General features: G+C 45.9%; 1 long non-coding RNA gene across 1 annotated transcript; it reads right to left on the bottom strand.

Moving 5' to 3' along the window:
- Positions 1–104730: 104730 nt before the first annotated feature.
- Positions 104731–236752, bottom strand: LOC147732452 (uncharacterized). Its single transcript, XR_015308661.1, has 3 exons — positions 236636–236752; positions 236401–236472; positions 104731–104802 (listed from the first exon to the last, which is right to left on the bottom strand). It is a non-coding gene; the product is annotated as an uncharacterized LOC147732452 (long non-coding RNA).
- Positions 236753–274526: the final 37774 nt, after the last annotated feature.

Below are 274526 nucleotides of genomic sequence, written 5' to 3'. Positions count from 1 at the left end.
AACATTTTATTAAGACAATAGATTCCCTTATCTCAAAGTTCATGTGGAGCTATGGTAAAATAATACGGGCTCTTCCCCTGCTGGCGCTCCCCCAAAATAGAGGTGGCCTGGCTCTACCGAACTTAAAACTATATTTTTGGGCAACATTAGTACAGCATATGGACCCTCTCCTAACTGCCAAATCTGGAGTTTTAATCTCTATAGCTCCATACATTCCATCAATATACGAACTAAGCTTAGGTGAGAAATATAAGGGACTGTTTTTAAGACAAGTAGAACCATCATACTACAAAAAAATCAAATTAAAGACAGTCTTAGACGCACGTGCGGTATGGAAAGCTATTTGTAAACATCTGGACATACCTACATTTACGAAATATACACCACTATGGCAATGCAAAACTCTCTCTCCCCTTGTTAATGATATTGGATTACAGAGGTGGGAGCTCTTAGGCATTAGAACAATAGGCGACTTTTTGGGTAATAGTATTCCATCATCTTTTGAGTCATTCCAATTAAGATATAACATTCCCGATCGTGATTTTCTAAAATTCTATCAAATTTCATCTAGCATCTGTAATATTAGACCAAAAATTCTATTAGATAACATACCATTATTGGATATTATAGGGAAAAAGTCCACAAGAATTGGGGTCTTATATCAGATGTTTATGGTAAAAGCCCCTGACGATATTGAGCGTACGGAACAATCCTGGGCCACAAAACTAGCCAACCCCAACGTAGATATAGATCTTTCACTAGCCCTTTCGGCAAAGTACTTTATAGCTTCTAATCTAAAGGCCCAATATTACAGAACCATTTTTAATCTATACTATACGCCAGCTAAATTGTTTGCCTGGGGGCTCAGGACAGATGATAATTGCCCTAGATGTAATCAGCCACTTGCAAACCTCCTGCACATGTTTTCTGAATGCCCGGCATTGGCAACAATTAAGGCTATGATACTGGAATACTGGGCCAGGTCTTTGGGCATCAAATTAGAGACTCTATAACCCTGCTCCTATTAGGTCATGATGATTCTTTGGATCACAACAGTGAAGAACAGGCGGTAATCTTTTTAGGATATGCCGTGCTTCGAATAATTTTGGCAGCTAGATGGAAAGATGTAGAGCCCCCCACCTTTCATATGTGGCTTAGCCGGTTTATTGCCATCTATAAACAAGAAACTGCAATCTATCTCACAAGAGGTAGAAAAATGAGGGCAATAGGGAAACAGCTGTGGGAGCCCATCACTAGATGGTATAGTATCGAAAGCGGAAATCAAATTTTGTAAATATTTAATTATCTATTTTTGTTATAACATTGTTTTCGATGTATCATGTTCTTTTTTCCCTATTAACTATTTTGATTTTTCTATGTGTTTGATTTTGCATCATAGCGATGTTTAGTTCTGGTTAAAAATATAAGATATGGGCTGAGTTTATTTTTTAAATCATTTAATTCATGAATGCTCTTTACTCTCTAGGTACTATGTTAACTATCCATTTCAATATATAACGTGTTCCTATTTTGTATCTCATGCTTATTGCATCTATTTACATTATTGGTTGCATTATTGATTTTTTTTTTGAGCATTTGCTTTGATTTTCTGAATTTACCAATGAATAAATAAAAAAATAAAAAAAAAAAAAAAAAAGGAACAACAATTGGGGGCCCTGACTACAAATCTATCCCTCTTGAAGGCGGATCATGACAAATTGGCAGATAAGGTGAAGGACAAGAGCCTCGTCCTTGCAGATCTAACACCCATGGTGGCGGACCACTCTTCCTCCATACAACAACTTCAACATAGGCCTGCCGGAACGATGTGAGGGAACTTGTGCATCGGACTTTATGGAGCAATAGTTCCGAGCTCATGTTGCCACTGAGGGACTGTCTCCATCCTTTTGTGTGGAGCGAGCACACAGGATCCCGACTGGCCGACCTAGACCTGGCCGGCCGCCCGACCCACTGATAGTGAAGATCCTTAACTACCGGGACCGGGATGTCTTCCTGCATCGGGCTCGAGAGAAGTCACTAATACAATTTGAAAATCACAGAGTATCCTTATATCCGGATTATACCACTATGGTCCAGAAACAGCGCTCGTCGTACCAACCGGTGAAGAGAAAACTGCAGAGGGCCGGACTGCAATATGCACTCCTTTTTCCTGCCCGGTTGAAGGTTATCAACGACCAGAAGACACACTTTTTTGAAAGTCCCTTAGATGTGGAGGAATGGATGGAGGGGATGGCCTTAGGCGAGAGCCAGGACTCTGCTCAGAGACGATCCGGTCAGGCTCCGGAGGAGGAGTCCGGTCAGGAGGAGAGAGGGTCTCTTGAGCCCGATGGGAGGAGTGGACGCTCGGGCCCGTCGCGGAAGCAACAAAAAAAGGACCAGCTAGGAGCGCTAGCGACAGCAGGAGCCTTCCGTGATGATGAAGAAAAGATCGGGACAGACTCTGAGGACAGTACGATTCATTCCGATTCTGATCACAGTGTTTCCCACTATCAGCCCAGAGCTGCTGATGATATAGTAGATAACTGAGGACAATGACGGACCGATTTGATATAGAAACATGGAGTCAACATGAGTGGTATCCTTTATGTGACAGAGGTTGCTATTGTTCTGATTCATTATCACGGTTCATTATGTATAATGTACTGGAAATTGGAGGTCTGTTGTGAGACGGGGGGAGATGTACATTTAAATTCTGTTCTTTCAGGCCCGGGCACTGCTGGTGCGCCTAGATGAGACATTCCTTCCATATGTCTACCTATTCATCCTCTTGACCCTTCCCCCATTCCCTTACAACTTGTTATCATATATCCTTGTTCCCCGGGATGATCTTTCGTTGAGCAGGCGGAGCCGAACATGAACAATGAAACAACGGTGCTAAAGCTTGACCACCCCCCCAATGGCGTATGCACCATAATTTGGAATGATAAGTTTGTTATTCTAATGTTGGGCCCAGCATTGCTTACATGCTGTGCCAAGTTTGGTTGGGGTTTAGATTTGGTTTCGGGGTATAGGGACTCCTGGTCGCTTCCTACAGTGGGTAATACAATAGGGCTACAGTTCTTCTTGCAAGTGATAGAGGACACACATGGCTGAGATTGCTGGGACATACCAATCCTCACCTGGAATGTGCGAGGTTTAGGGGCAATTAAAAAACGTCATCGTATCCACTCATTCCTCCTCAGACATCGCACACAGATTGCATTCCTTCAGGAGTCCCATCTTACTGACACGGAGTCACAGAAATTGAGGAAAAAATGGAGAGGTACGGTCTACTCAACGACATACTCTGCCTTTTCTAGAGGAGCAACCATATGGGTTCGACACGGGATACCATTTGTGGAGATGTAGAGGAAGGTAGATGACCAAGGCAGGTACATTTTAGTGAAAGGTACATTGGATGGGAAGTTGATAGTCTTGGGGAGTATATATGCACCAAATTATGATCAGGATAAGTTTTTACACAAACTAGGTTTGGCGCCTTCAGAGTGGGTGGAGATACCCTGGGTGTTAGGAGGAGATTGGAATGCGGTCTTAGATTCGGGAATGGACAGGTCACCACCCCCCTTACAGGCCGCTGGAGTGACCAAGTTGACTGACCTCTTTGCTTCATGGGTTGAGGGCTGGATGTTATCAGATAAATGGCGGGTATTATATCCCACCCATAAAGAATGTTCGTTGTATTCTCCCCTGCATAATTTACACACTAGAATTAATCGGTTCCTGTGTTCCAATTCGATAATTACCAAAGTGGAGAAATCAGAATATTTGGCAAAAAAGTTCTCCGACCACAGACCCTTAACACTTACACTCCTCTGGGGTAGGGTGCCGACTCTGGTGCCTACCTGGAGCCTTAACCCCTCTCTACTAGAGGATCCCCCTTTCATGAATCCCTAGCTGTGGCTCTCACGGATTATTTTAGAATGAACTGGAATTCTGCTTCTTCGAACCTGGTGGTTTGGGATGCCATGAAAGTCGTGATCAGGGGTGCGGCAATAGGACAATTGGTGGGAGCTAGGCAGGAGATCCACAAGAAACTCTGCGAGGTGGAGGACCGGTTGAAGGCCCTGGAGCGGGAGGCAAGTCTTGATCCCGGGAAGAAGGGAGACCTACAGATGGGGTACATTGACCATGCTGAAGTTTTAGAAACACTGTGGACGATAGACTATAACCCCTTCCATGCTCATGACAAGGTCAGCTCGTCATGCAGTACACTGGAGCTGTGCTTATGACGAGCTGACCTTGTCATGAACAATGGTGATTGAATAAATGCAGCACAGGACGGGAATTCCCTTAGCATTCACGGTGTTAAGGAATACTTACGTCGTCAACATGCGGAAGCCGATAAGTCCAGCACACTAATGGCCCGGTTGGTACGTGATCAGCCAGACCCTTCGACCATAACTCAAATACGTGATCTGACGGGTGCCTTGGTCTGTACGCAAGTAGAGGTCAATCAAGCCTTTTATGCCCATCTGAGTGGCCTTTATGCACCCATAGGACTAGAGGACCCAGTACACATTGCTGAATTCCTGGTCGATCTCCCCTTCCCGGTCCGGTCGGATGACATACAAAAGACGCTTGATGGCCCTATTATGCAGCACGAGATACACGCTGCGATCAAGAGCCTTAATCGAAATAAAGCGCCAGGACTGGATGGGTTACCGGTGGAGTTCTACTCGACCTATTCGGATATCCTCGTACCAGTTCTTGAGAAAGTGTACAAAGTGGCGTTCAAGGAAAGGCGATTACCTGAATCAACCATGCAGGCCCTGGTTACTTCCATACCTAAGCCTGACAGAGATACTCTAGACATGGCTAATTATAGACCTCTCTCCTTGCTCTCAACGGAATACAAGGTTCATAGCAAAGCCTGGCCATGTGCATTCAATCTCACCTCACTGCACTTATACATCAGGACCAGTGCGGTTTCTATCCAGGGCGTAGTACCTCAGTGAACACACGTAGATTACATGCCTTGATGTCGGCTTCGCCTCAGGACCTCCCGCGGGCGGGCTGCATAGCGCTTGATTTAAAACAAGCATTCGACTCTCTGTCCTGGTCTTTAATGTTCGAAACGCTGAACCGCTTCGGTTTCCCGGACACATTCATATGCTGGATACGCCTATTGTATACTAACCCTATGGCTAGGGCGCACACGGGTCGGTATATCTCTGAACACTACACAGTGCACACGGGCACCCGACATGGCTGTCCCTTATCCCCGATCTTATTTGTGCTGGCACTGGAACCTCTTGCGTTGGCACTACGGGGCACCATGGATCGGATGGGCATCCCAGTAGGGGGGACTCATCACTTGATATCTATTTACGCTGATGATATCATGATATACTTACGTGACCTAGAGGCAGATCACAGGGCGATCTCCGATATCTTTCAGCAATTTGCAATAGTGTCGGGTTTAGCGATTAATCCTGGAAAATCGGTCGGATTCTTCTTTAGGGAAGGACTGCAATCCACTCATATCCTTTTTGGAACATACCCGATTCTGTTAGCCCCTGTTTCTTTTAAATATCTGAGCATACAAGTATACAGGAAGCCTGAAGATCAAATAGATGGAAACATCAAACGCGCCATTGCACGACTCCGCGGTAGTGTGGGATTCTGGACTTCACTACCACTGTCCGTAATGGGCAGAGTCGCTATTTCTAAAATGATCATGCTCCCCCGCTTATTGTATTATTTTGTGAATATACCAGTGATCCTTCCCCAACACGTTATTAATTCAATCAATACTCTCTTGATCAAACTTATCTGGGGCACTGGTCGGAGAACCATCAGTCTGCGTAAACTCCAATTGGGAACCAAGCTAGGGGGACTGGGGGTACCGGATTTCAGGAGCTATTATTATGCCAGCCAACTAAAGTGGCTATCATATTGGATCGCAGGCAGGAACCTACATGAAATTGCCTTTACGAAAGAGCGCCTGCACTGTGGGGAACTCCACTCTCTACTGTTACCGAAAGCCTGGATCTCCCCGAATAGCTCTCCCCTTCTGCACTCAGCACTAACATGCTGAAAGAAAGCCCTGTCGTACACGTCTACAGTACTGCCTTATGCGGCAAATATCCCATTGTTGGGCATCCCGACACTAGAGGGTAGACTTACACGAAATGCGTTGCGGATTTGGATGGAATGCGGGGTTGGGGAAGTGGGGGCATTTTTGGGTGACGAAATTATGTTAGACCACGACTCCTTCATGCAGATCACGGGAGCCCCTCCAAGATTATACCTATTACATGCCACGGTATCTCATTACATTAGAAACACATGGGCACCTTTAAGACTAAAGCCCACACAACATGAGCTGGTCTACTTGATGTATTATATGGGGAAGGGGAGACACCTTGTATGCTGGCTCTACACTAGAATCAGGGAATATGCAGCACTTCCGCTTATGACTCTTAGGCTAACCTGGGCTCAGGATTCTGGTTTCGAATTAACAGACAAGATGTGGTAGCTTATACTGGAGCACCCGAAAAGAGTATAGCGTAATGTTAAATTCAGGTTCATTCAGACGATGGTGCTTCACAGGGCATACTTAACTCCCAAACGATTACATTGTATGCTCCCAGACTCCTCGCCTTGCTGCCCCCGGTGCCAAGGTGACAAAGCTGATTTCATTCACATACTGTGGTCCTGCCTGCGACTACTGAGCTACAGGGCTGATTTATGCCAGACGCTCCATACTGTTATACAACTACCTGTCCCGACGGAAGCACTGTACTCTTTAGTGGGGGTGTGTAAAAGATCTAAGTCATTGAAGGTTAAATTAAAATTCCTAGACCTGGCCCTAATTCTGGCGATTAGATGTATAATGATGAGATGGAAGTCCCCCAGGCCTCCGAGGATAACTACATGGCATTCGGATCTAGTACAATGGGGTCGGGCAGAGGGTACGGCCTTAAGGAAAGAGGAAGAGAGAGACCATTGGAAACAAGCCATAGCGATGGAGTGGGACGCGATGATACTGAAATTAGAAGGACTAGATTCAAACATTCCTCAGGTAACTGGGTCACAATAGTCTGTTCAGGATGGAGGAATTTAGCAGAGAGGATGCCCCCCCACAAGAAGGTGCATATGATAATTATACCCAGACACTGCTGCTTAACAGTCATTATTGTGTCCCCTAGGAGAATCACCCAGATGATTCCAAAGCGACCAGGAGAGGATGGGTTAGGGGGAGGGGGGTGTGTTGGGGGTCGGAGTTCATTGTTTTGAGAATAATACTGTACCGTATATAGCTAACTTACAAGATGAAGTCAGTGTGAGGAACTGACGGCTGATGTTGATGGAACTTACCCTGTTATATTTTGCCCTACTTGCCAAACTTTATTAACAGACTGTAATTATACATTGTAAAACAGATGGTTAAATGTGGGAACAACAAAAAAGACAAAAATGACAGTGATGTATACATATCCTGGTATAAATGTAAGTTCTTAATGCAGTCACCAATAAAGAGTTTAAAATAAAAATGGTGTAACTTGTAGTGTTATGACTAGTGTGTTTTATGTTACTGGTAAGTTGCAATACTATTATAGTAATATGGATTTAGTCTTTTCAGAAATTCCTATTCGTAGAACTATTAACCCTGTACTTAGTAGTAAGAATCCAGAATTTATGGGTGAATTTTTCCTAACAATGAATCCTATAGACATAACACATGCTCATAAAAATAACCTTACTTGTCTCTTGCGTGATGAAGAATAAGATTTTTTGGATTTAATAGAAGAAAGAAGGCAGGATTTCCAAAAGAAAGCCACTGAACAAAAGTCACATGTACCTCAAGGGGCTGCTTTAGAAGGGGACTATAAGAAAGACGAGACTCATGCTGCAATGCCCCTAGACTTGTCATAATTGATGAAGTTCTGTCTACATAGACTAAAAACTGAATATAATAGTGTCTTCATTGGTTCTAGAGAATATGAACATACGTTCCTAATTATGGGGGGATGGGGACTAAAAGGAGGAACTGATCCTGTATTTCCAGGAATGTATTATGTGTGTGGTAAAAATGCGTAAGAGAGGTTACGGCACGATGGTATGGCAGTTGTTATGGTGCCATTGTATTTCCGAAGGTATAACACATCACTAAGAACAATTAAATAAGTGATATAAGTAAAGGACTAACAAGAAATAAAATTGCAAGGTTTTCAGAAATTGTAGGTGACATATTTGGTGCACAGACACTTTCAGTTGGAGTTGTATTGAATTTGCACAAAATACGTCAACTTTCCACAGCGGTTGATCGTTTATCTACAGATACTGCTGGAGGATTCTTAATGATCGATACTGAAATGGTTGCGATCCGATCTATGGTTTTACAAAATAGACTTGCTCTTGATATACTATTGACAAAAAAGGGTGGAGTCTGTGGCATGTTGAAAGTTCAACACTGCTGCACATATATCCCAGAGAAAATTAAAGGTTTTGAGGGATATATCAAGAATATCACAAAGATTCATAAAGATTTGACCCAACTGGAGGTTGACAGTGTTTGGAAGACACTTAGGTAGCTGTTTTTCCACTTTTGGAAGCAGTTTACTAGGGAAAATATTAATCCCCATAATTACAATAGCATTGGTGATATTGATGATAATAATGACTTATAAATGTTGCAAGAGAAAAGTGAGAACTGTGTCAATGATTGAAATCAAAAGTAGAAGGATGGAGAGAAAGAGAAAAAGGGAAGAAATTGAGCTAGAGGAAATGAGAGACAATCTGTATGGTAAGATGAAAGAAATTGACTTAAAAGTGAAAAATAAGGAAGGTGTAGAAAACAACGCAGATACCATGATTAAATGATGAAGTTGGCACTTGGTAATGATGGGTATTTTATGATGGCCATAAAATGCCATCAGAAGGGGGATTGATGGAGCAAGGATTCAAGAAAATGGAACTTGCTCAGAATCAATTCCTCATTAACAAGTACAAATCTCTAGATATAGAAAATATGTGAAAATTAACCTACACATGACATTCACATATGGGGAAGAGAGATTTTTGCACACTTAAATAACAAAGAATATTTTGCAGCACAATCAAATCCCACTTTAAACCAAAAATGCTTCTGCGCATGCGCAAATCAGAACCTACGTAAATAACCATGTGATTAACTCGTTTGAAAGGGACTCTCTCACGCATGCGCTAGAACTACTAACCGTAGGTCTTGAGGCAACACGTACCTAGCAAATGCTTGCCTGAACTTATAAAAAGATGTTGCGGCTAATGCTTTTGCCTAAAGAAAGAGAATTTAACATGGGATAGAGTAGGAGTGGGTGGTGAACAGTGGTAATCACATATTTGAGAAATTATTATCTGTTTATAATTCTTTTATTAATAGTGCATATTTGGGCCGGTATACCTTGAAAATGAAAGAAAATGGCACTGGAAGAAAGATTGTACTGCGCATGTCCGGAAAGAGACGGAATGTGACCTAGTGCCTGGAAAGTTAAACAACTGCCAAAGATCAAGGACAGTAGCTGTGCGAACATGGGAACGTGTGATATTTGTCGATGGAGCTTGAATAAAATATTAATTAGTTAGAAAATGTGTATGGGAAAGAAAGACATTAATGAGCTAAAAGGGAAGGGTTTACGAAACAAAAGAGTCTTAATAAATTGGTGTGTCAGCATAGTATGATGTGAACTCCTCTACTCTCAACCAATCATATTTTATATTTACCAAGATTCGCAACTTTTGAGGGCGGGACATGCAGAAGTAAGCGTATAACTAGAGTGACTTAAGTTGAAAGGGTGTGACTTCGATGCTGAGTGAGGTGTGGGTGAGAGCTGCTGCTGCAAAGAAGAACAGACTAGGAAGATTCATTCCTGAAAAACAGCCTGATTAGATTGAAGATTGCGGAAGAATATCAAGGAGAGAGTGAGAGAGTAAGAGAGGATTGCGCTCCGGTGCCTCGGGGTTCTAGAGAAGTTTTAGTAAGTATTACCCTATCCTGATACGGTCCTATATTTTTTGTCTCCTTATTCTTAATCAGGAGACCTCCACCAGTCCTTTGGCAAGAGGGTTGGGTTTCCTGTTTCACCAGTTGGTAATTATTATTCTGTCTTATATTTTCATATCCTTTGCAAATGTGTGAGTTATTATGCCTTTTGTCTCTTTATATATACACTCCTAATGCATTGAATTGTTGAATGTGTCTGTGAATCGAATGTATTTGATAAAGTAAACTTTTCTCTCCCATGAAAGTTGATGGAACTTGCACTGTGAATCTGTACAAATGAGCGTTCATGTTGACTGAGTTATTTGATAAAATGTAAGGAATCTTACCCAGAGTCTGTTCTCATTTTATTGAAAATTGTAAGTTATCATTTGTTAATTTGTTAATATCACCATCAACTACACCACTAATTGTTCATTGACCAAAGGAAGAGTGTTGATCTGTGAAGATTAGTTAGGAATTGGCTAATCAAGATCAAAGTGAATATAAAACTTGACCCCAGCAGAACAGCCAGGAAACTTGAATGTGTATATGGGCCAATTTGAATGTATTGTTGACTATGAAGTGTTAATCCCTGGCCTTCTGCTGTATCACTAACATATAGCCACAATTATCATGCAGACATTTTAAGTAATAATACAACTGTGTACAATTCCTTAGGGTGCACGAGTCCCGAGGATCTACCACTACCATCTCATAAAGAGAGATAAGCAAAAATGATCTCTAACAAAGTTATTAATGTGTGTCTCAGTACTCTATAGTAGATGTCCAGGCAAGGTCTGAAACAAAAGTCCAACCAAAGAGAAAAACCCTAGGGGAAGCTATTAATCTATTACAGGGACTATTAATTCACACAATGATCCAATATGGAGGTAAAATGGTCATCTTTATTTGACAACTTTCTTCATATTCCTAAAATGTTTATAGCTAAGCATGATTTAACCCTTTGATGTATTCAATGCATTTAGTACATTAAACACTTTTTCAAGTCTTATTATTTATTGCTTTGCTGTGTTGCAGGCACAGCGGAGGGAGGATCCTGGACTTGGTGTTTTCAACTAACTGCTTTTGAAAGGAGAACATTATGTGTCAGTAATATTGTATGAGTGTTACCTTTTTTCCTGTTAACAAAGCAAAACAATGAACAAATATGCCCTGAAGAAGTTCCTAATGAACGAAATGCGTCAGACACAACAAAGCGTTAAATCATATTTGGATAGAATGATTTAAGAAACATGGAAATTGTGAACAAAAGATGACCCTTTAACCTCCATATTGGATCATCGTGTGACTTCATAGTCCCTGTAATGGACTTATAGGTTTCCCTAAGGGTTTTTCCCGTTGCTTGGATTTTTGTTCCACACTTTGCATGGACATCTACTTTAGGGTGCGAAGCACACATTAGAATCCCTACCTTTCTTTCAATAACATAGACAAATAAAGAGCTAAAATGAAGACTCTCTTGTCAATGGATCTTCATTTGAGATAGAAACCAAACGAGGAATGTATTGAAGACGAGGAAGCCTTCCATGTAGACAGCCTTTTGTTTCCAAACAAAACTTACAACCACAGCCCCAGCGGGTCAAATGAGGAGTCATTAGGAAGGAAGGGCATGCAGGGGTCACGAGAAGAGACACAAATAAAAGAGAATGAGGCAGAGGAAGGAACAAGAGGGAGTTACGGGCAGGAGAATAGAAAAGAACAAGACACATGAGAAGATGGGTTCTAGGAACGAAACAGGGGTGCAAGCATTTGAAAGAGGAGCGGGAGATTTGAGCAAGAGAAATGAAGATCGAGACATGTAGAAAAAAGTGAGGGGGAGGTTGAAATGAGAGGGAGTGATGGGTGAGACAAAGAAAAGTGAACACTTGTAAAAGAGGGAAAGGGGAAATCAGCAGGTGAGGAGACAGAAGGGCAAAGTGGAAGAGGAAGGAACGAGGATCAGGGAGCCAACAGAAAGACCTGTAGATAAGAGAAGCCCTCCGGCAGTTAAATGCATGCCCTCCAACACAGGCAGAGAGGTACACCCTACTAGCCAATAGAGTCCCTGGAGACAGATATGCTTCTCTGGGCTGAGGCGAGGCTTCCATCCTATGTTTGAAATGAATGCCATCCGTTTTCAACTGTTCCATTTCTGAAGCATTAATGATGTGGAACCAAGCATACTTCAGGTGCAGCCAGCTAGCACACAGACCTTTAGGCTTCAGTGTACTGAAACCAATCTGTAGCGTGACTGTACACGTGTTTTTATTCGAAGAAATATTTACTAGTGTATCTTGCCCCAGCCTACTCGCTTGTATTTATCTTTCTTCTCGACCTGCTGCATCTGTCAGCCAATGGTGGGTTCCAATAACCTTTGGAGTGCTCTTTTCTGTCTCAGTGTTTGTGATAACCTTAACCCCAAACAATCTTCAATTTAAGAAAGAGAGGGTGCACTAAGCACTGTATTGCTTTGTCCAGTCACATCAGCAAGAGCTGAAAAGTGTCTGATTTTCCTTATCACGAATAATTAGTGTGCCCTACATAGGAGCCAGGCGCTGATTGCATTTTTTTTCTTATACATTGGGTCAAACAAGAGTAACCCTGAGACAAACCGAGAAGGAACCAGGAGTAAAATAAAATAAAACATACTTACCTGTGTTTCGCCCTTCTTCCTTCGTTCTTCTGGCGTCAGTGCGATATATAAGGCACCTCAAGGAGACTCAGGCAACCCCATACTGCAAATCCCAACGCTGCACTCATGCTGCAGATAAGCAGCATGAGAGCAGCACCAGCATTGGTTGGAGTGGGCTTCCTCGACGCTACAGTGGGCACAGGAAGTCTGTGCCTGTTCTCCGCTGAGCTGTCTGAGAGAGCTAGGTGGAGAGGTTTACACTGCGCATGTCAGGCTGGCCGTCAAAAGACAGACGGCCAAAGTGGCTTGCGCAGTGTAAACTGGTAGAGTGAGAACCACTCTCCTGCTGCCAGAGAGCAGCAATGCTCCACCCCTAAACACTGCTTTGGCTGTGAGCAGTGAAAAATAAATCTGTAATTCATTTTATTATCGTTTCATTTTTCACTTTTGCTGCACTGGCAGCAGGGGGCGATGCTCCTCTGCCCTAATTGGGGGGGTGCCACTGCGCAGTATTATATTCAATCAAATGAAGCTGAGATTAGTGCTAGAGTGTCATTTTAATCACTCCGCATTCTGGGTTTTCCATCATTTAAAGTATTTCTCAGGAAGTTTTTTCAAAAACTGTTATTGTTGATCCCAAGTTATAATATAAACACAAACATATAGGTAAATTGAATAGATAGTAGCAAATGTCATATGATCTCACACATGTTTTGAAATTAAAATGGTACAAAGCAAGTGTCAGTGGGCATGTGATGTGGGAAAGGAACTGCCCCACAATACAACATAGACACTGGGAATTAGGTTAATTTTTTGGGATCTGGATTGCTGGGATATTTGGGTCAGGGGCCCTCCAGCACCTAGGGAAACTTACCAATGCTAGAGGTTTGTCCAGAAGCTATACACAAGGAAGATGTGAATTGTTTGTACTGTGTGCATGCCATCTTTTTTTCTTATCCAGAATAACCTACATATTTCAAACATTTGCTAAAAAAACTGAATTCTCCAACATTTCTGCTAAAGAAAATTCTATCTTTTGTTGGGAACAGCAGCAATTACAACCCCCAGCTAACCCACACTTTTTAATGATAAAATCAGTACCTCTTATGTGTTGGTGGGTTTACCGTACTGGGCAGGAAAAGGCCAAATTTGTGACTTTGAGAAATCAGTGTTCTGTCAATGCGTCTTTCGAATAGTCGAAGTGTTGGTCTGTTCTTGTCCCTAGCAATAGACCCACCCACACATATGTTATATCGTTTTTATCAAGTGAAGTGTGGGAAAGATGGATGCTGTAACTTGTGTTATATGAGACGTTCTGGAGTTTCTATCACAGCAAATGTACCAAAGGCACTGCACCCAGTTAAATGCCAGGTGCACCCCAAGAAAACCCCCATATATATAGTATCGTTCCATCTCAAAAGACCCAGTAGAACACTGATGGGGTCAAGCCTTTTGCAGAAATATGGTCCTGTGCCAGGAGAGCTAGAGGGAATTACCATGTTGAGGAGAAAGAGGTTGCTAGAACATGACAACTGTCATGTGTGTTCTCCTGGATAATCAGTTAGGTGAGCAAGGACTTGCTTGCACCAATAGATTGCTGAACAGTGCATTATAAACAGTAATTGTGCCGCAATTTAGCGAACTGTGCTTATATTGCATCATTGGTCGTACAGACATAATGCCCAAAGAAAACCCTCACAAGCTGGATACTGCAGGACTCCAGACCTTCGGGACAATATTTCCTTGGTTAGTATTCTTGGATTTATATTTATTATTTCACAAATGCAACAACACAATGAGCAAATTTCATAATAAAAGAAAATATTTCCCAATTTCTCTTTATGTTTCAGGAAGCAATAAGATATTGAAGTAGGGCTTGCATCAATACTTAGCCTGGAATGTGCTGAAAAAGAATCATATAGTGTTCATGAGTGCATAAAGAGACTGAACAGGTACATGCATTCAAACAAATTATTACCAATCTCTTGAAAAGGGGTACAAATGTGTGCAAACCCTCCAGCAAGGAAAAGGTTACATGTTCTGCTTGCTGTTCAGCAAATGGAAAGGGGCGACCACTCGGTCCACCCGAACGTATGGTGGAGTACCCCGATCCCCCAGGGAAGCCATCTTGGGCGGGAGGCGAGTCTCGGCTGGTATGCCCAAAGCGGCGTAGCCGGGGCGCGCTTTTTCCCGCCCAAGAGTGGGTTGTCCTAGACACTGAAGCCGCCAGCCACGCCCCCGGAGGCGGGTGGAGGCGGGTTTACGCCCGCCCGAAGAAGGATAAAAGGAGCGACAAGCCAAGGAAGCATCCTCTTGTTCCTGTGCTCTGAAGCTGCACCTCCCCGCTGCACGTGAGCTCGAGACGGAACAAAGAGACATTTTTGAGCGTTTTAATTCTTGTCTTTGTTCTTTCAGAGAATCAGCGTTGTGAGGAAATATAAATTTTATGGTCAAGTTGTGTTCCCTAACGTGTACCCCACCGTCTCCATGTACCAGCTTAAAGTGCATGTAACTTCCCTCCTGTGCCAGCTATGAAGACGCAAATACATTTGCGTCCAACGTTAACATGTCCTCTTTCAGACCCACCCTGAATGGGTTAAATATTCCGTTTCTAAGTATGCTATGCCAACGTCTTTTTGTGGTGTACTTTACACGTTTTTCAGCTCTGGCGAAGTAGTCCCTGAATTCTGCCATCGAGCCTTTTCCTGCCTTCTGACTCTGAGAGCCTCAGCCCAGGCTACCTCTGTACCCGTGACCCCTGCCTTACTCTCTGTGCGGCTCCCGGCGCTTAGCTCAGCCTGCTGCCTGCCAAGACTGAATTCAACCTTCGAATTATCTGTTCCGCTCCTCGAAAATGCATTCCTGCCTACTAGTTTAAGTAAACATTCCCCCAGCTGCAGAGCAAAGGGTCAGGCCTCACTGTCTCCGTGCAAGTAAATTATAGCCTCTGTTACCATGGAAGGTCCATGCCCCTCGCATTCTCATGCAGACACTTAGGCGCTTATACACGCACTCACAGTCAGTATAGAATAGCTTCTGCCCCAGAGACCTTTTCCGTTTAGATAATATGGTTCCCAAACATCAGATATCAGATATGATAGGGTACGAGTTGATCTGACATGCCAGACTTCTGTCTCTTTCCGCCAGTGTAAATGTCAAGTCCCCTGCACCCTCTGGTTTCACGTCAATCACACGTCATGCAGCTGCGCGCGCATCCAAGCCTCCGATTTCTGCTGACATTGCAACATTCTGCTTTGTGCCACCCACTTGTGACACCTACCTGTGACGTTTCTAGAACACACCTCCATGTTCACGCCTAGTTCACGCCTTCTAATTACGTATCACTACCACGTGTGTGTTTTATCTTGTCTTCTCTCAGCTGTTACGCCTACTGTATTGGTTTCTATAATGCAACTTAAGTATATAAGCTATGTATTGTCAATAAAATATTGCTCTATCCCTTCCTACACCCCAGTGGTGGTAGGAACATGATATCCTGGTCAGACCATTCCTTTTGAAGGAATAAAACCCCTAAGAACTCTAACACCACGGACTCTGCCTCTTTCTTTCCGATTGAGTTATTATTGATTAAGTACTTACCTGCATAGAAATTAGGACGGTAAATCAAATATTTACCACATTATTCTGGCGCCCGAACAGGGACCCCTCCCCCACCCCACGCGCCGGTTGGTGCGTTGCAAGCTCTGTCCCCTGCCATCAGTTAGACGGAACTACGCGTACTGGCAGGATTTCCTGTATCTCCCTCTGGCCCACGGAGGTGACGAAGACTGCGATCAGCACCCAGACGAGGCGGTGAGGAGTGCGGAGGATCCCGACCAGAGCCTAGCCGAAAGAAGCAAGGTCCGAGGTGTCGAGAGGCCCACCAGTTTTCCGAAGTATCCACGTGTCGAGTCGAGTCGAGTCCGGTCCAGTCCAGTCGAGTTTTCCGAGGCCTTCTGTTTCCGTGCTTCCCGGTGAGTACCATTGCTGGGACGTATCTAGACGGGTGCATTATTATGTATCCGGTAAAGACGGGTTTGGGTACACAAATTCGGTCTGCACTGTTTTAGACAGTGTATCTGTACTGTTTAGCAGTATATCAGTTGTCCACGTTCTTGCACTGTTCTTAGCAGTGTATCTGTGCTGTTTAGCAGTACATCCAGTATAGGGGGGTAGTCATATATGTCTCAAATGTCTTTCATGTGATTAATGTCGTGGTATGAGTGACTGTTTTTAATGTGCATTATTGTGTTCTTGTGTAACTAGCTGTGTTCAGAATTAAGTAGCAAGGATTGAGCATTCAGTACTAAGCAAACAAGATGCCGTTTTTCAACAAGTTAAAGCAGATAGGAACTAGGAAAGGGATACTAGAGGAAGAAATTCCTATCCCCCCTAGGGACACTCCTGGAAATTTCATGTACCACAAACATGGCTTAGATGCCATATTGTATCTAGATTTATGGGCCGATTATACTAAGCATCTAGACGAGAGACACAGATGGCCTGTCACCGGAACATGGGATGCCGAGTGCATCATGAAGGTAGAAGAAGCACTATGGAAAAAGAAAGCCAGACAATCTCAGAAAGACGCCATAGAATTTTGGCGTAAGGAATCACATAAGCGTGCTGAAAAGGCACTCCTTAGAGAAGACAGGCATAGAGAAGAGTCAGATAAAGCCCGAGAAAACGAATTAGTTACTGAAGGGATCCAAGTAAAATCAGAACAAGTAGACCGCGCACGAAACAATCTCGTAAATGGCATGTATCTTGTGGCCGAGGGTTTGCCTGAAGCCACTTCAGAAATACCGAAAGATCTGCCGCCACCATTGGTTCCAACTAAAGTAAATCACAGGACTACTAAAGACATATTTCTGAATTCCTATCTAAACGATGTAGCACCCGCTTACACCAATCCACAGGCTCTCGTCCCGCCTACTGACGGTGACGGAGGTGGCAACCCGCCTCCAGACCATACCCCGCCATTACTGCAACCAGGTTTTCCCGTTCGACAGCCTGTCGTTCCTCCACCTCCACCACTTCCTGCACTCAAATAATATACCAAATCCGCTCCTACCTGATCCTACTAAAAGACAAGTTCAAGTACACATACAGACTCCGCAGAGGGATAATGCTCAAGCCTCCGCCTCAGGAGGCGCGACCGGGGGTTTCCAGACCCCGCCAGCAACACACAGATTACACCTTAGGGACATGCAGAACCCCTTTACGCTCCAATCACCCCGTCTCGACATACTCAAAGTACCGCTTTCAGTTTGCAGATATGATCCAGTACCCGGCAAAGACGATAGAATGTTGTTAGCATCGCTACGCTTACGACAAGCTACAGATTACCTAATATTATTCGCAGGAATGAAAGAGCGCCTAGATAGAATATATCATTTTGTCCAGACTGGGGAAGACCCTGAAAGTATTAAGGAGGCCATGGCACATCAGAAAGTTGACACTCAAGCATATATACTACGTTTTTTCATAAATTGCCTAATAAGAGAACGAGACAGGCCTGAGACAGAACAGGATGAATTAGAGGGACTCAACAAGTGGGGTCAAAATATATCCGAAGGAAAACATGATAAAGGAGGTTGCATAGCAAGTATGTACAGAAAAATAAGAAAAGCAGTAATAGAAATACACGAAAAAGAGAAAGAGAATGACTCCTCCGAGGAGGAGGAAGAACCTGAAGAACCAGAAAAGACTACAGATACGATAGCGTATGTAGGTAAGGGAACTTACCTTAGGAAAGGCATTCGTCCAGAAAGCAAGAGAGTTTTTCTCTCTGGCATATCAAAACCGAATTCTCCTGAACATCAGTTCCAAGAGACTGATAAAATGCTTCGAGAACGAATGGGGTACCATGTACTCAATTCTATGGATGAACAAGAACTAGCCCGGTCAGCAGTACTATGGGCTGACAATCCGAACATATACAATGATGACACAGTAGCGCAGACATTCCTGAACCTATCCCCAGACGAACAGAAATTAGCAGGAGTATACATGATTCAGCACCTCCTCACGTTATACAGAAACCAACATTCTGATCCAGGTCCCTTACACGATACATTAGAAGCACTACTCATGGATAGATGGAGAGGTCTAAGTACCAAGTTAATACAAATTATTCTAGAACAACGTCACAGATATAACACTTTCTTAAGCTCCGAATATGTTCCCGCTCCGCCCCCAGAAAGAAAAATGTACCATATGGAGCGTCTGCATGGCATTGAAAGTCAGAACCCCTTACGAGAAGTACATCCAGTTATGGGTGCCGATAACAACCTGAAACGTGTGTATGTACACACACCCCTGACCAAGTTAGAATTATTGGAAATGAAGAAACTAGTACCCTGTCATGATAAAGACCCTGCAGGTTTTCATAGAGAACTTAAAGACATGTTACTGATGGGAGACTACACATATGAAGATATCATGAAAATGTTAAAGGTACTGCTGCCCACCGGCATCTATGAGAAACTAAAGGAAAGAGAATGGGAGGTGGGAGATAAAAAGATTGTATGGACAGAAATAGAAGACGAAGAGAAACTTCGTACCCCAGGGCTAGGCCTTGGGGAGAAAACTAAAGCATTACCAGGTTTGATAGTACAGGTTCTGCCAAGATTACTGACAACTAGAAAGGAAGACTGGGACGCAATCTCAGCATGTAAACAGAAACAGGATGAAGATACTAGTGACTTCTATTCAAGATTCGAGAAATGTTTCATTATTAATAGTGGTCTTAAACCAAGTAGCGAGTCGTACCCGCATCTTTTTGTATCAAAGTTAGTGGAGAATTCCCTGTTAGCAGTTAAAAACCGTGTATACAAGGTTGAGAGTACATGGCAAGCAAATACGCCATCACAGATGTTACAGATGTTACAATACCATCAGAACAGAATTAGAGAAGAACAGGATCATGAACAGAAACGCATGAAAGACACGAAAATGAAAATGTTGGTGGCCCAATCGGTTCCAGCCGACGGCCAGAGAAAGGGTACGACCCAGACAGGTCACGCCGCAGCTCCCGTTAAAGGGACATGCAACTATTGCAAGCAGCCAGGTCACTACGTACATGAATGTCCAGTTCTGAAACATATAATATAGCAACAGGTAAAACTAAGGAAAGACCGCATCCGCCTAGACAGGACCAGGTCCAGCAACAGACTTCACAGAATGCACAGCCCATGCAGAATACACAGCCTATGCATGCTTCACCACATGCAGCACAGACAGTAGCGGTATCACAGCCACAGCCCATTGCCGCGACTCAGCAAGTTTCACAACAGATGTACCAGTATGCCCAGTCCGCTTACCCCGATTATCAGCGATACACATGAAACAGCCTAGAGAGGGAGGTTGGCTTGCCTCTTATTGAAATTCCTGTAGATCAAGAGGGTCCTTATGTACATAGTCAAGTATTGGGAAAAGACAGAAAGTTTTTAATTGACACAGGGGCAAGCCGCACCACAATCAGCCATGATGAAGTCCCAGGGGCACCCCTCTCAGGCTCACAGAATGTTTCCCTTGGTTTTTCAGGACAACCTATTGTAAATGAGGTATCGAAACCCGTTCCCCTGGCTGTGGGTCCATTATCACGTGTTACAGACTTGTTACTTGCGAAATCATGTCCGGAAAATCTGTTAGGAATAAAAACACTAAAGGCTCTAGGGGCGGTGATATGTTGTTCCCCGGAAGGGGTTAGACTCTTTTTGCGAGACTTCAAGGGTCACTATGTATTACGAGAGTTTGATGTCAGATTGAAAAATGTACCAGATCACTTGTGGGCACAAGGCCCAACCGATGTAGGCTGCATGCACATTACACCATACCGTGTTACACTGAAACCAGGTGTTGTTTTACCGCGAATCAGACAATACAAGTTACCACCCGATGCTGTAGTGGCTTTACTGGAAATCATTGAAGAGCTCATTGCCCAAGGAGTGGTCGTAGAGACCGACTCCAATATCTGTAATTCCCCTATCATTCCGATTCTTAAACGTACTGATCCCAATGCACCGCCAGTATATCGGCTGGTGATTGATTTACGAGAACTGAATAAATGCATCGTTCCACAGTACCCTGTGGTTCCCGATATCTCTTCCCTATTAACTGCTATTGATTCAGAAGCAACGTTCTTTACTGTAATTGACCTCAAGAACGCCTTCTTCAGTGTGCCTATTGACCCAGAGAGCCAATACCTCTTCGGATTCAGTTTAAATGGACGAAGTTTCAAATTTTCACGCGCACCTCAAGGATTCACAGAAAGCCCCAGCATCTATAGTCAAGCACTGAAAAGACAACTAGATTGTATTCAAATGCCAGTTAACACCGCTTTACTGCAATACGTCGATGATCTGCTGATCACCGCACGAAGTGAGCCCGAATGTGAACAAGCATCACTGACAGTTTTACATTTTCTGGCCGAAAAGGGACACAAGGTGTCTCCTTCGAAGCTACAATTCTGTGTTCAGCAAGTTGTGTACTTGGGTCACTTGCTGTCCAAAGTGGGGAGACAGCTCACTCCTGATCGCATTCAGCTAATTGTAAATATGCCACAACCCCAGACACAAAAGGAAGTGCGGGCCTTTATAGGCCTCACCTCGTACTGCAGACAATGGATTCCTCAGTATGCATTTCAAGCTAAACCACTCATTCAGTTAACAACACAGGAGGCAGCGACTTCGACTGCCCTTCCTTGGACTCAGGAACATACACAGGCTTTTGAAGAACTAAAGAAAGCTTTATGCCAAGCACCAGTTTTAGCGACACCATGTTACAGCAAACCTTTTACACTTTTTGTTACAGAACGTGATGGTACAGCGTTGTCTGTCCTCACTCAAGACCAAGCAGGTTCACATAAGCCTTGCGCTTATTTCTCAAGTACATTGGATTCAGTAGCCCAGGCACTCCCTGCGTGCTTAAAGTCAGTAGCAGCAACAGCACTAGCAATCAGACAGAGCGACTCAAATGTTTTAGGACATCAATTAACAGTTCAAGTTCCACATTCTGTAGAAGTTCTTTTAAACAGAACCCAGACTCAACACTTGACTATAGCACGACTGACAGGTTATGAATTGACGCTATTCCAGCCACACATAGAAATCAGACGCTGCAGCATTCTAAATCCCGCAACATTGTTACCTTCAATTATGACAGATCCAGCCCCGCATGATTGTATAGAGATCATTAATGCAGTAACAAAGCCTCGACGAGACTTAACAGATGTTCCATTGACAAACCCAGTCCTGACACTTTACGTGGATGGTTCATGTATGAGAACAAGTACAGGAGAATTAGTGGCCGCGTATGCAGTGACCACTGAAACTGAAGTAAAAGAAACATATCGTATTGACACGCTGTCCGCTCAAGCGGCAGAGCTCATCGCTCTCACCCGAGCCTGTATACTAGCCAAGAACAGAAATGTTAGCATATACACTGATTCCCGTTATGCTTTCGGAGTTGTACACAACTTCGGAGTGTTATGGCAAGAAAGAGGTTTCTTGACCTCTCATGGTGCCAAGATTCAACACGGTCCCCTCATTCAAGCACTGTTAGAAGCAATACATCTGCCTTCAGGCATATCCGTCATGAAGTGTAAAGCACATACTAAAGTTACAGATTCTGTTTCCCAGGGTAACGACCTGGCAGACCAGACAGCAAAGCATACAGCATTGACTCACACCCAGACAACGGACGTGACAAAGACAATAGTACCGACACAGTGTATGACAGTCGGGGATCCCACACTGGGTCGGAAGTTTTCTGGCTTCGAAGGATCCAGGGTGGGTTTTTTGATGATGGGTGACACCCAAGCCTGTTTCCAGGCTATAGGTACAGTGGCGGATGTGAAGGAAAGATTGAGAATTTCGATCATGGAGGGTAGGAAGAAGTCAAGCGAGTCCAGAAAATGAAAAGGGCTCATAGGATCCCGGGGGAGCCAGATTTCACTTTTTTACAGAGTTTAATCAGGTCGGTAGCAGTGATAGCAGGGATTTGGGTGAGAGGGGTGATAATCGAGTTTAGGTGGTTGAGTTCACCAGGGTGAAGAGGGTTCTGGGAAAAAGTTTTGTATATGTTCTGGACTTTCTCTATGAAGTATGTGGCAAGCTGTTCGCATTGTTCATTGGATGCAATTTTGGGAGAGGGTGACCTGGGACTCTGAAGTTCTTTGACAAGTTTGAAAATCGTTTTAGTTGGGTTTGGGTTAGAACTGATTTTGTCGGCATAGAAAGCTGCGCGGGCAGTACGGATGGCTTTATGATATATTTTAAGTTTGGATAGATAGTTAGCTTTGACCTGACAGTCAAAGTCTTTTCTCCATTGACGCTCAGCTGTTTTACAATCCTTGCGCATGGCTTAAGGGTGTCATCATACCAAGGGTTTGAAGGTGTGGATCGTCCTTTGGTTAGTTTGGCTGGAATAAGAGTGTCAAGTCCACCTATGATCCAGTTATTGAAGGAGGTATAGGTTGTGTCAATATCTTGATTGGCTTCCCGATGAAATACTCCTAGGGTTTCGTGGAAGATGGGGGTGGAAAGTTTGTGCCATGGTCTTTTAAGGCGACGGTTACATTCAGTTTTGTACTGACGTCCTGGAGCTGGGACGGTTAGTTTGATGAGGTAAGGATCCGTCCATCCCATAGGTGTGGGGACTTCTGTGACTGCCTCATGGATGTTGGTAAAGACTGGGTCCAGAGTATGGCCGGCTAAGTGGGTGGGGGCCTGAATGAGGGAGTTAAGCTGTAATGCCGAGAGATCGGTGAGAAGATTGGTAATAGTATGATCGTTGGATAGGTCAAAATGCAGGTTTAGGTCGCCCAGAATAGTAAAGTTGGCAGATTTGGTAATGAGTGTGGTAGACACCTCGAGGAGGGCGTCAATGAACCTGGAGGCAGGGCCAGGTGGGCGATAGATATAAAGACCCGATAATGTAAATTGTGGGCTAGTGGTGATTTTAAATTGGGCGCATTCGCAATCAGGGAGAGTTTCTTTAATGAATGAGCAGGTGAAATGCTTCTTATAAATAACCGCGATGCCACCGCCTCGTGTATCGCGATTTAAAGTAGCCAAGTGATACTCATCTGGGAGCGTGAGGTTGGGGATGGCAGATACGCCATCTCGTAGCCACGTTTCGCAAAGGAAGAGGATGTCTGGGTTTTCGTCCAAAATGAGCGAGTTGACCTCAAGATTGTGTCTGGTGAGTGACCTAACGTTAAGTTGAAGTATCGTAAGGGGCGAGGTGGTGGTGGTTGTGCCTCGGTATCCCCGAACGCGAGTTGGACTGTCGGTGGTGAAATGGCAGGAGTTGCACTGGAGTTGCGAGTGGCGGACATCGGTGGAGGCGGACTTCTCCACCGATGAAGTAGCGCTCGCTATTCGCTCCATTCGCTCGGGAAAAGCTACAGGCCCGAATGGTAAACCCATCGAGTTGTACAAGTTGTGTCCAAACAAAAGGGCGCCGTATCTTCGTTCGATGTACTTGGAGTCCAAAGAGAGGGGCTCGCTTCCCCGAGACCAGAGATTAGCGTCTATCGCCGTAATTCATAAAGAGGGGAAGCCCCGTGAGCTGTGTACCTCTTACAGACCCATTTCACTTCTTAATGCCGAACCTAAGATCCTGGCAAAATTGTTAGCGAATCAATTGATTAAAGTGATTGGGGACCTGATACATCCAGATCAGTCTGGCTTTATTCCAACCCGCAACACTGCGTTGAACCTACGCCGTCTTCACAGCGTTCTTGCGAGGGCGGAGACGTTGCGTTGGTTTCTCTAGATGCCACTATGGCCTTTGATACAGTGGAATGGCCATACCTGTGGGCGGCCCTTACGAAGTTTGGCTTCGGGCCGGTGTTCATTAGCTGGGTCAGGCTTCTCTATGAGGAACCTCTGACTCAGGTTGTTGTTAATGGTAGGGTCTCGGATTCCTTTGTTCTTGGGAGAGGTACGCGACAAGGTTGCCCCCTGTCCCCGCTGCTTTTTGCTTTGGCTTTGGAACCCCTGGCTGCATGGTTGCGGTGGGAACCATCACTCAAGAGTATCAGGTGGGCCCCCGACTTTGAAGATCGCATTTCATTATATGCGGACGACATTCTCCTTTATCTCACTTCTCCTCGGAAATCGCTGGGGGTACTGTTTGATGTCCTCAGCTCCTTTGGTAAGAACTCTGGTCTGGTGATCAACTGGAGTAAGTCCTGTGTCTACTCGCTCACTGATGATACACGTCTCGTGCCGCGTAATTGCCCGATACAAATTTCACACTACGGCTTCAAGTATTTGGGAATATATATCTCGCTTGACCTTGTCATTAGGTACCAGCGTAATTTGCTCCCCCTGCTTCTCCGGTTGAAAGCCGATGTGAAAGCTTGGTGTAGGCTGCCGCTGTCTCTTGTGGGCAGGGCAGCTCTATTCAAAATTATGTCCCTGCCTAGATTTTTGTATGCACTCCAAAACACTCTTGACCTTGTGCCCACCAGCTATTTCCATGAGATCGAAAGCCTTCAGAGAAAGTTACTTTGGATCGGAAGACCCTGTATTGCCCTGGCTAGGCTCACACTGCCTTGGTATGATGGAGGTATTGCGCTGCCTGACATCAGGCGTTACTACTGGGCCTCCCAACTAAGTGCGGTCAATCACGCACTGTATGGCTCGGTGTCCAACCCGGCCTTCGCCATGGACAAATGGCTGCTCCCGGGCGGGAACTATTACAGGGCACTATATTCCAGGCGGTCGGATAAGACGTTAACGGGACCCACCAAGGTGGCGGTGCAGATCTGGTATAGTGCAAACGCAGCTATGGGCTATGTATGGCTCGGTGTCCAACCTGGCCTTCGCCATGGACAAATGACTGCTCCCGGGCAGGAACTATTACAGGGCACTATATTCCAGGCGGTCGGATAGGACTTTAATGGGACCCACCAAGGTGGCGGTGCGGATCTGGTATAGTGCAAAAGCAGCTATGGGCTGGTCGGACATTGTCACTCGAGCGGCTCCACTGTCTCCACTCCTAGTCCAGCCCAGAATGTGAATCTCCTTGACATACAGATCAATGACTGGTTAAAAACAGCAAGCGATCACTTTGCCCCCCCTAAAAAGATCAAAATTAACCGGAAAGCAGAAGCCCATAAATGGTTCTCTCCTGAATTAAAGGACATGAAACTATTACTTCGTCAGAAAGAGAGGAAATGGAGAGCCTGCTATGACCCTGAAGATAAGCTCCTCTATAAACAAGAACAAGCAAAATACAACAAAGCCATCAAGGTAGCCAAGATTGAATATTTTTCCTCCAAAATTTTAACGTCCACTAACAAATCGAGAGAGATCTTCTCAATTGTGGACGAACTCTCCAACCCTGACAGAGTTTCACCTAAACCAACTCCCACTCAGGAACTATGTGATAAACTTAACACATTCTTCCTAGAAAAAATCACAGCTATTAAAGCCAGCATCAAGTGTTCACCGTCAGCTGTGATCCCTCCTGACTCCGTCAGGAATATCCATACAATGGACTGTTTCCCTACTATCGATGCAGATTCACTCATCTCCTTGATGTCCAAGGTCAAATCTGGATCCCCCCGGGATTGCTGCCCCCCACATATTATGAGAGAAGTTTTTCCATCATTCCTCAACCTGCTCTATCCCTTTTAAATTCATCAATTGCTCAAGGCTGTGTCCCAAAATCATTTAAGGGTGCCACAGTGGTCCCCCTGATAAAAAAGGTTGGCACTGATTTATTAGAGCCATCTAACTATCGCCCCATCTCCTTGCTTCCTTACTTAGCTAAGGTTTTGGAGGCACATGTTGCAAAATCGTTGTCTGCCTTTATAGAACAAACCGAACATCTAGACCCTCATCAAGCTGGCTTTCGCCCAGGGCATTCAACTGAGATGGTCATCTTGGCAGTCCTGGACGAGCTCCGCAGGGAGGCTGACACCGGTACCCCCCAGGCTCTGGTTCTCCTGGATCTGTCTGCCGTGTTCGACACGGTGGACCATAAGATCTTGTTGGACCGCGTCGAGCGCGCAGGCATCCAGGGTAGGGCCCTAAGTTGGATCACCTCCTTCCTGGAGGATCGTACACAGGCTGTTCGCCTGGCAAATTTTACAGTGCCAGGGCTGAATATTACATGTGGGGTTCCCCAGGGCTCCTCCCTATCCCCACATTTGTTTAACATCTATTTACTCCCCCTAATTAAAGCCTTAAAACAGAGGAAAGTAACGACCTTCAACTACGCAGACGACCTGCAGCTTTCCTTTACCATAGACAATTCCACTGAATCAATCTCCAACTTTCAGGACACCATGGTGTTCATCCGCAACTAGATGGATCACAACCACCTAAAATTGAACCCTGGAAAGACCGAGGTACTGCTGATAGGAGATAGTTGTATCTCCTGGGGGCCTCACTATTGGCCAGCAGAACTAGGGACGTTCCCTAAACCCTCCTCTTCCGTAAAAAGCCTAGGGGTGACTATTGAGAAAGATCTGTCCCTAAACACTCAAGTGGGCTCGGTTGTCTCTAAATGCTTTTTCCAGCTGCGGAAGATCCAAAAGATACACCACCTACTCTCCCAGGCAGCACTGATACAAGTTGTGATTGGCCTAGTCTTATCCCACCTAGACTATGCAAACTCAATCTATCTAGGCCTCCCCTCCTATCAGATCAAGAGGCTCCAGCTTGTACAGAACCAGGCAGCTAGATTGATTTATCAGCAGCCTAAGTGGCAATCGGCCAGAGCTCTGATAAAAAAACTCCATTGGCTCCCACTGCTTCAGCGGGCCACCTTTAAAACCGCCTGCCTCACATTTAAATCTCTAAATTGTTATAGCCCAATTTTTATTAACAATCTGATACTGAGGTATGTTCCAACCCGGGATCTCCGTTCCAAACATCAGAATTTGCTGGTGAGCACAAAATTCAAACGCAAACGACATGGTGGGTGTCGCTTTGGACATTTGGCACCACAACTATGGAACTCACTCCCAGGGGAAATCCGTTCTTGCCCCGATCTACTTCGGTTCAGAAAGCAACTTAAGACATGGCTGTTCATACAGGCACATGAGTAACCGTCCCTTCAGAAGTCACGTCAGAACAGCTAACTCACAACTGCTCAAAACAGCGCCATGAAACCTTGGTCTAAGTGCGCTTTATAAATTGGTTATAACATAACATAACATAACTGTATGTCTCTGAGAAGTTTGGCAATTTATGGACCACCAATGGCTTTGAGAAATGGGACCTCATCGGTATTAGCAAGGTGGGGGACCTTTGGATGAAGGATAGGGTAAAGACCTTCGATGAGTTAAAAATTGAATATGCACTTAGCGATAGGGAATACTTCCGGTACCTGCAGGTCCGGCACGCTATTGGCTCGGTCTTCCCGACCATCACCCTCATTCCGGAATCCTCACCCCTGGAAGACAGAGTGCTCGACGGTCACGTCCCGGACAGTACCATCTCTCTCAGGTAGTATCCTTTTAGAGCTGTGTACATGACGTCATGAAAGAGGTAACAGGAGTTTCGATTTTGCCTGAGGCCCGTAGGTGTCTGCTGAATGTGTGGGAACCCAATGACTATAACGTGGCTCATGTGAATGTAGGTAGATCTGCACTCCTGTATTATCTTATTGTGTGAGAATGATTTAAAGTAGTATACTCACTCTTAGCGTGCAGAGCTGTAGGGAGAGAGTACCAACCCCCCGGCAAAAATTGTGAATGAGTCTTGGGGATCCCAGCCAGCATTCGTGCGGCTGCATTTTGGATTGACTGCATCTTATTTGTCACTCGGACTTGGGCATTTAAGAATAGAGCATTACAATAGTCCAAGGAGGACAGGACTAGTGAGCTGACCAGTGTTTTCCCGGCCGTGTTCGGTAGGAAAGGTAGTATTTTCCTAATCATTCTCAATTTCATATGAGCTGAAGCCGCAGTTTTATTCGCATGTGCCATAAAATTGAGGCCAGCATCGAAGATGACGCCTAGATTTCTCACTTTGCTAGCTGGACTCGGCGGGGGACCGAAAGATGGTGGCCACCAGACAGGTGACCAGCCCGGGGAGAGGTGACCGAAGATGACCACTTCAGTTTTTTCTGAATTGAGTTTCAGACAATTCGTGGCCATCCAGTCACCTATTGCCATCATTCCTCTCGTGAATCGATTGGCCACTTCCTCCCCGTCCCCTTTGATGGGAGTGATCACCGAAAAGGAGAAACAGTATTTGTATAACCAATATCCCAAAACACCATCAATTTACATGTTACCCAAGGTACATAAAGACAAGAACAATCCCCCCTTCCGCCCTATTGTGGCGGGGTGTGGATCTATACATGAGAGATTAGGATTTTTTCTGGATTTTCACTTACAACCACTTGTTCAGACTTGGAGAACTTATGTGAAAGACACAACTGATTGCCTGCAAAAACTCAATGCTATTAAAGATATTTTCACCCAAGGTATACTACTCTGTACCATTGATGTGGTTGCGCTATACACCTCTATAGTCCATGAAGAGGGACTTGAGGCCATGGAATGGAGACTTCTCAACTCGGATATACCACATGACAAAAGTGTGTTCCTGATGGAACTTTTACATTTCGCTCTTTTTCACAGTTATTTCTGTTGGCAGGACCGGTTTTATGCACAAAGAACAGGCACCTCTATGGGATTTCCAGGGGCACCGGCCTACGCCAATACCTTCATGGCGGACTTCGAAGAAAAGTACATCCTCCATCATCCTGATTGGCAAGAAAATGCCATGATGTTCATCCGTTATATTGATGACATCTTGGTAATCTGGAAAGGCCCACGTGAGACATTGGACAAATGTCTAAAGGAATTGAACTCCTTCAACAGTCGGATACAATTCACACATGAGATTAATACCAACACAATACACTTTCTGGATATTGAAATTTTGAAAACCCACACTGGATTGGAAACTAAAGTTTACAAAAAACCCACTGATGTTAACAGTGCTCTTCATTTTACAAGTGCTCATCCCTTCTCTCTAAGGAAACACTTACCTGTATCACAACTAATGAGAATAAAAAGAATAACATCGGGGGAGGAAACTTGTGAACAATCAATGGACGACCAGATATCAAGTTACAAATCGAGAGGTTACCCTGATTCCACTCTCACTGAAGCAAGAAAGATAGTATCGCAGAAGACAAGAGAAGGTCTCTTACAGAAGCACATAAAACTAAGAGAAAAGAAGGAGGTGTTTGTCCTAAAATACTCAAATCAAGCTCCTAAAATCAAAGCCATTATTCGAAAAAGATGGGAACTAATTTCAAATGAACCTGATTTCAATGGAGTCATAACAGGAATACCTCTGTTTGCACATACTCGAGCTCAGAACCTCCGTGAATTGTTAAAAGCACCTAGAACTGGAATGATGAAAACCTTCAAAGGAATGAGGAAGTGCTACAACTGTGGGCAGTGTGGAAACGTCATCACAGGGAAGGAATTCCATCACCCTCAAACCGGAAAAGCAATTCCTCTAAAACACACATCTGATTGTACAACAGAAAACGTGATATACGCCATAAAGTGTCCTTGTGGACTAATTTACGTGGGCAGAACAAGCAGAAAAATAAAAACACGGATAGTGGAGCATAAAAGTCGAATACGCAACAAAAACATGAACTCTGCACTTTCGGCACATTGGATTAATGCTGGTCATACCATTCCGCAACTCAGGTACACTATCTTAGAATGTATAACACCACATGCAGGCATGGACATCAACACTACACTTTCACAAAAAGAGACACAATGGATAAAAAAATTGGGGACCGTGATCCCAGGGGGTCTAAATGACCATTATGAACTTTTGTGTTTTCTATAGGTGAATTGATAATGGTCTCAACTATGTGTGAACCTAGAATGTGAGGGGTAATTTTGCAGGTTTTTAAATTGATAATATACCACATTACATCACCCTTATAATTATATATTTTTATCACTTCTGGTTTCTTTCATTTAACTTTATTTATCATCTTTCTTCACTTTTAACATACTTTCGTTGCTCATACACTATGTATTGTCCACGAGCGCCATATTGGATAAGGTTGTTTCTTTCCTTGGTCCTTTTTCTATGTCCATAACCGCTGGGAGGGCGGGATCGCGTCCCTCCGGCTTCTAGTTCATAATATTTCTACCGGCAAGCAGAAGGAGATAGCACACGGGAAGCAGCTTGGAATATAGTGTTTATGGCACCTGAAAAGGTAGGAGAAGACTTGCTTTTAACACCTGATGTTCAGCAATCATTTGTCCGCCAGGAGGACTCGTCTAATGGGTTTTATTTTTAATTTTTAACTTTTAGAAAACCCACTAGCAACAGCGAGGGAGCATTAGGATTAATTTGGCAGGTAAGATACCGTGTCAGAAGGGCGTTTGTACAGTGTGTAATACAGTGTTAACACAGTGTTTTATTTGAATAATGAAAGGATTTCATTGGTACTTTACCATATCCCTCTGTAGAGAACCTGTGGTCACCGGCGCTTTCAACTTCACGTTGAATCCGGCATTTCAGGAAGCCTGTGAGTACTTGTGTGACAGTGCATATCCTACTCTTCTCTAGAGTCAATACGCAGGCACTAGATTTATCGTCCTTAACTTCTTTACCTTCATAGGTATGACGACATCACTTTGAACCATTCAGTGAATATTATGGTTTGAATTGAAAACTGAAGGTACACTCTATAACTTTGTTCAGATATATCATTTGGTGAGGGTCACCCCTGATAATAGTGGTTCTTTATGTTTTTGGATGGTTGTTTTTGGATGGTTGGTTATGAAGCATCTCTCTAGATTACTTTCCTTTTGTTGTTGGTGACTGGTTCTTACACATATAGTCTTATTTTCTTTTTCATCTATCTCCTACTACACCTTATCCTCTGTAGCACACTTTCACTCTGGTACACATGTCACTTTTTGAGTCATTTTTTGAGCATGCAAAAACCCACAGTTGTAAATAAAGTTGTAAATACGTGTATCTCAGAGATAATTTTCCTTTGTATTTCAGTTAAGGCTATTGTATGTTCTTATTGTAGATTCGCTACCTGACTGACTCCGTGAAGTTTCATCTCTATATATATGGATATTTGTACATAAGTTTCCCTTGATAAAGGGTTCGGGATGAACCCGAAATGCATTGGGTTGTTCACGAATTGGTTATGAACACCTGTTGTTGTTTTTGATTGATGTCCTAATGTTGAAAATTAACTAAATGTCAGAAACTTTTCATTTCATTGTTTCTTTGATCCTTCAACATGTTTCATGATTAAGTTGGAGATTTGTGTTTACTTTGGAAATTTATATATATGTTTAATAAATTGAAAAAACATCTTGTTTAAAAAAACTTCAGGCCTAGTGCCTTATTGCTATAACGTGGCTCAGACACAATGGGCCACTTTAGGAAATATGGTCGCCAAACGAGACATTGCACAACTGTGTGGGTCCTCGAGGGCGCCCAGTCTGTCCGCCTGGTCAAAGAACATGGACTGGTGCATGTTTCGAGAAAAAACGGTGTATGTCACACGGGGTAGACCCAAGAAGTGGGGGAGGATATGTGACCAGTGGAATCAGTATCTCGGAGACATCTGTACTCCCACCTTTGTAAATCCACCGGAGGTGCTGCAATCCCCTTAGCCTGATATTCCTTCTGTGGTCCTGATTTTAGTTGATACACTGATTGCTTGCCCTCTTCCCCCTCCCCCCCTTTTTATAGCTTATAAGCTTTATCTGCTGATACATAAGAATCTTTTAGATGCGGTTCTCCCCCTCCCGGAGGGATCACTCATGTGTATAATTCCTGTTTTGCCTTGTCAGTTATTTACATTTTTCTTTCTTATTTATTTTGTTAGTTTCCTTTTATAAAACAAAAAAACAAAAAACCTTATTTCTCCTGTGTCTAAATATGCATAGAAGTGACATGTTAGCTTAATCGCCGCCGGACCCCCGGGTTGCCGGCTGAAGCGCTGTGTAGCTGTATTATCCTATGCACTTGTCAATATTGGTGACAGCCGGCCCTGGCGGTTGTATGCTTGCTACTGTATAATCATAACTGTCAATAAAGGTTTAAAAAAAAAAACAGTACAATGCAGAGATGGGCAGACCACAAATATGAATAACACAAAACAGATCAGTGGATGAAGAGGGCTAGCTGAAAACCACTGCAAATACGTACACTATACATACAATTGTATAATAATATAAAAAGGACTTGGCTAACATTAGATTTAACAAGCATTTGCAATGCAATAGGTCTCGCATTAGAAAGGTTTGAGCTATTGGTCTTGTAAATGACAAATCTTTTATTTATGTGTTAGTTTTGAAAGTAGTGAAATTAATAGCTTTGTCATTTACAATTCCAATACTTTTAACTTTTGCAAATGTGACACCTATAGCATTGGTAATGCAACATGTTTTGTATTTACCTGACATAGAAGTATTAATATTACAAATAACAATGGCTTTTATTTTTTTTAAATAATGAATACTTAAATTAAATGTATTGTAATTTATAATGGCAATAGCTTAAACTTTAGTAAATAACTTTTGTGAAGATTATGTTCAGTGTATTTTGTTGTTGCGAAAATCCAAGAACAGAATTGAAATTTTAACATTTTTTTTTACATTTGTAATAAAGCTTGAAACATTGAGAGCACATATTTGAACCAGTTGTCGATTAGTTGCACAGATTGATGCTGTGGTGGTGCTGAGTGATGTTGTGGTGGCGACGAGTGATGCTGTGGCATTCAGTGATGCTGTAGTAGCGCATAGTGATGTGTGGTGCTCCTGAGTGATGTTGTGGTGCCCCTGAGTGATGCTGTGGTGCCCCTGAGTAATGCTGTGGTGGTGCGATAGATAGATAGATAGATAGATAGATAGATAGATAGATAGATAGATAGATAGATAGATAGATAGATAGATAGATAGATAGATAGATAGATAGATAGATAGATAGATAGATAGATAGATAGATAGATAGAGTGAGGGCAATAGATAGATAGATAGATAGATAGATAGATAGATAGATAGATAGATAGATAGATAGATAGATAGATAGATAGATAGATAGATAGATAGATAGATAGATAGATATAGTGAGGGCGATAGATAGATAGATAGATAGATAGATAGATAGATAGATAGATAGATAGATAGATAGATAGATAGATAGATAGATAGAGTGAGGGCAATAGATAGATAGATAGATAGATAGATAGATAGATAGATAGATAGATAGATAGATAGATAGATAGATAGATATAGTGAGGGCGATAGATAGATAGATAGATAGATAGATAGATAGATAGATAGATAGATAGATAGATAGATAGATAGATAGATAGATAGATAGATAGGGATAGATAGATAGCGATAGATAGATAGATAGATAGATAGATAGATAGATAGATAGATAGATAGATAGATAGATAGATAGATAGATAGATAGATAGATAGATAGATAGATAGATAGATAGATAGATAGATAGATAGATAGATAGATAGATAGATAGATAGATAGATAGATAACTAGAGTGAGGGCGATGGATAGATAGATAGAGTGAGGGAGATAGATAGAGAGTGCGATAGATAGATAGATAGATAGAGAGTGCGATAGATAGATAGATAGATAGATAGATAGATAGATAGATAGATAGACAGACAGACAGACAGACAGACAGACAGACAGACAGACAGACAGACAGACAGACAGACAGACAGACAGACAGACAGACAGACAGACAGATAGATAGATAGATAGATAGATAGATAGATAGATAGATAGATAGATAGATAGATAGATAGATAGATAGATAGATAGATAGATAGATAGATAGATAGATAGATAGATAGATAGATAACTAGAGTGAGGGCGATGGATAGATAGATAGAGTGAGGGAGATAGATAGAGAGTGCAATAGATAGATAGATAGATAGATAGATAGATAGATAGATAGATAGATAGATAGATAGATAGATAGATAGATAGATAGATAGATAGATAGACAGACAGACAGACAGACAGACAGACAGACAGACAGACAGACAGACAGACAGACAGACAGACAGATAGATAGATAGATAGATAGATAGATAGATAGACAGACAGACAGACAGACAGACAGACAGACAGACAGACAGACAGACAGACAGACAGACAGACAGACAGACAGACAGACAGATAGATAGATAGATAGATAGATAGATAGATAGATAGATAGATAGATAGATAGATAGATAGATAGATAGATAGATAGATAGATAGATAGATAGATCGAGTGAGGGCGATAGATAGATATATAGAGTGAGGGTGATAGATAGATAGTGTCAGGGAGATAGATAGATAGATAGATAGATAAATAGATATAGTGGGGCAAATAGATCGCTATATTGATAAATAGATACAGAGTGAGGGTGATAGATAGATAGAGTGTGGGCAATAGATAGATAGAGTGAGTGCGATCGATAGATTGAGTGCGATAGATAGATAGATAGATAGATAGATAGATAGATAGATAGATAGATAGATAGATAGATAGATAGATAGATAGATAGATAGAGTGAGTGCGACATATAGATAGATAGAGTGAGGGCGACAGATAGATAGAGTGAGTGTGACAGATAGATAGAGTGAGGCCGAAATAGATTGATAGAGTGAGGGCAATAGATAGATTGATAGAGTGAGGGTGATAGATAGATGGGTGTGGTGTGTATGTGTGTGTGTGTGTGTGTGTTTTGTGTGTGTGTGTGGTTGTGTGTGTGGTTGTGTGTGTGCGGTTGTGTGTGGTTGTATTTGTGGTTGTGTGTGTGGTTGTGTGTGTGGTTGGGTTTGATTTTGTGTGTTTGCTTGTTTTTTTGTGTGGTTGTGTGTGCAATTGTGTGTGTGGTGTGGTTTTGTGTGTTCAAGTGGTTATGTGTGTGTTGCTGTATGTATGTGTGTGCGTGGTTGTATGTATGTGTGTGTGCGGTTAGAGAAAGATGCATGTGGAAGAGAGCAGCAGATCTGCACAGGAGAACAGAACCGGGAGTTGGAGAAGGGGGCGGGTGGAAGAGAGCAGCAGATAAGTCCCGGGAGAAAAGAACTCAGAGTTAAAGATGGATGCAGGGTGAAAGAGAGCAGTAGATCAGCACAGGAGAAGAGAACAGGGAGTTAAAGAAGGATGCAGGTGGAAGAGAACAGCAGATCGGCCCAGGAGAAGCGAACAGGGAGTTAGAGAAAGAGGTGGGTGAAAGAGAGCAGCAGATCAGCACAGGAGAATAGAACAGGGAGTTAAAGAATGAGGCGGGTGGAAGAGAACAGCAGATTAGCATAGGAGAAGAGAACTGGGAGTTAAAGAAGGAGGTGGGTGGAAGAGAGCAGCAGATCAGCACAGGAGAAGAGAACAGGGAATTAAAGAAGGAGGTGGGATGGAAGAGAGCAGCAGATCAGCACTGAGTGGTATTTGGAGTGTATGTTGCATTGAGTGCAGTGTAAATATATGGCGTGTAATTATGTGGCACTGAGTGGTATTTTGAGTGTATGTTGCATTGAGTGCAGTGTAATTATGTGGCGTGTAATTATGTGGCACTGAGTGGTATTTGGAGTGTATGTTGCCTTGAGTGCAGTGTAATTATGTTGCAAATAATGATCTGGCACTGCGGCAGAATGAGGCAGAGTGGGTAATGCTGTTACATAGCTGAGCCCATGTACAGAGCTTGGGGCACAATAAGGTGGAATGAGGCACCGTAAGGAACAGTGAGGTGGAGTGAGGCGAAATGAGGCAGAGTGGGGGATGCTGTTTCACAGCTGACCTGGATCCCTGGTCTCTGGGATGTCAGTCTTGCGAGAACGATTGCTCCATATGGACTTGGTCAAAGATGCAACATACCAAAATGTCTCTGTTTGGATACATATAAAAACGTATTGTTGATAAAACGTTCTGCAATGATGAACAGCACAGTTTCCCTGTGTTTTATTTGGGGCATGGGAAAGAGACTGGAAATTGTGAGAAGTTTGCAAACCGTGTATGGATGCTTTTTAACAAAATATAATATAGGAAAGTGAAAGGGCGATCTTTATTTTGACTTGTACCGCGGGCGAGGCTTCTCCAGTCACTGATGCAGTTAAAACTCGCAGAGCGGAGTGGTTGAACACGAGAAAGCTCCTCATTCTTTGGCGTCTCACCTCACACGCTGCAACCCTATCCCCGAGAAGAAAAACAACTAAAGTCTAGTTACTCTAGCCTTGCTTTCCCAAGTAGTGCAAAGCAGGCCTTCTAGCGCTTCAAAGTCTAGTCAACATTAGACATACAATTATAAAAAAATAGCAAAATTAATAGCTTTGTCATTCACAAAGCCAACAGTTTTAATTTTTGCAAATGTGACACCTATAGCATTTGTAATGCAATATGTGTTGTATTTACGTGACTTAGATGTATTGATATTACAAATAACAATGGCTTTTTTTTTTAATAATACTTAACCCCTTCTGCGCTGATGACGAGCTCAGCTCGTCATGAGGCTTACCTGCAATGCGCTCATGACGAGCTGAGCTCGTCATGTAACGCAGTATTTACAAAACCTCCACGCACAGCGGGAAAAGCCGCCACAGCGATGCGGTTAAATAAAAGTTGTGGAGAGAGAGAGAGTGCGAGAGAGAGGTGTGTAGAGAGAGAGAGTGAGAAAGTAAGAGAGAGTACACGAGGTGTGTAGAGAGAGAAAGAGATATGCGTATAGAGAGAGAGGGAGAGAGATGCATATATATAGAGAGAGAGAGGTGTGTAGAGAAAGAGAGAGAGAGGTGTGTTGAGAGAGAGTTAGAGAGAGAGTTGTATAGAGAGAGAGCTTGTGCTCTCCTGGCACCTCGGGTCGGTTTAGTGTTAACACGTAATTGACAAACCCATCGTCAAGCAGGATGTCTCTGTCTATGTTGTTGCCCACTGGCACCTGTTGTCTGTTTCAAGCAGAAAAGCTGGAGAAGGTGGATGCACGTGCTGCTAAGGGAGAAGGGAAGGGGTATCCCCATAAGAATGTCTGCCTTGTCCCCAGTGGCGCCAGTTGTCGGTTCCAAAGTAACACTTGCTAATTAATAATTGTAGCATAGCAAATGAAAAAAACCGACACAGAGATGTGCACCAACAGAGTGTAGAACCGGTATTTCTGTAACAAAATGCACAACCACGCAGTTGTTTTTCTCTTCATTAAATACTTAATGTAATAAAAGCGCTTGTTTTCTGAAAATTACTTTGCACCTCGCAAACAGAATTCCTAATGCACGCGCTCTATATATTGTGAAAAAAGCATACTAAGCCCCATTGAGTTTTCAAACCACATGTAATATAATTGGGCATGTATGAAAATGATCTGTGCTTCCCTTGTGTACTTGTACACAAATGTAAAGGAGTAGTGCGAAATAATTCCAGGCCGTATCATGAAAAGCGATCTTTACAGGTTATAGGTTGAATCCCTTCAATCTTGTACGTTTGTTTCAGTACGTTTGTTTCGGTCCCAAGTGAAATGTTGGTGGTTTGCATGTAAGAAGGGATAGATGTTATATTTGTCTCAGAATACGCAGCAAACTAATTAGATTATTTATTAATTTAGTGTAAACCTTTAAAGCTTGCAGAGTTTTCCCTGCATTGGGTTCATCATAATGCGCCGTTAGTATGGCCGGGATGCCCGCCACCCCCTCCCAACACCAATTCCCAATGGGAGTAGACAGACACAGGTTTGAGCTTTTGGAAGGCGGGGGGGAGTTACCCCCCCGGCCGTATTTATTAAAATATGAAACAAAATTTAAAACATTAAATAAAAGTTTCATGAATTATGTACAATTTTACATTTATTACATTTCGATGAAGACATGTTCTTTGGCTAACCTTAACAGATCTCTAATACAAAGGTTTCCTAGCCGAGTCTAGCATCCTGTAAATGCATACATTCTAAATTAAAATTGTACATCCTAGCATTAAGGGCCAACGGCAAGGTCTTAACCGGTGTCAGATCCCTACTACCAAAATCCCGCCCTCACGGTGTGAGTGGCGCATGCGCAGAGGACTTTACCCTCATTGCCAACTGTAACTTCCCTTGTCGTGGGGGCCCCCTTTTCACTCGATGCCATTTTTAAAGGTCGTCCGAGTTCCCATGTGAGGTATCTGTAGGAAGGACAGCGTGGACTCCCCCCCCCATCCCTACACTCTCTATCCGCCGTCGCGGATATCCGGCCCCCGGGAAATTCGTAGGAGGGGCATCTAGCCGCCTCCCCCCTGGGAGGGGCCTATGGCCGTCTCCCCCTAGGCGACCCATCCTTAGTGGGTGCCGCCTCCCTGTGGAAGGGGCCAATGGCCGCCTCCCACCGGGCGCTCCCATCCATTCTGGGTGGCGCCCCCCTCCAGGGACCTTGAAATTACTGCTCACCAATCATGACCTTACCGCCCGACCAAAAAATAAATACGACAGTTGTTTTACCTACTAAGAGAAGAGAAAATTCCGACATAGCCTTGAGTCATCAACTTCATTTTCCTACAAAGGGAAACATTATCCTAGAAACAGAAGCCACATTAGTATGTGAAACATTCCCTTACTTCTCTACAAAGGAAAAAAGGCCTATACATTTCTACTAATTAAACTTTATTTAAACAAACATGCCATAAGGGGCTGGTGGGTGGGTCAAAATTGCTGCTTGTTCCGTCGAGGGCTCACGAGCAACGAGTTGGTGCAGCCTTCAGAGCACAGGAACAAGAGGACGCTTCTTCGGATTCCCGCTCTATTTATCCATCTGTGGGAGGGCGGGGACCCTTCTCCGGTACGCCTACTGGGGCGTGGTCTTCCGTGCGGGTGTCTAGGACAACCCCTCCTGGGCGGGAAAGGGCGCGCCCCGGCTACGCCACTTCGGGCATACCAGCCGGGCCACGCCTCCCGCCCAAAATGGTTTCCCGGGGGGACCGGGGCACCCAACCATACGTTCGGGGGGACCGAGTGGTCGCCCCTTTCCATATGGCCGGGATGCCAGCCACCCCCTCCCAACACCAATTCCCAATGGGAGTAGACAGACACAGGTTTGAGCTTTTGGAAGGCGGGAGGGAGTTACCCCCCCGGCTGTATTTATTAAAATATGAAACAAAATTTAAAACATTGAATAAAAGTTTCATGAATTATGTACAAGTTTACATTTATTACATTTCGATGAAGACATGTTCTTTGGCTAACCTTAACAGATCTCTAATACAAAGGTTTCCTAGCCGAGTCTAGCATCCTGCAAATGCATACATTCTAAATTAAAATTGTACATCCTAGCATTAAGGGCCAACGGCAAGGTCTTAACCGGTGTCAGATCCCTACTACCAAAATCCCGCCCTCACGGTGAGTGGCGCATGCGCAGAGGACTTTACCCTCATTGCCAACTGTAACTTCCCTTGTCGTGGGGGCCCCCTTTTCACTCGACCCCATTTTTAAAGGTCGTCCGAGTTCCCGTGTGAGGTATCTGTAGGAAGGACAGCATGGACTCCCCCCCATCCCCACACTCTCTATCCGCCGTCGCGGATATCCGGCCCCCGGGAAATTCGTAGGAGGGGCATCTAGCCGCCGCCGCCCCCCTGGGAGGGGCCTATGGCCGTCTCCCCCTAGGCGACCCATCCTTAGTGGGTGCCGCCTCCCCGTGGAAGGGGCCAATGGCCGCCTCCCCCCGGGCGCTCCCATCCATTCTGGGTGGCGCCCCCCTCTAGGGACCTTGAAATTACTGCTTACCGATCATGACCTTACCGCCACAGGCCGGATAGTTGACCGACTATCCGGCCCCCCCACTCCTCCTAAAGGTCATGCTTCCTCAAACCCCTTAACCATGCTATGAAGTCTCCTATGAGTAACTCATTTCCCTCCCTGGACAGGTGAACCCCATCATTCAGATACATGTGATCTCCCCGAATACACCCGTGAGGAATGCTATGCAACTGCGCGGAGCGAAACAATTTCCCAACTTTATTGTTAACCCTTTTCACAGAGTGGTTCAATGCTGACACTGAAATGCCCCCCCGCCAACTCTTCCCAGGGATCATGTGGGACCAGGCAATCGTGCACCCCGGGACTTTTTTAGCCAACCAGCTAACTGCCGACAGGATGTGTTCTAATAACACTCGTCTTCCCAGTGTCACCAAGTCATTGCCCCCCAGGTGTACTATGACTACAGATGGCGGTGACCTTTGCCACCCTAAAAGACCCTCAAAAAACGATTGAAATTGGTCAAAACAGAGTCCGCCCTTCCCATGGAAGGTCACTCTGTACCCGTATTCCCCAGATGCGTGAGTCGCGTCACCTGCCTTGAATACGTCCCCGGCGCGCCTCACATATGAGCGGCCCATGACCAATACCACTCTCTCTCCAGTCGGTGATCCTCGACCGCTGGTCTCCTGATGCTGGGTCAACTCCCAATCCCGCCCAGCGTGACAGGCTCGCGAAACTGTAATGCAAACAAAAGACAAGAAGCGTGAGTGCATGTCAATTGATCTTTACAACATGTGCAATCGCACATACCTTTTGAAGCAATTCGAGGACCAACGGCCTAGCTGCTTTGCTTCCTCCGCACTCTGACCCCGGGCTGTAGCCTCAGTCGCAGCCCCTATCCTAAATGAGTGGGTCCCAAAATCGCACGGGTCCATGCCCGCGGCAGCGATTGACAGCGCCAGCACCCTCTGAAACTGAAATCTCGTCAGTGGGGTGCCATCCTTGTGCCTAAGCAAACTCCCCCCCATGTAGCCGTCCTCAGTGCCAAGTATTCCTCTACACACTTTATCGGACAAGTGGGGGACCCCCGTGCGCGCTGCACGATAATACTATCCCCCATAGCTCCCTGGTCAGTCTTGGACCTGGCTATAGAGATCACCCCATATTTGGACGTGATCCCTGCCCAGGCCTCCCTCTATATCCTTCTTGTTCCTTGCGACGAGTTCGCTCACCCGCATAGCCCCATGGAATGCCAAGGCGAAAGCTGCCCGGAACAGAACTGCTTCGAAGAGGGAGGAGCACGTCTCATCTAGCTTTGCTAAAAGTAGAGACAATCTGTCTAAACCAATCGGGCGCCTCGTATCCTGCTTGCGACCCTCGAGGCGTTGCCAGCTACAGAGTGCCTTCCTAACCAAAAAGGAATCCGTCGGATCTCTTATGCCATGCACCTGTGCCATGAATGAAATGGCCGCCCTATGTCTATTGGCCATTGCCGCTGATCGGCCTTCTCTGTGCAGCGCAACCAGGAACCCCAGGAAGGATTCCTCCTGACCCCAGCTCTGTCTCCCTGATGGACCCAAAAATGTGCAGTAGGAACGAAACGCTCCTTCGTATGCCTTCCTTGTCCTGGGAGCTAAGCTGGCTGCCACGAGGTCTTGTAATCCGGGGCACCGATTAGCCATAGTGCTTCGGGTAACGGTGCCGCCACTAGGTCCGCTGTGAGTAGATAGCCCCTGAAAGCCTGCATGTGTGAACGAGAGAGTGCATTAGCTGCATAATTCAGTACGCCTGGCACATGTTTTGCCCTGAACTGTACATTCAATTTCATGCAACGCAAAACAATTTCCTTCAACAATCTCAAGATCCACTTGCAGCGGGCTGCCTGCTGATTAATGCACTCAACCACAGTCATATTATCAGACCAAAACACCACAGAGCGGTCCCTGAAGTCGTCTGGCCATGCCATCAGAGCAACCCAAATGGGAAATAGCTCTAAAAACCCAATGTTACCTGTCAGACCGCTGGAGTGCCACCACGTCGGCCATACTTGTGACGACCATAGATTACCAAAGATGGCGCCAAATCCCACGCTCCCAGCTGAGTCGGTCCACAAACCTAGTTCATCCGAAGAAGCTGGTGGTTTGTTCCACACAACTCGACCGTTGAAGTCCGCCAGAAATGCCAACCAAATGCGCATATCCTGGCGAACCTCTGCAGACAGTCTCGTACGGTGGTGTCCCTCCTTGAGACCAACCATAGCTTGTGCAATAGAGCATGAGAAGGGGCGGGCCATTGGTATCACCCTTAAGGCAAAGTTAAGCTGACCCACTGTTTGCTGTAACTGGTGCAGGGTCACTTTCTCCTTGCCCAGGCATTGTGTCAAGGAAGCCTTAAACTTGGCAACCTTTTCCATCGGTAAACGGAAACATCCCTCCACAGAATCGAGCTCAATTCCCAGAAACTCCAGTGAAGTAGATGGTCCAACCGTCTTACCTGGTGCCAATGGGACTCCGAACTCCTGCATGAGAATGCAGAAGTCCAGCAGCGCCTGCGCACATGTCGTATCGCCGGCTGCTCCCAGAAACAGGAAGTCATCTAGATAGTGCATAACATGCCTATGCCCTGTGGCCTCGGTGAATGCCCACTCTAAAAAACAGCGGAACATTTCAAAATAGGCACAAGAAATGGAGCAACCCATAGGCATGCATTTATCCATGTAATAACTCCCCTGAAATGCAAAACCTAGCAAGCGCTGATCTCGCGGGTGTACCAGGAGCAACCGGAATGCCGATTCAATGTCTGATTTCGCCATCAGCGCTCCGGGGCCAAAGTGATTTAACATGGCCACGGCATCATCGAACGATGCGTAACGCACCGAACAAATATCTGGGTCAATGGGTTCGTTCACCGAAGAACCCCTTGGGGCAGACAAGTTGTGAATGAGTCTAAACTCCCCTGGGTCTTTCTTCAGGACCACCCCTAGCGGGGAACACAGGAAGTCCGCCACCGGCGGGCAGTGAAAAGGCCCCGCCACCCGCCCCAAGCTGACTTCTTTGGAAATTTTTCTTGCAGCTACGCCTGGGTTATGTTGTACAGATAACTGATTTTTACAAAAGGAGTCCCCCCGAAAATCCCCCGCCGGGATGTTGAAGCCATATAGGAATCCATTCCTCAACACCCCGGCGGATACATGATCAGGGTATTTGTTCAACCATGGAGTCAGAGCCATGATATCGACAGGTGTAGACAATCCGTTACAAAACATCACCTCACTCTTGCTTAGACCCCCCTTTTCCTCCCGTTCCCCTGTTTTTAGATCTACAGCTACTCTCCGGGTGTGAGGAGTTCCCACAGCCCGCACACGCATGCCTGAACCTACATGTTCCCTGGGGCCTGCTACAGTTGCCTCTATTGAAGCCCCAACAAACCCCCCGCTTGCCGCCATTCCCGCCGGTCTTGGGCTGATATTCCCCACCGGCGCCCGCTCGAAAGGGCACCACGGGCTTTTGGCAAGCTGGCCCCGACCCGCTCCCGCCCGGCGAGGACGTTCCTGCCGCCCCAGGCAAGAGCTGCTTGTGCCATGACACCGAGTCGAGGCAATCCCAGGTCAAAGTTGCATCAAACTCTTTCGCTTTTCGGAATTTCATATTGTAACCTTTCCACTTGTCCCTCTCATACATGGTATAAAAATCCATAATCCTATTCTGATAACAGGTCAACTCAGTCATGACTTCAGGCTTTCGTTCCCCCATGACTGCCGTAAATATCGAAAATGCCCAATTCGCTACCGTCTCATCGACCCTAAATTCCGCCATCTTGGCCCGCCATACACTGGGGTGCCATAAATCCTTCTGGGATTTCGCATATTCCATCTCACGATGGTCAGTCAACAATGAAAACATATTCACATATTTCTCCCCCCATATAAGTTCCTTTGTGGCCGCAGGGATGTGCTGGGCCACCCTTTCGCGCCTCGAAGGTAACGAACCCTCCCCTGCCATTGGCAATGTGTGCCTACCAGGTTCGACCGTCGTGTCTGCCGCCTTTTCCCGGCTAACCGCAGGTCCTCCCGGCGCCACCTGTGGGGGAACAAGAGGAACATTTGCCGTCGCGGCCTCTCTCGACTGCCGTAACTGCTCGATTATTAGTCTAGCCTCCTCGGCCGGGTCCCCCACGGCCACTGCCCCCCCCCGCTTTCTTCTTGAGCCATGGCAGCACTGCCGCTAACTGGATGGCTAGTTCCGGGGGCATCTCCTCATCACTAACAGGAGTAATTACAACGGGGATCGGTAAACCTATATCTGGGTTTGGTACCGGGCTGTCCGCCGGTGTGATGGGGGCGATTGGGGGTACCTCAGGAACCGGATCTTCCCCAGAAACCGCCCTCCTCTTAACACGCTTTCTCCTACCCTCAGGGTCGACTCCCGGCAAGGCCGGGCCTATTACCTTCTTAGGACGGCCTGAGCTGTTCTGGGCCGCTAACTGTTTTTTAACATCGGCCAAACCTCGACCGATCGAGTCAACTTTACCGAGTTTTCGGTCCATGATCGCCATTCGATTCGACAAGGTGCGCAGTACCTTCTCCAACTCTGAGCTCTTTCCTGCTTTCTTGCCGACCATAGCTGCGTGAACTCTGCGCTAGTTGATCAACGAGGTCCTGGATCTTTTCGTACTCCAAATAACTGAAAGAGAAACAACAAGATTACAAGTTCTCAAAATTGCCGCTTGTTCCGTCGAGGGCTCACGAGCAATGAGTTGGTGCAGCCTTCAGAGCACAGGAACAAGAGGACGCTTCTTCGGATTCCCGCTCTATTTATCCATCTGCGGGAGGGCGGGGACCCTCCTCCGGTATGCCTACTGGGGCGTGGTCTTCCGTGCGGGTGTCTAGGACAACCCCTCCTGGGCGGGAAAGGGCGCGCCCCGGCTACGCCACTTCGGGCATACCAGCCGGGCCACGCCTCCCGCCCAAAATGGTTTCTCGGGGGGTCGGGGCACCCAACCATACGTTCGGGGGGACCGAGTGGTCGCCCCTTTCCATATGGCCGGGATGCCAGCCACCCCCTCCCAACACCAATTCCCAATGGGAGTAGACAGACACAGGTTTGAGCTTTTGGAAGGCGGGGGGGAGTTACCCCCCTGGCTGTATTTATTAAAATATGAAACAAAATTTAAAACATTAAATAAAAGTTTCATGAATTATGTACAATTTTACATTTATTACATTTCGATGAAGACATGTTGTTGTCACCAATCTCGGTTTTAGTCAAAAAAACTTTCATCCACCCCAGAGACTTTTAATTGCAAATAAATAAAACTTCTAAATTCACTGATGCACAGAGACATACAAACGTGCAAGCACAGATGAAAAAAAAACCATGCAAACACAGACCAGGCACACCTTTGGAAACCCATCCACTGGCAGCCGTATACACTGATTTATGCAACTACACAAGCATGCATACACACCCTCATGCACATATGCATGCAGCGACCAGCACATACAAACCTACACACGCACATAAAGATACACACAAGAAAGCATGCACAAACATATAGGGCATTAGCAATTTACACACACATATAAACAAGCACACATATGCAGCACTCCTACATACCCACACAAGTGCACACTCAACACACATTCGTGGAGGCATATTCCCGCACATATACACGCACACTCTCTGTTGGACAGGCCTCGTGGCCGGGCTGTCCCCTCCCCGCCTGGCGGGTCGCGGACCCCTGCTCCTCCTGTTCCCCGGACAAGAACCACCCCCGCAACCCGCCGGGGCATTCTCCGGCCCGTCCCCGACGGAACCCTGGCTCCTGAACACCACCGTATCGGCTGGCCCGGGTCCTTTCCAGAACCCCTGTCCCCGGCCCAGCCGCCATTTTGGACACTACTCGACCAGGCCTCGTGGCCTCGGGTCGACCTCGGCCTCTGGCCCAGCCAGGCCCCGACATCGAGGCACCACCATCCACCCAGGGGGTGAAGAGCCCACTTGGCAGGTCAATGGGAGAAGGAGTGTCAACGGCTCCCCTCCGCCAGGTGTCGATCGCCCCAAGCCTCCCTGGGCGCTGGCTCCACCCCCCTGCTGGGTGTCTGGACTCCCTCATCCCGGACCTCCCGACCTCCAATTGCGAGGGTCCGGACATCAAAGGGCGCCAGACCTATAACTGGAGCAGCTCCTGAGCAGGAAGGCAGTTGTATCGTGGAGTCGAGAGACACAGAGAAGAACTCATCCTTGGAGGCCTGCTGGCGCTGCCGCGGCTCCTCTTCGTGAACCATCTTGAAGGCCTGCTGCCGCTGCCGCGGCTCAACCTTTCGTGAACCATCTTGAAGGCCTGCTGGCGCTGCCGCGGCTCAACCTTTCGTGAACCATCTTGAAGGCCTGCTGGCGCTGCCGCGGCTCAACCTTTCGTGAACCATCTTGGAGGCCTGCTGGCGCTGCCGCGGCTCAACCTTTCGTGAACCATCTTGAAGGCCTGCTGGCGCTGCCGCGGCTCAACCTTTTGTAAACCATCTTGAAGGCCTGCTGGCGCTGCCGCGGCCCCTACTTGCGAACCCATCAGCTCGAGGATTGTGAGCTCCACACCTGTGACCCCCGTACCTGTCCGGTACTGAGACTGTCCCGCTACCCTTCTCCCCAAAGAGACTAGAATCGACAGGATCCCCGTATCCTGGTCCTGCTGTACCATCAAATACCTTGCTTACAGATATATAAAAGAGTGCAGAACTCATTCCTGTGTGGTGTCTATCTGTGAGGGGGAAGTTACCTGTCTGTACGATTACCGGAGAGGACCCTCACCGGAGGCGTCTCCCCCTGTACTCGGCCGACCCTTCGGGTCCGCGTCTAACATTGGTGGCCAGCGGCGCGATCCGAGCCGACGCATAATCGTACAGAGAGTAACTCACCCCACGACACACAGCCACCATGACGACAAAGGAGAGTGGAACAACGGAAAAATTTCAGATGGAAAAGCTGGAAGAATACAGCCACAAAGAACTAAAGCAATTTTGCATAGAACTGGGCATTGCTACCACGGGACTGAGCACAAAAGATGACCTCAAGCACGCCTTAGAAGCTTGGGTGGAGACGGAAACATCCCCACCCCAAAATCAAAGTCACGAGACCACCGAAACAAGTACCACCCCTGCAGACGAAAGAAGATCGGGCCTCTCGTCCGAAGAGGCCCGAGAACGGGAGAAAAGCTGGCTCCACGAATTGGAGCTGGCTCGACTCCGCTTAGATGGAGAACTCAAACTGGCAGAACAAAAAATAACCCTCGAACACTTACGGCTCAGGGAAGAACGAGAAGAGAAAAAGAGCCAGAGGGAGCTGGAAGAAAAAAGACTAGCATACGAGCATGAGCGCAACTTGAAGGAGCTAGAAATTCGACGACAGAACAAAGACCTCGGCGTCTCCGGGCACCAGAGCCCCACTGCTCCGACGGACCCCAAGGTCCACATCCCCAAGGACGTCGTCCGGGAATACTACCGGAACGATGATATCCAGCAATGGTTTAAAGCCTACGAGGTAGCAATGACCTCCCACCGAATTCCACAGAGCGACTGGGGAGCCGGGCTATGGGGTAAATTCGTTAACGAAGGAAGAGACGCCCTGCTGCAACTCCCCGACCACCAGATGACATCCTACGACCACATGAAGGCCGCCCTCCTCACTCGCTATGGGCTCACGCCCGAGATGTACCGGCAGAGATTTTGGGACTGCAAATGAATTCCTGGTACAACGTGGGTGGAGTATGTGAACTTTTTTATCCGAGCCTTTGAGGGATGGATCAAGGGCAGCCAGGTCACCACCTACGAGCAATTATTCGACCTTATTGTATGGGAGCACCTCTCCAATAATTGCTTTGTCGAACTGAGACAGCACCTCCTTGATAGTAAACTGACCAAACCTCGGAAACTCGTCATGGAAGCAGACCGATGGGAAAGCACCCGAGTCCCTCGAAACTGGCCCAGCGAGCAAAACAGAGCCTCCCAAGGGCCCCACCGGCCACGGGGAGGAGGAGGAGGCCAGGGTCAGGGCCGGGACACCGTCACAGTGCCCTCCACTAGCAACCCCCCGCCCCCGGCCGGAAGAGGTAGCCCTCCAACGTGACCAGGTTTCCGCGCCAACATTACCTGCCACAAATGCCAGCGACCCGGCCACTACGCCAATGATCCCAACTGCCCGAAGAATCAGAGTCCCATGAACCGCCAGATCACCGCCGCCGCTCTTGGAGAAGAGCCAGGCCAAGAAGACGCCGAAGAGTACGAGCCGTACCAGCCCGAGTGGGAACCAGCTGCCATGTCCCTGGTCTGTCTAGGAGAGAGGGACATGGTCCCGCGGGCGCCCATCCCAGCCAACATGCAGAAATACAGCCAGTGGGTCACAATCAATGGACGCCGGGCGGAAGCCCTCCGTGACACAGGGGCCAGTGTGACCGCAGTCCGCTGCCACCTGGTGACCCCTGACCAGATCCTACCAAATGTACTTTGTCCAGTACGGTCGGCAGACAACTCCGAAAGCCTGTGCCAGATGGCCCGCATCCCCTTCGAGTGGGGGGGGTGTCCGGCATGCTAAAAGTAACTGTCCGCGACGATGCCCCGTGGACTGCCTTCTGGGGAACGACCTCAAAAGCTCCCCCTGGTCCGCCATTGAGTGGAGGGAGCACCTGGGGATGCTGGGTCTCCCTGAATGGGTCTGCGTAACGACCCGATCCATGGCCGCCTGCGCCATCCCCAGCCAAGAGGAACCAGAGTGGCCCGAGCCTCCCCCGCCGATTGTCACCGAAGAAACCACCCCTGAGACTGGTCCTCCGGGGACCAACAACGAAGAACGGGGTCAACCCCAAGACCTCCCGGAGCTGGCCCAGTGGAGCCAGGAAGGTGGCCCCACTCAAGAACAGTTCCGCCAGGAACAAAGAGCGTGTCCCTCCCTCGAGGGCCTCCGACAACAAGCCATAGCCCAGAGTGCAGGAGATACATCAGGGGCCCACTGGATCAACTGGGACAACGAACTGCTCTACAGTGAGCAAAAGATCGCCGAGCTGGGAGCCAGCCGGCTGCTGGTGGTCCCCCTCCGATTTAGAGACTTCCTATGGAGCTTGGCACACGATGTGCCTCTGGCCGGGCACCTGGGGCAGGACAAGACGTACAGCCGCATGGTGACCCACTTCTACTGGCCGAAGATGCGGAACGATGTGATAAACCACTGCCGGGCCTGCCCCACCTGCCAGGCCAGCGGGAAAAGTGGTTGAAAACTGAAGGGCCCCCTGCAACCCTTTCCCATCATCACCACCCCCTTTGAGCGGGTGGGAATAGACATTGTGGGGCCCCTGGAGCCCCGGACAGCACAGGGACACCGGTTCATCCTTGTCCTGGTGGACCATGCCACCCGCTATCCCGAGGCCATACCTCTCCGGACCGTGACAGCGCCCGTGGTGGGCCGAGCCCTGATGGGGATCTTCTCACGGGTGGGCTTCCCCCGAGAAGTCGTCAGTGACAGAGGCACAAACTTTATCTCCAAGTACATGAAGTCCCTATGGCAACAGTGCGGAGTCACCTACAAATTCACGACCCCCTATCACCCGCAAGGGAACGGACTAGTAGAACAATTTAACCGCACCCTCAAGGGGATGATCATGGGCCTGGAAGAACCCCTACGTCGCCAATGGGACGTGCTACTCCCGTGCCTCCTGTTCGCTTACAGGGAGGTCCCCCAGAAGTCCTTGGGCTTCAGTCCGTTCGAACTCTTGTATGGACACCCCGTCTGGGGCCCCCTCAGCCTAGTCAAAGAAGGATGGGAGGTGGCCCCGCAGAAGACTCCCCCTGATGTATATAAGTACCTCTTGACTCTCCGTAACCAGACCCCGCGGTTCAGGGAGCTCGCCAAAGCCAACCTCGAAGCCAGCCAAGAGGACATGAAGCGCTGGTATGATCAGAATGCCTCATCCATCGAGTTCGAGCCGGGACAACAGGTCTGGGTGATGTCCCCGGTTGAACCTTGCGCCCTCCAGGACAAATGGACAGGACCCTTCAAAGTGGTGGAGCGCAAGGGCCCCGTCACCTACCTGGTGGACCTGGAGTCCCCCCGAAACCCCCTGCGGGTCCTCCACGCCAACAGACTCAAGCCCCACTTTGTACGCTCCGAACTTAGCCTCCTGATGGCTACCGACAGTGGGGCTGAAGAAGACTCCGAGCCCCTCCCCGATCTCCTAAAAACGTTCGAGAAAGATGGCTCCGTGGAGGGAGTCCACCTCTCCGAGGCCCTGTCCCCAGCGCAACCCCAAGACTGCCGAGAACTGCTACTACAGTTTGCCGACCTGTTCTCCCTCATCCCTGGGGTCACCCCCTGGTGCCTCCACGACGTTGACACCGGGGATAGCCCCCCTATCCGACACAGGGCGTACAGGGTGCCTGATCGAGTACGCGCCTGCATCCAGTCAGAAGTCTCCAAGATGCTAGCTCTGGGAGTGATCGAGCCGTCCGACAGCCCCTGGGCCAGCCCAGTCGTGTTGGTCCCCAAGGCCGCCGCCCCGGGCGTCGCCCGCGAGCTCAGGTTCTGTGTAGACTATCGGGGCCTGAACGCCGTCACCAGGACCGACGCTCACCCCATTCCCCGGGCAGATGAGCTGATCGACCGCATGGGGGCCGCCCGCTACCTGAGCATCCTCGATTTGACAGCGGGCTATTGGCAGATCGGCCTCACTCCAGGTGCCCAGGAGCGATCAGCCTTCTCCACCCCGGACGGCCACTACCACTTCAAGGTGATGCCATTCGGAATGAAAAACACACCCGCCACCTTCCAGAGACTCGTGAACAAAGTCTTGGCGGGTCTGGAGGAATTCAGCGCCGCCTATCTGGACGATATTGCTGTGTACAGCCGCCACTGGGCAGAACACCTCCACCACCGCCGGGAGGTCCTGAACGCCCTCCGGCAGGCCGGGCTAACCATCAAGTCCAGCAAGTGCCAGATCGGCCAAGGGTCCGTGACCTACCTGGGACACCAGGTGGGAAGTGGCCTGGTGGCCCCCTCCAGCTCAATATTGCCGCCATCCAGGCCTGGGAGCCCCCGGTCACCCAGACCGAGGTCCGAGCCTTACTGGGGCTCACCGGGTACTACAGGCGCTTCGTAAAAGACTATGGAAGCATTGTAGGGCCACTCACAGAACTCACATCCAAAAAGAACCCTCAGAAAGTCAACTGGACACCGGAATGTCAGGCGGCCTTTTGAGAAACTGAAGTCCGCCATGTGCACCACCCCCGTGCTCCAGGCCCTCGACTACAGCCGGGAATTCATAGTGCAGACGGACGCCTCAGATCATGGCATAGGGGCCGTCCTCTCCCAACTCAACACCGAGGGGGTCGATCAGCCAGTGGTCTTCATCAGCCGACGCCTGCTGGCCCGAGAACAGCGCTGGAGCACCATCGTGCGGGAGGCCTTCGCCGTAGTGTGGGCCCTCAAGAAGCTCCGGCCCTATCTCTTCGGTACCCACTTCCGGGTACAAACAGATCACCGACCCCTGCAATGGCTGATGCAGATGCGGGGAGAAAACCCGAAGCTGTTACGTTGGTCCATCTCCCTGCAGGGGATGGACTTCACTGTGGAGCATCGCCCAGGTCAAGATCACGCCAACGCAGACGGCCTGTCCCGCTTCTTCCGCCTCGGCGAGGAGAGTACCCAAGAGGATGGCTGACTCTCCCTGCCTTCAGCTGGGGGGACGCATGTTGGACAGGCCTCCTGGCCGGGCTGTCCCCTCCCCGCATGGCGGGTCGCGGACCCCTGCTCCTCGTATTCCCCGGACAAGAACCACCCCCGCAACCCGCCGGGGCAACCTCCGGCCCGTCCCCGACGGAACCCTGGCTCCTGAACACCACTGTATCGGCTGGCCCGGGTCCTTTCCAGAACCCCTGTCCCCGGCCCAGCCGCCATTTTGGACACTACTCGACCAGGCCTCGTGGCCTCGGGTCGACCTCAGCCTCGGGCCCAGCCAGGCCTCGACATCGAGGCACCACCATCCACCCAGGGGATGAAGAGATCACTTGGCAGGTCAATGGGAGAAGGAGTGTCAATGGCTCCCCTCCGCCAGGTGTCGATCGCACCCAGCCTCCCTGGGCGCTGGCTCCACCCCCCTGCTGGGTGTCTGGACTCCCTCATCCCAGACCTCCCGACCTCCAAGTGCGAGGGTCCGGACATCAAAGGGCGCCAGACCTATAACTAGGGCAGCTCCAGAGCAGGAAGGCAGTTGTATCCTGGAGTCGAGAGACACCGAGAAGAACTCATCCTTGGAGGCCTGCTGGCGCTGCCGCGGCTCAACCTTTCGTGATCCATCTTGAAGGCCTGCTGGCGCTGCCGCGGCTCAACCTTTCGTGAACCATCTTGGAGGCCTGCTGGCGCTGCCGCGGCTCAACCTTTCGTGAACCATCTTGAAGGCCTGCTGGCGCTGCCGCGGCTCAACCTTTTGTAAACCATCTTGAAGACCTGCTGGCGCTGCCGCGGCCCCTACTTGCGAACCCATCAGCTCGAGGATTGTGAGCTCCACACCTGCGGCCCCCGTACCTGTCCGGTACTGAGACTGTCCCGCTACCCTTCTCCCCAAAGAGACTAGAATCGACAGGATCCCCGTATCCTGGTCCTGCTGTACCGTCAAATACCTTGCTTACAGATATATAAAAGAGTGCAGAACTCATTCCTGTGTGGTGTCTATCTGTGGGGGGGAAGTTACCTGTCTGTACGATTACCGGAGAGGACCCTCACCGGAGGCCTCTCCCCCCTGTACTCGGCCGACCCTTCGGGTCCCCGTCTAACACTCTCTTGTCTGTGAAGCGACTTTAATGAAACATTTATTTTAATCCTTCACAAAATGCAACATTTTAAATTGCTAATACGGTGGCAACATGTGGGAATGCCCTCTGTGTGGGAGTACGCATACTAAACGTGGTTAGTGGGCGTGTGACGCGTACTCTGCGTGGGAGGCGCGTTAAAATAAAGGCATGGACACATGCTCCCGCAAATATACATGAACACTCTCTTGTCTGTCATGCGACTTTAATTAAAAATATATTTTAGCCCTTTAATAAATGCAAACTTTTACATTGCTAAGACGGTGGCAGTGGGTGGGAATGTCCTCTGTGGGGGAGTACGCAAAGTAAACGGGGCAGTGGGTGGGTGGAAGCGTCAGATGTGTGGGAGGTGGGTGCAACTAAAGGCACTGAGGCATGCTCATGCACATATACACGCATGCGCTCTTGTCTAAAATGCGTCTTTAAATAAATGTTTATTTAAGACTTTATAATTTTAAGACTTTAAAATATTTAAAATTTTACAGTGCTAAAACGGTGGCAGCGGGTGTAAATGGCCTCTGTCTGGAAGGACGCAGAGGCAGTGGGCGGGTGAAAGCGTCTGCTGTGTGAGAGGCGGGTGCAAGTAAAGACAGGGGAGCTGGTGGAAATAAAACTGCTAAAAGGAAAGGGAAGAAGGGAGTAGGTGCACGCGAGATGGAAGCTTCCGCTGTGTGGGAGGCAGGTGCGAGTAAAGACGAGAGCTGATAAAAGTGAAACTGCTGAGAGGGATTGGGAGAAAGGAGGGGGTGCACGCAAAAAAAAATGTCAGCTGTGCACGTGAGGCGGGTGCGAGGAAAGACGAGTGCTGATAATAGTATGCTGGGTGGATGGCGGGAGCGAGTAAAGATGAGAGCTGATAAAAGTGAAACTGCTGCGAAGGATTGGGAGAAAGGAGGGGGTGCACGTGAAAAAAGCAAATGCCAGCTGTGCACGTGAGGCGGGTACGAGGAAAGACGAGAGCTGACAATAGTATGCTGTGTGGAAGGCGGGAGCGAGTAAAGACGAGAGCTGATAAAAGTGAAACTGCTGCGAGGGATTGGGAGAAAGGAGGTGGTGCAAACAAAAAAAGCTTTCGGCATTGCGGGGGGAGCAGGGGAGCGCTGCGAGGGATTGGGAGAAAGGAGGTGGTGCAAACAAAAAAAAGCTCTAGGCATTGCGGGGGGGGCAGGGGAGCGGGTGTGAGGAAAGACGAGAGCTGATAATAGTATTACTTGGCAGTGCTTTGGTTACTAAACTGCATGTGTTAGAAATACAGCACGCCATTTGCAGGACAGCTAGGAGTATGACAGCGGAGGGAAGGCAACAAGTTAAATGTAAACATTGTCGGCATTGTTGGGGAGGGGGCAGGGGAGCTGGAGCGCTTTTCTTTGAAGTCTGATGGCAGGGGCGGGAGAGGCATGAGAGCAGATACCTCTGAAGTCATATACGAGCCAGATGGTGTTTGGTGCAAGGCTGATGGGTCGGGGGCGGGAGAGGCTTGAGAGTGCATTCCTCTGAAGTCGAATACGAGCCAGATGGTGTTTTGTGCGAGGCTGATGGATTTGACGTGCACGCGCGTCTCACACGAGTGCATCACATGAACTGCACGTAATTCGCTCTTGGTCAAGAGTTTGTTTCAATTACTATACACTCGCCTATTAATCCCTGTGGGGTATAATAGTCGAGACCTAAAAAGCAGGAGTAGAAAAGAGTATTTACCTAATATGGGACTATTTAAAATACCCGACGGAAGAGGGTTGGAAGGAGGGAGGCGGAGTGTGTGTGGGAGGGGGGAGAAAGGAAGAAAGAGAAAGGGAGAGAAAGACAAAATTAGCGTGAGAGAGGAAGGAATAGAGAGATGGCTGGAAAGAAATGCAAGGGAGAGGAAATGCCATAAAAATTGAATTTAAGTGAAGTATGGAGAAATGGAGAGACAAAGAAGGGAGACAAAGAAAAGGAAGCAAGGAGGTGGGACCAATAAAGAAAGGATGTGATGTGCTGAAGGGGCAAATGAAAAGTGCTGAAGGACATAGAGATTGCAGGAAATAAGGAGAGAAAGGGTGAGGCAGTTAGCCGGGGGAGCGATGTGAAGTTTTACAGGTATCAGATGTGAGCTGCTTTTCCAGTCCAGGTTTTTTTTATACATTCTAAGTTTTGTTGCTTCACATTTGAAATTAGAAATGCAGGATGACATGAACTAGAATGCAAAAAGAGAAACACAGAAATGAATAAAGCACCTGTAGTTGCCATGGAACAAGTAGACACCCCGAGGGAAGGAGAGAGAGAGAGAAAGAGAGAGAGAGAGAGAGAGAGAGAGAGAGAGAGAGAGAGAGAGATGAAGTAGGAGGAGAAGATGACGATGGAAGGATTTAAAGAAGACCGTAACAGAGGAATGAGAGGGAGAGAGAGAAAGGATAGGATGGGAGGTGATAAAAATTACTTTGACTAAGAGAGGTAAAAATAGAGAGGCAGGAACAGGCAAGAGAGGAAAAGGGAGTGAAGGAGAAAAGGGGGGGGCAGAGAGAAGTCATGGGCATGTTCATTCGACTTCTTACCCCATATTTGTACTAAAGCCCTAATTCCTACCTATTTATGCACCTCACTCCTAAAGTACCAGTTGCCCAGTACAAGCAATGGGCCATTCAACCTGGACCCACTGCCAGTCCAGTATTACCTGCATGGATTTCCCTTCAAGAATCCCAGCACTGAATATGGCACATTACAACGCGATGTAATACATTGCGTGCCATTACAACGGAGTCGTTACAACGACCACATTGTCAGTACACAATGTATTACATTGCAAGTCCTTAAAACGACTTCCTGTACAGGCCGAGCTGGACCTAGGAATAGTATCATATACTATTCCTACTCAAGTTTGCGCAACAGTAGGGAAGCTGTTGAATCATTTCCAAAATCTGAGCGCCCTCTATTGGAAGTCGTTGTAATGACTTGCGATGGCATTACATCGAGTACTAACAACGCAGTCGTTGGTAACGACCACGTTGCAATAGCACGCAATGTAATGACAGCGTTGCAAACTCTGTTTTCCCTCCTGAAATATGGCACATAACAACGCGATGTAATACATCGCGTGCCATTACAACGCGGTCATTGTAACAACCGCATTGTCAGTATGCGATGTATTACATCGCAAGTCTTTACAACGACTTCCGGTAGGGGGCATGCTGGATTTAGGAATAGTATTATATACTATTCCTACTCCAGTTTGTGCAACAGTAGGTAAGGTGTTGGAAATAATTTCCAATACCTGAGCGCCCTCTACTGGAAGTCGTTGTAATGACTTGCAATGTCATTACATCGTGCATGAACAACGTAGTTGTTGTAACAACCGCATTGTAATAGCACAGGATGCAATGACAGTGTTGTAAACGCTGTTTGCCCTCCAGGAATATGACACATTACAACACGATGTAATACACTGCGTGTCATTACAACACGGTCGTTACAACGACCGCGTTGTCAGTACGCGATGTATTACATCGCAAGTCTTTACAAAGACTTCCGGTAGGGGGCGCGCTGGACTTAGGAATGGTATTATATATCATTCCTACTCCAGTTTGGGCAACAGTGGGGAAGATGTTGGAAATCATGTCCAATACCTGAGCGCCCTCGACTGGAAGTCATTGTAATGACTTGCGATGACATTACATCGCGCACGAACAACGCAGTCGTTGTAACAACCACATTGTAATAGCACGCAATGTAATGACAGCTTTGTAAACGCTGTTTCCCCTCCAGGAATATGGCACATTACAACGTGACGTAATACATCGCGTGCCATTGCAAAGCGGTTGTTACAATGACCCCGTTGTCAGTACGCGATATATTACATCGCAAGACTTTACAAAGACGTCCGGTAGGGGGCGCGCTGGACTTAGGAATGGTATTATATACCATTCCTACTCCAGTTTGTGCAACACTAGGGAAGGTGTTGGAAATCATTTCCAATACCAGAGCGCCTTCTACTGGAAGTCGTTGTAATGACTTGCGATGTCATTACATTGCTTACTAACAACACGTTCATTGTAACGACCGCATTATAATAGCACACGCTGTAATGACAGCATTGTAAACACTATTTCCCCTCCAGGAATATGGCATATTACCAGTAGCGGTCGGCAGTAGGTGTTTCTATAGGGCGGTGACGTGGGCAGGAGGAGGGGCAGGGTGGGGGGAAATAATGTATGGATTACGGAGTTTTACAGGTAAGTAAACATTTAAATACATAAAACGAATTTCGTTGCGCACACTGCATCACATTTGGTGATGCAGTGTGCGCAACGAAATTCGTTTTATGTATTTAAATGTTTACTTACCTGTAAAACTCCGTAATCCATACATTATTTCCCCCCACCCTGCCCCTCCTCCTGCCCACGTCACCGCCCTATAGAAACACCTACTGCCAACCGCTACTGCATATTACAACACAATGTAATATATTGCGTGCCATTACAACGTGGTCGTTACAACAACCACGTTGTCAGTACGTGATGTATTACATTGCAAGTCTTTACGACGACTTCCGGGAGGGGGGCGCTGGATTTAGGAATAGTATTATATATTATTACACAACACAGTTGTTGTAACGACCTCGCTGTAGTAAACGCTGTTTTCCCTCCTGGACCAGCCTCAGACTCCAGTCTCTCCAGTCTTAGTCCTATATTGCCAACCTCCTCGCTTCATCCCCTCACCCAGTGCCCGTGTCAGCTGCATCCTTCCGTCCAGACTCCATGCACAGCCGCTCACTGCTGCATTCCCATCAGCAGTCTGTGTATCTCCTCCACAGCAGTACTGTAAACCTACATGCATTGCCATTTCTGCAGCACCAGCCCCTCTACCTCCACGTTTACCCCTGTGTGCCCCAGAATCCACCCCAATCCCAGTCTGTGTGACCCCCCCCCCCCCCCATCTACTGCACTAAGCCTTTACCCACAAACTCACGTCTGTCTGTTCAGAGCCTTTCTCACATTGACGTCACATAAAACCGACTCGTGTGATGTCCCTTCCCTTCATGTCATTCCTGCACCATCACTTCATGTGAGATCACACATGAAAGGCAACGCCTTAAGTGTGAGCTCTCAGCCGCAGGAGATAATGGAATTGGCATCTCTATACACATGATGTGCTCTATACTACATTTGAAGATAGCTTCCGATGTACATAAACCAATCAGTAGATGGCTTGTAAATAGCGCTTAATTTTACATTCCAGCGATTTCTGTACAAGCTAGTGATGATGAGGCAAACCAGTCTCTGGGGTATTATTATTAAGGTTATTTTACTAGTGTTCTGATTTTTTCCTTAAATCATTAGCATGGTGCTCGTATGGGTCAAAATAATAGCCTTCAATCTTACATTTCAAGCAAATCTTCTATACGGTAAAACCATGCAAACCAGTCCTAAATTAGATGGAATTAAATATCTCGAAAATGCATACCTCTGATTATATTAAGAACAATAAATAAAGGCAGATTGAAAACGAACCTCGTCCAGATCAAACACACGGCCGGAAAGATGCTCGATCCAGGATATCTATGGCAACCCAGTGCGTTCCTGTGGGTTGCTCCTCTGCTGCTCAACACCAGACAAGAACCGTAGCTCAGTCTTGCCTTGCTTGGGGTGGTAGGTGAATCTACGTGCACAGGTGCTGTCACACTCCCTTAGTCTGCCCCAGGTATAACAGAGCTACATAATCACAGTGACACCGAAACACCTTCTAAATGGACCAGTCTCGTATCCACAACCGTTGACCCAAGCACACCAGAACAGTGATGTAAAGTGCACGCCCTCTACCCCTCACGAATCTTCCCTCTATTACCCAATTGGGCACGCGACCTACGCCAAGATAAAAACAGCGCACTGGTCGAGTACACACAGCACCAGAATGCTTCTTACGTAAACCGCACTACAATTGAACAATGTTACAACCAACTACACTCGAAAGACATAGGTACCCCTCTGCCGCGCCTCGACTGGGGGTACGAAGCACTATAGAACCACAGTACAACGCAGTGCTATACATTGGTACGTGCTGTCCTGTACTGAGTACCTGCACCTCTCTTTGTGAGTGTAATGCTTTTAATGGGAGAGTACCTGCACTTTTTCAGGAGTAAACAGGTACTCTAAATCGTGCACATCTATATTTACATTTAAAGCCATGGTACAATGCAATCAAGCACCCAAGGGTCACCGTGGTTTGTCGTTGTTCTTTAACAGGAGTTTGTTGTTTCCTGTTCAAAACACAGCCCCAAATAGAGGTGAGAGACAGATTACACTGAGGTTGATGACAAATGTTTTAAGTGATATATTTTATTTTATACAGAAAAAACACTTACCAAAGGGAGTGATGCGCAGATGTGCTTCAGAGGCGGGCAGCGTACTGTGCCCTTCCAGGTGTGATACTTATATCTTCGTTTCTTCAGTCAGCTCCTCCCAGTGCTGATAGTTTCGTTTCTTTCCTTGGGCTTTATTACGAGGAATGCCAATAGTTTCGTTTCTTTACTTGGGCGTTATTACGAGGAATACCAAGTTTCAGTATGACTTCTGTTATTTAGGTAGGTAGATTTGGGGTTAGAGAGAGAGAGAGAGAGAGAGAGAGAGAGAGAGAGAGAGAGACTGTATGTGGGGAGGTGGTTAGAAGAGAGAGTTACTGCGTGCATGTGTGTGGTTGTGTGTGTGTGTGTGTTTGTGGGAGAAAGGGGTGCAGTTGAGTAAAAACTCGTTTCCTCCCATTTGTGATGAGCATGGGCATAATAACTTAAAGACTACTCAACAATGGGACTTGGGAGATTGCCTTCCCACAAGCATTTTTTTTTAATCTATATGTAAATCACACCTGAAACGCAGTTTGTGTGCAGTTGAAGCGAGTAGGGATTTGCCTCTCACTCAGGGAAGGAGGACCTGACACTGGCCTTTCCCAAAAGACAACAAGCATTGGCAAAGCCAATAAATCTCACCTATGCGAGAGCTATTGGCTTTGGCAATGTGTTTTAGCCATATTGTACACCAGTGTGGCTGCTGTTCAGCATGGCTAAAAGTTAGTGCAGTTGAGGGTGGTAGAGTGGAGTTTTGGGAGGAGTGTGCTGTAGAGTGGAGTATATAGTCTATGGAGTCTATAGTGTCGTAGAGTGTAGTGGAGGGGAGTAGAGTTATGTTGCTCAGTGGCAGAGTGTTGTAGAGTGCAGTGGCGTATAGTGGGGTGGAATAGGGTGGAGTGGGTTGGAGTACATTGAGGCAGTGGGGTGGATTGGATTGAAGTAGAGGGGGTTGGATTTGAGTTGGGTAGAGTAGGGTGGATTGGAGTGGTGTAGAGTGGGGTGAATAGTAGTAGAGTTGGGTGGATTAGATTATAGTGGAGTGGATGTTATTGGATTGTAGTGAACTGGACTGGAGTGGATTTGAGTGGAGTGTGGTGGCGTGTAGGGGTGTATTGGGTGGGATGGATTGGATTGAATGGGGGAATTCAACTGGGGTGGGGTGGATTGGAGTTGGTTGGATTAGAGTGGATTGGGGTGCGTGGATTAGATTGAATTGGGGTGGGTGTATTGTATTGTAGTGGATGGATTGTCTTGGAGTGATTGAACTGAGGTGGGTGAATTGGATTGAAATGGGATTGGGTGGTGTGAATTAGAGAGGGGTGGGGTGGGGAGAACTGATGTGGATTGGACTGGACTAGAGTGGATTGGATTGGAGAGAAGTGATTTGGAATGAAGGGTCAGGGAGGGGATTGGATGGAATGGAGAGGAGGGGATTGAATTGGAGGGGATGGGATTGGATTGGGTGGGGTTGGGGATTGAATTTGTGTGGATTGGATTGGGATGGATTGATTTGGGTGGATTGAAGTGGGGCAGATTGGAGTGGAGTGGATTGGATTGGGGTGGGGTAGGGTAGATTGAATTGCGGTGGAGTGGTTTGACCTGGGGTCAGGTGGATTGGACTGGGGTGGAATCAGAATGGGGTAGGGTGGATTGGGTTGGATTGAGGTGGAATGGAGGGGAGTGGGTGGAATGGACTGGAATAGGATGAATTAGAGTGGTGTGGATTGAATTGGAGTGGGGTGAGGTGGACTGGATTGGAGTCAAGTGGATTAGATTGAGTGGGGTGGATTGGATGACGTGGTCTGGAGTGGGTTGATTGGAGTGGCTTGGATTGGTCCGGATAGGATTGGAGCGGGTCAGTTGGATTGGGTGGTGTTGGGTGATTTGGAAAGGGTGGATTGGGGTGGATTGGATTGGCCTCAGTGCGGCTCCGCCGCTAAGGCAGAGGACTGTCGCCCCACTACTCACTGAGTGAGCAATTAAAATCAGAAAAATAATATTATAATAACTTACCTTTATAAAAATGTAATTTAAATGTACTGGTTCTGGTGTTTGTGGGCGGGGCTGGTCAGGCAGGGCTATTTAGAGGCTGGGAAGGAGTGGTGGCACCCTCCTACATGCACATGAATGTTTGACTGGCCATCTGGGGCTGGCCAAACATTCATGCACACTTTACATGTTCTACACCCAGGCTGCATTACGACCTGGGTGGAGAACATGCCCAGGGCCCCATTCCCTGTCTGAGTGCTGATCCATGGTGCTCCGACCAATCACAATGCTGCAGCATTGTGATTGGCTCAGAGGAGCTTGGTGCTCACCAGTCACAATGCTGCATTGCAGCTTTGTGATTGGCTCAGGGGAGCCTGGGTGCTTTCTGCTTCCACAGAAGGCAGGAAGAGGATGAGAGGATGGAGAAAAGGTGGCAGCCGGCCACATCCAAGTAGGTGGGTTTATTTTTAATTCCCTCCCTCTCTCCCCTCCCCCTCCAACCACTCCCATTCGTTAGCAGCCGCTACTGATTGGATAAGATTGGAGTGAAGTGCGGTGGTGCTGATTGGAGTGGGGTTGATTGGATTGGATTGGGGTAGGTTAAGGTGAATTGGAGTGGTGTGGATAAAGGTGATTTGGAGTGGGGTTGGATTGGCTTTGAGTGAATTGGTTTAGCGTGAGGTGGAATGGGTGATTGGATTGGAGTGGGGTGGATTGGATTGAAGTGGGGTAGGGTAGGGTGGATTGGGGAGGGTGAATTACATTCTTGTGGTTTGCAGTGTGATGGATTGGAGTGGAGTAGGTCGATTGGGTTGTGGTGCATTTGACTGGAGAGTGGTGGAATAGGTTGGTGTGGATGGACTGGAGTGTGGTGGGCTGTACTGTATTGGATTGGAGTTGGGTGGATTGGGGTGGCTTGGACTGGAGTGGGGTGAATTGGATTAGAGGAGGGTGGGTTGGATTGGAATGGGGTGGGGCGGGTTGGAGCGGGCAGATTGGAGTGGAGTGTTTTAGATTGGAGTGGGGTAGATTGCATTGGAGTGGGGTGCATTGCAGTATGGTGGATTGGACTGGAGTGGGAAGGATTGGATTGGGGCTGACTAATTTTTTGTTGGTGGAATGTATTGGAGTGGTGTGGAATGTGGTGGAAGGGTTTGAAGTACGATGGATTCGGGTAGAGTGGTGTGGATTGGATTGGGGTGAGGTGGATTGGTTTGGAGGGTAGATTGGATTGGGGTATTTTGGATTCGGTTGGATTGGAGAGTGCATGGATTGGGTTGTGTGTGGTGGATTGGTGTAGGATGGATTGGATTGGTGTGCAGTGGATGGGATTAAGTTGAGCTGCGTGGATTAGGAATGCAGCAGGGTGGATGGATTGGGGTGGATTGAAGTTGGATGGATTGGATTGAGGTGGATTTGAGTGGGAAGATTTGATTAGGGTAGATTGGTTTGAGGTGGATTGGATTGGAGTCGGTTGTGTTGAACTGTAATTAAAATGACCCACTAGACTCCATTTTGTGGTGCCATGCTCACGGCAATATGATGAAGAGTTGCTTTCCATGTCCCTGTTGAAACTTGCACAAACCCCCCCGCTCCTTGTGGTCGAGCCGATTCCGATAAGCTGCCTGTGTGCCTCACCCCCCCAGTTGTGTCAGAGATTTAGCCACATCCTGTGCATTGTTGGTAACTCAGCCTGTCACGACCAACTCCTGTGCCCTGTGACCACACCATCTGGTCATGGAAGCACGAGGCTGTGCCCCGTGACCACACCATCTGATCAAGGAAGCACGAGGCTGTGCCCTGTGACCACACCATTGAGCAAGGGAGCACAAGGCTGTGGACATTGTGCAATCAGAGAACAGATGTCCCCTGACCACGATTGCACCACAAGACTGACAAAGAACTTGTCAGAATGAGGAACTTATCAAAATGTGGAACTGTGTATTTTACAAATAGGCGTGGCTAGCGCTATAAGTATGTGTGCGCTGAGGATTGAAGCAGCAGTCTCCGTAGAATTGTCTTTGTACCATTCTGGGACCTCTCACCTTAGCTCCAGCTAATAAATAACTTACTTACCTCCACGGCTGATGTCCTGGTCTCTTTGGTAATATACGATCTGAGCAAGAAGAACCCGTAGATTCTAAGGTTCCCCCCTGCACTGCTGGCTTTGACTCTCCGGTATGGAGAGGTCTCCAAAAGGCTGGTTCTACAATTAGGTGCCCAACATAGGGTGTCTTCGATAGTCGTCATCGAGCCTTGTGGTCGTGAGGGGTCCGTGATCGAATTCCAAGGAAGGCGCGCCACTACATTGACTGAAAATTGTCTTTGTGGGCCCAAGGTCTCCAATTGCGTGATTCTTCCCTCCAGTGGGCCACCCGACTGCAGCCCTGACTGACTCCCCAGTTCCGTTTCCTAGTTTTGGGAGATCTAGACTTTTGTGACACTTGCCTGGTGATGGAAGATTAACTGTCAGGTAAGAGTGGGAGTGGTCAAAAAGGACAGCGGCGTCCCCACTAGAAGGACAGAATGAGGGTGTGTCCAGTCTTAATGAGTGCACACTATGGTGAACCTATACTTCAATTTACAGCATACCATCAATCGGGCGGGAAAGGTAAAGGTACAGAGTGTAATATTCTGCTTCTAACAATATGCAACAACAAAGCAATAGCTAATATATATTCAACTAATACGATAATTTATAGTTACCCAGTGTTAAAGAAAGAGATAATTAAAACAGTATATTAAACTAAATTCGTCGTATGTAAAGTCTACTATATTTAATAAATCACACAATAGAAAGAAGAATACAATTTAAAAAAAAGAAATGATCCCCACAACATATGTCTGGTAAAACTCTGTTTCAGATTTATTATAAGTCAAAAAACAATTAAAAAAAAATTAGTCATTCTGCAGTATTACAATATTTAAAAACACATGTTATACATTTTGATAAAAGTTGTCTTAAAAACACAAAGAATCAACAAGTCGACGCAGCGTTTCGGTATTCTGTTTGTATACCTTCCTCAAGACTGATTCTGGATAGATTTAAAAAAACACAGAGTTACCATTCTTTTTTTGGGGATGCAGATTCAAAATTGCTTCTCATAGTTAAAAACATTAGAGAATCATAATCAATTTATCTAAACCATCAAATTATCCAATTATTACACCTTCTTTGGATTTAATCTCTTTCTCCTGGGGCACCACTTTTAAAAAACAAGGTCTTATTTCATACTTTCAAACACACTCCCAACTGAATATCCTATGTGAAGTTGAATACTCAATGTTTCCCAACTCATTCCATTGATATATTGGTTGTTATTACTATGTCCAACTACACTTTGACAAAACTAATATTGTTTACCTTTCCCTTGGACTATGTAGTCCAATGCTGTTAGACCTTCCTTTGTACAAAATGAGAATAAGTTGATGGTATTTTTAACATAACGCATACCTTATTCCAGATAGAGTTCGTATCTCCTACTGGACATTGTTGCTTCTTATAAAAATCCTGGGGCTTCGCAATGATGGGTCTGTCCCAGGGTTCAGTGCTTACTTTATGATGTCACTAGGTGGGATAAATAAAACTATGTTCTTCGTTTTCCACGACATTTAAGCCATATTTTTAACGATTTTATAGAGAATTTATTCTATGTACTAGACAGATTCTGTTTCCTGTCTACATTGGTAAGTGGGTATTTTAAATCATCCATTATCTTATATTATATCAGATTGATCCCTAAAAGGTAGACTTCTATAAGTTTTATAAAAATGGGACCTCATTAATTCATTCATCAGAGTTTCAATTTCACTTCAATACCTGATTCCCCACATGAATCTGCTGGATGTTTGACTGCCAGGAGGAGCCACCGTTTTATGAATTGCGGATATCTTCATTCACCCTAGGAGATGTTAATTAATCCATTTAATGCCTTGTTTCCGGGTCTTTATTCATATGAGACCCCCCCATTCCTTATTACCACTTTTATTCTTTTTTAAGGAGTTACTCACCATTTGAATTTAGGTGATGGGTATAGTTTTCTTGGATGCTCACTTCTGGAGCACTCTGTTTTCAAAATTTGGTCCGTTCTACATTGAACGACATAAGGTATAAAATAAATTAAATAAATATATGCCCAATGGGTTTTGAGAGAAAATTTTTGTTGATATTACTTTTTATGCTCTACTCATAGCCCCCCTTACATTCTTTGCTTTCTGGTTATCTGATTGTTTATTTTTCTTCTCTTTTAATTATTTTTAAAAAAAGTTACCAAATTATTAATTCGGGTATAGCAACTAGGCCCACACTTTATTGGGACTTCCAAGTTGCTACTCGAGTTTGAACGGACCCTGTTCTTGCTATGCGCTTACCTCCGGATATGTATTCGGCCTCCCTGCTCCTTACTTCCTGGCAGTCCGTCACTCGTTCTATCGACCGGTATGTTCCGAGCCGCAAAAGACAATGAGCGTATGGTTATCCCCGGTTTTATGCTTCCTCTGCTTTAATTGGTTGGCCTTTTTGCAATCTCCCATTGGTTAATCAAGGGCCAATTGCCGTCCGGTTACCATGGGAACCGAACGCTTTTCCGCGTGTTGTCGTCCGGTTTCCATGCCAACCGCACGCATTTCCGCGTATTTCCAGCCTCATTTTCTATTGGTTGATGCGGTTATATTCGCAGTTCCTTATTGGATATTCGGAAAACGTTCTATGGTGACCGAACGCATCCTATTTAGTTGACTTTTTATATCTACAATGGTTACATTCAGTTGACAATTCCTACAGGAAGTCCCGGTGCGCTTATTCCAGATTTTATCTATCTACCGTTCTCTTTGCTATTTATACAAAATAAAAATAAAATAAAATAAAACCCCCGCGTACATCACGACAGGTCATGGTTGTCATGGTTTGTGTATATCGGGTTCTGTATTAACAATTCTATATTTAAGAGACCACGCGTTTCTTTCATTTCGCCGTGGTTTTTGTCTATTACGAATTATGATATATGAATCAGCTCACAATGGGCATTTGATATCCACCCTAGAACTGTGGTAGTGTTTTGGAGATTTATTAACAGCCTTCAATATTTGCTACTTATGTATAGATGGCGCACTATTAAGTTCTTATGGTTCCCTACTTGCTACTTCTATCTAAAGGAAGAGCATATTCTAGCCTTTCAGCCTCACTGCTGATCTCTTTTTGTGGGGATGACTCACATCATTCGTTCTGTGCTTATAAGGTACTTCCAGGTTACCTATTTATCACACTACCATTTCTATCGTCTCGGTAGAGGACGTGTTTCTAAACCTCTAAAAGTGATTGGAACACTTACGCTCCCTTCTACTCAGCTTTTGGGTAATTTAATGTCAATATTAAGCTACTGGATACTCATGGGTGATTATTATCCTAAGCCCTATTGAAACATCTTTTCCCAATCTTCTCTTGAGTTTAAACCACACCTCACGCTATTGAGGGTGGACATGTAAAATTGCTCCCTTTTTTTTCTCTTACTGTCTTGGTTACCACCTCTTGTGCTGCCAGTTATCTTTTCTAGCCCACACCATTTTAAATCTTCAATTTTGTGGCCAGTCTCCCTCCAATGTTCAGTGAGGGGCGCTCCTGTTTTATTAGTTCTAAGTGCTGATCGGTGTTTATTTAGACGCAACCTAATTTCCCTAGATGTCTCTCCTACATAGGATTTTTTGCAGGGGCATTGTATAAGGTAGATTGCATTTTTAGTTCTACAGTTGATGAAACTTTTGATATAAATTGTTTTATCATTCGCTGTGATCTTGTCACCTTTGATGATGTTGGCGCAATTAACGCAGCCCATACAGGGATGTGTCCCCGATGGTAATGGATTACCATCAATAGTGGTCTGGAGGTTTTTGGGTCTCTCCCTGTATGTGTGTACTAGGGAGTTCCTAATTGTCCTGTTTCTCCTGTACGAGAACATAGGTTTCGGAATTGGGACCTGTGCCTTATCTGAAATCAGATGCCAATTTCTATTTATTATATTTTTGACCTTATAACTTATTTGTGAGTAGTTTGTTACAAACATAATTGGTTGTGGGCTATTTGGACTCTCATTTTTTGGATTGAACAAACTCTCTCTGTTAAAATACTTGGCTCGTTTGAAGGCATGCCTAATCATTCTTTTGGGGTACCCTCTCTCTAGAAATTTCTCTTTTAAATTAGTGGCATGGGTTTCATAATCTACCATTGAGGTGCAGTTTCTTCTCAACCGAAGAAATTGCCCAAATGGGATGTTGTTTTTCTGTGATGCCGGATGGTTGCTACCATAATGTAACATACTGTTTCTGTCCGAGGGTTTTGTATATAGTTCCACTGCCAGATGGCCATCCATGTGCTTGATGATGATGTCAAGGAATTCCACATAGCATTTGCTAATGTGCAATGTGAATTTCAAATTTACATCACCCAAGTTTAACCAGTTGAGGAATTCATTTAGGGTATCTATCTCTCCTGTCCGTATAAAGAATATATCCTCAATATAACGACCCCATTCCGAGATGTTTTCAAAGAATGGGGCAGCTATATTGTAAATATGTTTTTCTTCAAATCTTGACACATATAAACATGCCAGACTGGGGGCACAAGTGGCCCCCATACTGGTCCCCTTGATCTGTCTAAAGAGGTTGTCTTTATATAAGAAAATATTATTTTTGAGGCTTACCGTGATGCAGTCAATGATGAATGTCTGGTGGTCTGTTAGGTCTTGTTGATTGTCTCTAAGGATCTCCTCCATAATCTCAATGGTGTTATCCTGGGGAATGTTGGTGTATAGTGCTTCGATATCCAAAGTCACCAACACCTGGGTCTCTGGATTGAAGCTTAAGTTCTCAACTTTATTAATCATGGATGTTGTGTCCTTGATGTAGGCTTTTTGTTGTTGGACAAGAGGTTGTAGGAATACCTCCACGTATTTACTCAAAGGTTCAGTGAGAGACCCTATGCACGATACTATTGGTCTCATGGGGGGGTCACTAATATCTTTGTGCACCTTTGGTAAACCATATAGTGCCGGGATTAGAGGGTCAGTATTAAGCATAAATGCAAATTCTTCCTCACATATAATGTTGTCATCTTTCGCTAGTCTCAACATTCTCTCAATTTCCCCTTTTAAGGTTTGCCATTCCTCCCTATTAGAATTTTTATAGTGGTCTTTGTTATTTAGAAGTTTCAGCATTCTATAGTCGTAGTCTTGACTATTCATTAGTACTACACTCCCACCCTTATCTGCCGGCTTTACTGTTAGGGTGTTATCCTAACAGTGGCCCACTTCTTTGGTGAATTGTATTTTGGTTTTGGCATTTGATTCGACTTTTGCAAAAGCCGAAGCCAAGGGGTAAGTACAGTTATATTTTGTAAATATTAGATTTTTCCCTTTGTTGTTTGGAACCAGGATACACGTCTAGAGATGCCTGGATTTAGTAAGTTCTGGAAATGGTGTTGTTGTTATTGTACAAAGGACTCCGCATTGGTGGAATCTTGTCCGATTCCTCCTTTGGGGACCCCTAATCATGAAGTCTATGCTAAACATGGTGCTGGCCCGATTATGTTTTCTTCACTTTGGCACAAGTATACCAAGGGTAATACTGAATTGCAAAGGCCAATATATGGTAGTTTTCAGCCTCCTGTATCAGATAATTTAGGAGAAATTATTTCAGAGAAAAGTTAGGCCTGCGATGCTTGATTCCTTTCGGGGTTGGCGCAAGGAGTCCAAACAGAAAGAAATCAAACTCAAAAAGAACGAAGCTAAAATAATGCGTATGAGTGTGATCCAGAAAGCCCAGAATCATGATAATCAGAGAAAAGAAGAGGGTATAGTAATACATGATAGATTAAATTGAATGCAGATTGATGGATGTTACATTACAAAGAAGGTCCGGGACAAGGAGGATGACCCTCTCATGGCCTCCATATTGAACACCCTTCCACCTTATACCCCCGCCATGTATCCGGCTGTTGATCCCGCCCAATTGACCCCCGCTACTGCTCCAGTTGTTGCCCCTGCCCATACCCTGGTTTGTCCGACTCCTCAGCCACTTGTTCCAAACGCCCCAACTTATCAGTCCACTATACCCATGCAAGTCCACCCTTCATTTCCTCTTGTTACACCTTCCACTGGTCCCGTACCTGTCCAACATAATATACCTTCAACTCCCGTTGCAACCAACCCATTTCTTGTTGACAGTCATCCGACACCTTACCCCAGTGCAGGGCTATTAGTCCGTGATTATATCCCTTATGTAACTCCGCATAGACCACCCACTCCCAGACGACGCACCTTGCGCAGACTGATAGGTGGTACACAGGAACAACTTGCTATTGTATGTGGATGGAAAATAACGCTATGTACACTGCTCAGGATATATATGATAATGGATCAGTGGACATGCATTCAACAGATTGACATTTTTTGCGAAATGTGCGACATACTGATCCAAATGTGGTAGGATTTTGTAGAATCAGGTCCACCCCGAGGTCTGTCTGACCTTCGCCATAAGGTTGAAAAAGGGGATATTCAGGGCCCAGCACTATTTATTTATTTTTTGTCCTCATTTGCCGTATCCTTGTTTCAAGAAGTATTCAACCACCTTATTGTCCTTCCAGGAGAGAGAAAAAACCGTGGCCTCTTCCTGCTCCCGGACAGATGTATATGATTGGCGGGAGGTACTTTTAGGAAGATCGTACTCCATCTAGGCTTATCGCAGCCTGTTGGCCCTGACTTCGTTGTAATCCGGCTGACCCCCATCTGGACCACGGAGTGTAAGGTCATAATCATCGGACCCGGGGGGGGGGGGGGGGGGGGGGGGGGGGAACAACAACAAAAAAAAACCCTGGTGGCCCGAATAACTTAGAGTCTCCACTTGACTAATAGATTCCAAAAGGCAAGACTCCGAGAGCTGCCAGATCTAGCTGTGTCTACCTTTGATGTTTCGTAAAGGGATGACAGCCATTCTGCGTGGGTTGGAGGGGTGGAATCGACCCAATGTTTGCATATTTGCCGTCTTGCAAGGAGGATTGCATAGAACAGGAAGGTCCTCTCCCATCTCGTGATATTGTCCTCTAGACCAAATATAATTAGTGCCAGACTGATAGAGATCGGAGTTTTGAGGATTGATTCCAGAGTGGCCCTAATTTCTTCCCAGTATACACTGATACCGAAAAAAACCCAAAACATATGAGTGTCGGAAGCTGCTGGGAGGAGGCACTTATTACAACACTTTCCTAGCTGGAATTTAGAAAGCCTTTGGGGGAGAGATATGCCCGATGGCATGTAACCAGGTGGTTACGTCTTAACCATGCAGGCTTAACAGCTTTGTATAAAAGGCTAAAAGAACTAAGCCATAAATACTCACCCTGTGTCCCCAATTCCCCCCCACAATTCTGAGGGGAGCTTAAATTCACCATCTGCCTCCTCCATAATGGACCAGTACCAGAAGGCCACCTCCTTGCACCCCACTTGTCTTTCTACCTGATATTTCTCTAGAGGACTATATTCCCAGGGCCTAGCACTAATATGCGATCTAATTACGCTGGTAGCCTACAGAGACTCCTTATCTGGTGTTACGTTAAATAAGGGTTTTCCAATGAGGGAGGTGCAGCCTGTTTGGAGAGACCGCGTTGTTGGCACAGATGGCAACCCTGACACACCGGCAGGTTTTAGACAAATGTGGGTCCATGTCCCTTGGAAAAAGTCTGACGTCCTCCAAATTAAAAGCCAATTGCCTGACCCGCGTAAAAATCCATCAGGTTATAATGAGGAATTGACTCAGACACTCCAATCTTGCGTTATGACTTTAGCAGACATAAATATGTTAATGGGGCAGGTAGTACCGACTGAAGTATGGTCCAAAATACGCCATAATGATCAGACAGAATTTGGCCATTCGTGGAAGGAATTTGAGGAAGGTGACAGAGCTCGAACTGGTGGTGAGAAACCTGACCCCATGATCTTGGCCCTTCCGGCCCTGATACTTACTCACTGCCATGAAAAATATGTTGACATCCCACCGTATTAATTGGGACAGATTAGCTGCTTGCAAACAAAAGAAAGATGAAAGTGTCTCTGACTTTTTCACACGATTCGAAAGCACATGCAACGACTATAGTGGACAAGACATGACTTCAGAAGGGGGACAGCGACTGTTTGTGGATACATTTGTGTCCAATCTGTTATCAGAACTTGGGACTAAGCTCAAAATGTCAGAAAGTGCATGGCCTATTTTCACCCTGTCTGGCATTCTGACAATGACCCAGTACTATGAGAATAGGGAAAATGCAGAGTGAGATAAAATGGATAAAAAGACTAAAGATTTAAAGACAAAGGTCTTACTCCAACAAGCATACCCGACCCAGACCCAAAACAGAGGTGCCCCTAAATTTCAACGAATAGCTCAGAGACCTGCCCCTGTGACTCCTCGCCCACTGCTGGGACCCAACCAGTGCGCTTATTGTCGGCAAGAGGGTCATTGGCGTGATGAGTGTCACTTGTTGGCGAGTAAAGACGAGAGCTGATAAAAGTGAAACTGCTGAGAGGGATTGGGAAAAAGGAGGGGGTGCACGCAAAAAAAAATGCCAGCTGTGCACATGAGGCGGGTGCGAGGAAAGACGAGAGCTGATAATAGTATGCTGTGTGGAAGGCGGGAGAGAGTAAAGACGAGAGCTGATAAAAGTGAAACTGCTGCAAGGGATTGGGAGAAAGGAGGTGGTGCAAACAAAAAAAGCTTTCGGCATTGCGGGGGGAGCAGGGGAGCGCTGCGAGGGATTGGGAGAAAGAAGGTGGTGCAAACAAAAAAAAAGCTCCCGGCATTAGGGGGGGGGCAGGGTAGCAGGGGAGCGGGTGTGAGGAAAGACAAGAGCTGATAATAGTATTACTTGTCAGTGCTTTGGTTACTAAACTGCATGTGTTAGAAATACAGAACGCCATTTGCAGGACAGCTAGGAGTATGACAGCGGAGGGAAGGCAACAAGTTAAATGTAAACATTGTCGGCATTGTTGGGGGAGGGGGCGGGGGAGCTGGAGCGTTTTTCTTTGAAGTCTTATGGCGGGGGCGGGAGAGGCGTGAGAGCGGATTCCTCTGAAGTCGGATACGAGCCAGATGGTGTTTGGTGCAAGGCTGATGGGTCGGGGGTGGGAGAGACTTGAGAGTGGATTCCTCTGAAGTCGGATATGAGCCAGATGGTGTTTGGTGCGAGGCTGATGGGTTTGACGTGCACGCGCGTCTCACACAAGTGCATCACATGAACTGCACGTAATACGCTCTTGGTCAAGAGTTTGTTTCAGTTACTATACACTTGCCTATTAATACCTGTGGGATATATTAGTCGAGACCTAAAAAGCAGGAGTAGAAGAGAGTATTTACCTAACATGGGACTATTTAAAATATCTGACGGAAGAGGGTTGGAAGGAGGGAGACGGAGTGTGTGTGGGAGGGGGGAGAAAGGAAGAAAGAGAAAGGGAGAGAAAGAAAAAAATTTGCGTGAGAGACGAAGGAATGGAGAGATGGCTGGAAAGAAATGCAAGGCAGAGGACATGCCATAAAAATTGAATGGAAGTGAAGTATGGAGAAATGGAGAGACAAAGAAGGGAGACAAAGAAAAGGAAGCAAGGAGGTGGGGCCAATGAAGAAAGGATGTGATGTGCTGAAGGGGCACATGAAAAGTGCTGGAGGACATAGAGATTGCAGGAAATAAGGGGAGAAAGGGTGAGGCAGTTAGCCGGGGGAGGGATGTGAAGTTTTACAGGTATCAGATGTGAGCTGCTTTTCCAGTCCAGGTTTTTGTTATACATTCTAAGTTTTATTCCTTCACATTTGAAATTAGAAATGCAGGATAACATGCACCAGAATGCAAAAAGAGGAACACAGGAATGAATAAAGAACCTGTAGTTGCCATGGAACAACTAGACACCCTGAGTGAAGGAGAGAGAGAGAGAGAGAGAGAGAGAGAGATGAAGTAGGTAGAGAAGATAACGATGGAAGGATTTAAAGAAGACCGTAACAGAGGAATGAGAGGGAGAGAGAGAAAGGATAGGATGGGAGGTGATAAAAATTACTTTGACTAAGAGAGCTAAAAATAGAGAGGCAGGAACAGGCAAGAGAGGAAAAGGGAGTGAAGGAGAAAAAGGGGGGGGGGCAGAGAGAAGACATGGGCAGGTTCATTCGACTTCTTACCCCACAATTGTACTAAAGCCCTAATTCCTACCTATTTATGCACCTCACTCCTAAAGTACCAGTTGCCCAGTACAAGCAATGGGCCATTCAACCTGGACCCAATGCCAGTCAAGGATTACCTGCATTGATTTCCCTTCAAGAATCCCAGCACTGAATATGGCACATTACAACGCGATGTAATACATTGCGTGCCATTACAACGCAGTCGTTACAACGACCGCGTTGTCAGTACACAATGTATTACATTGCAAGTCCTTAAAACGACTTCCGGTATGGGCCGAGCTGGACCTAGGAATAGTATCATATACTATCCCTACTCCAGTTTGCGCAATAGTAGGGAAGGTGTTGAATCATTTCCAAAATCTGAGCGCCCTCTATTGGAAGTCGTTGTAATGACTTGCGATGGAATTACATTGTGTACTAACAATGCAGTCGTTGGTAATGACCGCGTTGTAATAGCACGCGATGTAATGACAGCGTTGTAAACTCTGTTTTCCCTCCAGGAATATGGCACATAACAACACTATGTAATACATCGCGTGCCATTACAACGCGGTCATTGTAACAACCGCATTGTCAGTATGCGATGTATTACATCGCAAGTCTTTACAACGACTTCCGGTAGGGGGCATGCTGGATTTAGGAATAGTATTATATACTATTCCTACTCCAGTTTGTGCAACAGTAGGTAAGGTGTTGGAAATAATTTCCAATACCTGAGCGCCCTCTACTGGAAGTCGTTGTAATGACTTGCAATGTCATTACATCGTGCATGAACAACGCAGTTGTTGTAACAACCACATTGTAATAGCACGGGATGTAATGACAGCGTTGTAAACGCTGTTTGCCCTCCAGGAATATGACACATTACAACGCGATGTAATACACTGCATGTCATTACAACGCGGTCGTTACAACGACCGCGTTGTCAGTACGCGTTGTATTACATCGCAAGTCTTTACAAAGACTCCCGTAGGGGGTGCGCTGGACTTAGGAATGGTATTATATATCATTCCTACTCCAGTTTGGGCAACAGTGGGTAAGGTGCTGGAAATCATGCCCAATACCTGAGCGCCCTCGACTGGAAGTCATTGTAATGACTTGCAATGACATTACATCGCGCACGAACAACGCAGTTGTTGTAACAACCACATTGTAATAGCACGCAATGTAATGACAGCTTTGTAAACGCTGTTTCCCCTCCATGAATATGGCACATTACAACGTGACGTAATACATCGCGTGCCATTGCAAAGCGGTCGTTTAAATGACCCCGTTGTCAGTACGCGATGTATTACATCGCAAGTCTTTACAAAGACTTCCGGTAGGGGGAGCGCTGGACTTAGGAATGGTATTATATACCATTCCTATTCCAGTTTGTGCAACACTAGGGGAGGTGTTGGAAATCATTTCCAATACCTGAGCGCCTTCTACTGGAATTCGTTGTAATGACTTGCGATGTCATTACATTGCGTACTAACCACACGTTCATTGTAACGACTACATTATAATAGCACGCGCTGTAATGACAGCATTGTAAACGCTATTTCCCCTCCAGGAATATGGCATATTACAACACGATGTAATATATTGCGTGCCTTTACAACGTGGTCGTTACAACAACCGCGTTGTCAGTACGTGATGTATTACATTGCAAGTCTTTACGACGACTTCCGGGAGGGGGGCGCTGGACTTAGGAATAGTATTATATATTATTACACAACACAGTTGTTGTAACGACCGCGCTGTAGTAAACGCTGTTTTCCCTCCTGGACCAGCCTCAGACTCCAGTCTCTCCAGTCTTAGTCCTATATTGCCAACCTCCTCGCTTCATCCCCTCACCCAGTGCCCGTGCCAGCTGCATCCTTCCGTCCAGACTCCATGCACAGACGCTCTCTGCTGCATTACCTCCTCGTCAGCCCTCCCCATCCCAGTCCTAACTACATGAGCATAGCTCCTCCCACCAGAAACTCCCAAGCAACTTGAAACCCATCCCTTCCCTCCAGGCCACACCCATACCCTGAGGCATATAACCCTGTGACCTGTTTGTTTTTTCTGCGGAATCACTTCCGAGCAGTCTTCGTTGAGGGGGGCACTGGAATTGGCCTCCTATCTGGTAAGTGTGGAACGGGATGCTAAGCGCCCGTTTTTAACCCCTATTGTGCCTGTTTTTCTTTTACCTTGTAGGCATTTGCTTTGAGTCCCTGCTGTAGCGGGACCGTGGGGTTGGGGGTCCGGACTGCCTGCTGTGGGGTGGTGACTCCCTGCTGCAGCCTCCCCTCTTCTGGGTTCGTTCCCTGCTCTAGCCGGTACACCCGGGGAGGGAGGGGGGGTGTGTGGCTGGCTTTTTCAGCGCGCCGAGGGCGTGCCGGATTGGCTTCTCTGTCTGTACATACTCTCGGTGCTCGTTTCTTCGAGCCCGTGTTTTCCCCCTTTTTATTTATGCTTCCTGCAATCCTTGGTGGAGTCTGGGGTTGTGGGGAGGGGGGGGGGACTGCCTTTGTTTGGTCCGTGGGGCCCCGATGTTTAGGTTCAGTCCGACTTTGTTGTTTGTTTCCTGGGTTAGTGTTCTCTTCCCCGCGTTTCTGTTGTTGGAGCTCCCTCTACTGGCGGTCCAATTTGCTTTATTGCCGTTTTTTGCTGGAGGGATTTGCATGGGGCTTGATTTCGTGTCTTGGCCTCTTGCTGCTCTGCTGTGGAGGGGCCCTAGGGTGTTTTTCCCTGTCCTTGGCCTGTTTCTGTTGTCTGTGAGGGTCATGTGGGGTTTGGTGGCTCTGCTCTCCTGCAGTTCTGCTGGGGCGTTGGGGAGTTCTTACCTCTGGGTTCACTGGTTCCTGGGACGGGGTCTTCTGGGTTTCTTCGTGTCCTTACAGTTGGGCCCTGTTCAGTATTTTCCTTTTGTAGTTTGGTAGTCTTCTCTGATAGGGCGGTTTGAAGGCCGGCCTTCGGTCCTGTGTAGGGATTGGCTCCAGGTCTAGGTGGCTTTCCCTGGTTGGCCCTTGGGGATTTTTGCTTTGATTGGTCTGGGTATATCTTGGGGTCTGGATTTCTGTTCTCCTGTTTACGACATGGAGGATAGAGGTGCAGACGTGCGTGAGCTCGGCTGTGAGGATGGGGAGGTGGTCGCTGGTTCTTCCACTGCTCCTTCCATGGCAAATATTCAAAAAATGATTGAGGCTGCTGTGGCGGCGGCCTTTGTGGCTCATGATCCCAAGGAGCCTAAGAGACAGAAATTGGATGCCTCGGCTGAGGTAGATCCGGATGTTGACTCTGATGAGGAAGTGAAGGGTCGTTTTGTCCAAGGGGCTGACCTTCGCTGTGTTATGCAGCATGTTCGAGACAATCTGGGATTCCCTGATCCTGTGGAGGGTGGAGAGTCTGAAGACTTCTTCGCCAATTACCTGAAGAAAGATCCGGAAAGCCTCCCCATTCATACGTCTGTGAGGAAGGTGCTGGAGGGGGAGTGGAAGGATGTTGACAGGCATGCCTTTCCCCGGTTTCTGGCTAGGAGGTATCCCTTGCAGGGCTTCGCGGAGGAGTTTCCGGCTGTGGTGAAAGTGGATTCTCTGCTGGCTGGTATGGCGTCTCAGAGCCTGGTGGTGTCTGAAGATGCGGTGCCTTCTGATCCTGGGGACAAGCGTGTCGAGGGGGCCTTGAAGCGGTCCTTTGCAGCCTCCAATCTGGCTGTTCGGTCTGCTGCTTACACCAGCTATCTTGTTCAGTCGCTTCTTAAGGACTGTCAGGGTATTTCTGCGCAGCTCATGCAGGAAGAGGATCCCTCTGAGTCTTTGTCCATGTTGGAACAGCAGTTGCGTTTCATGGCTGACTTGTCCTTCGACTCCCTTAGTGCTGCGGCGGCGGCTGCTGGGGCCTCGGTTGCTGCTAGGAGGCAGTTGTGGCTTAAGTCTTGGAAGGCGGAAGCTGCTCAGAAGGTGGCCGTGTTGAAGATTCCCTTCACGGGCTCTAAGCTGTTTGGGGAGCCGTTGGAAGCTTTGATTAAAAAGACAGCTGAGGACAAAAAATTGTTGGCTCCGGTCCGCTCTTCTCAGAAAGGGAAGTTTGCGGGTTATAAGCGGGCTTTTGGGCAGGCGTTTCAATCTAAGATGGCTGCTCAGCCCTTTCGTGGTAGGGGACGTAGCCGGGGTGTCCCTTCCTTCCACAAGTCCCGGGGTCAACAAGGTGCTTCCTCTTCTGCAGGTCCCTCCAAGTCGTGACTATGTGATGGATTCCTTGGAGGTGCCGGTTGGGGGTCGCCTCACCTCTTTTTTACCTGTCTGGGAGGAGTTCGTTCGGGATCTGTGGGTTCTACAGGTGGTACGGCTGGGCTACAGAATAGAATTTGGGACTCCTCCGGTGGATGTGTTCAAAGCTACCCCTGTTCCCAGGTCTCTGGCAAGATGTCGTGCTCTATTGGACGGAGTTCGGGACTTGGTGTCAAAGGGTGCTGTGGTGAGGGTGCCTGTGAGTCAACAGGGTCGGGGGGTTTACTCAATCCTGTTTTTGATCCAAAAGCCAAATGGGGACTTCCGTCCGGTCCTGGATCTGAAGGCGGTGAACTTGTGTATCCCTCATCGGTCCTTCAAAATGGTGACTCTGCAGTTGATTCTTCCCTTCCTGTCGGTGGGAGATTTCCTGGCTTCTCTCGATCTACGGGATGCCTATTTTCATGTGCCAGTGCACGCAGCTTCCCAGAGGTTCCTGCGTTTCTGTGTAGGGGTGGATCACTACCAGTTCCAGGTATTGCCCTTTGGCCTGTCTGCCTCTCCGAGGGTGTTTACTAAAGTGTTGGCGCCCTTGGTGGGTTTGTTGCATGCTAAGGGTATACAGGTTTTCCCTTACTTGGACGATTGGCTGATTTCTTCCTCTTCTTTCCTTCAGGCTCAGTCACATTCCCGGGAGGTTTGCAGTCTCCTTCAACGGTTCGGGTGGATTCTGAACTTGGAAAAATCCCATCTTCACCCCACTCAGGAACTGTTGTTCATTGGGGGGGTGTTCAACACCAGGTTGGGGAAGGTCTTCCTGTCGGAGCCCCGCAGACTGACTCTTGTGCACGAACTGAAGAAGGTGTTGGGGGCTCGGTCTTCCACGGCTCGCCAGTGGTTGCGTGTTCAGGGGCTGATGTCAGCAACTGTGATGATTGTTCCTTGGGCCCGCTTACACTTATACCCCCTTGTGAATCATCTTCTGGAGCATTGGGATCCGGCCTCTCTGAATTACGAGCTGTTGGTTCCGGGGAGTGTGTCCATCGCCCGGGAGTTGTCCTGGTGGCTGGTGGATCGGAACCTCTTACAGGGCTCGCCCTTTGTGTCCCAAGTGAGGTTGGTCCTGACGACCGACGCCAGCGAACTGGGTTGGGGTGCGGTCTTGGGTCAGGAGTCTGTGCAGGGTCTTTGGTCTGTGCCGGAGGCGGAGATGTCCTCAAATTGGCGGGAATTGAAGGCGGTTCAGTTGGCGTTGTCTCATTTTCTGCCTTGGGTCCTCCAGAGGGATGTGATGGTGCGGTCGGACAACACGGTGGTGGTGTGTTATATCAACCGCCAGGGGAGCGCGAGGGTGGCTTCCCTCAATTTGTTGGCTCAGAGGATAGGCCTGTGGGCGGAGTCTCACTTGTTGTCTCTGAGGGCTTTACATCTGCCTGGGATTTTGAACTCGGAGGCGGATCGCCTGAGCAGGGTGTTTCCCTCCCTGTCGGACATGTGCCTGTCTCAGGAAGTCTTTCGTTGCCTGATGGCCCGGTTCGGGGTCCCGGTGGTGGACCTGTTTGCGGCCCCGGGGAACGCCTTGAGGGAGACGTTTTGTTCTCTGGTTCGCTCTGCCGAGGTTTGGAGGGTGGATGCCCTGTCCTTCCGGTGGGGGGGGGGCCTGATGTATGCCTTTCCCCCTATTGCCCTGCTGCTGCGTGTTCTGCTGAAGGTCAAATTGGATCGGGCTTCGGTGATCCTGGTGGCTCCGGATTGGTCCAGGCGGCCTTGGTTCCCTCTGTTGTTGAAGTTGGCAGTGGGGCCTTGCTGGAGGTTGCCGGTGGTCCCTTGTCCCTTGTCATTTCCCCCTCTGTCTCTGGAGTGTCTGGTCCGCCTGAGACTGGCGGGTTGGCTGTTGAGAGGATGAACCTTGTGGCTTTGGGGTGTTCTCCTTCTGTGGCGGAATTTATTCAGAGGTCCAGGCGCCCTTCGACTCTCAAATCCTATGCCCGGCATTGGGTTTCTTTTCAGTCTTGGTGTACGGCGCGTGGGTGGTCTGCTTTGGAGGTGGATCCGGTACTGGTCTTGGACTTTTTGAAGGACGGCTTTGACTTGGGTCTGGCTGTGTCCTCCCTGAGGGCTCAGTGGGCTGCTGTTCGGGCCTTTCGGGGTTCGGTCTGTGACCCGGTGGTTCCCCTGATGTCCCGTTTGTTGCGGAGTTTCTTCCTTCAGAAGCCTGTCATTCGGTCCTTTGCTCCTAGTTGGGATCTGCCTCTGGTTTTGGGGGCTTTGCAGGGGGCTCCCTTTGAGCCTCTACTGGAGGTGTCTTTGAGGTTTCTGACGATCAAGGTGCTGTTCCTGGTGGCTATTACGTCGGCTAGGCGGATTGGGGAGTTGGGCTCCTTGCTTCGTTCTGCCCCTTTTTTACGTTTTTTTCCTGATCGGGTGGTACTGCGGCCTGATCCTTCCTTTGTTCCCAAGGTCCCTTCCTCTTTTCACTGCTCTGCGGATCTGGTTTTGCCTGTTTTATGTCCTGATCCTCTTTCAGAGGTTGAGGTGCGGCTGCACTGTTTGGATGTTCGGAGGGCTCTTGAGATCTATTTGTTGCGTACTGGGCCGTTTCGTAAGGTGGAATCCCTTTTTGTGACCTTTGGCCTGGCTGGTCAGGGTCTTAAGCCTTCTGGGGCTACCCTCAGTCATTGGCTACGATGGGCTGTGGGTGCTGCGTATGAGGCCTGTGGTGTGTTGGCTCCAGGGTCTGTTCAGGGAAGGTCGACTCGGGGGGTGGCGGCTTCCTGGGCTTGTTTTCAGGGGGCTTCCATGGCTGAAATCTGCAGGGCTGCTACCTGGAGTTCTCCGCACACCTTTATGTCCCATTATCGTTTGGTGGTTGGGGGGACTGATTCTGCTGGGTTTGGGGACGCTGTGTTGCGTTCTACTCCGGTGGTGTGACTTTCTGTGCTTTAATAAAGTCTGTTTTTTGCTACTGAGTGAAGCCGATTATTGCTTTGGTATCTGCTCATGTAGTTAGGACTGGGACGGGGAGGGCTGACGAGGAGGTAATGACCGGTTACTCACCGGTAATATTCATTACTCCGAGTCGTAGCCCTCCCCGTCCCAGTCCAGGTTCCCATCCCTCCCTCCCTGTTTCGGCTTCTTGTGCTTGTTGGGTACAGGTTGTTGATTGGCAGGTCACAGGGTTATATGCCTCAGGGTATGGGTGTGGCCTGGAGGGAAGGGATGGGTTTCAAGTTGCTTGGGAGTTTCTGGTGGGAGGAGCTATGCTCATGTAGTTAGGACTGGGACGGGGAGGGCTACGACTCGGAGTAATGAATATCACCGGTGAGTAACCGGTCATTCCCATCAGCAGTCTGTGTATCTCCTCCACAGCAGCACTGTAAACCTACATGCATTGCCATTTCTGCAGCACCAGCCCCTCTACCTCCACGTTTACCCCTGTGTGCCCCAGAATCCACCCCAATCCCAGTCTGTGTGACCCCCCCCCCCCATCTACTGCACTAAGCCTTTACCCACAAACTCACGTCTGTCTGTTCAGAGCCTTTCTCACATTGACGTCACATAAAACCGACTCGTGTGATGTCCCTTCCCTTCATGTCATTCCTGCACCATCACTTCATGTGAGATCACACATGAAAGGCAACGCCTTAAGTGTGAGCTCTCAGCCGCAGGAGATAATGGAATTGGCATCTCTATACACATGATGTGCTCTATACTACATTTGAAGATAGCTTCCGATGTACATAAACCAATCAGTAGATGGCTTGTAAATAGCGCTTAATTTTACATTCCAGCGATTTCTGTACAAGCTAGTGATGATGAGGCAAACCAGTCTCTGGGGTATTATTATTAAGGTTATTTTACTAGTGTTCAGATTTTTTCCTTAAATCATTAGCATGGAGCTCGTATGGGTCAAAATAATAGCCTTCAATCTTACATTTCAAGCAAATCTTCTATACGGTAAAACCATGCAAACCAGTCCTAAATTAGATGGAATTAAATATCTCGAAAATGCATACCTCTGATTATATTAAGAACAATAAATAAAGGCAGATTGAAAAGGAACCTCGCCCAGATCAAACACACGGCCGGAAAGATGCTCGATCCAGGATATCTATGGCAACCCAGTGCGTTCCTGTGGGTTGCTCCTCTGCTGCTCAACACCAGACAAGAACCGTAGCTCAGTCTTGCCTTGCTTGGGGTGGTAGGTGAATCTACGTGCACAGGTGCTGTCACACTCCCTTAGTCTGCTCCAGGTATAACAGAGCTACATAATCACAGTGACACCGAAACACCTTCTAAATGGACCAGTCTCGTATCCACAACCGTTGACCCAAGCACACCAGAACAGTAATGTAAAGTGCACGCCCTCTACCCCTCACGAATCTTCCCTCTATTACCCAATTGGGCGCGCGACCTACGCCAAGATAAAAACAGCGCACTGGTCGAGTACACACAGCACCAGAATGCTTCTTAGGTAAACCGCACTACAATTGAACAATGTTACAACCAACTACACTCGAAAGACATAGGTACCCCTCTGCCGCGCCTCGACTGGGGTACGAAGCACTATAGAACCACAGTACAACGCAGTGCTATACATTGGTACGTGCTGTCCTGTACTGAGTACCTGCACCTCTCTTTGTGAGTGCAATGCTTTCAATGGGAAAGTACCTGCACTTTTTCAGGAGTAAACAGGTACTCTAAATCGTGCAAATCTATTTTTACATTTAAAGCCATGGTACAATGCAATCAAGCACCCAAGGGTCACCGTGGTTTGTCGTTGTTCTTTAACATGGGTTTGTTGTTTCCTGTTCAAAACACAGCCCCAAATAGAGGTGAGAGACAGATTACACTGAGGTTGATGACAAATGTTTTAAGTGTAATATTGCATTTTATAAAGAAAAATACTTACCAAAGGGAGTGATGCGCAGATGTGCTTCAGAGGCGGGCAGCGTACTGTGCCCTTCCAGATGTTATACTTATATCTTCGTTTCTCCAGTCAGCTCCTCCCAGTGCTGATAGTTTCGTTTCTTTCCTTGGGCTTTATTACGAGTAATGCCAAGTTTCAGTATGACTTCTGTTATTTAGGTAGGTAGATTTGGGGTTAGAGAGAGAGAGAGAGAGAGAGACTGTATGTGGGGAGGTGGTTAGAAGAGAGAGTTACTGCGTGCATGTGTGTGGTTGTGTGTGTGTGTGTGTTTGTGGGAGAAAGGGGTACAGCTAGGTAAAAACTCGTTTCCTCCCATTTGTGGTGAGCATGGGCATAATAACTTAAAGACTACTCAACAATGGGACTTGGGAGATTGCCTTCCCACAAGCATTTTTTAAAAATCTAAATGTAAATCACACCTTAAACGCAGTTTGTGTGCAGTTGAAGCGAGTAGGGATTTGCCCCTCACTTAGGGAAGGAGGACCTGACACTGGCCTTTCCCAAAGGACAACAAGCATTGGCAAAGCCAATAGGTCTCACCTATGCAAGAGCTATTGGCTTTGGCAATGTGTTTTAGCCATATTGTACACCAGTGTGGCTGCTGTTCAGCATGGCTAAAAGTTAGTGCAGTTGAGGGTCGTAGAGTGGAGTTTTGGGAGGAGTGTGTTGTAGAGTCGAGTAGAGGATGTATAGTATCGTAGAGTGAAGTGTATTGGGAGGTGTGAATTAGAGAGGGGTTTGGGTGGAGTGGGGAAAACTGATGTGGATTGGACTGGACTAGAGTGGATTGGATTGGAGTGAAGTGAATTGGAATGAAGGGGAAGGGAGGGGATTGGATGGAATGGAGAGGAGGGGATTGAATTGGAGGGGATGGGATTGGATTGGGTGGGGGTGGGGATTGAATTTGTGTGGATTGGAGTGGGATGGATTTATTTGGGTGGATTGAAGTGGGGCAGATTGGAGTGGAGTGGATTGGATTGGGGTGGGGTGGGGTAGATTGAATTGCGGTGGAGTGGTTTGACCTGGGGTCAGGTGGATTGGACTGGGGTGGAATCAGAATGGGGTAGGGTGGATTAAGTTGGATTGAGGTGGAATGGAGTGGAGTGGGTGGAATGGACTGGAGTAGGACGAATTAGAGTGGTGTGGATTGAATTGGAGTGGGGTGTGGTGGACTGGATTGGAGTCAAGTGGATTGGATTGAGTGGGGTGGATTGGATGACGTGGTCTGGAGTGGGTTGATTGGAGTGGCTTGGATCGGGCCAGATAGTATTGGAGCGTGTCGTTGGATTGGGTGGGGTTGGGTGATTTGGAAGGGGTGGATTGGGGTGGATTGGATTGGACTCAGTGAGGCTCCGCCGCTAAGGCAGAGGACTGTCGCCCCACTGCTCACTGAGTGAGCAATTAAAATCAGAAAAATAAAATTATATTAACTTACCTTTATAAAAATGTAATTTAAATGTACTGGTTCTGGTGTTTGTGGGCGGGGCTGGTCAGGCAGGGCTATTTAGAGGCTGGGGAGGAGTGGTGGCACCTTCCTATATGCACACGAATGTTTGACTGGCCATCTGGGGCTAGCCAAACATTCATGCACACTTTACATGTTCTACACCCACGCTGCATTACAGCCTGGGTGGAGAACAGCCCAGGGCCCCATTCCCTGTCTGAGTGCTTATCCATGGTGCTCCGACCAATCACAATGCTGCAGCATTGTGATTGGCTCAGAGGAGCCTGGGTGCTTTCTGCTTCTACAGAAGCCAGTAAGAGGATGAGAGGATTGAGAAAAGGTGGCAGCCGGCCACATCCAAGTAAGTGGGTTTTTAAAAATGTATTTTTAATTCCCTCCCTCTCTCCCCTCCCCCTCCAACCCCTCCCGTTCGTTAGCAGCCGCTACTGATTGGAGTGGGGTTGATTGGATTGGATTGGGGTTGGCTAAGGTGAATTGGAGTGGTGTGGATAAAGGTGAATTGGAGTGGGGTTGGATTGGCTTTGGGTGGATTGGTTTAGCGTGATGTGGAATGGGTGATTGGATTGGAGTGGGGTGGATTGGATTGAAGTGGGGTAGGGTAGGGTGGATTGGGGAGGGTGAATTAGATTCTTGTGGTTTGCAGTGGGATGGATTGGAGGGGAGTAGGTCGATTAAGTTGTGGTGCATTTGACTGGAGAGTGGTGGAATAGGTTGGTGTGGATGGACTGGAGTGTGGTGGGTTGGACTGTATTTGACTGGAGTTGGGTGGATTGGGGTGGCTTGGACTGGAGTGGGGTGAATTGGATTAGAGGAGGGTGGGTTGGATTGAAATGGGGTGGGGCAGGTTGGAGTGGGCAGATTGGAGTGGAGTGTTTTAGATTGGAGTGGAGTAGATTGCGTTGGAGTGGGGTGCATTGCAGTATGGTGGATTGGACTGGAGTGGGAAGGATTAGAGTGGGGATGTCTAATTTTTTGTTGGTGGAATATATTGGAGTGATGTGGAATGTGGTGGAAGGGTTTGAAGTACGGTGGATTGGGGTAGAGTGGTGTGGATTGGATTGGGGTGAGGTGGATTGGATTGGGGGGTAGATTGGATTGGGATATTTTGGATTCGGTTGGATTTGAGAGTGCATGGATTGGGTTGTGTGCGGTGGATTGTTGTAGGATGCATTGGATTGGTGTGCAGTGGATGGGATTAAGTTGAGCTGCATGGATTAGGAATGCAGCAGGGTGGATGGATTGGGGTGGATTGAAGTCGGATGGATTGGATTGGGGTGGATTTGAGTGGGAAGATTCGATTAGGGTGGATTGGTTTGAGGTGGATTGCATTGGAGTCGGTTGTGTTGAACTGTAATTAAAATGATCCACGAGACTCCATTTTGTGTTGCCATGCTCTCGGCAATATGATGAAGAGTTGCTTTCCATGTCCCTGTTGAAACTTGCACAAACCCCACGCTCCTTGTGGTCGGGCCGATTCCGAGAAGCTGCCTGTGTGCCTCCCCCCCCAGTTGTGTCAGAGACTTAGCCCCATCCTGTGCATTGTTGGTAACTCAGCCTGTCACGACCAACTCCCGTGCCCTGTGACCAGACCACACCATCTGGTCAAGGAAGCACGAGGCTGTGCCCCGTGACCACACCATCTGATCAAGGAAGCATGAGGCTGAGCCTTGTGACAACACCATTGAGCAAGGGAGCACGAGGCTGTGGACATTGTGCAATCAGAGAACAGATGTCCCCTGACCACGATTGCACCACAAGACTGACAAAGAATTTGTCAGAATGAGGAACTTATCAAAATGTGGAACTGTGTATTTTACAAATGGGCGTGGCTAGCGCTATAAGTATGTGTGCGTGGAGGATTGAAGCAGCAGTCTCCGTAGAATTGTCTTTGTGCCATTCTAGGACCTCTGTCCTTAGCTCGAGCTAATAAATAACTTACTTACCTCCACGGCTGGTTGTCCTGGTCTCTTTGGTAATATATGATCTGAACAAGAATAACCCTTAGATTCTAAGGTGTCCCCTGCACCGCTGGCTTTGACTCCCCGGTTGGGAGAGGTCTCCAAAAGGCCGGTTCTACAATTTGGCGCCCACGTAGGGTGTCTTCGGTGGTCGTCATCGAGCCTTGTGGTCGTGAGGGGTCCGTGATCGAATTCCAAGGGAGGCGCGCCACTACATTGACTGAAAATTGTCTTTGTGGGCCCAAGGTCTCTGATTGCGTAGTTCTTCCCTCCAGTGGGCTACCCGACTGCGGCCCGACTGACGCCCCAGTTCCTAGTTTTGGGAGATCGAGAACTTTGTGACACTTGCCGTATGACGTAAGATTAACTGTCAGGTAAGAGTGGGAGTGGCCCACTTCTTTGGTGAATTGTATTTTGGTTTTGGTATTTGATTCGACTTTTGCAAAAGCCGAAGCCAAGGGGTAGGTACAGTTATTTGTTGTAAATATTAGATTTTACCCTTTGTTGTTTGGAACCAGGATACACGTCTAGAGATGCCTGGATTTAGTAAGTTCCGGAAATGGTGTTGTCGTTATTGTACAAAGGACTCCGCATTGGAGGAATCTTGTCCGATTCCTCCTTTGGGGACCCCTAATCATGAAGTCTATGCTAAACATGGTGTTGGCCCGATTATGTTTTCTTCACTTTGGCACAAGTATACCAAGGGTAATACTGAATTGCAATGGCCAATATATGGTAGTTTTCAGCCTCCTGTATTAGATAATTTAGAGGAGAAATTATTTCAGAGAAAAGTTAGGCCTGCGATGCTTGATTCCTTTCGGGTTTGGCGCAAGGAGTCCAAACAGAAAGAAATCAAACTCAAAAAGAACTCCGAGAGCTGCCAGATCTAGCTGTGTCTACCTTTGATGTTTTGTAAAGGGATGACAGCCATTCTGCGTGGGTTGGAGGGGTGGAATCGACCCAATGTTTGCACATTTGCCGTCCTGCAAGGAGGATTGCATAGAACAGGAAGATCCTCTCCCATCCCGTGATATTGTCCTCTAGACCAAATATAATTAGTGCCAGACTGATTGAGATCGGAGTTTTGAGGATTGATTCCAGAGTGGCCCTAATTTCTTCCCAGTATACACTGATACCGGGACAGTCCCAAAACACAGGAGTGTCGCAAGCTGCTGGGAGGAGGCACTTATTACAACACTTTCCTAGCTGGAATTTAGAAAGCCTTGGGGGGAGAGATATGCCCGATGGCATGTAAACAGGTGGTTACGTCTTAACCATGCAGGCTTAACAGCTTTGTATACAAGGCTAAAAGAACTAAGCCATAAATCCTCACCCTGGGTCCCCAATTCCCCCCCAACAATTCTGACGGGAGCTTAAATTCACTATCTGCCTCCTCCATAATGGACCAGTACCAGAAGGCCACCTCCTTGCACCCCACTTGTCTTTCTACCAGATATTTCTCTAGAGGACTATATTACCAGGGCCCAGCACTATTATGCGATCTAATTACGCTGGTAATCTACAGAGACTCCTTATCTGGTGTTACGTTAAATAAGGGTTTTCCAATGAGGGAGGTGCATCCTCTTTGGAGAGACCGCGTTGTTGGCACAGATGGCAACCCTGACACACCGGCAGGTTTTAGACAAATGTGGGTCCATGTCCCTTGGAAAAGGTCTGACGTCCTCCAACTTAAAAGCCAATTGCCTGACCCGCGTAAAAATCCAGCAGATTATTATAAGGAATTGACTCAGACACTCCAATCTTGCGTTATGACTTTAGCAGACATAGATATGTTAATGGGACAGGTAGCACCGACTGACGTATGGTCCTAAATACGCCATAATGATCAGACAGAATTTGGCCATACGTGGAAGGAATTTGAGGAAGCTGACAGAGCTCGAACTGGTAATGAGAAACCTGACCCCATGATCTTGGCCCTTCCGGCCAAGATACTTACTGCCATGAAAAAGATGTTGACACCCACCGTATTAATTGGGACAGATTAGCTGCTTGCAAACAAAAGAGGGATGAAAGTGTCTCTGACTTTTTCACACGATTCGAAAGCACATTCAACGACTATAGTGGACAAGATATGACTTCAGAAGGGGGACAGCGACTGTTTGTGGATACATTTGTGTCCAATCTGTTACCAGAACTTGGGACTAAGCTCAAAATGTCAGAATGTGCATGGCCCATTTTCACCCCGTCTGGCATTCTGACAGTGATCCCGTACTATGAGAATAGGGAGAATGAAGAGCGAGATAGAATAGATGAAAATACTAAAGATTTAAAGACAAAGGTCTTACTCCAACAAGCATACCCAACCCAGACCCAAAACAGAGGTGCCCCTAAATTTCAACGAGTAGCTCAGACACCTGCCCCTGTGATTCCTCGCCCTCCGCTGTGACCCAACCAGTGCGCTTATTGTCGGCAAGAGGGTCATTGCCGCGAGGCCGGAACTGCCCATGGCTCCTGCTTTCCGATCAGGGGCGGCCGAGCCCCACAGACGGTGAAAACCCTGGGACGCGAGGCAGATACCATTAAGAGGTGGTGGCGAGTTCTGGAAGGGGTGAGTGTGGAACGTCTCCCCCTCAGCCCCCCCTGAATATTGACAGTGGACGGCGACTCATAAGTTAATTTGCGCTGAGTGCCGAGATCTCCATGCCTGCAGCGCTGTGATTTGGGGGCCGACGTGAGAGTACCTGCTCATTGAGAGATTGACTGGAGCAGGAGGAATGATCGATAGCCTGCAGTGAGCGGAGAAAGCGTGAAGTCCTTATGGCAGATTGCGGTGATGGGGGGTTAAGAGACGTGCTGTGGCAGGTGCCTGGGCTTTGAAAGTGGAGGCCTCAACACGACGACCTGGTGGTGGTGGACCCCTCCCGAGTATTAGGGGATAGTTGATGTATTTGAGGACGGCCAGCTGGTTGGAGTTGCAGCCCCCCTTCCTCTGTACCCGTCGAGCAGTGGCCGAGTAAGACTCCTCGCACACAGAGTGGAACAGACGGCGAGCTAACAGTTGTGGTGCCCTCAAGCTTGATGGAGCCTATGTGGATGGACCGCCTTTGCTTTCCTTCATCACCGCACTCTTGCTCCTTCATTCCTGTCTGATCTCCTTGCAACACGGATGTCCTTGCCTTGGTGTGCTGCAGTCAATGTTATAGGGAATCACTCATCCTGGTGAGGGGCCTTCTTAGTGACTGTTCCTATTGAAGAAGCGGCTGCATCCTGAAGTGAACGAAGATCACCCCCCCCCCCCCCCCCCTTGACATCATGGTTAGGAAAGGGGTCAAGGGACTGGAGAGTCTAGGAGACCCGGAGACAGCGTGGGCTGTGTCGGGCGGCGGAGATGTTTGGATCCCGCCCGGGGCTGCAGGTACAGGCAATGGTGGGGAACCGCCAGCAGACAAGTTGGACCTGATTCTGAAAGAAATAAGAGAATCCAGAACGGCGATGGAACAACAATTGGGGGCCCTGACTACAAGTCTATCCCTCTTGAAGGCGGATCATGACAAATTGGCAGATAAGGTGAAGGACAAGAGCCTCGTCCTTGCAGATCTAACACCCATGGTAGCGGACCACTCTTCCTCCATACAACAACTTCAACATAGGCCTGCCGGAACGATGTGAGGGAACTTGTGCAGCGGACTTTATGGAGCAATGGTTCCGAGCTCATGTTGCCACTGAGGGACTGTCTCCATACTTTTGTGTGGAGCGAGCACACAGGATCCCGACTGGCCGACCTAGACCTGGCCGGCCGCCAGACCCACTGATAGTGAAGATCCTTAACTACCGGGACCGTGATGTCTTCCTGCAGCAGGCTCGAGAGAAGTCACTAATCCAATTTGAAAATCACAGAGTATCCTTATATCTGGATTATACCACTATGGTCCAGAAACAGCGCTCGTCGTACCAACCGGTGAAGAGAAAACTGCAGAGGGCCGGACTGAAGTATGTACTCCTTTTTCCTGCCCGGTTGAAGGTTATCCACGAACAGAAGACACACTTTTTTGGAAGTCCCTGAGGTGTGGAGGAATGGATGGAGGGGATGGACTTAGGCGAGAGCCAGGACTCTGCTCAGAGACGATCCGGTCAGGCTCCGGAGGAGGAGTCCGGTCAGGAGGAGAGAGGGTCTCTTGAGCCCGATGGGAGGAGTGGACGCTCGGGCCCGTCGCGGAAGCAACAAAAAAAGGACCAGCTAGGAGCGCTAGCGACAGCAGGAGCCTTCCATGATGATGCAGAAAAGATCGGGACCGACTCTGAGGACAGTACGATTCATTCCGATTCTGATCACAGTGTTTTCCTGTTTCCCACTATCAGCCCAGAGCTGCTGATGATATAGTAGATAACTGAGGACAATGACGGACCGATTTGATATAGAAACATGGAGTCAACATGAGTGGTTTCCTTTATGTGACAGTAGTTGCTATTGTTCTGATTCATTATCACGGTTCATTATGTATAATGTACTGGAAATTGGAGGTCTTTTGTGAGACGGGGGGAGATGTACATTTAATTTCTGTTCTTTCAGGCCCGGGCACTGCTGGTGCGCCTAGATGAGACATTCCTTCCAAATGTCTACCTATTCATCCTGTTGACCCTTCCCCCATTCCCTTACCACTTGTTATCATATATCCTTGTTCCCCGGGATGATCTGTCGTTGAGCAGGTGGAGCCGAACATGAACAATGAAACAACGGTGCTAAAGCTTGACCACCCCCCAATGGCGTATGCACCATAATTTGGAATGATAAGTTTCTTATTCTAATGTTGGGCCCAGAATTACTTACATGCTGTGCCAAGTTTGGTTGGGGTTTAGATTTGGTTTCGGGGTATAGGGACTCCTGGTCGCTTCCTACAGTGGGTAATACAATAGGGCTACAGTTCTTCTTGCAAGTGATAGAGCACACACATGGCTGAGATTGCTGGGACATACCAATCCTCACCTGGAATGTGCGAGGTTTAGGGGCAATTAAAAAACGACATCGTATCCACTCATTCCTCCTCAGACATCGCACACAGATTGCATTCCTTCAGGAGTCCCATCTTACTGACACAGAGTCACAGAAATTGAGGAAAAAATGGAGAGGTACGGTCTACTCAACGACATACTCTGCCTTTTCTAGAGGAGCAACCATATGGGTCCGACACGGGATACCATTTGTGGAGATGTAGAGGAAGGTAGATGACCAAGGCAGGTACATTTTAGTGAAAGGTACATTGGACGGGAAGTTGATAGTCTTGGGGAGTATATATGCACCAAATTATGATCAGGATAAGTTTTTACACAAACTAGGTTTGGCACCTTCAGAGTGGGTGGAGATACCCTGGGTGTTAGGAGGAGATTGGAATGCGGTCTTAGATTCGGGAATGGACAGGTCACCCCCCCCCTTTACAGGCCGCTGGAGTGACCAAGTTGACTGACCTCTTTGCTTCATGGGTTGAGGGCTGGATATTATCAGATAAATGGCGGGTATTATATCCCACCCATAAAGAATATTCGTTGTATTCTCCCCTGCATAATTTACACACTAGAATTGATCGGTTCCTGTGTTCCAATTCGATAATTACCAAAGTGGAGGAATCAGAATATTTGGCAAAAACGTTCTCCGACCACAGACCCTTAACTCTTACACTCCTCTGGGGTAGGGTGCCGACTCTGGTGCCTACCTGGAGACTTAACCCCTCTCTACTAGAGGATCCCCCTTTCATGAATCCCTAGCTGTGGCTCTCACAGATTATTTTAGAATGAACTGGAATTCTGCTTCTTCGAACCTGGTGGTTTGGGATGCCATGAAAGTCGTGATCAGGGGTGTGGCAATAGGACAATTGGTGGTAGCTAGGCAGGAGATCCACAAGAAACTCTGCGAGGTGGAGGACCGGTTGAAGGCCCTGGAGCCGGAGGCAAGTCTTGATCCCGGGAAGAAGGGAGACCTACAGATGGGGTACATTGACCATGCTGAAGTTTTAGAAACACTGCGGACGATAGACTATAAGGAATACTTACGTCGTCAACATTCGGAAGCCGATAAGTCCAGCACACTATTGGCCCGGTTGGTGCGTGATCAGCCAGACCCACCGACCATAACTCAAATACGTGATCTGACGGCTGCCTTGGTCTGTACGCAAGTAGAGGTCAATCAAGCCTTTTATGCCCAACTGAGTGGCCTTTATGCGCCCATAGGCCTGGAGGACCCAGTACACATTGCTGAATTTCTGGGCGATCTCCCCTTCCCGTTCCTGTCGGATGACATACAAAAGACGCTTGAGGGCCCTATTATGCAGCACGAGATACGCGCTGCGATCAAGAGCCTTAATCGAAATAAAACGCCAGGCCTGGATGGGTTACTGGTGGAGTTCTACTCGACCTATTCGGATATCCTTGTACCAGTTCTTGAGAAAGTGTACAAAGTGGCGTTCGAGGAAAGGCGATTACCGGAATCAACCATGCAGGCCCTGGTTACTTCCATACCTAAGCCTGACAGAAATACTCTAGACATGGCTAATTATAGACCTCTCTCTTTGCTCTCGACGGAATACAAGGTTCATAGCAAAGCCCTGGCCATGTGCATTCAATCTCACCTCACTGCACTTATACATCAGGACCAGTGTGGTTTCTATCCAGGGCGTAGTACCTCAGTGAACACACGTAGATTACATGCCTTGATGTCGGCTTCGCCTCAGGACCTCCCGCGGGCGGGCTGCATAGCGCTTGATTTAAAACAAGCATTCGACTCTCTGTCCTGGTCTTTAATGTTCGAAACGCTGAACCGCTTCGGTTTCCCGGACATCTTCATACACTGGATACGTCTATTGTATACTAACCCTACGGCTAGGGCGGACACGGGTGGGTATATCTCTGAACACTACACAGTGCACACGGGCACCCGACAGGGCTGTCCCTTATCCCCGATCTTATTTGTGCTGGAACTGGAACCTCTTGCGTTGGCACTACGGGGCACCATGGATCGGATGGGCATCCCGGTAGGGGGGACTCATCATTTGATATCTATTTACGCTGATGATATCATGATATACTTATGTGACCTAGAGGCAGATCACACGGCGATCTCCGATATCTTTCAGTAATTTGCAATAGTGTCGGGTTTAGCGATTAATCCTGGAAAATCGGTTGGATTCTTCTTTAGGGAAGGACTGCAATCCTCTCATATCCTTTTTGGAACATACCCGATTCTGTTAGCCCCTGTTTCTTTTAAATATCTTTCCATACAAGTATACAGGAAGCCTGAAGATCAAATAGATGGAAACATCAAACGCGCCATTGCACGACTCCGTGGTAGTGTGGGATTCTGGACTTTACTACCACTGTCCCTAATGGGCAGAGTCGCTATTTCTAAAATGATCATGCTCCCCCACATATTGTATCATTTTGTGAATATACCAGTGATCCTTCCCCAACACGTTATTAATTCAATCAATACTCTCTTGATCAAACTTATCTGGGGCACTGGTCGGAGAACCATCAGTCTGCATAAACTCCAATTGGGAACCAAGCTAGGGGAACTGGGGGTACCAGATTTCGTGAGCTATTATTATGCCAGCCAACTAAAGTGGCTATCATATTGGTTCGCAGGCAGGAACCTACATGAAATTGCCTTTACGAAAGAGCGCCTGCACTGTGGGGAACTCCACTCTCTACTGTTACCGAAAGCCTGGATCCCCCCGAATAGCTCTCCCCTTCTGCACTCAGCATTAACAAGCTGGAAGAAAGCCCTGTCGTACACGTCTACAGTACTGCCTTATGCGGCAAATATCCCATTGTTGAGCATCCCGACACTAGAGGGTAGACTTACACAAAATGCGTTGCGGATTTGGACGGAATGCGGGGTTGGGGAAGTGGGGGCATTTTTGGGTGACGAAATGATGTTAGACCACGACTCCTTCATGCAGATCACGGGAGCCCCTCCAAGATTATACCTATTACATGCCACGGTATCTCATTACATTAGAAACACATGGGCACCTTTAAGACTAAAGCCCACACAACATGAACTGGTCTACTTGATGTATTATATGGGGAGGGGAGACACCTTGTACGCTGGCTCTACACTAGAATCAGGGAACATGCAGCACTTCCGCTTATGACTCTTAGGCTAACCTGGGCTCAGGATTCTGGTTTGGAATTAACAGACAAAATTTGGCAGCTTATACTGGAGCACCCGAAAAGAGTATCGCGTAATGTTAAATTCAGGTTCATTCAGACGATGGTGCTTCACAGGGCATACTTAACTCCCAAACGATTACATTGTATGTTCCCAGACTCCCCGCCTTGCTGCGCCCGGTGCCAAGGCGACAAAGCTGATTTCATTCACATACTGTGGTCCTGCCTGCGACTACTGAGCTACAGGGCTGATTTATGCCAGACGCTCCATACTGTTACACAACTACCTGTCCCGACGGAAGCACTGTACTGTTTAGTGGGGGTGTGTAAAAGATATAAGTCATTGAAGGTTAAATTAAAATTCCTAGACCTGGCCCTAATTCTGGCGATTAGATGTATAATGATGAGATGGAAGTCCCCCAGGCCTCCTAGGATAACTACATGGCATGCGGATCTAGTACAATGGGGTCAGGCAGAGGGTGCGGCCTTAAGGAAAGAGGAAGAGAGAGACCATAGGAAACAAGCCATAGCGATGGAGTGGGACGCGATGATACTGCAATTAGAAGGACTAGATTCAAACATTCCTCAGGTAACTGGGTCACAATAGTCTGTTCAGGATGGAGGAATTTAGCAGAGAGGATGCCCCTCCACAGGAAGGTGCATATGATAATTATACCCAGACACTGCTGCTTAACAGTCATTATTGTGTCCCCTAGGAGAATCACCAAGATGATTCCAAAGAGACCAGGAGAGGATGGGTTAGGGGGTGGGGGGTGTGTTGGGGGTCGGAGTTCATTGTTTTGAGAATAATACTGTACCGTATATAGCTAACTTACAAGATGAAGTCAGTGTGAGGAACTGACGGCTGATGTTCATGGAATTTACCCTGTTATGTTTTGCCCTACTTGCCAAACTTTATTAACAGACTGTAATTATACACTGTAAAACAGATGGTTAAATGTGGGAACAACAAAAAAGACAAAAATGACAGTGATGTATACATATCCTGGTATAAATGTAAGTTCTTAATGCAGTCACCAATAAAGAGTTTAAAATAAAAATGGTGTAACTTGTAGTGTTATGACTAGTGTGTTTTAGGTTACTGGTAAGTTGCAATACTATTATAGTAATATGGATTTAGTCTTTTCAGAAATTCCTATTTGTAGAACTATTAACCCTGTACTTAGTAGTAAGAATCCAGAATGTATGGGGGAATTTTTCCTAACAATGAGCCCTATAGACATAACACATGCTCATAAAAATAACCTTACTTGTCTCTTGCGTGATGAAGAATAAGATTTTTTGAATTTAATTGAAGAAAGAAGGCAGGATTTCCAAAAGAAAGCCACTGAACAAAAGTCACATGTACCTCAAGGGGCTGCTTTAGAAGGGGACTATAAGAAAGACGAGACTCATGCTGCAATGCCCCTAGACTTGTCATAATTGATGAAGCTCTGTCTACATAGACTAAAAACTGAATATAATAGTGTCTTCATTGGTTCTAGCGAATATGAACATACGTTCCTAATTATGGGGGGATGGGGACTAAAAGGAGGAACTGATCCTGTATTTCCAGGAATGTATTATGTGTGTGATAAAAATGCCTAAGACAGGTTACCGGCACGATGGTATGGCAGTTGTTATGGTGCCATTGTATTTTTCGAAGGTATAACACATCACTGGGAACAATTAAATAAGTGATATAAGTAAAGGACTAACAAGAAATAAAATTGCAAGGTTTTCAGAAATTGTAGGTGACATATTTGGTGCACAGATACTTTCAGTTGGAGTTGTATTGAATTTGCACAAAATACGTCAATTATCCACAGCGGTTGATCGTTTATCTACAGATACTGCTGGAGGATTCTTAATGATCGATACTGAAATGGTTGCGATCCGATCTACGGTTTTACAAAATCGACTTGCCCTTGATATACTATTGACAGAAGAGGGTGGAGTCTGTGGCATGTTGAAAGTTCAACACTGCTGTACATGTATCCCAGAGAAAATTAAAGGTTTTGAGGGATATATCAAGAATATCACAAAGATTCATAAAGATTTGACCCAACTGGAGGTTGACGGTGTTTGGGAGACACTTAGGTAGCTGTTTTCCACTTTTGGAAGCAGTTTACTAGGGAAAATATTAATCCCCATAATTACAAAAGCATTGGTGATATTGATGATAATAATGACTTATAAATGTTGCAAGAGAAAAGTGAGAACTGGGTCAATGATTGAAATCAAAAGTAGAAGGATGGAGAGGAAGAGAAAAAGGGAAGAAATTGAGCTAGAGGAAATGAGAGACAATCTGTATGGTAAGATGAAAGAAATGAACTTAAAAGAGAAAAATAAGGAAAGTGTAGAAAACAACGCAGATACCATGATTAAACGATGAAGTTGGCACTTGGTAATGATGGGTATTTTATGATGGCCATAAAATGCCATCAGAAGGGGGATTGATGGAGCAAGGATTCAAGAAAATGGAACTTGCTCCGAATCAATTTCTCATTAACAAGTACTAATCTCTAGATATAGAAAAGATGTGAAAATTAACATACACATGACATTCACATATGGGGAAGAGAGATTTTTGCACACTTAAATAACAAAGAATAATTTGCAGCACAATCAAATCCCACTTTAAACCAAAAATGCTTCTGCGCATGCGCAAATCAGAACCTATGTAAATAACCATGTGATTAACTCCTTTGAAAGGGACACTCTCACGCATGCGCTAGAACTACTAACCGTAGGTCTTGAGGCAACACGTGCCTAGCAAATGCTTGCCTGAACTTATAAGAAGATGTTGCTGCTAATGCTTTTGCTTAAAGAAAGAGAATTTAACATGGGATAGAGTAGGAGTGGGTGGTGAACAGTGATAATCACATATTTGAGAAATTATTATCTGTTTATAATTCTTTTATTAATAGTGCATATTTGGGCCGGTATACCTTGAAAATGAAAGAAAATGGCACTGGAAGAAAGATTGTACTGCGCATGTCCGGAAAGAGACAGAATGTAACCTAGTGCCTGGAAAGTTAAACAACTGCCAAAGATCAAGGACAGTAGCTGTGCGAACATGGGAACGTGTGATATTTGTCGATGGAGCTTGAATAAAATGTTAATTAGTTAGAAAATGTGTATGGGAAAGAAAGACATTAATGAGCTAAAAGGGAAGGGTTTACCAAACAAAAGAGTCTTAATAAATTGGTGTGTCAGCATAGTATGATGTGAACTCCTCTACTCTCAACCAATCATATTTTATATTTACCAAGATTCGCAACTTTTGAGGGCGGGACATGCAGAAGTAAGAGTATAACTAGAGTGACTTAAGTTGAAAGGGTGTGACTTTGATGCTGAGTGAGGTGTGGGTGAGAGCTGCTGCTGCAAAGAAGAACAGACTAGGAAGATTCATTCGTGAAAAACAGCCTGATTAGATTGAAGATTGCGGAAGAATATCGAGGAGAGAGTGAGAGAGTAAGAGAGGCTTGCGCTCCCGTGCCTCGGGGTTCTAGAGAAGTTTTAGTAAGTATTACCCTATCCTGATACGGTCCTATATTCTTTGTCTCCTTATTCTTAATCAGGAGACCTCCACCAGTCCTTTGGCAAGAGGTTTGGGTTTCCTGTTTCACCAGTTGGTAATTATTATTCTGTCTTATATTTTCATATCCTTTGCAAATGTGTGAGTTATTCTGCCTTTTGTCTCTTTATCTATACACTCCTAATGCATTGAATTGTTGAATGTGTCTGTGAATCGAATGTATTTGATGAAGTAAACTTTTCTCTCCCATGAAAGTTGATGGAACTTGCACTGTGAATCTGTACAAATGAGCGTTCATGTTGACTGACTTATTTGATAAAATTTAATGAATCTTACCCAGAGTCTGTTCTCATTTTATTGAAAATTGTAAGTTAGCATTTGTTAATTTGTTAATATCACCATCAACTACACCACTAATTGTTCATTGACCAAAGGAAGAGTGTTGATCTGTGAAGATTAGTTAGGAATGGACTAATCAAGATCAAAGTGAATATAAAACTTGACCCCCAGCGGAACAGCCAGGAAACTTGAATGTGTATATGGGCCAATTTGAATGTATTGTAGACTCTGAAGTGTTAATCCCTGGCCTTCTGCTGTATCACTAACATATAGCCACAATTATCATACAGACATTTTAAGTAATAATATAACTGTGTACAATTCCTTAGGGTGCACGAGTCCCGAGGATCTACCACTACCATCTCATAAAGAGAGATATGCAAAAATGATCTCTAACAAAGTTATTAATGTGTGTCTCAGTACTCTATAGTAGATTTCCAGGCAAGGTCTGAAACAAAAGTCCAACCAAAGAGAAAAACCCTAGGGGGAGATATTAATCTATTACAGGGACTATTAATTCACACAATAATCCAATATGGAGGTAAAATGGTCATCTTTATTTGACAACTTTCTTCATATTCCTTGAATGTTTATAGCTAAGCATGATTTAACCCTTTGATGTATTCAATGCATTTAGTACATTAAACACTTTTTCAAGTCTTATTATTTATGGCTTTGCTCTGTTGCAGGCACAGCCGAGGGAGAATCCTGGACTTGGTGTTTTCAACTAACTGCTTTTGAAAGGAGAACATTATGTGTCAGTAATATTGTATGAGATTTACCTTTTTTCCTGTTAACAAAGCAAAACAATGAACAAATAAGCCCTGAAGAAGTTCCTAATGAACAAAATGCGTCAGACACAACAAAGCGTTAAATCATGTTTGGATAGAATGATTTAAGAAACATGGAAATTGTGAACAAAAGATGACCCTTTAACCTCCATATTGGATCATCGTGTGACTTCATAGTCCCTGTAATGGACTTATAGGTTTCCCTAAGAGTTTTTCCCGTTGCTTGGATTATTGTTACACACTTTGCATGGACATCTACTTTAGGGTGCGACGCATACATTAGAATTCCTACCTTCCTTTCAATAACATAGACAAATAAAGAGCTAAAATGAAGACTCTCTTGTCAATGGATCTTCATTTGAGATAAAAACCAAACGAGGAATGTATTGAAGACGAGGAAGCCTTCCATGTACACAGCCTTTTGTTTCCAAACAAAACTTACAACCACAGCCCCAGCGGGTCAAATGAGGAGTCATTAGGAAGGAAGGGCATGCAGGGGTCACGCGAAGAGACACAAAGAAAAGAGAATTAGGCAGAGGAAGGAACAAGAGGGAGTTACGGGCAGGAGAATAGAAAAGAACAAGACACATGAGAAGATGGGTTCTAGGAACGAAACAGGGGTGCAAGCATTTGAAAGAGGAGCACAGATTAGAAAGAGAAAGGGACAAGAGGTGGCAATAGCAGGGAGATTTGAGCAAGAGAAATGAAGATCGAGACATGTAGAAAAAAGTGAGGGGGAGGTTGAAATGAGAGGGACTGATGGGTGAGACAAAGAAAATTGAACACTGGTAAAAGAGGGAAGAGGGAAGTCAGCAGGTGAGGAAACAGAAAGGCAAAGTGGAAGAGGAAGGAACGAGGATCAGGGAGCCAACAGAAAGACCTCTAGATAAGAGAAGCCCTCCGGCAGTTAAATGCATGCCCTCCAACACAGGCAGAGAGGTACACCCTACTAGCCAATAGAGTCCCTGGAGACAGATATGCTTCTCTGGGCTGAGGTGAGGCTTCTATCCTGTGTTTGAAATGAATACCATCTGTTTTCAACTGTTCCATTTCTGAAGCATTAATGATGTGGAACCAAGCATACTTCAGGTGCAGCCAGCTAGCACACAGACCTTTAGGCTTCAGTGTACTGAAACCAATCTGTAGCGTGACTGTACACGTGTTTTTATTCGAAGAAATATTTACTAGTGTATCTTACTCAAGCCTACTCGCGTGTATTTATCTTTCTTCTCGACCTGTTGCATCTGTCAGCCGATGGTGGGTTCCAATAACCTTTGGAGTGCTCTTTTCTGTCTCAGTGTTTGTGATAACCTTAACCCCAAACAATCTTCAATTTAAGAAAGCGAGGGCGCACTAAGAACTGTATTGCTTTGTCCAGTCACAGCAGCAAGAGCTGAAAAGTGTCTGATTCTCCTTATCACGAATAATTAGTGTGCCCTACATAGGAGCCAGGCGATGATTGCATTTTTTTTCTTATACATTGGGTCAAACAAGAGTAACCCTGAGACAAACCGAGAAGGAACCAGGAGTAAAATAAAATAAAACAAACTTACCTGTGTTTTGCCCTTCTTTCTTCATTCTTCTGGCGTCAGTGCGATATATAAGGCACCTCAGGGAGACTCAGGCAACCCCCTACTGCAAATCCCAACGCTGCACTCATGTTGTAGATAAGCAGCATGAGAGCAGCACCAGCATTGGTTGGAGTGGGCTTCCTCGACGCTACAGTGGGCACAGGAAGCCTGTGCCTGTTCTCCACTGAGCTGTCTGAGAGAGCTAGGTGGAGAGGTTTACACTGCGCATGTCAGGCTGGCCGTCAAAAGACAGACGGCCAAAGTGGCTTGCGCAGTGTAAACTGGTAGAGTGAGAACCACTCTCCTGCTGCCAGAGAGCAGCAATGCTCCACCCCTAAACACTGCTTTGGCTGTGAGCAGTGAAAAATAAATCTGTAATTCATTTTAATATCGTTTCATTTTTCACTTTTGCTGCACTGGCAGCAGGGGGCGATGCTCCTCTGCCCTAATTGGGGGGGGGGGGGGGAGCCACTGCGCAGTATTATATTCAATCAAATGAAGCTGAGATTAGTGCTTGAGTGTCATTTTAATCACTCCGCATTCTGGGTTTTCCATCATTTAAAGTATTTCTCAGGAAGTTTTTTGAAAAACTGTTTTTGTTGATCCCAAGTTATAATATAAACACAAACATATAGGTAAATTGAATAGATAGTAGCAAATGTCATACGATCTCACACATGTTTTGAAATTAAAATGGTACAAAGCAAGTGTCAGTGGGCATGTGATGTGGGAAAGGAACTGCCCCAAAATACAACATAGACATTGGGAATTAGGTTCATTTTTTGGGATCTGGATTGCTGGGATATTTGAGTCAGGGACCCTCCAGCACCTAGGGAAACTTACCAATGCTAGAGGTTTGTCCAGAAGCTATACACAAGGAAGATGTGAATTTTTTGTACTGTGTGGATGCCATCTTTTTTTCTTATCCAGAATAACCTACATAATTCAAACATTTGCTAAAAAAAACTGAATTCTCCAACATTTCTGCTAAAGAAAATGCTATCTATTGCTGGGAACAGCAGCAATTACAACCCTCAGCTAACCCACACTTTTTAATGATAAATGCAGTACCTCTTATGTGTTGGTGGGTTTACCGTACTGGACAGGAAAAGGCCAAATTTGTGACTTTGAGAAATCAGTGTTCTGTCAATGCGTCTTTCGAATGGTCGAAGTGTTGGTCTGTTCTTGTCCCTAGCAATAGACCCACCCACACATATGTTATATCGTTTTTATCAAGTGAAGTGTGGGAAAGTTGGATGGTGTAACTTGTGTTATATGAGACGTTCTGGAGTTTCTATCACAGCAAATGTACCAAAGGCACTGCACCCAGTTAATTGCCTGGTGCACCCCAAGAAAACCCCCATATATGTAGTATTGCTCCATCTCAAAAGACCCAGTAGAACACTGATGGGGTCAAGCCTTGGCAGAAATATGGTCCTGTGCCAGGAGAGCTAGAGGGAATTACCATATTGAGGAGAAAGAGGTTGCTAGAACATGACAACTGTCATGTGTGTTCTCCTGGATAGTCAGTTAGGTGAGCAAGGACGTGCTTGCACCAATAGATTGCTGAACAGTGCATTATAAACAGTAATTGTGCCGCAATTTAGCGAACTGTGCTAATATTGCATCATTGGTCGTACAGACATAATGCCCAAAGAAAACCCTCACAAGCTGGATACTGCAGGACTCCAGACTTTCGGGACAATATTTCCTTGGTTAGTATTCTTGGATGTATATTTATTATTTCAGAAATGCAACAACACAATGAGAAAATTTCATAATAAAAGAAAATATTTCCCAATTTCTCTTTATGTTTCAGGAAGCAATAAGATATTGAAGTAGGGCTTGCATCAATACTTAGCCTGGAATGTGCTGAAAAAGAATCATATAGTGTTCATGAGTGCATAAAGAGACTGAACAGGTACATGCATTCAAACAAATTATTACCAATCTCTTGAAAAGGGGTACAAAGGTGTGCAAACCCTCCAGCAAGGAAAAGGTTACATGTTCTGCTTGCTGTTCAGCAAATAAGCTACATCTAGTATAATGGGGTGACCCAGTGCCCCTCAGAACCTGGGTGTACAAGAATGTAGAGAATGTGGTTTTGTCGGGTACAGAGTTGATTCCTGGTATACTGAAGAATAACCAATAAAACAACAATACTGAAACCATTTCAGCAATAATCAATAAAACAAAAAAGACCAAATGAGTCACAAAACGAAAAACACACCAGAAACTTCTCTGTTTAAGAGCTATGCCTGAGAGCTACAGTACTGTGCCGTGCCATTGATGAGATTCACAACCATCAACGACCTCACTTCAGTCATTGCTTTGAATCCAACCAAACGGTGGACCTTACCCTGCAAATCTCCTTTGATTTGGGCTATCCCTTGGTTTGTTTAGTCCTGAGGAAGACCTACTGTGCCTTCTAGTCAATCACGCACGTTTCTGGGTCGAAACGTCGGTGCACTTGGGATAATCCCGACCCTACTCTCTCCACCCCACACGAAATGAAAATTTAAGATCCCAAGCGGTGTGGAGCTTCATGTACCTAGGGATGGATGTCCTCTGAATGACTAATTTCAACAATTTTTACAACACTGTATATATCTTGTTCAGATTTAATACTTTTTTTCTCACTTTTTGCACCATATTACTTGTGTTGTTGGAACAAATTGTATGTTAATGAACATTGACAGCCTTCTAATATCAGCTCAACACCATAAAATGTAAAAAATGTATGGCTTTATCCTTAAATGCGAACATTGTTGGATTTATTTTTGGTGTGCTTTTCGTTTTGTGACTCATTTGGTCTTTTCGTTTTATTGATTGTTGCTGAAATGTTCTGCGTATTGTTGTTTTATTGGTTATTATTCAGTATACCAGGAATCAAATCTGTACCCGACAGAACCACATTCTTCATATTTCAGCAAATAAGCTAGCCAATTTGGGAAAGCTTTCCTTTTTTCATCCTGGTAACTCAACTCAAACCAGTTTCCACTTCCCTTCTGCTACACCGCATGACCAGTCTAAGTAATCTATTTTAGCATCAGGAGATATTTTTGGTGATAAAGTACTTGGGGGCATATTATTAAGAACGGCGTTAAAAATTATCGTCAGCTTAGCGGCAGAAAACTGCAGCTAAAGCGGTGATAATGGGCTTGATAATCTGCTCTTGAGAATTCCAATAGAAATCCATGTTCTGGTGTGAACATGGGCTTCTATTGGAATTCATAAATTTTTGGAAACCAGAGCAGTAATGAACAACATTTTACAAGCGAAAACCCAGGGGGAGCCTACAATAAATTCAATTAATTATTGTGACATGTAACCATTATTGATAGAGACCAAACATGTTATTTGTAAACAGATTGGTGTTTATAATTTATTTATATTATTTTCTTCATTTTTTTTTGGTAATTTCTTTTATAAAAATACATATGTTCAATAAAATGATCGATAACATACATTTTATAATACAAAAGGTGTGAAGACAAGTCAAAAACAAGAGAAAGAAGAAAGAAAAGGAAACCACAAATGACTTAGTTGTCGAGATGGGCTAGTGGAGTTAGCAAAGCGGTGGATGGGAACTCTAATAGAAGTCCATGTTCTGGTGTGAACATGGGCTTCTATTGGAATTCTCCAGGGCATATTATCAAGCCCATTATCGCCGCTTTAGCGGGAGTTTTCTGCCGCCAAACCGGCAATAATTCTAACACCACTCTTGATAATATGCCCCTTAATATTATACCCAGCTTAGCATAACCCTAAGAGAGGGTGAAGCATAGAATCTCAAGCAGGGAAAGGTTGTGTCTCAATAATGAACTGCAGTTTACCATTGAATTGTATTGCAATTACAGTTATATACATGTCCTACTCTTGACAAGGCATTAAATCGCTATATGACAGGTCACACGCTACTCTGGAATCCAAACTTCATGGTTAGACCAGAGCATTTTGAATTTTTAGGTTAGTTTTCAGCGTCTTGAAACCCTAATGGGTGAGTAGTCGTGCTTTACAAGAAACCTGATTGATTGATTGAGTTTGGGGTTCAATGACTCAATTGTCAAAGGTCTTTTGTTTGGTTAAGTTTAAAGGCAGAAAAAAATGATCTTACTTACAGAGGAGTCGGAGTCTGTCTTGGTGTCCTGGTGCTGCAAGAAGTGCTGAGTTGTAGAGATTGATTTGTCAAACTAAGAAAGAATGAGACATATTAGACAACGACAAATTCAGCCTACAAACTCAGACACTTCAGTAACCGTGGATCCACCACCTTAGCAGTGGGGGTGTAAACTTTGGTGATTTTAGGGCGGCAGAAATTAATCTTACATTAAAAGGGCAGAAGGTTTTCTGCCTACCAGGAGTTTCTCAAATCATATAACCCTCCCCCTTCGTTAGTAACATCTCAGATTGCTGCTGATTTACAACAAGCTGTTCCCACCAAAGTAATATAAACAAGCATTTGCAATGCAATAGGTCTCGTATTAGGAAAGTGTGAGCTATTGGTATTGTAATGGCAATTTTTTTATTTAGGTTTTGTTTTTGAAAATAGCGAAATTAATAGCTTTGTCATTTACCATGCCAATAGTTATAACTTTCGCAAATGTGACACCTATAGCATTTGTAATGCAATATGTGTTGTATTTACGTGACTTACATGTATTGATATTACAAATAACAATGGTTTTACATTTTTTTTATTAATTAATACTTAAATAAAAGTTATTGTAATTTATAATGGCAATAGCTTAAACTTTTGTAAATAACATTTGTGAAGATTATGTTCAGTGTATTTTATTGTGACGAAAATCCAAGAATATATGTCAAATATTAACATCTATTTGTTACATTTGTAATAAAGCTTGAAACATTGAGATAACATATTTGAACCAGTTGTTGTTGAATGGTTGCACAGATTGATGCTGTGGTGGAGCTCAGTGATGTTGGGGTGCCACTGAGTGATGCTGTGGTGGTGCTGAGTGATGCTGTATGCTATGCTATGTTTTGTTTTGCTATCCTATGTTTTGTTTTGTTATGCTATGCTATGCTGTTTTGTTATGTTATGCTATGTTTTGTTATGCTATGCTATGTTTTGCTATGCTATGCTATGTTATGCTATGCTATGTTTTGTTTTGCTATGCTATGCTTTGTTATGCTATGCTATGTTTTGCTCTGCTATGCTTTGTTATGCTATGCCATGTTTTGTTGTGTTTTATTATGCCATGCTTTGTTTTTCAACGCTATGTTTTGTTATGCTATGCTATGTTTTGTTGTGTTGGTATGCTATGCTGTGTTTTGCTATGCTATTATGTTTTGTTATGTTTTGTTCAGCCATGCTATGTTTTGTTTTGTTAAGCTATGCTGTTGTGTTGTGTTTTGTTATGCTATATTTTGTTATGTTATGCTTTGTTTTATTATGCTATGCTATGTTTTGCTATCCTATGCTTTGTTTTGTTATGCTATGCTATGTTTAGTTTTGCTATCCTATGCTTTGTTTTATTATGCTATGCTATGTTTTGTTGTGTTTTGTTATGCTATGCTATGTTTTGTTGTGTTTTGCTAGGCTATGCTTTGTTATGCTATGCTATGTTTTGTTATGCTATGCTATGTTTTGCTCTGCTATGCTTTGTTATGCTATTTTTATGCTATGCTATGCTTTGTTGTGTTTTATTATGCTATGCTTTGTTTTGCTATGCTATATTTTGTTAAGCCATGCTATGTTTTGTTGTGTTTTGTTAAGCTATGCTGTTTTGTTGTGTTTTGTTATGCTATGTGTTGTTGTGTTTTGTTATGCAATGTTTTGTTATATTATGCTCTGTTTTGTTATGCTCTGTTTTGTTATGCTATGCTATGTTTTGTTATGCTATGCTATGCTTTGTTATGCTTGTTTTGTTATGCTATTCTATGTTTTGTTGTGTTTTGCTATGCTATGTTTTTTATGCTATGCTGTTTTGCTCTGCTATGCTTTGTTATGCTCTGGTATGTTTTGTTGTGTTTTAATATGTTATGCTATGTTTTGTTATGCTGTGTTTTGTTATGCTATGCTAAGCTTTGTTTTGTTATGCTATGTTGTGTTGTGTTTTGTTATGCTATGCTATGTTGTGTTTTGGTATGCTATGCTAAGCTTTGTTTTGTTATGCTATGTTGTGTTGTGTTTTGTTATGCTATGCTATGTTGTGTTTTGTTATGCTATGCTATGTTTTGCTATGCTATATTTTGTTATGTTTGCTATGTTTTGTTATGCTATGGTTTGTTGTGTTTTGCTATGTTTTGTTATGCTATGTTTTGTTATGCTATGCTTTGTTATACTATGCTATGTTTTGTTTTGTTATGCTTTGTTTTGATATGCTATCCTATGCTTTGTTTTGTTATGCTCTGCTATGCTTTGTTTTGTTATGCTATGCTATATTTTGTTGTGTTTTGCTAGGCTATGCTTTGTTATGCGATGTTTTGTTATGCTATGCTATGTTTTGCTATGCTATGCTTTGTAATGCTATGCCATGTTTTGCTCTGCTATTCTTTGTTATGCTATGCTATGTTTTGTTGTGTTTTATTATGCTATGCTTTGTTTTGTTATGCTACGTTGTGTTATGCTATGCTTTGTTATGCTATGTTTTGTAATGCTATGCTAAGCTTTGTTTTGTTATGCTATGCTATGCTTTGTTGTATTTTGTTATGCTATGCTATGTTTTGCTATGTATGCTATGTTTTGTTGTGTTTTGTTATGCTATGGTTTGTTGTGTTTTGCTATGGTTTGTTATGCTATGGTTTGTTGTGTTTTGCTATGTTTTGTTATGCTATGTTTTGTTATGCTATGTTTTGTTATGCTTTGCTTTGTTATACTATGCTATGTTTTGTTTTGCTATGCTTTGTTTTGTTATGCTATCCTATGCTTTGTTTTGTTATGCTATGCTTTTTTTTGTTATGCTATGCTATGTTTTGTTGTGTTTTGTTATGTTTTGTTGTGTTTTGTTTTGGTATGCTATGTTTTGTTGTGTTTTGTTATGTTTTGTTGTGTTTTGTTATGGTATGCTATGTTTTGTTGTGTTTTGCTAGGCTATGCTTTGTTATGCGATGTTTTGTTATGCTATGCTATGTTTTGTTATGCTATGCTATGTTTTGCTCTGCTATGTTTTGTTATGCTATGCTATATTTTGTTATGCTATGTTTTGTTGTGTTTAATTATGCCATTCTTTGTTTTGTTATGCTATGTTTTGTTATGCTATGCTTTGGTATGCTATGTTTTGTTATGCTATGTTTTGTTATGCTATGCTAAGCTTTGTTTTGTTATGCTATGCTATGTTGTGTTTTGTTATGCTATGCTATGCATTGTTGTGTTTTGTTATGCTATGCTATGTTTTGTTATGTATGCTATGGTTTGTTGTGTTTTGCTATGTTTTGTTATGCTATGTTTTGTTATGCTATGTTTTGTCATGCTATGCTTTGTTGTGTTTTGCTATGTTTTGTTTTGCTATGCTATGCTTTGTTATACTATTCTATGTTTTGTTTTGCTATGCTTTGTTTTGATTATGCTATGTTTTGTCATGCTATGGTATGTTTTGTTGTGTTTTGTAATGCTATGCTTTGTTATGCTATGCTATGCTTTCCTATCCTATGCTTTGTTTTGTTATGCTATGCTATGTTTTGTTATGCTATGCTGGTGAGGGTGGGTGAGTGAGTGAGGGTGGGTGAGTGAGGGTGGGTGAGTGAGGGTGGGTGGGTGAGTGAGGGTGGGTGTGTTAGAGCGAGGGTGGGGGTGAGAGTGTTGTGAGGTTGTGTATCCTATGCTTTTTTTGTTATGCCATGCTATGTTTTGTTATGCTCTGCTGATGAGGGTGTATGAGGGTGAGTGAGTGAGGGTGAGTGAGGGTGTGTGAGGGGGTGTGAGGGTGAGGGCGAGGGTGTGATGGTGTGTGAGTGTGAGAGGGTTGGGAGGGTGAGGGGGTGTGAGGGGGAGGGTGTGAGAGTGAGTGAGGGTGTGTGAGGGTGAGGGGGTGTGAGGGTGAGGGTGGGTGAGGGTGTGAGGGTAAGGGTGTGTGAGGGTGTGAGAGGGGGTGTGAGGGTGAGGGTGTGAGGTTGAGTGAGGGTGCGTGAGGGTGTGTGAGGGTGTGAGAGGGTGAGGGTGAGCGAGGGTGAGCGGGGTTGAGGGTGAGCGGGGGTGGGTGAGGGTGTGTGAGGGTGAGAGTGTTGTGAAGGTGAGGGGGTGTGAGGGTAAGGGGGTGTGAGGGTGGGTGGGTGGGTAAGGGGGTGTGAGGGTGGGTGGGTGGGTGAGGGAGTGTGAGGGTGAGAGGGTGAGGAGGTGTGAGGGTGAGGGGGGGTGAGAGGATGTGAGGGTGAGGGGGTGTGAGGGTATAGAACGTAATCCGTGACATAAATAGACTAAGAACATATACACTTCTAGAAACAATGTCTTTAAGACATTTTCTAGCCGATCACTACAATCCGACTGAGTCTGTGCATCCGTCTTACAAAAATCCCTAGAAGGGTAAACTGGAAACAAGTGCAACAGGTATATATGTACATGTGAGTGCAATAGGTACAATAGGTACACGTGGTACATGTTATTACATTACATGCCAGTACAATATGTACACGTAATTACATCCAAGTACAATATGTGCAATTATTTAGATGTAAGTGCAATATGTGCATGTAATTACACCTGTGGATCTGCGTGACTGGAATTTATAAACGCTTTTTAAACTCTTTCGAATTAAGCGCTATAAACTGTAAAACTAAGTAAATCTGCATTGTTTATTGGGACTCAAATTTGCTGCCAGATACACGATAATAGGCCACTTTGCCCTAGAAAATGCCGACACACGCGAGCGCCAAACAATTTGGTACATAAAGTCTGTGGGGGGTCACTTCATTCAGGAGCTCAGAGTCTAACAAATACCCTCCGATCTGAGAAAGAAGTTCTTTCTCGTGCAAGGCTCAAAATTACGCGTGAGTTCTTTTAGGGGCCATCGCTATAACCCAGGAAACCTCTCGTTGATTGCGCATTAGCAGTGAGCAGTTAGTCAATCATGATGCGTGGGCTAATGCCGAGAAAGCAGACATCCAAAGCAAACTAAAAACACAATTTATAACAGTGTCTCATCTGAATAGTTCAACTGGAGAAGCTAAGGGCACGGCATGCCTGGAGAGAGGGCTGCCGACCTGGGCAAGAGCCGGTTTAGGAGAAAGAAAAAAAATGAGGGTTGACAGCAGAAAACCACAGAAGTGAAGCTAGTGGGAGAGAAAAGGAGATAAGGAGAGAGGTGAGAAAGGCTCAATAGACAGGACAAGCGGCGGGGGGGAGGCGGGAGGCAGGAGGCGGGGAGCGGATCCCTTTGAAGTAGCTCATGGCCTCGCGGCCGTGATAAGTGAAAGCAATTAGGGGGAGGTGGGAGGGAGGCTGATGGCTTTGTGTGAAGCAGGCAGGTGGCTCGGGAAGCAAATGGAGAGCGCATGCACGGACACACATGCACTCGGCAAAATCCGCCTATTAGCTTTCTGGTTTAACAGCAATAGGTCTCTCCACAAGACCTAAAAAGGCATAACGTGAAATGTGTGTTACAATTTATTACCAGCACATCTTTATTCTCTGCAGCCTGAGAGGTGTTAAGGGAGTAGGGAGAGAAAAGCAGGTGGAGGAAGAGTGGAGACAGACAGGCCATCTTGGGCAAAAGGGCAGAAGACGGAGTTGCAATGCAGGGGTAAAGGTGAGATTGACAGAGATGCAGAGGAATGGACAAAGGTGTGGGCAACTGAACCAAGTCAAAGGACAGTGAAGAGGAAAGAAACAGAAGGAAGAAGGTAGATGCAACGTGATGGCGGTAATAGAGATCAGAAACTGCCATAAGGTGTGCATACATCCAGTCTTGGTTTTACTTTGTATTCTGGTATATGTAGCTTTGTAGATTAAATTATAAATATGCCAAGTACCAACGCAAAGCAGACTTTTGCAGAGCCAGTAGGTATGACATTGTTTTTTTGGACTTTTGGCTTTGTCAATGCCTGTTTTTTAGGCCAAGCCGGAGCCAGCGCACAAGCGCTGCTCTGGCGATCTGTGGTAGGTAGAGTACGGAGGAGAAGACCTGCCCACATTTTTCATTGGCTGGTGTCTTTTCCCTTCATAAATGCTGGTGTCTGATTCCTTTGGAGGCTTGTTAGTCCCTCCTTAGTACATCCACGCCGCAATTTGTATAATTTGTATCCTCCCATGGCTACTGGCCCCTTTACTTTGTTGTTACACAGCACATGTACTATTTTCTTATTTTATTGTTGTGATTTACCTTGTTACCGTCCCCTCCCGTTGTCCTTGTTCTCCATGCTCCCGCCCTCTTCCCGTTGTCCACGTTCCCTTTGTGTTTTTTACTGTACCTATAATTACTTATGTAACAATGTCTTCATCATGCTTTTCTTCACAGTGCCTTCGCCAATAAATTTAGCTAAGTACGGGGGGGAGGTGTTTTCTGCTTAGTTCCTCTTTTAGCACTAAAATGTCCAGAGCATTAGTTACTGGTTCCACCAATCGATATGAGCCAATGCCGGAATCGAAGCACGTGATAGGTAGAAACCGTAAAATGTTTAGATTGGTGGCTATAAGTAAAGGAACTAGATCCTGTTCTACAGCATACAGGATTATAAAAACTAATACAACCCAGTTTATCGTATTCAGTATAAGTAGGTTCCTCTATTCTGTGTATATTGTTCGCAGGAAACATGGTCAGATACTCTAAATAGGACCTCTGTATACGCTCAAAAAAATCCAGCTGTTAAAATGAAATGTGTTTAAATGAGGAGGCTGAAAAATTAATTTTGTACTGTATTTTAAATCCATTGTTTTAAAATTTTGGTGTATGTATTTTGCTATGATCCTCTGTTTCATTATGTATATACATGTGTCTTTTATGGCCAAACTGGCCGAAATAAAGAAATAAAATAAAAAAAATTAGAGATTGAATCTTTCATCCAATGGGTAAAAAGTGGGCGGAGGATGGGGCGGAAACTGGAAACATGCAAGTATATGTGCCTATGTGGCTTTTGACTGTGATAGATTTCCCGCAAAAGTGCTTGCTGGTAAGTACCGTTTTTTAATTCTCTCTTTTAAATGTTTATCTTGGTAATAAAAAGCTGTCATTATTAAAAATGATAGTTTAAGTTTGGATTTCTAGGGAATGCCACTTGACGATTATGTTGGTGATGATTGCTAGAAGCTACTGGTGCCTGCTGCTAGAGAGTAAGCAACTTGCTTGGAAAGATAATTAATTTATGGCCAGGTATGAGTATATGTGGGAGTATATGTGGGGTTGAACTGAACTACAAAAAGCTGTGATGGCAGTGGATACGGGAAGCCTCCCCAACATTGGGACATATCCTCCAGGACGTTTTATCGGCCCCTCCTATCTGGCTGCTGCTTTATTTCAGCTTCCCGGTGGAGTTACAGAAGAAGTTTGTGCCCCGGCTGACTCTGAACATCTGCTGGCCCTCGGGCAGGGACAAGATGTGACACATCGAGGTCTGCATGAAGATTAACATATGAAGCAGACCCTAAGGAGTTGTCCATGGTTTATGGGGGGATATAAATGAAGGTATAATGCAATACAACTGAATTAATTTGAGTTTCCAGTCCTGCAACTACAGCTTCCTTTCAATGCACCAGTTTCTTGCGCAACATACACTTGTGATGTTCTCTGGTGCTAGCTATCTAGCTGCGGCAGAGTTTCTTTATATGGAGACTTATGTCTGTAGAGGGTCACAATGATGCCTGCACATGGTGTGAAATTTGAATAGTGCGAGACACAACAGTGCACCCAAATTGCACTAGGAGCTTGCATCTGAGCTGACCAGGTTGAACATACCTGGCTGTTCACTGTATCTAGCCTTGATATCCCAGAGTGCTTCTGCTGCTCTCATGGCATGATGCGGTGTGAACTAGTGTATAATCTTAATGCAGTGATGCTTTTGTAGCATATAGTGCATCATGCATTCTGTTCGTTGACATTGTATTTTTGCAGTCCTATGGTGTCAAAGACTAATGAGGACGTATCCTAAAGCGATGCGTTAACAGTACAACGCAGGGGAGGAGGAGCTTAGCGCGCATCCAAGATGGTCGCGTGAGCTGAGAGCTCCCGAGACCCTCGCCGCCTCCCACATCTATCCTGTCACGGATCCTGTTTTTAACGACGGGTTGTTGTAGCTGTAACTCTCCTGATCTACTGGGCCTTTTCAAAATTTGAATTGGACTCCGGACACCTGAAATACTCCATCCTGACGCCTGAAGGCCTACACCGTGAGACAACCTGGGACTTGAGCATCCGAAATACCCCTGGGGTAGTTGAACAACAACGGCGGATGAAAGGAGATGGCTACCCCTGGTCTACTTTCGGTTTCCATTTTCCTGCTCACGTCCGCTGAAAGACGGCTGTCCTTTGTTCTTGCCGGTCCATGAGCCAACTTGCTCAACTGCTTCTAACCGGCGCCCTGCATTTTGATTTTTCGCTGTTTCTCTCCGTGAGGAGCCATTCGCACCAGGTCCCAAAAGCCCCTTTGGGGCGCACAGCTCAATATGGCAGGCAAACCTGAAAGCGATAAACGGACGACCAAGAACATGTCTCAGGGTGGTGTCACTCAATCCAACATTATGGATCGAAATACGCGCCCCAAGGGTTCCCCTAGCGGGACTGGCAAAACTCCGGAGGACCTCGGAGGTGGGCCCCCAGAAACGGAAGAGTTGACTCTGCGAGATGTAATGGGCGCCATCACAAGCATGAAGTAATCCATGGGCCAGCAGTATGAAACCTTGGCCGCCAAGATCGACACAGTGGCTGTTGATGTCAGTTTGATCAGGATGGACTTGGCCAAAACCAATGAGAGAGTCAAGTCGCTGGATATCAAAACTGCCAGTCTCACCACCGACGTGTCCGACCTCCAAACAGAGGTCCGGAACTTACGAACCTCGAGTGAACTATTTGCCCGCCGGCTCGAGGATTTTGAAAGCTGCGCAAGGCGCAACAATGTTCGCATCATCGGAGTTCCGGACACTTCAGCTGAACAATCGACTGATTTCCTTGTGGAGGATCTGATTTGAAACCATGTCGCTCCTAAGGGCCTCAGCAACTTTTTTGAGGTGGAGCCGGGCGGAAGACACAAACCGGGTGCCACACCAAGACCCATAATTGCTAGGATCTTCAACTTCAGGGACGCCATCTTGCAGGCCTCGAGGACCAACGGCCCCACTAAATTTGAGAACGCATCCATCAGCTTCTACCCCGACTTTACCCAATCGGTGCAGAAACAGAGACTAGGATTTACCGGGGTGAAACGTAGACTGAGGGACCTGGGCCTGAAGTATGCCATGCTCTTCCCTGCCCGACTACGGTTTGAACATAATGAACGTGTGCTATTTTTTGATATGCCGGAGGTGGTTAGTGACTGGTTGGACACTTTGTCAACGCAACAGGACCGTACGGAGCAATCCAGAGGCGCGGAGGGAGGCCAGACGGACCAGGAGGAGTGAGGAGACCGGCGTGAGCAACTCCCATACGGCGTTGCGGTGGTTCGTGTTATTTTTGGGTCAAATACACTCTCACGATGTAAACCCTGAGGCGGTGGGGGATTGGGACTTTTCCTCCTCTTGGGGTGTTCCTTTTCTTCTTGTAGATTAATTTTTTTACGGTAGGGCGACAGGCACACTGCAAGTTGTTTTTTTTTGTATTATAGCAGGGGTGCAGGGATGGGGGATGTGTGTGTGGGGCTTTTTGGGTGAGGGGGGGTTTCTTTCCTTTGTTTGAATTGTTTTAGAGGCTACGCATTGATGTACATTTTGATCTCTGTTTCCTTCTCGGAGTTTGGGGGACCCCGCCAGTATTTATGGGATGGGTTATAGGGGGTTGAGAGTTTTAAGTTGTAATGTTAATGGCTTGGGGGACAGGATAAAGTGGGGGATAGTACTTCAATACTTGAAATGCCACTCCCCTGATATTGTATTATTGCAGGAAACACACTTGGTGGGGAACACGTTTCACGCTATGAATCGGAGGGGCTATCGGTTGGTTGCACATTCAGGGTTCACCTCTGGATCCAGAGGGACTGGTGTTCTGGTTAGAAATTCCCTCCCCTTGGAGTTTGATGATACTGTCCTGGATGATAGGGGACGGTATGCGGCCATTATTGGTAGGTGGGAGGGTAGGGCGATCTCCATCCTCTCAGTATACGTTCTCCCAGGTTTACAGACGACCACGTTTGCCGACCTGGGGAAACTGGTGCTGGAGCTCCCCGAGGGGATCTTGGTTGTGGGAGGAGATTTTAACTCAGTTGTTAGTGGCATGAAAGATCGTAGCCCTCCCAGAGATCTCACGCGGTCGCAGTCCTGTCTTGGTAGCTTCTTGGATACATTTGGGCTGGTCGATTGTTGGTGGATGTTCCACCCTGGGCAAGCTCAATACACCTTCCACTCTGGGGCACACGGGAGCCTTGCCAGGCTCGATTACATTCTCATGCCTGTGGCACAGGCCGTATCCGTGAGGGAGGTCCGACATTTGCCCAAAGGCATCTCGGATCACTCCCCGCTATGGCTAATCATAGATCTCCATCTGGGAGCCGTGGGTCGGGTTGCCCCGATCAATCCTTGGCATCTGCATGTTACGGAAACACGGGCTGGTGTGGTTAAGGCTATCGACAATTACTTTGCCGAAAATGTGGGATCGGTGTCCTCGTCTGTGTCCTTGTGGGAGGCTTTCAAAACTGTTATTCGGGGCCAGACACTGTCGCTGATTGCCTGTGCTAAGAAACGTCATAATGAGGAGGTTGTGAAGCTAGAATCTGAAATCACTGCTCTAGAGGCCGATCTTCCGGGGTCACGCAAGATAAGGTGCATGTTTTGAATTTAAAACAGTCTGACTATAAATCCTTGGTGACGAATGCTGCTAAAGCCATGAGTCGTGAGCAACGGGCCTTTTGTATGATGTGGGTGACAAAGCAGGGAAATTGATTGCATGGTTGGACAAGAGAGAAAGACTGAGTCGAGTGGTGCCGGTTGTTGAACGTGCGGATGGTGTGCGTGTGGTAGATCCACTGGAGATCGTGGAAGAGTTTGCATGTCATTTCTGAACGGTGTACGCGCCAGTCTCCGATAGGCCGGAGGAGGACTCCCATCTTTTACTGAGAGACATCGCATTGCCTAGCTTATCTGACTCTGATAGAGAGCTTATGGAGGCGGACTTCTCCACCGATGAAGTAGCGCTCGCTATTGGCTCCATTCGCTCGGGAAAAGCTACAGGCCCAAATGGTATACCCATCGAGTTGTACAAGTTGTGTCCAAAAAAAAGGGCACCCTATCTTCGTTTGATGTACTTGGAGTCCAAGGAGAGGGGCTCGCCTCCCCGAGACCAGAGATTAGCATCTATCGCCGTAATTCATAAAGAGGGGAAGCCCCGTGAGCTGTGTACCTCTTACAGACCCATTTCACTTCTTAATGCCAAACCTAAGATCCTGGTGAAATTGTTAGCGAATCAATTGATTAAAGTGATGGGGGACCTGATACATCCAGATCAGTCTGGCTTTATTCCAACCCGCAACACTGCGTTGAACCTACGCCGTCTTCATGGCGTTCTTGCGCGGGCGGAGACGTTGGGTGAGCCGGCCATATTGGTTTCTCTAGATGCCACTATGGCCTTTGATACAGTGGAATGGCCATACCTGTGGGCAGCCCTTACGAAGTTTGGCTTCGGGCCGATGTTCATTAGCTGGGTCAGGCTTCTCTATGAGGAACCTCTGGCTCAGGTTGTTGTTAATGGTAGGGTCTCGGATTCCTTTGTTCTTGGGAGAGGTACGCGACAAGGTTGCCCCCTGTCCCTGCTGCTTTTTGCTTTGGCTTTGCAACCCCTGGACGCATGGTTGCGGTGGGAACCATCACTCAAGGGTATCAGGTGGGCCCCCGACTTTGAAGATCGCATATCATTATATGCGGACGACATTCTCCTTTATCTCACTTCTCCTCGGAAATCGCTGGGGGTACTGTTTGATGTCCTCAGCTCCTTTGGTAAGAACTCTGGTTTGGTGATCAACTGGAGTAAGTCCTGTGTCTACTCGCTCACTGATGATACACCTCTCGTGCTGCATAATTGCCGATACAAATTTCACACTCCGGCTTCAAGTATTTGGGAATATATATCTCGCTTGAGCCCGTCATTAGGTACCAGCGTAATTTGCTCCCCCTGCTTCTCCGGTTGAAAGCCGATGTGAAAGCTTGGTGTAGGCTGCCGCTGTCTCTTGTGGGCAGGGCAGCTCTATTCAAAATTATGTCCCTGCCTAGATTTTTGTATGCACTCCAAAACACTCTTGACCTTGTGCCCACCAGCTATTTCCATGAGATCGAAAGCCTTCAGAGAAAGTTACTGTGGATCGGAAGACCCCGTATTGCCCTGGCTAGGCTCACACTGCCTTGGTATGATGGAGGTATTGCGCTGCCTGACATCAGGCGTTACTACTGGGCCTCCCAACTAAGCGCGGTCAATCACGCACTGTATGGCTCGGTGTCCAGCCCGGCCTTCGCCATGGACAAATGGCTGCTCCCGGGCGGGAACTATTACAGGGCACTATATTCCAGGCGGTCGGATAGAACGTTAACGGGACCCACCAAGGTGGCAGTGCGGATCTGGTATAGTTCAAACACAGCTATGGGCTGGTCGGACATTGTCACTCAAGCGGCTCCACTGTATGTCTCTGAGAAGTTTGGCAATTTATGAACCACCAAAGGCTTTGAGAAATGGGACCTCATCGGTATTAGCAAGGTGGGGGAACTTTGGATTAAGGATAGGGTAAAGACCTTGGATGAGTTAAAAATTGAATATGCACTTAGCGATAGGGAACACTTCCGGTACCTGCAGGTCCGGCATGCTATTGGCTCGGTCTTCCCGACCGGCACCCTCATTCCGGAATCCTCACCCCTGGAAGACAGAGTGCTCGACGGTCACGTCCCGGACAGTACCATCTCTCTCAGGTAGTATCCTTTTAGAGCCGTGTACATGACGTCATGAAAGAGGTAACGGGAGTTTCGATTTTGCCTGAGGCCCGTAGGTGTCTGCTGAATGTGTGGGAACCCAATGACTATAACGTGGCTCAGACACAATGGGCCACTTTAGGAAATATGGTCGCCAAACGAGACATTGCACAACTGTGGGGGTCCTCGAGGGCGCCCAGTCTGTCCGCCTGGTCAAAGAACATGGACTGGTGCATGTTTCGAGAAAAAACGGTGTATGTCGCACGGGGTAGACCCAAGAAGTGGGGGAGGATATGGGACCAGTGGAATCAGTATTGCGGAGACATCTGTACTCCCCCCTTTGTAAATCCACCGGAGGTGCTGCAATCTCCTTAGCCTGATATTCCTTCTGTGGTCCTGATTTTAGTTGATACACTGATTGCTTGCCCTCTTCCCCCTTCCCCCCCTTTTTATAGCTTATAAGCTTTATCTGCTGATACATAAGAATCTTTTAGATGCGGTTCTCCCCCTCCCGGAGGGATCACTCATGTGTATAATTCCTGTTTTGCCTCGTCAGTTATTTACATTTTTCTTTCTTATTTATTTTGTTTGTTTCCTTTTATAAAACAAAAAAAGAAAACACCTTATTTCTCCTGTGTCTAAATATGCATAGATGTGACATGTTAGCTTAATCGCCGCCGGACACCCGGGTTGCCGGCTGAAGCGCTGTTTAGCTGTATTATCCTATGCACTTGTCAATATTGGTGACAGCCAGCCCTGGCGGTTGTATGCTTGCTACTGTATAATCATAACTGTCAATAAAGGTTTAAAAAAAAAAAAAAAAAAAACAGTACAATGCAGAGATGGGCAGACCACAAATATGAATGACACAAAACAGATCAGTGGATAAAGAGGGCTAGCTGAAAACCACTGCAAATATGTACACTATACATACAATTGTATAATAATATAAAAAGGACTTGGCTAACATTAGATATAACAAGCATTTGCAATGCAATAGGTCTCGCATTAGAAAGGTTTGAGCTATTGGTCTTGTAAATGACAAATCTTTTATTTATGTGTTACTTTTGAAAGTAGTGAAATTAATAGCTTTGTCATTTACAATGCCAATACTTTTAACTTTTGCAAATGTGACACCTATAGCATTTGTAATGCAACATGTTTTGTATTTACCTGACATAGAAGTATTATTATTACAAATAACAATGGCTTTAATTCTTTTTTTTTTTAATAATGAATACTTAAATTAAATGTATTGTAATTTATAATGGCAATAGCTTAAACTTTAGTAAATAACTTTTGTGAAGATTATGTTCAGTGTATTTTGTTGTTGCGAAAATCCAAGAATTGAAATATTAATTTTTTTTTTTACATTTGTAATAAAGCTTGAAACATCGAGAGCACATATTTGAACCAGTTGTCGATTAGTTGCACAGATTGATGCTGTGGTGGCGCTGAGTGATGTTGTGGTGGCGACGAGTGATGCTGTCGCATTCAGTGATGCTGTGGGAGCACATAGTGATGTGTGGTGCTCCTGAGTGATGTTGTGGTGCCCCTGAGTGATGCTGTGGTCCCCCTGAGTGATGTTGTGGTGCCCCTGAGTTATGCTGTGGTGCCCCTGAGTAAAGCTGTGGTGGTGCAATAGATAGATAGATAGATAGATAGATAGATAGATAGATAGATAGATAGATAGATAGATAGATAGATAGATAGATAGATAGATAGATAGATAAATAGATAGATAGAGTGAGTGCGACATATAGATAGATAGAGTGAGGGCGACAGATAGATAGAGTGAGTGTGACAGATAGATAGAGTGAGTGTGACAGATAGATAGAGTGAGGCCGACAGATAGATTGATAGAGTGAGGGCGATAGATAGATTAATAGAGTGAGGGTGATAGATAGATGGGTGTGGTGTGTATGGTTGTGTGTGTGTGTGTTTTGTGTGTGTGTGTGTGGTTGTATTTGTGGTTGTGTGTGTGGGTGGGTTTGATTTTGTGTATGTGGTTGTGTGTGCGATTGTGTGTGTGGTGTGGTTTTGTGTGTTTGAGTGGTTATGTGTGTGTTGCTGTATGTATGTGTGTGCGTGGTTGTATGTATGTGTGTGTGCGGTTAGAGAAAGATGCATGTGGAAGAGAGCACCAGATCTGCACAGAAGAAGAGAACAGGGAGTTGGAGAAGGGGGCGGGGTGGAAGAGAGCAGCAGATAAATCCCGGGAGAAAAGAACACAGAGTTAAAGATGGATGCAGGGTGAAAGAGAGCAGTGGATCAGCACAGGAGAAGAGAACAGGGAGTTAAAGAAGGATGCGGGTGGAAGAGAACAGCAGATCAGCCCAGGAGAAGCGAACAGGGAGTTAGAGAAAGAGGCGGGTGAAAGAGAGCAGCAGATCAGCACAGGAGAATAGAACAGGGTGTTAAAGAATGAGGCGGGTGGAAGAGAACAGCAGATCACCACTAGGAGAAGAGAACAGGGATTTGGAGAAGGGGGCGGGTGGAGGAGAGCAGCAGATCAGCACAGGAGAAAAGAACAGGGAGTTAAAGAAGGATGCGGGGTGAAAGAGAACAGCAGATTAGCATAGGAGAAGAGAACTGGGAGTTAAAGAAGGAGGTGGATGGAAAAGAGCAGCAGATCAGCACTAAGTGGTATTTGGAGTGTATGTTGCATTGAGTGCAGTGTAAATATGTGGCATGTAATTATGTGGCACTGAGTGGTATTTGGAGTGTATGTTGCATTGAGTGCAGTTTAATTATGTTGCAAATAATGATCTGGCACTGCGGCAGAATGAGGCAGAGTGGGTAATGCTGTTACACAGCTGAGCCCATGTACAGAGCCTGGGGCACAATAAGGTGGAATGAGGCACCGTAAGGAACAGTGAGGTGGAGTGAGGCGAAATGAGGCAGAGTGGGGGATGCTGTTTCACAGCTGACCTGGATCCTTGGTCTTTGGGATGTCAGTCTTGCGAGAACGATTGCTCCATATGGACTTGGTCAAAGATGCAACATACCAAAATGTCTCTGGTTGGATACATATAAAAACGTATTGTTGATAAAACGTTCTGCAATGATGAACAGCACAGTTTCCCTGTGTTTTATTTGGGGCATGGGAAAGAGACTGGAAATTGAGAGAAGTTTGCAAACCGTGTATGGATGCTTTTTAACAAAATATAATATAGGAAAGTGAAAGGGCGATGTTTATTTTGACTCGTACCGCGGACGAGGCTTCTCCAGTCACTGATGCAGTTAAAACTAGCAGAGCGGAGTGGTTGAACACGAGAAAGCTCCTCATTCTTTGGCGTCTCACCTCACACGCTGCAACCCAATCCCAGAGAAGAAAAACAACTAAAGTCTAGTTACTCTAGCCTTGGGTTCCCAAGTAGTGCAAAGCAGGCCTTCTAGCGCTTCAAAGTCTAGTCAACATTAAACATACAGTTATAAAAAAATAGCAAAATTAATAGCTTTGTCATTCACAATGCCAATAGTTTTAACTTTTGCAAATGTGACACCTATAGGATTTGTAATGCAATATGTGTTGTATTTACGTGACTTAGATGTATTGATATTACAAATAACAATGGATTTTTTTTAAAATAATACTTAACCCCTTCCGCGGTCATGAGGCTTACCTGCCATGCGCTCATGACGAGCTGAGCTCGTCATGTAACGCGGTATTTACTAAACCGCCGCGCACAGCGGGAAAAGCAGCCGCAGCGATGCGGTTAAATAAAAGTTGTGTAGAGGGAGAGAGTGCGAGAGAGAGGTGTGTAGAGAGAGAGAGTGAGAAAGTAAGAGAGAGTACGCGAGGTGTGTACAGAGAGAAAGAGATATGCGTATAGAGAGAGAGAGGGAGAGAGATGCATATAGAGAGAGAGCGAGAGAGAGGTGTGTAGAGAAAGAGAGAGAGAGGTGTGCTGAGAGAGAGTTAGAGAGAGAGTTGTATAGAGAGAGAGCTTGTGCTCTCCTGGCTCCTCGGGTCGGTTTAGTGTTAACACGTAATTGACAAACCCATCGTCAAGCAGGATGTCTCTGTTGTTGCCCACTGGCTCCTGTTGTCTGTTTCAAGTAACACTTGCTAATTAATAATTGTAGCAGAGCAAATGAAAAAAACCGACACAGAGATGTGCACCAACAGAGTGTAGAACCGGTATTTCTGTAATGAAATGCACAACCACGCAGTTGTTTTTCCCTTCATTAAATACTTAATGTAATAAAAGCGCTTGTTTTCTGAAAATTACCTTGCACCTCGCAAACAGAATTCCTTAATGCACGTGCTCTATATATTACGAAACAAGCATACTAAGCCCGTTGTGTTTTCAAACCACATGTAATATAATTGGGCATGTATGAAAATGAACTGTGCTTCCCTTGTGTACTTGTACACAAATGTAAAGGAGTAGTGCAAAATAATTCCAGGCCGTATCATGAAAAGTGATCTTTACAGGTTAGAGGTTGAATCCCTTCAATCTTGTACGTTTGTTTCGGTACGTTTGTTTCGGTCCCAAGTGAAATGTTGGTGGTTTGCATGTAAGAAGGGATAGATGTTATATTTATCTCAGAATATGTAGCAAATTAATTAGATTATTTATTAATTTAGTGTAAACCTTTAAAGCTTGCAGAGTTTTCCCTGCATTGGGTTCATCATAATGCGCTGTTAGTTATTGTCACAAATCTCGGTTTTAGTCAAAAAAACTTTCATCCACCCCAGAGTCTTTTAATTGCAATTAAATAAAACTTCTAAATTCACTGATGCACAGAGACATACAAACGTGCAAGCACAGATGAAAAAAAAACCATGCAAACACAGACCAGGCACACCTTTGGAAACCTATCCACTGGCAGCCGTATACACTGATGTATGCAACTACACAAGCATGCATACACACCCTCATGCACACATGCATGCAGCGACCAACACATACAGACCTACACACGCACATAAATATACACACAAGAAAGCATGCACAAACATATAGGGCATTAGCAATTTACACACACATATAAACAAGCACATATATGCAGGCACTCCTACATACCCACACAAGTGCACACTCAAACACACATTCGTCGAGGCATGCTCCCGCACATATACATGAACACGCTCTTGTCTGTGAAGCAACTTTAATGAAACATTTATTTTAATCCTTCAAAAAATGCAACTTTTTAAATTGCTAATACGGTGGCAACATGTGGGAATGCCCTCTGTGTGGGAGTACGCATACTAAACGTGGTTAGTGGGCGTGTGACGCGCACTCTGCGTGGGAGGCGGGTTAAAATAAAGGCATGGACACATGCTCCCGCAAATATACACAAACACTCACTTGTCTGTCATGCGACTTTAATTAAAAATGTATGTTAGCCCTTTAATAAATGCAAACTTTTACATTGCTAAGACGGTGGCAGTGGGTGGGCATGTCCTCTGTGGGGGAGTACGCAAAGTAAACGGGGCAGTGGGCGGGTGGAAGCGTCAGATGTGTGGGAGGTGGGTGCAACTAAAGGCACTGAGGCATGCTCATGCACATATACATGCATGCGCTCTTGTCTAAAATGCGTCCTTAAATAAATGTTTATTTAAGACTTTATAATTTTAAGACTTTAAAATATTTAAAATTTTACAGTGCTAAAACGGTGGCAGCGGGTGTAAATGGCCTCTGTATGGAAGGTCGCAGGGGCAGTGGGCGTGTGGAAGCGTCTGCTGTGTGAGAGGCGGGTGCAAGTAAAGACAGAGGAGCTGGTGGAAATAAAACTGCTAAAAGGAAATGGAAGAAAGGAGTAGGTGCACGCGAGATGGAAGCTTCCGCTGTGTGGGAGGCGGGTGCGAGTAAAGACGAGAGCTGATAAAAGTGAAACTGCTGAGAGGGATTGGGAGAAAGGAGGGGGTGCACGCAAAAAAAATGTCAGCTGTGCACGTGAGGCGGGTGCGAGGAAAGACTAGAGCTGATAATAGTATGCTGGGTGGAAGGCGGGAGCGAGTAAAGACGAGAGCTGATAAAAGTGAAACTGCTGCGAGGGATTGGGAGAAAGGAGGGGGTGCACGTGAAAAAAACAAATCCCAGCTGTGCACGTGAGGCGGGTGCGAGGAAAGAGGAGAGCTGATAATAGTATGCTGTGTTGAAGGAGGGAGCGAGTAAAGACGAGAGCTGATAAACGTGAAACTGCTGCGAGGGATTTGGAGAAAGGAGGTGGTGCAAACAAAAAAAGCTTTCGGCATTGCGGGGGGAGCAGGGGAGAGCTGCGAGGGATTGGGAGAAAGGAGGTGGTGCAAACAAAAAAAAGCTCTCGGCATTGCGGGGGGGCAGGTTGGCAGGGGAGCGGGTGTGAAGAAAGACGAGAGCTGATAATAGTATTACTTGGCAGTGCTTTGGTTACTAAACTGCATGTGTTAGAAATACAGCACGCCATTTGCAGGACAGCTAGGAGTATGACAGCGGAGGGAGGCAACAAGTTAAATGTAAACATTGTCGGCATTGTTGGGGAGGGGGCAGGGGAGCTGGAGCGCTTTTCTTTGAAGTCAGATGGCGGGGGCGGGAGAGGCATGAGAGCGGATTCCTCTGAAGTCGGATACGAGCCAGATGGTGTTTGGTGCAAGGCTGATGGTTCGGGGCGGGAGAGGCTTGAGAGTGCATTCCTCTGAAGTCGAATACGAGCCAGATGGTGTTTGGTGCAAGGCTGATGGATTTGACGTGCACGAGCGTCTCACACGAGTGCATCACATGAACTGCACGTAATCCGCTCTTGGTCAAGAGTTTGTTTCAATTACTATACACTCGCCTATTAATCCCTGCGGGTTATAATAGTCGAGACCTAAAAAGCAGGAGTAGAAAAGCGTATCTACCTAACATGGGACTATTTAAAATATCTGACGGAAGAGGGTTGGAAGGAGGGAGGCGGAGTGTGTGTGGGAGGGGGGAGAAAGGAAGAAAGAGAAAGGGAGAGAAAGAAAAAAATTAGCGTGAGAGAGGAAGGAATAGAGAGATGGCTGGAAAGAAATGCAAGGGAGAGGAAATGCCATAAAAATTGAATTTAAGTGAAGTATAGAGAAATGGAGAGACAAAGAAGGGAGACAAAGAAAAGGAAGCAAGGAGGTGGGGCCAATAAAGAAAGGATGTGATGTGCTGAAGGGGCAAATGAAAAGTGCTGGAGGACATAGAGATTGCTGGAAATAAGGGGAGAAAGGGTGAGGCAGTTAGCCGGGGAGCGATGTGAAGTTTTACAGGTATCAGATGTGAGCTGCTTTTCCAGTCCAGGTTTTTTTTATACATTCTAAGTTTTGTTGCTTCACATTTGACATTAGAAATGCAGGATGACATGCACTAGAATGCAAAAAGAGAAACACAGAAATAAATAAAGAACCTGTAGTAGCCATGGAACAACTAGACACCCCGAGGGAAGGAGAGAGAGAGAGAGAGAGAGATGAAGTAGGAGGAGAATATGACGATGGAAGGATTTAAAGAAGACCGTAACAGACAAATGAGAGGGAGAGAGAGACAGGATAGGATGGGAGGTGATAAAAATTACTTTGACTAAGAGAGGTAAAAATAGAGAGGCAGGAACAGGCAAGAGAGGAAAAGGGAGTGAAGGAGATAAAGGGGGAGGGGGCAGAGAGAAGACATGGGCAGATTCATTCGACTTCTTACCCCACATTTGTACTAAAGCCCTAATTCCTACCTATTTATGCACCTCACTCCTCAAGTACCAGTTGCCCAGTACAAGCAATGGGCCATTCAACCTGGACCCAATGCCAGTCCAGGATTACCTGCATTGATTTCCCTTCAAGAATCCCAGCACTCATTATGGCACATTACAACGCGATGTAATACATTGAGTGCCATTACAACGCAGTCGTTACATCGACCACATTGTCAGTACACAATGTATTACATTGCAAGTCCTTAAAACGACTTCCTGTACGGGCCGAGCTGGACCTAGGAATAGTATCATATACTATTCCTACTCCAGTTTGTGCAACAGTAGGGAAGGTGTTGAATCATTTCCAAAATCTGAGCGCCCTCTATTGGAAGTCGTTGTAATGACTTGCGATGGCATTACATCGTGTACTAACAACGCAGTCGTTGGTAACGACCGCGTTGTCATAGCACGCGATGTAATGACAGCGTTGCAAACTCTGTTTTCCCTCCTGGAATATGGCACATAACAACGCAATGTAATACATCGCGTGCCATTACAATGCGGTCATTTTGACGACCGCATTGTCAGTATGCGATGTATTACATCGCAAGTCTTTACAACGACTTCCGGTAGGAGGCATGCTGGATTTAGGAATAGTATTATATACTATTCCTACTCCAGTTTGTGCAACAGTAGGTAAGGTGTTGGAAATAATTTCCAATAGCTGAGCGCCCTCTACTGGAAGTCGTTGTAATGACTTGCAATGTCATTACATCGTGCATGAACAACGTAGTTGTTGTAACAACCGCATTGTAATAGCACGGGATGCAATGACAGCGTTGTAAACGCTGTTTGCCCTCCAGGAATATGACACATTACAACGCGATGTAATACACTGCGTGTCATGACAAAGCGGTCCTTACAACGACCGCGTTGTCAGTACACAATGTATTACATCGCAAGTCTTTACAAAGACTTCCGGTAGGGGGCGCGCTGAACTTAGGAATGGTATTATATATCATTCCTACTCCAGTTTGGGCAACAGTGGGGAAGATTTTGGAAATCATGTCCAATACCTGAGCGCCCTCGACTGGAAGTCATTGTAATGACTTGCGATGACATTACATCACGCACGAACAACGCAGTCGTTGTAACAACCACATTGTAATAGCACACAATGTAATGACAGCTTTGTAAACGCTGTTTCCCCTCCAGGAATATGGCACATTACAACGTGACGTAATACATTGCGTGCCATTGCAAAGCGGTCGTTACAATGACCCCGTTGTCAGTACGCGATGTATTACATCGCAAGACTTTACAAAGACTTCCGGTAGGGGGCGCGCTGGACTTAGGAATGGTATTATATACCATTCCTACTCCAGTTTGTGCAACACTAGGGAAGGTGTTGGAAATCATTTCCAATACCTGAGCGCCTTCTACTGGAAGTCGTTGTAATGACTTGCGATGTCATTACATTGCGTACTAACAACACGTTCATTGTAACGACTGCATTATAATAGCACGCGCTGTAATGACAGCATTGTAAACTCTATTTCCCCTCCAGGAATATGGCATATTACAACACGATGTAATATATTGCGTGCCCTATACAACGTGGTCATAACAACAACCGCGTTGTCAGTACGTGATGTATTACATTGGAAGTCTTTACAACGACTTCCGGGAGGGGGGGCGCTGGGGTATTATTATTAAGGTTATTTTACTAGTGTTCAGATTTTTTCTTTAAATCATTAGCATGGAGCTCGTATGGGTCAAAATAAATAGCCTTCAATCTTACATTTCAAGCAAATCTTCTATACGGTAAAACCATGCAAACTAGTCCTAAATTAGATGGAATTAAATATCTCGAAAATGCATACCTCTGATTATATTAAGAACAATAAATAAAGGCAGATTGAAAACGAACCTCGCCCAGATCAAACACACGGCCGGAAAGATGCTCGATCCAGGATATCTATGGCAACCCAGTGCGTTCCTGTGGGTTGCTCCTCTGCTGCTCAACACCAGACAAGAACCGTAGCTCAGTCTTGCCTTGCTTGGGGTGGTAGGTGAATCTACGTGCACAGGTGCTGTCACACTCCCTTAGTCTGCCCCAGGTATAACAGAGCTACATAATCACAGTGACACCGAAACACCTTCTAAATGGACCAGTCTCGTATCCACAACCGTTGACCCAAGCACACCAGAACAGTAATGTAAAGTGCACGCCCTCTACCCCTCACGAATCTTCCCTCTATTACCCAATTGGGCGCGCGACCTACGCCAAGATAAAAACAGCGCACTGGTCGAGTACACACAGCACCAGAATGATTCGTCGGTAAACCGCACTACATTTGAACAATGTTACAACCAATTACACTCGAAAGACATAGGTACCCCTCTGCCGCGCCTCGACTGGGGTACGAAGCACTATAGAACCACAGTACAACGCAGTGCTATACATTGGTACGTGCTGTCCTGTACTGAGTACCTGCACCTCTCTTTGTGAGTGCAATGCTTTCAATGGGAAAGTACCTGCACTTTTTCAGGAGTAAACATGTACTCTAAATCGTACACATCTATATTTACATTTAAAGCCATGGTACAATGCAATCAAGCACCCAAGGGTCACCGTGGTTTGTCGTTGTTCTTTAACATGGGTTTGTTGTTTCCTGTTCAAAACACAGCCCCAAATAGAGGTGAGAGACAGATTACACTGAGGTTGATGACAAATGTTTTAAGTGATATATTTTATTTTATACAGAAAAAACACTTACCAAAGGGAGTGATGCGCAGATGTGCTTCAGAGGCGGGCAGCGTACTGTGCCCTTCCAGGTGTGATACTTATATCTTCGTTTCTTCAGTCAGCTCCTCCCAGTGCTGATAGTTTCGTTTCTTTCCTTGGGCTTTATTACGAGGAATGCCAATAGTTTCGTTTCTTTACTTGGGCGTTATTACGAGGAATACCAAGTTTCAGTATGACTTCTGTTATTTAGGTAGGTAGATTTGGGGTTAGAGAGAGAGAGAGACTGTATGTGGGAGGTGGTTAGAAGAGAGAGTTACTGCGTGGATGTGTGTGGTTGTGTGTGTGTGTGTGTGTGTGTGTTTGTGGGAGAAAGAGGTGCAGTTAGGTTTTAGCCATATTGTACACCAGTGTGGCTGCTGTTCAGCATGCCTAAAAGTTAGTGCAGTTGAGGGTCGTAGAGTGGAGTTTTGGTAGGAGTGTGTTGTAGAGTGGAGTATATAGTCTACGGCAGAGGTCTTCAATCTGTGGGGCGCGACCCCCAGGGGGGTCGTGGAGTCCTGGGAAGGGGGTCGCAGATTCTGCCAGAGTGCAGTTCCTGGCGTCAGGCTGATCGAAGGTCCTCAAGGCGGAGGCCGCCTAATTCACACCGAGGTGTGAAAACCATCAAAGCCTCGTTAACAAGTAAAGGTCTTTTAAAGACCTGTGACAGTACTTTGGTGTGCCTTTGTGTGTGTCCAAGCTGTTTCAGCCAGGCTGACATACAGGAGCTGGGGGGGGGGGGGGGGGGGGGGGGGAGGCTGTAGCCCTTTGAGTTTAATGGACTTAGCTGTGGGTTTATTTATACTTTTAACGTTTTATATAGCGCTAGTTTAACCCGTAGGTATCAGAGCGCTTTACAAATACACAGTAGACAGCAGAAGGACATTACAATCATATCATTGTTTCAAGTCCCACAAGCCCTCATACCTGGCGCCTGTGCAGGAGAAATGTGGCTGAGAGTCTGTTCTTCATGGTGAGATGTTTTCACAACCGGCTGCCCCCCCCAAGCAGGGAGGCACAGAGATGCCCTCCCATGAGAGAGGAAGACGAAGCAGAGAGATACTGACCCCCCATGAGAGAGGCACAGACAAGGTGGGTGAATGAATGATGGGTGGATGGATGGATGAAAGGGTGGACGGATGAAGGATGTATGGATGGATGGATGAAAGGGTGGATGGCTGTATGGATGAAAGGGTGGACGGATGTGTGAAAAGGTGGGTGGATGAATGATGAGTGGATGATGTAAAGATGAAAGGGTGGATGGATGGATGAAGGATGGATGGATGAAAGGGTGGATGGCAGGATGAAAGGGTAGATGGATGAGGGATGGATGTATGGATGGATAAAAGGTTGCATGGATGAATGATGGATGGATTTGTGAAAAGGTGGGTGGATGAGTGATGGGTGAATGGATGGATGTAAGGGTGGATGGATGAAGGATGGAAGGATGGAAGGATGAAAGTGTGGATGGATGAATGAAGGATGGATGTATGGATGGATAAAAGGTTGCATGGATGAATGATGGATGCATGGATGGATGTGTGAAAAGGTGGGGGATGAATGATGGATGGGTGGGTGGATGGATGGATGAATGAAAGGGTGGGTGGATGAAGGATGGATGTATAGATGAAAGGGTGGATGGATATATGGATGGAATAATGAAAGGGTGGATGGATGAAGGATGGATGTATGGATGGATGGAAGGATGAAAGGGTGGATGGATGAAGGATGGATGGATAGATAAAAGGTTGCATGGATGAATGATGGATGGATGTGTGAAAAGGTGGGTGGAAGAATGATGGGTGGATGGATGGACGGGTGGATAGGTAAAGGATGGATGTATGGATGGAAGGATGAAAAGGTGGATGGATGAAGGATGTATGGATGGATAAAAGGTTGCATGGATGAATGATGGATGGATGGATGTGTGAAAAGGTGGGGGATGAATGATGGATGAGTGGATGGATGGATGAAAGGGTGGGTGGATGAAGGATGGATGTATGGATGAAAGGGTGGATGGATATATGGATGGAATAATGAAAGGGTGGATGGATGAAGGATGGATGTATGGATGAAAGGGTGGATGGATGAAGGATGGATATATGGATGGATGGATGGATAAAAGGTTGCATGGATGAATGATGGATGGATGGATGTGTGAAAAGGTGGGTGGAAGAATGATGGGTGGATGGATGGACGGGTGGATAGGTAAAGGATGGATGTATGGATGGAAGGATGAAAGGGTGGATGGATGAAGGATGGATGGATGTGTGGAAGTGTGGGTGGATGAATGATGGATGGATGGATGTGATGAGGTCTAACAGGCGCATTTATGGTTGTCGATAGTTGTTTATGATGAGGAGTACCAGTTTCTAGAATCTTTTGTCGGAAGGGGGTCCTTACGCCTAAAAAGGTTTTACAAGGGGGTCTCGGCATCAAAAAGTTTGAAGACCTCTGGTCTACGGAGTCTATAGTGTCGTAGAGTGTAGTGGAGGGGAGTAGAGTTATGTTGTTCAGTGGCAGAGTGTTGTAGAGTGCAGTGGCGTATAGTGGGGTGGAATAGGGTGGAGTGGGTTGGAGTGCATTGAGGCAGTGGGGTGGATTGGATTGAGGTAAAGGGGGTTGGATTTGAATTGGGTAGAGTAGGGTGGATTGGAGTGGTGTAGAGTGGGGTGAATTGTAGTAGAGTGGGGTGGATTAGATTATAGTGGAGTGGATGTTATTGGATTGTAGTGAACTGGACTGGAGTGGATTTGAGTGGAGTGTGGTGGCGTGTAGGGGTGTATTGGGTGGGATGGATTGGATTGAATGGGGGAATTGAACTGGGGTGGGGTGGATTGGAGTGGGTTGGATTAGAGTGGATTGGGGTGCGTGGATTAGATTGAATTGGGGTGGGTGTATTGTATTGTAGTGGATGGATTGTCTTGGGCGGTGTGAATTAGAGAGGGGTGGGGTGGGGAGAACTGATGTGGATTGGACTGGACTAGAGTGGATTGGATTGGAGTGAAGTGATTTGGAATGAAGGGGAAGGGAGGGGATTGGATAGAATGGAGAGGAGGGGATTGAATTGGAGGAGATGGGATTGGATTGGGTGGGGTTGGGGATTGAATTTGTGTGGATTGGATTGGGATGGATTGATTTGGATAGATTGAAGTGGGGCAGATTGGAGTGGATTGGATTGGGGTGGGGTGGGGTAGATTGAATTGCGGTGGAGTGGTTTGACCTGGGGTCAGGTGGATTGGACTGGGGTGGAATCAGAATGGGGTAGGGTGTATTGGGTTGGATTGAAGTGGAATGGAGTGGAGTGGGTGGAATGGACTGGAGTAGGACGAATTAGAGTGGTGTGGATTGAATTGGAGTTGGGTGAGGTGGACTGGATTTGAGTCAAGTGGATTGGATTGAGTGGGGTGGATTGGATGATGTGGGCTGGAGTGGGTTGATTGGAGTGGCTTGGATTGGGCCAAATAGGATTGGAGCGGGTTGGTTGGATTGGGTGGTGTTGGGTGATTTGGAAGGGGTGGATTGGGGTGGATTGGATTGCACTCAGTGCGGCTCCGCCGCTAAGGCAGAGGACAGTCGCCCCACTGCTCACTGAGTGAGCAATTAAAATCAGAAAAATAAAATTATAATAACTTACCTTTATAAAAATGTAATTTAAATGTACTGGTTCTGGTGTTTGTGGGCGGGGCTGGTCAGGCAGGGCTATTTAGAGGCTGGGGAGGAGTGGTGGCACCCTCCTACATGCACATGAATGTTTGACTTGCCATCTGGGGCTGGCCAAACATTCATGCACACTTTACATGTTCTACACCCAGGCTGCATTACGGCCTGGGTGGAGAACATGCCCAGGGCCCCATTCCCTGTCTGAGTGCTGATCCATGGTGCTCCGACCAATCACAATGCTGCAGCATTGTGATTGGCTCAGAGGAGCTTGGTGCTCACCAGTCACAATGCTGCATTGCAGCTTTGTGATTGGCTCAGGGGAACCTGGGTGCTTTCTGCTTTCACAGAAGCCAGGAACAGGATGAGAGGATGGAGAAAAGGTGGCAGCCAGCCACATTCAAGTAAGTGGGTTTTAAAAATGTATTTTTAATTCCCTCCCTCTCTCCCCTCCCCCTCCAACCACTCCCGTTCGTTAGCAGCCTCTACTGATTGGATAAGATTGGAGTGAAGTGGGGTGGTGCTGATTGGTGTGGGGTGGGTTGATTGGATTGGATTGGGGTGGGTTAAGGTGAATTGGAGTGGTGTGGATAAAGGTGATTTGGAGTGGGGTTGGATTGGCTTTGGGTGGATTGGTTTAGCGTGAGGTGGAATGGGTGATTGGATTGGAGTGGGGTGGATTGGATTGAAGTGGGGTAGGGTAGGGTGGATTGGGGAGGGTGAATTAGATTCTTGTGGTTTGCAGTGGGATGGATTAGAGAGGAGTAGGTCAATTGGGTTGTGGCGCATTTGACTGGAGAGTGGTGGAATAGGTTGGTGTGGATGGACTGGAGTGTGGTGGGCTGTACTGTATTGGATTGGAGTTGGGGGGATTGGGGTGGCTTGGACTGGAGTGGGTTGAATTGGATTAGAGGAGGGTGGGTTGGATTGGAATGGGGTGGGGTGGGTTGGAGTGGGCAGATTAGAGTGTAGTGTTTTAGATTGGAGTGGGGTAGATTGCATTGGAGTGGGGTGCATTGCAGTATGGTGGATTGGACTGGAATGGGAAGGATTGGATTGGGGCTGACTCATTTTTTGTTGGTGGCATTTATTGGAGTGGTGTGGAATGTGGTGGAAGGGTTTGAAGTACGGTGGATTGGGGTAGAGTGGTGTGGATTGGATTGGGGTGAGGTGGATCGGTTTGGGGGGTATATTGGAGTATTTTGTATTCGGTTGGATTGGAGAGTGCTTGGATTGGGTTGTGTGTGGTGGATTGGTGTGGGATGGATTGGATTGGTGTGCAGTGGATGGGATTAAGTTGAGCTGCGTGGATTAGGAATGCAGCAGGTTGGATGGATTGGGGTGGATTGAAGTCGGATGGATTGGATTGAGGTGGATTTGAGTGGGAAGATTCGATTAGGGTGGATTGGTTTGAGGTGGATTGGATTGGAGTCGGTTGTGTTGAACTGTAATTAAAATGACCCACGAGACCCCATTTTGTGTTGCCATGCTCTCGGCAATATGATGAAGAGTAGCTTTCCATGTCCCTGTTGAAACTTGCACAAACCCCCCGCTCCTTGTGGTCAAGCCGATTCCGAGAAGCTGCCTGTGTGCCTCACCCCCCCAGTTGTGTCAGAGATTTAGCCACATCCTGTGCATTGTTGGTAACTCAGCCTGTCACAACCAACTCCCGTGCCCTGTGACCACACCATCTGTTCAAGGAAGCACGGGGCTGTGCCCCGTGACCACACCATCTGATCAAAGAAGCACGAGGCTGCGCCCTGTGACCACACCATTGAGCAAGGGAGCACGAGGCTGTGGACATTGTGCAATCAGAGAACAGATGTTCCCTGACCACGATTGCACCACAAGACTGACAAAGAACTTGTCCGAATGAGGAACTTATCAAACTGTGGAACTGTGTATTTTACAAATGGGTGTGGCTAGCGCTATAAGTATGTGTGCGCTGAGGATTGAAGCAGCAGTCTCCATAGAATTGTCTTTGTACCATTCTGGGACCTCTGTCCTTAGCTCGACCTAATAAATAACTTACTTACCTCCACGGCTGGTTGTCCTGGTCTCTTTGGTAACATATGATCTGAGCAAGAAGAACCTGTAGATTCTAAGGTGTCCCCTGCACCGCTGGCTTTGACTCTCCGGTATGGAGAGGTCTCCAAAAGGCCGGTTCTACAATTTGGCACCCAACGTAGGGTGTCTTCGATGGTCGTCATCGAGCCTTGTGGTCGTGAGGGGTCCGTGATCGAATTCCAAGGGAGGCGCGCCACTACATTGACTGAAAATTGTCTTTGTGGGCCCAAGGTCTCCGATTGCGTGATTCTTCCCTCCAGTGGGCTACCCGACTGCAGCCCCGACTGACGCCCCAATTCCGGTTCCTAGTTTTGGGAGATCGAGACCTTTGTGACACTTGCCGTGTGATGGAAGATTAACTGTCAGGTAAGAGTGGGAGTGGCCCGCTTCTTTGGTGAATTGTATTTTGGTTTTGGAATTTGATTCGACTTTTGCAAAAGCCAAAGTCAAGGGGTAAGTACAGTTATATGTTGTAAATATTAGATTTTTCCCTTTTTTTTTTTTTTTTTTAAACCTTTATTGTGCAACATAAGCATACAGATACGGGCCCACAACCATACAGGCCGGCCTCGAAAGCAATTGGTAGCACAAAAAAGTAAGGATAGATCGGCCCTGCAGTCCCAAAGACAAAAAGCAGCAAGTGTCCAAAACATGACATATGAAAGGAGGGACCGCCGGGTAAAGGAGAAGTTAGGTTAATTTTTAAATTTTATAGATAAGAAGGATCAGACGCATACAATCCACCGAAAGTACATTGCAGGCAATGGACCCAGCAAGTTAGCTACAAAACGAAGGATAATAATCAAAAATCAGCAAACAATGATACTAATCAGGATGATAGCACATTCTAACAGTACATACTGGCCATTGCCTGCCACACGGACGTAGAACACCTAAATCCACGAAAGCAACAGGACCAACAGCGGAAAGAATAAGCAGCTCTACACCTAAGCATCTTACTGACCCGAAAGAAAGAAAAAGTGAAAGAAAAAGGAAGAAGAGAGAAGAGAAATAAGGCCCATAGAAACTGAAACGAAACGAAATCCCCACCCCCCAACCCCCCACCCTGCACGCATGCGGAGGCTACGGCCTACCCCCCCCTAGCAGTGTGCCTGTCGCCCATAATCAAACCCGAAATTTAGAACCAGAAAAGGGAAGAAGAAAGAAAAAGAATTACCATAGTACACATAAGACCGGAGGAGGGCCATACGGGTATACCCAAAACTACCAGCATGTATTACTCTGGCGGCCCTTACCCCGACCCCGTTACCGATACAATACCAATGTTCAATATCCCCGGCAGTCCATCAGCATCCCAGCAGTACGAGGAGGACAATCCTGACATGAGAGGAGACACCCTCAACCCTGCCCCCTGCGATACGGTGTTGCGACACAGTCCAGCTTCATGGTAGACATCCTGGAAGAAGCGAATGAACAAGGGGACCACATCAGAGTGGGAAGACGGCCACCAAAGTCCATCCGACACATAGCCATGTGGTTAGCAGTGGTACAAGAAGAAGCAACACACGGCAGCGATCTTCCAAAATCGGCTAGTCCAAACAGTAGCAACCGCTCCAGGAGAAGGGAATGAGTCCTGCCAGTATTCCGCGAAGGAGTCGCTAGACATGGTGTCCGGTGACGTCTCCCCAGCCATAACACAGCTCCAGAAACTTCGGACCTCCCCAAGGATGCTCCCGCCGGCACCTCAGCAGTGTTGGGGTCTCGCATCCCTAACGTTTCAATGGCGACCGGTGCAGAGGAACCACAGAAGTCAGACACAGGGTGTGGCGCAGTGTCCCGCTCTCGAAGGCATCCGCGGTCAGGCAAGGGTGTTGCAGACAGAATCGCATCCAGCAGTTCCCCCAATTCACAGGCAGCAGTACACAGGGCAGCTCTCAAAGTGCCTAGGGCGCCCAAAATGTCGCCAATCAACATTGGTGCCTCAGGGAGAGAGGACGCAGCATTCCCCTGTACACGGGGCGAACAGATGCGGAGCTGTCCCGAAAGTCGGCCGCCATCACCCTTCGCAAACTGTTGATCACCATGCCAATACTCATCATGGCGAAACCGGTCCGGGGGCACAGGGGCAGCACTTTCCATCTCCCCACAGTGTCGAAGTGGCGTGGGCAGACGTCCGCGTCCGCAATAGCAGCCCAGGACCCACACTCTCAGGAGCTGAAGGCAGGCGCTCGGGGAGACAATGTAACAAGCGGAGCCGTCCCCGGGCCGGGGAGACGATACAATGTTTCCCCTTCAGCGGCGGTGCCCAAAGCCTATGGAGCGGCAAAACAGGATGCGGAGATTACGATGCAGCTGCCACGTTACACCGGCCGGCTCTGTCCCGCCTGTAATGGCCGCTGTGGTTATGTGCAGGGCCAGTCGCACTCGGAGAACAAAGACCCGGTCACAGCCGCGCAGCGTCAGGAGGAGGTGGGGGCGTCTCGGCACTTCCACTGCCGGGATCGAGCAGAAAAGCACATCGGTAGAACCGGGTTCGCCTCCCGATTCCGCTGACGCCACTCGGTATAAGGATAATCAGCAGGATGGGGCGGAAAACGGGAGAATGGCGAGAGGGTCAGCGGAGCCGAGGAGTCAGGCGGCCATCATGGTTGTGAGCCAGGCTCCTCCTCCGATTTTTCCCTTTCTTGTTTGGAACCAGGATACACGTCTAGAGATGCCTGGATTTAGTAAGTTCCGGAAATGGTGTTGTTGTTATTGTACAAAGGACTCCGCATTGGAGGAATCTTGTCCGATTCCTCCTTTGGGGACCCCTAATCATGAAGTCTATGCTAAACATGGTGCTGGCCCGATTATGTTTTCTTCACTTTGGCACAAGTATACCAAGGGTAATACTGAATTGCAATGGCTAATATATGGTAGTTTTCAGCCTCCTGTATTAGATAATTTAGGAGAAACTATTTCAGAGAAAAGTTAGGCCTGCGATGCTTGATTCCTTTCGGGTTTGGCGCAAGGAGTCCAAACAGAAAGAAATCAAACTAAAAAAGAACGAAGCTAAAATAATGCGTATGAGTGTGATCCAGAAAGCCCAGAATCATGATAATAAGAGAAAAGGAGACATGATAGATTAAATTGAATGCAGATAGATGAATGTTACATTACCAAAGAAGGTCCGGGACAAGGAGGATGACCCTCTTATGCCTCCATGTTGAACACCCCTCCATCTTATACCCCCGCCATGTATCCGGCCTTTGATCCCACTCAATTGACCCCCGCTACTGCGCCAGTTGTTGCCCCTGCCCATACCCTGGTTTGTCCGACTCCTCAGCCACTTGTTCCCAACGCCCCAACTGTTAAGGCCACTGTACCCATGCAAGTCTACCCTACTTTTCCTCTTGTTACACCTTCCACTGGTCCCGTACCTGTCCAACATAATATACCTTCAACTCCCGTTGCAACCAACCCATTTCTTGTTGACAGTCATCCGACACCTTCCCCAGTGCAGGGCTATTAGCGAATGCCTGGTGAGTGGTCCGTGATTATATCCCTTATGTAACTCCGCATAGACCACCCACTCCCAGACGACGCACCTTGCGCAGACTGATAGGTGGTACACAGGAACAACTCGCTATGAGTCATAAAGCTCGTATGTGGATGGAAAATAACGCTATGTACACTGCTCAGGATATATATGATAATGGATCAGTGGACATGCATTCAACAGATTGACATTTTTTGAGAAATGTGTGACATACTGATCCAAATGTGGTAGGATTTTGTAGAATCAGGTCCACCCCCAGGTCTGTCTGACCTTCGCCATAAGGTTGAAAAAGGGGATATTCAGGGCCCAGCACTATTTATTTATTTTTTGTCCTCATTTGCCGTATCCTCGTTTCAAGAAGTATTCAACCACCTTATTGTCCTTCCAGGAGAGAGCAAAACCCTGGCCTCTTCCTGCACCCGGACAGATGTATATGATTGGCGGGAGGTACTTTTAGGAAGATCGTACTCCATCTAGGCTTATCGCAGCCTGTTGGCCCTGACTTCGTTGTAATCCGGCAGACCCCCATCTGGACCATGGAGTGTAAGGGCATAATCATCGGACCCGGGGGGAAACCCCCCCCCAAAAAAAAACCCCGGTGGCCCGAATAACTTAGCGTCTCCACTTGACTAATAGATTCCAAAAGGCAAGACTCCGAGAGCTGCCAGATCTAGCTGTGTCTACCTTTGATGTTTCGTAAAGGGATGACAGCCATTCTGCGTGGGTTGGAGGGGTGGAATCGACCCACTCTTTGCATATTTGCCTTCTTGCAAGGAGGATTGCATAGAACAGGAAGGTCCTCTCCCATCTCGTGATATTGTCCTCTAGACCAAATATAATTAGTGCCAGACTGATAGAGATCGGAGTTTTGAGGATTGATTCCAGAGTGGCCCTAATTTCTTCCCAGTATACACTGATACCGGGAAAAACCCAAAGCATATGAGTGTCGGAAGCTGCTGGGCGGAGGCACTTATTACAACACTTTCCTAGCTGGAATTTAGAAAGCCTTTGGGGGAGAGATATGCCCGATGGCATGTAACCAGGTGGTTACGTCTTAACCATGCAGGCTTAACAGCTTAGTATAAAAGGCTAAAAGAACTAAGCCATAAATCCTCACCCTGTGTCCCCAATTCCCCCCCACAATTCTGACGGGAGCTTAAATTCACCATCTGCCTCCTCCATAATGGACCAGTACCAGAAGGCCACCTCCTTGCACCCCACTTGTCTTTCTACCAGATATTTCTCTAGAGGACTATATTCCCAGGGCCCAGCACTATTATGCGATCTAATTACGCTGGTAGCCTACAAAGACTCCTTTTTTGGTGTTACGTTAAATAAGGGTTTTCCAATGAGGGAGGTGCAGCCTGTTTGGAGAGACCGCTTTATTGGCACAGATGGCAACCCTGATACACCGGCAGGTTTTAGACAAATGTGGGTCCATGTCCCTTGGAAAAGGTCTGACATCCTCCAACTTAAAAGCCAATTGCCTGACCCGCGTAAAAATCCAGCAGGTTATTATAAGGAATTGACTCAGACACTCCAATCTTGCGTTCTGACTTTAGCAGACATAGATATGTTAATGGGACAGGTAGTACCGACTGAAGTATGGTCCAAAATACGCCACAATGATCAGACAGAATTTGGCCATACGTGGAAGGAATTTGAGGAAGCTGACAGAGGTCGAACTGGTTATGAGAAACCTGCCCCATGATCTTGGCCCTTCGGGTTTAGATACTTACTGCTGTGAAAAAGATGTTGACATCACACCGTATTAATTGGGACAGATTAGCTGCTGGCAAACAAAAGAAAGATGAAAGTCTCTGACTTTTCACACGACTCAAAAGCACATTCAACGACTATAGTGGACAAGACATGACTTCAGAAGGGGGACAGCGACTGTTTGTGGATACATTTGTGTCCAATCTGTTACCAGAACTTGGGACTAAGCTCAAAATTTCAGAAAGTGCATGGCCCATTTTCACCCCATCTGGCATTCTGACAATGACCCAGTACTATGAGAATAGGGAGAATGAAGAGCGAGATAGAATGGATAAAAAGACTAAAGATTTAAAGACAAAGGTCTTACTCCAACAAGCATATCCGACCCAGACCCAAAACAGAGGTGCCCCTAAATTTCAACGAATAGCTCAGAGACCTGCCCCTGCGACTCCTCGCCCACCGCTGGGACCCAACCAGTGCGCCTATTGTCGGCAATAGGGTCATTGGGGTGACGAGTGTCCCTTGTTGGCCCAGAACAACTCTGCCCCCGCTGATTGCTTCACAGGACAACGTCCCCAGAGAGGACGAGGGCGAGGCGACCTAGAACACAGTTACAGGACAGGCGCTCCCTTATGCAAGAGAATAGATTTGATAATGATAATTATGAGGACCGCAATTATTTTACTGACGATTATGAGCCTGAAGAAGGGACGGGGTTTTTGTCCCACTAGGATTGCCAAGGACAAGAGAAGGGACCCATGCCTATTCCTGTTGACCAAAAGGGACCGTATGTTCATGTTACAACACTGGGCTCTACGGAAAAATTCTTGGTCGACACTGGTGCAACCAAAAGTTCTATTGCTAGGTCTAAAGTCCCTGGGGCCCCTTGTCTGGCGCAAATAACATTTCTGTAGGGTTTTCTGGCACCCCAGTTTCTAGCCCCGTTTCACAACCACTGGAACTGACGGTAGGACCCTACACGGTTGATTCCCCTTTGGTTTTGACTTCCACATGTGATGAAAATTTGTTGGGTTTAGATCTATTAAAAAGATTACATGCCACCATATATTGTTCTCCTGATGGTGTTTACATCACTATGGGTCCCCCCACCATACACCCAGTATATTTAGCCGCCTCAGATACAATTCCCCAGGAACTTCAGAATGTCCCTCCTGCTCTTTGGGCCCAAGGTGATACTGATGTCGGCCTTTTGTCCATTCCCCCCTTTTCTGTTTTTCTGTTACACTGAAGGAAAATGCTCGCCCTCCCGACTTCCCCAATACAAAATACCCAAAGAAGGGGAAAGGGCATTACTCCAGATCATTCCTGAACTTGTTGACAAGGGTGTGGTTGAAGAGACAAGAGGAAATGTGTGCAATAGCCCAATTAAGCCTGTACTAAAACACACCAATCCTTCCAAGCCCCCTGTTATTATTTTGTCATTGATTTGCGCGCGCTAAACAAAATATTAGTACACCAGTTTCCTGTGGTCCCAGATATCACCACCCTACTCACTATGGTTCCCCCATCTGCATGTTTCTTCTCTGTCATTGACTTAAAAAACGCCTTCTTTAGTATTCCCGTTGATGAACAGAGTAGGGACCTTTTTGGATTCTCATTGGCAGGACGGAGTTTCCGGTTCTGCAGAGCTCCACAAGGATATACAGAGAGCCCTTCAATTAATAGTCAGGCCATCAAGGGCCAACTTGATTCCCTTGCACTACCCCAAGGTACAGCACTACTCCAGTACGTTGATGATTTGCTTATAGCAGCAGACAGCGAGACGTTGTGTAAAGAAGCTACAATGAAATTGCTTCTACATCTGGCCCAGTTCAATCACAAAGTTTCCCTCTCCAAACTCCAATATTGTCGACATAAGGTGACCTATTTAGGTCATCTCCTGTCGAAGGAGGGATGCCGCCTCACCCCTGAACGAATACAAACAATCAGTAAAATGCGCCCACCAAAGATGCAGAAGGAGGTCCGTGCTTTCACTGGTATGACCTCTTACTGCCGCTAGTGGATACCCAATTTTTCTTTACTCATTAAAACTTTATTGACCCTCACACTTAAAGATGATCCTCACCCACTCCCTTGGACAAATGAGTGCCAGCATGCATTTGAAGAATTGAAAACAGCCTTGTGTTCGGCCCCGGTGCTAGGCACCCCTAGTTCTCAGAAGCCCTTCACTCTTTTTGTACACAAACATGATGGTTGCGCATTGTCAGTGCTAACACAGCGTTTTGGTGGCAGACAACGCCCTTGTGCATATTTTTCTGCAGTCCTGGATCCCGTGGCCCGCGCACTACCCAGTTGCAGGCAGCAACTAGGGAGGACCAAGTGAAGCAGACGGTGACAAAGGAAATTAATGCTGAAAGCTTGAAGAGAAAAGAAATAAAGAAACAAGAGCACATAAAGACAATACGTGGCTGGTACTCGATCTGTCTAATCATACTGATTACTTTTTCACTGGGACTGGTCTGCCTCGGATGGGTAATACATGCTGCCCTTGCAGCACCTGAGCCTCTTACCTCTACAGAAACACCTCCTCAGCTTGTGTCATTACCCACCCATGAGAAGAACAGAAGGACAGGTTTCTTTAACAACACTTTCATTCAAATGTTACACCAGCACCAACTTGTGGTGAACACAACAAACTGTTGGGTATGTGGGTTGCTGCCCCATACTGGAAGCACTGGGATGTCCCTGATTCCTGCTCCTTTTTCTTGAGCTGGTTCGGCCTACAGCTGGTACACTGTGTTCTTTGATGCATTCTATTCAGGTGACACATCCACACGATTCCTGGGGAAGATCAGTAGCAGACAAGCATTCCGTCACATCATGGCTGCGGAGGGGCCAAGCATGAATAAAGACTCAGCAGAAAAGAATGAATATGAGAACAATCATGGGTTTTTCTATCCATCGAACATCTACAATGGTGGGGGAAAGAAAAGACTGCCACCTATCAGAGATCTCCCTGTCTACCCACATCCCGTAAAATTCTGCATGAAGAGCAGTGGAACAGTATGGGTGGGAGAAAGTGACGGTGCCTACACACTTCATCTCAATGGTTCGACTCTGCCATCTCTGATTTCCTCACTGAATACGTACTTTGTGTGTGAGAACAAGGCCTACACCTGGCTACCCAAGTCTTGGGCAGGCACCTGTTACATTGCTTGGTTGCTCCCCCCCACCTACACAGCCGATGCAAAACACCACATCCAGAAGAGAGGTGTGGTTGATACTGAAGACACAGCTGGCCAAGAATTTGGTGACTTTGCTAAAGGGTTCCTCCCCTTTTGGGGCCCTATGGTCAATAGTCGCAATCTCCAACATCTCACCAGGGTGGTAGAAGCCACCATCAACGCAACTGCCGGTGCCCTCAGTAACATCACGGCTGAACTTCAAGCCGACCGCCACATGACTTTGCAGAACAGAATCGCACTTGACCTAATACTGACGGACCGTGGAGGAGTCTGCACATTGATCAAAACAAGTTGCTGTATCTACATACCTGGAAACGCATCGACAGTCTATCAAGCAATCCAGAAGCTCCACATCCATCAGGATGAGGGTTCATGGTCCCTAACAGGCTGGTTTTGGAGTATGGTATCTCAGTGGGGATGGAAAATCATGATCTTCATTGCCATCATTGCAGCCGCATTGTTCTCTTGCTGCCTCTGTATTCAATGCATGCCCGCGCTGTGTGGGCTCTGTGCCACCTCTTTGTTTTTTTTTTTTGTTTTTTTTTTTTCCTTATATTGCGGTTTATGCAGAAAAAGAGGTGTTTGGGAGTTTGACCGTGTTTGAGCGATTGTTCCAACATACTGCCCCTAATCGTCTATCGATGGAATACAAGGGGAGTTTCTATTGTCTTAGCTCTTTTCAGTCTTTTTCCTTCCGTACACCTTTATCTTGCTCAATAATTCCTTTGTTACTGAGACTATCTGGCCCTTGGGCTGTTTGGCAGACATCACGTCATACCTGGAATTATTGCTCCGCTTAATCATTGGAATCAAAAAAGAAAAAAGAAAAAGAAAAGAAAAAGAAAAAAGGGCCAAAGAAACTTCAAAACAAGGAGGGGTTCTAGTTTCTAATCTTGAGATGATATAATTTTCCCAGATCTCCCAATACTTCATTCTTTTGGATTGCTCCCTCTTCTATCCAATCTGCTGGTTCTTATTACAGCATTTAACCAATTTTCATGGGTTGGTGGAACCGGTTTTATCCAGTTAATACAAATCTCTCTGCGTGCTAACAAGATCATGATGAACAATAAATTTTCTTGCTGCTTACTTAACCTAATCAGATTTGGTTGAGTTGTGCAATGGATCCCAAAAATAATTAAAAGTGTACTCACAGTTATAGGTGATGCCAGTACTGCAGTTAGTGTCTTACCAATCTCTTGCCAGTATTGTGTGAGTGCTGGACAGTCGCCAAACATATGGATATCATCCACTTTTTCTTCGCCACATTTGCCGCATGATTTTACTGTCGAGCCTTTAAATTTTGATAATCTTTTGGGTGTCCAATAGGCTCTATGTATAGAGAAAAGATGGTTTCTTTTTAGGGCTGCGGGCTTTACACACTGCCAGCATTTCTCTACTGATTTTTTCCAAATTTGATTTAGATCTAAAGCTTCTTTTGGTAGATCTTTCCTCCATATCTTTTCAGGTATAGTAAAATTTTCTTCGCCAGATTCGATTAGAGTCCAATACCATTTTGAGACCTCTTTCTTTAATACCATCTCTTTCGTCATTTCTGACTCCAAATTATTCGGATCTGTTGCTCCTTTCGGAAGGGTATTTGCCCAACTGCATAGCTGATAATATTTAAACTTCGATATTTTTCGTTCTGTTATTGTTTGTAGATGTTCCCAGGATATTAAAACATTTTCAACCAGGAGTTGACCCCATTTTTCAATTCCAGATTGTCTGAGTGGGGTTGATAGTAAGTCCCTTAAGCATTCTGGGGTGCCTGGCGAGTTCCATATTGGAGCCATGCTACTATAGTAAGGAATCTTTGTGGCAATTCTTATCTGATTCCAAAGCTTAACGGCGTTCTTCAAAACCTTCAGTTTTACTTTTTTGAAAAATTTAGGGTGACCAAATTTAAAGAGGAAATAATCTTCACCGTTTGTTAAATGTTGTAAGTAAATTGGATAGGCATGATGTACCTTTAACAAGGCTCTGAAGTTCTTAAATTGGAAGGATCTATAGTATTCGTATATGTCAGGGCTTGCTATTCCTCCTTGTTCCTTCTTTCTCCTGAGTTTGTTCCATGAGATTCTTATACTTTTTGCTGACCAAATGAAGCTAGATATTTCTCCTTGTATCTTTTTTAAAGTTTTTTTTTTAAAATTCTAACGGAATGTTATTAAAGAGATAAGTGAATTTGGGAATAATTGACATCTTTATTGCATTAGATTTGCCTAAAAAACTTAGCGGCAGACCTGACCAGATTTTGAGAAGTTTTCTCATTTCTTTCACGGTTATGTTTAGGTTTGTTTCTGATATTTTTCCAAGATCTTTTGTTATAGTGATGCCTAAATATTTTATTTTATCCTTTAGAAGTGGTAAGTTTAAGTTAGTATTCCAGCTCATTGCCTCTGTTTTGTCAATATTTATCAGATAACCTGAAACCTTGCTGAATTTGTTCATTACATCCTCTATCGCTGGTTTAGATAAGTTATAATTATCAGTGAACACCATAAGATCATCAGCGTAGAGGGCTACTTTCTTGGACCAGTTTTGATATTTGAAAGGTGTTATGAGTGGATGATTTCTGATAGTGCAGGCCAAGGGTTCGATATACAAATTAAAAAGTAGCGGAGACAAGGGGCAACCTTGCCTTGTGCCTCTCTGAATCTTAATGTTATTCGTGAGGTTCCCGTTAACTGCTATCCTTGCTCTTGGGTTTGTATAGATTTCTTTTACCATGTGACTAAAGTTGCTCCCTAATTTGTCTTTTCCTATGATTTTATTTAGAAAGGCCCAGTTGACACGGTCAAAAGCTTTGGCAGCATCGTATGTGACAATCGTTAGAGGTAGTTTTTCGCAGACAGCTACATCAATTGTCGCCACTAGTTCATGCGTAGTTTCCTGGATTTGTCTGCCTTTTATGAAACCCTTTTGATCTGGGTTAATTAATTTAACCATAACCTTTGATAGTCTTTTAGCTATTACATTCATATACAGCTTGTAGTCACAGTTGAGAAGTGATATTGGTCTGTACGATGCGCAATTCTTCGGATTTTTTCCTGGTTTTAGTAAGATGGTAATCGTCGCATAATTCCATGAGTCAGGTATCGTTTCGTGTCCCAGATAAGTCTTATTCATTATTTCTGTTAGGTGTTCAATTAAGGTTTCTTTTAATGCAATATAAAATTCATTGGGCAGCGCATCTGGACCCGCATCTTTTCCTCTCTTTAAGTTACCTATGGCAATTCTTATTTCTTCTGGTGTTATTTCAGCGTTCAAGAGATTCACTTCTTCCTCTGTCAGGCTTGGAAGGGGAACATTCTCAAGATAGTTCTTGATGTCTTCATCTGTTGGATTTATATCTTCTTTATATATTGAGGTAAAAATTTTAGAGAATTCTTGCCTTATTGAAACGTCATCTGAGCAGGTGGATGATTGGTCTTGGGTATAAATGCTTAGTATATTATTTCTAGTCTGATCAGATTTCATTTTCCAGGCTAGCATCTTCCTGCAACCTTCTCCGTATTCATAATTTGCTAATTTGCTGTTCTCCCATTTTTCTTTGACTATGTTCTCCAGGTAATCCGTCAAGTTCTCTTTTAATTTACGATGCTTCTCTTCTAAATTTTTCCTTGATTCTTGAGTTGTGTCACACTCTAATTGTAATTCTACTTCTTTAATTTCCAGTTCCAACTTCTTAATATCCAGTTTTTTTGTTTTATGTTTGTGTGCTCCCAAACTGAGCAGTTTACCTCTTATTACCGCTTTATAGGCATCCCACATTACTCTTTTAGATGTTCCGACAGCATTATCTTCAAAGTAATGAATAGAAGTTGTTATGAGTTGCTCTACACTTTGTTCGTCTCTAAGGATTGATCGGTCAACTGTCCACCTGTTGGGCAGATGGGGTTGTGGAAGTGTTATGATTAACTGTACCGCAGAATGGTCTGATAAGTGCGCAGGTAGGTGTTCAATACTTTTAACATTCGCTCTCAGAAATTTGTTCATTAGGAAGAAGTCTATTCTGGATTTGTGTCCTAATTTCTTATTGTGGTAGGTGTACGGATAATTTTTTACACCTTTTAGCTTCCACATGTCTTCCAATATTAGGTCTTTCTTGTAGATCCCTAGCCATTCCCTCATTTTTGGTAGATTCCATTGTTTTGTTGGAGGCATTCTGTCTGTTTTAGGATCCTCAATAATATTGAAATCTCCTCCCATAACGATCGGAGTTGGAAATGTTAAAAGTTCAGAATACAGTTTTTTAAGGGGCGCTGGATCATCCCTGTTTGGTCCATAATATCCCACAATTGTGAGGATGCGGTCCTCAATTCTAACTTTAGCAATTGCCCATCTACCATTACTATCTACTTCTGTAGATTCTATTTTGGCGTTCAGGGATTTTTTTATGATGATTGCCACCCCCTTTATATTGCACTCTTGTGTTGTATGTACACTTGCTCCAATCCAATGACGATTTTTTACCAATTGAGTCCACTCTGCGTTTATTAGATGTGTTTCTTGAAGAATAATAATTTCACTATCAATTTCTTTCAGATATTCCACAATCCTTCTTCTTCTTGAGGGGGTTCTAAGTCCATTAACATTCCATGTTAGAATTTTTATTGATTTTTCTTTTGTAATCTTAAGTTGTGCCACCTCTTTGGCACCCAAACAAGTGAATTCACACCATCACAATGCCATGATGATGGTCGAGAAAGAGGTCCAGGAGTTGATGGACATTTGACCTAGATGACGACTGATTGTTGCCTCTGCATGGTAAAAGAAGGGACTGTTGAACTGTAATTAAAAAGATCCACAAGACTCCATTTTGTGTTGCCATGCTCTCGGCAATATGATGAAGAGTTGCTTTCCATGTCCCTGTTGAAACTTGCACAAACCCCCCGCTCCTTGTGGTCAAGCCGATTCCGAGAAGCTGCCTATGTGCCTCACTCCCCCCCAGTTGTGTCAGAGACTTAGCCACATCCTGTGCATTGTTGGTAACTCAGCCTGTCACAACCAACTACCGTGCCCTGTGACCACACCATCTGGTCAAGGAAGCATGAGGCTGTGCCCCGTGATCACACCATCTGATCAAGGAAGCACGAGGCTGCGCCCTGTGACCACACCTTTAAGCAAGGGAGCACGAGGCTGTGGACGTTGTGCAATCAGAGAACAGATGTCCCCTGACCATGATTGCACCACAAGACTGACGAAGAACTTGTCAGAATGAGGAACTTATCAAAATGTGGAACTTTGTATTGTACAAATGGGCGTGGCTAGCGCTATAATTATGTGGATTGAAGCAGCAGTCTCCGTAGAATTGTCTTTGCACCATTCTGGGACCTCTGTCCTTAGCTCGAGCTAATAAATAACTTACTTCCCTCCACAGCTGGTTGTCCTGGTCTCTTTGGTAATATATGATCTGAGCAAGAAGAACACGTAGATTCTAAGGTGTCCCCTGCACCGCTGGCTTTCACTCTCCGGTGGGGAGAGGTCTACAAAAGGCCGGTTCTACAGTTGAGAGGATCAGTGTGGAGTGGATTGGGGTGAGTGGTTTGAACTGAATTGTATCGGGGTGGAGTGGAATGAGATTAATTGGAGTGGGGTGGATTGGTCTATGGTGGATTGAAATGGTCTGGGGTGGGTAGGATTGTTCTGGGGTGGATTGCATTGGTCTGGGATAGATTGCATTGGCCTGGTGTGGATTGGATTGGAGTGGATTGGGGTGGGGTGGGGTGGATTGGGATTGATATGAGTGTAGCGGACTGAATGGGGTGGATTGGGGTTGGGTGAATTGGAGTCGGGCAGATTTGATTATTGCGGGTGGGTTAGGGTAGGATAGATTGGATTGGGGTAATTGGTTTGGATTGAATTAGAGTGGGGTGGAGTGTGGGATGGATTGGGGTAGATTGGATTGGTCTGGGAAGGATTGGATTGTGGTGGGGCTGATTTGATTGGGGTAGATTTGATTGAGTGTGGTGGATTGGTTTGGGGTTAATTGGTCTGGGATGAGGTAGAATGCAGTGGAAGGATTGGGGGTTACTGCACGATTATATGTTACAGCAAAATTTCGAGATTACACATAAGAAAGAAACAATGTCTCTTTCCAATATTTAGAACAGTATTAATGTCTTCTTTTGAGAACTGAGCCCACGTGAAAAATAACTAAACAAAACATGAGTGCAAAGTGAGAAAAGAAGACTTAGCAAAATAGAAGAAAGCTAACTATAGAAAAAAAAACTTTTCAATTTTCTTTGTCCTGCTTTGCACGTTTTTACCAGTCACATGCCTTCTGTTTGCAGGGCACTGGACGTTAAAAAGAACAAAATAGTAGTTGACTCAATCAGTACTCCACAGAATGGAATGGAAATGATGTTTGACCTGCAGTGAGGAATTATGAGGCTGTACAGAAGAATTCCACACAAGAATATGTAAATTGATACTTGTATAGCGCACTACTCACCCACAAGGGTCTCAAGGCGCTTGTAAGAATACAATACAAATTGTAAGCAACGGGCGAGCTCCAAGGGGCATATTTACAATTACTGGCGCATCCCTGCAAATTAGCATGGATGCGCCAGTAATTGTGCGCCATGCCTCCGCCAACCATGATGCGCCGCATTTATAATGCGCACCATGGGGCAAAAACGGCACAGATGCGTCACACATCTGTGCCGTAAAGGTGTCGCATTGCTGGAGTTGCGTTGCATGTGCGACGCAGCTCCAGCAATGCTCTGGGGGGCCCATTCTACTAATGCTGCGTCAAGCCTTACGCCTTCTTCAAGCAGGTGCAGGGTTTTGACGTAGCAATGGCCTAAAAGTGACTGAGTGAAATCTTGTAGATTTCACTCAGCCACTTTTAGGAGGCGTTCCTGCGCCGGAACGCCCCCCCCCCCACTGCACTTGTAAATCTTCCCCCAAGTTTTTTTTGCTGACAATAGTGTCTCGCAAGTGAAACACAGGCACTAGCTCATGCTTTCACAGGCTCGACTCTAAAATTGTTCCCTCTGCCCCATTCTCCTTTCAAGCTAAAAATTTCAAGAGGAGCTGTTTTTCCTTCTTTAAGTAAAGTAGAAGGCTGAGTAAAGCAGTGCCTTTACAGAGACCTTTCATGATAAAAGTGAGGTTGACACTTGAACATTAGATAATGATAATGCTTAAGTGTAACGTGTAACGTGAACACCTCTGTAATTTATGGGACTATCAAGACTGTACGAGATCTAAATGGAGTCCTGGACATTGTTGAATTAGAACAGCCATGTTGTGCATGAAACAAGTACAGCCAGCATGATGTAACCTCCCTCAAATAGTTTCTGGCATTTTATCCCTACAAAAACTTTAAAAATGATGACCGAACAATGCATTTCATAAAGAAATATTTTTAGCATATTGGCTAAAAAGTTCAAAAAAGTAAAAAACCTTATCAAATATTCCAACACTTTAATTTCTGGTACATTATCAAGAAACATTTTCTTCTCCACAGAGACAAAGCGTTGATGTGCCCAGTGTAAAACTGTGTAGAACTCTCCCAGAGTTGATTTCAGGCCTTAGTGAATAGGAATCATTCAGCCCTGAAAGCAGTAGATTGTCCCAACAAATCTGTCCCAACTAGCCAACCCAACCACTGGAAATGTACATGTCTGAGTCATGCATTGAAAAAAGCTTAGCTCCCTCCATCACCTGCATAATTTGCATTATAAAAGAAGAGTGTCATATGCAAAGGTGTCTATGTGAAGACACAGAGGCAAAGACTGTGAAAAAGGATTGTAGAAAGATACCCTCTTGGTGACACATTGGAAACCTTCAAGGGTTTTGTGGGAAGCCCTCACTCACCAACCTGGTTGCAAACCCGTTCTCATTATTTTCAGCACATGAAAGTACAAGTGTGTAAGAAATTGGGTTACTGTTTGACTGGGGTAGGATCCCTGGTCAAGCATCAACCACAATCCTTGTCAGAGTGAGGCACAAGCCAGTCCAAATGTAACCAGCGCACAACCATCTGGTAGCTTGGCACAGAACAGTCAGGCTTAATCTGGAGGCAATGTGTAAAGTATTTGTGCAACACTTCAAACAGTGATAGAGTGAAAATACCACACAAAAAGGACCCCACAGCTTGTTAGACAAATTAAGTTATTTTTAATAAAGAGAATAAGACCAAAGCAACAAATCTTCAATTAGTAGAAAGATACATATTCAGGTTTAGACTTTTCAGTGGAAATAGCACCAGAAATCAAAAAGTGCCAACTGCAGAATTTTGGTTGCTCCGGAGCGGGACAAAGTCAGACGTTCCGTTGGAATGCAATGGAGGATGGGCTGGCCAGAGGGGCCCATTTCGACCCGCTGAACAAAGTACATTAAATCCTGGTTCACAGATCACAGTGAGGATCCACGTTGAAGACGCATTGTGCAGCTGAGGTAATGCATTAGTTCTGAGGTACGGTGAGGCTGTGATGCGAGGGTCTGTGGTCTAATCGAAGATCCCACCAGCGAGGGCTTGCTAGTCGAAGTCCAGGGTCAAGGATGCGTCACGCAGTGAAGGCAATGAGTCAGTTCTCAGGAGCTGCGTCGCAGAGTCCCTTGTCGTCGTCCAGGGTGCCATTGATGAAGGATGCAAGGTCCTGCACCAGGGATGCGTTACACAGTGGCAGTTCCTGGCTACATAGGGGATGCAGGTCTTCGTGATGGGTCCAATCCATGCATCAGTGGTAATGCGTTTGTTTTTCTCGGGGTTGCACAGTGCAGCAGAAGAGATGCATCAGTTTCACTTGATCCACAGAGACTGGCAAAACATCTCAGACCCACTTCCAAGGATCTAGGAACGGGGTGGCACCACTTGGCATGGCAGGGTAGACTCACAAATGGCAGAGTTCAGCTGCAGGTGCAAGGTTGTTGGAAGCATGTTGTGTCTCTGCAGTTTCAGATGAGGGGACCATCCATCTAGCCCTTGGAGTCACTCTGGGGTTCTGGGTCCCAGAGATGCAGGTCTAATCCAGTTGTGCCTTTGAAGTGGCGAGAAACATTTAGAGGTTTTCCTTTAAAGTCCCCAGGCACTGTGTCTTCCCTGTCCTGCCTCCTGACTAACTACAGGGGGTATGCAGCCCTTTGTATAGAGGTAGGACACAGCATATTCAAGTGTAAGTAGCTGTGCCCAGCTCAGGCCACCCATCTTGCCATTGATAGCCCATCAAGGGAAACTTAAGCCCCCCTATTGCTTGTGGCTGTCAAGGAAGAATTCATGAAGCCCAACTGCCAACTACACCCAGTCTTGTGACCCAGAGACAGGCTATAGGCACTAAACGGCTGAAGCAGGAAAATGCCAACTTTCTCAAAGTAATCCAGAAGACACGTGCCTTACGCGACAAGCAGGCTGGGCACGTATTCACGGGTGGGATGGAGTAGAGTTCTTTTTCATGGTGTGCACATTTATACCAAGAGGTTGTATAACATATTCCTTTAAGGTCCCCAGTTTAAATCGGGACTGGGTCACGGGGTCAGGGTTAGACTTCCTTGATTGGTGAAAAACAGATGGTATTCACGTGGGAGAGTTTAGATGTTGTATGTGAAGATGAGGGACCACGATCTATGGCAGTTGGAGAGAGCATGGAGGAGGCAATTAGGCTGCCGACAGTGGCTTTTAAGGTAGTTTTTACAGGCTCACACTATGTTACATGAAAAGGGTTGCTAAATAGCAGGTTTTAGGTTTGGAAAGGGGATGCTGGTGGTTTTTTTTCAGTATCGCATTCACCAAGGGTTTCTTGTGCATTAAATGGAAGGGGCTTTTACATTAGTTCAGATCAATTGTTTTACTAACGTTTTGGTTTCTGGAGCACTCATTTCAGGTTGAGGATGTTGTGTAGTCGGTAAGGGGTACCATCATTATGTTTACGCAAGCATGGTTTCATAAGGGTGCAGGGTGGGATTGATTAAGGGCCAACTACAGGAGGTATTATTATTATTATTATTATTTATATGCAGATGTTAAAGACAGCTTGCATTGAGCAGATGGTTTAGATGTCTTTTTCTTATTTCCGTTCCCTGACAAAGGGCTATACAGCCTGAAATGCATTGGGTGGAATTACATGAGCTACTCAGCATGAATTGTTTACCCCCACATGTCACTGTTGAAGCCCGGATGGGCACGCAGAAGGCATTTGAAACTATAAAATAAAGAACTACTGTAGAATCACGCTGTCTTCATTATGATTGTGAACTAATGGATTAACTTTGGAACAAGCTTTTGCCAAAAATATTGTTTTATATTTTGGATCAAACATGGAGTACTATAGGCATATTTATTTATTGTGAGGATTAATTCTTGCACAATGCAGTGCGACTAATTGGCGCGTAAGGCACGTGTCTTTTAGATTACTAATCACACATCTGTGACCTTTGGGACAGATCACGGCATCAGTTTGCATGCAATCATCTAGCCAGAAATAAAACGAGTATAAGGAAAGGAGCGCATTCCATCATCTCTCTTTTGCATTGCAACTTTCTTAAAGTGGCATTTTCTAAATTGTAATTTAAAATCCAACTTCCTCATAAGTTAGGATTTTTCATTACAATTTCAAAGTCACCAAACATAAACTTCTCTCCTGCTCCTATTTGGAAATGTCAGCTTATTAAATGTAATAAGGTAACACCAATGTGATCCTTTAGGAGAGGTGGGAATTGTAAAACTAAAAAGTACATGACGCAATATTTAGGCACATTGTACCCTGCCCTCTGGGCTATCCAGGGCCTCCCATAGGGGTGACATATGTACTCAAAAGGAAGGTTTGGACCTCGTAAAAGGTTTAGTTGGCCTTATCGAAATGGCAGTTTAAAACTGCAACACAGACTGCAATGGCAGGCCTGAGACATGTTTAGAGGGCTACTTAAGTGGGTGGCACAATCAGTGCTGAAAGCACATTAGCAGCATTTAATTTACAGTCTAGTCCCTGGGCCCATCTTATGCCACTTTATTAGGGACTTACAACTAATTTAAATATACCAACTAGGTATATGCCAACTCTACCATGTTTGGAGGAGAGGGCACAAGCACTTTAACACTGGCTATCAGTGGTAAAGTGCACAGAGTCCTAAATCTAACAAAAAGACATTCAACAAAAATGGAGGAGGGAGGCAAAAAGTATGGGAATGACCTTGCACAAAGTGCCAAGTCCAACAGGACCCCTCTCCAGCCAAAAGCCAGGGTACACTAATCAGTACCTTGATGGGCGTATCTGCTTAAGCAATAGAACATGGACTAATGCCCTGTTATGCAAGAGCACTTGTCAGTTCTATGCCTCTCTAAACACAGTTGTATCCCCCTGTCTATGATCTCCAGAGCCACTGAACTGACCAATGGGAAACCCTTGTCCTCACCTGTGGACCCCATATGTGAATCACCTAATCATAACATGCTCAGAGATGCATTCCAGTAGGCAGACAGTACCACCATGGCCAACAAAGTGATGTACCGCATTCCAACCCTTGGATCAAACATCTGTCTCCAACCCAAGGAAAACTCTGCCCATAAGGACAGTAACCAACAGAGGCTACTGACAGCTGCCAGGCCGAGGCTATTTGCCTTCCTGTGTTCTCTAACCTCTGACTTTTTTCAGAGGGGGTAGCTGGTAGCCCCATGTGTTATGCACCCTACTTCCACTCTAGTTCCCGCCAGTTTAGGGGATGTGTCCTGAGGCTGGCCACGCACCATAGGATCTGCACCCTGAAGCTAAACAGGGGACCGCAATTAGTTCTACCTCACCATGCCCCTCTATCTGGGCTTCTGTACCCTCACCTGGGGAGTGGTACCACAAATAAAAAGGAACTGTCAAGGTACCCTGTGTGGCAACCCCTCCCAGCTCTCCTGACACTGGAGGCAACTCATTTCCCAGAAATACAGTCTATGGGCATCTGGGCATAACTATGCCCCTCCTCTGGGCCACCTCCCCACACATCTCCAGGGAAATCAGGGCCATATGGTGGAAGAAGTTCTGCCCATGGGCCTGAGAAACCATACACACCTTGCTGGTGTACTGCTCTGGAGAAACTAGCCTTTCCACTATCATGGCCTGGCTAGCCCTGGTGTCCCTCAGAGCAGTGACAGAGTAACCATTCACTTTCACTTGATGCAAGCAATGACTCCTACCCTCAGGGATTACAAGCTTACCATCTGAGTTTATCTCCCAGCTAAGCAAGATAATGGCATGGTCTATGATCTGCCCTTGGGGACTACTTCCCCCTATGGCAACATTGGCAACATTGGTCACCCCTGTAGAGGTCCCACCGGCGGATAGTGTCTTTGGAGAGACAGAGGTTGGAAATATGGCACCCTGGCCACCCTGGCCACCACCCACCAGAGCCTCCTCTCTATTTCCTAGAAGGGGCATGGGAACCCCTTCCTTCTCCCTTATTCTTGGGCCTGTCTATATGTCTCCCTTCACCTCCCATTCACTCTGATAGGGGAACCAGAACAATACTTCTTCCGGTCACTCCGAACTACCTTCTTGTGGGCCATGGTGCTGAGCCAGTGGTCAGCCTCCTTAGCAAGCTCCCTGGGATCACTGACCATACTATCATTCAGGTGTTGGCGCAGATCTGGAAAACGAGGACTGTAAATGAGCTCTCTCACAATCAAATTGTACAGCCCCTGAAAATCCTTCACTTTATTGCTGTTCATCCAACCATCCAGTGCCTTGCAAAAGGAATTCACGTAATCCATAGTGGACTGCTGGGGCGGCTTCTGGATGCCCCATAACTTCTGCCTGTACTTCTCAAGGGTAAGGCCAGACTTTCTGACTAGGGATACCTTCATGGAGTGATACCTCAGCTTATCTTCGTTCTCAATGGCCAGTTTCTTCTACTCCATCCGGAGTTTGGCCTTCCCCAGCATGAACTCTCTTTTGGCCTTCCTAGCCATTAGCTCCTTCGGGGACAGGCCTTGGAAAGACACACTGCTTCCTGCTCTGGTAGGGAGCTCCATCTCAGGAGGTACATCTCTCTCAGCTGACGTCTGCCTCTGAGGACTGGCATCCAGACCATCATCTCCTTCTATGGCTGTAGCGCACTAGAGGACAAGTATATAGATTTTTGACCTGATTTAGAATTTGATGGACATTGAAAAGTTTCTAATTTAGAACACTATAAATATGGAGTAGGATCCATGTCCCTAATTTTATTCACCATGAGATCTTTCTGGTAGGAGAGGCTTAGCGAGTGAATTCTCTTACATCTTTAGCATTTCTCCAGAAATTGGAGTATTATCATTTACCACCAAACACTAAAGGAGACAAATAACCAAATGAACCATCAGTTATTGAAATCCGTCTCTGTACCTTCCTCTCATAAAGAACCCAAAATATGTGGTTTACCTTATGTGGATTAAATCCATTGATGGGAAAGACCTTACTTATGCTTTTATAAATACTTCTAATTGCTATGCTGTAACTTGTACAATATATTTTTTTTGTAAAGTAATTATCTCAAAATGTAATTAATAACAACAACAACCACATGGCAAGTTTTATTTTACTCCATAGTGAGATCAAAAATGGGGTTTTGTGGAAGATACAGAGAGGTCTAGGTTCCATCTCAAGCAAGGATTGCTGTGTTGGAAAGACTAAGCACTTTGCGTATTTAGTGCACATTAGTATACCAGAGGGTAGTGTTGGCCCCTACCTCAATGGGAGTTTAACATAGTACATAGTACGCCATTATACCTCAGTAATGTGTGTAGAGGCTGAATGTTTACAAATAATTTGTGGTTGCTGGAATCTCTCGCCTTTAACTATAAAGTCAGTCAAAGACAAAAGAAGTTGTGCAAGGATCATGGCACAGTTCAAGAGAATAACATGAGCACCATTAGCCCACCCTCCACATTTCGCAGGTCTCACCATGGCACAAGGCCTTTGTTTAATGGTAGAATTGACGTGAGTGCTTGGGGCCATATTTATGAACTAGTTGCATTAATTTTGCTTCACGCAACAGGTTACATGCATGACACAACCTTTATCAATCCACACAATGCCACTTTGTGTGGCCCTGAGTTGTTTGATAAATCCAGAGTACCGCAACACAGGTCAAATCACTGCGTTACTCTGCCCAAAGGACTCAATCCACAGGAGCTGAAAGGGTGTTCCCAAGCAAAACCAATGGATTTTGACGCATCCTCAGAGTTACCATAAGTGGTAGTCCAGGGTATTCGCCAAAACTGCTAGGTATCCCCAGGGGAGGCGTAACGAGGAGAAAACGGTTTATTTCTCCTATTGTGTGCCAGCACTCGTAAAAAGCAGGAATGTGCCGTATTGTGTAAAATATGGGGCATTCCTGCCCTTTCCCTGCCGCGCTGCAAGGTGACGACTTACTGCCCTGCGTTACTTATTTTTTTTTATTTATTTATTAGTGTTTCATAGAGCTACATGAACAGCAATATAAATGCTCACAGGTACGAACGCACCAATCATTGCATGCAGTACAGTAACAGTTAGCTGAAAAATAGGAGCATATAAAGCATTGATAAAGCACGACAATAGAAGAGTCCAGGCATGGTGGCACTAAAAGTGAGGGATCCCTAGGGGCAGGGGCTAGATGAGCCGGTACATGCATATAACAAAAGATGGAAACGGGCACAACGGTACATCACATCAGTCTGCTCATCTGATTCCATTAAAAGTAGATAGCCTTGCTGTGGTTTCCATATATCTTTGGGCCTGGAGTTTAGGGGCTGTAACTGCGCATAGGGTTTGCTTATTTTATGGCAATAGATCATGCTTTGCAGCCTGGCAGAATCCATGGGGCATGTTCCGCTACCCCAGTGAAATGCTAGACCTTACTGCATGGCTTGATGATAAATATGCTCCTTAGCGATGACTGTGGTATGCAGTGAGTAATAGCACAGTCAGAACTTTTTGCAAGTGGTCCCTATCATTTTGCTTTAAGCCAACACTTTAAATAATGCACTGGAGACACACAGATGGAAAATAAAATGCCCTGCATTTGCACCATGCAGGTAATCCTTGAAACACACATTTGAACTTGTAAATTTAATTGCCTTTTATTGTGAGATATTTTATTCAGTGTGTACATGAATAATGTTGCTGCAGATAGCATCTTCTCTAGAACAGCAGATTCATTCTTATTCCACAAAGGTAGTTCTGTGCAGTATTCCAAATCAGTCATTGCGGATAGAAACTCAGACGGACAAGACAAGCAAGTATGGATCCTTAGTAGATATATGTTTGCTGACCTTCTTCAGGGTGTCTTTCCATTTGGAAATATGTCTGTCTATCAAAAACTCAAGTGAAGTCATAAATTACCTCACTTAAGATTCTTCCTATCATGCACAACAGAAATTTATAGAAACTTAAAAGGTTCACATATCCTAAATACAGGGTATTTTGTGATACATCTGTTTGACTGCTAGGAGGAATATCAGATGGAAATGACCAGATTCCTCACTATTGGTGGACAGATTGTACTTTGGGCTAGGCCTGAGTTTAAAAGACAGTTATAGGTATTGGCAAAATGGCAAGTTTCAGCAGAAGATACATTTATTTGTCATGCCTTTTATAAAATTCTGGATTCTTCCAAAATTGGAGATTCAAAAACTAGAAGACTAGGGTAAAAATGTCAAGTATTGAATACTTAAACCCAGTTTATTCTGCATATAGTGCAGATGTCCTACAAAACAGAACGCGGAACCAGAATACATGGTGTTTGCTGAAATTTCAGTGCAGAATGTTTAACAAACGTCTGCCCATTCTGTTGGTGGACAAAAATGCCAGTCATCACCTACTCAGAATATTAAACAAGAATATGTTTATGCTATTTATTTAGCAACAACAGACATGATTTACATTTTATATGCAAGAAATAATTCACTGCCAGCTAATTAGCTGTAATGGATTTATGAGCTTCGGTATCCAACAAACAAAATCTGCAATATATTTGCATCCTTCTATTTCTGTATGGTGTCAAGCCCCTCAGCTTCCTAAGAATTTGCTCAGAAGGGGCAAAATCTACATCAATAACTTCGATTCTGTTCAGATTAGAAACACAATCATCTTCGAATTGTCTCAGAACCACGCACGCCCTAGGAAGTATCCATGCAGTATCGTACTGGCCGAGCCAGGTTTTCAGAAGGAGATGCCCCATCCTGTCTATTCCTATAACTTTTCTGACATTTACCCTTACTCTCAAGACGACATTCTACCCCCTCAAGCTTGGGCATAACTCTTTTCATTCTCAAACTGTCTGCTTACATACACCCCCTTCCCCAATGTGCCATTGTAAGAAAGTGGCTCTGTATATACTGGACCAAAGTAAGGTACAGTGTGCACAGAGTCCAGAGTCCCCAGAGGTTTGGCAGAGGCTAACGTTAGAAATAACCTTACTCTCTAAAGTGGTAGCTTGGTCGAGTAGTAAGGCAGTATCAGAGGACAGTGTAAAGCATTTGTTGTACACACTCAGTCTGCAAATGGTCTCACACACTCAAGAGCTGAACTCTAGGCCAATTGTTTTGTATCAAAATATATAGTTGTTTTATTTTTAGAACCAACAAGTTATCAAAATATACTTACTCAGAATGAGTTACTTTAGTTAAATACTTTTCAAATAGGCAATAGACTTTTTGATTACAATAGTTACAGTTGTTGCAATAGGCAACACAATTCCAAACACAATGCAATATTGTGCTCAATGGGAATTTCTAGATAAATGCAATTAGTTACTTTATAGATTTTTTTTCTAATTACAGGACTGGATCCTGGATTCAGTCCTGGGACATCTCCTGTAAACAGTTTAAAGAAAAAAGTATTAATTTTATTTAATGCGATTTTATATAGCGCAAACATTACCCGAAGGTGCCAGAGTTCTTTACAAATGAACCGTTTGTACTGACCCTTATCTCCCAGGAGCTGTTACCTTTGTGATTTCACCGGGACCTTTCTGCTGCTCACCCGGTCCCGCTTCGTGGTCAGGACTCTGCATCCAAGTGGGGGTGAACTGTGAGGGCATCAGAGGCGAGGGCAGGGCTACGAGCAGTGCCGCTGGGACTCCATCTCCCAGGAGTCCCTGCATGATCGAATCATCTGCACCTGCTCTCCCTGATTGCCCCGCCCACTGTCGACGGCGGAGTGAAAAGCTCAGTCCCTGCTAACATCGCGAGACACCGTTTGTACTGACCCTTATCTCCCAGGAGCTGTTAACTTTGAGATTTCACCGGGACCTTTCTGCTGTTCGCCGGACCCGCTGGGCGGGTCCTGCTTCGTGGACAGGAGTCTGCTTCCAAGTGGGGGTGAGCTGTGAGGGCATCAGAGGCGAGGGCAGGGCTGCGAGCAGTGCCGCAGGGACTCCATCTTCCAGGAGTCCCTGCATGATCTAATCTTCTGCACCTGCTCTCCCTGCTTGCCCCGCCCCCTGTCGACGACGGAGTGAAAAGCTCAGTCCCTGCTAACATCGTGGGACACCGTTTGTACTGACCCTTATCTCCCATGAGCTGTTACCTTTTTGATTTCACCGGGACCTTTCTGCTGCTCGCCTGGCCCACTGAGCGGGTCCCGCTTCGTGGACAGGAGTCTGCATCCAAGTGGGGGTGAGCTATGAGGGCATCAGAAGCGAGGGCAGTGCTGCAAGCAGTGCCGCAGGGACTCCATCTCCCAGGAGTCCCTGCATGATCTAATCTTCTGCACCTGCTCTCCCTGCTGGCCCCGCCCCCTGTCCATTCCTGTACCTTTATAGCAGTCATAACCATCCACTGTGCTGGAGCGCGCGGGAGTGTCCCGGGAGAAGCCCGGGACAAGGGCGGGCCGTCTGTGGCCGTCAGGGGCTGCTGGAGGCTGGGCTGCGCCCACTCTCTGACATCCAGCTCTAAAATTATCGGACCTGATTACTTAAGGGTACAGTGAGTTGTCGTCCTGCTGAGCATCACGTACGGATACTATTATTAGTGTCTATCAGTGACGTGTGCCCTTTTGTTGTGGTATATAGTTAAATTTATTCTTCTCACTATAGTAAGTTTGTTAAAATATGTCTTCTCACTTATCTACTCCCTCACTAAATCCCTTACCCTCTACGGTAGGGGTTGCAATCCTGGGGCCTCTAGATAAATACTTCTCCAGGGCCACTCATGAGATTGATAGAGAGATTGCCCTAGCCAAGAGACGTGCTGAGCGCAGGCTATCTGTTGAACTCCCTAAACTCCCTTTAGAGAAGCGGGCGTCCTTGGGTTTTCTGGCGCCGGTTCCCTCTGTATCATACACAACTGACCCTGACTCCAATGTTTGCCCACATTTGGAAAAGCCGATTGAAATTGTTCTGTCGCCTAGCCCTGACAGGGTGGAGAGCTTCCTAGCTTTGGATCCCTCTATTGAAGGTGAGCCCCCGGTTGTGGAGCCTTTTAATGTACCTCCCCCTATGCCTACCTCGAACACTATTCCTAGTAACAGGGAATCCTCTACTTCCCCAGTTGTGTTATCTCATGCAATAGTCAGAATTCCCCACGCCAAAAGGAAAAGGAATATTAGCCCCCGCAAAGGTTGTCATCCTAAACCCTATAAGAAAATTAGGAAAATTGGTACAAGAGTGGGAGCAATCCAAAAATCCAAAGGGGTGGGTGTAGGCTGCATTCAGGGTGACACAGAGGTGGCGTCTCTCGGTGCGCCATTAGTCAAACCACATGACGCTCCGACTACGGCACCTGCCGTGCTCATACCCCCTGATATCCCCCTGATCGCACAGATAGAGAAATTGATGAAATCTCTACTGACCCCGGTCGTAGAACGAGTCAAAAGGCTAGCGGATCGACTGGATAGTTTTGAACAAACAACACTCAATAACTTCTTCTCTACCAAATCCTTAATTAAACTACATACTAGGATTGGGGCCAATGATCCAGGGGGGGAACATGCTGTTAGGGTGACCTCTTCCACTCCACAGGACCTATCTAATGTTAGTGGAACGGTTAATGGGGTGTCTGCATTAGAGGCCCCTCCTCCTCTTCTTGGTGCTACTGCTAAAGGAGGCGATCGAAACCCAGGACAGGCCACTAAGAACACAATTAAACTTTCAGACCCCTCTAGGGCTACTAAAACTCATGCCAAGAAGCACGTAGGTGTTGAGGTTACTGGCAAAAATGACTATGCTAAATTGAGAAACTCTGGAAATAGCAAATGTCCTGAGTCAGCCCAACCCAGATTAACCAGCTCTATTCCTCCCCTTATTACCCAGCCTGATGCTTTTCCTCCCAAAGAGGCTCCCAGAATACCTCCTATGAATCGACCCCCAGATTGTCACCCTTTTGTTGCTATTCTCACCAACGTACCACCTTTGCTGGTTGGGCAGCAAGAATCCTACCAGACGCTAAAAAATAAAACCATGCACTGGTTAAGGCTTAATAGACCACTGCCCAGGGAAATGGGTTGATTCTGGGTGTTAGAAGGGTAGGGTGGGTAGGTCGTGGTCATAAGCATTTTGAGGGAGATTGTGTGGTGGTTAATTTTAAGGATCCCAGGGTTGCTCAGTTAATCTCTAACCAGAACCTAGGGACCAGTAGTGCCGGCATTGGAGTAGTGGATCTGACCTTCTTCTACCCGAGATCAGTTGGCAACCATCATGGCATTATTATGGATGAAAGAGGATGGCAACATTTTGCCCTCCCCGGGTACGACCCCTTCCCTATGCCTTACCAGCAAGTTCCATGGTTAGGGGCATATGGAAGGATGCCAGGTTATTGAAACAATACCTTCCCTGGGGTTCTTCCTACGTCTCCGGGTTTGAGTCCTTGGATGGAACCCAGGGTCTTGGAGACCACTAACATCAGCCAGACATCCTCCTCAATTGTATGTGGTCCCCAAGTACAGGGTGCTAATTCTAGCTGTGGGCCTAAGCAGGGAGAATGTGTACCCCGCCGACTCCCCGAGGGGGAGTGGGCCCCTAACCTTGTACCTCATGGCGAGTCACCTGTGGCAGATCCTGTCTTAAGGATTCTCAGTTGGAACGTTGCGGGTATTACAAGGAAGCTGTCCTTACAAGAATGGAATACCCTTGTGGGAGGTTACTCCATTTGCATCTTCCAAGAAACTTGGAGTAGGGAGCCCTGCCATAAGGTAGGCTACACATCCTTTTTCCAGCCAGCAGTACCATCCCCTTCTGGGAAGGGTCGCCCATCAGGGGGACTTCTCATATGGGTCGCCATCTCGCTCGGTTGCCAGGTTATCCAGCATGTGACTGACTCACTCCATCTCCTGAGTATAACACTTAAAGGACCCAAGAGAGGGCTGACCCTAGATATTTTTAATATCTATGTTAGGGGTAATAAGGGGGGTATAAACTCCCCCATAGTGTCAGAGCTGGAAACCCTGTTAAGGAGGGACACCAACAGTTCTCATGTCCTAGTCGCAGGGGACTTTAACTGTACGTTTGAGCCCCTTGGATTGGAGGACTCCTTGGGGACTACTGAAGATGATATTAGGAGAGGTATACCAGCTTTAACTCTACCTCCCATTAGAAGGTGGTCTCAAGTGGCGGTCCAAATCTACTCTTTAAACTTGGAATTCGACCTTAGGGCTGTTAATGGCAGGACGATTTTGGATCCGTCTGGAGCTCACACCTACAACAGGGTGGACAATACGTCCAGGATAGATTACATCCTCCTTGATGTAAAACTCTGGGGCTATTTGTTGGATATGGAGATACTCCCACAGTAGAGAGTAACCACAACCTGCTCTCCCTTAATCTCGGTCCCTTTTGGACGGAGAAATTGGGGGCACATATGTGCCCCCTGACGCATGCCCACCAGGAGGTTCACCCCTCAAATTGTGGTAGGCACCTAAAATGGATTAATCTTATCATGGACAAAGAGAAAGTCCTATCCATTACAACACTCCTGTGTACCGTCCAGTCTAAGTTAGATGCACCGATCCCACATCCCGAGGAAGTTTCAGCGCTTTTTTGTGCTACTACCAAGGCCTTGAGTGAACTTTTCCATCTTCCAAATAAGGCCTTTCGAGTTGATAAGCGTAAGAATAGGCCGAATCCACAGGGTTGGTACACGAAAAAATGTAGAGAGAAGAAAAACTCCCTGATTGGCGCTGTTAAGAGTAAATCCTTGGCTGATATAAGATTGGCAAGGAAAGACTATTCACAAACTATGCTTGCAGCAAAGAGAGAATGGGAGGACAGGTTCTGTGCGGATCTTAGGAAAGCGAGCTTGGAAAGGGATGCTAGAGGCTTTTGGAAACTTATAAGATCTAGGGATAGGCCAGTTAGCACATTGATAACGTGCAACATCCCTGCCCAGAGCTGGTTCAATCATTTCTCGTCTCTCTACACCTCAATGGAGTCACCCACCAATTCTGTTTCCCTACTGAGTGCCCGCTTAAAGGGATCAGAGTGTGTTCCCTTTACTGTTAGAGAAGTCGAGGATGTAATTAAGACAATGGTGCCTTTGAAAGCAGCAGGGCCTGACGGGTTACCAGGTGACCTACTACGGGCAAGTCCCAAGGAGTGGGGGAGACTAATATCATCTTTGTTAAATGCCATCAGCGAAGGTGCACCAGTACCCGAATCTTGGAAGGGGGCAGAGGTTGTCCCGATATTCAAGAAGGAGTGTCGGGACAACCCTGCCAACTATAGCCCAATATGTCTTATTGACTCCTCCCAAAAAGTGGCAGGGAAGGTGATCCTGAGAAGGGTGCTCCAGTGGATGGACGACAATAACATCTTGTCGGACCTTCAAGCTGGGTTCCGCTTTGGCACTGGGACCATCGAGCAAGCCTTCAGATTGACCCTTCTCCACTGGAAGGTGGTGGTGCTGGGAGGGGGGAGTCTATATTTGGCCTTTATAGACCTAAAGATTGCCTTCGACCTGGTTCCCAGGGAGGAGCTATGGAAGGTTTTGCTAGATCTAGGGCTGCCTACGTACATCTTTTCCCTTCTGAAAAAACTACACGATGGCAATTTTGCGCAGGTGCGCTGGGGTACGAAGGGTGAAAAAACCGAAAGGATTCCCGTGGGAAGGGGCGTCCGATAGGGATGTGTGCTAGCACACACCCTGATTTCTCTTTATGTAAACGGTGTGGTTGAACATCTGCTGAGAAATCCCTCGGACGCTCCCTCCTTGGCGGGCAAACGGATCCCCACACAGCTCTTTGCAGACAATACTCTTCTTATCTCAAAGTCCCCTATGGGTCTCCAGAGCCTTTTGAACAGTTTCCAGGAGTTTTGTTTGTTGAGAGGGCTGGTAATTAACACCGATAAAACCAAGATCCTGGTTATGAATCCCCCTAAGAAACGTGGACGACCTCCGGCTCTGAACTCCGAGCCATTGGAGAGGGTCTCTGAGTTTGATTACTTAGGTATTCGACTTAATGACTCTCTTTCTTGGAACTCGCACATCCACAAAATGCTACTGGGCCACAAAAGGGTGGGAGGCACTTAACTCAAGGAACAACGCTCCTCATCTAGCAAACCTTTAGCCCCAGTTGTGGAAATGTATAAAGCCAGAGGGGTCAGTGCCGCACTATATGGGGCAGACCTGTGGGGCACCTGCAACCTGGATGTACTAGCTAAATCAGAAAGCAAATTCTTGAAAGATCTGATGGCTCTCCCCTGGAGCACACCAACAGTACCAGTGCTACTAGATTTAGGTTGCAGATCTATTAGGGGCCAAGCGCAACTTCTCCCCCTGCTCCTTTGGGCACGATTATGTCGGGTCCCCGAAGTAGCTTCCTATGCGGAAGCATTATCTGAGGTTATGGCTATGGCAGGTTGGTCTAAGGTCAAATGGTTGAGGGACGTCAAACGATTATTGGCAGAGAGATAGGGTTATCTGATGCATGGTCTCTGAAAACTGCCAAACCTAAAGCTATGATTAAAAAGTTGTACTGGAACTGGGTCTCCGCAAAACTACATCTAGATTCACGCCATTGCAACTCCACAGTAGCTTTTGTGAGGATTAAGGATGTGGTGGCCTATGAACCCTACTTGGATATTATCTCCATGCCGTTTGACCGTACCTTGTATTTCATGTTTCGAGTGGGGATTCTACCAGTAGGGGAGGTAGTCGCCTGCTGGAAACGGTCTTACCAACTTTCCCCTCTTTGTGCGTCCGGTCCCACCCGAGTAGAGTCTGTAGCCCACATTTTCTTTTAATGTCCGGACTATCGTGCACCGAGGACCCGGTGGCTAAAACCTTTATGCAGACTCTTAGGCACCCGCCAGTGCACAGTGGCAATGCGTATTTTGATGACTGACACTTCTTCTGTAATTGTTTGTACTGCGTCAAAGTTTTTAAAATGGGCCTAGTTGATTCGTACAAGAAGGCTTTCCTTCTCAATTTAATCTGGTTTTAAATGTTTAAAACATTTCTGTTTCTGTTTTAATTCTTTGGGTGTAATTAGATTGCATTGATATTTATTGTAATTTGTATTGTTGTACATGCTTTTATGGTATTTTTTTACCGAATTAAGCCTTTCAATCAATCAATCAAAAGATAAATGCAATTAGAATTAGTTACTTTATAGATTACTTTTCTAACCACAGGACTGGATCCTGGATTCAGTCCTGGGACATCTCCTGTAAACTGCTAGGTAAAAGCGTTTTGGTTATAGTAGTGATTTTGGAATATTATTGTATTTTAAAAGTTGACACATGGAAACTTTTTCACATAGAATCACCAATGTTATCCTATGGGAGGAAATTCACTTAGCAGGTAAGTAATGTTATCGTTACTCTTTCGTACTCAGTGTTGGATCCTGGAATCAGCACTGGTGTATCTCCTGTAAACAAATTGAAAGAATGAGTTTAAGTCATACAGGCGGTTTTTAAGGAATATTTGTAGTTTTTGAAAATTCACACTTAAGAAACTTTTCTGTTGAAAACCAGACAGTGGATTCCTATGGAAGTAAATTCAAGTTACTGGTAAGCACGGTTAAAATTACTTTTCAGGGTCAGTGCTGGGCTAAAAGATGCAACACTGGGCAGTGGCGGTGTGGGCGGTCCGCCCCAGGCGGCACTATTTTGGGGACGGCGGCCTTTATAGTTTATTCTTACTGACACTACTCTCAGTCAGTCTAGCTACGCCTCTGGCTTTACTGCAGCTAAACAGGAAATTAATTTGAAATAATAATGAAGGATGGTGCGTTCGGATTAATACATTATTTTCCATCCATGTGTGCCAGCTCTGCTGCTCCCCGCAGACGTGCTGGCAGCAGCTGGGCTCAGTAAACTAATAGTTAAATATCTGCTCTCTGCGCTGGAGCAAGCTGAGAGTGCTACAAAGTAGCAAATAAGCCTGGCAGCATATTTCCTGCGGCCTGCAGCGCCACGCGGATTTAAGATGTACCACCCAGGGCCGGTTCTAGGATTTGCGAGGCCCTGGGCTAAAAGGGAACGTGCGAGGCCCCCTCTAATTTACATAAGTGGCACCTTGCAAGGAGAACATTCACAGACACTGTGGGGGCCCCATTGTCCAGCATTTTGGCGCCCCCACAGTTTTAACTTTTACTCCACAAGCATTTCTCACACCTTCATAGGTGTGAGAATTGATTGTGGTCTAAAAGTTAAAACTGTGGGGGTGCCAAAATGCTGGACAATGGGCCCCCCACAGTGTCTGTGAATGGTCTCCTTGCAATTGAGGGAGCGTCTCCGTCTCCCTCCCCTATGCCCCCTGACACCATCCATGAGAGGCCCAGGGAGGGGGCCCCCTCCAATGGACCTTCATTGCAGGCGACACCTTTCTTTGTGATAGATCGCCAGGGACACAAAAGGACACATCACCAGTGCGTGGCCCCATGCTGGTGGGCTGAGTGCGAGGCCCTGTGCGGCTGCCCACGCTGCCCATGCCTAGCGCCGGCCCTGGTACCACCACACTGTGACTGACTAGGGGGCTGAGATTAAATCCGGATGTGACCGCTGTAGTGCCTCGTCAAGTCCTGAAGGAAGAGGAAGTGAGGTAGGTCAGATTCGGCGGGGAACTTAAATATGAGTCTGAGTCAAGTGACAGCCCTCCGTGCGCTGCGGACTATCTGCGCAATAGAATATATTTACGGCACTTCCGGAAGGGCGGCCAGATCAAGACCAGTGTCAGAGACTGATTCATTTCGGTCACAAAGACACTCACGACCGCGGCACATGTTCATCAGAGGCATCAACATCGTGGTGATGATGATCGTGGCCACAAAGTGGTGCGGCCGGGCGGGGGGCGAGTCAGTGCCCAGTCTGGGAGAAAACTGGCAAGTGCATCATGCAGTGTGCTGCAGCTGTGCAGCCACGATTCGAATCCCTGTGCGTTATGCTGTGGCCGCCGGACGGACAGGGAGGAACCAGCAGACAGTCTGAACAATTTATTAAGTGGGTGTTACTTTGGCCAATGCGTACAGCATGCAGAGTCGTTACTGACTTTGCTGTACACAGTTTATTATAACTTGTGTCAGCGCCGCCGCGAGGGGCACGCACAGTGTCTGATCTGTTCAATTAATTTCTCACCGTCAGACAACATTGGGCTGGTGCAAATAACTCGCTTCACGTCTCTTATTTATATGCTATTCTTTGCGGTTTTTATCATATGTTTCACAGAGGCATGTTTTAAACATGCTAATGATGTGATTGGCAAATGTCAACCACATGTTCCAGAGACTAGTAACGACATACATAATATATACACAAACGGCAAGCCCTGCACATGCTAGTGACGTACTGAATAGTACAGGTGCCATCAGCATATTGCACTGATACTAGTGAAGTATTGCACACTACAGGCGTTAGTAATGTGCTCTCCAGACACTAGTGCTGTACTGCACTCTGCAGATACCAGCATGGTGCTGTGGGGTGTCAGTAACAATATTAGCTCATTCTAGTTATATACCTTATGGATGCTAGTTACGAAACGGGCCTGGCTTCATTTCACACAGACAACATTGTGCTGGGTGGACTGAGCCCTGCACCAGACACCAACTATCAGCAGTCTGTGCTGCGCACTCTGACTCCTCTGCCCCAGGGTCAAGAAAGCCTCTCCCTGTAGCACCACTGAGGCCACTAACTTGGGAAAAACTGGACTAATGTCTGCCTTGCGGCTGGTCGCCTTGCGACTGAATTGTGCCCCGAAGGAGAGCCCCTTCCAGTGCCCCTGCCTTGCTATGGACGCCAGCAGCACTGAATTGAGACAACACGGAGAGCAGCACTGGAGCCATTCTGGCCCATTCAGCGTTTCCCACTCTTTGGTAAGGTTGATAAATACTGCCATACTGGCCATTTGTTCATGTTGATTCCAAGCTTAAGCATGACAAAATTATAAAAAAAAATCATTGTCTTCATGAAGTTTATACATTTTACAATGGACTTTGTCTTTTTTTACTTTAAGTATGAGAACGTTATCTTTAATTTCGCAGCTTCAGAACACTGCAAAGTATGCACTGATGAGGAAAAAAATCTCTGCTTTTTGTATGACCCCGAGCCAGGACAATACAATACTGATCATGCCAGTAAAACAAAAGATTGGTGGTAACCCTATAGTGACTAGTACAGTAGGACCTACCTGGGATCTACTGCAGTAACAGTGAGCAATAGTGAAGGCAATACTCCAAACAGGCCAGTCCAACCCTGGTCAGGCTCAGGTTCTTCTTAATGGCAGGAGGGTGAATGTGCAGACTGAGCAGCATTTGTTGCTGCTTTTGGGCCAGTCCAAACCTGGTTGGAGCTTCTTAATATTGTGATGGAGAGAAGGCTTTAAAGGACATTTTTGTCAGAGGGTGGCTCTGAGTGTCACTTAACACCAAGTACGATAATGTGGCCCATCCATAGCTGCTTCCTTTTGTGTGTTTCATGTGAATTGTAACACTGTGAAACCTGACTTGTTAATCCTAAACACTTTGCATGCTGAGATTAATAAGTTTCTCTTTTCCTATCAGAATGAATGCACATACAATATCCACAGTACAAAATGCACCTATTATGAAAAGATGTGTTGTGATTAATAGGAAGTGCTCTGCAGCAGTTTAAAGATCTTTTTCAAGTTTCTCACAGCTCAATAGAGTATAATTTGTAATGTTTATCCATTTCCATGGACTTCATTGCTTGGTTTTGCTCGCGAGAAATTGTCACTCATAGTGGTTGAAATGGCACTCATAATTGCACTGCAATTTAAAAAAATGTCACACATAGCAATCTGAAACCTTGGCAGCTATGCCGAAGTGGCTGCCACACAGTGACACACTTGCTGGGATAGGGGAGCAGTTGATACTCTGACCGATATGTGGGAAGGGGACACATTGCATTGGATGTGTTGAATGCTGTGGTGAGCAGGATTTGAGAATGGCTACGCCCATCTGTGGAATTGTTCTGTGCGGGTGGTGGGGTGGGACATAGGCCATTCGGCACATGGGTTGTGGCGGTGAGAGATGGGCCAAGACTGTGGTGGGGTGTGGGTGTCCCTGGCATGGATCTAGATTGCCCCGGGCCTATACCGTGGATTCATTGGAGTCAGCTGAGCATGTACGTGATGGCATGGTTGCTGGGAGGGCCTCAGGAGAGCCTGTGGGACGCGGGTGCCGGGAGAGCTTGTGGGACGCGCGTGATGGATATGTTTGGAGGTATTCAATCAATAAAGAATTTGTAGAGCGCACTACTTACCCGTGAGGGTCTCAAGGCGCAAGGGGAAAAAAAGGGGGGGCGCTACTGATCGAACAGCCAGGTCTTGAGTAGCCTCCTGAAGGTCAGCAGGTCTTGGGTCTGTCGAAGGCTCAGTGGGAGGGTGTTCCAGGTCTTGCCGGCAAGGTGGGAGAAGGATCTGCCGCCGGTGGTTGTTCTTCAGATGCGAGGGACGGTGGCGAGGGCGAGGTCAGCAAAACGCAGCTGGTGGTTGGGGATGTAGAAGAAGAGTTGTCTGTTGAGGTAGCCTGGGCCGGACTTGTGGAGTGCCTTGTGTGCGTGGATGAGGAGCTTGAAGGAAGTTCTCTTGCTGACAGCGAGCCAGTGCAGGTTTCTCAGGTGGGGGTGATGTGGCTGTGGCGTGGTACGTCGAGGATCAGGCATGCAGAGAGTCACTTTAAATGCGCTGCAGTCGTTTGAGGAGCTTGGCCGGGGATCCCGCGTAGAGGGCGTTTCCATAGTCGAGTCTTCTACTGATGAGGGCCTGGGTGACTGTTCTTCTTGTATCTGTCGGAATCCACCTGTAGATCTTGCGGAGCATGCAGAGGGTGTTGAAGCAGGAGGAGGAGACTGCATTGACTTGCTTGGTCATGGAGAGTGTTGAGTCTAGGATGACTCCCAAGTTGCGTGCGTGGTCGGTGAGTGTCGGGTTTGCTACCAGTGTCGTAGGCCACCAGGAGTCGTCCCAGGCTGAAGGGTTGGAGCCGAGGATGAGGACCTCCGTCTTGTCCGTGTTCAGCTTCAGTCGGCTGATCTTCATCCAGTCGGCGACGGCCTTCATTTCTTCGTGGAGGTTGGATTTGGCGAAGAGGGGGTCTTTAGTGAGGCAGAGGATCAGTTGAGTGTCGTCGGCATAGGAGATTATGTTGAGGTCTTGCTGTTGGGCGACTTGTGCGAGCGGGGCCATGTAGATGTTGAACAGTGTTGGGCTGAGGGATGATCCCGGGGGTATGCCGCAGATGATCTTGGAGGCTTTGGATTGGAATGGGGGGAGGCGGGCGTTCTGGGTTCTGCCGGAGAGGAAGGAGGTGGTTCATTCCAGGTCCTTGTCTCTGATCCCTGCGTCGTGGAGGCGTGTGCGTAGTGTGCGGTGGCAGACAGTGTCGAAGGTGGCAGAGAGGTCCAGGAGGATGAGGGCCGCAGTCTCAGCATTGTCCAGCAGGGTCCTGATGTCGTTGGTGACGGCAATGAGGGCAGTCTCTGTGCTGTGGTTGCTGTGGAACCCTGACTGGGATGGGTCCAGGATGCTGTTTTCTTCGAGGTATCGGGTTAGCTGTCTGTTGACGATCTTCTCGATGACCTTGGCTGGGAACGGAAGCAGGGAGATGGACCGGAAGTTCTTGAGGTCTCACGGGTCCACCTTGGGTTTTTTGAGTAGGGCGTTGATCTCGGTGTGTTTCCAGTTCTCTGGGAAGGTCGCGGTCTGGAAGGAGAGATTGATGACGTTGCGCAGGTGGGGTGCAATGGAGCTTCTGGCTTTGTTGAAGATGTGGTGCCGGAGTGGGTCTGACGGGGAGCCGGAGTGGATTGTGCTCATGGTCTTGATGGTGTCATCTATGTTCACGTTGGCCCAGGCTGGCAGGGGGTCGTGGTCGATGGTGTGCGGGGTGTCTGGAGTGTCGATGTCTGTTGGGGCTGTCTGGGCGGTGAAACTGTTGTGAATGTCAGCGATCTTGCAATGGAGGAAAGTGGCGAGGGAGTCGCAAAGGGCTTGTGACGGCGGAATGTCGTTGGTGTTGGAGCTGGGGTTGGAGAGTTCCTTTACGATGTTGAAGAGCTCCTTGCTGTTGTGTGCGTTGTTGTGGAAGTGGTCTTTGAAGGAGGTCCTCTTGGCACACCTGATGAGGGGATGGTGTTTGCAGATGGCGTCTTTGTGGGCTGCGAGGCTGTACGTGTCTTTTCATTCTGCCGTTTCTTCTGTCGTTTCCGGCAGGTTCACTTGGAGGCTAGGAGTTCTGGGGTGAAGCAGCTAGCTCTCTTGCTGGTGTCTCTGTGGGTGGGTTTCTTCAGCGGGGCAAGGGTGTTGGCGCAGTTGTTGATCCAGCGTTGGAGGTTGCAGGCATCGATGTTGGAGGTGTCGGTGGGTGGGCTGAGAGCGAACTTTGCATATAGCTGGTCTTCCGTGATTTTCCTCCAGCAGCGGCGGGGGGTCTGTTGAGTGTGGTGGTGTGTGGTGGGTTTCTGGAAGATGAAGTGGATGCAGCGGTGGTTGGTCCAGATGAGTTCGGTGGTGTGGCTGGAGGAGACGTGGGAGTTTCAGGAGAAGACGGGGTTGAGCGTGTGGCTGGCGGAATGGGTAGGCGTTGTGGCGAGCTGCCTCAGCCCGAGGTTGGCGAGGTTGTCAATCAGGGTGGTGGAGTTGCTGTCGTTGGTGTTCTCAAGGTGAAAGGTTAGGTCTCCGAGGAGGATGTAGTCGGTGGAGGTCAGGGCGTGCATGCTGATAAAGTCGGCAATGAATTCACCTGCATCCGGACCTGCCCCGCACCAGCACCCACCAAGCCGAACACCAGCAGCACCCACCTCAAGTGCATCCTGCTCAACACCCGCTCCATCCACAGACACGCCATCGAACTCTGGAACCTTCTAGACACCACAGTCCCTGACGTTGCCTTCCTCACGGAGACCTGGATGAACGCCTCTTCAGCTCCCGACATCGCCATCGCCATCCCAGAGGGCTACAAGATCGTCCGGAGGGACCGAAACGCCAACCAGATGGGAGGAGGCATCGCCATCATCCACAGGAGCACCATCCGTCTCACGACCAGCACCGACAACTCCCTGACCACCGCCGAACACCTGCATTTCCAGATCCACACCAACCCGAACACCACCCTCAGAGGCACCCTGATCTACCGACCCCCTGGGCCACGCACACAATTCAGCGAGGACATCGCCGACTTCGTCAGCCCACATGCCCTCCCCTCCGCTGACTACATCCTCCTGGGAGACCTCAACTTCCATCTGGAGAACAACAACGACCGCAACACCAGCACCCTGCTCGACAACCTCGCCAATCTGGGACTCAAGCAACTGGTGTCCACCCCCACCCACCTCGCCGGACACACACTCGACGCTGTCTTCTCATCCAGCAAGGACATCGACTTCAGCCACGCCACAGAGCTTCAATGGACGGACCACAGCTGCGTCCACTTCACCTTCAAGAAAACAACGACCCACCACCACCAGCAACAGGCCGCCCGCAGAAGCTGGAACAAGATCACAGCAGACCAGCTCGCCACCTCCCTGAGCCAGCACCCCCCTGCCAGCTCAGCGAACCCCAGCCAGGCCGCCGACAACCTCACGAAGTGGATCAGCAACTGCGCGGACGAACTCGCCCCTCTGAGGACCCCGCCCAGCAGACCCGGCAGCAAGAAAGCCCCATGGTTCACCGACGAACTCAAGAGCTCCAAGAAGAACTGCCGAGCCCTCGAGAAAGTCTGGAGAAGGGAACCGACACCGGACAACAGGACCTCCTTCAAACTTGCCACCTGGAAACACCACCAGCTGATCCGCGCCGCCAAGAAAACAGCATTCAAGGACCGGTTGGACAACAACGCACACAACTGCAAGGAACTCTTCAACATCGTGAAAGAGCTTTCCAACCCCAGCGCAGGAAACAACGACATCACCCCATCGCAAGACCTCTGCAACTCCCTCGCTTCATACTTCCACAACAAGATCGCGGACATACACAACAGCTTCAACAACCAACCAACGCACACCATGACCGAACAACCACCCCCCACCACCACCCTCCACGCCTGGACCCCGATCAGCACCGAAGACACCATCCGCACGATGAACTCCATCCACTCCGGATCACCGACCGACCCCTGCCCTCACCACGTCTTCAACAAGGCCGACGCTGTCATCGCACCCCACCTGCGAGACATCATCAACACATCCTTCGACACCACCATCTTCCCTGAGAGCTGGAAACACGCCGAACTCAGCGCTCTACTCAAGAAACCAACAGCGGACCCCACCGACCTCAAGAATTACCGACCCATCTCGCTCCTCCCGTTTCCAGCCAAAGTCATCGAGAAGACCGTCAACAAGCAGATGGCCGCTTTCCTCGAGACGAACGGATCCCTCGACCCCTCACAGTCCGGCTTCCGAGCCAACCACAGCACCGAGACCGCCCTCATCGCCGCCACCGATGACATCCGAGCCCTGATGGACAACGGAGAAACAGCGGCCCTCATCCTCCTAGACCTCTCTGCGGCATTCGACACGGTCTGCCACCGCACCCTAGTACGGCGCCTCAGCAACGTCGGAATCCAGGACAAGGCGCTGGAATGGATCATCTCCTTCCTCGACGGAAGAACACAGAGAGTCCGCCTACCACCGTACAAGTCAGAGGCCACCGAAGTCATCTGCGGCGTCCCCCAAGGATCATCTCTGAGCCCCACCCTCTTCAACGTCTACATGAGCCCCCTCGCGGCCATCGTACGCAAACACAACCTCAGCATAATCTCCTACGCCGACGACACCCAGCTGATCCTCTCCCTGACCAACGACCCCGCCGCCGCCAGAGCCAACCTGCACGAAGGGATGAAAGAGGTAGCCGAGTGGATGACGACCAGCCGCCTGAAACTGAACTCGGACAAGACGGAGGTCCTCATCCTGGGCTCCTCTCCCTCCGCCTGGGACGACTCCTGGTGGCCTCCCGCCCTGGGCACCGCACCCAAACCGACAGACCATGCACGCAACCTGGGCTTCATCCTGGACTCCTCCCTCTCCATGACCAGGCAAGTCAACAACGTCTCCTCGTCATGCTTCAACATCCTACGCATGCTACGGAAGATCTTCTGGTGGATCCCCACCGAGACCAGGAAGACCGTCACCCAGGCCCTCGTCACCAGCCGACTGGACTACGGCAACGCCCTCTACGCCGGTACCACCGCCAAGCTCCAGAAGAGACTCCAGCGGATCCAGAACGCCTCAGCCAGACTCATCCTCGACATCCCACGAACCAGTCACATCTCCGGACATCTGAGAGACCTTCACTGGCTCCCCGTCAACAAAAGAATCACCTTCCGCCTCCTCACCCACGCACACAAAGCCCTACACGACCAAGGCCCGAGCTACCTCAACAGCCGAGTCAACTTCTACGCTCCCAAACGCCACCTCCGATCAGCCAACCACGCCCTCGCCGCCGTCCCCCGCATCCGAAGAGCGACTACAGGAGGAAGGTCCTTCTCCTACCTGGCCGCCAAGACCTGGAACTCCCTCCCGACCGACCTGCGCCTGACCCAAGACCACCTCTCCTTCAGGAAGAAGCTGAAGACCTGGCTGTTCGAGCAGTAGCGGCTCCCCCCCCCCCCCCCCCCCCCCCCCCCCCAGCGCCTTGAGACCCTACGGGTATGTAGCGCGCTTTATAAGTGTCACTGATTGATTGATTGATTGAATTGGGGTCGGGGTCCGGGGGGTCTGTAGATGAGGGTACCTCTGAGGGTGGTGTTGGGGTCTGTGTGGATCTGGAAGTGCATGTGTTTGGCGGTGCTGAGAGTGTCGCCGGTGTTGGTCGAGACCCTGACGCTGTTCTTGTGGACGATGGCAATTCCTCCTCCGACTCCGTCGGTGCGGTCTCTGCGGGTGATCTTGTAGCCGAATGTCTGACATAATATCGACAGACAGAATATCGACATGCAAAAATATCGGAGCAAAAATATCGACAGCAAAAATATCGGAATCCTATCTTCATTAAGGTAAGTACAAAAATATCGAAAAAATAATATCGAAGTACAAAAACATCGGAATCAAAAATATCGTTTTTTTAAATGTATGAATAATAATGTAAAAATAAATTAAAAATACATATAATTTTACAACTATTAAATAAAAATATTAAAACAAAATTAAAACTAATACATATAAATTTAAAATAAATAAAACACTTAATAATTTAAAGTAATTTTAATTTTTTTTCATGTAATTTATTTGATTTAATGTAATTTTTTTTTGTTTTTACCCTGTACGCCTGTACTCCAAAAACCCAAAACTGACCCTGAACCCTAAAAATATCCCTGTGCCCCAAAAACCCAAAACTGACCCTGAACCCTAAAAATACCCCTTTACCCAAAAACTGAAAACTGACCCTTATCCCTAAAAATACCCCTTTACCCAAAAACTGAAAACTAACCCTGAACCCTAAAAATACCCCTTTACCCAAAAACTGGAAACTGACCCTAAACACTAAAAATACCCCTTTACCCAAAAACTGAAAACTGCCCCTGAACCCTAAAAATACCCCTTTACCCATGAACTGAAAACTGACCCAGAACCCTAAAAATACCCCTTTACCCAAACACTGAAAACTGACCCTGAACCCTAAAAATACCCCTTTACCCAAAAACTGAAAACGGACCCTGAACCCTAAAAATACCCCTTTACCCAAAAACTGAAAACTGACCCTGAACCCTAAAAATACCCCTTTACCCATAAACTGAAAACTGGCCCTGAACCCTAAAAATACCCCTTTAGCCAAAAACTGAAAACTGACCCAGAACCCTAAAAATACCCCTTTACCCAAAAACTGAAAACTGACCCTGAACCCTAAAAATACTCCTTTACCCAAAATTAATTAATATTATTTAATTACCAATTAATTATTAATTAACAATAACAATAAAGTAAATATAATAGCACATTTGCTGTAATTAATTTAATTTAATAATTAATATTATTTTTCCCAATTAGTTAATTAAGATTAACAATAAATTATATATAAAAAAATTACTATAATTAATGTAATTAAATAATTAATATTAATTAATTACCAACTAATTAATAATTATAAATATGTCAAAAATTATATTAATTAATTAACTAATTAATATAAATTAATTACCTATTAATTACAATATGTACAAACATATATCAATTAATTAATTATTATTAAATTACTTCCCACCCTATTCCCCTATAAACCCATAACCCGCTACAGAACATATTTATCCATTAATCAATTAATTAAAAATAATTTAAAATTATTTCTCAATTAATTAATTAATAATTCCTACTAATTAATAATTAATTTAACATAATTAAATTACTTTCCCCCTTATTTCCCTATAAACCCACAACCCGCTACAGTAGTAAAAGACAATATTTAATTAAATTACATTAAAAATAAATAATAAAACATAATAAATACAATATAATATACACTAAATTTATTTAAAAATTGATATTAGTAACATCAAAGTTATTAATTTCAATATTATTGACATCGATATTTACAACTTCGATATTACTGATATCATACCAATATCGATATTAAGACTGTCGATATTACTTACCTTCGATATTTTGTCCCATCGATATTTAAACTTCGATATTTTTGTATATCGATATTTAAAAATCGATATTTTGTCTGTGTACCCTTGTAGCCGTCTGCGATGGCTATGGTGATGTCGGGCACGGAGGAGTCGTTCATCCAGGTCTCTGTCAGGAAGGCGACGTCCAGGGATGATGTGTCGAGCAGGTCCCAGAGCTCAACGGCGTGCTTGCGTGCGGAGCGGTGGTTAGGTAGGATGCATCGGAGGTGGTTGAGGTCTTTCTTGGCGGGTGGTTTGGCGGCTGTGACGATTGTGCAGCTGCAGTTCCGGCGGGTGAAGGGACCATGTGTGCGTTTTGGTGTGGCCTTGATGCAGGTGTGGGTCTGTCCGGGGTTGAGAGTGTGCAGTGTGCTGGCATCGTAGCGGCAGCGGTCGTCGTGGCAGCCACAGGGGCCAGGGGTTCTGGTGCTGGGCGTGGTCCAGGCATGGACGGGCGCAGACGGGCTTGCCTTAGGCACACCTTCGGCACTCGAGCGGGTGCGCAGCATCTACCATATAAGGGTAGGTGGAAGGGAGGAGCAGCTGGGAGGCGGGAGGCGGGGGCAGTGAAAGGGCAGTCAGAGGGGTGGGGCCACGGGGGACGCAGCGGCGGGACAGAAGCAAGGGCACAGAATTTCTGGGGCAATGGAGGGGACAGAGGAGACAAAGGCACAGAATCACGGGGCAGCAAAAGGGACAGAAGGAGAAAAAGGCACAGAATCACGGGGCAATGAAGGGGACAGAAGGAGAAAGAAGGCACAGAGTCACAGGGGCAACAAAGGGGAGACAGACAACAGCAGTCATGGACACCGAGAGAGTGGGTAGGTGGGAGGGAGGAGCAGCTGGGTAGCGGGAGGTGGGGGCAGTGAATGGGCAGTCAGAGGGGTGGGGCCGCGGGGGACGCAGTGGCGGGAACAGAAGCAAGGGCACAGAATCCCGGGGGCAACGGAGGGGACAGAAGGAGACAAAGGCACAGAATCACGGGGGCAGCGAAGTGGGCAGATGGAGAAAGGCACAGAATCACGGGGGCAACGAAGAGGACAGAAGGAGAAAGAAAGGCACAAGATCACGGGGCAGAAGGAGAAAAAAGGCACAGAATCATGGGGGCAGAAGGAGAAAAAAGGCACAGAATCACGGGGGCAGCGAAGGGTAAAAAAAGGCACAGAATCACGGGGGCAAAAGGAGAAAAAAGGCACAGAATCACAGGGCAGAAGGAGAAAAAAGGCACAGAATCACGGGGGCAGAAGGAAAAAAAAGGCACAGAATCACGGGGGCAGAAGGGGAAAAAAGGCACAGAATCACGGGGGCAGCGGAGGGGACAGAAGGAGAAAAAGGCACAGAATCATGGGGGCAGAAGCAGAAAAAAGGCACAGAATCCCGGGGGCAGAAGGAGAAGAAAGGCCCAGAATCACGGGGGTAGAAGGAGAAAAAGGCACAGAATCACGGGGGCATTGAAGGAGACAGAAGGAGAAAAAGGCACAGAATCACGGGGTCAGCAAAGGGGACAGAAGGAGAAAGAGCCACATAATCACGGGGGCAGTGAAGGGGACAGAAGGAGAAAAAGGCAGAGAATCACGGAGGCAGTGAAGGGGACAGAAGGAGAAAAAGGCACAGAATCACGGGGGCAGTGAAGGGGACAGAAGGAGAAAGGCACAGAATCACGGTGGCAGCGAAGGGGACAGGAGGAAAAAGGCACAGAATCACGGGGCAATGAAGGGATTGAAGGAGAAAAAAGGCACATAATCACGGGGGCAGTGAAGGGGACAGAAGGAGAAAAAGGCACAGAATCACGGGAAAGTGAAGGGGATAGAAGGAGAAAAAGGCGCAGAATTACGGGGACAGCGAAGTGGACGGGAGGAAAAAGGCACAGAATCACTGGGGCAGCGAGGGACAGAGGGAGAAAAAAGACACAGAATCACGGGGCAGCGAAGGGGACAGAAGGAGAAAAAAGGCACAGAATCACGGGGGCAGCGACGGGGACAGAAGGAGAAAAAAGGCACCGAATCACGGGGGCTGCGAAGGGGACAGAAGGAGAAAAAAGGCACAGAATCATGGGGGCAGCGAGGGGACAGAAGGAGAAAAAAGGTACAGAATCACGGGGGCAGCGAGGGGACAGAAGGAGAAAAAAGGCACAGATTCACATGGGCAGAAGGAGAAAAAAGGCACAGAATCACGGAGGCAGAAGGAGAAACAAGCATTTACAATGCAATGGTTTTGCCTATGTTAAAGTTAGAGCTATTGGCATTGCTCTTGACATTATTTTTTTTTATTTTTTTTTAACATAAATAAATGGCATTGCCATTTACAATGCCACTAGCTTTATCTCTCGCAAATGACACACACAAACAAACACAGAGCCCCCCCCACACACACACCCACACAGAGCCCCCCACACACACACACACACAGCCCCCCACACACAGCCACACAAAGCTTCCCACACACACAGCTACACAGAGCCCTCCACACACACCCACACAGCACAAGCAGGCAACAGGGGCACACAGAGGCACAAGCAGGCAACAGGGACACACGGAGGCACAAGCAGGCAACAGGGGCACAGGGAGGCACAAGCAGGCAACAGGGGCACGACAACGGAGGCACAAGCAGGCAACAGGGGCACGAAAACGGCGGCACAAGCAGGCAACAGGGGCACACGGAGGCACAAGCAGGCAACAGGGGCACACGGAGGCACAAGCAGGCAACAGGGGAACACAGAGGCACAAGCAGGCAACAGGGGCACACAGAGGCACAAGCAGGCAACAGGGGCACGAAAACGGATGCACAAGCAGGCAACATGGGCACGAAAAGTGAGGCACAAGCAGGCAACAGGGGCACAAACACTGAGGCACAAGCAGGCAACAGGGGCACACGGTGGCACAAGCAGGCAACAGGGGCACACGGAGGCACAAGCAGGCAACAGGGGCACACGGAGGCACAAGCAGGCAACAGGGTCATGAAAACAAGCACAAGCAGGCAAAAGGGTCACAACCATGAATTGTAATTTAGACGAGGCTGAAGTAGAGAACGGTCAGTAGGAAAATCTGGAAAGGCTGTGATACTTTCACATGGCACTGTGAAACTTAAGATGTCTGGGTGACTTGGGATTAATTGACAAATAAGTTGGCAAACGGGATGCAAGTTTGTTTGGTGACCAAGTTAGTCTTTTTCCAGTATGAAAATCTAATTTCACAAAAAAATAACTGTCACTCACCTTCAACATGACGTACACGTTCTCCAGGGGGGGCTTGGGGCCTTGTAAGGGACATGAACCCCTCTGGAAATGCACATTACAAGACTACTTGTTCACTACCACTCAGTGCTTTAATGGAAATATAGCTGTGCGGGTACTCACTCCTTAGAGTACCTGTTGTCTCCTGAGAAGTGCCTGTTCTCTCCCATTAAATGTATTGCAGCAGTGCTGAAAAGTGCAGGTACTCTCCCTTCCAAATTAAAGAAGTGCAAGTACTCAGTACCGGACAGTACCTGCCCAGTTAAAGCACTGCTATCACTAAATTCTAAGGGGGGAGCTCAGCCCTACCAAGTTACCCAGGTCTGCTCATGACGTTCTGTTCCAGTCCAGGTTTTTTCTTTGACTTGTAATCTTGTTTATTCCATTCCATTATTAAACAGGACTACAAGTCCCAGACTTCAAAGGGGGAGCCCCTGAACTAGAACAGCACATCCTTCATGGACCTGTAAAACCTGTCTGCTATGGGATCCACGGTGGTAGAGAGGATGGCTTTGTTTGAAGACAGGTGTGACGCAAGCCCATCCTTTATTGTTGTAACTGTGGTTGCGGATTTCTTCCTGGACGTTGTCCTTATGGGACCCCTGCAGCAGACGGCTGTCTCTTGGGACTGCTAGTCTCCAGACTGCTGGATGCTAGTATGTTTACCAGCTCCGTGTCGCCAAGTACACACTAACCCGTCCAGTCCTGGGTTTCCATTCTGCATTCTAGTGCTTTATGGTACTGGTAACGTTGATTCACTGTAGTTGCTTCCTATCGAAATAAGAAACCTGAAACGAATGACCTGCGAAAGAAAAACCCAGCACTGGGGCATGGCGGCCTCGCTGACATGGAGTCGTCTGGTAGACTTCTGTGTGAGGCAGTGCTTGCAATAAATGAAGAGTAGTGCAGGTAGTATGGTCCAAGAGTAGCCAAGCCACTTCCATCTGACAAGTGTGTGTAGAAATGCGCCCTCGGTCAGAAGTGCTGGGCCGGGAGGTTTAATGAACTGAGTGCTGTGCAGGTACTGAGAGCCTGACGTTTAAAGAACCGACCCGAGAGACTTGCACAAAGCTGAAAACCACTTCACTGCTAGGTTCCTTCAGTGCCTGCGCGTGCTGTTGCCAAACAGGAGCGTAGCCAGGACGCCATTTCTCCTGGTGCAAGCAAGAAGAGAGCTACTTTGACTGCTGTTGCGTTAGTAAAATGCAGCATAGCGAGGGCTCAGTGAGCCCGTGAGGCGTATGTGCCCAGTGCCGCTGCACCACAGCTACTCCCCTGTTGCCAAAGAAGACGAGCTGATATATATAAACTGTCAGGACGGAGTAAAAAAACAAAAACTTTGAATACCCGGAGTACAGCGAGTGACACAACAGGCGTGGTGGCCGGCACACATCTGCTGTCCACAGATAAAGCAACCACCCCACCCCATACACCCTCCCCCTGGGTCCAGAGCGTGTGGGGGAGGCGGGGGCCAGCGGTACATACAAAACAAACATTTTCTTAGGGAGATAGAGGAGCTTGTTACGGGGATCAGCTCGCTCTAGGCCACCACACGTGGAGACCTGGTTTTTAACCTGCAAGCAAAATGCATGCTGGGAGTTGTAGTTTGGCTTCATTTCAAGTTGAATGACGGGAGAAACACACCTGAATGATTGATTAAATGAAAGCCCGGGGCTGTCATCTAATCCTTCGGCGTTAAGACTCTCCATCAAGGATTAGGGAGGGGGAGGGGGGTCTTCTAGAGCACACCAAGACGCTCGGCGTTCTCTCTCTCTCTATGTGTGCAGCCGTCCCATCTGACAGTTCCGGGCAAAGTTTCCGGCAGCTGTCAGATGGCAGCTGCACTGCCCGGGCGAGGGAGGTTGAGCGGAAGAGGTCCCACCGCACACATGCAGTGAGTTGTCCTGTGTTTGCCACTGGAGGCTGACAGCTTGTTTGGTGCTGGGGCGCGCACTCACCCGCTCCTCCGGACCGCCGCTCGGCTCTCCTGCCCCGCTCCCCGCCGCTGTCTCAGTACTGGTGTCTCTCTGGCTGCTCTCATGCTCCTCTCTCGGCGAGCATCCCCCTCTGGGCTCGCAGGGAGGTTTCCCGAACTTCCTCTTCCTGTCCTCCCTGCCCCCGTCCCTTCTGCTCCTCTCCGGCGCCTCGCCCCTCTCTCTGGTCACTTTCCTCCTGTCATGCCACGTCCTCCCCTCTTCCTGGCCGCAGAGCCAGTCTTCTCTCTCGCCCCGCTCTCCGATGGCATTATGTTGGGTTTCCTGTCTGTCGCTCTTCCCCCTCCCCTCCTCTGCTCCGCGAGGGCTGCCCGGAGCTGCCAGCCTATGACACGTTCAGTAAATATGAACAGCCTTTGCATACCATTGCACCAGCGCTAGGGGAATTCATGGACGAGTCTGCACTTCTCTGGCTGGGAGGGCTGAGCCTGTTACAAGTCCGGTCTGAAGATTATATGACTGGGCCCCAGAAAGGCTGGGAGGGCAGAGTCAGTTACAAGTCCGGTCTGATGACCTATGACTGGGCCCCAGAAAGGCTGGGAGGGCAGAGTCAGCTAAAGATGCGGGGCCGGAGACATGGAGACATGGAGAGCGTGAGAGGGAGCGGGAACGGGCCGGAGACACGGAGAGCGGGAGAGGGGCGGGAACGGGGCCGGAGACATGGAGAGCGTGAGAGGCAGTGGGAGGGGGGCGGGAATGGGCCAGAGAGCGGGAGGGGGCGGGAACGGGGCCGGAGACATGGAGAGCGTGAGAGGCAGCGGGAGGGGGGCGGGAACGGGGCCGGAGACACGGAGAGTGGGAGGGGGGCGGGAACGGCCCAAAAATAAAAGCAAGCACTCACCTGGACTTCTTCCGGGTGCCGTCAATGTCGGAACAGATTCGGGGGCGCTCCCGAGGGCTTTTGGCTGACGTAGCGTGACGTCGCCAAAAGCCAAAAATTCTCGGGAACGCCCCCGAATCTGGTCCGAGATTGACGGGCACAGCCTTCTCCCAATGGCTAGCCTCCATTTATGGAGCTAGCCAATGGGAGGAGGGGGCTGTTACCCGACTCCACACACAGATCATGAGATTTTTCCTAGCGCATGCGTACTTCGTACGCATGCATCGCTAGTCAAAACCTAAAAAGGCACATAATCACGGGGGCAGCAAAGGGTAAAAAAAGGCACAGAATCACGGGGGCAGAAGGAGAAAAAAGGCACAGAATCACGGGGGCAGAAGGAGAAAAAAGGCACAGAATCAAGGGGTCAGAAGGAGAAAAAAGGCACAGAATAACGGGGGCAGAAGGAGAAAAAAGACACAGAATCACGGGTGCAGAAGGAGAAATAAAGGCACAGAATCACGAGGGCAGAAGGAGAAAAAAGGCACAGAATCACTGGGGCAGAAGGGGAAAAAAGGCACAGAATCACGGGGGCAGCGAAGGGGACAGAAGGAGAAAAAGTCAAAGAATCATGCGGGCAGAAGCAGAAAAAAGGCACCTAATCCCCAGGGCAGAAGGAGAAGAAAGGCGCAGAATCACGGGGGTAGAAGGAGAAAAAGGCACAGAATCACGGGATCAGCAAAGGGGACAGAAGGAGAAAAAGGCACATAATCACGGGGAAAGTGAAGGGGGCAGAAGGAGAAAAAGGCACAGAATCACGGGGGCAGCGAAGGGGACAGAAGGAGAAAGGCACATAATCACGGGGGCAGCGAAGGGGACAAAGGGAGAAAAAGGCACAGAATCACGGGGCAGTGAAGGGGACAGACGGAGAAAAAGGCACAGAATCATGGGGGCAGTGAAGGGAACTGGAGGAAAAAGGCACAGAATCACGGGAGCAGTGAGGAGACAGAAGGAGAAAAAAGGCACAGAATCACAGGGGCAGCGAAGGGGACAGAAAGAGATAAAGGCACAGAATCACGGGGGCATCGAAGGGGGACAGAAGGAGAAAGAAGGCACAGATTCACGGGGCAAAGAAGGGGAGACAGACAACAGCAGTCACGGAAACAAGAGAGTGCAATACAATGGAATGACAAATGACAAACAAACCAAAGGCTTACCACTGGTCAAGGGTCAAGGTATTACGAAGAATCACACTAGTATGGTGGGGGAGTGGCCCCGGGGTGCTTTGCGCAGCTCTCTTCAGCTGCGAGTTCAGATGGTTGGCACTTGCTTGCACTGGTTGGTGGACCAGTGCGGATCTGGCATTCTGGTGACACATGTGAGAAATATTTGTGCCCAAGGATTGACAGTGGGGTGAGATGCCATGGGCGGCAGCCTGTGGGATGGCCCGGGTGCCACAGGCTCTATCTACGCCTCTGGCACTGGGTTCTGTCCTGATAACAGGTAAGTAAATCAAAATTCGTTGTTCAACTGATTTTAGATTAATATTTTAAAGTTTCAAAACTCCACACTTACAAGAATTCCCAAGTGAAACCAGTCAATGTTACCCTATGGAAGAAAAGTGAGCTATCAGCCTTTCGGTAAGTGCTCGACTGGCAGAGTTAAGGTTCTGGGCATAGACTCAGGGGTCTCCCAGGGTCAGGTAGGTACAGTTGGTACACCCTCAGCGGCACTGCGGCAGCCGGGTGCAGTGGTAGTTAGGCCCAATGTTACCCTACAGGAGGCAGGGGGCCTTCGGTTGGTGGCTGCTGGCAAGCAGGCCACGCAGCTGTGGGAGCTATGCTCCTGGTCACTTGCTCAGCACAAATGGGGAAGTAGATTAGGACAAAGGCTGCACTGCCAGGGGCACTCGGGTGACTGGGTGCAGGGTGCTTTAGAGCCGTCAGGCGCTCAATGTTATTCAATGGAATACTTAGAAGATGAACAAAGGCTGAAGGCTCGGGGACGGAGATTCTTCTGGAGCGACCAACACTTCGAGGGGTAATTTGGGATCTTGGAGGATAGGTAGACACCTCGGAGTTGGGCACATGGGGCGTGGGGCGCCGGGGGCAGGGGTGTCATTTGACATCAGGAAATCTTACCCTCAGATGGTCGCGGTGGAAGGGGTCCTTGGTTGTGAGGCTGCAGGTCATCAAGGAGGGTCCTTGGGCACTGGATTTCAGGTCACAATCACCAGGGGATATCCTCAAGGTCTTTATTTACTCAGGCACAGGCCGGGCTCGGCAGGTGCAGAGTGTGCTGGATTTGCGGTTCCTGGATGGCACCAGGGGCATTGCTTTTTGAGGAGAAACACTGCTCGTGGGAGTCCCAGTCTTTTAGTTGAGCAAGGCAGGCAGGTCCTCCTGGGTTTTCGAGGTTGCTGTCTGCAGGAGACGCCGGGGTTTAGCAGGAGCAGGTTCAAGGATCAACAGGCCAGTAGGGCTGGGGCCAAGTCAGTTGGTGTCGTCATCTTGTTAGCAGCTGCACGGCAGGTCCTCCTTCTTCTTGTTCTTCTTTCTTGATATTACATCATGATCTGCTGAAGGAAGGTTCAGGGTGCCCCTAAGTACTAATTTTAGGGGTGTTACAGGTAGGGTAAGGGCAGGGACCCCTAACCTGCTCCTCTCCTGTGGGAGGGGGCAGGAGCCTATCTCTGATTGGACAGGGCTCCCCACCCTAAAGATGGTGGGAGCCCGGAGTTGTGTTTCACCACGCCTCTCCAACTTGAGGGGTGGGGTTGGCAGAGGCTGGCATACCCCCTTCCCTTCCTTTGTTTTTCCCGCCTATCTTCCCACCAGAGTGGGGGTCAGAACCGGTGGGGGCCAGTTGCTGAGTACAGCAAGTGGCCTGGAGAAGCTCCTGGGGGAGGAGACCTAGCACCTCATCCCAGGATGTGCATTGTTGCAGGCCCAGGAGAGCGGGTGGCTTTCTACCCAGGTGTCCAGCAACATGTCTGCTGTGTGTCAGCCTAGGCAGCCTCTCAGTCAGGACAGTGGAAGTTGGTTAGGTTTCAGGGGGCATCTCTAAGATGCCCTTTGTAGTGCATTGTACATTAAATCCCACACTGGTATCAGTGTGGGTTTAATGTGCTGAGAAGGTTGATACCAAACTTCTCAGTCTTCAGTGTAGCCATTATGGTGCTGTGGAGTTCGTAATGACAGCCTCCCAGCACCATATACTCCTAATGGCATCACTGCACTTACAGTGCCCAGGAATGGCCCTGGGTACTACAGGGGCACAGGGCTTATGCACCTGTGCCTACACCACTGGCATAGTGCACCCAGCTAGAGGGGTGATTGATGTTGTCCAGGGAAGTGTGTTTGTGGGCATGGCACACAGGGATGTGTGCCATGTCGACTCTCTGTTTAGTTCTGTAACCAGACACTCAGCCTGCCAAGGCAGTGTATGTGTGTCGGGGTACAGGGCACCTTAGGGTGGCACAATAAGTGCTGCAGCCCTTTGGGGTCTTCTCTGGTCACAGTGCCCTGGGTACCTAGGGTGCCATTTCCAGGGGTTTACCTGTGGCCAGAGATGTCAATTGGGTTTAGGCTTTAGTACAGTTTTTAGGGAAGGAACACAGGCCCTGGGTACCTGATTGGCAGGGACCCAGGGCACACCTGGGAAAAGTGCATCAGGTATCAGGCAAAAAGTGGGAGTTTACTGCAACAGAAACCCACTTCCCTACACAAGCCCCCCCCCCCCCACAGCCCAAAGGCCAGGAGACTCAGCCAAAGCTGGGAGAGTCTTTCTAGTCTTTCAGGCGAGGAAGTGTTGGGGAATGGGTTTGAAAGTTGCAGGGCCCACTCTGCCTTATATCTTTCCATTCAGGTCAGTCCCTTTGGGGAGCGGCCTATCTTATCAGTTTCAGGACCTAATTCCCAAAGCTCCTCTCCTTGCTCTTCAGTGTCTTCATCCCATCTATTTATTTTGGCTTCAGAGGTGCCTACCTCTGTAATGTCTAACTTAGACAGGGCAAAGCCCAGCATACCCACAGAGGTTTTTTTTTGTCCTCATTTAACAAAAAAAGCTTGAAGGTTTGGAAGATATAGCCAGCTTAATCAGAAGACTGCAATCCACTATCCAATGTGGAAGCGAAGAAAAGATACCCAGTCGCTTCTCAAAGAAGAGAGGGTTAGTCTGACCCCTGGGTATTTATCTACGAAAGCAGTTTTTGGTAAAAAAAGACCGGGCTCCTCCTATATGTAGGCAACTCCCATGTAATGTAATGTAATGTTTTACTTGTAAAGCGCACTGTTGCCTGTCGGCGTCCTGGCGCTGTATACCGCTGGGGAACCCGTCCTGGCTTTCCCTGTGGGATGGTCCCTGCTGGGAATCCCCAAGGTGGAGCCAGGCATACCCGGCGTTGATGGGGCCGTTGTGGAGATTAGGCAAGCTAATGCCCAGAGTTGCCGAGTGGGACCCCTGGTTAGAGTAGGCACCGAGGCGAGAATTATCGAGTCCGCTGACCCTGGTCCACGACCCTGCCGCGTCGGGAATCGAACCCTGGTCCCGGCCGACTTCTGCTTCTGGGTCTGCCGCCTCTAACCAGTGAGCCACACCACTCCCATCTAGCCATGGCTAGTTTTCTGTCCTTTCAGCCGACACGAGCCAATTTGTAATCATTGCACCATAGGTAAAAGGGGCCTCCTATTCTTAAGCATGCACAATAAAGAGAGACAAAGTCGGCCCGAAACATTGTAGGGCAGTATGAAAAACCAGCTTAGAGAGAGGCAAAAGATATAAACCACGATCCAAATATCCCAAAACCTTGTTTTTTTACTTCTTTTACTTGCTCGATCGAGAGTTGAAATATGTTGGACTGAGCTTTCTGACTTAGTGGGTGGGATCGGTTGACCCATTTAATACATATTTCCTGTTGTGCCAAGAGAATTAATACAAAGAGTAATGCCCTCTGGTCCTTGGAAAGAACTTATTTGCCGTCTCTTTTATTCATACCCCAAAAATCACTATTGATGTAGTTATCCCCACCATTTCGCCCATAATTTCAGAAATAATGTTACTTACATTATCCCAGAAAAGCTTGATTGAAAGACATTGCCAAAACGTATGAACCTCGTTTGCATTGGTGTCGACACACTTCGGGCACTTCTTTGCCGCTACGTCCCCCAATTTAGAAAGTTTCTACGGTGTCCAGTAAGCCTTGTGGACAGTAAAAAGATAATTTCTTTTCAGTGGGGCAGCTTTCACACATGACCAAAGCGTAGACATTGATATTTGCGCAAAAGTGTTGAGGTCTTCGTCCGGCATGTCCTTCTTCCAGCTTTCGGTAAACGGGATCGCATTGTTATCTCCAGTTTCTACCAGAAGCTAGTACCAGGCAGCCACCTCCTTTTTGGTTGATATAGTGGCAATCTGTTTTATTAAGTCCCTGTTTCCTTCTAGCTCATGTCGGCTTGTTCTTGACCAGCCAAGAATTTGCACGTATTTAAATCTTGAAACAGTGTTATTTGTTAGAACAGAAAAACACTGCCAAGGGATTAGATCTTTTTCCACTATTAGTTCTCCCCATTTAACTTTCCCGGCTCTACGTAACGGTAGAGACAAAATATCCTACAAACATGCCGGGGTGCCCGGGGAGTCCCAGATTTGAGCTTCTTGGTTATAGTACGATATGTCCAGCAAAGTCCGTACTTGAACCCAAACTTTTTGGCAGCTGTGAGAGTCTTCAGCCTAACTTTATTGTAGAATTTTGGGTGGCCAAATTTTAGCGGGAAAGAATCGGCTTGATTGATATAGGGGGTGGTTAAGGCTATGAAAAGAGGAGAATATGTCTGGAAATTGTTGAGAAGTTGGCGAAAGTTTTTTTTTTCAGAACAAAAGAGAAGTTGGCGAAAGTTTTTAAGGTGGAAGGCACAATAATAGAGATAAAGATCCGGTGTAGCTATGCCGCCCTTCGATTTTTTCCACCTAAGTTTCCTTTGTAAAATTCTGGAGGTCTTCCTTCCCCAAATAAATGAGGAGAAAAGCCCTTGTGTTTTCTTGAACCATGCTTTGTGGAATTCTAAGGGGATGGTATCAAAGAGAAAAGTAAACCTAGGTAGGATCAACATTTTTAGTAGGTTAGACCAACCTATAATTGATAACGGAAATTTTTCCCATGCCTGCAGTTGCTGTTTTACACTTCAGAAAAGGGGGTGGTGATGGACAGAGTATCTGAATTAAGCAGAACACTCCTACACAGTCCAAAGATCAGGGCTTGATCCATCACCGTTTTTTAGCCCACTGCACCATCCCAGCTCAGAACCTGGCTACATGCAAATTAGTCTGTCCCTGGCCCAGTGCATCATGGGAACAGGGCAGACCAAACTACCAAGCCAATTCGTATACTGGGAAGGAAACAAGCTTCCGAGGACCGGTTTCTGGCATTTCAGCCGTCTTCGGCCCGGCTTGCTTGAATCCTGATGGTGCAGTGGGCAAGGGACTCACATCTGAGTATACCCTTCCACGCTTATGGTGGACAAAACGATTCAGAAAAGGGGGTGGTGATGGACAGAGTATCTGATTTAAGCAGAACACTCCTACCCAGTCCAAAGATCAGGGCTTGATCCATCACCGTTTTTTAGCCCACTGCACCATCCCAGCTCAGAACCTGGCTACATGCAAATTAGTCTGTCCCTGGCCCAGTGCATCATGGGAACAGGGCAGACCAAACTACCAAGCCAATTCGTATACTGGGAAGGAAACAAGCTTCCGAGGACCGGGTTCTGGCATTTCAGCCGTCTTCGGCCCGGCTTGCTTGAATCCTGATGGTGCAGTGGGCAAGGGACTCACATCTGAGTATACCCTTCCACGCTTATGGTGGACAAAACGATTCAGAAAAGGGGGTGGTGATGGACAGAGTATCTGAATTAAGCAGAACACTCCTACCCAGTCCAAAGATCAGGGCTTGATCCATCACCGTTTTTTAGCCCACTGCACCATCCCAGCTCAGAACCTGGCTACATGCAAATTAGTCTGTCCCTGGCCCAGTGCATCATGGGAACAGGGCAGACCAAACTACCAAGCCAATTCGTATACTGGGAAGGAAACAAGCTTCCGAGGACCGGTTTCTGGCATTTTATCCGTCTTCGGCCCGGCTTGCTTGAATCCTGATGGTGCAGTGGGCAAGGGACTCACATCTGAGTATACCCTTCCACGCTTATGGTGGACAAAAAGATTCAGAAAAGGGGGTGGTGATGGACAGAGTATCTGAATTAAGCAGAGCACTCCTACCCAGTCCAAAGATCAGGGCTTGATCCATCACAGTTTTTTAGCACACTGCACCATCCCAGCTCAGAACCTGGCTACATGCAAATTAGTCTGTCCCTGGCCCAGTGCATCATGGGAACAGGGCAGACCAAACTACCAAGCCAATTCGTATACTGGGAAGGAAAAAAGCTTGCGAGGACCGGTTTCTGGCATTTCAGCCGTCTTCGGCCCGGCTTGCTTGAATCCTGATGGTGCAGTGGGCAAGGGACTCACATCTGAGTATACCCTTCCACGCTTATGGTGGACAAAACGATTCAGAAAAGGGGGTGGTGATGGGCAGAGTATCTGAATTAAGCAGAACACTCCTACCCAGTCCAAAGATCAGGGCTTGATCCATCACCGTTTTTTAGCCCACTGCACCATCCCCGCTCAGAACCTGGCTACATGCAAATTAGTCTGTCCCTGGCCCAGTGCATCATGGGAACAGGGCAGACCAAACTACCAAGCCAATTCGTATACTGGGAAGGAAACAAGCTTCCGAGGACCGGTTTCTGGCATTTCAGCCGTCTTCGGCCCGGCTTGCTTGAATCCTGATGGTGCAGTGGCCAAGGGACTCACATCTGAGTATACCCTTCCACGCTTATGGTGGACAAAACGATTCAGAAAAGGGGGTGGTGATGGACAGAGTATCTGAATTAAGCAGAACACTCCTACCCAGTCCAAAGATCAGGGCTTGATCCATCACCGTTTTTTAGCCCACTGCACCATCCCAGCTCAGAACCTGGCTACATGCAAATTAGTCTGTCCCTGGCCCAGTGCATCATGGGAACAGGGCAGACCAAACTACCAAGCCAATTCGTATACTGGGAAGGAAACAAGCTTCCGAGGACCGGTTTTTGGCATTTCAGCCGTCTTCGGCCCGGCTTGCTTGAATCCTGATGGTGCAGTGGGCAAGGGACTCACATCTGAGTATACCCTTCCAAGCTTATGGTGGACAAAACGATTCAGAAAGGGGGGTGGTGATGGACAGAGTATCTGAATTAAGCAGAACACTCCTACCCAGTCCAAAGATCAGGGCTTGATCCATCACCGTTTTTTAGCCCACTGCACCATCCCAGCTCAGAACCTGGCTACATGCGAATTAGTCTGTCCCTGGCCCAGTGCATCATGGGAACAGGGCAGACCAACCTACCAAGCCAATTCGTATACTGGGAAGGAAACAAGCTTCCGAGGACCGGTTTCTGGCATTTCAGCCGTCTTCGGCCCGGCTTGCTTGAATCCTGATGGTGCAGTGGGCAAGGGACTCACATCTGAGTATACCCTTCCACGCTTATGGTGGACAAAACGATTCAGAAAAGGGGGTGGTGATGGACAGAGTATCTGAATTAAGCAGAACACTCCTACCCAGTCCAAAGATCAGGGCTTGATCCATCACCGTTTTTTAGCCCACTGCACCATCCCAGCTCAGAACCTGGCTACATGCAAATTAGTCTGTCCCTGGCCCAGTGCATCATGGGAACAGGGCAGACCAAACTACCAAGCCAATTCGTATACTGGGAAGGAAAAAAGCTTCCGAGGACCGGTTTCTGGCATTTCAGCCGTCTTCGGCCCGGCTTGCTTGAATCCTGATGGTGCAGTGGGCAAGGGACTCACTTCTGAGTATACCCTTCCACGCTTATGGTGGACAAAACGATTCAGAAAAGGGGGTGGTGATGGACAGAGTATCTGAATTAAGCAGAACACTCCTACCCAGTCCAAAGATCAGGGCTTGATCCATCACCGTTTTTTAGCCCACTGCACCATCCCAGCTCAGAACCTGGCTACATGCAAATTAGTCTGTCCCTGGCCCAGTGCATCATGGGAACAGGGCAGACCAAACTACCAAGCCAATTCGTATACTGGGAAGGAAACAAGCTTCCGAGGACTGGTTTCTGGCATTTCAGCCGTCTTCGGCCCGGCTTGCTTGAATCCTGATGGTGCAGTGGGCAAGGGACTCACATCTGAGTATACCCTTCCACGCTTATGGTGGACAAAACGATTCAGAAAAGGGGGTGGTGATGGACAGAGTATCTGAATTAAGCAGAACACTCCTACCCAGTCCAAAGATCAGGGCTTGATCCATCACCGTTTTTTAGCCCACTGCACCATCCCAGCTCAGAACCTGGCTACATGCAAATTAGTCTGTCCCTGGCCCAGTGCATCATGGGAACAGTGCAGACCAAACTACCAAGCCAATTCGTATACTGGGAAGGAAACAAGCTTCCGAGGACCGGTTTCTGGCATTTCAGCCGTCTTCGGCCCGGCTTGCTTGAATCCTGATGGTGCAGTGGGCAAGGGACTCACATCTGAGTATACCCTTCCAAGCTTATGGTGGACAAAACGATTCAGAAAGGGGGGTGGTGATGGACAGAGTATCTGAATTAAGCAGAACACTCCTACCCAGTCCAAAGATCAGGGCTTGATCCATCACCGTTTTTTAGCCCACTGCACCATCCCAGCTCAGAACCTGGCTACATGCGAATTAGTCTGTCCCTGGCCCAGTGCATCATGGGAACAGGGCAGACCAAACTACCAAGCCAATTCGTATACTGGGAAGGAAACAAGCTTCCGAGGACCGGTTTCTGGCATTTCAGCCGTCTTCGGCCCGGCTTGCTTGAATCCTGATGGTGCAGTGGGCAAGGGACTCACATCTGAGTATACCCTTCCACGCTTATGGTGGACAAAACGATTCAGAAAAGGGGGTGGTGATGGACAGAGTATCTGAATTAAGCAGAACACTCCTACCCAGTCCAAAGATCAGGGCTTGATCCATCACCGTTTTTTAGCCCACTGCACCATCCCAGCTCAGAACCTGGCTACATGCAAATTAGTCTGTCCCTGGCCCAGTGCATCATGGGAACAGGGCAGACCAAACTACCAAGCCAATTCGTATACTGGGAAGGAAACAAGCTTCCGAGGTCCGGTTTCTGGCATTTCAGCCGTCTTCGGCCCGGCTTGCTTGAATCCTGATGGTGCAGTGGGCAAGGGACTCACATCTGAGTATACCCTTCCACGCTGGACAGGGTTTTCTCAAAATTTAATTGAGCAATTCTATCTATTTCCTTTGTTATTTGAATCCCGAGGTATCTTATTTGCGATTTTACAAGTGTGCTCTTATAGGGGGAATTCCACAACATCAGCTCTGTTTTCTGCTGATTAATGGAGTACCCGGATACCTTTCCAAAGTTAGTTAACTGTTCCCAAATGTCTGGGAGGGCTTTTTCCACATCTCCTGTCAGAATCATTAAATCATCTGCATAGAGCCCTATCTTTTTTTCCAAGCCCATACAGGTGAAAGGTGGAATTGCTTGACATGATCTTAGTTTACAGGCCAGGGGCTCTATGTGAAGATTAAAAAGGAGAGGCGGGAGGGGGCAACCCTGTCTGGTTCCCCGGAGGATTTTGAATTGCTTTGTTAAACTCCCATTAACCAGTATCCTTGCCAATGGTACCTTATAGAGAGCTTTAACTGCCTCCACAAAGCGGTCTCCCAAATTGAAGCGGTTAAGTACTTCTATTAAGAAAGTCCAACTGACCCTATGAAAGGCCTTGGCAGCGTTGAATGTTAATACTGCCAATGGCATCTGGTAGACGGTTGCCAGATCTATTGCCCCTATTAGATCTTGTGTTAATTCTTTTAGTTGCCTTCCTTTTACAAAACCCTTTTGATCGGGATGAATCATTAAGCCTGCCACAGTCTTTTTGTAATAATTTGAGTGTAAATTTTATGGTCACTACTTAACAATGAAATAGGCCGATAGGATTCACAGTTTTCCAGGTTTTTATTCGGCTTCAAAATTATTGTAATAGTTGCCTCATTCCATGATGGTGGTATTTCCTGCGCTTCCTGAAACAGTGAGTTAAAAAGTTGACATAAAAACGGTGCTAGCTCGTCTTTCAGAGCAATATCAATTTCATTTGGGATGGCGTCCGGACCTGATGCTTTCCCCATTTTTAAAGTTTTAATTGTTTGTAAGACTTCCTCTATCGTAATCTGGTTACTCAGTTTTTCCTTATCTACTGCGGATAAACTGGGAAGACGGATATCCTGAAAAAAGGTCTCCAACATATCTGGCTTGGGGTTTAAATCTTCAGAGTATAAATCTGAAAAGAAATTTACAAATGCTTCCTCAATGTCCGTATCTTTATCTAAAACTCTCTTAGTGATGGGGCATTTAAGGTTCCTCACTGTGTTTCTGACCAGGTCTGATTTTGTTTTCCATGACAGAAATATTCCACACCCCTCCCCATAATCATGATGCCCATTTTTTCTTATTTATTGCTTCTAAGAAGTCTGTTAGCTCAATTTTAGCCAGGGAGAGCTGTTGCCAAGTGACCAAATCAGTTGGTACTTGTTCTGCTTTTAAAGATTTTGGGGCAATTTTAGCTTCTATTTTCCCTACTTCTTCTCTTGTTTTTTTATTATATAAGGCGGATTACGAAATTAGTAATCCTCTAAGAAAGGGCTTGTAAGAATCCCAAATAGTTTTAAGAGCTGCGTAATTAATATTAAAAATCAGAAACTCTGCTGTGGCACGTCTTAGTGTGTTGATAATTGCGGGTTCAAGAAGTATGACCCGATTCAGAGTCCATCCCTGGGGGGTAACATACTGTGGTATCGTGATTTCTAATGATAGGTGTTCAGGGAGGTGGATGATTTTATTTGTATCCCTACAGAAAATACAATCCACCAGAAGAAAATCAATTGATTGGTGGCCGTGTTTCTTAATATGAAAAGTAGATTTACCCCCTACCAGCCCCGAATAATGCCATTTTTCTCTCCAGTTGTCTATGAAACCCCCTTCTATCATTAGGTGTTTGCGAGTTTTTGGGGTAGCCCCTGCAGCTCTTGTGGATGTAGTGTCATTTGTGAGATTTAATACCAGATTAAAGTCTCCTTCTATTATGATTTGGTCGTTTACGTCAGTCAGTTGAAGAAATAAGGTTTGGAGATGGGACGGATCATCGGTGTTTGGTCCATAGTAACTGGCAAAAGTTATCCAGGTAGCTCTAATCTTAGCCCTGACCACTACCCATGTACCGTGGGAATCCGCCACTACTTTTCCATTGGTTACCCAGTTGCTCTTCCTATAGAAAATAGCTACACCTTTTATCAGGACCGTTTGTGATGAGAAAAAACAATGCTCAATCTATTTATGGTTTTTAAGTATTTCTGCCCACTCTTCTTTTAGGAGGTGCGATTCTTGGATTAAGATTATGTCATGGCTAGTGAGGCGCAAATATTCTAAAACTTTCCTTCTTCTAGCCGGAAACCTGAGCCCATTCACGTTCCAGGATAGAATCCTTAACCCTTGAGAGCTAGCCATGGATTATAGAGACAGAAACCGGTTCCATGCACGGGCTCTTAGGCCCAAATATCTCATGTTTCCTGAGCACACTTTTAAAAAAGAGGACTTTAATTTTTTTCCCCAAAATGCACCCCCACCCAGTGAATATAATTTTATTTATGTTATTTATGTTTTGGTGCAAACCCTTAAAACTCCCCCCACCCCTCCCTCCCTGGGGAACCCTCCCTCTTCTGTAGAGGCGTACTAGACTCCTCTATCCTTTGGACTCTCCTCTCCTTGAGTCGAACAGGAAAAACTTTGAAAATCTTATGTCTTAGTCTGACGAGCTTTTAATCTGCAAAATCCAAGAGCTAACTTCTTGCGGATCCTTAAAGTGGAACATTTTGTTCTTCCACATGACCTTCAGGGAGGCAGGGAATTGGAGTTTGGCGGTTGCACCTAGGCTCTTCAACTCCTGAATCTGCTTACCCAATTCCCACAGCCTATCCTAAGTGGTTCGAGAAATGTCCGATCTAATTCGGAAGGATCAGTTCGATTTGGCATATTCCCCCTTTTTTAACCCCTGTGAGAGAATACCTTCTTTTAAAGAGTTTGTTTTAAAATGTACTAGTATTTTTATTGGCATTTTCTTTCCCGGTCATTTGTTAAAGAGGTCTCGGTGAATTCGCTGGATATCGTCTTGTAGAGTTGCTTTCTCAATTTCAGAATGAATGTCGCTTAGAAGATCTATTATGAAAGATTTTATGTCTCCATCTTCGAGATCTTCTGGGATATTTAAAATCCTAATGTTATTCCTCCTGGCATTATTTTCAAGACTCTCCAGTTTGTCAGCAAAAAGTTTGTCTTTCGATTTTAATCTCTTAATCTCCCCCATGTTTTCTGCCACTTGCCTTGTGAGGCCCGCCTCTGTCGTTTCCACTGCCTCTACTCTCCCCATAACATCATTTATTTTAGCTTCCAGAGTCTCACAGGTCCCCTTGATCTTAATTTGATTTGCCTCAGAGATTGTAAATTTTTCTCTCATCTCTGTGATTAGATTTAGGAGCAGGTTCTCTGTCTTGGTGGTAGACCCTGTATCTTGCTCTGGGCAGTCGCCCCCTAGATCTTGGACTGGAGACCTAGGTTGTGGGCTAGTTAACTTAGCGTTGAAATCTTGAGGAGTATCCGGAGGAAGAGAGGTGGTAACAGTTCTAGTGCTGGTAGACTTCTGCACTGCTCCCAGGTTTTGATTACTCTGTGGTAAAACCTCATCATTTTCTAGCCCTGCTAGGACAGAAAAGCTGTTTTTCAAGGATATCATGTTATTGGTTTCCTCTACAGCCTCCAAATCTCTTCTTGTACTCATTTTTTCAGGGGATTGTATATTCAACTTTGTGGCGTCTAGGTTTGCCTGTATATTTTGAGTCTTTTGAATTTGAGCCTGCACCTTAAAGTAAGTACGAAGAGAAGGAGTAACACGAGTACTTACAGTGCTGGCTTGCTTAGTCTGTTTTTTGTTGCTTACTCTAACAGATTTGTAACCTCTGTGGGGGTCACTTTTTCTGCTTGAATAGCTTTGGGAATATTGGCTCCTTGAGAGCTCTCTGTGGGGGACAGAACTTGCCCCCAAATTCCTTTACTTCTGAGAGTGTATTTATTCACAGTACAACATTTTGACAGACCTTTCTCCCCCCCCCGTTTAACTCTGCAGATTCTAGAGCTTCTATGGAACTCTTTGCTTTTGCCTGTAATGGAGTGGGATCTCCAGGGTTACAATCACCCACCTTGATATCTCTTGTGGTGGAGCTACAGCTCTCTCTCAGCGCCTGAGCCCCTTTCTTCCTCCTCCTTACCGGTTGCATCTGGGGGAGGGTTTCATCTCTTGGTACACTGTTGTTTTGATTGTTCCCGCCACTCACCCCCCCCACAGGTCCCCCAAGCGTCAGAGGGCTTCCTGCGCTGGGGAAGCCGATCCTGGCCGCCACCTGACATCCTCTAGCAATTCCCAATGCTGCCTGCTTCCAAATCCCGCCTTGCAGCGAAGACTCGACAATCCCAGGAGCCACCGCTGCGGTTCACACAAGGAGACAGAGGAGACCGGCAAAACGCCCAAGCACCAGAGAGGCAGGCCCGATCGGAACGGGAGCCGGGAGACAGCCCGCTCCGAAAAGCACCCAGGGCCAGGCAAAAAGCAGCGCACGAACAAGAGACCCCCCCCCCGCCCGCCAACAGCCGCAAGGACGAAGCGACCGGGACGAAAGACCGGTAGGAGAGAGCTGGAAAGCCCTAAAAGCCAGAAAGGACTCCGGTAGCCATGTAAAACGTAGGTGGGGGGGGTAAAGAACTTAGCCCCTGCAAGCTACTGACCGCATGTAGATCGCGACTCGTATTGTATTTTTAAGTTTAGACTCTCGTCTGCGTTCTACTCCTGCCAACTGGAGAGCGAGGAGCCCACGACCGGTTAGCAACTTCTGACGGCTGTCATGTTCCCCCATACCCACAGAGGTTACCCACAGTTTGAGCAACCCCACCATGACCAATAGGGTCAGGGGGCCTAGCTTACTATTTGGCAGGCAGTTAGGTCACCATGCCAAGGATAGGGCTGCCAGGAAGGCTATCACCCAGCAGAGGCTGCTGATAGCTGTCAGTGCCCAGTACCACACCTTTAGCTCCTGACTGGCAAGTGAAGGTGCTATCTTACAGGTCTCTTTGCATCCTGGCTGTCTGCCTATTGCTTTAAGGTGGGGGGTCACCACACTTTGTAGTAAACACCCTTCCTCCACCCGTTGCTCTGCCAGCTGAGGAGCCACCAACTAAGGCGGGACAGTTGCATGACTAGTCAGGTCTTTTTGTTGGCTAGGGGGGGCTTTACCAGGGCCATTTTTGGAGTTTTCCCTCACTGGGATAGAATCTCCCTGGCCCTCTGGAACTGTGGCTAACAGTTTCCCACTTTTCCTATCCTGTTCCTTTTTATTGGTTTAGTTCTCAGATGCACTGACTGCAGGTGGAGCCCCTCTAGGTTTCTTGGGTGAGGCCTTGCATTGGGCCAGTGCCTCTCTTTGGCTCAGATCAATCTCTAAGTGGTCATTCCCCGGGAGACAATCAAGGGGGAGGTCTTTACTGACTACCACCTTTCTCCATCTAAGGGACCCAGGTATTACTAGGGGCACTACAGCCACAGGCCTAACAGTGACCCCCCTGGGACAGCCCTTACTCTCCTTGTTTCTCCTAGAACATACTGGTGTGGGAAGTACCAACCTGTCATGTACCACAGTGTGACTGGCACAGGTATCTCTCAGGGCAGTGGCTGGGACTCCATTCACCAGTAAGTGGTGGAAGTGTCTACTCCCCTCTGAGATCTCCAGCTTACCCTTTGTGCCCATTCTCCAGTTGAAGGCTAGGAGGATATCCTCATCTGAGGAGCCATCCTCCCATGCAACACTGGCAACCCCTGGGACTAACTAGTCACCTCTGGAGCTGTACTAGGGACCAGGGGGTATATTTCCAAGGGGGGCGATAGGCAATTATTGGCAGTTTAGTGGCCGTTTTCGGCCGCTAAGCGGCGATAATTCTATCGCTCTATTAGCAAAGCTGTCGTTAACTGATGTTAGCAACAGCTTTTAGGCGATAGCAAGCGTTTTGGGGCCCGCTTTGCATGTCAGCGATATTTATCGCTAATGACATGCAAAGTGGGCGTACCCAAGCTGTTAGCGACTGAAAGCAGTCGCTAACGTCGCTATCGCCTATTAGCAAGGCGGGCGTAGCGATGGAAATATTCCAGCTATCGCCAAAAACTAACGCCTGCTCAGACCAGTTCTTAGCCATGTTATCCAACGAGAGGTGAATAACATGACTAAGAGCATTTCGTCGCTAAAGCGTGAATATCGCTGTATTCTCAGCGATATTCACGCTATCGCCGGAAAAATTATCGCTTTGGAGATAAACGTTGCTAATAGCAAGTTATCTCAGCGATAATTTCCGGCGATGCTTAGCGATAAAAAAATCGTTGCAAAGCCTAGTTAGCGATAAATATCGCTACTCGTTGGTAATATTCCCCCTTGTTCTTAGGACAGCTAGGGTCCTTGGTGTGGTGTCCTGACTTCTGACAGTTGTGACACCATATTCTGTTGGGATCCCAATTCTTACCTTGGTACCCTGGTTTAGCTTGTGAGGTGTCTTTGGGCCCAACCTCCTCGATAGGTTTTTTGGGGGCTACCTGGGGCTCCTTACTTTTATCCTTAAGGGGTTCACTAACTTTCTTCTGGGTAGGCTTTGTGATCCATTTCTTTTGGTCACCCCCAGTGGATGTCCTAGTTACCCTTGTTTTGACCCAGTGGCCTGCTTTCTTTCCTAATTCTTGGGGAGAAAGTGGACCTAGGTCTACCAGATACTGATGCAATTTCTCATCAATGCAGTTACTTAAGATGTGCTCCTTCATAAACAGGTTGTAAATTCCATTAAAGTCATGCACATTGTTTCCTTCGTTTCAAAAACTTTTATTTCGGTCACTAGGACCATAAAAAGTGTACACAAGCACCAAATAGCACATATATATAATGAATTCATACCATTCTTAAACACACTCCATATATGAATATAATTACTAATTATAAGTCAAATCTGAGAATTTTACCAGCTAAGTGGGGTGGGAGGAGAAGAGGCAGAGAAAGTGGGACAACAGGGAGCAATTATATCAATTATTACGATGCAATCGGCAACCAAGTAAAAAATTGCAGCAGTATTTCAATAAATAATTTAAAAGATACAGTATTTACAATAAAATCACATTCATCAAAAGTAGTTATATATACAGATTGAATAAAAAAGTCAGTATCTAACAGAATCTAATCAGATGCTGATCACATTATACAAACAAATTTATGCCGATATCCAATTTACAATTTTTACCCTTTTCAATAAAAGCCCTTCTCCTTCACCATATTGTATTTAAATAACGTGAAACAGCAAACACAGTGGGTTTGAATGTATCGTATTTTAAACCCCGAAAAGCCTCCCTACAATGCTCAAACCCCAGATTCCGGCAAAGCTGTACTATCCAGTAGCACCTCGCTTTCTGATAACCAGGGCAGAAGAATAAAACATGCATTTCTGTTTCCTCTTGTGTGATACATGCTGGACATCCCTCCTCTTGCTGCCCTGCCCATTTATTGGTAAAAGCACGTACAGGTAGAGTGCTATATCTGAACTGGGCATACAATTTTCTTGCAGCCTGAGGGAGGATATCATCCCAAAAAAATTCAAGTTCGTAATTGTCCTTCACTGCAAGAAACTGAGTTGCAAGACAGCCCAGTTTGGGATTTGAGTGCATGGCTTCGAGCTTTTGGGTGCAGTAGGTCCTTGGTAATAGAGCTCGAGGGACCAAGAGGCTGGTAGACCCTGGCGTGCTCCACAGGGATGGTTTACCAAGCTTTTCACACTCTTGTTTCACATGGGCAAACCAAGGAACACTTTTCAGCAGTCCCGGGTAGGATAAAAGCTCATTTGTTTCTGCCTGGTAAGATACTAGTTCTGGGGTTGCCCAGAGTCTTCGCCAAAAGGTTAGGGGTTTTAGGGCGACCTCATGTTCGATAGGCCAAATACCCAAATCTAGTCGTAAAGAATTTAGCGGGGTACCTACTGGCAGTCCCATTATTTGTCTTAGGAATCTGTTCTCAACTACAGCTAGGGTAGAGGACGGACATTGCCCCCATAGTTCCGCCCCGTACAGAGTTGCTCACCGCGCTTGAGCCTTGTACATTTCAAGCGGGACCAATGGGTTTGAAAGGCGATTCCCTAGCTAATTTGGCTATGCTCCCAGAAATCTGAGATAACTTGAGCTTAGCTTTGGCTATATGGGGCGCCCACTGCATATCTTCTGAAAGGGTAATGCCTAGGTATTCAAAGAAAGAAACCCTTTCCAAGCAGATTCCATTCAATTGTGGATTGGGGCGTGTTGTCTTAGGAGGATTGACGATCATACATTTGGTTTTTGTAGTATTGATCGCCAGACCCCTAGTATTACAAAATACGGAAAAGCTGTCCAATAACCACTGGATACCCATCGATGTCTTTGATAAAAGGAGGGTATTGTCAGCGAACATCAATGCTGCCACCTTGATGTTTGCTAACTTTGGAGCATCGTTGTTTGCGACCTCAGCCAGTAGTGGGATTAGTGCGTTGACAAAGAGGCAAAACAGGATCGGTGCAAGGGCACAGCCCTGTCTTACACCTCTGCCAACTGTGAGCCTGTTGGTTAGTTCTCCTCCACTTCCACATCTTACTTGGGCATAGGTGTCATCATGCAGCTTAATCAGCATATCGAGTAGATAGGAAGGGATCTCCATGTCTCTTAAACCCCCCCCCCAATTTGGGTCTAGCACGAGATTGAAAGCAGTTTTCAGGCCCAGAATATCAAGTAGAGGCTGCCACCTTCCAATGATACTGTAATTAGTTGGAATCTGAATACATGGGCCAGTGTGGAGGTGTTCTTCCTGAATCCTGCTTGGTAGGGACTAATGATGTCATTTTCTTCCAGCCAACCCTGGATTCTTTCCAATATTACCCGAGCAAACAGTTTTTGTGTGACATCGATCAAACTGATCGGTCTATAGTTTGCGGGGTATAGCGAGGAACCCTTTTTAAATATTGGGACAATTTCGGCCCGGCCCAGGTTGCCATTCATGATGGCATTGAATAACATTAGCAAATAGGGGCCCCAAATTAACTGTTCTTCCCGGACCATGTCCCCATGGAGTTTGTCTAAGCCAGGTGCTTTTCCGGCTGGTAGTCTTTCTATCCCTAGAATAACCTCTCGTAGAGTTATTCCGTCATAGACATCATTTGCCTGTCTACTAAATGGTACCGGTTGATTTTCTGGACATGCAGTTTGTGAGCAAAGTATGCCCCTAGGGTCTTTTTGGGGATCGTGTTCTGGATCGATTGCGAATGGAACTGTAAAATGCTCAGTCCGCACTACAGCTGGCAAATTAGGTTCGCCAGCAGAGTTACCCTCCTTACAGCCAGTTCTTACTATTGTCCAGAATGCTTTCATGTCGCGAGACAATAAAGCAGATTTAATATTTAGCCATTTTTTTTCTTCCCAGGACAGTCTTGCACTAGAGATATTGTTTCCAGTTAACCAACCACCCAGTGTCTTTGCTGAGTAGTCCACAAAGTCAATCCAGGACTGGGTCAGGGTTTTGTGAGCCCCCCTGAATCTAATTCTGTACTCCTCAGTGGTGAGTCCAAATCCCTCAATCAGAGTGGTCTTCATGAGATCATAAGACCCTGCATCTGGCCCAGAGAGGGTCAGAAGCATGTGTCTGCAGTTACCAAAGAACAGTTCCCACAGGCCCTCTCAAACGCAGTGAGCCACTTGGTGATGTCATCACCTTCCTCAAATTTAGGGACAATCCCTTTGGGGATTTTAGGATCAGAAGTTCCTCCCTATCCTTATCTTTAGTATTGCTGCCACCATTGATGGGTGCTAAAACCATCTCTTTCCTTTCTTTTTCTAGAGCCAGGAGTCTGGACTATAGGTCTAATCTCTTGGCCAGCTTTGCTAAAAAGCTGTCCTCTTCATTGGGGCTATTCCCAATGTTTTCCCTGGGTCCTGGTCCACCTGTGTGGGGCCTAGGATCCCAGAAAGTGATTCTTGGAGTTAAGGGTAGGTGGACCCTCCTCTCCCTAGGGATGATTGGAGGGGGGAATTATACTCCTCCTCTATCACCCCTTCCCCCTCTGACTGGTCATCACCATGTTCAGAGGGGTGGCCTTTAGCATACTCAGCCATAAGCTCTTGGAGCCCTTGTTTGGTTGGATGCAGGCTCATTGTTATATTTTTAAGTTTGCATAAGGACCTTAATTCCTTGAAAGACAAGTGTAAGTAAGGCGTTAGGTCGAGCTCCTCAACCAGGTCCTGCATATTATTATCTTCACTAATAGCTGAGGTCTGTTGAGACATTCTAACCTGACAGTTCTAACCCTCTACCCTGGACTACAGTGACTTTTATTCCTTTAAAATTCTATTGGGACTTAAGCAAACCCCTGACAAGATTTTTTGTATTTTAGAGAAACCAATTTCGGAAAATCAGAATTATAAAAGCAATTTAAGAGTTCTGTTGTGTGATCAGATGATAACCAAGTAGTCCAACAAATGCAAGTTTGTATCCCACCACTGATCCACCAATGTAAGAAAGTGGCTCTGTATATACTGGACCAAATTAAGGTACAGTGTGCACAGAGTCCAGAGTCACCAGAGGTTTGACAGAGGCTAAAGTTAGATATAACCTTACTCTCTAAAGTGGTAGCTTGGTCGAGCAGTAAGGCAGTATCAGAGGACAGTGTAAAGCATTTGTTGTACACACACAGTCAGCAAATGGTCTCACACACTCAAGAACTGAACTCTAGACCAATTGTTTTGTATCAAAATATATAGTTGTTTTATTTTTAGAACCAACAAGGTATCAAAATATACTTTCTCAGAATGAGTTACTTTAGTGAAATACTTTTCAAATAGGCAATAGACTTTTGATTGCAATAGTTACAGTTGTTGCAATAGGCAACACAATTTCAAACACAATGCAATATTGTGCTCAATGGGAATTTCTAGATAAATGCAATTAGTTGCTTTATAGATTTTTTTCTAATAACAGGACTGGATCCTGGATTCAGTCCTGGGACATCTCCTGTAAACAGTTAAAAAAAAAAGTATTTATTTTATTTACTGTGATTTTATATAGCGCGAACATTACCCGAAGGTGCCAGAGTGCTTTACAAATGAACCAGTTGCGTTAAATAAGGACTTTGGATTACATGAATTACATAAGAGATACAAACAGAAAAAAATTGCAAATGTACAAGTTGTAAAGTCAGTCAAGGAAGAGATACAAACAGAAAAAATTGCAAATGTACAAGTCATAAACTCTAAAATCACATAGGAATGGTAGTAAGTACAAAGTTCTACCACATATAGTAGTGGGTACTAGTTCCAACTGATGTGTCGTCTATTTCGGGTGAGAGCTCCGCAATGGACAGCGAACCAGACAGTGAGTTGATAAGAGGCCAAAGGTTGGGGTTTCGGAAGCTTACTCCGGCACAGGAACTAGAAGTGGTACAACAGGACAGAAAGCAAACACTTCGCTCCAGTACCCGGGGAGCAAATGCCGGCGCAAACAAATCAACAACTGTAATCGCGCAGAAAGGAGAAAATGCAACAAAGCCAAACGCCGGAAGAAAACAAAGGAAGAAACGCGGCGTATGGCAACACAACCAGGCAGACAAGTAATGGATGCGAACACAGTGGTTAATCTGACGGACATAGTGCTTACCCCCAGTGAAACAGCAACCCTTTCCTTGGGATTGTCGTATAGCGCTCGGGGGAACTTTGATTATGCCAGCACCAAAATCGATTTATTTAAATATGTCCGCAAAATCAAACTTAAGAAATATCACTGTTTGCACAAGACCCCGGATTCAACAGAGACTCCCTATTTGGCCAATCCGGATGTTGCAGGGGGGGGCCCTCACGCAAGAATTATTTGATCTACAGCGGGAGGAATCCCCGTCACAGCCGGTTCCCGGTCTGGAATTGGCAACAGTCTCTACTTCCAATATATTCAAGCCTAAATCCAAGTTTTGTCCTCTCATGATAAAGGACAATCTTGATTTGTTCCATGACAAGGTTGCCTTGGAATTAAAAACAATGCATTTGAAAGTTTCCAATGCTACTAGACGTCGAAACTACAGGGACATGGAGTACCATAAACTGATAAAGAAAATAAAAACTTATGTGAACATTGTAGTCAGACAATCTGACAAGGGCGGAAACGAGGTCCTCTGGCCACGTAAAATGTATATGGAGGTGGCCCTTGGACAACTAAACGACCGTGATTGCTACAAAAGGACAAACATTAATGAGGTTCAATTGGCACATAATGATATTTATTCCAAGTTGAAGGCCTGGAGGAGTAAAGGATTACTAAGCATAGATGAATATGTTTTTGAAAAACGATAAACCGACCATGCCTGTTATTTACTTTTTTCCTAAGGTACACAAAAATAGCATGCAACCACCTGGCAGGCCTATCATCTCCGCAAGAAACAGCATCTTAGAGAATGTCAGCAAGTATGTTGATTACTTCCTACAAGAGCATGTAAAAAATCTGTCCTCTTTTATATTAGACACTGGGGACTTGCTCAAGAAACTAACAACTTTCAAATGGGAACCAGGTTTTTTGTTGGTCTCTATGGATGTAACATCCTTGTATACCAGTATCTTTCACAGGGATGGCACAAGAGCAATACAATACTATCTGAATAAGAGACCAATTTCGTGCAATGAACACTCAAAAATGATTATTGCCATGATCAATCTATATTTGGACAACAATGTTTTTCTGTTTTCTAACCAATTGTTTCAACAAACCAGGGGAATAGCCATGGGGGCCTGCCTCTCCCCCAGTTATGCCTGCCTACACATGGGCTACTGGGAGGAGCAGGTCCTGGCCCTTGACTTCAGTTCCACCATCAATTCCAAAGTAAAGAGGTGGTTGAGATATATTGACAACCTCCTCTTTATTTGAGACGGGTCCGCTAGTGAGGTTGCTGAATTCATCGAAGAACTGAATGTAAACAATCTGAATTTAAAGTTTACCAGCACCATTAGCGAGGTATCCGTAAGTTTCTTAGATGTTGAGATCTTTGTGGCTGATGGAAAATTGGAGACAAAGCTCTTTAGGAAACCGATGGCTGGCAATTCTTTGTTGCATGCTACAAGTCAACATCCAGCACACCTGATACGGAGCATACCTTATGGGGAGATGCTCCGTATCAGGAGAATCTGTAGCAGTGACACAACATGCCACAAGGCACAAATGGAATGTCAAACTAGGTTCCTTAGCAGAGGTTACAATATTGATACTCTGACTAAAGCAATCAGTAGAGCTAACTCCAAGGATAGACAGCAACTGTTATTCCCTACAGTGGACAATGTTCCAATTTCAGTATCTGACAATGAGACACGTATCATTTTTAGCTTCAGTACCCAACACAAGGCCATTCACAGGATTGTGAAAAACAACTGGTCACTCGTAACTAGTGATCCGGTTGTTGGCCATTTAGTGAAAGGCACTCCTAGTATTACATACAGAAAAGCCAGATCCATGCAGGATAGTCTTGTCTCTAGTAGCCCTGAAACAAGAACTAATACATCTTGGCTAGATAGCAGTAGGGGCTTTTTGAAATGTTTTCCTGCAAAGCCTGCAAAAATGGTGTAAGCAGGAAAGAATACATGACCCCTTTCAGTACAGACCCCATTAAAATCAGGTACAAATTGAATTGCAGAACCGAATACGCTGTATACGTCTTGGAATGTCCCTGTGGCCTAAGGTATGTGGGGAGCACCAGGCCACAGGTGTACAAACGGATCCTGCAACACCTGAGGGCCATAACTAATGCCGATACAGCGTACCCCGTGGCAAGGCATTTTGAGGAGTGTCATGCTAAGAATGCAAGTGGGCTTAGATACTTCGTCATTGACACAGTACCACCACAGAGAAGGGGTGGGGACCGTGAAGCCCAGTTGCGTAAACTTGAGACAAGACACATTATCCTGCTTGATACAAAAAATACCTAATGGTCTCAATGCTAGCGAAGACTGTTACACTTATTTATGAAATTGGAACCATATCAGTAAATTCTGTATATAATCATTTAAATTTACAGGTACATTTTTATGAGTAATGAAATGTATGCCTCCCAGATCCATTTATAAAGCACATACGATACTTCAGATCACTTTTTTGTTACTTCACAGGTAGCACTATTATTTATCACACATATATACCTTTTACTAATTTTGTTTGGCCATTGCTAGTAGACATATATATGCATTTTATGTGACATGCATTGTTTTGCACAAATTTTATGGTTAGCCCACTTGGGCTTAATGTACCTTTCGGTCACTTGCCAGTATGTTGACGGAATTGGTTTTAGCTTCCTTGTAAATATGTGTATAGGTTATAACTGGTTAGTGATGCTGATATTTGTACATAGCTGATCTGGTTTTATACACACATTTTACTAAGGCTTGAGGGAAGCAACGTCTTTTACCTTTGCAATGAATTGGAATATTTATATTTTAAAACATTTTTAGATAATTATTTATTGTGTTTTATTACTATTCTTAATTGCAAAGGCTGTTGAGCAAAACCATGTGTACAATATGTGTGTGCAATTCCAATGTTAACATTATGGTATTGTATAAATTCCCATTTGGCGTTATTTTAACGTAAGAACATGCATGTACGTGGTATTTTCTCTATGTCTATGTACAACAATGGCACTGTGCACTTTAAATTGGTTAGTCCGCCTCCGTGACGTTGTCATGTGATCAAGGCCTCGTCAGGCCGAAACGCGTCATGGCAGAGTGGTGTTGGGTTGAAGAATAAATAACACGCACCATCTATTGGGTTTGCCTCGTCTTACTACAGTTTTACTGGGTGCTAAGACGACAACGTACGGAATATATATATATATATATATATATTACCAAACTTCCCCGTGCAGAGAAGAAATGAGTCGCACATCACAACGAGGCTTGCATCAATTTCACTTTTATTCCGTTAGCAATCCGACATATTTCGTTCTCTCTCAGAACGTTTTCAAAGGTTGTGCTTCACGGATGTAGGTCACCACTGCTGCTGATCTTTAAACTGACTCAGGTGTCTTGATTTATTATGTCGCCCTCGATGGAACGCCCTCAATGAGACGCTGTGCATTCTGGTGCTTGTGGTTTTTAGTCTTTCTTTTTGCTGTGATTCTAAGATGCAAAGTTTGTTGTCCCACTTGCAATTACCTACTTTTGAGGTTTGCTGTGATCTATGCCAAAGCCAGTCTTTGGCGGCGCTTGTCCACCCTAAGTCGCTTTTCGCAGTATACAAAGACGGTTCCTGGCGGGCGAACAGTTGCGCGCTTGCTGGAAGTGCGTCCTCCTGTAGAACCACACCATTTAATATTTCACTAAACTTCCCCGTGCAGAGAAGAAATGAGTCGCACATCACAACGAGGCTTGCATCCATTTCACTTTTATTCCGTTAGCAATCCGACATGTTTCGTTCTCTCTCAGAACTTTTTCAAAGGTTGTGCTTCACGGATGTAGGTCACCACTGCTGCTGATCTTTAAACTGACTCAGGTGTCTTGATTTATTATGTCGCCCTCGACGGAACGCCCTCAATGAGCCGCTGTGCATTCTGGTGCTTGTGGTTTTTAGTCTTTCTTTTTGCTGTGATTCTAAGATGCAAAGTTCGTTGTCCCACTTGCAATTACCTACTTTTGAGGTTTGCTGTGATCCATGCCAAAGCCAGTCTTTGGCGGCGCTTGTCCACCCTAAGTCGCTTTTCGCGGAATACAAAGACGGTTCCTGGCGGGCGAACAGTTGCGCGCTTGCTGGAAGTGCGTCCTCCGGTAGAACCACACCGTTTAATATTTCACCAAACTTCTCCGTGCAGAGAAGAAATGAGTCGCACATCACAACAAAGCTTGCATCCATTTCACTTTTATTCCGTTAGCGATCCGACATGTTTCGTTCTCTCTCAGAACTTTTTCAAAGGTTGTGCTTCACGGATGTAGGTCACCACTGCTGCTGATCTTTAAACTGACTCAGGTGTCTTGATTTATTATGTCGCCCTCGATGGAACGCCCTCAATGAGCCGCTGTGCATTCTGGTGCTTGTGGTTTTTAGTCTTTCTTTTTGCTGTCATTCTAAGATGCAAAGTTCGTTGTCCCACTTGCAATTACCTACTTTTGAGGTTTGCTGTGATCCATGCCAATACATATATATATATATATATATATATATATATATATATATATATATATATATTGCGCTCCACTCCCTCAAAGGTACTCCAAGTACCGGAAAGAAATACTGCACTCCCGGGGGCAAGTTAAACTTATTTATTGACAGGACCTCACAGCAAACAGACGCGTTTTGGCAAGAATGCCTTTGTCAATGTTACCTTATTATAGAGAACAGTGGTACCTGGTATTTGGAGGATCAGAAGAATAATAGACATACAATAAACAGTAAGTATGTCCTTTGTCCAGCCAGACAGGAGTTTATTTTGTAAGTATAGGCAATTATACATGGACTTTTCAAAATGACAAGTGGGCACGACCCGTGCCCACTTGCCCCCGTGAGCGTTCCTCGCCTGCCGACCGCCGTGGATTCCATCGAGCAACTGGCATACAACGAGACGTGATCGGGCTTGGTCTCGTATGGAAGTGCGATCTTGCTTGGCTACCGGCACCAGAGTGAGCATCCCGCTCCTTGAAACCCGGCAGACAGCGTAATATCACTCGCACCCCCGGGCTCATAATTGGAATTGTACTTCCTGACTACAGACGAACTAATACAAAATCCTGAAACTAATTGGATTTGTAAATCCTGTCCCTACTACAGACGCACCAATGTGACATTAGCCTGATAGTTTTAAAAGGCATAATGGGATTATGATTTCAAGACAAACATGATATATTCTCATGTCCTGAAGATGATGCCCTGTATTTAGTTTCGGTATCGAAACGTCGTCGACAAATTAGCACCATATGCAGTAGAAATGTCCAACAATGATTTGTGCAATGGTGATTAAGAAATTTAATCAAGTCTGTTCACTGAGTACACGTATACAGACCGCCTTGTTCGCCTTTTCCTAAAACTTTCATTGTTTTGTCTTGTTCACTGTGGGTCACGGGTCGTGCCCACTTGTCATTTTGAAAAATCCATGTGTTATTGCCTATACTTACAAAATAAAATAAACTCCTGTCCGGCTGGACAAAGGACATACTTACTATATAGTGTATGTCTATTATTCTTCAGATCCTCCAAATACCAGGGACCACTAATCTCTATAATAAGTTACCGCCCAAGGTCCCTAGTGCATTACCTTTGGGTTCCCTTATTTTCTTGTAACAGTTTGTCAATGCTACCGGCACAACATAAAACACCATGTTTTAAGCAACACTAGAAACAATCAAAGTAAAGGAAGGACTGGCACTCAATCGCTAACATGGGCGCCATTTTGTAACGGATATGTGTTGTTCATTCACATCATTACCACGTTTAAAAACACAATTCACAATTTTACAATTGTGTTAATACCAATGCATGTACAACTGAAATGTAAATTCCTTTACGATAATTAGTTAAAAACAGATCAGATATCGTACATATGGCAGAATGACCACTTTAGCGATAATTCATCGTGGGTATTAATACAATCTAGCCGTGGATCGGCTAATAACCTTCCTGGAGACCGCCCAATCAGAAATACTGATTGAAATAGTCATCAGCATTCTTACGATCATTCTAGTGTATAAACTACCTTAGTGAGCATGTCAAGGAGTTCATGTATATACAAACATATAACATATGCCACGCCCTCAGAAGGAGGAGTCTTAAATTTATTCTATAACATGTTCAAAATTCATTTTCACATTCCAACCCTCAATTGTGAGGTTGCCACTACATTGTCCTATTAAGAAAACACTGTGCTATTAGAAAGACACACTCATCTAATCTCATAAATAAATATATTAATATGCAAACATTCAGATATGCTTGGACAACTGAAATAAATGTTCATTAGCCATGGACCCATTCTCCTGATTAATTTTGACCTATATGTACTGATAATTCCTCTCCACAATTGAGACCTTGCGGATGTTTAGTTAGCAGATCGATTATGTAGCGTGATTCAAGTCTGCGCAACTTTTTCAATCTGTCACCCCCTCGCACACTCAACGGTACATGGTCCAGACCACAGAATTGTAGCTGGTTGCGGTCACTTCCATGTTTCTCAGCAAAATGCTGCGCAACTGGGTGCGCCTGGTCATTTTTATCGATAACCCGCATGTGTTCTAACACCCTAATCTTTAAAGGATGGACCGTGCTCACTATATAGCGGAGCCCGCACAGGCACAGCAGGCAGTATACGGCAAAAGGTGTGCTACAAGTGATGAACTTCTTGATCTTTTTAGTTATCTCTATGTCTGGGATCTTGTATGTTAAAATCCTCCTGCTATTAACGCAGGCCTTGCATTTGCTGTAAGGATAAAAACCCATCATCTGCTTGAGAGTGCTCACCCTTTCTGGTAGTTTGTCTAAGTGACTCTTTACTAGAATATCCCTAAGGGATCCAGCTTTTTTAAAAGTCACTAAAGGTTGTGGAGGGATATCTTCACTAATTCTAGTGTCCGTTAGGAGAATTGGCCAATTCTTTTTGAGCATTTTCTTAAGATGGTTAGCCTCAGCTGAATAGGGAGTTACCATCCAGAACTTACCCTTGTCAGTTTTGATCTTATCTTTGCCGGCTAGCAACTGATTTCTCTGTATGCCTCTCACCTTCTGTAACGTAGTGTTAAGTGCTACGGAATCATAGCCTCTAACCATAAACCTAGCCATACTATCCGCTGCAGCAGTCTCAAATTTAGCCTTCAATTCAAATTCAGCCCTAATTCAAATAGCCTTGATGCTATTCTGATACACTTTGGCTGTGACTTTCTAATAACAATCCGTATTCAGTTGTCGTAGTGCTTCCTGGGAGTATGCCACCCTTGTCTGTAGTACCACATTTCCCCCCTTGTCAGGGGGTTTTATGAAGATCGTTTGATCCTGCACCAATTTCTGCAATGCCTGTTTTTCCACATTTGACAGGTTTCCTGTGAATCCTCTTTGTTTCGTTTTGACTCTAAATTGGAGAAGGTCATTGGTCATGGCTTCAGAGAATACATCTATGGCGTCCCATGGCATTTGCGGATTGAACAGAGATTTTGGTTTAAATGGGCTTTCTTCTTGATCCTGCTCAATCCCCACATGGACCGCTCTTGCCACCATATCACTCTTGCTCTCCTGTATTTTGTTGGCGGTCCCTAGCCTTAAATCCTCAAGAAGCTATCCCCCACATGCATCATCCCGGCCGTTTGCGAATTCTAAATTGCGAAAAATAGCGAAACGCAATTTAGAATTCGCAAAACGGGATGCATGATCAATTTCTAATAATATTAGCGATTCGGTAAAATTCGCATTTTTTACCGAATCGCTAATATTATGCGACTTCTATTCGCATTTCCCATTGATTCCTATGGCCCAAAAGGCCCATAGGAATCAATGGAAATTGCGAGTGGCACTTAGAAAATTTCATGGGTGCAGGGGGGGGTCCAAAGGATCCCCCCATGCACCCCTGAAATGTATTTTTCGCATCATGTTTCACACACACATGTCCTAAGGACATGTGTGTGTGAAACATGAATGTTGGAAAAAAAACATTTTCGGCTGTTTAAACACTTTTTCCAAATTTACCGAGTGGTTCAACCACTCGGTAAATTTGGCTCCCTATTTGCGAATTTACACTTTCAAAAACATTGATGCATTGCTTTTAAGAAATCGCACATCTGCGACTTCTTAAAAGCACCCGCAATTTTAGAACTCGCAATAAATGTTGCGAATTCTAAAATTGCTTCATGCATCCCAAAAAGCACTTTTGCATTCGCAAACGGCCGATTTTAAGGAATCGCACCGTTTGCGACTACAAAAATGCTTGATGCATGTGGGGGTAAATCCCTGGCAAATCTTCCCCAGTTAAAGCATCCGTTGCAGTCAGCCTTGCAGTGCTTCCCTTAGTTTCCTTCAAATTAGGTCTCATTTTGAAATATTTGTGGTTTTAATTTGCGCACAAAGTTGAACAAATCTATGCGTGCTTGCGTGTACTCTAACTGGTTACTCAGACAGAATGTCAGTCCTAAAGTGAGTACTTTGTGTTCCACATCTGTAAGGGTTCTCTCTGTAAGGTTGACAACCGTTAGATTAGATGCTTTTACTGCCTGTTTGTATTCCTCTTACGATTCACCAAATATATATACAAATAATAAGTTCACTCAGGATTACATTTTAACAGCGAGTAGGCTTGGACAATTATATATTACATATTTACAGAGTCATAGTCCACTCATGGCGTAGAGAACTTCCCTGGAGACAAAAAAAAAATGTTTGAGAAAGTAAGTCAAAACAGTCCGGAGGTGGCCAAGAAAGGTGCGAATGCTCAATCTGGTGAAAAAGGGCACTGACCTGTGGCAAGGATCTGTAAGATGGTAAACGAGAACAAAGACTCCAAAAACAAGATGGCGGGAATGCTGGTAGAACAGCAAAACCCAGTAAACAACCAGCAATGAAAAACCTACCCCAAAAGCGGACCTGAATGGGGAAGGCAGCAGTTGATTCAGGAGGGTCCTGCCCATTGGGGGAAGTTGGCACGGGGATTAGTTCAGCCTTCCCGGAAGAGGAAGACAGTGGCTGAGTCCGTAGGGTGAGCAACTCGGAGAAAAGAAAAGCGGGCTCAATGGAGCAGCACAGCAGCGTCGTGCAGCGGTCCATCACTGCTTTCAAATCAATTCCACACTCCTGTGCAGAAGGGCGCTAAGAGACCAAGTCCCATGTCTGGAAAAGTCAGGTGAGTGTCAGAGGAGAGGGGGAACCTCTGCCACGTCCCGCGGCCACCCGGGAAGAAAGAGGTTCCATCAAACCTGGTGTCACCCCAGTGCTGCGGGGGGAAGAAAGAGACACCGCGGAGACACGAGGAGAGCCGTGTCTGAAGTCCCCTATAGCCGATCCAGCAGCTCCACCGGTTTCGGCGTGTGAAACGTTAGCAATGTCGCATACGAGGCAGTGCCAGGCCTAAGGACGAGGATGAAAGCGTTTTGGTTACAGCAGGGATTTATAAGGAATATTTTTGTATTTTAAAAATTGACACTTGGAAACTTTTTCACATTGAATCACCAATGTTATCCTATGGGAGGAAATTCACTTAGCAGGAAAGTAATGTTATTGTTACTTTTTCTTACTCAGTGTTGGATCCTGGATCCAGCACTGGTGTATCTCCTGTAAACAATTGAAAGAATGTGTTTAAATCATACAGGCGATTTTTAAGCAAAATTTGTAGTTTTTGAAAATCAACACTTAAGAAACTTTTCTGGTGAAAACCAGACAGTGGGTCCCTATGGAAGTAAATTCAAGTTACTGGTAAGCACGGTTAAAATTACTTTTCAGGGCCATTGCTGGGCTAAAAGATGCAGCACTGGGTTCTCTCCTGATAACAGGTGAGTACATCGAAATTCGTTGTTCAGCTGATTTTAGATGAATATTTTAAAGTTTCAAAACTCCACACTTTAAAGAATTTCCAAGTGAAACCAGTCAATGTTACCCCATGGAAGAAAAGTGAGTTATCGGCTTTTGGGTAAGTACTCAACTGGCAGAGTTAAGGTTCTGGGCATAGACTCAGGGGTCTCCCAGGGTTAGGTAGGTACAGTTGGTACACCCTCAGCGGCACAGGGGCAGCCGGGTGCAGAGGTAGTTAGGCCCAATGTTATCCTACGGGAGGCAGGGGGCCTTCAGTTGGTGGCTGCTGGCAAGCAGGCCACGTGGCTGTGGGAGCTGGGTTCCTGGTCACTTGCTCAGGACAAATGGGGAAGTAGATTAGGATAAAGGTTGCACTGCCAGGGGCACTTGGGCGGCTGGGTGCAGGGTGCTTTTGAGACGTTGGGCGCTCAATGTTATTCAATGGAAGACTTGGAAGATGAACAAAGGCAGCAGGCTCGAGGATGGAGATTCTTCTGAAGCGACCAACACTTTGAGGGGTAAGTTGGGACCTTGGAGGATATGTAGGCACCCCGGAGTTGGGCACAGGGGGTCGTGGGGCACCGGGTGCAGGGGTGTCTTTTGACATCGGGAAATCTTACCCTCAGATGGTCGCGGTGGGAGGGGTCCCTGGTTGTGAGGCCACAGGCGTTGTCTGGGTCATCGGGGAGGGTCCTTGGGCACTGGATTTCAGGTCACAATCACCCGGGGGACGTCATCAGGGTCTTTGTTCACTCAGGCACAGGCTGGGCTTCGCAGGTGCAGAGTGTGCTGGATTCGCGTTTCCTAGCTGGCACCAGGGACGTGGCTTTTTGAGCATAACCACTGCTTGTGGGAGTCCCAGTCCCTTAGTTGAGCAAGGCAGGCAGGTCCTCTAGGGTTTTCGAGATTGCTGTCCACAGGAGACGCCGGGGTTTAGCAGGAGCAGGTTCAAAGATCAACAGGCCAGTAGAGCTGGGGCCAAGTCAGTTGGTGTTGTCCTCTTGTTAGCAGCTGCACGGCAGGTCGTCCTTCTTCTTGTTCTTCTTTCTTGATTTCAAATCGGGATCTGCTGAAGGAAGGTTCAGGGTGCCCCTAAATACTAATTTTAGGGGCATTACAGGTAGGGTAAGGGCAGGGACCAATAGGTCCCTGTCTTGAGGTGAGTACACCCCCTATCCTGCTCCTCTCCTGTGGGAGGGGGGCAGGAGCCTATCTCTGATTGGGCAGGGCTCCCCATCCTCAAGATAGCGGGAGCCCGGAGTTGTAGTTCACCTTGCCGCACCCACCTGAGGGGTGGGGTTGGCAGAGGCTGGCATACCCCCTTCCCTTATTTTGTTTTTCCCGCCTGTCTTGGCGCCAGAGTGGGGGTCAGAACTGATAAGGGCCAGTTGCTGAGTACAGCAAGTGGCCTGGAGAAGCTCACAAAGGTGGCATGCATTTGAAGCTCCCCCTGCTTATCCTCGGGGAGGAGACCTAGCACCTCGTCCAAGATGTGCATTATTGCAGGCCCAGGAGAGCGGATGGCTCTATACCCAGGGGTCCAGCAACATGTCTGCTGTGTGGCAGCCTAGGCAGCCTCTCAGTCAGGACACTGGTAGTTGGTTAGGTTTTAGGGGGCATCTCTAAAATGCCCTCTGCAGTGCATTTTACATCAAATCCCACACTGGCATCAGTGTGGGTTTAAAGTGATAAACTTCTCAGTCTTCAGTGTAGCCATTATGGTGGTGTGGAGTTCCTAATGACAACCTCCCAGCACCATATACACTTAATGGCATCACTGCACTTACAGTGCCCAGGAATGGACCTGGGTGCAGTAGGGGCACAGGGCTCATGCACCTGTGCCCACACTAATGGCATAGTAAGTAAGTAAGTAATCTTTATTGCTCAGGTAATTAAAACCATTGCAAATATTAATACATTAATTAAATACAATTATTATAAAAAATATAAAATGACAATACCTTCATGTAATAGATAGTGATTGCTACAGAAATGTATGCAACTTTTACACTGAGCATGGATTAAAAATCGCATAAGTCTTGCACCTGGGTTTTAAAAATATATATTGGCAGTAATTTCATGCAGTAGCTAGCGGTTACTACAGAAATGTATGCTACTTTCGCACTAAGTGACCATTAAGGTAGCGTAAGTCCCTTGTATTGCCTGCGGTGGCTGTGTAGAAGGTCTTGCCACTGGGTTTAATACCACGCTCTGATGTGAACTTGGTGCGTAAGAGGAACTTATTATTCACTGGAGACTTTGTCTTTCTTGTTTCTTTTCTGCTTTCTCCGAGAATTTAACGACATGGCTTGCTAATTGAATGCTTTTTCCGTCGAAGCAAGCCATGACCGCTTGCCGGCATGATCTTATACCCAGCTTGTTGAAGGGCAGTTTTAAGTGAGATCTGCTCTCTGTGACCAAACCTTTGCAGGTGCAGATTAAGTGTAGTATATCTTCTTTTGCATTCCCACATATTCGGCAGTTGATTGTTGCTTGGGGGTTTTCCATGGAGGGAGATGTGTTTGTGATGGAAGTAGGCCCAGTCGTAAGCGTAAGAACTTCTCCTTTATACGTCTAGTGAACCCGACCCCTAGATAGCTTTGGCAAAGACTGCTTGTGTAGCTTTGAATGACCATCCAGCCATGGGCTCGGTTGACTAGGCTTGATTTATCCTCTATTAATGAGATAGATCTTACTGATTTATTAACTAGCTGTTTGAAGATGTTATGGGACCCGCTGCACTTCCAGGCTTCTTGTAGGCACAAGGAATTTATTGCTTGTTTTAGGTATTTTGCAGCCGCGCTGTTGCTCTTACTTTCTATCTCTTTCCATAGATAGCAATTTAGACTTACAGCTTCTCCTCTCTGGATTTCGTGCCATCTTTTGACATAGGCACCCATTCGCTCCAGCGTTTGGTTTCTCAGGCCGAATTCCAGCCTTATTTGTGCCTGCGAGGTGTAGGTGGGCAGACTGAATATCATTCTCATGGCTTTCGCTATTCTGCTGTTCAATAGCTGAGCGTCCCTCCCTCGAAGGCATTCGCCTTCATACGTTATGGGCGGTGTTAATTTTGCCTGGAGCACTTGAACCAGGGGGGTGAAGCTTCGGCCGACTGCTTTCGTTTTTAGGCTCCTTAGTGCAATCGCTATGCTTGTACCCCTCGTTTTAATTGCTTCCTTTTGCTGTTGGAATGAGCCCTTACTGTCCACAATTACGCCGAGGTACTTGTACTCCTCCACTGTTTCCAGTTTGAACCCTCCCATGTGCCAACAGAACCCTACTGATGGTGTTTTGGCATTAATCCTCACTGTTTTGGTCTTTGAGAGGTTGATGCTTAGGCTGTTCTCTGTTGGATAATTAAAGGTTGTGCTGATTAGATGTTGTAGCCCTATCGGTGTTCTTCTGATTAACACAATATCGTCGGCGTACATTAAATTAGAGAGAGTAAAGCCACCTATGCTTGGAGCGTGAGAGTTACTTTCATCCAGCTGCTGTGCAAGGTCAGACATAAAGATGTTGAATAATTTTGGTGCCAGCACACACCCTTGTTTTAGGCCTTTTGTGGTCTGTATTTTCCTTGATAGGAGGTCTCCTGATCCTAGCTTGACTTGGACCCATGTGCCCGTATTTAGTAAGATCAGCTGAGATAATAAACCAGGTGGATTGTTCCTTTCTTCCAGCTTTGACCATAGTAAGTTTCTGTTAATATTGTCAAACGCTGAGGTGAAGTCGATAAAACATACATACAAGGGCAGATTGGCTGTCTTAGAAGCATCGATGAGGAGTGAAAGAGCCAAAATGTTTGATGATGTGTCCAATTCTTTACGGAATCCTGTCTGGGTAATGGGAATTGCTGCGTTTGCTTCTGACCATTCCGAGAGCTCATCTTGGAGAAGACCAGCATAGTATTTAGACTCATTATCAATTAAGACTACTAATCTGTAATTTTTAGGGTCCTTTACATTGCCTTTCCTATGTATTGGCGCTATTATTCAGCCTTTCCACGAAGCTGGAATCATTGCAGTGTCTGTTATCTGTTTGAAAAGTGGTAGTAAGGCCGCTGCCCAGAATTGCGGATTTTGTTTGTACAAAATTGGAGGTATCCCAGTGGTGCCTGGTGCCCCCTCTGCCTTTCTTTTTGCGATCCTACTTATAATTTGTTTTTCGGTGGGGTTTGATGAGGTAATGACCTGTTGTGGAATCCAAGCTCGAATTTTTATGACCTTATCCGGTCGGCTAGTTGTTGCCAACTGTGTTGCTGGATTGAAGTGGGTCGGAAGGTAATTGGACCAGGCTTCCTCGGTTAAGTAAGAGTTGATGCCAGGGCTTCTAGAATTCTGGAGTGTGTTGACTGTCTTCCAGAATCTTCCACTCGTACTGATTCCTTTTGCATCATGAAGAAGCCTGGCCCATAACTCATCCTATGCTTCCCTTTTTTAATGCCATATTATTCTCTTTTTGCTCTGTTTTAATTTTTGCAGTTCCTTTTATATCACGGTATCCGGTCCATCTCTGTGTAGTTGCCGCAGTAGTTTATTGATATTTCTTTTGAGGAGCTCTATCTTGGTATATTGATGTATGGCCTTGTAGCAGCTTCCCGTTGATTCCGGACGCTTTATTTGTTTATTGCCGTTTCTATGCTCCGGCTTTATATGGATCTTGGCTTTCCTCGTATGTGCCTGTCCAAGGCTGCTCGTGAATTGCTCCCAGGCGCTTAGGTAATCGGGCTGGTTTGTAATGCACTTTTCCCACCGGCTAGTTGCATCAGTTGTGAAGCTTCCAAGTTTGTCGTGTTGCATTTTATTCTTTTCTGTGCCACCGCCAGCGAGCATCCTAAATTTATTGCTGGTGTGGATGGCACGGCCCCCTGGAAGTTAAGGCTAAATTCTTGCGGCTGATGGTCACTAACTGACAGTGTGCCTATTTGGAAGTCCGTGACTTTCCCAAAGAGTTGAAGAGATGAGAATGTGAAGTCTAGGGTGGAGCTGACAGATGAATTGTGAAAGGTGGCTGACGGGGGGCTGTCATTTATGAAGCGACCTTTTAAAGCTGCCAGGTTAAGATGTTCTAGGTCCTTTACGCTGGCCCTTGACAGCCGATTTTGTTTGTCCCATTTACTTATCGCTTGTTGTGGTATGTTCCATGCCCGGAACTGGTCTTCCAAACATGTGTCCCTAGTTTGAGGCCCTCCCAGGAACATATTGAAATCCCCTGTTACTATGAGGTTATGAGTTTCCGCTTCTGCCAGTGTTTGTGAGATTTCAGCTTTTTTCTCCCGGGGATGTAGATATACATTCATCAGTCTTAACTTTTGTTTTTGATCATTTCCCCTCACTTCTAGTTCTATAGTGAGTGTGCAATTGTTGCCTATCTGTTTCACATTTGTGTGGGTAGGATTGTTGAAGCTCTTAATGGCAGTGTATATTGTCAGGCCGCCTTTTAGATGGCCGTATTTGGCATTTCTTATTGCTGGAAGGTGATGTGAGTTGAAACCCTGGATTTGATGTGGTTGGTCTAGCCAAGTCTCCTGGAGTGCTATTATGTCAAATTTTTTAAGGTAGACAAAGAGCTCGGTATCGTCTCTTTTGTTCCCAAGGCCATTTATGTTCCAAGAACATATTCTTAGCTGTTGTTGTGTTGCATAATTTTGATGTGTGTTTTGTCAGAACCTTGGGGCCCTTGTGTTGATTGTCCTTGCTATTCAATTCCAATCTTCTTGTCCAAGTGGCCCGTTAGTTTGCCTGTTGGTCTGGGAGGTCATCCTGGAGACTGAGAGGCTTCTGGCCCCCTTTAAGACACTTTCAGTTTTTGCTTGCAGTTGTTTATTTGTTTGGTTTTGGCCTTGTCGCTCATTATATGCCTGGCATAGTGGTTCCGGGTACCCTTTTTTTTCCAGTCTTTTTAGGCGTATCCCCCAGGGTAGAAAGTGAGCTTCTAGTTCCATAATTCTCGTCACTGTTTCATTCCATGCCTATGTTGTTTTTGTAACCTCCAGATCTGACAATTGGGTACAATGGGTAAATTCCACTTCCTCTAGATCTTTAGTGTTAATATCAGTCAGACTGCTGAAAGTTGATAGTAGGTGTAGGATATTGCCTCGATTGAGGGTGTCCCCTCTGCCTCTTGACTTGTATTCAGGAATGAACAGTATTATGCCACTATCTGCTTACGCCTGCCCGGCCTCCCGTTTTTTGCTGTCTTCTATGCCTATTTCTATCTGTGAGCTGTCGTTTGTCTTGTCTGCTGTTGGGTCCTCCCCCTGCCCTTACCGATTTTTTCGTGTTGAGGGCTGCTGTGAATTCGTGTTTCGGGGGGAACCCTTGCTTCCGTCTGCCGGCAGCTTGAGTTTGAATGGGTGGGATCCTCCCTTTTTGTTGTTTTTACCGTCTCCTTGACCGGGGGTCTTTTTGTGGTCGTGGGCGGACTTTCTATTTCGTCTACTACTTCTTTTTCTGGAGTCTTGGTTATCCTTTTGAAAAATGATTTTGTGTTAGCTGTCTTATTTCTTCCTTTCCTTTTTGGTTTTCGGGGTCTTTTGTTTTCTACTGTCAGTTTTTCCTTGCCTGCTTTCCCAATGATTTCATTATGGGGACTTATAGCGGTGTCTAGTTCTAGCACTTGCGTGTTTACTGGGTTTATATTTGTTTGCACCTGGGCTTTGCTCCTTTGTTTATCGGGGAGCTGCCTTAATGATTTCCCTGTGACCCCTGCATAGGTTTCGTAAATAGGTTTAATGGTTTCCGGACCGATTGGGCTGTTTGGCTCGCACTCTCCTCTTTGGCTGTTAGGCGCAGTTGGTGAGTTCAGTGGGTTTACTGTGTATGACAGTTCTCTGGGATGTCTGACCAGTTGTTGTGGGCCTTCTTCGCCAGGATCTGGCTTGTTTGTGGTTGTGTTTTCCTTTGTCTGTTTTAAATCCGCTAAGATGCTTCAGGAGTTGAGGGATTGAAGTAAGTTTATCCACAATTGTATAACAGGCACAACTTGGCTGCTCTATTTTTGTTTCCGCTTGCACCCTCTTTATCATGCCATTCATATCTGCCAACTTGTTATCAATTATGGCTACGTGTATGGCCAAGAAGTTTAGGAGGGATAGTTGTATGTCCATTTTTTTCGAGTGGTACCGCATGGCCTTTATTGATAATTGAAGCGTGTTTAGCAATGTTGTTTTTGTTCTGATGTGATTCTGATATCTTTTACCACAAGTTTTCCTTAGTTGTTCCTTGGTTAATTCTTGATTGTTTGATTTGTTTGCTTTGTTGGTTTTCCTGTTTTTAGTGATAATTATTGAGTAGTTGTTGAGTGATTGAAATTTGAAGCAGCTGGTAGTGACTTTTAGTTCCTGCGTGAATGTGGGAGTTTGACTAGGTTTGACTGGGTTGTCCGGTAATCTGGTGTTCGATTTGTTAGGTTTGTTCAGATTATTCAGGAGAGTTTGATGTTGTCAGATATGGCTGTTTTCCCTGGCTGCTGAGAAATTCCCTCGTGAGGGATGAGAGCGCGGCTCGCTGGTGGATGTCCCGAGTGGGGACTGTACTCCTCTGCCCCTTGGCCAAGCCCCTTTTGATAATCACCCCCTTCTCACAGCCCTTTATGTGGGTCTATTGTGGCTCTTTTCTTAAGTTTTGTGGGACTCTTTTTGTGGGTCACCCCCCAGTCTCCAAACTCCAATTTCCCTAGGGGCGAAAGGATAGGAGGGGCAGATCTTCCCCCAGAGCCTCTCAGCATGCGCCTCTCACCTTCTGCCTTCTGCCAACAAGCTGCTGTGTCCTCCTTTTTTCCTTTTTGCAGGCACTCCAGCAGCCCGCTCTCCTCTCCCCACAACTGTGGAGTTTTTGGGGCTGGTGGTGGATGCTCGGCCGATTTTGCTGATTGGCTGCGGTATCAGCGGTGGTGGGGGAGCAAGGGAGCAAATGAGCAAAGGAGTGGTGGGGCGGGGGCCGGCTTCCCCTGCCTTCCCTGCTCGACTCCGCACACAGCTCCACCCAGCCCCCACACTCAACTCCGCCGCTGCCGCAGCCGCCTGTCGCCTCCGCGGTCCCCGATCCGCCCTCGAATCTGCTGCTCGACCCCCTAACAGGACACAGAACGGGGGAGCAGTTCAGAAAAGAAGAGGGCCGCTAACCTCTGCCGCGGAATCGAAAAACAAAGGAGCAGAGGTAACGAGGTACTGTGGAGCTGTGGAGCCACTGCTGCAGTCGTTCCCTCGTCCAGCTCTGCTCCACTGACCAACGGCTGGTGGCAAAGCACGGATTACAGATTCAAAGTCTAGCATGTGGGTGGCTGAGCTTGGCATAGTGCACCCAGCTAGAGGGGTGTCTGATGTATGCCAGGGCAGTGTGTTTGTGGGCATGGCTCACAGGGATGTGTGCCCAGTCGACTCTCTGTTTAGTTCTGTACCCAGACACTCAGCCTGCCAAGGCAGTGTATGTGTGTCAGGGTAGAGGGCCCCTCAGGGTTGCACAATAAGTGCTGCAGCCCTTAGGGGTCTTCTTTGGTCACAGTGCCCTGGGTACCTAGGGCACCATTTACCAAGGGCTTACCTGTGGCCAGAGAGGTCAATTGGGTTTAGGCTTTAGTATAGTTGTTAGGGAAGGAACACAGGCCCTGGGTCCCTGATTGGCAGGGACCCAGGGCACACCAAGGAAAAGTGCATCAGGCAAAAAGTGTGGGAGGGGTTACTGCAACAGAAACCCACTTCCCTACAGCCATCACTTGATCTTTTGAATCCATCTCTGATGATTGATTCAGCAGCCTCCACTGAGGCCCCATGGAACATCACGTAGAGCTTCCCATAAGAAGTGCATGGTGACATCTTCGTAGCCGTCTGAGTTTTCCTCTGCCCAGTAATCTTCCACTGCATTCGGTACGTGACTCATTGTGCTCACTGTAAAAGATGATTATAAAGAGACAAACTGTTAGGACAATCCGTAAACTCCAGAGGGAACTTTCCATCAGAAATTTGCACAAATGACAAAGACCATGAACGTGACTGAAAGGTTTTTAATGAAAAAAGTCAGACATCTGTCCCTGTAAAGTTACTTGTATATTTGGTGCAAATTGAGGATTTTTTATGAATACAAATACAATTCTTCTCTACCACCGTTAGGTGTCCGTAATTTTCCAAATGCAAAATTGTAACTGGGTGTGTAATTCGACATAAGAAAATGGAACACAAATGTATATTTGCACGATGACTGTTTTTGCTTTGTTTGCTAATTCATGGGGTGGGGTGGGGTGAGTGTTATTCCCTGTACAGAAGCCTTTCCCCATCACATATATTCATTTTGAGGGTTTCTTTCATTATTTGCATCCTAAAAACACATTTATTCTGACATGGATAGATTGGCAAGCTGTTTTATGGTAGGAAAGTATCAGCATTTTTTGTGAAGATCGTCAAACCTACAAGTTTGTGGTTATTAACCAACTTAATGTTAGAAAACCCATCCAGAAATGTCCACAAACCCTCCTATAGACATGGATTTGTTAAAAAAGGAAGTGAAATGTTCATCTGAGTGACTGGTAAGGCTTGGGAGGAAGGGGGAGTACTCATAATCAGGTGTTACTCTCGCAGTCTGTGCTATCAAAGAACAGACATGGGCAGGGCTAGAAATTATCAGCAAACACAGGAGTAGCCAGTAGATTTGGCCTTCGGTTCTAATGCATGCAATGTAAGCACAGGAAAGCCAGAAACATTTTGGAAACGAAAGTCAGTTCAACTTAACTAAAGACACGTTTTTCTTTCTAAGTGACATAAAAATTACATGGCAAGGGATCATTCATATATTCCTTCCTTCAATAAATAATGCACAGTCTGGTGGTAAGGCACTAACATATAGCCACACTTATCATATAGACATTTCAAAAATGTGTACAATTCTTTACTGTGCCAAGGATCTACAACTACCATCCCCTAAAGAGAGACAAGCAAAAATTGTCTCTAACTAAATTAATAAAGTGTGACTCAGCACCCTACAGTAGATGTCCAGGCAAGGTCTGAAACAAAAGTCCAACCAAAGAGAAAAGCCCGTTAGGGAAAGTAAAAAGCCTATTACAGGGACTATTAAATCACACAATGATTCAATATGGAGTGTAGGAAGGTGGCTACCGGACTATGGTTACCCCAGATTTTTTGCCTTGTGTTTAGCTGGTTTTCGACTTAGTTGGCCTGGTTCCCTGCTAATCAGGGCCCCAGGCTATCGGCTCTCTCTGTAAAATGGATTCCATGTACCCTAGGTGCATAACTAAATTGGCTTGCGTCACCTTATCAGCCCCTGTACAGTGCACTATAGGTGCCCAGGGCATAGGTGCATCCAAGGCCTACCAGGGGCTGCAGCATATCTTTTGCCACCCCTGGCTGGCTATCCAAAATTGACACAACTGGCTGATCACTCAGCTGGGGCAAGGTGGTGTAATCACCCCTTGCTTAGATATAGTATGCCTATATCTAAACCTATCTGGACACATATATACCTATAAGTCACTCCTATGGCAGGCCTTAACAATCCTGGAGGCAGAGTGCTTGGTTTTACATGAGATGGTGCTCTAGTATGAGCTGAGCCTGTCTGCAGCTGTCGGGACCAATTCCCTAAGCTGTTCGGGGATAATGCCATACCATATACTATTAAGTGCAATATAATCCTCGCGGTTATATGTTAACTTTGGTTTGGCTTTATCAAAACATGTCATGTAAGGTGTCATACGATTTGGAATACTATCCCCTCGACAGTCCTATTGACGGGGACAGCATTCCACCCCTCTAGAGGGAGACGACATGTTACTTTGCTAAAACGCGGTTGATTTTAAAAGGAGCCTCAGCACCACAAAATGGATGCTTCTGCCACAGACACGGGTCTGACCTCCTGCTGCTGACCGACAGTCAGCCAAGGAGGCCTGGACAAAGGGTTTCCTGTCACAGGGAGGTGTCACACCACCCCAGACAGGAGATAGTGGATTGTAGCAGGGAAGTTTGAAAGAAACCAGACAGTGCCTGGGGCGCACAAGGCTTCCCCTTGCATAATCCGGTCAAACCGGTTCTGGGGCACACCAGCCCAAGTCCCAGCATGACCTGGACAAAGGGAAAGGGGTGTAACCACCCCCTTCCTGGGTCCCACCCAGAGGAGGGGACCTAGCAGGTAATCCAGCCCCCTAGATTGGTATAAGAATGGGAGCAGTGCCAAAGCACTCAGATTATCCTGACTGAAACTTATGAAATGAAACTCTGGACCCTTCTACATCCTACTCGACGTAGAAGACTGAAGAATCTCCCTTGTGGTCAAGGAGTGACCACCCTGTGCAAACAGGCACCATCCAGCACCTCGACATTTGCTTTGTTGCAGTTCCCGCCAGAACTCGAGCAACAGAGTTCAACAAGACCAAGCGAGCCTGCCTTCTAACAGCCCGATCCACAGTCCCTGCAGAGCTGAGACCCGTGGAGGTGACCGGAAGCGTGGGGCCCACCATATTTAAAAGACCACGAGATGCTGACCGTGCAGCCCACGAGTGACCCTCGAAGCTGTACATCTGGGTTTGAGAAGCCCCAGCCCTGAGCCGCTCTTGCAGTGAAGCCCACCCCTCTACACTCACCGAGTGCTGCGTGGGGCCCTTCTGCATCTTTTGGCTTGACTCGTTCGCCCGGTCACTTGCCCATTGGCTTGTGGCCCCTGTGCCGACGAACTATGAAAACTAACTTGTGATTCTGGTTGCTCCAGACTTGCACTCACTCCTCTGAAAAGGAGCACACGCTTTGAACCTCCTGGTCTGAGTGAGAAGCAATCTTCCAGTCCTGCATGGATTGCTCTTGCCAAGTGTTGTTTGCTCCAATCCTGAAACCGACACCGCCGACGGTGAGAGCCTTTGTGGGACAGTTCGTGATCCACTCCTGGACGTCGCAGATGCCCTAGAGTCCACGTGGCAGCAGAGAGAAGCTCCTCGACAACCACCTGATTGCGCCCGACATTGCCTGGTTCTGTCCTGGTTCCACCCTTGTCACTGCTGAGTTACCCAGACTCAGTCCCCTTTGCTTTCAGGTACTCTACAACTCCGATCCACCCTTGGATCACACCGGACACTTCTCCTTCACGACGCCTGCAGCATCTTCAGCTTCAAGCACCATCAACCAGCGTGACAAAACCCGACACTACTTTGCACCTGTGCACCTGCTTCCTGTGGGTGAGGTAACTCATCAACGCTGGTGTTCCCACACTGGTACACACCTCTAGTGTATGTGTCTAAAGTTTCATCTTGCTAGGTTAAGCGGAAGTCTCCTTAAACTATAACTTTATAACTTTTACGCACCATTGACTTTGCATTGGTGCATGCTTGTGCTTTAAGCGCTGCACCCGAATCCTGCGGGCTTTTCCCGACTTCAGCATTGCTAGTCCCGACTGCTCCCAGCGATTCCCTAGGCCCAATCACTGTTCGATTGGTATCTCTTATACCACTTTCTTAATATATGGTTTGAGTGGCCACCCGCCCTCATCCATAATTGTGCAACTTTCATATGTTTAACTGTGCTTTTGTTGTAACGCTTGTGCCTCTGCACTCATAAAGAGTACAGAGGATTATTTTAGAAATAAATACACATATTTTTATATATAACTTGTGTGGTGTCCTTTCATTTGGTATTACAGGATTGTGATTGGTAAAACAGCTCGCTTAACACGACCTCTAGAGTTTAGCCTTTAAGGCTGCTTAGTCCATGCTACCACTAGGATAGCTTGTCTATAAGGTTGACTTACAACCAGACACCATAAGGGATTGTTTGGACTGATACAAGGTGGTTCCAGAATTGGAAACATCACATATCAGGCCAACTTCTCACATGGAGGTTAAAAGGTAATCTTTATTTCACAACTTTCTTCATATTCCTTAGATGGTGATAGCCAACCATGATTTAACACTCCATGTAGTCAATGCGATTTTTTAATTAAAACTTTTTCCGTGTTTATTGTTCATTGCTTTGCTGTGTTGCAGGCACAGAGCAGGGAGGATCCTGAACTTGGGGGCAGATTTATCAACAGAATTTTTACTCGCAAACGCTGCGATTCGCAAAAAAGAAGCATTTGCGAGTAAAAATTCGCAAAACGGTATGTAGTAGGGAAATCTCATCACAAAATTAAGGAATCGCAAAATTTACAATTCCTTAATTTTGCGTAAGCATTTAAGGAATCGCAAATTGCGATTCCTTATATGCTATGCAACAAGCATTACATTTTTGCGATTCTCCTTAAGCAATCGCAAATTACCACCAACTTCAAGTTGGTGGTAATTTGCGATTTTTTTCACAAATTCACTTTTTGGCATTTGTGAAGGTGCCATATGGCGCACATACATGCCCTTAGGGCATGTATGTGCGCCAAATGCGCACACATGTTCATTTCAGGGGTGCATCAGGTGTCCTTATGAGACACTTGCACCCTTGAAATTATTCTCAATTTGTGATTCTCAAATTGTGAATCGCAAATCGAGAATTACTTCACATTCATTCCTAATGGCCTCCTGGCCCATAGAAATGAATGAAAAAGTATTCTTTAACTGCGATTTTGCAATTTGCTAATTGCAATTAAGGAAAACTAAGAAATAACTAAGAAATTGAGATTTTCTTACATACATCCCTTTTTGCAATTCTCAAATAGCGATTCGCAAAAAATCGTTATTTGAGAATCGCAAACGAAGATTTTCATACATATGCCCTTGGTGTTTCCAACAAACTGCTTTTGAAAGGAGAACATTATGTGGCAGAATGCAGTGCCAGTGCATGAATGTTACTCTTTTTCCTGGACAATTAAGCATTGAAAAAAGTTCTTAATGATCTAAATGCATCAGCTACAAGAAAGGATTAAATCATGTTTGGATAGAATGATTTAAGCAATATGAAGAAAGTTGTGAATAAAGATGACTTTTTAACCTCCATATTGGATCATCGTGTGACTTTATAGTTCCTGTAATGGACTTATAGGTTTACCTAAGGGTTTTCCCGTCGCTTGGACCCGTGTTCCAGACTTTGCCTGGACATCTACTTTAGGGTGCTGAGCGCACATTAGAGTTCCTTCCTATCTTTCAGTATTATAGTAAAATAAAGAGCAATAAAGAGCAATAATGTCAATCTTGTCAATGGATCTTCATTTGACATAGAACCAAACGAGGAATGTATTGAAGACGAGGAAGCCTTCTATGTAGACAGCCTTTCATTCCTAAGCAAAACTTACAACCACAGCCCCAGCGGGTCAAATGTGGAGTCATTAGGAAGGAAGAGCATGCAGGGGTCACGAGAAGAGACACAAAGAAAGGAGAATGAGGCAGAGGACGGAACAAGAGGGCAGGAGAAAAAAAAAGAACAAGACACGTAAGAAGATGGGTTCTAGGAACGAAAAAGAGGTGCGAACATTTCAAAGAGGAGCACAAAGGGAAAAGTGCAAGGGGTAAGGGGTGAGAATAGCAGGGGGATTTGAGCAAGAGAAATGATGATCGGGACATAAAAAAAGTGAGGGGGAGGTTGAAATGAGAGGGAGTGATGGGTGAGACAAAGAAAAGTGAACACTGGGAAAAGAGTGAAGGAGGAAGTCAACAGATGAGGAGACAAGAGGACAAAGTGGAAGAGGAATGGAGGCGGAAAGGTACACCCCAACAACCAATAGAGTCCGCTGAGACAGAAATGCTTCTCTGACCTAGTTTAGGACACCCCCCGCGCCGCACGGCCACCAGCTGCTGCGTGTGCCTCCCGCCTGCCTGCCTCGCTGCCCCGGCCGCCGCCGTGTGACCACGCCCCCTGCCTCCGAGCGGCGTGGTCTCCCACGGCGTAGCGCTGTGCTCACCTGACCTGCAGGCTCCTGCACCCCGCTATCTCGCCGTGTGCCCCTCTGCACTGTTTGTATTTTATTGTATTTTGTTTAATTGTTAATTGATTTATTCTTACCTGTTTGCCTGTTTTGCCCCCGTCTCCTCCCTACCCGCTCCCCGCTTCCCGCCACCGCCGCTGACCACGCCCCCTTTTTTCTTTCTGTACCCTCCCCGCTCCCGCCTTCCAGCTGCCCCGCCCTCCCTCGCACTTGGCCATATATGGCGACCGTGCGACGCAGGTGAGTGTGACCTAGTTTAGGACACCCCCCGCGCCGCACGGCCACCAGCTGCTGCGTGTGCCTCCTGCCTGCCTGCCTCGCTGCCCCGGCCGCCGCTGTGTGACCACGCCCCCTGCCTCCGAGCGGCGTGGTCTCCCACGGCGTAGCGCTGTGCTCGCCTGACCTGCAGACTCCTGCACCCCGCTATCTCGCCGTGTGCCCCTCTGCACTGTTTGTATTTTATTGTATTTTGTTTAATTGTTAATTGTTTTATTCTTGCCTGTTTGCCTGTTTTGCCCCCGTCTCCTCCCTACCCGCTCCCCGCTTCCCGCCACCGCCGCTGACCACGCCCCCTTTTTTCTTTCTGTACCCTCCCCGCTCCCGCCTCCCAGCTGCCCCGCCCTCCCTCGCACTTCGCCATACATGGCGACCGTGCGAACGCGCAGCGGTCACGCGCAGCGGGAGCGCCGATTGTGCGCCAAAGGTAAGCCCGTCTGCGCCGTCCGCGACCGGACCGCGCCCAGCGCCAGGACCCCTGGCCCCCACCGTCGGAAGACGACCCGACTGTCCTACAATGCCACCGAACTCATCGCACTCAACACCGGCGGGACCCCTGGATGCTACCGAGCCACCCCGAGGCGCACCCACGGACCCTTCAGCTGCCACGCCTGCAAGTTCACCTGCATCCGGACCTGCCCCACACCAGCACCCGCCAAGCCGAACACCAGCAGCAACCACCTCAAGTGCATCCTGCTCAACACCCGCTCCGTCCACAGGCACGCCATCGAACTCTGGAACCTCCTCGACACCACAGCTCCTGACGTCGCCTTCCTCACGGAAACCTGGATGAACGACTCCTCAGCGCCCGACATCGCCATCGCCATCCCAGAGGGCTACAAGATCACCCGAAGAGACCGCGTCAAACAGACTGGAGGAGGCATCGCCATCATCCACAGGGACACCATCCACATCACGACCAACACCGACGACACCCTGAAAACCGCCGAACACCTACACTTCCAGATCCGCACCGACCCGAAGACCACCCTCAGAGGCACCCTGATCTACCGACCCCCGGGACCACGCACACAATTCAGCGAGGACATCGCCGACTTCGTCAGCCCGCATGCCCTCCCCTCCGCCGACTACATCCTCCTAGGGGACCTCAACTTCCACCTGGAGAACAACAACGACCGCAACACCATCACCCTGCTCGCCAACCTCGCCAACCTTGCCAACCTCGGACTCAAGCAGCTGGTATCCACCCCCACCCACCTCGCCGGACACACACTCGACGCCGTCTTCTCATCCAGCAAAGACATCGCCTTCAGCCACGCCGCTGGACTCCACTGGACGGACCACAGCTGCGTCCACTTCACCTTCAGAAGAACGACGATCCACCACCACCAGCTACCAGTTGCTCGAAGAAGCTGGAACAAGATCACAGCCGACCAGCTCGCCGCTTCCCTGAGCCAGCACCCCCCCGCCAGCTCAGCGAACCCCAGCGAGGCTGCCGACAACCTCACGAAGTGGATCAACAACTGCGCCGACGAACTCGCCCCACTGAGGACCCCGCCTAGCAGACCCGGCAGCAAGAAGACCCCTTGGTTCACCGACGAACTCAAGAGCTCCAAGAAGAACTGCCGAGCCCTCGAGAAAGCCTGGAGAAGGGAACCAACACCGGAAAACATGACCGCCCTCAAGCTTGCCACCCGGAAGCACCACCAACTGATCCGCGCCACTAAGAAAACTGCATTCAAGGACCGGCTGGACAACAACGCACACAATAGCAAGGAACTCTTCAACATCATCAAAGAGCTCTCCAACCCCAACGCCGGAAACAACAACATCACCCCATCGCAAGACCTCTGCAACTCCCTCACCTCCTACTTCCACAACAAGATCGCGGACATACACAACAGCTTCAGCACTCAACCGACGCACGCCACGACCGAACCACCGCCCCCCACCACCACCCTCCGCACTTGGACTCCGATCAGCACCGAAGACACCATCCACATGATGAACTCCATCCACTCCGAATCTCCGACCGACCCCTGCCCTCACCACATCTTCAACAAGGCCGACGCGGTCATCGCACCCCACCTGCGGGACATCATCAACACCTCCTTCGACACCGCCACATTCCCGGAGAGCTGGAAGCACGCCGAACTCAGCGCCCTACTAAAGAAACCTACAGCGGACCCCACCGAACTCAAGAATTACCGCCCCATCTCGCTCCTCCCGTTCCCAGCCAAAGTAATTGAGAAGACCGTCAACAAGCAGCTGGCCGCCTTCCTCGAGACGAATGGATCCCTCGACCCCTCACAGTCTGGCTTCCGAGCCAACCACAGCACCGAGACCGCCCTCATAGCTGCCACCGACGACATCCGAGCCCTGATGGACAACGGAGAAACAGCGGCCCTCATCCTTCTAGACCTCTCCGCGGCTTTCGACACTGTCTGCCACCGCACCCTAGTGCAGCGCCTCAGCAACGTCGGAATCCAGGAGAAGGCACTGGAATGGATCATCTCCTTCCTCGACGGAAGAACACAGAGAGTCCGTCTACCACCATACAAGTCAGAGGCCACCAAAGTCATCTGCGGCGTCCCTCAAGGATCCTCGCTGAGCCCCACCCTCTTCAACGTATACATGAGCCCCCTCGCAGCCATCACACGCCAACACAACCTCAACATCATCTCCTACGCTGACGACACCCAGCTGATCCTCTCCCTGACCAACGACCCCGCCGCCGCCAGAGCCAACCTTCACGAAGGGATGAAAGACGTAGCAGAGTGGATGACGACCAGCCGCCTGAAACTGAACTCAGACAAGACGGAAGTCCTCATCCTGGGTTCCTCGCCCTCCGCCTGGGACGACTCCTGGTGGCCCCCCGCCTTGGGCAGCGCACCCAAACCGACAGACCACGCACGCAACCTGGGCTTCATCTTGGACTCCTCCCTCACCATGACCAGACAAGTCAACGCCGTCTCCTCGACATGCTTCAACATCCTGTGCATGCTACGGAAGATCTTCCGGTGGATCCCCACCGAGACAAGGAAGACGGTCACCCAGGCCCTCGTCACTAGCCGACTGGACTACGGCAACGCCCTCTACGCCGGAACAACCGCCAAGCTCCAGAAGAGACTCCAGCGGATCCAGAACCCTCGGCCAGACTCATCCTCGACATCCCACGACACAGCCACATCTCCGGACATCTGAGAGACCTGCATTGGCTCTCCGTCAACAAAAGAATCACCTTCCGCCTCCTCACCCACGCACACAAAGCCCTACACGATCAAGGCCCTAGCTACCTCAACAACCGCATCAAATTCCACGTTCCCAAACGACATCTCCGATCAGCCAGCCACGCCCTCGCCGCCGTCCCCCGCATCCGGAGAACGACAACAGGAGGAAGGTCCTTCTCCTACCTGGCCGCCAAGACCTGGAACTCCCTACCGACCGACCTGCGCCTGACCCAAGACCACCTCTCCTTCAGGAAGAAGCTCAAGACCTGGCTATTAGAGCAGTAGCAGCACCCCCCCCCCCCCCCCTAGCGCCTTGAGACCCTCCGGGTAAGTAGTGCGCTATATAAATGTCTGTGATTGATTGATTGATTGATTCTCTGGGCTGAGGCGAGGGTTCCAAGCTATGTTTTAAATGAATAGCATCCATTTTCAACTGTTCCATTTCTGTAGCATTAATGATGTGGAAACAGGCCTACTTCACGTACAGATGGCTGGCACACAGACCTTAGGCTTCAGTGTACTGAAACCAATCTGGTGCGTGACTGTGCTTGTGTTTTATTTGAAGACATATATACTAATGTATATTGCCTCAGCATTCTCGTACGTCTTTATCTTCCTTTTTCGCCCGGTTGGATCTGCTCAATAAACTCTGGAGTTCTCTTTTCTGTCCTATTGTTTGTGATAATCTTAACCCCTCACAATCTTCAATTTAAGAGAGGGGCACTCAGAATTGTACTGCTTTGTCCACTCACAGCAGCAAGAGCTGAAAAGTGTCTGAATCTCCTTCTCGCTATTATGAAGGACAAAATACAGTCATCTATGCCCCAGAAAAGAGCCAGAGTTTTTAAAGCCTAAGAAAGAAATCCATGTCTGTTACCAACATAGAAGCCAGACGCTGATTGAATTGTTCTTATACATTCGGTTAACAAGAGTAATCCTGATTGAAATAATAAAAAACGGTGGTTCTCAGGGATATACATTTATAGGAATTAAACACTGATGCAATTAATGTAACAATTCATCTGATATAACAGTTGATAGAATGAAATGCAATGTTTAGGCATTTGTTATAGTTATCAGACTAAAGTGCAGAAAGGTGACATGGACTCAAAGGAGACTCTCAATGCTAGAGTGGTGTGGGGGGGGACTGAGAAACACACCTAGTGGGGGTGCAAAAAGATAATATATAAAAAATTAAAACAAACCCGTGTTTCACTCTCCTTTCTTCATTCTTCTGGCGTCAGTGCAACATCAGGCACCTCAGTGAGACTCAGGCAATCCCCTTCTTCAAATCTCGAGGCTGCTTTCATGCTCCAGATGAGCAGCATGAGAGCAACGCCATTGTTGGCTGGAGTGGGCTGCCTCGACGCTTCAGCAGGCATAGAAGGTCTGTGCCTGCTCTCCACCCGTCTGTCTGAGACAGCTAGGTGGAGAGGTTTACACTGCGCATGCCAGGCTGGCCATCGCAAGACGGACGGCCAAAGTGTCTTGTGCAGTGTAAACTGGTGGAGTGAGCACCACTCCCCTGCTGTCAGTCACTGCCCCCAAACACTGATTGTGCTGGGAGCAGTGAAAAATAAAACGGGAATTCAGCCGTGCGTTTCCGAAGTGGCGGAGCGTGTCGTTAAGCCCAGACACGCTCCGCCACTTTATTGTACATATCACCCTCTATCTTTTGTCGGGAACAGCAACAATTCCACCAACCAGCTCACCCACACTTCTAATGATAAAGACAGTACCTCTCATGTGTTGGTGGGCTTATCGTACTGGATAGGAACAGCCCAAATCTGTGACTTTCAGAAATCAATGTCCTGTCAATGGAGTCTTCGCATGCTTAATGTGCTGGCCTGTCCTTGTCCCTGGTAATAGACCCACACACACATATGGGGTATTGCTTTTATCAAGTGAAGTGTGGCAAAGTTGGATGGTGTAACTTGTGTTTTGCCAGAATTTCTGGAGTGTCTATCACAGCAAATTTTCCATGGCACTGCACCCAGTTTATTGCCTGTGGACACTCCAAGAAACCCCCATATGTGTAGTATCCCCCACCCTCAAAAGACCCAGTAGAACACCGATGGTCTCAAACCTTGGGAGAAATATGTTCCTGTGCTAGGATCGCTAGAGGGAATTACCATGTTTAGGAAAAAGAAGTTGCTAAAACATGACAACTGTCATGTGTTCTCCTGGCTAACCAGTTATATGGGCGTGCACCAATACATTCCTGAAAAGTGCATTTTAAATAGTTATTGTGCCGCAATATGGCTAATATTGCATCATTGGTTGTGCAGATTTAATGTCCTAGGAAGACCCTCACATGTTGGATACTGCAGGACTCCAGACATTCAGGGCAATATTTCCTTGGTTAGTGTTCTGAGATTCATATTGATCATTTCAGAAATGCAAAAACACAATGAGCACATGTGTTAATAAAAGAAAATATCTCGACATTTTTCATTATGTTTTCAGGAAGCAATGAGATATGGATGTAGGGCTTGCATCAATACTTAGCCTGGAATGTAATGAAAAAGAATCATATAATGTTCATATGCGCATGAAGCGACCAAACAGGTACATGCATTTAAACAAATTAATACCAATCTCTTGAAAAAGGGTACAGAGGTGTGCAGACCCTCCAGCAGAGAAAAGGTTACATTTTCCTCTTCCTGTTCAGTAAATAAGCTGGCCCATTTGGGAAAGCTTTCTTTCTTCTCCCTGGTCCCCTAACTCGAACCAGTTTTTGCTTCCCTTCTGCTACAGCACATGACCGGTCTAAGTAATCTATTTTAGCACCAGGAGATATTTTTGGTGACAAAAGAATGAACACGATCATACCTTGATTAGCATAGAGGTAAGAGAAGATGAAGTATAGTATCCCAAGGAGGGAAAAGTTGTGTCTCAATATTAAACTACAGTTTAACTTTGAATTGTATTTTAATTACATTTATATAGCATTTACTTCTCCTGACGAGGGGTTAAAGCGCTATATGGCGAGTTGTACGCTACTCTGGAACCTAAAGTTAGTGACTAGACCAGTGTTTTTTAAATTTTTCGGTTCGTTTTCAGCACCTGGAGACCCCAATTGGCGAGCAGTTGCACTTTATAAGAAACATGATTGATTGAGTTTTAGACTCAATTGTCAAAGGTCTTCTGTTTGGTCAAATAAAAGGCAGAAACAAATGATTTTACTTACAGAGGAGACGGATTCTGTCATGGTGACCTGGTTCTGCAAGAAGTGCCGAGTTGTAGAGATTGACTTGTCAAACTAAGAAAGAATGAGACAATTAGACCAAGAAAAATTCAACCTTCAAACTCAGACATGTCAGAATCCACGGATACACCACCTTAGCAGTGGGGGTGCAAACTGTTGTAATTTTAGGCAGCAAAAATTAACCTAACATTAAAAGGGCAAAACGTGTTTTGCTTACCAGGAGTTTCACAAATCATATAACCGTTTCCCTTGGTCAGTAACATTTCGGATTGCTGCTGAATTACAACTAACTCTTCCCACCAAAGTAATATAAAAAGAAGTATAACATGTAAAATGGAAGCTATGACGCATTGAGCTCTCTCTCAGGTTTCTGGTGTGGTCTCGGATCTCAGTTGACCGGAAATGCCTTTCAAAGTGCAGTGCGAAGCGGTTGCAGGAGTGGTGCCGGAAAAGCTAGAGCCATAATCGGAGCGGTGGCGAGCTGGGGGCCGTTCGAAGGGCCGAACCTTGGAGGCAGCGAGCTGGTGGCATTTGACAGCCTGAGCCGGAGCTGAGCTCTCCGTACCCTGAGGCTCCCCGAACAGCGTCCCACCACGCCGCACTATACTGCAAGGAGAGAGACGGCGTGAAGTAGTGAGCGGTGAGCCTGGGGATGGGTGTCGGGTGCCGGGTGCGGGGTGCGGGCGCGGGTCCGGCGGGAGCAGGCTGATAGCCCTAAGCCCCTGAAGCCCCTGAAGCACCGAGAGCCTTGAGGTCCTGTAGCCCCTGAAGCCACCCTGAATCACTGTAACAGTCTAAACGCCAGAATCACCATAACAGTCTAAACGCCAGCAGCCAGCCATACCCTGCTGTTTAAACACGCCTGAAAAAACATCCGCCCGTCGCCTGTCGCTTTAAGACTCAAGGACTGGTCACGGAATCCAGCAGGCAAAGGGCAGATAGAGGGGAAGAACGGCAGCGGCAGCAGAATTCCTGCGAGAGAAACAAACCTCGGCAGAGTTACCGGCGCAAAGGGCTAAGGGCACGAAAGCATTACCTAAACACAAATTAAGCACTATAAAGCTAGTAAGCCCTATTTAAGCACCAGCATTAACGCAGGCATCAGTAAAATCATGGAGGAGTGGAGCTCCTGATAAAACTGATTAAACCAACTGTGTGCTAAGAGCTAGCGAACTTGTGACTGAGGTCCCAACAGTGGGTTTCAAGCAGCCACCGCATATCTTGATGAGACTGACTAGAGAGAGTCATTACTCTACCAGACACCACAACGCTGCAATGCTTCAATGCTTCAACGCAGTTCCTCCCTGACGGCAGTTGTTCCAACTCCGTGTCCAACTCTGTGTTGTGTGCTGTGTCCTAAGCCACCCCACAGCATCTCGTGTCACACCTAGCGTAAGTTTTGGTAGCTGAGGAGGTGACTCGGTGGGGGAGTAGTCACTCGGCAGGACTCAGAGGGAGCAGACAGGCTTGGGAGGAGGTGCGGAAAGTAGAGTGGGAGACGGTGAGGATCCAAGTTCGCAGGTACAAGTGTACAAGTGGCAAAGAACGGGAATAACAGACCACTGAGTGGAAGCTCTAGGACTCCGGCCACACCAATGCTGCGGAGGGACTTGTGAAGGCAGGGTAAATACAACAGACTGGAGGAGCAGTACGAAAGATTAAAACAAAAAATATTAAAACCACGCCTAGCCCCTAACCGGAAGCGAAAGACCCGGTGAGCTGGGAATACTTATCCTTACGGTTTTAAAATAAGCTGGAAAGAATGAGATCCGGGAAAGTGCGGCAGGATATAAGTGAAAAGACACAAAATAACGAAGAAGAGAAAAACAAGGGCACACAAAAGACTAGAAGAAGAGAGAAGAAGGTTGAACAACAAAGAGAGAGACTGCTGTCTGCACCTGAACTATCTACAACCAGCCTAAAACAAAATAAGACTGGAATTCAAAAATTATTTTTCCTAAAGGACCCCATGGCAGCCATCTACGGTCAAACGCAGGAACAAGTCGATCTACCCAGTCCAATTTCACCAGTATCAAGGATAAAAGATAATGAGCAGCAACAAACAAATAGTAATAAGGAGAGGAACAAAGAAGTGCAAAAAACCTATATCGAGAACAGCCCAAAGCACAATCTAATAGACCAGCTACAAAATTATCTGGCCTTTCCAAACCTAAATAGCAAATCTGGCACCTGCAAGTCCGTTTTGTCCTAGCTCAAATAAACAAAAACAACTCCCAAGTTCTTGAAAAAGATAAGGAGACAAAGACCACGGAGAAGAACAAGAGTCAGGACAACCTATCAACAAGGGAAAATAAAACGGGGGATGAGCACATTGCCATACAGGAGGACACATGGCAAACCTCATTTTCCTTACCTGATGAAATAAGCTTGGACAGACAAATAGAAATAGAAATAGAAAATCAAACCCAAGAGAACCAAGACATGCTAGAAGGCCACAGTCAAGCACAAGATCAGGAAAAGGGACCGAGTGGCAAAGAAAGGCTGGAATCTACACCGCTACATTCAGAGGACAACCCCAATAATAGGGATAAAAAGCAAGAAAAATCCAAAGGATGGTAAAAAAAAACCCTAAACTTAGCGTCCCCAATTACGATTTACTCTATGAGTAGGTCAGAAGAAGAGTCAAAAGTACAGGAAACACTGCCCAGAGAGGTCTACAAAGACCCATGGAGCATAACACTATTAAACACCTTGGACCAGGCAATTAAGGCCTTAAATTTCCAATCGGACAAAATGGACGTCCACATTGATCTAATAAACCTTATTGCTGGCCATATTTCAGGCATAAACACCAGGCTAGACCATATGACAACTCTGCTCTCGAGGATGGTAACTGAGGAACCACACACAGAGATCATCCAGCCAAGTTGTGTATGTGGCAAACTGGTGGACAACTTGTCAAATTTACCGGTCATACTAAAAGACATATTTGGGGCAGTCCAATCATCAGTCGTAATAAAAGAAAACAGAGTAGACAAGAGCCCCAGAGGGGAAAAAAAGGTTGAAAAGGAAATTGGGAGTGTAAATAATGTAAGAGACCTTAACCAAATCAGTGACCAAGAGCAAGAGATAAGCAAATCAAATGAGGAAGACTTAGATTACAGCGTGCGCAGAATAGACAACAAACAAAGCTTAACTGTCAACACAAAATCAAAGTTAACAAAGAGACAAAGAAAGCACGTCAAGAAAGGGAAAGCCCAACTCAAGGCCCCACCTTTTATAAATATGCACACGTACCCAATCTTCCACCATACCTCCTTAAAGGTAAAAACACTACTCTCTAAATCAAACGCTTCAAAGCATATAGATAAGACCCAAGACCAAGCACTTCAATTAAGCGCAGAGATCGGAAACACCCAGACAAACAAATCATCAACCTGCCCCTCGTCCGCAAAACAAAAACAAAATTATACACAAGGAAGAAAAAATGTTAACATCTTAAAAGGAAAAACTACACAATCACAGGACATACACAAGATCCAAGTTGAGGGTGATGAAAGGGTTCTTGGCCAAGAGGATGGTGCGAATTGGGTAGTTATGATTCATCAGATGGACCAGACACAAATGCCTGAGGTCAAGATAGTAAAACGAGACACGCAAACCCAAAACGCCCCGAATAACGAGGTTATAAAACAAAATGCAAGCGACAAAACCAGCAAAAGGCAATTCACAACAAAGGTCGACGAAAAAGAAAAGATAAGAACGCCGATAAAAGTAAATTCAAATTATCAAGGACGAACCTGCAGTCTTCAACAAACAGACCCACACACAGAGTGTATACAGATAATTAAACATATAATTAATGACAAAGCTGAGGATAATTAAAAAACAAAGATAATGGACCCACAGCCCATCCACAAAGGATAGCAGAAGCTACTGGAAAAAGAACTACAAACACTCAGATGCTAGGAATTACAACAAATGGGAAGGGCGACAAAACAAAAGACACACAATGGCAAGAAGAAAAAGAATTAAAATTGTCACCCCAAATTCAAGGAGAAACTACCGAAAAGCTGTCATTCATACCAGAATATCAGACAACAGGGGGACAAGACTTTTTAAACAGAGGAAACATAATGCGCCTGCTTAGAGAAATCCCAGAACTGGACGATATATCATCTCAAGATCTTCTGTCTGCAGAATTCAAACATACCAAAAACAATCCAGAGGTAGAAGAGTCACTAACAACCTGGTCATCTAAGACCATAGTGGACAGAATACTCGCAACGAGCATGTCCTTTGAAGCATGGGGCATAGAGCAGAGGTGTCACCAACGGAATAAATATCCATTCCCCCTCTTAAAAAATACAATTACAGAAAAAACAAAAAAAGAAGAGGTGAACATCCAGAAATCAAGTATTGCAAAACGACGACACGGGTGGACAGTGATAAACTCTTATTCCGGGATAAAACCACAGCCTTACTTAGATAGCCATTTCAATATGCCTATAAAATAAAGATACATAGAATATCGCCTGGGTCTACAGTTTTCAAATGACCTGTTACCATCCTGGATAGCTAGTCACACGGACCCTTCTTGCCGCCTATGCGGGTATCAAAATGAAACATTAACTCACCTGCTATGTGCTTGCCCAGCTCTCATGGAATTAAGGAAACGGTTCTTAAAAAACATTTTTAACAAACTGAACATTCGAACATGCAGGCAAGCTGTAATTCGATGGCTAGATGGATCGTCCCCTATGTTGCCTTGTATGGGGGTTAAATACATGAGGAAGGTACAATCTCTCTTACAGCAAGCGGAAACAGGGGAGTCATGTGAAGAGAAATTGCATACTTGAGAACTTTTATCCACGCACAGAAGTATACATTTGAAATGAAACAATAAAGATCGTTTTTAATTATATGGTCCACTTAATCAAACTTGTTAAAGGTTAAGCACAGTATTTATTGGTTTTAACAATGGTTCTTATATGTATTTTTGTAATAATTTTTAATAATTGTAAACATTAAACTTGACTTGACTTGTATATTACATTTTATTAGCAGCTTTTATTGCCATTCCAAACTGAAGCACTTAGAAGCATATCTTAAGCACACCTAAAATTCCAGAATGAGAACTCTACGACAGTCCATATAAACCAGAACACAGCAGCCATCTTCCTCTTTTAGCTGCTCCAAGGATCTTCTTGAACTTCAACCAAAGTAAAACGGAAAAACAAGTTTAGCCTTTCTTCTATACTCCTCTTTTCCGCTTCCGTCTTCCATCTCTAAGGATTTTCTATGAAAAAACACAGCGTAACATCGAATGAATCCTGCAAGTTTTTATAAATCTAAAATGACTCACCATGTTCAATACCAAGCCTTAACCCTCCCTTTTTCAACATACCTGGGAAAGGAGGGAGGGATAATGCTAGCCTCTGTGTCTTTAATGAAATCCAGATTCTCTGATCATTTAAACTAGGAGAATATACATTTCATGTCAAGACTGGAGACTAGCGTTATGCATGTTCACTGCTGTAACCTGTTCTCTAGGGTTAAGATAAAATCTAGCAAATACACCTGCATTAGACCAGTCTGCCACCTTCAGAATGTATTCAAGGTGACCTCTTACTTGCATCGCCTCTCTTTTGAATGTGCTCCAAACTTCAACATATCCACTCCAGATTCTAGCATACACCATCTCACCCGACAAACAATAGTCGCAGCTCTCACTGGATTAAACAACCTTACATACGAAATTAATATTTGGTTTACTCCTTCCTTTCTGAATTCAGCCATTCTACCCTCATACTCCTTTAAACATCCATGGGATCAAACCTAGTGTAAAAAACGAACTCCTCTCTCCCTGACATACAATGCCACTGGTCTTAACACTTTTGCAAAACACCAAGGTGACGACCCCAGGCTAAATGGAAGGCAAAAAAAATGATAAATAACGGGGGAGGGCGAAGCTCGCAGAGTTTAACTCTGCCGAATTACACGGAGTTACAGAAAAATTCAGCCAAATGTCGCGGAGTTCCGTGAGCAAGCGGAGTATTGCTAGACACCTGTAAACATTGTCATTAAGCGCTGGCAATAATATTTCAGTTGATTGAAAATAAGTAGAAACATGTACAGTGAAGAAGTCACTAGATGGAGCTGCGAGTTCAAATATATTATACTGAAACCAAAGTGAAGCATTGAAAATATGCGATTAGCATACCAGGTATTTCAATTCACATCAATCAGCCTGCGATGTCCCACCACACAAACTCCCACATATGTAACATGCATACATAATTTATGCAAGCAGGCAAGCATATACAAAGGATCATGTTTTGCTAGCACAGACAGTTGGCTGGCACATACACTGGAGGGTTAGTTTTAACATATAATAAACATGGCATAATAAGACTAAGTTATTTCAAACCTTTCTGAAGCCCAAGTATTTGTATCATTTAGGTCCCCTTCAAAGTGCCACAAAAGCAAACCCTTACAGATTTAATGATTCAAGTTTTTCATTGTCGTTATCTACTAACAATAATGCTAAATGTGCACCCATCTCCCACGCCCATGGGCGTCCGCAGGGGGGGTAAGGAGGGGCGCTTGCCTCCCTTGGAGTGCCTCTCCTTGCCCCCCCCCCACCTCCTGCGCACGCCCATGTGCCCCAATGCATCCAGGAGGGAGGCCTGACGCCGGCGCCTGCAGGGAACAGAGCTGTTCCCCTGCAAAAGGCCTCAGCTCCCTGATGGGGCCGCCTCGCACTCTTCTGAGTACAAGAGCAGCCCCGCCCAATTTTCATTCTGTGTGGGTCTGATTGCCACATACAAAATGACAATGGGTCAGTCTGGGCTGGCACAGCATGTGGTGGCCTCCTCCAGTCTCCGTCCAGGGCAGGACATTATGTCACATAGAAGTGCAAACACGCCCATGCTGCTGCTAGGTGAGAATCCAGTTAGCCAAAGGAAGGCGTTGAAAGGAAAGGATTATAGTTATTGTAAAGCAGCCATGGTTGCTGCTTTTTTATTTTATGCAACTAACAACCATTGACAAAGCCAATAGTTCTGGCTTGTTGTAGGTGTAACGTTACTTGTTCTAAGTGTAACCTTACTTGTTGTATTATGTATCTGGATGCAATGACAGAAGCAACTGCATCCAGCAAAATACCAGTCCGGCGGCACATTATATTAAGCACAGATGTTTAGCTTATGTGTTTTAAGCCACGCATTTTATTACATCAAACACTCTTTTGGAGAGACCCCCCTAGTTTTTTCATCCCACTTAAAGCTCAGGAAACAACACCTTGTCACAGTCGCCCCACGTCAAGGCATTGTGTATCATGCATGACTCATGCCTTCCACTTTTTCAGATTGCCTATGTGCAGGGGCGTAGTGAACCCTGCTCCACCCCACCCCTTGCTTTAGGAACTACAGCGAGGGTGGAGTTCTTGATGGGTCTCATAAATAATGTGAAAAGGTGAGTGAGTAAGTAAGTCAAGGGATGGGTGGCTAGATGCCTGAATAGATGAGTGAAATAATGGATGGATGGATGGATGAGTGAAAAGGTGGATGATGGGCGAGTGAATGGGTGGATGGATGAGTGAAATGATGGATGGATTGATGAATTGATAAGTGAAAGGGTGGATTGATGAATTGATAAGTGAAAGGGTGAATGGATGGACGGATGAGTGAAAGGGTGGATGTAAGGCTGGATGAGTGAGTGAAAGGGCGGGTAGATGGACAAAAGGATGGGTAGATGAGTGAAGGAGTGAAAGGGTGGGTGGATGAGTGAAAGGATGGATGAATGATAGGTTCAATGGATGGATTCACGAGTGGATGAGTAGATGGATGGGTGGGTGGATGGAAGGATGGATGGCTAAGTGAAAGGGGAATTGAAAGAGGAAGGGGGATGGGTAAATGGATGACTGAACGGGTGAATGGCTGGATGGATGAGTTAATGGATGGATGGGTGGAAGAGTGGATGGATTAGTGTACGGATGGATAGGGTGAAATGGTGGATGGATGGATGATGGATGAGTGAAAGGGTGGATTGAGGGATGGTTGAGTGAAATGATAGATGGAAGGAAATGTGATGGATAGGTTTGTAAATGGAGGAATATGGACATGGATGGGCACACAGATGGAAGGACAGAATGAATGGTGAAAGACTGAATGATGGATGAAAGTATGATTACACAATGTAAGCCCCATTATTTTAAGCAACATTTCCTATACATTGACTTTCCCATTTATATGAGTGATTGTCTCTATATAATATGTGTGTGTTGTAACGCTCTCCAAAGCTCTGCCCCACGTACTTGGGATGAGTAGCACTATAGAAGAAATTAAATACACATGAGAGAGGGTCTATGTGAAGATGAGGGGCGCCATTGGAGGGTGGTATCAAGGCCAGACTGGCTGGACCGGGCATCAGGCGTTTTCTCTGGGAGCTGGAAAGGTGGGGGCAGTTTTGTTACCACAAAAAGACCTGCATATTTGCTTAAAGCTGTGTGTATACTGACAAACCATGAAGTGCACAATTGTCTCAACCTAATATAAACTTATTTTCACTTGTACTTTATTGGTTGTCTATTTGCTTAGTTATATACTATTGCGCAACCTTCTATGATGTGTCTGTAAACCTTACCTTTTGTCCTGAAATTTGACCTCCTGTCCTGAATTTTTGTCACAAATTTTAACCCTTTGTCCTGAATTTTTACACTCACTGTCCTGAATTTGCACCCATGCCAGTTGGTCACCCTAGACATCACGGCGACCCCTCCAGGTGCCAGTGGTTGGGAGGGGGGGTGATCCTTGGTGTTCAGATGGAAGCAGGGGGCTACCAATGACAGAGGTGACAAGTGCAGGCGCCCTGCAACCCACTCATCACCATCACATGAAAGAAGAAAAGAACCAGATTAGCTCATCGACCCAACATCCAGAAAAAAACTTTCAGACGCCATGGAAAGGTAGCAGCATTTGCTGTCTGCGAGTCTGTCAAAGTAGATTTGTACTATAAACCCATTTGAAAAGGAAACTGCATTATATGTCTGCCCCATCACGGTTACCACTCAGCGCCTTCAATCCCTCGTTCGCCCCTCTTTTAAACCTCATGACAACTCGTCTTCCTGAAATTTCGGGAGGGGGGCTAATTCATCCAGCCAAAGCCTTGTGCAGAGTGGAGATGCAGGGGCTCTAAGTATGGGTGAAAACACAACAAAGCCTCAATACCAAGTAAATGGTATTTTAAAGACCTGTGTGAAGTACTTGGGTGCGGCTGTGTGTGTGTGGTGTGCCAGGAAGCTGTCTCAGCCAGGCACACACATTCTTATAACATTCACACCCCTCAGAATGACAAATCACCACTTCTAGGTGCCTCGTTATGGGGTGTGAGTGGGAAGATGTGTACAGCAGGGAGAAAGGGATGGCCAGTGCAAGTAACGTTTTTCTTTTGTATAGAAATTTCTGCAGGCGTCATAGCCCAGGGTTTGCTGCCTGTGCACTTGTATAGATGTGTATTCCATACAAGTGCACAGACAGCAAACCCTGGGCTATGACGCCAGCAGGAATGACTTTACAAAGGAAAAGCATCACCTGCACTGGCCATCCCTTTCTCCCTGCTGTCTGTGCACTTGTATGGAATACACATCCACAGCGCTGCTCACCAGATAAATGGTGAACAGTGCCATGGATCTGTCTCTTTTTGCATTCAAGGGCACCAACGAAGAAGCAGAGGAGGCCCAGGCAAGGAGAATCCAGGAGACATTTGACCCACACCTAACTAGAAAGTGAGACCTTCGGGATGGGCTGGATGCCAGGACCACAGTGCTGTTGATCAGCCTGACTCCATTGAATATTATCAGAAGAGCAGGCAGCAGTTCTTACATGCATGGAAACGTCAAGGAGGAAAGTCCCCTCCGAATATGCAAATGTAGTGTAAGCTTGAAGGGGCAGATTTACAAGTCCCTTGGCCCAATTTTGCGTCACTTTTCCCATGTTATAAGTGACGCAAAAGTGGCGCAAGGGGCTTGTAAATCTGCCCCATAAAGTTCAGCTTTTGGGATGCCAGTGGGGTAATTTTAGGGTTCAGGGTGGGTATGGGTTTTGTGGTACCAGGGGGGTAATTTTACGGGTCAGGGTGGGTATGTGTTCTGGGTTGCGAGGGGGGGGGGACATTTTAGGGTTCAGGGAAGGTATGGGTTTTGGGGTGCCAGGGGGGCAATTTTAGGGGTCAGGGTGGGTATGGGTTTTGGGGTGCCAGGGTAAATGTTAGGGTTCAGGGCGGGTATGAGTTTTAGGGGGCATTGGTAATTTTAGGGTTCAGGGTGGGTATGGATTTTGGGGTACCATGGGGGTAATTTTATGGGTCAGGGTGGGTATGTGTTCTGGGTTGCGAGGGGGGGACATTTTAGGGTTCAGGGCAGGTATGGGTTTTGGAGTGCCAGGAGGCTAATTTTAGGGATCAGGGAATGTATGAGTTTTAAGGGGCCAGGGGGGTAATATTAGGGTTCATATGTGTGCTCTAATTGTTGTCCAGTTTCAAATGCAGAATTCAACAGTTTTTTTTCTCAGCTTGGCCTGAGCATTACCCGATCCTGATTGTCTGCCATTTTAGCCCCACCCCTATTGATTAACATTGGCCACGCCCCTTCATTTGCCAGGTTAGCCCCTCCCTGGAAAAATTTCTGCGGATGCCCATGCCCACGCTAGTCCCCCTGAACCCTCGCAGCAACTCACCTACTTCTGCAGCAGCCAGCGAGCCAAAGGTTCGTAGTACTCGGTACCCTGTCTTCAGTTTGGCTCCGATAGCATGCAGCACTTTAGCTGCCTTTTTCCTATGCATGTAGGTTCAGGTTGTCGGTGTCTCTGTCTATCAGCGAGGCAGAGTGCGCAGCTAGACGCATGGCGCCAAGCTTCCGTCTTCTGGGAAGGCACGTGGAGCATGCCATGCCTTATTTTTGTTTGTTTGTTGTGTTCAGGTCGAGTTCTTTATTCATCCTGCTGCCTCAGGGACACTGAAGGCTCTCATCGCTCTTGCGCTCACGGAGCCCCATCCGGTACACAAACAACACAAACCTTTGGAGAACCATGAAGCTTGATGCCACTGGTGTGCAGACAGGAGGTTGAGGGTGAGTACAAATAAAGCATTTCCTCACCCGAGACATGGTAGCCAATGGGCGTAGGGAGGGCAGATTGTTACGCATTTGTGTGCATGTGCCTCCAAGGTGGAAAAGGAATCAGGTCATTTTTTAAGAGTGTGCGAAATAAGGTTGTGCTATGTCGCATCTCGCAACTCACAAGCAAGAAAAAGCAGCAATCTTAATCTCCCCAATACCTTTCCTGGGGTAAAAAACAGAAATCATCCTCATACCTACTTTGATTTCCTTGGCCGAAACAAGCCTTTCCTCAGTGATGAGGTCCTCTGACACCTCTTCCTCTTTGAGGATGAAACCCAATTGCTGACTGGAACCCTCTAAACGAAGGCCTTCCAAATGATTGATATTGGGACCTTGTGTTAAATCAGCTGGAGAAACATCTCCTTCCTCCAACCCTGTCAAAAACACGCCCCCCCCAAAACTTTCCCAAGCGAACTCTGAGCCTTATCAAGGCTAGTGAAGGTGGACACATTTTTCACTCCCTTCACTAGTCCTTCACCAAATAAATATCCCTTTGGATCCTCACTAGGTTCCTTTCTAGCAAAATCCCCCAATTTAGGGCTGATGCGCATGAGGACTGCTTTCTGTCTTTCCCCCGTAATCGGCGCATTTGCATTTCCAAGGAAATATAATACTCTTTTAGACCAACCTCTTAGAAGTTCTGTATCCAGAGACTGAATTTGGGTTGGCCTCTTCAGCTGTGTCCAAAATCCTAGCAAGAGGACAAATAACATCTAACAATCGATCCTGGCACTCTTTAAGCGCCCTTTCTAATCCCTACCTGGGATCACAACCCATCTTGAATAAAAAAAGAATCAGATCCGGATCTAGATCTGGGGTTGCACAAGCCTTTTTATCTAATACTGGGCAAGAGCAGTCTACCCTTATCACAGATAAAGCTTCCTTCTCCAAAGGCTTTTTTATCCACATGCCTATAAACTCCGCCACATGCGCATGTGGCCACCAGTCTGCGCTTCTTGGGTTCCTAAATAAATCTGGACTGAACATATCAGTACCCTGAGGGTCTTTTACCAAACCTTTCTCTTTCCTGCTGTTTTTCTCCTTATCATAATGCAGATCCCAAACATCAGTATCTAAATTGTCTAAAACAAACTGAATGAATTATCATTTTCAGGTCCGTCCTGATTCTCATGTGTGCCGCTAAGGACACCCTCTTTTTGTGTCGCTGAAAACCTTCTCTCATTTTCCTTTTTCCTGACATGCTTCTAGCCTGTTCACTCTCCTCCTCTTGTCGTGTTTTTATCTAGGACCCTAATTCGATATTCCCGATTTATGCCCTTGTGAGGTTATAATCAATAATGTCCTGACAAAGGCATAAGAATCAGATTCATATTCAGTAGTAGCCCATGCAATCCAAAGCACAGCACGGCTACTCCCATCGACTCCTAGAAAGCACAACGCATTCTTTAAACAAACCAAGCCTCCAGCAGCCCGGGAAACCTCCCCCTGCTTTTGTTTTGATTTGAACAAGAACTCCTTAAGTCCTGCAAGAACTGTTAGTTCTTGGTGATGTATTATGTCCAACCTTACGTCAAACCCGGCACCATTCAGGTATAAAATACCAACAGTTGCCTTAAGCAAACACACAGTGGTTTGGAGCAGAGCGGCCATCTACTTGCCCGAGATCCCAGCTGATGCGAGTGCCTGCGGAAGCCACCCCTCCTGTTTGACGCACTGAGAGAGGCGCTGTCTTTTTCTCCAGCCGAGAAAATCTAGCTCCGGTGTTTCCAGCCTACCCTTGATGGTTGCTGGGATATCGAGTCCTGAGGAAAGAGATACCAGACCTCCCACATTCTATTACCAAGGTACGGAGCTGACTAAACCCTTAGGAGAATTCTTGATGCAGATTCTTGGCAAAATTATCTTAACCAACTTAACTTAACATCGCTACTTACTTGTCCCTTCCCACGTATTAGGCTTAGGTCAGGTACACCGGGGTAGGCGTAGTTAGAAGCACCAGTTGAGCCTTTTAATCAATATATTTCTGTATGTATATATTTTATCCATTTTAAAGTATCATATGGCTAAGAAACCGTATCAATGCTTTTACAGTATTATTTCATAATACTACTTTTACTGTACGCACTTTACTTTACTTTAAGTATTGCAATTGTGGCAATTCATTTCTCCTGCATGAGAAGGAAAAATGCTCAATAAATAACCCCTTTTATTGAAATCGCCCGTCTCTCTATTTCTCTGCATTCTGGGGAAACTAAGTATGCAGTGCTGACTGAGTGAAATATCTGTCTCTTGCTTTCAAACGACTCTAGAGATATACTCTTATTCTGAGGGAGTAAAGTTGTCATGTTTATGCAGTTGTCGGAACCTGAATCCCTTCTTGTCTGAGCCAGTGAAGTTTATCCATTCCTCTTCATTTAAGAAAGTTTCCAGTGACCTCTGAGCTCGCTGGCGCAAACCTAAATTAAGTTTAACATTGTCAGTAGAGACCTAGATGACCTCAGTCCTACGTCTACACTGCTGTTTATGTTATTCCAATGCGCAGAGCCTATTGGGAAAATAGGAACTACACTACATGACGCCCAACGTTTGGTAAGGCGATAATCTAACGCAAGACAATAGAGTAACTCAGTCGTGCTTTTTCACACAGAACCCTTTTCCCGTAAAAACTCCAATAGACGTCTAGAGTGGGTGAAAGGTTAATATCCGCTGAAACTTAGTAGGATGAGAATCCTATGTATTAGTTTCTGGTTTTGATCAACGTTGAAGGATACAGTGTTCCAAAATATTGTGCACCTAATCTTTGTTTCCTTGAAACTCGATCTGCAACAGAAAACTTTCAGTCAGTTAAAATGACAGTAAGTGACGAAGAAAGGGAGCGATTAAGAATAGCAGCTCAACTCTTAGAGGAAGACACAAGTCTTCATGAAACCAAACCAAATGCTATACTCATTCCGGTCAATCTAAGAAGAACTATAACTCTAAAACTTATAGAAAATGGCCTGACACCGCGAGGTGGTACAGTCATATTCGTGATAGAGGCACACGAATATCGGCAGACAGAGGTATTCTATTCAAGGATACACTTTCAAGCAGCATACGCTACGACAAAAGACTTCCACTATTACAAAATAGAGGAACCTCCGGATGAATACACTCCTTTCGAGGAGGTTGAGATTCCACTAAAATACCAAGAGCACCTGCTCTGCTTTAAAGGCGCCCTAAAACATAATAATCACATCACCAACCTCGGTCCACTAGGTAGATCAGGAGCAACGTGGCTGGTTCTAGCCAGCTGCACACCACATCCAGACATTGATAAAATGTCAGTTCCTGAACTTTTAGCTCAACTAAAACTCTTAATTAAAATACATAGACAATTAGTCCAATATGTCATGCGGACCTCAATAGTCCAACCGACAGTTAACATTCCACAGCAGACCCCTCACCAGGGGACCATAAACAAAATCACACCACAGAACATACAGTCATGTCTTGGTAAAGTACCCATAAAACGGGAACAAATTCCATTCTGGTTAGCACAGAAAATTACTCAAGTAGAGGCAGTATTTCCTGATACTATGCCTACTGATAAACACAGAATTCTGACTATCTGTCTTCCAATGGGGATCGCACCACATATGGAGGACTGTGACACTTGGGGCACAGACTTTGCTTCCATATACACAAAAACACATGGTGTCCCGTCTATGGCGGTAATACCAGATGTACTAAGACAGATTCAAAACGAATATGGTCCAGAACCAGCTTTAACTCTGGGTATGAAATTACTAAAAGACTTCAAGCTGGTCTCAGCTATATTATTAGCCAACATAAAATGTGAAGCAGCATCTGTGGCGATCCGCCAGAAACTGAAGGAAACAGATATAACAGCCCAACCATTGGAACTTGCCAGAATTATAGAAAAATCCTATGAAGAGCTAGGAAGAGATAGTGTGGGTGGGAAACCGATAAAACCCCAACTAACTGAAAATCCTGAAAAAACATTTATTAAAAATAATTTAAAAACTCCCAAAAAGAGTTGGGAAAGTAATAAACAAACCATTCCCAGGGAAAAACGTTTCCAGTCCAGAGGAAGGTCTCCTCAGCGTAGAGAGAGATCTCCAGGCCGAGAAGACAAGTCTCCCCAAAGGGAACCCTCTGAAAAAAGATACAACCTTAGAGATAGGGATAAAATAAGAAAACCAGACAGATATCAAGATGTTGATACATGTCCCTCTAGATCATTCTCACTGAATCCTTCTCGATCTTCCTCATAGAAATCGGAAAGAAGAGGACGGTCAGAACACAGAGAAGAGCACGCCAAGTCCAAAGACAAGGAACCTGCTCATCAAAGTAAAAAATTACAATTTCCCAGAAAGAAGGTAGCAAGTATTAAGATTAAACATGTCGAGGATACTGAAGACACAGCTGAAAAACGGAGAGTGGGCACAGACAATGCTAGACAGCGGAGCAGAAGGGACCATAGCTCACAAGACCCTGATGAATCTTCTGGAGACAGTGGACACGAATGAATACATTCAAGTGGAAACTGCAGACACACGAGTTAGTGTGCCCCATAAGCTATATGAAATAACATTACGTATAGAGGGAGATAAAACCAGGAAAATAAAAAGTATTTTTTGGGAAAAACTTTCAAAAGGCTATGACATTCTGTTAGCTGAGAAAGACTGGTCACCAGAGTTTGTCAGGGAGTACCATCATGGCGAAGAAATGATTATGCCTGCCTTCTCGAATCATATCCCAATTCATAAAAAATATACTTATGCAAGAAAATGGGCAGTAGCCCAAGCTCCTGCTTTGTACAAAAATCATGTAGGATGGGATGAGGACTCACCTCACCACAAGATCCAGTTAAAAAATCAGCCACTGCACAAAGACAGTACCCAGTTAAACAAGAAGCTAAAAAACAAGTCAGGGAAATCTTAGATCAACTTGAGTACCAAGGGGTGATCGAAACATGCACCTCTCAAATGAACAATCCTTTGTTTCCTGTCTCCAAGCCAGATGATTCTTATCATCTAGTTTTGGACTACAGACACCTTAACTCCTGTTGTAAAACATTTGCAGTACAAAACTCACATAGTGCAGCACTAATGAATTACATTGTGCGCAAAAAATATAAAACAACATTAGACATCTCTAATGGATTCTTCTGTCAAAACATTTCACCAGAAAGCAGGTATTTGACCGCTTTCTCAATATTTGGGTCGCAAAAACAATTTTGCCGACTCCCACAGGGATTCAAGTATAGCCCAGGATTATTCTCAGCAAGGAGAACAGAGTTACTACAAATATATGATGATGAAGCATTATCATATGTCGATGACATCTATCTCACAGACGATGACTTGGAGACTCACTTAAAAAGGGTGAACACCATAATACTTGGACTCGCCTCAGAGGGTTACAAATTCAACTTTAAAAAGTCACTAATTGCCATCTAACTGTCCTATTTTTAGGTTATAAATTATCAAGTGAAGGCAAAAGCCTGGCAGACAATTTCTTAAAGAATTTACAAAGACTTCTAGGTTTCCTGAATTTCGGAAGAACATACATTCTAAATTATGCTGAGAGGGTTAAACCTCTCTATGAATTAATAAAACCAGATTTCAAACAAACCAATTGGACTCAGAAACACACAGAAATTTTGAGATCACTACAAACAGACATGCTAACTAAAACAAAATTGCAAACGCGTGAGAACACACGCAAGCTTGTAATCCGAGTCATCCCAGGAAGATGCAGATTCACATACCTGACCTCTAATGTGAGAGAAACGGTACCTATAGCTTACAAATCACATTTGTACACTGAAGCTGAAATGAAATTCAGCTCCACAGAGAAAATTCTAACTGCAGTCAGAACTGCTGTAGCTAAAGAAAGAGCCCTAGCCCAATGCAGAAGAATATCTGTTTTTTCAGCAGAATCAGCCCTTAAGGCGTTAACAAGTCCTCGTAACCTGGTTAAAGGAGTATTCGATCCAGAATGGATAGAATGGGAAACTTCTTTTGCTACGTAAGACGTTAAATACTATTTTGACCCCAAACTGAAAAAACTAGATGATCTAGTATATGAACGCGGATATCCTCTGCCAGCTGAAATTCTGCCTCTAAAAAAGTACACTTGTGTAATCTACATGGACAGATTTGCACCACACTACAATGTAGTGGAAAAATCATACAAAGCAGCGTGCGCGATTGTTAAAGGTCGCTGGCGCTCTGGTAAATTCAGACCGATGATTACCAAAACTGAATCAATCAGAAACTGTTCAGCTGAACGAGCTGAAAACAGAACCTTAAAGATGGCGCTTGAAAATGTTGATCGCGAATTCCCCACTCTAATAGTGTGCGATTCGTATTTTTGCGTCAAATCCTATAACAGTGACATGCAGACATGGATCAAAAACGGTTACAAAGATGACACAGGTGCCACAATAATGCATAAAAGGCTTTGGGAACAGGTAGTTCTTTTACAGAAAGAACTACGAAAGACTCACGTGATACACGCATTGAGTCATCGGCGTGATGGCGTTCACGTTGCAGGGAATTCATTGGCTAACACAGCCATAGCTGAAGCGGCTCGCCCGGCTTCCGTAGCCACTAAAAAGCGTTCAGAAAAACACATAGATGGGGAAACCATGCTAGCGGTAAAAGCCTCATTAAAAGGCGATTATTCAGCATTACCTCTCAACTATCCACTCAGTAATACATACATAATTGATGCAAACTCTGTTCCGTTTGCTCGAATCCCTGGAGTGGGGGATAGGGTAATTCCAAACACGAACAGGAGAATCTTCTTACTACAAGAAGCACATATGGGGTCGGGTCTGAGGCACCAAGAAATCCTGAAATCTCTGATGGACCTACAATCAGAGTACTGGTGGACGGGAATGAGCATAGATATCTACTATTTTGCAAAAAATTGTGAGGACTGCAACAGAGATCGCAGTTGTGAACCGGTCCAGCCTGTAGCCCAGATACCACAATTAGATAGCATCAGGCTATCTATAACGCAGAAATCCAGTTGGAGTAATGCGTACCCATAATAATTAAGACTGAATTCACTTAAAAATGTAGACCACTGCACTCGGCTGACGCCAGAACTGTTATAAAAGATTTGCAAGTCTTTATCGGCACATACGCAATTGGCATGCTACATTCTGATCAGGGTCCTGCGTTTAGCTCTCGAGCTTGCGAAGAGGCCATGAACAGTATGGGCATCGCATTGTGGTACTCTTCTCCCTTCCATCCTGAGGGAAATGCGGTTGTGGAAAGAAAAAACCGGGACATAAAGCAATCTATAATGGTGAGGGTATTAGGTTTGGGTGATGGGTGGGTCAAACATTTAACAAGTGTCCAACGTAGTCTTAACAATCTGCCAAGAAACTCTCTAAAAGGTCTCACTCCATACGAACTACTGTTCGGAACTAGAATGCATATTCAGGACCTAGATAGTCACACTTCAGTAGTAGAAGAAAAAAGCTTTGATATCAAAGATCGTTTGGCTGTTTTACAGGATCTAAATGAAAAAAAAAATCTGAGTAACATAAAGTTGAAACAACAGTCGACATCCACTGAAGAAAAACCACCTGTCCCAGCAAGACCTGTCTGGATTCCAAAGATTGGGGATCTGGTCAAAGAAAAGATCACGGTAAAGAAAGAATTTGGGCCTTCATACAGAAAAGCAGTACCTGTCTTAGCTATCAACGGAACAAGATCAGTAGTACTACCGCCCCTTGCTGGTAAAAAGGAAAACCGAGTTGTATCCATCGACCTGGTAAAACCACAATCATGTGGCCAATAATAAGTAGTAGGCCCAGTGGACTCCCAAGAAATAGCAGAATACCAAAGTTTGCTACAATCCAAGAGGCTCATGCTGAGAGACTAATCAAATTGGAGAAATCAGCAATGAATAAAAAAGGACTGTGCAATAATGCCATGGAACTGGTGCCTCTTGAAACCTAAATAAATCCAGCTCATCAAGAAACACCAATCTGCAATGATGTAGCCTCAGACTATTCTAATGAAACAAAGAAAAATGCAAATGAAAATCCGGAAGCAATTCCAACAATTGACAGAACTGCATCAGGCTACTTCATCAACTTCGACAATTTCTCTAAAGACCCAAGCGAACATGAAGAAACGCCTCCAACACAAAGTTTTAAAAACAAAGTAATTGAACTTTTCCACCAACTGAAAAAGACTTACCTAATTTCACCGTGGATTGAATTTTGGATTATGTTAGGTGTACTTTTCCTCCAGCTTTGGCTCATCATGGTTATATGTTTGGGAAGATTCATTGAAGGAAAATATAGTACAATGGACACAGCAAGTCAGAACATCAACTTGGTCCTAAAGCCACACACATCTTCTCACATCGAGAAAAGAGAACTGTCATCAGTAAACATCACAGCCATTCCAATACCCGGTGGGGTAGCATGGGACAGAACTGATTATGACATTTTGGGCCCGGTCGAGCTTTTAAAGTATCCCCACCAGCTCAAGATTTCATTAAGTGATTTTGTAACACCTAGTACCTTCTCTAATGACTGGGACTTTGAAAACATTAATAATATGATGTCAGATTTAGTAATGTCAGCAAAATTTACAGAACAAGATTACTTGCAGGGTTCATCCAATTATGAAGAGCTTTACTGCTACAACCATTATGGTGATCACTATTTGCATAAAAGTGCTCAGCCTAGAAATGTTTTTTCTTTTAACCAGTAGGAGCACTGTCCTACTCCACCAAAAGGCAGTTCAAAAAAGTTTTCTGATAAATTTCAATACTTCTCAGGCCTTAATAACAGTGACCAAAGAACGTTTTATTTTAAAATGTCAAATAGAACAGGAATGAAAACAATGTTGACAAATACTAAATTGATTTTTTCAGAAAAAGTTTATGACAAAATGTCTACATTAGGGTTCGAAATTTGGAAAAACACCTTTGAAACAAAAACAATCTGGGGTTCCAAAGATTGGCAAGTACAAGGCTGTTTAGGGCCTGCATGATCCCAGAACAAATTATTTTCTTGAATGACACAATTCAACAAACTACTTGTCTTGGCCTTGCTAAGATAAAATACATGAACACACCATCTATTCCAAAACCCATGCCTGATAGTGACAGCACTACTGATGTGGAGATAGACGTTTCTAATATTTTATACCAAAACAGAACACATACTGATTGGAAAAAGTGGTTGATCTGGCCAACAGACACAAATAACTGTCAAGATAGATTCCTGAACAAAACACAGGGGTTCAAAATGACCAGACCAGACCCTAGATATTCCCAGAGACAACATCCAGGGATAGTTACAACATACAGTGTAGGGAAACTATGCCTTGAGTGGCTACAGAAATCCACACTGGCTGAAATTAAGCAACACTTGACTTTACTTAAAGACGGTGCTGACTTGCGTGATTTCATAATGGGACCACGCAAACAGCGTCAAAAACGTTTCATAGCAGCCGGTATATACGCTGCATACAACGAAGCATGGAAAGTAATGCAAATTGAGACAGCAAAAAAAATACGAGAAATTGATCGTATTAAAAAAATCACTTTCTGTTGTGGACAATGGGTTAACGACTCTGTCTTCCAGAATATATTCACTGGACAGTATTGTATCGTCTGCCTTTGGTATAATAGAGCAGGACTTACTAATGCTACAACATGGTCAGTCTCAATTACGTTCTATTGTACAGCTTTATTGGACGTTGCAAAATCTGCGTTCAGGCTACGTACCATGGCGTTTAATCAACACAACGTCATTATTCGGTCTCTTTAACCTTACTGATAAACAAATCAGTTTGGCACAAAAAGGAGCAGATTATACAATCCTGAGCATTGAAAAACTCGAGAGATTATCATTGACAATGTCAGAAAGACCTGTCATTGAATGGATAATACATGGAATGATTACAATTCCGATAACAACTTTCCAGTTTAATTACTGTCAAGAGTATATATCAGCAGGCCAGTATGAAAGGTTGGGTAAAGAATACATCAAATCAACCTGGGATTTACCTTATACACACAGATGTTATAGTGAAGGAAACAGAGAGGTATTTCTTAGTGGTAAAAATTGTAAAAAATCACTAAGCAGTACACTTCTGTGTCAAGGAATTCATTTGCATGGAGCCTGCGAAGGGTCTTCAAATAACCTTTCATGTCACCTACATGGCACGCCTGCAAAACAGATAGAGCCATTTTTTAGACCACTTTCTAATTGTAGTTACATTTTAATAAGGGACCACAGTTGTTGTGGCATGCTGCCAGGAAAGCCTATCTGACAACTGTAACTTCCAGGGCCGTTTGCTGTATGCAAGTATTGAATCCACACAGCAATCCAGATATGGGGGCTGCGTTATGGCCTCGGTTGAATATCTCTTCTATTCAAATTGATACTTTAAGCAGAATGAAGTCTATTCTTTTACAAATAACTGTGCCTCTAACGTCATCAAAAGAAACATATGAACTGCAAGTTGCAAGGACAACAGCAGAGATACATTCCCTTTTATCAACAAATTGCCCTGTACATTTCGTAGAAGTTTTAAGCCAAATCTTAAACATGTCTGATACCAGTGGCATCGCACATGTATTTAAGACAAATTTTTCGGGACTGTTAACACCATTTGAAACAGTTCTGGGCATCTTCCCGAATTTTGTCCATTCTGTCTTTGGCGGCCTACCCTTAATCTTGGGACTCGTGGCAGGAATTTTATTTTTGCTTCTTCTGCACCGATATGGCAAGCCAATCCACAGGCAAGACTCTAGCAACGATGGAAGAAACGATCCTAGCAATACGATACCGAAACCGTATCACTGAGGTCCTCGGATTGGCCCGGCTAAGAGATCTAAGTACAACCTGGTTTCTTTCATTCAGACCGATCTGGCAAGATTGCATCATACCTGTGCTTCGATGTCTGCTATGCGCAGAAGAATGCGTGTTGGACATCTGTCTTACACTATAATCAGCAGTACCAATGGATATCGATACTTTGCTAGGTCCTGTAACGACTCATGCATCGTGTTGTCCCCAGCGGCTACCGGTTCTGATGACGGCATTCGTTGAGACTTCCCCACTACGAATAGGTGGCGGAGAGGTACGAGAGGAAAGCAGCACCGAACAGGTACAACCTTCTGTGAGCATTGCTGATCCTAACATCGATGATAGCACTCACGCAGAGAATTGCACTGTTGCAGCATTTTCATACTTGGTCGAACTTTCACCTGATGTGGTAGACCAATTTTTTGCGAGTATGTTTGAAATAATGTTCTCTCCAGTCAACGAGAATAACTCTTAAATAAAAACAATGAGCACACAGCGTTCCCTGAACTCTGAATTCGGCCTTCAATTTTTGATAAACAAAGCTACAGAAAATATTTGGAACCTTTTCCCCTGAAAGCAAAATTATTTTTGCCCATTTTTTCAAAATATTTACTTTTTTCGGCACATGGTACTCTGCTTAAAGTAGAACTATTCTTAGAGAACAGAGCTTCTATTTTAGGATACTAGAGACAATATTTTACCTCAGCCTCTAGCACATATACAGAAATTTGTATATATATGTGATGAAATGGTCTCGTCCTTCTTTTCTGTATTTAGAGCCATTTCATGTGTAATTTTTGCAATTCGTTCAGCTGATATATATATGCATTTCTCTGAATGATAACACTGCTTGAAAAGCGTACAGTACAAATACTCATTTTCGTATATTTACCGTATACCATTTCAAATGCGAAATATGTATTTTGGGGTGGGTTGGAAAAAAAAACACATGCACCTTTGAATGTTTAATATTGCTTAGTTGTAGTAATGATAGACATCAATTCGTGGAGTGGGTGTCGTGTTCTTATCTAGGACCCTAATTCGATATTCCCGATTTATGCCCTTGTGAGGTTATAATCCATAATTTCCTGACATAGGCATAAGAATCAGATTCATATTCAGTAATAGCCCATGCAAACCAAAGCACAGCTACTCCCATCGACTCCTAGAAAGCACAACGCGTTCTTTAAACAAACCAAGCCTCCAGCAGCCCGGGAAAACCCCCCCTGCTTTTGTTTTGATTTAAACAAGAACTCCTGAAGTCCCGCAAGAACTGTTAGTTCTTGGTGACGTCTTATGTCCAACCTTACGTCAAACCCGGCACCTTTCAGGTATAAAATACCAACAGTTGCCTTATGCAAACACACAGTGGTTTGGAGCAGAGCGGCCATCTACTTGCCCGAGATCCCAGCTGATGCGAGTGCCCGCGGAAGTCACCCCTCCTGTTTGACGCACTGAGAGAGACGCTGTCTTTTTCTCCAGCCGAGAAAATCCAGCTCCGGTGTTTCCAGCCTACCCTTGATGGTTGCTGGGATATCGAGTCCTGAGGAAAGAGATGCCAGACCTCCCACATTCTATTACCAAGGTACGCAGCTGACTAAACCCTTAGGAGAATTCTTGATGCAGATTCTTGGCAAAATTATCTTAACCAACTTAACTTAACATCGCTACTTACTTAGGTCAGGTAATGTAATGTAATGTAATGTAAGGTGTTTTGTAGCGCGCTCAATTACTACCGGAGTATCCTGGCGCGAATGACCGCTGGGGAACCCGTCCTGGCTTTCCCTGTGAGATGGTCCCATGCTGGGTATCTCCAAGGTGAAGCCAGGCATCCCCGGCGTCTGTGGGGGGCCGTTGTAGCGATGAGGCAAGCTTAATGCCCAGAGTTACCGAGTGTGATCACTGGCGTAGTTAGAAGCACCAGTTGAGCCTTTTAGTCAATATATTTCTGTATGTATATAGTTTATCCATTTTAAAGTATCATATGGCTAAGAAACCGTATCAATGCTTTTACAGTATTATTTCATAATACTACTTTTACTTTACTTTAAGTATTGCAATTGTGGCAATTCATTTCTCTTGCATGAGAAGGAAGACTGCTCAATAAATAACACCTTTTATTGAAAACGCCTGTCTCTCTATTTCTCTGCATTCTGGTGAAACTAAGTATGCACTGCTGACTGAGTGAAATATCTGTCTATTGTTTTCACACGACTCTAGAGTTATACTCTTATTCTGAGGGAGTAAAGTTGTCATGTTTATGCAGTTGTCGGAAACTGAATCCCTTCTTGTCTGAGCCAGGGAAGGTTATCCATCCCTCTTCATTCAAGAAAGTTTCCAGTGACCTCTGAGCTAGCTGGCGCAAACCTAAATTAAATTTAACATAGTCAGTAGAGACCTAGATGACCTCAGTCCTACGTCTACACTGCTGTTTATGTCATTCCAATGCGCAGAGCCTATTGGGAAAATAGGAACTAAACTACACTCTAACGACCAAAATTCCTTATCAGAAACATCTGCACCCTTCTTTTTCCTTTTAAAAACTGCTGATGTTCTTGCCTCTTCGTGTACCAATTTCTTAACCAATTCATGGTTTGAATACATTTCCATAGAGACACCCTCTTTACTCATACTTGTTTAAAACAGCCTCTCTAGTACCTCTCCTTATAATTCTTTCTTTTTAACTCTCTATCTATAATCTATATCCAACTCAAATATCTTCTTTCCTAAAAAAACTTTTGGGGTGTACTTTAAGTCATGGCCAAGCATGTCGAATCAAAACTAACTGCACAGAAAGAAGTCTCTTCTATCTGACAGGATTGCTGAGAACTCCTCTCTATGACAACCCGCTATGCTGAAATTGCGACACGCAGACAAGACATCGCTACGTAAATGTTTCACCTTATTTTAATTCAAATACACAGTCCCACAAGACTAAAAATTAATTGGGTTGCTGAGAGAACTAGTCTCTTAGCAAACCCCATGCCTAACATAGGTGCAGTAAAACACACAAGATGATGGACGGAATGTTGCACAATGGCAAAACATTCACCCCCAGTCACAGATCTGGGTTTAATCCATCGTTATTTTGCTCACCACGCCACCCCAGTTCAGACATGGCCATATGCAAATCAGTCTTGACCCTGTGCCTCAAGGAAACAGTCCAGCCTGAACTGCCAAGCCATGTCTTCCCTGGACCGGAATCAAGCATCCTAGGACTGGTTTCTGGCTATCAGCCGTCATCAGCCAGGATAGCTTGACTCCAGTGGCGTAGTGAGCACGGGACCCATGTTTGAGCATACCCTTCCCACATAAGGCAAACAGCAAAACACACAAGATGATGGACGGAATGTTGCACAATGGCGAAACATTCACCCCAGTCACATATCTGGGTTTAATCCATCGTTATTTTGCTCACCACGCCACCCCAGTTCAGACATGGCCATATGCAAATCAGTCTTGACCCTGTGCCTCATGGGAACAGTCCAGCCTGAACTGTCAAGCCATGTCTTCCCTCGACCTGAATCAAGCATCCTAGGACCGGTTTCTGGCTATCAGCCGTCTTCAGCCAGGATAGCTTGACTCCAGTGGCATAGTGAGCACGGGACCCACGTCTGGGCATACCCTTCACATAGGGCGAACAGCAAAACACACAAGATGATGGACGGAATGTTGCACAATTGCGAAACATTAGGTGCACCCAATCCAGTGACGTTAGCGCATACCCAAAAAGTTGCTGAGCTATGGATCCCTGCGAGGACCTATCTTCCACGTGCCCTCGAGCATGAAACAAAGAAGCACCTTCGTGTGAACGATGCAATTAAATCCGGCACAGCGCGAGGTACATTCAAATGCAACTAAACATTTGAAAGACTCGCTTCTGATGCAAATTTGCCTCCATATTTTGAAATCATGAAAAAAATATATACATATATTTATTTATTTATCTTAACTACCTCACCTAATTTTCATATCCTAAATAAATGTATTCCAACTACAAAGTTATTCCCATAAATTGGAATAAAACAAATAATGCGTGCCATTAAATACAAACATCTGATAAGCTCGACTTAAGACTTAAATAATAAAACATAACATTAACCCCTTCCATGCTCATGACGAGCTCAGCTCGTCATGAGGCACAGTGGAGCTGTGCTGATGACGAGCTGAGCTCCTCATGAACAATGGGATTCATCAATCAATCAGCACAGGAGGGGAAAACCATTAGCAGCCAAGGTGTTAATACAATACAAGCAAATAAACCATTAATACTATAGATGTTACAGGTGAAGCAAGTGCTAGCAGGTGCTTAACTGACAGGAGCAGCAAATAAAAGATGAAGATGGCTGCTGTGTTCTGGTTTACATGGACTGCAGTGAGGTTCTAATTCTGGAATTTTAGGTGTACTTAAGATATGCTTTAAGTGCTGCAGTGTCGAGTGGCAATAAAAGGTTATGCATAATGCTAGTCTCCGGTCTTGACATGAAATCCATGGCAGATGGAAATAGCCTAGGCCCAGCAACACTCAACAGCACAATCAGAATGAGTGGTGCATGAAGGGCAGCACTGCACACTAGGGAGAGGTCCAATTGCTTGAGACAATCCTCCATTTCCACAACAGAGGAGGAAGAGATAAGAGAAACCAAACACCCCTACTGAAACACAGTGTTGCGTGTTGCCTCCAAGTGGATAAGGCAAACTTCCCAACGCCAGCCCAAATGACCATTCCAGAGGGTACAGAGAGACCTGGAGGCTGCACTGAGACCCCCTGAGGAGCGCCCTTCACACGCTGCTCTGATCTAGCACCCCACAACGGGTGGGTGCCCATTCACAACAGACCCCAGAATGTGTAGTATATGGGCAAATTTGGACACGGTCCACCAGTACATGTACAGGTCATCCGCAGGGGTTGCCTGCCAGCTAGAGCTACACTTGGCTGCGGTGGAAACTCATTGACCTCCGGCTAACATCGCAATGGGAAGATCATGGCCACTACAAGATGCCAGTAAAGAAACGACCATCAAGAAATAGTTTTTGGCCTCTTCTTCAAAGATTGGGGATCCAGCTGCCACAATGCCTGCTCAACCAATCAGAAACCTTTACCAGGAACCTCCAACATCAGGGACTACATAAAGACCCCTACCAAAAGCTTTATGGTTCACCGCTTTGCAGAAATCAAGAAGACATTGGGAACTGTCCGATCAGAACTTAAGCAAAACTTCACAAACTACCAAGAGATCTGCAGAACTTGGGGACCAGAGTAGATCATTTGGAGACTACCCAGGACGTGTGCACACTGGACCTTGATGTGTATTGCTCCTGCTTAATGATGAGGTACAATCAACTGATTGCAAAGTGAGCCGCCTTTCGCCATCACCGACCTCCATCCCAGACCCTGAGCCATGATCTGGTTAAACCTATTGATAAAACCGCATACTGACTGAGCTGAGATATGGGCCAACGCAGTTTTTTTTTCATTGTCTACAAAGTTTGTTTTTTGTCTCTATATACGCACATGTTTTCTCGTTTGCTGAATGCATCTGGTGGAGGGTTATTTTGTTAAATTCATAAAGGGCCGATGTAGGTAATTCCTATTTACCTACTCTTAAATACCGAATCATACCAATTCGGTATTTAAGAGTAGGTAAATAGGAAGGGGGCAGATGTAGGTAATTCTTTTTTTAGAATTACTGAATCTGTAAGATTCGGTATTTACCGATTCGGTAAATACCGAATCGATATTTCCTAATTATCCCTATGGGCCTTGAAGCCCATAGGGATCAATGGGAAATACAGAATCGATATTTACCGAATCGGTAAATACGGAATCCTGCAAGGGTGAACGGGGTGTCACTTTGACACCCTGTAGCACCCCATTTCCAGGCTTGTGTGCCATGTGGCACACATACATGCCCTAAGGGCATGTCTGTGTGTCACATGGCACAGGTGTACAAGCACAGATGTGCATGTACACCTGAATGCGGTATTTTACCACCCAATTGTATTGGGTGGTAAAATACCGAATTCTGAAGGCCTGTAGCACTGTAAACAGTGCTACCTACATCTGGGATTTACCAAATCGGTAAAATTACCGATTCGGTATTTTACAGAATCGGTAAATTTACCGATTCGGTAAATTTAGTGATTCTGTAAAATAATGGCCCCTACATCTCATTCACCAAATACCGGTCGGTAACGGCCGAATTCGGCCGTTACCGACCGGTATTTGGTGACCTACATCGGGCCCACAGTTCAAGTCACATACATATCCATAAAAATGGTAAAGTAGCTGGATTAAAAAGGATTACTCATGGATAAAAAGGGATTAAAAAGGAAAACAATTAGTGAAACTTGTGGACTGTACCAGTTCATTTTTCGGTGTTTGAGCATCTCATGTCTCAGGGACCAGACAAGGCTCCAGCTTCTTTCAAAGAAATTTCACGTAAGGACAGAGGTCGTTCCGGTGTTGCACGCCTAAATATGACCTTTGAGCATCAAAAAACTGTGGACCTTCGAAATGTGGTGTGCATTCTACCAATTATGATGTACAATTGCAATTTCCTCCCCAGGGTTTGCCACATTGAAGCAACCACTGAGCTCTAAAGGTAGGTGCTGCAGGCCTGGGTGGGAAACACTCTGGTTATGTTTTGACAGAAGCCCCTTTTCTCTTCAGACCTGGTATTTTCTTATTTACAGGACTGCTCCTGTAGGCTCACTAAACCCCAGAGGGTAGCTATTTACTCTAAGATATCCATCTTGGCTAAGGTTATACCTTTCTAAAGTTCATTGTTCTTGTTTGTGGTTTTGTTGGGGATATGTCGGTTTCGTGAGAGAACAGCCGTAGGCCTCCAATCTCATCAGAACACAGCACCACCATTATCGCATGCAATATCATGCCACCAATGACTGTGATTTAACCATGTCCAATAAAATGCTCCACATTCTCACCTACAATATCTGTGTCCTTAACAGTCCCGTAAAACTGAATGTATGTTCTTTTTCCGCAGGTTCTTATTTCGCAGGGAATCACAACGCGGTTGTTACAACAACCGCGTTGTGATTCCGCATACCATTACTCTGCAAGTTGAACAACGACTTGCAGAGGGGTGGCGCTGGATGTTGGAATAGTATAATTTACTATTCCAACTCCAGTCTGTGCGGATACTAGGGAAGGTGTTGGATTTTTGATCTCAGCTTTTACTCCGCAAGTCGTTGTTCCGACTTGCGGAGTGATGGTATGCGGAATCACAACGCGGTCGTTATAACGACCGCGTTGTGATTCCCTGTGGGGAAAAAGATTTGTGACAAACTTTGTTTACCCATAAAACTGTGCTCTGTTAGTGGGAAACTATCCCTCCTTCGAGCAGACGTAGGGTTTTGTTCAAGAAACCCATTACAACACTTATACCACTCCTGCCTGAAATTAAGGGATTACCAGCGTCAAAACTTCTCTTTGGGTTACAAGAGCACAGCAGGGGTGGGTATCCTAATACACTGCCCCCAGGTGTATGAGGGGGACTCTCAGAGATGCTAGTGGAAGGTGGGAGGTCATACGTGGCTCCCTGAGAGGTCTTTCTCTCAATTTAGCTTCGGTCTACAGTCTCAATCAACAACAAGAGCCCTTCCTCACAGAAGTGATTCATATTGCCTCAGCGCTCTGATTAGGGGAGGCAGCTTTAACCTGTATTTGAACCCATGGTTGATACTAATCATACATGAAGGTTTAACCCCTTATTGGTCACAGGTAGGGCACTGTTAGAAGACCTGGGACTATATGATGCCTGGAAGACCCAACACCGTCTCACCAGGGACTACTCTTATTTTTCTGGCACCCACAAAACCTATTCTAGGCTTGATTGTATACTCCTGCATAAACGCCTACTCCCCAGCTTGACAGACTCCATTCAACATCATATCACACTCTCTGATCATGGCCCTGTCTCTTGACTGCTGACAACATAAGATTCTGGGGGCCTAGAGCTACCAAGACCTGGCGACTCCTATATCCTCTCTTGAGGGACCCGATCACAGTCTCTAACATTAAAATGGGGATCGAGGACTATCTTCATCACAATGACACAAGGGAAATGAATGTGGCCAACCACTCAGATTCCATGAAGACGGTCCTCTGGGTTATATTCAGTGAAGAAGCAGCACACCTCCAGAAATTATGAGAAGAGCTGTACCTTAAAATAGGAGCGGAACTCAGAGACCTTGAGAAGGAACATAGAAGAACTCACTCCAAGAGTATGGAGGAAAGCAATCACAGTTTATGGCCAAGTTCAGACCCTTGAGGCAGACAGGTCAGCATATCTATTAACACAACTTGACAATAAATACTATGAGCATAGTAACACATTACTGGTGAACCTCTTGTGGGCCTGTCACGCTAGAGCTACCATACCAGAAGTGAAACTCCTGCAGGGGCAAATCTGTAAAGGAGACAGCGTGAAAGCAAGGTTCTTTCACGTCTTTTATACCCACCTGTACAACAAGAAACAAATGGACCCCCTGGAGCATTTGTAATATCTTGTGGAAGTCCAATTGCCAAAGCTTAGCCACTTAGATAAAAAGAAACTTACCAAGCCACTGGAAAAGTAGAAACTCCTCAGAGTTATATCTAAGCCAGGATCCTCCAAAGCCCGAGGTCCCAACAGAATCACAGCAGCTTTGTACAAATGCTTTGGCCCATGGTATTGCCATTACTCCACAAAGTTGTAACGAATCAAGGAGATCAGGTTCACCCCCACCATGAATGAATTCAAAATAGCCATCATTCTCAAGCATAACAAAACCCCTAACTAATGCAGATCATAATGCTTCATCTCTCTCCTCCACATGGATGCCAACATTCTCATCAAAATGCCACTCTGAGACTCCAACATCTGATGGAGAACTTGATATACCCACACCATTCTGACTTTACCAAAAAGGCATCAACCTTTTCACAGGGTTGACTAGGAATTCATGTCCAATGTCCTGGGAGTGGAGGGGATGGGGGCACATTTATGCCCTGGCTCCTGGCAGGGTATCAAGCCCTGTGGACCAAAATCCAAGTAAATGGCCTCTTTTCCAAATGGATGGACAGAGGTTGGGGCAGATAGCATGGGTCCCTCTTTTCCTCATCCTATTTGCCCTTATGCTAGAACCATTGACACAGCTCAACTGAGCCAGTCCCCACATTAATGAAATCCAGTTCAGCAAACAGGATCTGAAATTGTTTGTCAATTATATCCTCTTGTCTTTTACAGACCCCCACAATCTCCCTCCCACGGGTGTTGGAAGAAACTTTGGATCTACTAAGGCATTTTGGGTTTCAAGATCAACATCACCAAACCAGAAAACTTAAATATTTACACCCCGGACAGTGGTGCAACAGGTGCAATTGCCTAATTCCGTGCAGCGAGCCTCTTCACATATAGACTAATTGAGCCAGCGCTGGCATCTACACTAGCAACAACGAGAGATATCAACCTCCAGTGATTGAAACGGAGCATCTGGTGCAAGTAGTTGCGGTTTCTTCAAGAGGGTGGGGGGGGCGTTTCCCACTGCAAGTTGCACCAAATGTGAAAAATGAAATAGCAATGAAATGATTGCATTCCATTTTATTTTTCACCAAGAGGTGACGCAGCTGCCAGCCTGCCCTGAGCTGGGAGAAATGTGGGGCATGTACTCTGCTGATAATTGGCAGCGTAGAAGATATGGAGAGGTGGCTTAACTGGACGCTCCAAAGTGTGCATGTCAGTTTGGCCTGTTGTCTTGAGATGGCCAGCCTGACATGCACACTTTGCAGCTCTCCAAACTAGCTGTCTTAGACAGCTGAGTGGAGAACAAGCACAGGCCGCAGTGCCTGAAGGAGCATTCAGCCAACCTTCCCCATCCAATCCTGGCACTTCTCTTATGCTGATTAGCTGCATGAGATCAGTGTCTGGATTGGTAAGGGGACCTCTTCATGCATCAGACTGCAAAGCAACACAGAGGAGGATGTTCAGCCATGGGTAAGTGATGGAGCGGTAATTTCTTCTGGTAATTTCTCAATGCGAAACCTTCCTGCTACCTCTAATTTACCGCTCAAAAGGTGTTGGGCCCTTCACACCATGTATTACCTTCAGGAGACTTTTAATAATCATGAACAGTCATAAATGCAATTATTATTTTAAGCCAATAAAGAGAGTTGTTGAGTATTTAAAGGGTTTTATTTTCTAGTCAAAATTTAATTTTTCTCTGACCCTTTATTCATTAGTAAAATATCAATCAGGTTACAGAATTTGGAAAACAGGAAAAATAGCATTAATACAGAACTTATTACTGTCTGCATATAAGCATTATATATAGGAATGTGGCGCAAAATGTCATTCAAAACTCTTAAAGAGTTTCTAAGAAAAATATAGTCTTGCAAGGCTAATCAAAAATCAAATAGTTTGCAAAAATCTCCCATTAAGAGAAATAAATGCATAAGTCAAATAAATCTTTTCAGACCTAATTAATTAGTCAAAGCATAACTGAAAGTTTAGCATCTAAATCTAAAAAAACCTATCTATCTGTTGCTGTTCTTCTGCATCTGTCTGTGTCTAAAGAGCAAGCAGGGAGGGAGACAGCCCCCCCCCTTCACCGGACCTCAAAGGAATGTGGCCTGCAGTGCAAAAATATGACGTGGAAGCAAGAAACCTCCCCCTGACACTCCTCGGAACCCACTCCTCCCTTCAGCAATCTCCCGGGACGTTGCTCGTACCTAACCCATAGAATGTCTGGCCTAATCTGTTCCTTCTTTCAAGAGCTCACACACCCCCCTAATGAGCCTCGAAGCCATCTGAGCTGAGAAAGCCAGCCCCTCCTCCGGAGAGGTCAGAATTTATACACAAAATTTTGGCAGACTACACAAAATGTTTCAACTTCAGGAAAACCTGTACGTGATTGGTCAGTCATGATGGCATGAGTTCTCACAACCCTGACTCATTCTAAAAAACCTGACATTACCAGTTTTAACAAAAGAAGCATACATGAATAATACATTTATAAACATTTGCAACATTTACTAGGGAAAATGTTTCTATAGTTTCCTTCCTTCCTGTCACAGTGCAGCAGGACGGATACTTTAGTTAGCTGGTACTTTGGCACAATCACAAGAATGTACAGTTCAAGCTGTCCTTGACTCCTTCCGCAGTTTGAGTCAAGCTGCCACAGTCTGCACATGCTCTCTTCTCTTTCAAAGCAAGCCATAGCCTTGCTGGTTTCACAGGCAGCCATTTAATGGTAGCCCCAAAATAAAACAAACACAAAGATAATATTAATTTCATGTAAATCAGCCCATTATGTTTCCCAACTCTATACTAATACCCCTTATAAATGTTTACCTAGCCAAGCTACTAGTGTAAAGCAGCTTTTCTATTATTTATGACAACATGCAAAATAAAGGTGCAATGTGCAACAAAGAAAAAGAGGTGTTATTAACTGAAAATATTTATCAAAATATGCAACAAGTCAAAGTCTTTTAAGACAAATAGTGGATTTAGGGATGAGCTGGGAAGACAGAAACATATTCTATTAATCTTCAAAGCTAAAAAGGCCACTTTTCTCTACATTGCAAAAACACATGTTAATTAAATTTAAATGCAGTCTGTCTGAAGCACAAAAATAAAACAATGCCTGACTGCAGATGAAATCTGCTCCATCAATCCACCCTTCTGATGATTGAAATCATAATAAGATGATTTTTAATTCGTCACACATATTTCATTTTCAAAAGTAACATTTTTTTTTAATTGCAAAAGCTGAGCATATAACAATTTTACTTCTATTTCTAAGGCAAACACAAGTCTATCTGTAATCAGATCATATATAGCTAAGCTCAAAAAAATTTTTAGTGCAGAGTTCTGTAAGTAGCTTCTTGGAATAGTTAGTCTTCTTTAAAAAAGGTAACTAAAATAATAAAAAAGGAATTCAACAGGACAGTTTCAGCATTTCTTTGCTCTTTGTCATCAGCTTGCCTTCAGAATGGCTCATACAGTGTGGCATTCTCTACCTTTTCAATGCAAATTAGACTACTTAGGTGCTGAGAAATTCTGACAGAGCACCATCAATCCTTTGCACTTTTTCAACCAATGCCTTTCACTCTTATTTTCACTTTGATCAGATTCAGATGTTTCACCACAGCATCTCTCAGATCAAAGCCGTTGCACCATCCATTATGCAGATCTTGTGTAGCATCTGCAATCTGGTGAGAAACTGCACACTGTACATCAACCAGACCTACACAGCAATGGCTAGTGTTCACATCATTGTTTTCCACAAGTGAATTTGCATATGCATTTTCAAGCCACTTTGGTGTTGCTGAAACACAGTCTTTTGTAAAAGGTAACTCAGTGCTGCTATTGTGTTGCTTTATTATGCTTGACACTTCAGGCAGATAGCTACAATCCATTCCTTGTCCAATCTGTTGTTCTGCACTCATTAGCTTTAAGACCACAATATGATCTGATTTCAGAGAAACTGGCAATCTATACCTGGGCATCAGTCTTTGCAATAACTCTTTTGCCACTATGCAGTTGTCACTTTTCTCAAAAACAGTTCTGATACAACCCTGTTGTGCTGCTTCAAAAACATTTTCTTGAGCCTCTTTTAATTCACCTGTTAAGATTTCATAGAATGTACATGCTAACAGAACACACATGTGTGCAACTGAATAAGCATTCCTCTCTCCCATGACAGCAGTGACTCTCATTTGAGCAGATATACTCCATGTTATGGTAAGGGCAATCAATTTCGAATTTTGGGCTGGGGCAACTACTGAAAGCCATAAAGCTTTGAAAACATCATGTATAAGGAGCACAGCATGTGCTGCTTTTAATGTGTCACCTTTCAAACATGGGCCATCTACAAAATGGACATTGCTGGGCTCACTCAGGCGTTCATCCTTAAAGTCTGAATTTGGCTTTATGCATATTTTCATGATATTTAGACACTCATATTTAGTTTCATCACAATCCAATTCATTTGCTGACATTTTTGTGAAGTTAGGGTCAAAGGTCATTGGGCAATACATCACAGACCTTTGAACACAGTCATCTTTTTGAATAGGCAATGAGAGAGTGCAGCCTTCCCTCTCACTGCAAATTGGTGTATTTTCTTTCAAATAAACTTTCATTCCTAGTGCTGGGGCACAACATTCTTTCTCTTTCAACTCTAGGAATGGTTTTGTGCAATTGTTGTCCAATGGAAGCGGATCAGACACATCCTCATGTGTCAGCCTCAGTAAAGGCTTAGCCACTAGGGAAAGGTTTAGTAACCACTCTCTACAGCAGCTAACCATTCCCAAAAATGTCCTGACTTCTTTCTGAATTTGAGGTGGATTTTTCTCGGAAATAATTTCCACCCTCTCTGGTGACACCTTTCTACCTCCCTTTCCAATTTTGTGTCCCAGGTATTCATCTTCTTTTTGACAGTACTCCTGACTATTGTCATGCATTGGCACTGTGACATGGACTTTGCAAAAATCAATAAAAGTAAGCCATTCTTCAGCACATGGAATGTGAAAAAATATATTGGCTGGATTTGGTACCACAGGACAACATGAAAAAAGTATGCTTTTAATCTCCTGCACTATTCTGTTCTTTTCATTTATTTTCTGTGAGCCTGTGATCAGAAAGTTACATAAACTTCTAATCAATTCCATCAAAAATCCTTTTATTGGTAACATTCCTGCAACTGATGGTGTTCCTGAATACATGTCATGTGGTTCTAATTTTAATAAGACATGTTCTGTAGATTTTATTAATCTGGCATCCTTCTCTGTGAACTCTCTTATTTCTGTGTTTATTACTTTTTAAAAATCAGAAGGTAATTTTTCAACTGTCTTTTCTGAAAATAATGCTACAGCTGTTTCTTGTTGGGCCATTTTAAAATGTACATCCTCATCAGGAATCTGAAAAATAACATTATCTGGTGTACAGTATTCTGTGCTGTTTAATTTGCAAAACAATTGTTTTTCTGCTAGGCCGGAGTCACAGACAACAGTTTTGTAATTTTCCTCAAATGGGCCTAATTTTGGTTCAAATTCTTCTAAAACTGGGTTTCTAATTTCTTTGTTTAAAACTCCTGCAACTAAATCTGGACTTTCCTCTAACTTCACAATGCACTTGGTAAATTCTGAATTGTGAGGGTTAAAACTCTCATTTTCAAACACAGCAACCCTTTGGACTGGGTTCGGATTTTGTCTCTGGAAATAATTCACATTTGCTCTGGACATCTTATTTAAATTAATGTTAGCATTTTCCATATTTTGTGGGATCTTTGCTTGGAAAACTCCTGCCATAGGTACCTGTTTCTGAACTGACATTTGCATTTGCTTAGCTTGCATATTTTGCATCTGCATTTCTCCATGTTTTTGTGCATCATGTTTAAATGTATATTTCTTCTTCCAATGCTCAAATCTGCTATAAAGATGGCAAAAGGACAGTTTTTCCAGCAGTACAACATCCATACCTGAATTTTCACAAACCAAAACACTTTTACTTCCATCCTGTGTTCTTTTATTCTGTACCCAATCAACATCCTTTGCTGGCACTTTGCCCTTCAGGAAAATAATGACTGCTATATTTTCCTCCATAACAACAGAAAATGATGGTGTATTCATGCAAACCTTTTTTATGGTCTCTTCACTTGGCCTTTGAATAACTTTAGTTTCAAACCACAATTCATTCTGCATGGCAATGTAAAAGAACATTTCCAAATTAATGCACAACTCTTTTAAAATCTCAACAAATCCATCAACTTGTGGGTACCACAGCATAATTCTGTCTCTCAATTGTGGGAATGTGTTCAGAAATGCTGCAAGTTCACTTTTATTCTGTGGCATAGGAACATGCACTTCTCCCACCATTTCTCTCAATGAGTAAGCAAAAGCTTCTCCCTCATTCTGCTTATTATTATTCTCAACTAAATCTGGTGGCTTCTTTTCCTTATCCATTTTCCTTGCTAGGTCTGGTGGTTTCTTTTTCTTCTCATGTTTTCTTGCCCATTTGTCTCCTAATTTCTCAAACCCATTGCATTTAAAAATATATTTTATTTCTGCAACGTGCAATTGCATTTCTGAAAAACATATTTTCTCATTTGCTTCATCATCCATATGTACCCTAAAACCTTTCTGAAATGAAAAACTTCCTTAACCATCAGTTTCATATTTTTGAGCCAAATCTGTCAGGCCATTATGTATAGTTAATGCACATACAGCTGTTTCCTTACTCAGGGAAATTAATTCTTTTTCCTGACACTGGTTCACATTTTCATTATTTAAACAGCATGGGCTGTTATTTTCTCCATGTTCAAGTGCTGAATTTAAAACACTAAGCTGTCTCTCTTTTGCAGGGCCTGTGTTAATATGTTCTCCCATGTTTTCTATCTTTTTAATCACGGCTGCTTCCTCAAAGCAGATTTGAAAAATCACATTTTCAAATATATTTATTTTATCCTGAGCTGTAGATGTTGTAAAGGCCATTTTTCCCTTACCTTTCAGTGCTTGAAGTAATTTCTGTTCAATAATCTGTGAATTCTGAGTTTCTGAAATAAACTCTGCCATAATCACTCCTTCTGCAGCTCTTTGAACCTTTTCAGTGGGGACCATATTAATTGGGACAGTCATAATTTTTCTATGCATTATCTGTGCATCTGCAGTTAGCAATTCTTGGACTGAATCAGGCACATTTGAAGCAGTAACACCTGGAGGTATCACTGTCAGTGCTGAATCAACAGGTAATGGGTCAATCTGAAATGTTTGCACAGTTTTCTCAATCTGTGTTTTTCTCTGTTCAACAGAAGCAGTAGCCACTGTAGTGCTTACTAGTACGCTATTTTCAGTATTTTTAATGGGAACCACATAAAATGGTGGACACTCAGTTAACAATTCATCCATTATTTCATCCCCTGAATCATTATTTATTTGAAGCTCTTTATCATCATTAATTCTCTTCTCCTGTATTTGGTGCTTTACTTTTTTATCCTCACTTGCTTTCTCTCTTGCTGCTTTTTTCCACATGCTTAAGGCCTCAAATTGAGCAGCTTTAGGTGGTGTCTTTATTTCACATAAGAATTCCCTTAATTTGTCAATAATTTGCAATTCAAAAGTACCATCTTTTGGAAACCTCAAAACACCCTCTT

Source organism: Lissotriton vulgaris, chromosome 2_1, assembly GCF_964263255.1.
Source record: "Lissotriton vulgaris chromosome 2_1, aLisVul1.2, whole genome shotgun sequence".
Lineage (NCBI taxonomy): Eukaryota > Metazoa > Chordata > Amphibia > Caudata > Salamandridae > Lissotriton > Lissotriton vulgaris.
Note: the sequence above shows the minus strand (reverse complement) of the source record. Positions and strands in the feature narration are given on the sequence as shown.